The sequence below is a fragment of the Mya arenaria genome, chromosome 5, assembly GCF_026914265.1.
Source record: "Mya arenaria isolate MELC-2E11 chromosome 5, ASM2691426v1".
NCBI classification, from domain to species: Eukaryota; Metazoa; Mollusca; class Bivalvia; order Myida; family Myidae; genus Mya; species Mya arenaria.
This window is the reverse complement of record NC_069126.1, coordinates 76,153,312-76,388,519: the sequence shown is the minus strand read 5'-3', so window position 1 is coordinate 76,388,519 and position 235,208 is coordinate 76,153,312. Positions and strand designations below refer to the sequence as shown.

General features: G+C 36.8%; 7 protein-coding genes and 3 long non-coding RNA genes across 12 annotated transcripts; 4 read left to right on the top strand and 6 right to left on the bottom strand.

Annotated features, from left to right (window-relative positions):
- Nucleotides 1-5,201: 5,201 nt before the first annotated feature.
- Nucleotides 5,202-14,333, bottom strand: LOC128235251 (ras suppressor protein 1-like). The gene is made up of 9 exons (XM_052950039.1): nt 14,062-14,333; nt 13,214-13,264; nt 12,471-12,538; nt 12,228-12,280; nt 10,032-10,150; nt 9,555-9,637; nt 9,150-9,264; nt 8,789-8,921; nt 5,202-7,035 (listed from the first exon to the last, which is right to left on the bottom strand). The coding sequence occupies exons 1-9, from the start codon at nt 14,165-14,167 to the stop codon at nt 6,951-6,953; spliced, it is 813 nt and encodes a 270-aa protein (XP_052805999.1). The 5' UTR covers nt 14,168-14,333; the 3' UTR covers nt 5,202-6,950.
- A 121-nt stretch (nt 14,334-14,454) lies between these two features.
- Nucleotides 14,455-19,786, top strand: LOC128233770 (probable cytosolic iron-sulfur protein assembly protein CIAO1 homolog). Its single transcript, XM_052947619.1, has 4 exons — nt 14,455-14,501; nt 15,326-15,548; nt 15,926-16,131; nt 18,944-19,786. Exons 2-4 carry the CDS (start codon nt 15,361-15,363, stop codon nt 19,558-19,560), a joined length of 1,011 nt encoding a protein of 336 aa, XP_052803579.1. The 5' UTR covers nt 14,455-14,501; nt 15,326-15,360; the 3' UTR covers nt 19,561-19,786.
- Nucleotides 19,787-21,714: 1,928 nt separating this feature from the next.
- Nucleotides 21,715-101,507, bottom strand: LOC128233552 (transcription factor CP2-like). 2 transcript variants are annotated; one of them, XM_052947274.1, is made up of 21 exons: nt 101,296-101,507; nt 75,386-75,451; nt 71,558-71,745; nt 71,001-71,182; nt 70,672-70,722; nt 69,271-69,347; nt 68,673-68,737; nt 67,122-67,227; nt 62,127-62,380; nt 46,002-46,070; nt 45,218-45,259; nt 40,161-40,258; nt 39,793-39,876; nt 39,515-39,574; nt 38,757-38,832; nt 35,886-35,985; nt 34,494-34,584; nt 34,173-34,222; nt 32,784-32,926; nt 31,883-31,934; nt 21,715-30,728 (listed from the first exon to the last, which is right to left on the bottom strand). In XM_052947274.1, the coding sequence occupies exons 1-21, from the start codon at nt 101,297-101,299 to the stop codon at nt 30,679-30,681; spliced, it is 1,908 nt and encodes a 635-aa protein (XP_052803234.1). In that variant the 5' UTR covers nt 101,300-101,507; the 3' UTR covers nt 21,715-30,678. The 2 variants fall into 2 exon arrangements, with proteins under 2 accessions (XP_052803234.1, XP_052803233.1); XM_052947273.1 differs by having other exon boundaries at nt 71,558-71,748; nt 101,296-101,506.
- A 251-nt stretch (nt 101,508-101,758) lies between these two features.
- LOC128236092 (uncharacterized) lies at nt 101,759-113,732 on the top strand. The gene is made up of 3 exons (XR_008261257.1): nt 101,759-102,099; nt 110,919-111,134; nt 111,770-113,732. It is a non-coding gene; the product is annotated as an uncharacterized LOC128236092 (long non-coding RNA).
- A 342-nt stretch (nt 113,733-114,074) lies between these two features.
- LOC128234868 (calmodulin-A-like) lies at nt 114,075-136,760 on the top strand. 2 transcript variants are annotated; one of them, XM_052949455.1, is made up of 6 exons: nt 114,075-114,259; nt 115,228-115,258; nt 116,555-116,698; nt 117,691-117,785; nt 133,476-133,623; nt 134,172-136,760. In XM_052949455.1, exons 1-6 carry the CDS (start codon nt 114,257-114,259, stop codon nt 134,201-134,203), a joined length of 453 nt encoding a protein of 150 aa, XP_052805415.1. In that variant the 5' UTR covers nt 114,075-114,256; the 3' UTR covers nt 134,204-136,760. The 2 variants fall into 2 exon arrangements, with proteins under 2 accessions (XP_052805415.1, XP_052805416.1); XM_052949456.1 differs by lacking the exons at nt 133,476-133,623; nt 134,172-136,760 and adding an exon at nt 120,310-120,633.
- A 4,757-nt stretch (nt 136,761-141,517) lies between these two features.
- LOC128234869 (testis-expressed protein 49-like) lies at nt 141,518-145,805 on the bottom strand. Its single transcript, XM_052949457.1, has 3 exons — nt 145,462-145,805; nt 143,990-144,125; nt 141,518-143,324 (listed from the first exon to the last, which is right to left on the bottom strand). The coding sequence occupies exons 1-3, from the start codon at nt 145,709-145,711 to the stop codon at nt 143,276-143,278; spliced, it is 435 nt and encodes a 144-aa protein (XP_052805417.1). The 5' UTR covers nt 145,712-145,805; the 3' UTR covers nt 141,518-143,275.
- Nucleotides 145,806-148,512: 2,707 nt separating this feature from the next.
- On the bottom strand, nt 148,513-150,370 carry LOC128235287 (uncharacterized). Its single transcript, XR_008261178.1, has 3 exons — nt 150,091-150,370; nt 149,345-149,749; nt 148,513-149,103 (listed from the first exon to the last, which is right to left on the bottom strand). It is a non-coding gene; the product is annotated as an uncharacterized LOC128235287 (long non-coding RNA).
- Nucleotides 150,371-152,997: 2,627 nt separating this feature from the next.
- Nucleotides 152,998-169,468, top strand: LOC128234748 (T-complex protein 1 subunit epsilon-like). Its single transcript, XM_052949217.1, has 11 exons — nt 152,998-153,221; nt 153,427-153,652; nt 158,239-158,437; nt 158,903-159,095; nt 159,760-159,909; nt 163,992-164,111; nt 164,430-164,615; nt 165,019-165,156; nt 167,825-168,005; nt 168,369-168,487; nt 168,897-169,468. The coding sequence occupies exons 1-11, from the start codon at nt 153,117-153,119 to the stop codon at nt 168,903-168,905; spliced, it is 1,626 nt and encodes a 541-aa protein (XP_052805177.1). The 5' UTR covers nt 152,998-153,116; the 3' UTR covers nt 168,906-169,468.
- Nucleotides 169,469-171,484: 2,016 nt separating this feature from the next.
- LOC128235973 (mucin-22-like) lies at nt 171,485-208,045 on the bottom strand. The gene is made up of 12 exons (XM_052950757.1): nt 207,873-208,045; nt 193,614-199,488; nt 193,015-193,284; nt 192,703-192,726; nt 190,142-190,272; nt 186,522-186,589; nt 186,169-186,323; nt 179,504-179,618; nt 177,537-177,695; nt 174,165-174,328; nt 172,384-172,448; nt 171,485-172,184 (listed from the first exon to the last, which is right to left on the bottom strand). The coding sequence occupies exons 2-12, from the start codon at nt 199,474-199,476 to the stop codon at nt 172,152-172,154; spliced, it is 7,047 nt and encodes a 2,348-aa protein (XP_052806717.1). The 5' UTR covers nt 199,477-199,488; nt 207,873-208,045; the 3' UTR covers nt 171,485-172,151.
- Nucleotides 179,907-186,156, bottom strand: LOC128236180 (uncharacterized). The gene is made up of 3 exons (XR_008261281.1): nt 183,029-186,156; nt 182,400-182,660; nt 179,907-182,162 (listed from the first exon to the last, which is right to left on the bottom strand). It is a non-coding gene; the product is annotated as an uncharacterized LOC128236180 (long non-coding RNA).
- Nucleotides 208,046-235,208: the final 27,163 nt, after the last annotated feature.

Below are 235,208 nucleotides of genomic sequence, written 5' to 3'. Positions count from 1 at the left end.
CGGTCCCCCTGTCCCGCGGGTTCTGGTTACGTGTATAACCGGCTGTATGACTGGTGTTACAATACATCAGTCAATACAGCACTAATACAGTGCATATTCCAGTGCGGTCCCCCTGTCCCGCGGGTTCTGGTTACGTGTATAACCGGCTGTATGACTGGTGTTACAATACAGCAGTGAATACAGCAATAATACAATGCATATTCCAGTGCGGTCCCCCTGTCCCGCGGGTTCTGGTTACGTGTATAACCGGCTGTATGACTGGTGTTACAATACATCAGTCAATACAGCACTAATACAGTGCATATTCCAGTGCGGTCCCCCTGTCCCGCGGGTTCTGGTTACGTGTATAGCCGGCTGTATGACTGGTGTTACAATACAGCAGTGAATACAGCAATAATACAATACACAGTTTAGTGCGGTCCCCCTGTCCCGCGGGTTCTGGTTACGTGTATGACCTTCTGTATGACTGGTGTTACAATACAGCAGTGAATACAGCAATAATACAATACACAGTTTAGTGCAGTCCCCCTGTCCCGCGGGTTCTGGTTACATGTAGAGCCGGTTGTATGACTGATGTTACAATACAGCAGTGAATACAGCAATAATCGATACACATTAGAGTGCGGTCCCCCTGTCCCGCGTGTTCTGGTTACGTGTATAGCCGGCTGTATGACTGGTGTTATAATACAGCAGTGAATACAGCAATAATACAATACACAGTTTAGTGCGGTCCCCCTGTCCTGCGGGTTCTGGTTACGTGTATGACCGGCTGCATGACTGGTGTTACAATACAGCAGTAAATACAACACGAATACAATGCATATTCCAGTGCGGTCCCCCTGTCCCGCGGGTGCTTGTTACGTGTATAGCCGGCTGTATTACTGGTGTTACAATACAGGAGTAAATACCACACGAATACAATGCATATTCCAGTGCGGTCCCCCTGTCCCGCGGGTGCTGGTTACGCGTATAACCGTCTGTTTGACTGGTGTTATAATACAGCAGTCAATACAGCACTAATACAGTACATATTTCAGTGCGGTCTCCCTGTCCTGTGGGTTTAGGATACGTGTATGACCGTCTGCATGACTGGTGTTACAAATTGTACGACCTAGATAGGACCGTTCCTGAGGCCTCAGAGACGTGTGTACAGGACGGCGGACGGCTGCTGAGAATAGATTCCATAGAAAAACAGATCCACATTAAAGCATATATTGGTAGGCTACCTATTTATTCCACGTGTGCCTCATCGTTGAATATAACTTAAATCGCATACTGTATTGCATGGTATGGTGAACTTAAATGACTACCTTTAAACTTCATGCATATGTAGTGAACTCATAAAACCCCTGTCACACTAGGTCCGCGTTCCCACGGTGTCCAAGAAAAGTTCAGAACGCCGCAATGTGTACACACCGGTCTGAAAAATAGACAGTAAGACCGGTGTGTACACAACGCAGAACGCCGATCTTGAGTCGCAAGCAACGCCGTAGCTACGCAGTGGCACCAGTGAACGCGGTAGGATCGCATTGAACCCCGAGCGACGGCGCGCACTTTGAGCATGCCCAAAACCATAAGCCGTCGCTCGGCGTTCTGAAAAGGGCGCAGTGGGATCGCCGTAGAATTCTAACAACGATTTTACGGATCCACTACAGCGATCATTGCTATCCAAATGGTAATGCGCTTCTACCGCGTCAATCGGCGATTGCATGACAATTAATCAACCAAAAAAATATTATAAAGTGATGATATTTGCAAAAAACCCATTCATTTCACCATGACTGATGTGCATTGATCAGAAGCGGGGCTATTGCTTGCCTAAATGCAGGTCCGGCAGATCCAGGATAATGCAGACGCTGTGAATCCCATTCTGAGACGACGATGGAGGTGGGTCCCAACGCGTATGAGTCTTTGGGTTCGACCATGGCTGGGCGAAGGCAGACGGTTGCAGCATGATCACTATCAACGGCTCATGGAAAACAACACGCCGTCAGCGCGGTGTGAGCGCCGTGAAAGCGCACAGTGCGCGCGCGGTGACAAAACGATGCACTCAGTGGAAGCGCCGTGAGAGACCTATCAGAAATCGCCATCTTCATGAACAATAATCATGTTTTCCTCCGATCTCACGGCGCTCTGGGGAAATTAACAACGCCATGCAATCGCAGTGGCAACGCGGCGATGTGTGACAGGGTATAATACATGTTGCAAAAAACATACGTTTATGTACATTAACATTCTGAATAGTATACAGACTTTGTTTTACTATCACAAACAGTTCAACAGTCTAACAAAGTCCGAGCGAATAATTACCACCCAAACACGTTTGAATTCCGAGCAAATCAGGCATTCTTATGTGTGATCTGTCAACCACATGTATCAATTACAAATTTAGACATTTCACTTGTTGCTCTTCATTTTTGTTTGTCATACACCTCATACAGTTTGCCGGGCAAAGTAAAAACTTCGACTAAAGATGTTTGCATTGTTTTATCTGTTTCTGTAGATTCAAAATCTGTAACAAGAAACGTGGCGATAGCCGGGCGTCGGGAAGATATTAACAGTACGTGGATGTTCGAAGACGGCACACCGTTGACTTTCTTCAACTGGCATACTCCGAGAGAATTTGATGGTTGCATCAGACTCAAGAGTGGCAAGGACTGGATGTGGGGCTACTCCAAATGTGATTCTTCGCGCTACTTCCTTTGTGAAACTGTTATATAGGTTAATGACGTGCCCTCTTAATCAGTATCAGGATTATTAAGGGTTTGGGCAATCGGAGCATATACATATTGGTGTTTAAATATTGTAACAATTTCCACGGCGGCTCATCTTGTATTCATTGATATACATTGTAATGTGTGTTTCACGCACGCACGCTGCTTTTAGTTAGGCCATTCAATTGTATTCCATTAAACAAGATCATAGTAAAAATCGATTTTTAGCTCGACTATTCGAAGAATAAGGAGAGCTATACTACTCACCCAAGCGTCGGCGTCGGCGTCACACCTTGGTAAAGGTTTTGCGTGCAAGCACACATAGGTTAATATCTCAGCCACTACTTGAGGTATTGCACTGAGACTTAATACAATGATACTCAACCATCCAACCTACTTAATAAACCAAGTTAGATAACTCTTGTTTGCATTTAATGCAAGTAATAGGCCTTTATTATTTGACTTAGAAATTCTGGTAAAGGTTTTGCGTGCAAGCACATATAGGTTAACATCTCAGCAACTAGTTGAGGTATAGCATTGAGACTTAATACAATGGTACTCAACCACCCAACTTACTTAATTAACCAAGTAAGATGACTCTTGTTTGCGTTTAATTCAAATTATGGCCCGTTTTTATTCGACATAGAAATTCTGGTTAAGGTTTTGCATGTAACCACTTTTAAGTCAATACCTCAGCGAATACATTATGTATTGCATTGCAACTTTACACACAGGCTCCCAACCATTTATATAATTTTTGCCGCTTTATTATGCCACTTAGAAATTCTGGTTAAGGTCTTGCATGTTAGCACACATAGGCTAATATCTCGGCAACTACTTGATGTATTGCATTGAGCCTATATACAATGGTATTCAACCACCCAACCTAATTGAATAACCAAGTTAGATAACTGTATTTTGCAAATAATGACCCTTTATTATTAGACTTAAAAATTCTGGTTAAATTTTTGCATGTAACCACATTTATGTTAATATCTCAGCACATCATGTATTACATTGAAATCTAATCTTACAGTGATCCATGCATGATTCGCCAAAACTTTTTAATCCTTACACTGAAAAGCGGCGGAATAATCGAGCGTGCTGTCTCTGTGACAGCTCTTGTTCGGCTCGTCCTTGATGTTTTATTCACTGCAGTGTATACTACTTATAAAAACATACTTTTAGTTCAGTTCAAACATTCAACACAATCATATAAAATGAAATATGTCAAAATGGCAATGTTCATTGACAAGAAATGTGTTTGTATATATACCTGACGATCGGCGAGTCAAAACATGAAACGAAAGAAAAATAAGCATTCGAGCACACAATTTTGCAAATTTTTATGGGGACGTAAAAAAGATTCTAATAGAAAAAAATGCAAAATATGAACCTAAAAAGATTTTACGCTTTCAGAAAACATTCAAAACTTCTTTAGATTTAGGATATATTCAACATCATAATGACTTATATAATTCCAGAAAAATACAATCGATACACATAAGTAAACTGTACATAGCTCTTTATATAAATACAGTTTTGAAACATTTTGATATTTTCATTTGTGTTTTTTTAAAAAGGAGCTACTTTTTCCGGATTTGTCTCCCTTGTTCCTAAATCAAACTACAGGTAAGTTGTTCAAACGAAATAATTTTTAAGTTATTTCCTTTGAATAGAACATGTGTATACTATAATATATGTTTTTCGAGTTGCTTCAAAAAATAAATACAAAATGGAGTGTGCAGACGAAACTTTTTCTAGTAAGTTACTAACATCATTATAATAGAAATGAATCACATGCTAATTTGTAGTTTTAAAATTTAATCAGCAATCTGCAAACCCAGCATTCGCAGTTTTTAATAATAGATAAGAAAAAAAAAATCGTTTATCTCACCAAAACCTAGGAACCGACCAATTCTTATAAGCTGCGATAAGCGTCATACCTTCCATTAGAGCTCGTTCACGGATAAATGTCAAGATCACAGTTACCTCGTACATGACTTGTGTTTGGACTGCAGATTTGGCTCGTCGAGCTATCCGAGCGATTCGGTGCCTATGTTGAACTCTTGGTCTGAGAATTATAACAAATATGTTCTTGTACACCATGATGCACAAAATAAATACATAATTCCATTTGGTCGTATGATTTTACAAATAAGTCTTTTTAATTTAATATTCCATATACATCTTATAATTTACGAGTTATTTTATGACCGCTTTTTAAAAACATTTTATTGACTTTTATAGACCTTTCTGGGAATCATTATTATTGATTTTTTTTTTTGGGGGGGGGGGGCGTATACACCACTGCTATCAGTCATCTTAAGTGTCCCTTTTACTGCATTTCCATCTATAAACTTCAATCCCATTCAGCACCATAGGATTAATTTGTACGCATTCTAATGGTTGATTCAAGTTACTGCAGCAACAAAAGTGAGTTTCAAAAAAAGGCCTTTGGAGTTTGGAAGTATATAATAACCAAGCTCAAGTTAATTCAGTTATGTTATTTAATTTGCAAAAGCAAAGTTTAGATACTGAGAAGTAACAATAATACATACTATGAAATTCTTATCTAACATGTATAACAAAAAGCAGCAAAATATGTACATGATACCAAAGGTAAGAATATACATGTAGGAAGTTATACAAGTAAGCGAAATACATTTTACAAGGACTCTATGACAACTTGTAATATACAATATGTAGCAACATGTCACAAAGAAATTTCTTTCTTTAATTGATATAAGGAATTAAAAGAGTCTTTAATACTATTTTACATACATACGTTTTGCAGTACCGGTATTTTGAAGGTACAATAAAGCTTACCATACATCATTTATGGCTTCGATGTAATTAACAAATAAATAATAGAGGTATGCTTAAATGATATAACTGAGATTCTACATTACATAACTGTTTCAATTGACTATTTATATAGCTGAAAACAATTAAATTAAACATCATATAAGAGCACTGTTTTGAATCCAAATATTCTAAAAAAAATTACAGTCACAAGCATTATTTATCATCATGGCACAAATCTTAATTTAAATTGAACTTGAGCACAGTAATTTCACAATCAGCAATACTAGACTTAATCATTTTATTTAAAGTGCATCTTATAAAACAGAGCAGTATCTGTACATGTACAAATATACTCGACTTTACTGACACTTAACTGCTGTTCCATTTAAACATACAGCCTAGCCCAGGATGGCTCTTTCAAAATGGACCGCCCGCCTTCAGTTTTTTAAACTGTTGGAAGCAAATACATGTAGCAAACAAGAACCTCCTCCAACACAGTTTCTTTGTTTTGCCTTCCTAGGTTAGGTTTGTTTGCTTAAATTGAATAGCCCTTAGTGACTTCATGTTATGTAACAGCTTACCAGTTGTAGACAACCAGTGCCACAGTGCCACAGAAGTAACAGTGCTACAGAAGTAAAACAATTGATAGTTTGGATTGCTATTGCTTGTCCTTGTTCAATTAACTTTTAAAAACAACAACAATTATAACTTAATACTAAAACTATACAAAAAATATATACAAGATTTATACATACTTCTACAGTGAAGTGTGCATATAAAATCAGCACCATACTTAACATAATAATACAAGCAAGTACATGTATACATGTATAAATGTTTATGAACATAATTAAGATAAACTACAGAATCTGACTTTAGGATGACATTTCGAAAGATAAACTACAGAATCTGACTTTAGGATGACTATCTCGAAATGTCTCTTAACAGCAAGGCACAAATAGTATTTTATTACTACAGGTACTTCAAAAGTCAAAGAATAATCTCCAGTTATCACATCATCTTTGAAAATGTGATTGATTCCCGACATGTATTTATTATTTGAAAATGGCAGTGTAAGACGTAAGGGAGAGCAACATTAACAAGACTCAATACCTCCCTTTGTTAAAGGTTTTCTAGGTCTGGCTGAATATAATCAGGTAATTCCTAATCAAGCCATACAACTTTATATGAGATGACTACTGAATATTTCCCAGAAAAAGGAAAGCTATTTTAGATGATATCTACTTAATATAACAAGTACTTTTAATTGTCCCTCATATCTTCCATGAACACATGTTTAAGTCAGTAATGTTTTCTTTCTAAAATTGGTAAATATGGATGCCCAGGCATTCATGGATCTGGTATAGATGTACAGATCTCTCATCCGAGCCCCGGCACTCATGGATCTGGTATAGGTGTACAGATTTCTCATCCGAGCCTGCTGATCTTCTTGGACTTGTCAGCCACTTTGGGAGGAGGCGGGGCACCAGCTGCTAGGTGACGCCCATACAGGCTGTAAGGGAAGATTCACATTCATATAGCTGTTTGACTGAACATGTTGATTAAAGGGTACTGCATAGAGTGATAAATTCAAGACAGAGTGATTTTTTTAATAACCTTACAAGAGTGCAGCTGAGTGAAATACAAATGCTGAAAAATACATTTTCATGATTCAATCTCATTAAATATTCTTAATTAACAATATAGTTTTAAAAATAGACACTATCAGAAACAAGAGCTGTCACAGTATGTGACGAATGCCCCCGAATGTGACATTGACCTACGAACAAGGTCAGTACATGAAAAGTTGATCTTGCCTTTATGTGTCAAATACATATGGCAAGTTATTTTAAATTTCCTCTGAACATAAAAAAATACCACCCATACTTGACAACCTACACTGTTATGTCCTTATATTCAGAATTCCCTTGTGAATAAACACTTAGTGTATCTTTCACCTTATGGGTCTTGCACAGGACACGTCGTCTTCGTATGTGGAACACATGTAGCAAGTTATTTTGAAATCTGTCCTTACAAGGGAAAGTTACAGCCCGGACACGACAACCTATACCCTATGTCCTTGTATGCAGCACTCCATTGTGAATAAACACTAAGTGTGACCTTGACCTTTGAGGTAGGGACACGGGTCTTGCACACGACACGTCGTCTTGGTATGTGGAACACATGTGGCAAGTTATTTTAAAATCTGTCCATACGAGGGAAAGTTACAGCCCGGACACGACAACCTATACTCTATGCTTATATGCAGCACTCTATTGTGAATAAACACTAAGTGTGACCTTGACCTTTGAGGTAGGGACACGGGTCTTGCACGCGACACGTCGTCTTGGTATGTGGTACACATGTGGCACGTTATTTTAAAATCTGTCCATACAAGAGAAAGTTACAGCCCGGACACGACAACCTATACTCTATGTCCTTATATGCAGCACTCCATTGTGAATAAACACTAAGTGTGACCTTGACCTTTGAGGTAGGGACACGGGTCTTGCACGCGACACGTCGTCTTGGTATGTGGAACACATGTGGCAAGTTATTTTAAAATCTGTCCATACAAGGGAAAGTTACAGCCCGGACACGACAACCTATACTCTATGCTTATATGCAGCACTCTATTGTGAATAAACACTAAGTGTGACCTTGACCTTTGAGGTAGGGACACGGGTCTTGCACGCGACACGTCGTCTTGGTATGTGGTACACATGTGGCAAGTTATTTTAAAATCTGTCCATACAAGAGAAAGTTACAGCCCGGACACGATAACCTATACTCTATGTCCTTATATGCAGCACTCCATTGTGAATAAACACTAAGTGTGACCTTGACCTTTGAGGTAGGGACACGAGTCTTGCACGCCACACGTCGTCTTTGTATGTGGAACACATGTGGCAAGTTATTTTAAAATCTGTCCATACAAGGGAAAGTTACAGACCCGGACGGACGGACGGACGGTGCGATTTTAATATGCCCACCTTTGGGGGCATAAAAAGTAAAATACCATATAATCATTCAATGAACATTTTAATTCCATTTTGTGAATGAAGAAATTTACTGGATATTTCAAGAATTGAAAAAAAATATATAAGTGTTGAATGAATACATGTAGTTCTTTCTTTAAACATTTTCATTAAACAGGAAGCCCTTAATGTTAACAATACCATACTAGGATGATAGAACAATACCATATAGGTATCATAACATATAACCATTATAATATTGAATTCACAGCCAGTAGGGAAACTTACAACTTGTATGTCTCAGATCTGATGTAGTCGAACACATGTGACACGCCAACTTGATACTGGTCCGCTATCGGGGTCACCCAGGGGTTATTTTCCCCACGGAACACCTGCCGAGATCCCACGAGGTCAAGGTTACCTGTACAGTCAACCACATCCATTTCAAAATGAACAAAGTACATGGAATAAAGTCTGATAATGCAAGAAAGCATGACAACAGTTCTGTCAGAGTCATCAAATAATAATGTAAAGTAATATTTGAATCATAATTTAAGTTAATGAAACAAGTTATTTCATTTAAAATTTAGTACTTTTTACATGTATATTAACCAAAGCTCTAAGGAAACCAGCCCCCCCCAAAAAATACCGAGTTCTGGAGGCAGCACAGTCAATCTGTTTCCCTGAATGAGCAGTTCTCGTAGCCGTATCAGGTCCCCAATCTCCTTAGGCAGGGACACAAGGTCATTCTCACGCAACACAAGCTACAACGACAATCATGTCAATACCTGAATCATAACAAAGTCAAAGTTGCCTGGTAAGCATAGTGGTCACTTCTCACCAAATCATCCGCGTATGTATTTTTCAGCATTTTAGCATATAAGCTGGTGTAATAATAATAATAATAATAATAATAATAATTATAATAATAATAATAACTTCATTCTCAGGTCTTATTCTTATGTTTGAGTTACATATAATAAACATTTCATTTAAAAGTTTCGAATGATTTTTCATAACGCTTGTCTTTTGAATACCACAACATTCGACTTACAATGATAAGGTTTTTTAACCTTCCAATCTCTGGCGGAATTGTCTCAAAGTCATTGTCTCCAAGGTATAATGCTCTCAGAGAGTCTGAAATATACAAAAACAGAATATATTTGATAGTGGCTTAACACTAAGATCATATACCTAAGACATGTTTTTACCAGTACATGTAACTCCACCTATCTAAAATGCAGATATAATTGATTTCTTTATGCTCACTATTTGGTGTTTTGTGGCATACATTTTTTTAGTTCATTTACTCCAAATGACGCACGGGTCACAGATGACACATGTTTTTATAACTCAATCAATTTGTGATTAATATGCAACACAATACAATTAGCAAATTTTCATACGAAAATATGCTATTTAAAGATAGATTATACCATTAATTGAGTAAAAACTCTTAAGACAAACTTACTGCCATGGGAAAGCATAAGGTTTTGACCCAAGATAATCAGATTCATGTAAGTGCACCCACCTAGATTGAAGAAGTTGGAAGGAAGGCTGTTCTCATTCAGGTTGTTGTAGGTTAGATCTAGGACTTCAATCACGGGAAAGGCACCAAATCCTCGTGGCAAGACACTCAGGCGGTTCATTCTAATAATAATGCATCATTATTTTAATATTTTCAAATGTTTGCTATTCTCTGCTGCAGTTTCATCTTGTCTGATGGTCATATTTTTTTTTTTTTTTTTTTACATTATTAATAATCTTAAGGCCATAAACTGTACAATAATACAGAACTCAAAACAAAGAGCAACTAAATGGAGTAAGCCAAGGGGCATAACTCAAAAATTATTTTAGCCAGAGTGATGGCTCTGATCAACCTTACTAAACATTAACCTTGGTAAAGTCATTGAAGTCATTGGGTAAGTTCATGTGAATGTCCTCTAGTGTTTGAAAATCGGACTACATTTGCTATCGATAATGGAATCGAATCAGACCAAGTATTTCGATTTACTATCGGACAATAATCGAAAGTTCATTATATCAGTAAGGAATGCATTCTTTATACATAGTAACTATCATCATATTCATTTATATGGTTTAACAATCAGTACGTGTGATGCTATAGTCATGCATACATGCCATATCCCCTGGCGGGAGGAAAAATCCCCCGGAATTTTGATCCATCCCCCGGTCTTCCGGCGGGAGATAAAAATCCCCCGGAATTTATAAAAAAAAAAAAAAATTTTTTTTTTTTAGAAATTTTACATCAGGCAATAATGACAAAGTAAGTAAAACCACTGTATGTGAGTGAAACTGAATGTTAAGAAACAACTCCACAAGGGTGAAATGCCAAAAGGAAACTTTTACAACAAGTGATCAATTAATTTGTAGTAATTATCAAAGGCAAAGAAATATTACTATTTTGGAAGGAAGAAATTTATAATATTTATTCTATTCTCTTATTGTCTGAAAGTCATCAAGCTGATAGAATTAAGCACATTTTTTTAAAAGACTTTGAAGGAAGGTAAATTTAATTTAATTGTCTCGAAAACATATTTTTCCAATGACATATTTTGTTCTGCAAGTGCATTACAGTATGACATGACAGTGTATCATAAGAATATGATAAATCATGACATAAAATAATTCTGTATAATGAAAAAGTTAAGAGGTTTTCAAAGCAAACTATATGTGAATACATTTTTTCATACTTGCGTTTAAAAATACTTTAAAATTTCGCCAACTTAGACCTGCTAAAAAAATCCCCCTGAATACAACCAAAATCCCCCTGAATTTTCAGCCTTTTGAACAAATCCCCCTGAATGGTCTCCAGAAAATATGGCATGTATGGTCATGTGTTATGTTAACAGTAAGTAAATATCCATAACGGTGGTTATCTTTTTCTGTCTTTAATAACTGAACGAAAAACATAACAACGAAACACATACTTAATAAGAATTACAAATGAATTGCAAAATGATGCACATGACAAAAAGTATGTTATCTTAGCCTTTTATCCATGTAAAAGCATATCAAATATTTGTTAACCAGCTTAACATTAATTACCTGTAATATTGAAGAGCTCATTAAAATAGATCTTACTGTAATAAAACTTTCACAAAAAAGTAAATTTGTTAATAACAAACGATATCAAAAAAGGTTTCAAAAACAGAATGCATCGAGCCGGGATCCCCGGTATTTGCAGGTAATATTGGACCCACTACACTATTGAGATAGAGTATTGAGGTTGTATGAAATATATAAACAATTAAAAACAATTTGTAATTCCGTGAGAGTTTGTAGTTTTTAAAGCAAAAGTGTTTACATTCACCAAATTTGTGGAAGAGAGTGACGAGAGAAGATTTGTTCAAATGAACTCAACAAGTATTTACCGGAATGAAAAATTGACATTTACGCTAAGTTTACGGCATAACAAAACATACGTAGTTATCGGAAGTAACATTAGCGACATCGATTTTGGCCCACCACTATCGATTGTTGCCGACATAGCATTGTTGGCGACGATTAATCGATTGTACTCGATAATCGTTTCATCACTAATGTCCTCAAAGCTATTTTTTGGGTTATACTCCATACTGAAGTTTTACTCCACCAACAACACCAAGGCTATGAGATAATAACAGTACCTGGCTTTTTTGTTCTTGAACATTTATTACATTTCAGTAATTAAGTGTGTATTGTTATTCAAACATTTAATACTTACCCAAGATTAAGTGTCTTTAATTTTGTCATTGTACTGATTGATGGGTGAATTTCCTGCAAAGAACCATAGAATGAAAATTCATTGTTCAAAAGCATAAAAAGCACCAATGCATTTGCCTTATGCATCTAAAGTATTAATCACAAACTTGTATTAACTAAATTGTATTAATTTACTTGTTTTCTGTTTTACATTTAACTACAATATCTAATACATGTTATTTTAATAGATGAAATTAGAGTGTACCTTAATGTGATTGTTGAAGCAGTTGAGGATCTCCAAATTGTACAAGTTGGTGATAGATGCTGGGATACCTGTTTGTCAAGAATGTAAGGAACATCTTCAGATATTATGCCTGTCATTTCAATAATTTACTGTGTGTGACTTCACATGTAGTATTGGAAATGCTCAATGCATGATTTTAATTGCAAACATATATCTTATGCAATTTTTTAACATATATCATTGTGAAAAATTCAGTATTGTTTCCTGAATGACAATTACAGGGATGTGATTGACCTGGCAGCTGGAGGGCTGAAACTATTTCGGCCATGGGTTTTTGGGGCACTTTTGGGGTCAAAAGCACACTGCCTTAAAAAAAAAACTGGCTTTTTAGAAGCTCTTTTGAGGGTTCTTCTGACTTTAAATTTGAAGCAAACTGGGATATTAACTCTATCAACCAAAAGAACACTTGTTGTTGTTGTTGTTGTTTTTTTGGGGTGGGGGTGGGAGGGGGAGGTCCCTGGGGCCATCAGATCCGCGGAATTCCGCGAATCCGTGGACGAATCACATCCCTGCAATTATTAAAATACTCAATAAGGTAGTATTAGCAATTGCCAAGAATTGTCATTGTTGTCGCTGTTTTCAGAAATATTTGAAATACACTTAAAATAGTGGCGTACATGTATCTTCCTTTACATACATTAAAATTATAATTGAAAGTACTTGACACAATTAACATTTATGATTAACTCTTTACTCTTACTTACTTGTTAATTTGTTATGTGCCAGAGTCAGCCTTGTTAGATGTGACAAGTCAACTGCAAAAAATAAATCATTTCGACAAATGATATTAAAGAAATTTCTGCTAATTTGTGTAACATCAAGAGAGTTTAGCTCCTTGGCTAACTGAAACAAAGGACATGCATATATTGTCACTAGGGGGACTTAACCAGTAACAGCCCGTCAAGAATAAAGCCTGGATAATCTCGCACAGATAATAATTATCAAACCATTGTATAAGGGCCCAGGTTAAGACCTGTTTATTGAATAGCCGACACAGTAAGGTCTAAACTGATAAGACCATGCAGCAATATTCATACATTTACAGGCACAGAAAGTCAATATACAAATAATAATAACAATAAGGTAAATACCGTAACATTTCAATTAAATTTATTAGATGGAAATTTACAACCTCCTAAATTGTACATGTTATTGTGTTAGAACTTAACTGCAATTAATGTATAATTTTCTTAAAATATTGTTACAGTTTTTACAAATGGATATGCTTTGTGCATTGGATGGGAGTTCAAGAAGCCCTGAAGAATTTGCCATATAAAGAATCGTTAAAAATCTGTCCGTGTTCAATTATTTAGACAGTAATAGACTAGACTAAAACCCACAAACGCTCGCACAGCAGCAGATATTTTTACAAAAGCAACAGTAGTGATGGCAGTAGTGCTGCTGTATATTGAAAACTTGGTTACCATAATTATGTTATCTTCAAAGGAAACCGTAAAAGGCTTTCAAAACCAAAAAAAAACAACAGAAATAAGACCATTATATTTAACACAAAGGGTGACAAAGTGCCCCACCCACACAGGAAATTACTCACACAAGCTGGGCGCATCGGTGAGGTCCGTCACACCTCGATCAATAATTTCCATCTCCAAGGCCTTAGAATTCTTGTTTTCTTCAACATATTTCTTTAATTTTGACATACTGACGCTTTAAACAGTTAAATGTTGCAAAAATCTTAAATATTTACTCTCCAAATTAGGATCAAATTACAACCGGAAATGCCGAGCAACACCCTAAATTGTAATATTTCTTCCTCATAAAAATAGTTCACTTAATTCTTCATTATTTTGATCATGATTCTATAAATTAAGATATCTTCAGTTTAAAAATGTCAAAAACTGAAGATATTGCCAAAATGTAGAATATTTTCATCAAATTGCAAATAAAAATGGTACGTCATAAAAAGTAGTTCTACTTTCATTTTCATTTTCATTTCACTTCCGGTACAGTATCTGTCAGTTGTGCATGGTTCAGGTAATGTATAATTTTACACTCATTTATTTGCCGACAATCTTTGATTTGCAAATAAAACATAGCAAACTGATCAGTTATCATTGAAGGCAACATGTCAGTATTATAAATTTGATTTTTGTTTTGTGCATGCAATTTTCTGGTCAAAAACAGGTTTGGACATTTCAGGTTTGGACATTTTTTCAGTATTATTAAAAAACTAAATTTTAGTACCGTGTGCTATAGCTGACCCTGAAGTTATATGCTAATCACGCATGTAAAGCCTAAGTATACAGTACTGTTTAACCTTAAGGCACTTTGACAATTCTTGTCCTGCATCCTTGGTGTACATAATTATGTAAGTGAATAAATGTAACGCAAAATATGCTGTATTGTATATATATTTATTCCATATACAGTCTGTCATACATATTTGACACGCTACAAATATTTGGGTGAATTAAATTTTTACAATGCCACCATTAAGCTCCAGCAAGTTGTGCGAGTTTTAGATGATCAGGCTTGATTCTTTTGTTCTAAACATTATACTTAACACAACACCCAGTCGAACCTTTTGTGGAACTACATTTTCTGGATTCCCATTGTCGTATAAACCTGTAAAAAAAAGAAACAACAGATCATATTCGTTGTTCACCTCCATTTGCCCCACAGAAAAAGTGTTGGACCATTTTCAACGCATCACAAAATGTAATGGCTCCAATGATTCCTCACCATGTATTACAGTAAAATGCAGTACACCAGCGAGGTAACCGAGCAGATAAACAATGTGACATAAATATTTGACATCAAGATATGATGAAATTTTAGCATTGTCTCATTACAAAAAGGTGACTGATAAAGTTAACAGACACAGCATAGAGCGATGGGAAGTCTGACAAAAGTGTGTACATTGGAAGGCCACGAGGACCAGGTCTGGTGTGTGGCGTGGAACCCAGCTGGCTCGCTGCTTGCCTCGTGTGGAACAGACAAGACTATCCGCATCTGGGGACGTGAGGGTGATAACTGGGTGTGCAAGTCCGTACTCACTGATGGCCATCAAAGGACTATCAGGTAAAACTAAAATTAGGAATACATGTAGTTTGTTAAACAATTAACATTGCAATCTCATTAATGTAAAAATCAAATTGCAATACACACTATCTGTTCAACTCAGAGATTGTGATTAATATTAAGGCAGATTACAAAACTTTGTTTAAATGAGATTGTGTAACCTTGATACATGTTAGATCATGTTAGAATACATGTTATAGACAGCTTCCACAGTAAACCAGAGTTTCTAGTCAATGCCACTGATAGCAGAAATGAAATATAGTACCCTATAGAAACCTTTTCACCTTGTGTGTCACAAATGTATACATTTATTTGAGATCAGTCACCAAAGTATAAGTTAAAAGTTTTTGTCAGTAGTTTTTGTTGTTCTTTTCCAGGAATGTGGCTTGGTCACCTTGTGGGAATTACTTGGCCAGTGCCAGTTTTGATGCCACTGTCTGCATTTGGAGTCGCAAGGAAGGAGAGTTTGAATGCATAGCAACCTTGGAAGGTCATGAGAATGAGGTGAAGGCCGTTTCCTGGGCAACCTCTGGCAGTCTATTAGCAACCTGCTCCAGAGATAAAAGTGTCTGGATCTGGGAGGGTAAGCAGATCTTGTAATTTTTCATAGTTTTGACCACTAAAATCATTCTTGTAGTTGGATTGGAAGTGTTGTGCAGGTAAATTGTATCTTACTGTAGTTAAGATAAATGGTCCAAACCTTGAAATGGCTTTCATCATTTTTATACCCGCATATAAATAGCTTTGTCCAAACCTTGTCAGATTGATACTTGGGCTTAAGGTACTCAAACTTGTTGGGGAGGTTGGTCATGACCTGCATATGACCTTTATGAATTTTGATGATAAATAACTAAAAGAAACTTGCTTCAAAGAAATTGACCATTATCATATGGGCCACGTCGTGCGAGTTTAGGCCTTCGGACATAATTATCACAAATGAAATAATCATTAATCAAAAATGCCAAAAATAATGATTTTTTCTATGTACATGTATATCAATTTCTTCCAGACTTCTTCCTTTTAAAGGTTTGTCATTGGTGCATCATTTTCTCGACGATTAATGACCATTGGTTTACTCATGTAACCATGGCAACCATAGATTTCGTCCCGACCTATTTTGACTGCATTAATAGTCTGTGTTAAAAACGGCCAAATGTATTAATGATACAAAACTGATTCATTAATTTTATCCTAATTTATGTTCCTTAAAGAGTCTGTGATAAGAAAATAATTAAATCATAAGTTAGATGTTACACTGACACTGATACGTTAATTTTGCACGTCATTCGAATAATGAGCTTTCGTAACGACGTTATTTGAATGACGTCAAAATTAGTATTCAAAATGCGCAATACATGGTCTCACTTGTAAACATGTATTTTAGGCAATTTAAGTGATATTATCATAACAATTTCCAAATTTGTTCTTGGAATGTCATTTTATTCAAATACCTTAAAACATTGTAATACCAAATATATGTCCGAAGGCCCAAAATCGCGCGACCCGACTCATATTATTATGCCCCCCTTCGAAGAAGAGGGGTATATTGCTTTGCACAGGCATGTCGGTATGTCGGTCCGTCGGTCCGTCGGTAGACCAAAGCTTGTCCGAGTGATAACTCAACAATTCCTGGACGTATGGTCATCAAACTTCACATGAAGGTTGGGCCTGACCAGTAGATGACCCCTATTGATTTTGGGGGTCATCGGGTCAAAGGTCAAGGTCACAGTGACCTTTAATGGTAAAATAATTTAAAGCTTGTCCGAGTGATAACTCAACAATGCCTGCACCCATGGCCCTCAAACTTGACATGGAGGTTGGGCCTGACCAGTAGATGACCCCTATTGTTTTGGGGGGTCATCAGGCCAAAGGTCAAGGTCACAGTGACCTTGAATGGTAAAAGGTCGTCCGAGTGATAACTTGACAATGCCTGCACCCATGGCCCTCAAACTTGACTTGGAGGTTGGGCCTGACCAGTAGCTGACCCCTGTTGTTTTTGGGACTCATCGGGTCAAAGGTCAAGTTCACAGTGACCTTGAATGGTAAAAGGTTGTCCGAGTGATAACTCAACAATGCCGGCACCCATGGCCCTCATAATTGAATTGGAGGTTGGGCCTGACCAGTAGATGACCCCTATTGTTTTTGGGGGTCATCGGGCCAAAGGTCAAGGTCACAGTGACCTTGAATGGTAAAAGGTTGTCCGAGTGATAATTCGACAATGCCTGCACCCATGGCCCTCATAATTGAATTGGAGGTTGGGCCTGACCAGTAGAAGACCCCTATTGTTTTGGGGGGTCATCGGGCCAAAGGTCAAGGTCACAGTCACCTTGAATGGTTAAAGGTTTTCTGTGTGATAACTTGACAATGCCTGCACCCATGGCCCTCAAACTTGACTTGGAATTGGGCCTGACCAGTACTTGACCCCTTTTGTTTTTTGGGGTCATCTGGCCAAAGGTCAAGGTCACAGTCACCTGGAATGGTAAACGGTTGTCCGAGTGATAACTCGACAATGCCTGCACCCATGGACCTCAAACTTGACTTGGAGGTTGGGCCTGGCCAGAAGATGGCCCCTATTGATTTTAGGGGTCATTGGGCTAAAGGTCAAGGTCACAGTGTCCTGGAATGGTAAAAGGTTATCCGAGTGATAACTCGACAATGCCTGCACCCATGGCCCTCAAACTTGACTTGGAGGTTGGGCCTGGCCAGAAGATGGTCCCTATTGATTTTAGGGGTCATTGGGCAAAAGGTCAAGGTCACAGTGACCTTGAATAATAAAAGGTTGTCCGAGTGATAACTCAACAATGCCTGACCCTACGATCATTAAACTTGACATGGATGTTAAGCCTGACCAGTAGATCACCCTTATTGATTTTAGGATTCATAGAGCCAAAGGTCAAGGTCACAGTGATCTTGAATGGTAAAAGGTTATTCGAGTGATAACTCAACAATGCCGAACCCATGGTCTTCAAACTTGACTTGGAGTTGCATCTGACTTGTAGATGACCCCTTATGATTTAAGGGGTCATTGGGTCAAAGGTCAAGGTCACAGTGACCTTGAACGAAAAAACTTGTCTGTGTGATAACTTGACAATGCCTGCATCCATGGCCCTCGAACTTGACATTTAGGTTTCAGCTGATGACTCTGGATTTTGAGTTCATAGAGTCAAAGGTCATGGTCATAACACACTCTATCCTCACACTTTAATGGTCATAATCTTAAAACTGCCTTAACGGCAACAAATCAGCTGTCATTTCGGTCCATGCATATTTCATTCAATTGTCCATATAATCCTGACAACATGGCGCTCAGGGGGGGCATAATGTTTGACAAACATCTCTTGTTTTTACTGTTTTTGTGTTTGTCTTAAATTTATTTTCATCTGGTCTGTTGACAGTGACGGAGGATGAGGACTTTGAGTGTGCAAGTGTGATGAGTGCCCACAGCCAGGATGTGAAATACTGTACCTGGCACCCAAGCAGGGAGATCCTGGCCTCATGTAGCTATGACAACACTGTAAAGCTCTTCAAGGAGGAGATAGATGACTGGACATGCTTTGCCACTCTGGAGTCACATGAATCAACAGTTTGGAAGGTGTGCTTTGATGCTGAGGGTCACAGGCTTGCATCCGTCAGTGATGATAAGACTGTGAAGATCTGGCAGGAGTACATGCCAGGCAACCAGGAGGGTGTGCCAACAGTTGGGAAGGATGGTACATGGAAATGTGTGTGTACGCTGTCAGGTTATCATGATAGGACGATATTTGATGTAGATTGGTCACACCTCACTGGTAGACTGGTTACAGGAGGTGGGGATGATTGCATACGAGTATTTAGGGAAGAAGAGGGTTCAGATAAAAACCAGCCATCTTATAATCTTAGTGCCAGTGTACGAAAGGCTCATAGCCAGGATATCAACTGTGTTGCTTGGAACCCCAAAGTTGAGAACTTTCTTGCCTCATGCAGCGATGATGGGACTGTAAAATTGTGGAATTATAATGAACAGGACATTTAGGAACGTGGCCATGTAAACTAGGAAGTCAGAAAAAGCCTTTCAGTCTGTGTTTATTTAATTATCTAATCAGAACTAGTTTCACTACTTTATAGTCTTAATAAATAAATCCCTAATATGTAGACTGTTTGTTAATTGCAAGAAACGAGAGTTTAGTTCTTAATTTTTAAATGATTATTAAGACTTTTGTCATGATTGTATCATTAAAATAAAATTGTCAGTATGTAGACCCCTGACTTTTTATACACCATGGTTTGGAACATAACATTTCACATGGACAGACGCAGCTAGGACTGTAACCAAGTATTTTTGGATCATCACCATCAAGTCAGACATAATTTTCTTGCATACCGGACTTGTTTCCGGTCATGTGACCAGTGCTGGAAAAACTCGTCTTACCACCCCATGTAATATGAGTCACGCGCATCAACACGCCACTTCTTATTTCTTATATTGTATGGTTTATGAAAAGTATATTGTGCCATTTCAATAAAGCACAATCAAATATATAAGTATGCAAGACTTTCAATTTAATAGCATTGAAAAAAAATAATCGTAAAACCACTATTTTCAGAGGAACTATTTGACGTCAATAGTGCGCTTTATGACGTCAGTAAACAAGGTTGCACAAGCATTTCGGTGAAATGTACAAAAGTGCGTTTTCTACTTCAATATTTCCACAAATTCATAAGTTTAGATATGCAAGAAAAAATATCAATCATTTTTTTCCGATCTTGATCGAAAAATCCATCTCTCGGGCATGCTGCATGGCCGGTAACTCTGTAAGCCTCGTAACCAGTGTACACTCCAAGTTGGTCAGTTGAATTCATGTTAATTGCGGGGAAGACTAGAGTATTGTGCTATATGTTAAAAAGTCTTGCTGAGGCAAACAGTGTCTGCACAACCTCTCTAAAATATCTGTTCAATGGAAATGTTTTTTTCAGCTTATAGGCTGATTACGCATATTTTATTTTTTCATCAAGAGGGGTCACATTTGCCCCTGTTAATTGAAAAAGCACATGGACATATTAATGATTATGCATGATTTTTGTTGAAGTAGTCTGTGAACAAAGTTTCATCTGCTAATCTTTACTATATTGTTAATTGGCTGCATTCGTCGAATAATAACCCATAGTATGGGTTATTATTCGACGAATGCAGCCAATTAACAATATACCAAATCCAACATCATCACAACGCAGACAGTTCATCAAAACCAGCTACAAAAATTTAAGTTGATGTACAGTATGTTTGTTTGTTCGACTCAGTCATGTTATTGGTTCAAATGCAATAAATGAATAATTAAAGGAAGGTGTTCCTGCATGTAGTCAATTGACATGACACTGACCATTCTGGATATAATTATATCTTAGGGGCATTATTTGAACAACCATGGTAGTGGACCACTAAATTAAGCCTTGTTTAAAATAGCAAGGATCTGCATAGCTGTTTCAGACAAAAAGGTTTTCAACATTTCCCAATTTAAGTATACCAAATCTGTGAACCCAGGGGCGTGGCCAGTAATGACCCCAGGGGCATAATTTGAACAAACATTCACAAGCAATTGTGACTTTACATGTAAACTTGGCTAAAAATAGACTTTGCTCATGTAGACTTGGCTAAAATAGACTTAGCTAAAAATAGCATTTTTTTATACTTTCAAGACCCATAATCTAGGCATGCATGGATGGATCTGGCTGGTTTTCAATTGGAACCGAGCTTTAATGGATATATAAATATTGTACAAGTTTCATCCAGATAAATCAAAACTGAAGACTGTATCGTGTTCACAAGCAATTGTTTACAGACGCACTGATTTTTTATACTTTCAAGGCCCATAATCTAGGCATGCATGGGCGGTTTTCGCAAGAAACCGAGCTTTAATTGATATCTAAATACTGTACAAGTTTCATCGTGATACAGTCAAAACTAAGGACTGTATCGTGTTCACAAGCAATTGTTTACAGACACACGGACACACATAATACGTACACATTACCATCGCATAAGCTCTTCTGCCCTTACCCAGTAGAGCTAAAAATGTTCAACAAAGTTGGTAATTATCTTTGGCAGTCTTGATTTGATTTAGCGTCCTGTCATTTGGCTCCAGGTACAGAATTCAAGCAGTTTCTTGGGAAATACGCCAACGAAGCAGGGGGAGTTTCACATTTTTTATTCTCACATAACAAAAGTAATGAACATTTATGTTAAATTGTCAATGATATTTTTCAAGAACATTTTTGGCCAAAATGTAAAAAGTTTAAAAAAAAAATCAAAAAAATCTAGAGAAATAATGGATCTTTATGAAGTAAAACAATGTGCAATCCCAAAGCTGTATTGATAGCTTAATAAAAAAATGGCCATATAATAAATTGTTATGAGCTATAATGGAAAATGGGTTTATTAAAGAGTTCATTATTGTCAAAACAAAACTAATTCAAGTATGATAAAGACAGTATGTGTAAGAAATGGTGTAAATCATCTTTTCAATAATGTTGGTAATCCAATTCATTTCTGTGGGCCAATTGTTCAGATCTGTGTTAAAGTTAACGATGTTAGCATCATCATTGTTAACTTTTAAATCTTTGCGCCTCTGCCACAAACATGAACACGCCTTGGATGTGAAGTATTTCTAACAAGGTTCGGGAATCCTGATTCTGATGTACATGTTTTATCAAAATAATTGAGCATGTTACAAAATAGTTCACCTTTAAATGTTAAAAATGATGCTGTTAACATCGTTGTTGTGAATAATTGGCCAGATGATGATGAAGATGATGACGGCGGCGATGATAACGAAAATGATAATGGTGATTTGACAACAATGATGATGATGGTGGAGTTGGTGATAATGATTAGAACAATGATGATGATGATAATTATGATGATGATGATGATGACAATGATGCTGATGGTGTTTTTTGTTACAATGACTTCTGTAATGACTTAATGAAAGGTATGCTAAGAGAATTGTTAAAAACTGTTTTATAATGTATTTCATATTCACAAATAAACCAAGAATAATTACGATATACATGATCAAACAAGTAAGTCTGTACATATTTGCATTATAAATGTTAAGCCAGCAATATACACAACATGTTCTAAGTATCAGTATAATTATACAGCAAACAGTAGTAAACCATCTTCATACCCCAGGCGGTGAGAAAGTCTGATAACAACAATATTATCACTGGAAGCTATGGATACTCCCCAAAGACCCATTTTCAAAAAAAGGCAGAAATTGTAATACAATATAGTTGAAGCATTATTGTACACAAGTTGAACAATTTCCCACAATGCAAAAATAGTAGTTTGTTATCGTGAATATGATAGTCAAACATTTTAGAACATGTAAAAGGCATCTATCTATACACCAAAGTTTTATTTTAATTGGTCAGTACTTTTGAAGTTATTCTCCCGACAAATGTGAAATAAAAAGATGAAACTATATGCTTCTTCCGTTGGGGGGCATAAAATTCTCAGAACTTTACTCTGCGAGTCCCGAGGGCTTGAAACATTATAAGAGCCTACGATTTCATTAAGAGATAATCGTACAAGTTGTTTCGAGATTTTTTCCTAGGAGACGATATATTATGGAAATCTGTGACTCTGTGGAAGATTCTTACCCCTGTAATTCCACACAAAAGCTTGGCAATGAATTTTGTTTACCCTAAAGGTTTGCTGAATGTTTTTGTTCTGTGCTACCAACAGTTAGCTTTGAAATTCAGACGCTTAATTCAGTAATACCATGTATGGAAAGTGGATTCCTTACAATTAAATAGAGAATAACAGTTACTGTTTGTTTCTGAGTAGGAGTAAAATATATTTCACCAAGTGAAAATTAAAAGTTATAATTAATAAATGGCTTACTTTTGAATTTCAGGAGGTGAAATTTATTGCGATCTAACAATTTGCAATCTAACATAAATATTTTTTTTATGATATGCCTAAAAAGGATATAATTGACATTTAATTGTTAATTTTCAGAAAACCACACAAAATTGTATGCAAACGTTATTTTTTTACCTGCCCTGTGTGTGCCAACATTTGATAGGGAGGCGATAGTTGGCTAAAACTTTAAAACAGCGAAAAATATTAAATTGATATAACATTTTATATTTCACTAATAATTTAAAGGTTGATAATATCCACACTTATAATTGCCTATTAAAACATGCAACAACATCAAATTGAACCATAAAAACCCATGCAAAGGTAAACAACACTAATAATGATCAAATTACTGCACATTTTTTTTTTTTTATAAAATATAAAATCTAATATAAAACAACACATTTCATAATGCGCAACAATGTATGTACATTTCATTAATCTATCTCTTATAGAATAAAACTGATCATTTTTGTTGAAAAACAGAATAAAAATGCTTCAATCTTAATTTCTTCTTCAATGCAAGTTTTAAATGTAATCACAGTTATGTAATAAGAGTTTTTGATTGTTAACGAAAGGACTTAGTCTTGCATTCTTTAACAACAATATTGCATGATAAACAAATGAAAAATGAAAGCTAATCTAATACATTCTTGCAAAGACCATTCATCAAATTAAGACATCAGGATTCTTACAATAGTCCTTGCCATCAGTCTGCTTAACAAGCCCTGCTCCGAAATTAAATCCAGAATTTGAGCAAGCCAGGAAAGCGTTTATCAGCACAGGGCACGCAGGCTTGTGCAAGTTTCAACCACTTAAAGTCATGATACATGTACTTAAATTATTCTTTTTTTCTTTTTCAAAGTACATTTATGTACAAAATGCTGCCTTTTTTTAAATATTACAAGTAAAGAAACAAATATTCTGTGCATTCAGGACAATTAAACAAATGATTATAAGTTTCCAAATTCACTCCCTCGAAATAATAATGTAGGTAGGTGAAGATTGTTTGGGATTTTACTGTTGATTTTTTTAGGTAAAATTGTGACAGAATATCATCAACAAGAAAGCCTTATTAAAACAAAACATTGAGGTGTCTCCCATTTCCAAATAAATAAACTACCCATAAATGTATGAAAGAGGAGAACAAATCAAATTTTCTACAACACCTCCCTTCACTGTAATTAATAATAACCACCTTAGATTTCACTTCAGTTTAAGATTAAAATTTAGCTGTTTTAATTGAACTTTAAAAATAACTGGCCAATTGACTGAATGGAATTGGACTCACTGAGGCATTTCTAAGGATAAGGATAAAAATGATATAGACTACGGACCAAGGCCCCCTTAGTGGCGGAACTGTGGTCCAGCGGTTACACACTTGACTGTCCAATTCAGTGATCAAAGGTTTGATTCCCTACTGTACCACTGAAAAAATACTTATTGTCTTCTTGGAGGGACCTTAAATTGGGGCTCCCATGAGACAGAGCTATACACTGTTGCATGTTAAAGAACCAGGGTAGCTCTAACCAGGGTAACATTCTGTCTGTGGACTATGCTCCAAAAAAACCTAAAAATGACATACAATCTTATCAAACCACTCGCTGAATAGGCCTTGCTTGGGTGCAAATATAAATTAGCCTACATACCCATCCTTGTAACATGTAACCTTTAACAATTAGTTCCATGTTTTTATTAGCACATACAGAACATAACAAAAGAAAAATTATATACTATTACCCTCATTCTCTCTTGTAAGCTAAAATTTAATGACTGACTAGTCCTTCGTTTTTTCAGTGTTTTTTTCTCAAGTTTCTTGAGTGCATTTATACGTAATGTTTAAATAATTGAAGCAAACTCTTGGATATAATTTAAGCATGTTAATGCATCAATCGAAGCTGCTAGTACACATGTAGATCCTATAATGCATGTATACACTTAAAGTGTAGCATGTTCTGAAGCTTGAACTATGTCCACAACAAGAAAAAAGTAACAGTACATGTTCTTCATTATACAGAATAATAGAAATCTAGCAATTGATTCAGTGTAACAATAAACAAGAGGGCCCAACATGGCTGTATATCGCTAACCGGAGTAAAACTTAAATGGTGCTTTAGACATTTCTAAATTTAAAGGGCAATAACTCATGGGGGATAACAGCAATTTAGCTAGTTATCAAAATTGTCCAAGGTATTATGCCCATACACATTTTGACCAAATATGGTGATGATTAAACAAAGGCTTCTCAAGTCATTGATCAGACAAGACCTATTTTAGGTAATTTTTATAATTAAAGGGTGATACGCTCGAGTTTTTGAGAATTATGGCTGGTTATGGAACTTGTCTAAGATATTATACCCATACACATGCTGAGCAAATTTGGTCATGATTGGACAAAGGGTTCTAAAGTTATTTATTTATTGGACAACAAAGCGTCACACCTGCCATTTATTGAAATGGCGTATGAAATATGTATTTATTTAAAAAGTTACTTTTACAATATTTCAGTTGGAGTTATATAATAAAAGAGCACATTGTTACTGTGAATAACTTCATAAAGTTTCAAGTTCATATCTTAAATATTTGTAAAACAATAAAATAATTTCAATAAATAATTTTGATAATAGTGCCACCTTAGGAACAATTTAGGAAATTATTTTGAAACGGATAAACGGATCAACAGTTTTTATTTAAAAGAAGATTTTAAAAGTTTTCCATACAGACATATAGTGGTAACTAGCCCCTGGCAACTATGTATTTTTTATGAATCAAGATTGGGTGAAGAAATTTGACCGAGTGTGAAATTATTAATCCAGCAAAAGGATCCTGAGGAGAAACAAGAGCCGTCGTAAGACAGCGCGCTCGACTACGCCGCTTTGACTTAGAAGTGAATACAATAATGCTGTAATATTACCAAGTTTGGTCTCTTTATGTCAAACCTAACTAAAATTATTCGATACATAAGGTGACTGATGCTGCCCTCCCACCAGCCCGCCCGAACAATGATGCAAGTCATTCAAAGATCTTGATTTCCCATTATTGAAATGTGGTTAAGAATTACAAATATGCCTTTCAAAAAAAATCAAAAAAAAATCAAGGGCCATTATTTGTATTTAGGGTTAAAATGGAGTTATGTTTCTTGTTGTAAGATGGTCGTAAATAATTTTGAATTTTATTAAGTGCATTGAATGAACGGTATAGAAGTTTTTTTTATTAAAATCCCAACTTGCCCTTAACTTTTACTTGCCTAAAACTTACATCATCATAAGTCAATCAGGGGCCATAACTTGTATTAAGGATATAAAGTTATGTAACCTCATTGGGTGATGGTCCTGAACAATTGTGTGAAGTATTAAGTCAATTGAATGAAGGGTATAGAAGTTATTAATAAATATCCCAACCTGCTCTAAAACTTTAACATAAGTTCCATAGTCAATCAGGGGCCATAATTTGTATAAAAGATAATATGGAGTTATCTAACCTCATTATGTGATGGCTCTGAACAACTGTGTGAAGTATTAAGTCAATTGAATGAATGGTATTGGAGTTTTAAGTGAAAATCCCAACTTGCCCAAAAACTTGAACCTGCCCTCAAACTTTAACCTAAGTCAATCAGGGGCCATAACTTGTATTAAGGATAATATGGAGTTATGTAACCTCATTGTGTGATGGTCCTGAACAACTGTGTGAAGTATTAAGTCAATTGAACAAAGGGTAAAGAAGTTATTAATAAATAACCCAACCTGCCCTAAAACTTTAACCTAAGTTCCATAGTCAATCAGGGGCCATAATCTGTGTAACACATAATATGGAGTTAGTTATCTAACCTCATCATATGATGGCCCTGAACAACTGTGTGAAGTATTAAGTCAATTGAATGAAGGGTATTGGACTTATAAGTGAAAATCCCAACTTGCCCTAAAACTTCAACCGGACGCAGACGCCGACCCTGGGGCGAGTAGTATAGCCCACCTATTCTTCGAATAGTCGAGCTAAAAATTGAAAGAATACCATGAAGAAATGTGAAATTATTTCAAAATAGGGCCAGTGGATTCTGAGGAAATTTTCAAAGTTTTCCATATAGAAATATATGGCAGCCATGTTATTTTTCTAAATTACCCCATAACATGGAGTGAAGAGATTTGATAGAGGGTCACCCAATGATCATTACTGTAAAATTATTCCAAATTGGGATTCTAAGAAGATTTTCAAAGTTTTCCATTTAGACATATATAGTGAAAAGTAGCGCTGCCCCCTAGTTGCCATGTTTTTTTCTTAATAAACATAGGGTGTTGGAGGGGTGAAGGAATTTGATACTGTGGAATTATTTTGAAATCTGGCCAGCGATTTCTGTGAAGAAAAAATTCTAAGTTTTTCCTTTTGGTTGTGATGGAACATGGAACAACTTTTATTATCTGGAAGTGGATCACCAAAGGAACAGACAACAATCACCTTATCACAAAAGCACACGCTGAGCACTTTGTGCTATGGTGAGCTAAAAAACATACAATATAGTGTCACAAAGCATTACTACTTTAGAACTCCTTTTCGATATTTGTTTCTGTCTTATTTGTCTGAAGAAGTATTTTCCAAATCACATCCCTCATTGCAGTACATCTGTCCTTCATAAAATTGGGAGCATTTCACATTTGTGTGTATAATCATTACCACTGACAGTTTTTCACATTTCGTACACATGTGCCCTATACATTCAAACATTCGCATTGGGGAGTCTGAACAATCTCATCATAGTTTCTTCTTTTCAAATCTATATCCCTGAGCAGTAATGATATATATATATATATATATATATATATATATTCCAAAACAAATTCTAAGAATGAAGTTTTAAAGATTATTTGAATTTGCAATTAAATTTGCAATTTAATTTGTGATAATACGTTAATACCAAATCAATATTTTGTCAAACACACATTCATCAGATTGTTACATTGAGCTCATCATATTAACACCCATATTGTATTATCAAATTTTGAAATTGATATTTCTAATTACCGTAAATGACTGGGTATATTAGACGCCCTTTTTTCCCTCAGATTTCGATGCAAAAAAATGCCTGAGTATAAATAATACCCAGTAACAATTTTTTTAACTTTTTTTCTGAGGTCGATTTTAAGCCGAGAGTTTGTTTAGATTTACGTAGAAAGGGATGTTACTCGCGTCATATTGATCGTTAAAACGGCAGTTGAAGATCAGGATACAGTATATCGTAAGACGTTTATAGTTTAAACAAAAATATTTTTTGATTAAAGTTATTCAATATTATTTTGAATAATAAATTGAATTGAACAATAATTAAACTTGCATATAAACTAGAAATGTGTCCATAGGACACGGATGCCCCCACTTCGATTTTTTGTCACAGAAAATAAGCCATAATGATTATTCAGGATAATCTGAGGGCCCTAACTCCTAAATGATTAAAGCGATTTCCATGGCTATCGAACTTGATCAAGATATTATGGTCACAAACATGTGTTAAAAGTTTGGTGAGGATTGGACAAACAGTTTTCAAGAATTAGATCGGAAACAATCTTCGGGACGTATTTTTCAAGTCTTTTTTTGCAAATAAAGGGCCGTAACTCCTAAATGACAAAAGCGATTTCCATGGCTATTAATCTTGATCAAGATATTATGGTCACAATCATGTATGTAAAGTTTGGTGAGGATTGGACACATACTTTTCAAGAATTAGATTGGAAACATATTTTTGAAGTATTTTTGGCAAAAAAGGGCCGTAACTCCTAAATGACTAAAGCGATTTCCATGACTATCGAACTTGATCAAGATATTATGGTCACAAACATGTGTTAAAAGTTTGGTGAGGATTGGACAAACAGTTTTCAAGAATTAGATCGGAAACAATCTTCGGGACGTATTTTTCAAGTCTTTTTTTGCAAATAAAGGGCCGTAACTCCTAAATGACAAAAGCGATTTCCATGGCTATCGAACTTGATCAAGATATTATGGTCACAATCATGTATGTAAAGTTTGGTGAGGATTGGACACATACTTTTCAAGAATTAGATTGGAAACATATATTTTTGAAGTATTTTTGGCAAAAAAGGGCCGTAACTCCTAAATGACTAAAGCGATTTCCATGACAATCGAACTTGATCAAGATATTATGGTCACAAACATGTATTTAAAGTTTGGTGAGGATTGGACAAACGGTTTTCAAGAATTAGATCGGAAACAATCTTCAGGAATTTTTGGCAAAAAAGGGCCGTAACTCCTAAATGACTAAAGCGATTTCCATGACTATCGAACTTGATCAAGATATTATGGTCACAAACATGTGTTTAAAGTTTGGTGAGGATTGGACAAACGGTTTTCAACAATTAGATCGGAAACAATCTTCGGGACGTACGTACGTACGTACGGACAAGGGCAACCCTATATGCCGCCACTTTGTGGGGGCATAAAAAGCAAAGTTGGGCACTGTCAAAATATTTTTTGTCAGTTGTACGAGAAGGTGTGAAAAACTCGACTGCCTTTAACCTGTTTAACATACCAATACTACAAACTGTTGCGATAATGGTCTTGTTTTTTTTGCACTTTGTCACATTCTTTATTCTTTTCTGTAGGTGTTGACATTTTGAGAACAAACCCGTACAATATAAGGTTTATGCATTACTTAACTTTTTATTTTCGACAGTTTATCATTGTATGATTTTAAAGATAACCGTCGCCATTTTCCCGAAAAAAAAAAAATGTTTGTCACTGTCAAAAAACATGGCGGCCGAAAATGCCAGAAGATTTGACATCTTTTCTATGCGTCTTTAAACCAAAAACATAGATTAAAAGTTTTTTTCTTGGACTTTTCACAGATTTTTTTTCCTGTGTCTAATACCCCCTATCATCTTATACCCAGTCATTTACGGTAGTAAGAATATCTATTTTGAAACTAACAGCTGAACTGGCTTCACATTTAACTGAATTTCTTGATTTTAGAATATTCTGTCGTACGCATGGTAATAAGAAGGTCCCATTGTATTCAAATAAGACCTATCCCGGCGAGCAAACCACAAAGTCCAGCAGACACTCACACTCTTTTATACAAAACACTCAGGCAACAGTTACTGTATGGCCACATCTATGACCACACTCAAAACTGCAGCTATAGTCCAGGCTTAGAAGCTCGTGGCCAACATTGGAAATGTTTTCAAAGGAAAATCCCTGAAGCAACTTTTAAACTCTCTGTGTTCATTCTATAGTTTTCAGGAGCACTTTCACAGTGTTGGCATTATCGTCCTCTGTAAAACAAACATTTTAACTACATTATTTTGTATCAATTAAAGTTAAAAATCTAATGTTGAATCTTAAGCTGTGATATGAAAAAAATAATTAACGATTGACCCAATAATGCATTATTCGTCAGTTCAATGCAATAACACAATAACTGCTTCTATTTCTAAATGCACTTCTTTAGTTCTTGCAATATGGTGACCATATCTAGCATTGGGATGGTATGATTACTTAAGTTATTGGCAATTTTTAAGCCCACAGAAAAATAAAGTGCACTCTGTGAATTGGATATGTCACCTTTTGGGAGCCACTAGCTATGACCTTGACCCTAGAGCCACTCACTATGACCTTGACACTAAAGCCACTCACCATGACCATGACCCTAGAGCAACTCACCATGACCTTGACCTTGATCCTAGAGCCACTCACCATGACCTTGACCCTAGAGCCACTCACCATGACCTTGATCCTAGAGCCACTAACCATGACCTTGACCCTAGAGCCACTCACCATGACCTTGAGCCAAGAGCCATTCACCATGACCTTGACCCTAGAGCCACTCATCCTTACCGTGACCCTACAGCTACTCACCATGACCATGACCTTGCCCCTAGAGCCACTCACCATGAGCTTGACCCTACTGCCACGCACCATGACCATGAGCTTGACCCTAAAGCCACTCACCATGACCTTGACCCTACAGCTACACACCATGACCTTGACCCTAGAGCCACTCACCATGACCTTGACCCTTGAGCCACTCACCATGACTGTGACCCTAGAGCCACTCACCATGACCCTGACCCTAGAGCAACTCACCATGACTGTGACCCTAGAGCCACTTACCATGACCATGACCCTAGAGCCACTCACCATGGCCATGACCTTGACCCTAGAGCCACTTACAATGACCAATGTGCATACCAAGTTTGATGACACTACAACAAGTCATTTAAAAGTAATTAATTGAAGTGTAAGTGTTATGCTGATGACGCTGACAACGCAGCAAGACAAAGTAATCTGTACGTTCGCTGGCGACAAAAAATATGTTGTGCAATAATACAGTGCATTGTCATCTAAAGAGTACATTACTTTTACTGTTTAGTGTACAAACTTCCTCAAGCATGCTAAGGTATACATTTACATGTTGAATGTATTGTACCTTGTTTGACCTCCAGCCAGAATCTTGAGTGATCTGGAAAATTTCTAACCACCTGTAAAAGAAGGTAAAAAGATCTCATTCATTCACATGATAAAATATTTTACGTAAGAGTGATTCAACTTGGTATATACTTAAGTTCATTGACAGACATGTGTGTTCTGTGATTCTAATGAGACCACATTAGCTGGATGTGAATGCGTTATTTCATTTGAGTGCTCATCATTGGAAACATAAGTGAAACCTTTTGACAGGCGACTGTCCCAGCTTTCTTATACCGAGATGCATTAGACAAAATGAGGTTAATTTTCATAAAGGGTAAGTATGAACTATTCTATGAACTAAAGAACTAGAAAAAAAACCTTAAATTTGAAAATCTTGTGTTTTATTAAATGCCATCTTAACAAAAAAAATCGAATCATATTATTTGTGTCTGTGATTTTTTTTCAATTGTCCCAGGGGTAAATACATGATAAAATATTTAATGTAAGGGTGATTTAACTTGGTATAACTTAGCTTGTTGACAGACATGTGTGTTCTGGGTTTCATGTGAATATAAACTTAATGCAATGGATTTCAATACCAGAACCTCTGATTGATGTTGCCAATACCAAGGTTATGACATAAACATTATTTTTATTTTTTTTCTTCAGCTAAAAGAAGATTGGAATTGCCTTACCAAAAATGTTGAAATTGTTTTACCGAGACAAGAGATGTCACTAACAAAGTTACAGCCTGGACATGACAGGTTTGACATTCATCTTTTGACCAGGGCTTTTGACACAACACATAGCCTTTGTTTCCATAACATCTATGTCATGATATTTCAAATTCGCATAGTGCATTTTATATTTGCCTATTTGCCCACCTTTGGGAGCATAAAAATAAAATGGTTTAGTCTAACCTCATCTGTGAGAATGATGTGGATGTTTGAAGGACCCTGTATAACAATCTCGCTGATATACTGGGTTTGAATGTTGATGAGATCTGAGATTTTTTGCATCAACTCCGCGTACGATAGTTGTTCTAGATACACCGCATTGTACACTGAAATCACAGAAAATTCATTAACAAACAGAACCTACCGTAAGATGATGTCACTGATGAACTTGCCACAAAATTCGAAACATCTTAAGTGTAATAGGTTATTAAGTATCATATTTCATGAAATCAAATAACTTGCTTCAACTTGACTTTATCAAACAAAAAAACACTCGATCATGATAACCTATTAAATCAATTTCGTTTTGATGTCTCAAAATGATTTAAAAGGGAGAAAATAAAACAATTTATACCAAAAAATAAATATTGATCTTAGCTTGGTCCTGTTAAAGGGAACTTAAAAAATTGGAGTCAGGGGTTAACAGGTATATGTGAAATGTTCCCCATACAGAGCATGGTACACTGAGGTGACAGAGAGTTTGAAAATACATGTAGCAGTCTTGCTTTGACTGTGACTTTGATTGACAGAAATCATTCCGGGCTGTCTTTCTACTGAATTTTGGGGCCCCCCTTCTCAAACATAAAAACAGTTTGTTGTCCATCTTACGAAGAAACAGGAGCTGTCCAAGGAACATGACAAATGGACTCAAAAGGCCTCACTGGACAGATAGCTGAGATCCCTTGATTTAAGCGTTCTTATGTTATTGACCTGCTATGGAGGTCACCACAACTTTGACCTTTGACCCACTGACCTCAAAATCAAAAGTGTTACTTGAGTACAAAAATTAATTGATATTTGGTTTGAAAATCATGACAAATTGTATTCAATTTTTCGTCCGAGCATTGTATGCGATTATGTTCAATTTTTAAATGAAATGGGCTAACGGGAATAAAATGATGAAATCATATTTTGAAAAACTTACTGCTTCAAAAGGTGAGTTCATCAGGATATAATCCAATATAATAAACCATCGAAAAGCATGAAATAACTCATATACAGTTATGTTTCAGGTTTCCTTTATACTATCACTCCTAGTGAGTGACATAACAAGAGTACAGGGGAGAGAATGCCACCATCTGTTTATATCCAGTCTAAGAAAGGGGCACAACCCGACAACTATTAACATCAGAGTTTTAAGCCTTGCTAGCCATGTGCCTGTTGTCTCTGCTAACGTATGTACCGAGTTTCATTTCAACATCTTGAATGGTTTTTGAGTTGTGGCTAAGGTTAAAAAATTTGACTCATGATACAGTTGTTGATGACCTTAATGCTGTGACTGTACCCCGACATTTTAACTTTGATGGGCTAATAGCAGATTTATAACATATAAATGCTCTTTGAATGACTTACCAGTATCTGGTTCCTGACACATGTAAACAGTAAGGCGGGGTCGAACACTCCTGCAAAATAACATTCGAACGTTAATTCACATTTTGAAAACATTATGAAGGTTTGACCAGATAAACTAGACATTGAAATTAACAAGAAAGTTGACAAGAGAGCAGGAGCACTTAGTTTGTAAAATGCTTGCTGATATTGTCCAGATTTACATATTTCACAGTCCACATGTTACAACTGTCAAAGTCCAACTGTAATGTAGTTTAGTAATTGTTTAAGCTACAGGCTTGACACTCCTTGAAGAAATTTTGATAAATTATACAAGGTACATACCTTGATTGGAGGGCGTTATTAAGTCGGATCCCATCAGCCAGTCCACAGATCTGTATCAAATCATCTCTGGTGAGACGTAAAATGTCACTTCCTGTAACAGGAGGTTATAGCGGTATGTAAATCCATGACATGTTCGCTTTATACATGAGAAAGTGGACGCCGACACCTGTCAGTATTTCTCAAGGGGCGTAACACAATAATATTTCAGCCTTAGATACAAGGACCCTTAAGAAAGTTTAGCCACTGTTGTAAATGCGGTTAATAGCAAACTACAAAATAACTTAAATTGACTTAAAGGGGTCTGCCGAAAAGGCTTTGAAAATGGTTCCATAGGCAAAATTTGTTATCGTAATATCAAAGAGGTGTTTAATTGGGGTACGAGGCATCAATGCTGTAGGCAGGGTTAAGGGGCTTAGACCCCTTTTGATATTGTTTCTAAGGTCATTAATATTCATTTCAAGGTACTTCCTCGTGTTTTTTTATGCATTTTTTACAATTCTACAATTGTCTGAAGTTAAAAGCTCTGAATTCTGATCTTGAGAACCCACTATCATATGTAACTGAGTGCATTTATCTAGTTCAAAAGTTATAGAGCGCAATTTTCATAATTTTCATTAAAATTTATATACCTGCAAATTATTTTGACAATATGAAATTTATTTAAGAGCACTCTTAATTTTTTTTAATAGAGTTAATATGATATACTTTGGACCATTTATACCAAAGTGTAACCCAAAATAAAGAACAAGAAACGCCACAATGCAACAAAACCAGGTTTTCAATGACTGACAGGAGAACTTTAGCCTTCATTGATAGATAGTTTTAACTGTTTATCTATTTTAAGTAACAGTGCTTTGATCCAAGGGGCCCCAAACGCAATCCAATGAAAGGTTGCCTTAACTCTTCCTTAAAACCAAGTTAAGCTAAAATATGTCAACACTAACTAAAGTATTTCAGATTCAATCATATTTCTTTTTTAGAAACAGTGACCTTGACCCCTGGGACCCCTTAACGCAACCCCATGAAAGGTCGCCATAACTCTTCCTAAATACTAAGTTAAGTCAAGATTTGTCAACCCTAACTTAAGTTATTCAGTTCTATTTTTTCTATTTTTAGTTAACAATGAACTTGAACTTGACCTTAGGGGTACTAACTGCAATCCCATGAAAGACTCTTCCTATCTATGAAGTTTGGTCAAGATATATCAACCCTTACTCAAGTTATTCAGTTTCAATTGTTTTTGTTTTTTACTAACAGTAACCATGACCTAAACTCTTCCTATATTCCCCCTCCACCACCCACCACACACATTAGCACTGTTTAATAGTACCAGCTTAAATGGTATTCTACTTTTTTGAGTAATCTAATCATATTGAAATTAAAATGGTTTACCTGCAAAATTCTGAAAAACATTGATATAATTTGAGAATCTGTTTGCCTGTAGCCATGCTGTTACTTCCTTGGCTGTTGCATCCACGTGCATGCACTCCGGCTGGAAAACAAATGTTCATGTGCTCAGTTCTTTATTTCATCCATACAATTTTGTACACTCAAATCCTTCTGAATGTTGTCTGTACTCTAGGCTGAAGCATTAAATAAGAGCACAAAATTGCTTCCATGTGTCCATTTTTATAGTCTAACCATCTCATTCATAAATATTATATAAGTGAGACCTCAAGAAAGGCAAGATCATTACAAGGGTGGGCCGATGTTCATCTTTTTTATTCGGTGAATGAGAAGGAAGCCAGAGCGGTTCATATCTGTAACAATTTTGACCTATATTCACGTATTTACATAAAAATGACAACAATGCCTCTCCACCAACAGAAACAGCGGCTATAACATTACCCTAATGTTTTCAAATCTTCGAAAAATGGAAGAGATAACAAGCTCAAATTTTTTTTTATGTCTATACACAACACACTAGTAGCGAAATGTTAAACAGTTAGTGCAAAAACATTTCTGTGATTTTTGTTTAAGTATCTGCTTATTAAATGTCAAGATTTAAGCAAGCAGATTAATGCCAGATGTTATTAATGTATAAAGTCATGCAAAAGATGAATGCCAGATGTCATTAATGTCAAGAGTAATTTAAGCAGATGAATGCCAGACATCATTAATGTCATAAGCAATGCAAGCAGATGAATGCCAGATGTCATTAATGTCATAAGCAATGCAAGCAGATGAATGCCAGATGTCATTAATGTCAAGAGTAATGCAAGCAGATGAAAGCCAGATATCATTGATGTCAAGAGTTATGCAGGCAGATGAATGCCAGACTTCATGAATGTCAAGAGTTATGAAAGCAGATGAATGCCAGACTTCATTGATGTCAAGAGTTATGCAAGCAGATGAATGCCAGACTTCATTAATGTCAAGAGTTATGCAAGCAGATGAATGCCAGACTTCATTGATGTCAAGAGTTATGCAAGCAGATGAATGCCAGACTTCATAAATGTCAAGAGTTATGCAAGCAGATGAATGCCAGACATCATTGATGTCAAGAGTTATGCAAGCAGATACCGTAAATGACTGGGTATTAGACGCACTTTTTTCCCTCAGATTTTGATGCAAAAAAATGCCTGCGTATAATACCCAGTAACAATTTTTTGAACTTTTTTTCTGAGGTCAATTTCAAGCCGAGAGTTTGTTTAGATTTATGTAGAAAGGGATGTTACTCGCGTCATATTGATCGAGTATATACGGGTTAAAACGGCAGTTGAAGATCGGGATACGGTATATCGTAAGACGTTTATAATTTCAACAAAAAATATTTTTCGATTAAAGTTACCGTAATTCACCTAAGAGTTCGGACACTCTAAATATTTGGACACCCATAATTGTTTCCCAAAATAATTTATTTTGCGTACCTAATTTTCGGACACCCAAAGGACATCAATCATAACTTTCATAGTTACCAAGTTTCACAGATGAAGATTATTGATTTTTATCTTTACAATGCCTGGCTAGATTACCTAACCGTATACACCACTGTGACAATTTAATTAGTTACTACCCATCCTAAACGATGTATTGCCTGTTGAAAAGGAAGTGTGATATATTTTTTTGAGGATTAAACAAACAACAAGGGCAATCAAGGGATTAAGAAAACATCGACATGGCATGTTTGTAAAACGATCTGCCAATAAGCTTTCAAACTTGTACCACACTTATAGACTATATGAAGCAATAATCGTACAGTTATACATTAATCCTGCATAGCAATGTCCATGCTCTCCACGAGATCCTCGTGGGTATAACTGTAAGTTATGTGACGTCACACAGTGTGACTCTTTGATCTGAAGCCGATAGAATGTGTTTATTCAGTTCAGTGCATGGTGTTTTAATTAACTTCGTGAAGGATTTACACTTATAGGCGTAATAAATAAGTTTATGACCATTGATTACTACGGATAAATTAATAAGTGGTAAAAAGCAAACATGAAGAAAAAAGGCAGGTTAAACAAACCTGTAAATAAAACGTAAAAATGATAATTTTCTATGTATTCGGAGAGCGAAAAAAATAATTAATTTATGGTGTCCGAACTCTTGTGAATTACGGTATTCAATATTATTTTGAATAATAAATTGAATTAAACAATAATCAAACTTATATATAAAAAAGCAAAGTTGGGCACTGTCAAAATATTTTTTGCATAACATAGCTTTTCATTCTCGACAGTATGGTTTTAAAGATAACCATCGCCATTTTCACGAATTTTTTTTTATTTTTCACTGTCAACAAACATGGTGGCTGAAAATGCCGGACGATTTTGACATTTTTTCTATGCGTCTTTTAACCAAAAACATAGATTAAAAGTTTTTTTTCTCGGATTTTTCACAGTTTTTTTCCCCTGCGTCTAATACCCCCTATCGTCTTATACCCAGTCATTTACGGTAAATGCCAGACTTCATTGATGTCAAGAGTTATGCAAGCAGATGAAAACCAGACATCAACAATAACAAGAGTTACACAAGCAGATGAATGCCAGATGTCATTAATATATAACAGTGATGAGGTATTGTCATGGCCTTAGTTTCATTGTAGTCATAACTTCAGCACTTGTGTTACTGTTGTCATTAATGATGTCTGTCATTAATAACAAAAGTTATGCATGGAAATTCATGACAGACGTCCAATGATCTGCCTTCTTTCTCATTTTACCAAAAGGCATAACTTGACAAGAACTTCTTCATAAACAGATGAGCCAAAAACTGTAATGTAAGTTGACCTACCACATCAAATGAATTTATAGAACCTACCACATCGATAGCCGAGCCATACTCAGAATGGAAGGGAGATGGGGGTTCCGATTTCTGTCGCTCGACTGGGGATGGGCTGGAATACAATCATCGTACAATATGAAAACAGAGTGCTTTTTTTAGCTTAATTTGAATTTTTTACATTAATTGAAGTTTCTTATATTCATTTAAATATACCAAACTGAAAGTCTTTAGTTTTAAAGCAACACTGTTTTCCTCAGTGTGTTTGTTTATATTTACGAACAAAGATGCATAAGGCCTCTTGAACGCTTCTTTATAACATTCGACTAATAGCATGACATGTCAATGTGAAGATAGCTTTGCTCAAAAGTATGTTCAACGAACCTGCAGAACATTAACGCAAACATTTTAATGTTGATAAGTTTTGCTGCAATGTTGACAAATTCGGCCACAATTATAAATACTTTTAAATGTTCCATAAACCTTATGAAAATATCTGTCTATGCAGTGTAGTGGATAAATTCCCTGAATGCAGACTGAGAGGACCTGGGTTTGACTCCTGCTGCCCAACAAATGCTTTATTTATTACATTCTTGTCTTGTTTATCTCTTCTTTATAAAAGGATTTCATGTTATAACTTTATACATCAATTTTTTTTTTCAAAATGTTCATAAACATTTTACTTATTTTTACTATATCACAACACATGCAAGTGCGCCTTTAAAGAAATATACCAGAATTATCAATGTCCAATGTACACCTATGTGATCAAAATGTTTGTCAATGAAAAGACTCACGTAAGTCTGTGTTTTGCTTGATTCTCAAGATTTGGTCTGCTGCAGCTTCCCGGGGGTGAACTGTGGAATGGAAAATTGTAATGTTCATGGTTGCCATAGCAAAAGGGTACCTTGACTGTTACCATGGACTAAGTTGTTGCTTTGGCAACAGAGAACCACTTCAGCTGTTCTAGCATAATGTGATTGCACATGTAACAGACTAGTAGTAGGCTATGGGGCCATTTTATCAACAAATTAATCATATGTATTTTGGGTCTGAGAGGGTCTGTGTTTCCCACCTTCCCTGCCCCTGCCATCGCCACTGATCCAGTCCCCCGTTACTGCTGCTGCTACTAGGAGGCTTGTACTTCTGACTGGGCGTACTGAAAACAATGGCTAATTATTAACTTAATGGAAGAAGTTGGACAAATACATTCAATTTATTTATACAAACAAGATGAAAAGCTTCGTTCAGTTTATTCTATGTGAGCGTAATATCTTTTTTTCTTTCTAATACAATACTTTTGCTAGAGCTTTTGTTTCATATGAAAGGTTATAACGCAACCTATATGCACATTATATACTTTAGTATTGTTCTAGGGGATAGAAGATGAGGTTACAAAGGTACTATAAAAAGGGTGCAAGTTTTGGAATAACGAGGCCTTACCTTTGATCTTTGAATGCCTGTGCAAGACTGCCAAACGAGCCGCTAGCTGTCATGCCATTTCTCTCACACACTGACTGGACAACCTGGTCAATGGGGATCTGTAAGACAAGGGATATAACTGTGAGAAGCAATTCTGGGTGAAAGACCACTAAATAAATTTCCTCTTTAAGTGAATTTGTCTGATTTGAATGCGAAACAACACTGATTTGTAGCATTTTACAACCTCCAACACCATTTATGGGATGAAAGTTCCACTTGTGAACTAAACATTCAACAACATTAAAGAAAAAGTTACATTTCTTATGAATCCAGCAAGTTCAGCAGAACAAACCATTCAGCTACAAAAGATACTACGATGGAAAGTAGTCTAAGGTCTGATATGGTATAACCTTGCTTGGAATCACTGTCACCACTCATGTGTTAAAACACATTTAACAGAGTAGTCACTTCTGTATTGATGTAATTTGCCCTCTTCCACATACTCATTGGATAACCATTTTAAAGAAGAATGGAAAGACAAGGTTGAAAATGTAGGTACAAAAAGTTTAGGGCAAACTATATACAAACAGTTAATGGCAAATTATAATTTCCTTCCACTTTCATTTATTGGTGTCAATCTTTGACAAACAAGAGCTGTCACAGTATGGGACAAATGCCTCCGAATGTGACAATGACCTATGAACAAGGTCAGTACATGAAAAGTTAAAGATCAAACAAATACATATGGCAAGTTATTTTAAATTGCCTCTGAACATAAAAATATACCACCCATACTTGACAACCTACATTCTTATGTCCTTATATTCAACATTCCATTGTGAATAAACACTAAGTGCATCTTTCACCTTAGAAGTAGGGACATGGGTGTTGCATGTGACACGTCGTCTTGGTCTGTCAAACACATGTGGCAAGTTATTTTCAAATCTGTCCATACAAGAAAAAGTTACAGCCCGGACATAACAACCAATACTCTGAATCCTTATATGCAACACTCCATTATGAATAAACACCTAAGTGTAACCTTGACCTTAGAGGTAGGGACACGGTTCTTGCACGCGACACGTCGTCTTGGTATGTCGAACACATGTGGCAAGTTATTTTAAATTTTGTCCATACAAGGGAAAGTAACAGCCCGGACACGACAACCTATACTCTATGTCCTTATATGCAGAACTCCATTGTGAATAAACACCTAAGTGTGACCTTGACCTTAGAGGTAGGGACACGGTTCCTGCAGGTGACACGTCGTCTTGGTATGCCGAACACATGTGGCAAGTTTTTTTTAAATCTGTCCATACAAGGGAAAATTACAGTCCGGACACGACAACCTATACTCTATGTCCTTATATGCAGCATGCCATTGTGAATAAACACCTAAGTGTGACCTTGACCTTAGAGGTAGGGACATGGGTCTTGCACGCGACATGTCGTCTTGGTATGCCAAACACATGTGGCAAGTTATTTTAAAATCTGTCCATACAAGGGAAAGTTACAGCCCGGACACGACAACCTATACTCTATGTCCTTATATGCAGCATTCCATTGTGAATAAACACCTAAGTGTGACCTTGACCTAAGAGGTAGGGACATGGTTCTTGCACACGACACGTCGTCTTGGTATGCCGAACACATGTGGCAAGTTATTTTAAAATCAGTCCATACAAGGGAAAGTTACAGCCCGGACACGAAAACCTATACTCTATGTCCTTATATGCAGCATTCCATTGTGAATAAACACCTAAGTGTGACCTTGACCTAAGAGGTAGGGACACGGTTCTTGCTCGCGATACTTCATCTTGGTATGCCGAACACATGTGGCAAGTTATTTCAAATCTGTCCATACAAGGGAAAGTTACAGCCCGGACACGACAACCTATACTCTATGTCCTTATATGCAGCATTCCATTGTGAATAAACACCTAAGTGTGACCTTGACCTTAGAGGTAGGGACACGGGTCTTGCACGCAACACGTCGTCTTGGTATGCCGAACACATGTGGCAAGTTATTTTAAAATCTGTCCATACAAGGGAAAGTTACAGCCCGGACACGAGTTATTGAGCAAGACACACGGACGGATGGACGGTGCGATTTTAATATGCCCACCTTCGGGGGAAAAAAAACAAGGGCTCTTCAAAATCATATCGAGTTTTTTGAACCAGTAGCTGTTCCATAGCAGATTTAATTTAGAAGATGAATAGATATAAAAAGTCTATCAACAATGCTCTTTTCAAATGTACTAAGTATAGACCTGTTAGAATTTATGAAGTAATTTCTTCATGAATAAGTGACCTCATAAGGAAGCAGAGCCAAAATGATAATTGATTGGTCAATATTTGATCCAAAAATTACTTCTTACCAATCAAATATTTAAAATATATATAAGCTAGCCTAAAGATGACGTGTGGACAGCTTATATCTTTTTATACAATTGGCTTCAGTTTTTATCAGGGTTGGCCTTCTCTATGGCTACAGGTTGGTCAGATCAAGTTACAATATATTGTTTTCCAATTCCATTATTGTAATTGTATATTTATTCATATTGCATTTTCAAATACACACAGGGCACTTGTCAATTTTTAAAGTTAAAGGTATACAACAAAAAGTATCAATCATGTGTATAATGTATGGCTGAAAGTTTTTGACCCTCTGGCACTCTGCTTATATATAAAATGAAACTCGTTACTAAATTTTGACATGCCTTTGGGTCAGATTTTTTCGTCCGCATCAGAAACACATGATAGATACTTATATTTAAGCATCAAATATTATTCTGATCATTCAACTTTGAATAAGTTTGGGCTATTAAATGAAAGCAGTCATTGGGCTGATAAGGATTTTGTTAATGTTTAAAACATGAAAAATTTGATCATGTGCTCACATATTTGAATATAAAAAAGTTCAGTTGGAACAGTTTAATATCTCAAATTTTGGTAGAAATTCAGCAGATCACAAGTTTATCCATTAAACTTTCATAGTAGTTACAATTTGATAATTAACAAAGATGATGTTAACAATGTTGTTAACAAAGAAAGTTCTGAACAATGATTGATAAATTGTAATACAGGCCTTTTTCTAAAGTACCCATGACTATCTAACCCATTCCCCTAGCAAAATATACGGTAAGATATTTTTCTGAATCTGAAGACAAAAATACCAATAAAAAGAAATGTTTTTTTTTTTGTTTGAATGTATAATTTACCTCTAATGGTTCATTCATATCCTTATGAGTATTGTGATTAATTTTTTTTAGATTATTGCAGGGCTTTTTCTGCCCATTTTGGGAAAAATACCCTAGACATTTTTGTTTTCAGTCACATTCAGTAATCCCTATGCAATATTATTAACTGTCATGATTTATTGCAATAGATATTTACACTCGCACGAATTGATATTTCAGCCATATTGATATTTCAGCCATATTGATATTTCAAGCCATATTGATATTTCAGCCATATTGATATTTCAGCCATTTTGATATTTCAGCCATATTGATACTTTGAAAGGGAGAAGAACTTAATATTTTAATTATTTCCTCACTTGCAGGAGACAGAAAAGCTTGTGATCTTGACTAAATTTTCACACTTTTTTATATAAAGCAATTATTTTTCCCATATGGCATTTTTTTCCGAAATTGTCTAGGGTCTTTTTTTCCCCAAATGGGCAGAAAAGGGCCTGTAATAATTACGTTACCAAGCTTTGTGGAATACTAATGCATGATGTAAAGCAATGGAGAACAGGTTGAATAAATCATATTATCCTCCCAATACCAAACAAGAGGGCCAAGATGGCACTATATCACTCATCTGAATAAACTGAAAAAAGGTGCTCTGGACTATACTATTATAAATGGGCAATAACTCTCAGATGACAACAAAGCTTTGGCTAGCCTGAAAACCTGTATGCCAAAAGTGAAACTAGACTATGTCAAATATTTTAAACAGGCATATAAAAACATGAAAAATATGCATTTGTTTAAAAAGTTACAAAGGGCCATGACTCTTACAATATTTAAGTTGGAGTAACTTAATTTGTCACAAACCAGATGACCCATATTCGAATTTGAGCTAGAAATCAACAAAAACACATTTCTGACAAATTTCCAGGATACTTGGGCTGAAAATGTTACCTCTAGGGTGTTAACAAGGTTTTTCCAAATTTGGGCCCCAGATGACCCATATTCGAACTTGAGCTAGAAATTAACAAAACAACCTTCATGACAAATTTCCAGGATACTTGGGCTGAAAATGTTACCTCTAGGGTGTTAACAAGGTTTTTCCAAATTTGGGCTCTGTGACCTAGTTTTTGACACCAGATGACCCATATTCGAACTTGAGCTAGAAATCAACAAAACAACCTTCATGACAAATTTCCAGGATATTTGGGCTGAAAATGTTAACTGTAGAATGTTAACAAAGTTTTTCCATATTTGGGCTCTGTGACCTACTTTTTGACCCCGGATGACCCATATTCGAACTTGAGCTAAAATCATCGAAAAAACCTTTCTGACAATTTCCAGGATATTTGGGCTGAAAGTGTGACCTCTAGAGTGTTAGCATGGTTTTTCCATAATTTGAGCTCTGTGACCTAGTTTTTGACCCCAGATGACCAATATTTGAACTTGAGCTAGAAATCAACGAAAAAACCTTTCTGACAAATTTCCAGGATATTTGGGATGAAAATGCTACCACTAGAGCGTTTCCATATTTGGGCTCTGTGACCTAGTTTTTGACCCCAGATGACCCATATTGGAACTTGAGCTAGAAATCATCGAAACAACCTTTCTGACAAATTTCCAGGATATTTGGGCTGAAAATGTTACCTCTAGAGTGTTAACAAGGTGACCCATATTCAAACTCGTCCGAGTAATTACTGGGACAAACATCCTGACCAAGTTTCGTGACAATTGAGGCAAAAATGTGACCACTAGAGTGTTAACAAACTAAGTGTGAACAGACGACGGACATTCATCGATCCTAATAGCTCACCCTCAGCCTACGGCTAAGGTGAGCTAAAAATATTAAGTCCTAAAAACTAAGTATGATATACATGTACATACCTCAGTAAGAACAGTGCATTCATAGGACGGCTGATACTTGTCCTGAAAATACAAAATTCTCTTTGCATCTATCTCTGAATAATGTCAACTCTCTCTTCCGCATGTTATAGACATGATCGGTGTGCGCCGGCTTGTTAGTGATTCAAGTGTTAAGTAAAACATTTATGAAGTGGATCAATAAAAGTATGTATACAAGACTTATTCTTACTTTTTTTCTTCATATACTTAACAATACAATTACTTGATTAATCATAATCAAACAGTAAATACTAAATAGACAGATTCATATGGTAATTGCACCCCAGTTATCAATTGGTTGGCTTCTTAGCATATGAATACATGTAACCAAAAACATTCAGTGTGTCTATACCTAACTTGTCCTGTAAACATGGGTATTTCAGATTTGTCATGGTAATTGTGCCAAAGGGATTGAAAACCCCAATATAAACAAGACATTTTGGGGATATGTTTTGCATGCATTCAATACAATTAATGAGAGAGAAACAGCGTTATGCAAGTCTTGTCTATTGCTGTTTTTTTCATTTGAATGAAAGGGTCTAAACAGGTGAACCAAATTTCATTGAATATATTGGTCAGTTTTTGAGATACTGTATGGCTACTGTCAAATGTTTTGCACGCCAATATTGGCGATACCGACAACGACAAATAGGCTTTGACGAAACTTTGTCGTTTTTTAAACAGACCAGCTAAAGGGTTTGACAATACTTGGACAGTTTTTAAACATACCAGATAATAATAAAACTGACAGTACTTAATTTCTTACTTTATCTGAGCCGGTCCTTTTCTCCATCTTCTCCCTGTCCGTCTTGTGTTTGCGGTCCGCCCCCTTGGGCTGAAACATCAGATACAAACCAGTCACCCTAAGTATCAGTTCCTTCACCCATAGGGAATAACATTTTCCCTCCGACAATGTTGTTATCCTCCATTTTACACAAATGTTCAACTTAGCCACAATCCAATAAAGTGGCATTTTGCAAATATATTTCAATCTCAAAAGTCTTGCCCCACAGGCATATTCCAGACCTGTTTAGCATTATAGTCAGAGATTGCAAAAAAAATCAACAAAATAGACATCAACAAAATAGACATCACTTTTGTTCAATTTAACACATATACCTGGACGCCAACATCCTGAAGATATCTTCTGTATCTGTCATATTTATTACTATTATGTAAAAACTCTTTCAAAGTTTCCTATTCAGTTAAACTGTTTTACTCCTAGAACAATGTTCATAAACTTTTTAAATACTGAATAATTAATTTAATAAGTTCCACACTATTAATGCATCTCTCATCATCATTTCATTATAAACATCCCATTATACCAACTTGACATCACTATTTCTATATATTGGCATAATTATTTGTAACCCTCCTGTGAAAACAAGTCAGTCGACTGAAGCTATGAAATATCACTATCAGCTGATCCAGTTTACACCAGATTGGTCCAAATAAAGTTGCTTTTCTCGCAGTAAACAGCAAAAGTACACATAGGAGGCAGTGTCGGTCAGAGATGGTATAAGAAAGGTTTAGGGATATAATTATTTATTAATTGGCACATATCTGCATAATGTGTTAATTTTGAACAAGCAGTTCACCAGATCCAATTGTTATAATTAAATAGCTATATGTAAACATGCCTTCCACACAGTAGACTTTCAAATTAATAAGATGAAGCCTACTTGTAAAGACATTTAGAAAGACATCAGATTATGAAGAAAGAACCACATTTCTTTGTAACTTAATAATCAACAACCATGTCCTCAAAAAAGTGCAACAAGCTTAAATATGTCTTAATTAATTTTGACAAATTAGTTACTTAAACTTGATTTTACATAATGACAAATAGTTTATCATGGAAACCAAATTCATAAATTTCCTTCTAAAGTCTCAGACACTTTAAATTGAGAATATTAAACAAATTACACAAAAAACATTATTAGCTATTAGCTAATAAGAGTTATTAGCTTAACCATGTTATAAGGGACTCCAGATTTTTTGAGAAATTGGGGCAAGATCAAAAAGCTTACTATACAGACTAAGTCCATCTTTTATAACACATATAAGGCATTTTTTTTAATTATATGTTTTACGAATGGCCAGAGATGTAAAGTGTCAGGAGGAGAAAATAAAAAAATAAAAAAATACATTTCTGGAATTTTATTTTTTGGTCGGGGAAAAAAACAGAAAAGCAAAAGCTATGATGTGTCTTTTATGATTTTCTATTTGAATGTCAAGTCATTATATATGTAAGTGTGTGCACATTTGCTTTTGTTTTATCTGACAAGTTCACTTCACATTTTGATTAATCACTATTTATAATTTGTAAATGCATGTTATAATAGACAAGTGACATAAAAAATCAATTATTTTTGGTAAATTTATTTGCCATTAAGAATTTAAGGAATCGCCCATCACTCCACTACGTTGTCTTGGCTGCAAATTGTAAAATACCAATTCACCAATCATGTCATTGTTACAGTTAGCAAAAGAGCTTTTTATCTGTTTATTCCCTTCTATACAGCAATATTTATCCGCCAAGAACTAGCGAACCAGGAACTAATGGGGGCATCCTTTTTATCAATGATGATGCAAATCCGGGTGAGCTAAAACCCGGTACCAGGTATCGATATCGAGAAAAGCCGTTATCACAGTTTATGATACCAGATTATGTTGATACCGTGTTATTTAAAGTATGCATTGGTTGTCAATAAGCAATTAATAACGGACCGTGGATACTTGGATTTATCATCTGATAATAACCCCGATATCAAACAAAATCCGGTATCGGAAAGTGATACCGGATACCGGGGGTTACCAGGTACCGGATACCAGGTTTTTAGCACCAGCCTGCAAATCCGATAAATGTTTTTCATTGGCTTAAACTTTTTCAGAGATGTTTACACCAATATTTTACAACAATCGCGATGTCCTCTGCTTTTAATGATTTGCCGCGATAAAGTTTCATCGGCGGAAATAAAACAAAAAACGAAATCACAATTTTATTTTTATTTTAACAAGAGCTGTCACAGAGACAGCGCGCTCGACTATTCCGCCGCTTTTCAGTGTAAGGATTGAACAGTTTTGGCGAAACATGCATGGATCACTGTTAGATTGGATTTCAATGCAATACATGACGTGCGGAGATATATATTAACATAAATGTGGTTACATGCAAAATTTTAACCAGAATTTTTAAGTGTAATAATAAAGGGCCATTATTTGCAAAACACAGTTATCTAACTTGGTTATTCAATTAGGTTGGGTGGTTGAATACCATTGTATAAAGTCTCAATGCAATACATCAAGTAGTTGCTGAGATATTATCCTATGTGTGCTAACATGCAAGACCTTAACCAGAATTTCTAAGTCGCATAATAAAGGGGCAAAAATTATATAATATGAAAGATAGAGTTATCTTACTTGATTAAATAAGAAGGTTAAATGGTTGAGAGCCTGTGTGTAAAGTTTCAATGCAATACATGATGTATTCGCTGAGGTATGGACTTATAAGTGGTTACATGCAAAACCTTAACCAGAATTTCTATGTCAAATAAAAAAGGGGCCATTATTTGAATTTAATGCAAACTAGAGTTATCTTACTTGGTTTTTTAAGTAGATTGGATGGTTGAGTACCATTTTATAAAGTCTCAATGCAATACATCCAGTAGTTGCTGAGATATAAAACTATGTGTGCTTACATGCAAAACCTTAACCAGAATTTCTGAGTCGAATAATAAAGGGCAATTATTTGCATTAAATGCAAACTAGAGTTATCTAACTTGGTTAATTAAGTAGGTTGGATGGTTGAGTACCATTGTATCAAGTCTCAATGCAATACCTCAAGTAGTTGCTGAGATATTAACCTATGTGTGCTTGCACGCAAAACCTTAACCAGAATTTCTAAGTCAAATAATAAAGGCCCATTATTGGCATTAAATGCAAAGTAGAGTTATCAAACTTGGTTAATTAAGTAGGTTGGATGGTTGAGTACCATTGTATAAAGTCTCAATGCAATACCTTAAGTAGTTGTTGAGATATTAACCTATGTGTGCTTGCACGCAATACCTTAACCAAGGGGTGACGCCGACGCTCAGCTGAGTAGTATAGCTCTCCTTATTCTTCGAATAGTCGAGCAAAAAATGAGTTTTTTTGAGCGGCGGTGTTTGTAAAACATAGAATAAAAAAAAGAAGGCCTAGTGTTGAAGATATGAAGGTACAGTATGTGCCTTTAATCTGTCTTTACAGGTACATTTAATCAATATTACATGCTAGAAGACATTTTACTATGGTTTCTATCACATTCATTGGATCTGATGAACTGTGACTTGTTAATTTACACCATTAACATTTAAAGGACATCTCAAAAAGTGTTTAATATTTTAAATACCGTTTCCATGCATACATGTTCAGGCTTGTTACAGATTTAATTATAGTTTTAATCATGTTTCATCAAAACAGAAGAAATATTTAATTATCTTGAGCATTTTTTTTTCAAGGCAGAAGGGTGCACATTATGGTCTCCATGAGGGCAGATGGGTGGTTCCCAAAAAGGAGACGGTGCAGCACTCACCCATATCCCTCTAGCTAAAACCCTAGGTTTGTGCATATTCAAAGCAAATGCAAGTATGTGCCTATTCATCTAGTTTTAATACCTGAACATTTCAGGTTTATTCTTGACAAGTGTTGAACATTGTTGTGGATACCTCCTTGTTATCTATATCCAATGTAATTACATCCCAAGCAAGCAATGACCAGATATGACTGGTACTGAAACATGGTGTCAATTAGTTCACAAAAAATATCATCAAGATCTTCCTTATTGTATGTCTTCTTTTCATTGACAGAATGCTGACATTTATCAGACTATTCCACAACGCATTCCTTCATGAAGATTTAAGTGTTTCTGCATGCCTGTTCCACAGATATTATTGTACATGTACCTTGAAAGCCTTCTCTTTTTCCTCATTAATATCTTAATATCTTACAATTCAAAATTATGTCAACTCATTCATACTTTTAACACTTCCATACAAAGATGTTGGTCACTTTGATTGGACAGTTAAGGCCACATCAAATTATTATTTTGTTCCTGAGATTATTGCCAAAAAGATAAATTGGAGCAAGGGAGCCAAAAAAATAAACAAAATACAATTTTATCATTCTTCATAACACCCGAAGCGAGTGAATTTTTAATCAATATCAATCAGAAAGGTTATTTAATAAAACTGCCATTTAAGCACAATCTTGAACATTATCTGTATTGGACAATGGACAAATAATCCAATACATTCTATTTACTCATCTGTTTTGAGTAAGCACAGATACAGATAAACCCAATTTTTAAGATTATTATAACATATTTGAAGTATTACAATCATTCATCATAAAAAACAAGACCTGTTGTAGGTCACAGCTTTGTCTTACAAATGAATACATTAATGATGGAATATGTGCATGTCAAAAGCAATAAAAAAGAGAAACTAACAAGAGGGCCAAATGGCCCTGAATCGCTCACCTGTCATATATTGCACATTCTTCCATTATATACAAATATTGAAAACCTAAGCCTATGAACACGGGGCGTGGCCAATTTTGACCCCAGGGCTAAAGTTTGAACAATCTTAATAGTGGTTAGATAAACGATGCTTCATACCAAATATCTAAGGCCTTCGCCTTTTGGTTTCGGAGAAGAAGATTTTTTAAGTTTTCATCATATACATATATAAGGAAACCCATGACCGCCCGGGTGGGGCCATTTTTTGACCCCAGGGCCAAAGATTGAACAATATTGGTACAAGTCAACTAGATGATATATCATGCCAAATATCTAAGCTCTTGTCACTACTTGATTTTACGTGTGTATCTATATATGTATATTTGTTATTAATTGTTGTATGTGGCTATATTGAAAATTGGTATGTGTACTAAATATGTTATCCAGTTTAAATTAAGACGTTACTTGTCTTTGTGAGTTCGGAGAAGATTTTTTAAGTTTTCACTATAAACATATAGAGAATCATGCCAAATATCTTAGCTCTAGTCCAAGGAAGTTAAGAGGAGAAGATTTTTGAAGTTTTAACTATAAACATATCAAGTATACCCATGACCCCCCGGGGCAGGGCCAATTTTGACCCCAAGGCTATAATTTGAACAATCTTTGTAGAGGTCCACTAGACGATGAATCATGCCAAATATCTAAGCTCTAGTCCAAGTAAGTTCAAAGTAGAAGATTTTTGAAGTTTTCACTATAAACATGTAGAGAAAACCCATGACCCCCGGGGCGGGGCCAATTTTGACCCGAAGGCCATAATTTGAACAATCTTTGTAAAGGTCAACTAGACAATGAATCATGCCAAATATCAAAGCTCTAGTCCAAGTAAGTTCAGAGGAGAAGATTTTTTAAGTTTTCACTATAAACATATAGAGAAAACCCATGACCCCCCGGGGCGGGGCCAATTTTGACCCAAGGGCCATAATTTGAACAAACTTTGTAGAGGTCCACTAGACGATGAATCATGCCAAATATCTAAGCTCTAGGCCAAGTAATTTCAGAGGAGAAGATTTTTTAAGGTTTTCACTATAAACATATAGAGAAAACCCATGACCCCCCGGGGCGGGGCCAATTTTGACCCCAGGGCCATAATTTGAACAAACTTTGTAGAGGTCCACTAGATGATGAATCATGCCAAATATCTAAGCTCTAGTCCAAGTAAGTTCAGAGGAGAAGATTTTTTAAGGTTTTAACTCTAAACATATAGAGAAAACCCATGACCCCCCGGGGCGGGGCCAATTTTGACCCCAGGGCCATAATTTAAACAAACTTTGTAGAGGTCCACTAGACGATGAATCATGCCAAATATCTAAGCTCTAGGCCAAGTAAGTTCAGAGGAGAAGATTTTTTAAGTTTTCACTATAAACATATAGAGAAAACCCATGACCCCCCGGGGCGGGGCCAATTTTGACCCCAGGGCCATAATTTGAACAAACAGAGGTCCACTAGACGATGAATCATGTCAAATATCTAAGCTCTAGGCCAAGTAATTTCAGAGGAGAAGATTTTTTAAGGTTTTCACTATAAACATATAGAGAAAACCCATGACCCCCCGGGGCGGGGCCAATTTTGACCCCAGGGCCATAATTTGAACAAACTTTGTAGAGGTCCACTAGACGATGAATCATGCCAAATATCTAAGCTCTAGTCCAAGTAAGTTCAGAGGAGAAGATTTTTTAAGGTTTTAACTCTAAACATATAGAGAAAACCCATGACCCCCCGGGGCGGGGCCAATTTTGACCCCAGGGCCATAATTTAAACAAACTTTGTAGAGGTCCACTAGACGATGAATCATGCCAAATATCTAAGCTCTAGGCCAAGTAAGTTCAGAGGAGAAGATTTTTTAAGTTTTCACTATAAACATATAGAGAAAACCCATGACCCCCCGGGGCGGGGCCAATTTTGACCCCAGGGCCATAATTTGAACAAACAGAGGTCCACTAGACGATGAATCATGTCAAATATCTAAGCTCTAGGCCAAGTAAGTTCAGAGGAGAAGATTTTTGAAGTTTTCACTATAAACATATAGAGAAAACCCATGACCCCCGGGGCGGGGCCAATTTTGATCCAAGGGCCATAATTTGAACATTCTTTGTAAAGGTCCACTAGACGATGAATCATGCCAAATATCTAAGCTCTAGTCCAAGTAAGTTCAGAGGAGAAGATTTTTTAAGGTTTTAACTCTAAACATATAGAGAAAACCCATGACCCCCCGGGGCGGGGCCAATTTTGACCCCAGGTCCATAATTTAAACAAACTTTGTAGAGGTCCACTAGACGATGAATCATGCCAAATATCTAAGCTCTAGGCCAAGTAAGTTCAGAGGAGAAGATTTTTTAAGTTTTCACTATAAACATATAGAGAAAACCCATGACCCCCCGGGGCGGGGCCAATTTTGACCCCAGGGCCATAATTTGAACAATCTTGGTAGAGGACCATTTGGTGATCCTACCTACCATATATCAACGGCCTAAGCCTTGTGGTTTGGGAGAAGAAGATTTTTAAAGTTTTTCCTTTTGTTTGCCATGGCAACCAGAGTTCTGCATGGAATTGAATTCTTTGAACAACTTTGATAGAAGACCACCCAAGGAACATCCCTATGAAGTTTTATTAATATTGGCCCAGTGGTTAAGGAGGAGATGTCTTTTAAGTAAATTGTTGACGGACGACGCACGCCGCACGACGGACGCCCCGGACAAAAGGCGATCACAAAAGCTCACCATGTCACAAAGTGACAGGTGAGCTAAAAAGTAAACAAGAAACGCCACTATGCATGAAACAAGGTTTTTAATGATTGACACAAGAACTTAAGCCTTCGTTGTGAAAATCAGTTTCAACTTTTTTATTTTTATTTTAAGTAACAGCTACCTTGACCTTGAGGTCCCCAAATGCATTCCAATGGAAGTTCTCCATAAACTCTTCCCACATACCATGTTTTGTCATAATGTGTCAGCCCAAACTAGTTATCTATTTTTAGTAACCGTGACCGTAACTCTTCCTACATACCAAGTTTGGTAGCAATATATCAACACCATCTAAAGTTAATTAATACCAACTTTTTTTCTTTTTTTTTTAAGAGTGATGCAGACCCTAGGCACTCCTAATGCAATTGCATGAAAGGTCTCCTTATCTCTTCCTATATACCAAGTTTGGTCACAATATGTCAACCTTAACTAAAGTTATTCAACACAAACCATTTATTTTTAGTAGCAGTGACCTTGACTTTGACCATGACTCTCAGGACCCCAAACACAATCCCATAAAAAGTATCTTTAAACTCTTTGTGTAAACCAAGATTGGTCACAAGAGGTCAACTCTTACTCAAGTTATTCAGTACCAACCTTTTTTTGTATTTTAGTAGCAGTAGACGTGATCTTGACCCTAGGGGCCACAAACGCAATTCCACAAAAAGGTCTCCATAAACTCTTCCTTTATACCAAGTTTTGTCAATATATTTCAAACCTAACTTAAATTAGGTAACTTTGACACTGCCCTTCTGCCTGTCCGAACACCGACGTACATCATTCAAATAACCAGGTTTCACTTTTTGAAAACCAGGTTAGAAATATAAAAATGTGCCTGTCAAATGCAATATAAAAAAAAAATCCATAAAGAGGAGTAAAAAAAGAGTCAATCAAGAGGCCATAATTTGTATTTAGGAATTTGCTCTAAAACTTAAACCTTACACATTGTGAATTAAAACTTTAACCTTAGTCTCTAAGTCAGTCAGGGGCCATAATTTGTGTCTAGGATAATATTGAGTTTGTAACCTCATTTTGAAATGGTCCTAAACAACTCTGTGTCCCTGGGAGTTTGAGACAAGAAGGTTCAACTTTATCTGCATTTTTAAAAATGTGCTGATGATAAGGGCCATCTTTTTTTAAGGGAGTTTTGCACAATTTTATGTTTACACAATTTTATGTTAACTATTTTTATCATTGTAACCATTCCTCAGGGAATTTAGCCATACAAATCCCTGTAGTTCTTTATTGAGGTTTCGGCCTTCAGGCCTTTTTCAAAGTACTTACAAAGAAACTCTTTTTTTACATTTGAGACTAAGATGGTAATTGTAATATGCAGAATCTGTTTATTATTATTTCTTAAAGCTGCACTCTCACAGATTGAACGTTTTAACAACTTTTTTATTTTTGTCTTAGAACGATCCAACTTTTGCGAAAATGCATGGAAACCAGTTATATAAGACTGCTGACAAAATATTAGATCGCAGATTCTATATTCAAGTTCAAAAATGGATGTTTTATGCATTTTTCTCAAACCGTTAGTAATGGTTTAAGCCATAAAGCTTTAACTTTTGAACGGAAATATAAGAACCTGTGATCTGATCTTTTGTCAGCAATCTTTTATCATTGGTTTGCAGATATTTACGCAAAAGTTTGCTCTTTCCAAGACAAAAAATAAAAAGTTGTAAAAACGGTATATCTGTGAGAGTGCAGCACATGCCTTCATAGAAAAATGAATAAGTAGTGTTTAACCTAAAGGAAACAAACAGGTTTGTTTAAAAAGTGTCATTTTTGGCAAGAAATGTATTGCATGTCACTATTTGGGCAAATATTTACACCTCAACTTCCATTCCTAAAATGAAACTGCCTTTCAGCAATTGCGGTTATCATCCGATGAACACAACATCTTCAGATATGTTCAGATCGCGAATCATCGCATAACAATATACATGTAAATTTGGTATCTTGTTATTGTTTGTATTGCGTCTGCAGGTCCCATAAAATATAAATCAACATTTTAGAAAGTGTTAATTTATGATACCTTATTTCCTCGACTATAAGACGGGGAAATTGGGTCCTGATTTTTAACCTTAAAGTAGGGGGCCCTTCGTATAGGGGAGGCTAAAAGAAATTCAGAAAGAATAGAGTCAGAGTAAGGAATATTCGACTGACTGATTTTTTGTCTATTGATAACAGCCCAATAAAAATGACACTCAATTTCTACTAATTAGCAAACACTTGTACACGTAGTTTATTACAGGAGACACATTTTGCTGCCTTTATAATTAAAATATAAAAAAAATAATCACGGTGTTATTTTTTCCATGGAACCCTCAAACAGACTATCAGATTGGTGCTTACAAGTGACAGACTAGCGTTCGTGACTTTTGCACAGAAAGGCGTCCAAAATTGAGATTGTCAAAATAGCATAGACCCTGCCAATGACCTTGAGTAAGAAGGCATTTGATTGGATGCATATATGGTTTATAACTTAAAACAAGCTTTTTTATTGGTCACACCTTTCACAGAGGGCCTTGATATTTATTTTGTTGCCAAATAAATGGTTCTTCCCTATGTAAACAATTGAAGTCAACTTGGTGTTACCAAAATAAACCGTGTGCGCATTATAGCAAATATCAATCTCGATAACACTACACTAAACACCATGCGTAAGAAATGTTGAGTTGTTGAATGCAAAAAGTTTAAAGAATATAATTTGAGGGATTTTATCTTATGTTAATATTTCCATATCAAAATTGAATTGAAAGACAAAATTAATCAGCAAAATATTAGCAATAAAAACAAGAACTGTCTGTATGCTTTGTGTGCTTATCAAAAGTTATCTTTAAAACCATCTTTAAACCATAGCAACAACTCCATCTTTATCAGAGCATATTTTCATGTAATGATTAGCGGCATAAGAAGTTTGTTATATGACATATTTGTTTCATTGTGATCAGCTGATCATCGTAATGGATTAGCACTGGTCACATCAGACTATTGGTTATCTTGACACATTTTTTGTGGTATACAAGAATGCATGAAGGACAAACAAGGCTTGTGTGTTAAATTTTCTACTGACTTTTAAAACCTGCAAATTGTTGGATCTTATCAGCCCTGATACCTGCTGCATAATTTCATGAAATGATCGGCAGCATTTGCAGTTTGTTATATGTCAAAAGGGACCAATTTCAACAGTAATTAAATGAGAAGTTGCAAGCACATAATTTTTAGTTGTGTCTTCTGTGATCTACTGAATGTTTGGACTGAATCAGCCAACTAACAGATATCAATTGATCATCGTAGCGGATTAACAGCGTGGTAGGGCCGGTCTTTTGGTTATTTTGACACATTTTATGGGATATAAATTTGTGAGTGTGTGAAGGACAAAGAGGGTTTGTGTATTACATTATGACTGAGTCAAATAACACTGATGTGACTGCAACATATACTATTAATACCCAATGCCCTATATAAAAGTAATTCACTATTTTTAACTGTTTTACAAATAGTAATCAACATTACAATGTTTTAAACAGTTGACCGGTAAACAGTATAAACTTTTATCCACGCGTGAGGCTACGTCATAGGTACATCATGGGTTTTACTGAGATTCAAAAAATTAACTACATACCGTTTAAACTTGTGAATTTCCGGTATTGGTTTTGTTTTTTTAATTGTTCACGGAGAATACCCAAGTAATTTCAAGTCTCAATCGTCTATATGATCAAGATCATTACCAGACGTAAACAAATCAATATCAGATGTAAACAAACAATGTCCCAATTTGAAGATGTTTCCGAGTTGATCTCAACAATTTGCTGGAAAATACAGACTCTTTAAGCACAAAAATGTTATTAAAAATATGTTATCAGGTAATAAAACAGTTGTTGCTTGGGCATTTGTGTAACCGTCAAAACTGTTGTCCCAAGGTGGAGGGGATGACTTTTGAACTGTTGTCCTGAGGCTGATAGGCAGAGGGCAACAGTTCAGAATATCATCACCGTCACCAAGGTATTATGTGACTGCTGTTGAGACTAAGACATACAACACAGTTATGACTGAGACATATGAACGGTTATGACTGAGAAACAACATAGCAAGGACTATTGTGACTACTGATACACTATTATGACTAAAACTTATAAAACTATATTATGAAACCATTATCTTGAGCACCAAGCAGGATTTAAGCTGACAGCATGAATACCAATCCTCCAAACAGTGCTCTACAAGGTTGTGTAGTTTGATTGAAATCTCAAAAGCAGTAAAACAGTGGTTGAAACATAAACAAGAGCTGTCGTAAGACAGCGCGCTCAACTTCGCCGCTTTGACTTAGAAGTGAATACAATAACAATGTAATATTACCAAGTTTGGTCTATTTATGTCAAACCTAACTAAAATTATTCAATACATAAGGTGACTTTGATGCTGCCCTCCCACCACCCGAAAAATGACACAAGTCATTCAAATAACTTGATTTCCCATTATGAAAATGTGGTTAAGAATATACAAATATGCCTTTCAAAAGAAATTAAAATAAAATTTAAAAAAATAAAAATAAAAAAAATTCAAGGGCCATATAGTATAGCCCTCCTTGTTTTCCCTTGGTAAAAAACTGGTTAAGAATGTAAAAATGTGCCTGTCAAAAAATAAATATTCAAGGGACATAATTTGTATTTAGGGTTAAAATGTAGTTATGTTTCTTGTTGTAAGATGGTCGTAAATAATTTTGAAATTTATTAAGTGCATTGAATGAAAGGTATAGAAGTTTTTTTTTTATTAAAATCCCAGCTTGCCCTTAACTTTTACTTGCCTAAAACTTTAACCTAAGTCAATCAGGGGCCATAACTTGTATTAAGAATATGGAGTTATGTAACCTCATTGGGTGATGGTCCTGAACAATTGTGTGAAGTATTGAGTCAATTGAATGAAGGGTATAGAAGTTATTAATAAATATCCCAACATGCCCTAAAACTTTAACCGAAGTTCCATAGTCAATCAGGGGCCATAATTTGTATAAAAGATAATATGGAGTTATCTAACCTCATTATGTGATGGCTCTGAACAACTGTGTGAAGTATTAAGTCAATTGAATGAATGGTATCGGAGTTTTAAGTGAAAATCCCAACTTGCCCTAAAACTTTAACCTGCCCTTAACTTTAACCTAAGTCAATCAAGGGCCATAACTTGCATTAAGGATAATATGGAGTTATGTAACCTCATTGTGTGATGGTCCTGAACAAATGTGTGAAGTATTAAGTCAATTGAACAAAGGATATAGAAGTTATTTATAAATATCCCAACCTGCCCTAAAACTTTAACCTAAGTTTCATAGTCAATCAGGGGCAATAATCTGTGTAAAGAATAATATGGAGTTATCTAACCTCATCATGTGATGGCCCTGAACAACTGTGTGAAGTATTAACTCAACTGAATGAAAGGTATTGGACTTATAAGTGAAAATCCCAACTTGCCCTAAAACTTTAACCGGACGCCGACGCGAGTAGTATAGCACACCTATTCTTCAAATAGTCGAGCTAAAAAATGAGCATTGCTATAAAATCTCTATTATCTTGACTGCCAAGTGTGACCTTAACCTTTAAGTTTTGAAAATAGTTTTACACGTAATACAGCATTTTACATTTATCTACAGTTCAATTTTGTGAAGTCTAATTTATAACACAGAAATGGTTAAAAAACTTATGGGTTAGACAAAAAACATTGCTTGAAATATATTGTTCAATGTGACATTGATTATCAAACTTGTGCAATTGCCATCCAAAATCCCTACCAATAGTTCTCTACTGTTCTGTGGAACAACACCCCTTCCAATAGTTCTCTACTGTTCTGTGGAACAACACCCCTTCCAACAGTTCTCTACTGTTCTGTGGAACAACACCCCTTCCAATAGTTCTCTACTGTTCTGTGGAACAACACCCCTTCCAATAGTTCTCTACTGTTCTGTGGAACAACACCCCTTCCAATAGTTCTCTACTGTTCCGTGGAACAACACCCCTTCCAATAGTTCTCTACTGTTCCGTGGAACAACACCCCTTCCAATAGTTCTCTACTGTTCTGTGGAACAACACCCCTTCCAATAGTTCTCTACTGTTCTGTGGAACAACACCCCTTCCAATAGTTCTCTACTGTTCTGTGGAACAACATCACTACCAACAGTTCTCTACTATCCTGGAGAGCAACACCACTTCCAATAGTTCTCTACTGTTCTGTGGAGCAACACCACTTCCAATATTTATCTACTATTCTGTGGAGCAACACCACTTCCAATAGTTATCTACTGTTCTGTGGAACAACACCCCTTTTAACAGTTCTCTACTATTTTGGAGAGCAACACCCCTTCCAATAGTTCTCTACTATTCTGTGGAACAACACCCCTTTTAATAGTTCTCTACTATTCTGGAGAGCAACACCACTTCCGACAGTTCTCTACTATTCTGGAGAGCAACACCCCTTCCAATAGTTCTCTACTATTCTGGAGAGCAACAGCCCTTCCAATAGTTCTCTACTGTTCTGTGGAACAACAGCCCTTCCAATAGTTCTCTACTGTTCTGTGGAACAACACCCCTTCTAACAGTTCTCTACTGTTCTGTGGAACAACACCCCTTCCAATAGTTCTCTACTGTTCTGTGGAACAACACCACTTCCAATAGTTCTCTACTGTTCTGGAGAGCAACACACCTTCCAATAGTTCTCTACTGTTCTGTGGAACAACACCCCTTCTAATAGTTCTCTACTGTTCTGTGGAACAACACCCCTTCCAATAGTTCTCTACTGTTCTGTGGAACAACACCACTTCCGACAGTTCTCTACTGTTCTGGAGAGCAACACACCTTCCAATAGTTCTCTACTGTTCTGTGGAACAACACCCCTTCTAACAGTTCTCTACTGTTCTGTGGAACAACACCCCTTCCAATAGTTCTCTACTGTTCTGTGGAACAACACCACTTCCAATAGTTCTCTACTGTTCTGTGGAACAACATCACTACCAACAGTTCTCTACTATCCTGGAGAGCAACACCCCTTCCAATAGTTATCTACTATTCTGTGGAGCAACACCACTTCCAATATTTATCTACTATTCTGTGGAGCAACACCACTTCCAATAGTTCTCTACTATTCTGTGGAGCAACACTCCTTCCAATAGTTCTCTACTATTCTGTGAAGCAACACCACTTCCAAAAGTTCCCTACTATTATGTGGAGCAACACTTCTTCCAATAGTTTTCTACTATTCTGTGAAGCAACACCACTTCCAAAAGTTCTCTACTATTATGTGGAGCAACACCACTTCCAATAGTTTTCTACTATTTTGTGGAGCAACACTCCTTCCAATAGTTCTCTACTATTCTGTGGAGCAACACCCCTTCCAATAGTTCTCTACTGTTCTGGAGAGCAACACCCCTTCCATTAGTTTTCTACTGTTCTGGAGAGCAACACACCTTCCAATAGTTCTCTACTGTTCTGGAGAGCAACACCCCTTCCAATAGTTCTCTTCTATTCTGGAGAGCAACACCCCTTCCAATAGTTCTCTACTGTTCTGGGGAGCAACACACCTTCCAATAGTTCTGTACTATTCTGGAGAGCAACAGCCCTTCCAATAGTTCTCTACTATTCGGGAGATCAACACCCCTTCCAATAGTTCTCTACTATTCTGGAGAGCAACACCCCTTCCAATAGTTCTCTACTGTTCTGTGGAACAACACCCCTTCCAATAGTTCTCTACTATTCTGGAGAGCAACACCCCTTCCAATAGTTCTCTACTATTCTGGAGAGCAACACCACTTCCGACAGTTCTCTACTATTCTGTAGAGCAATACCCCTTCCAATAGTTCTCTACAATTCTGTGGAGCAACACCCCTTCCAATAGTTCTCTACAATTCTGTGGAGCAACACCCCTTCCAATAGTTCTCTACTGTTCTGTGGAACAACACCCCTTCCAATAGTTCTCTACAATTCTGTGGAGCAACACCCCTTCCAATAGTTCTCTACAATTCTGTGGAGCAACACCACTTCCAATAGTTCTCTTCTTTTCTGTAAAGCAACACCCCTTCTTATAGTTCTCTACTATTCTGTGGAGCAACACCCCTTCCAATAGTTCTCTACTATTCTGGAGAGCAACACCACTTCCAATAGTTCTCTACTGTTCTGTGGAGCAACACCCCTTCCAATAGTTCTCTACTATTCTGGAGAGCAACACCCCTTCCAATAGTTCTCTACTATTCTGGAGAGCAACACCCCTTCCAATAGTTCTCTACTATTCGGGAAAGCAACACCCCTTCCAATAGTTCTCTACTATTCTGGAGAGCAACACCCCTTCCAATAGTTCTCTACTATTCTGGAGAGCAACAGCCCTTCCAATAGTTCTCTACTATTCTGGAGGGCAACACCCCTTCCAATAGTTCTCTAATATTCTGTGGAGTCCTTCAAATATTCTCAACTATTCTGTGGAGCCCTTCAAATAGTTCTCTACTATCTGTAGAGCCCATTAAATAGATCTCTACTATTCTGTTGTAAAGTTTGATGGAAATCTCACTAAACTACACTTGACTTTTTAAAAATTCTCCCCTTACCTTAAAAACCTTGACCTGGCATGAAGCACAGTGGACCAACTTGGCGTCATCCTCCTCAGTTTCTTTTGTCTCGACCTGCAGACGGAATGGCACTCCCTTTTCTCCTCCATGTTTCTTTGCCGTAAACTCTGTGCTAATACAGTTCACTTTGACATAGATTCCTGTCTCTTTTGTTGGATCCCAGATGAAGTCTATGGCGTTGAGACTGTTTGGGTTAACATGGACACTCAGCAGTCCGTATGACAGGGGAATATCTGAAAATAATGCAAGAATGATGTTGTCATTATAAGTATCATTTCAATTTTTTTTTTAATGTCAATTGACAAAATAACTAAGTTTTGTAACAAGAGGCCCAAAAGGGCCTATGCTCTACTGGCATGGCTTTTGTGGTCATATCAATCTACAGCATGTATGTATGGGTAAAAGGCAACAGACATATAGTTTATGTTTTGTGTTTGGGCTACCTGAAAACGTAGCATGTTCAACATCTGAGCCCAGAAAGTATTGTAAGCAGATTAGTTGCATGAACTATTTTAATATGTGCCAAGTAAAAGTCATCTGACAAAAAAAAAATGCTTTCAAAACTGTACTCATAGTAAAAATTTCCGTAGTTTTAAAAGTTAAAAAAAGTTGGTCAAAAGGTCAAAGTCAAGGGCATCCTAGGACAACATTGATCAATTTGAAAAAATATTCACAATCAATTGTGCTGAGATGGATGGCACGAACACACAAAAAGATTTTCAAACCTTTCCAGATTTATGTTTACCAAACCTGTGAACCCTGGGTGTGGCCAGTAATGACACCAGGTGCATAACTTAAACATTCACAACCAATTTTGTTAAGATGAATGCGCAAACTACAGAACTTAAAGCTAAAAAATGGCCTTTGGGCTTTCAACAAGAACAAGGCAGAGTAATTCACAAAATCAATTGCAGAAGCAAAAAGCAAATTGTCTCTCAAAATCCTAGACTTGCAAATTGTCTCCCTTAACTCTAGACTTGAATTTACATGTACATGTAAACTTGGCTAAAAATAGAATTCGCTCATGCAGACCTGGCTAAAATTAGAAAGCATTTCTTTAAAACTTTCATGGCCCATAATCTAGGCATTTATGGGCAGATCTGGCTGGTTTTCGAAAGGAACCAAGCTCTAATGGATATCTAGATACTGTACAAGTTTCATCGAGATACAATCAAAACTGAAGACTGTTTTGTGTTCACAACCAATTGTTTACAGACGCACGAACGCACGACCGCACATACTACGTACACATTACCATCGCATAAGCTCTTCTGGCCTTTAGCCAGTAGAGATAAATATCAGAACAGAAATTATTAATAATAATGCATTTATCAGAACATAAATGAAAACATGAAGATCTGGGTGTGTGTTACAACTTACAGAAGCTTCTTCAGTTGAAATTATACCTTTTCCTTATATTTATATATAAGGCCACACCAAATTAATAACTGGTTCATCAGATTTCCCGCACCTATTTCTTCCGAAAAGCAAAAAAAATTTTTTTATTTTTTTATCACTTGCGCCCGCACCATCTAAAAAAAAAATAGTGTTTTTTTTACGAGCGCGAATTTGTTTAGTAGAATGTAGCCTTTTCCCTTATAACCGTGTTTTTCGATAGTAACAATTATCAAAGCACCGGCTAGTCTCAATCATGCAGCCACTCTAATTAGAGTCAATGAACGATATAGATCCAGATAGAAGAGTCTAGATGATCGAGACTAAATTGGCAACATGAAAACATTTATTTCACTTCCTGATTCTTGAAAATTACGTGAACAAATGACAATTCTACCACCATTTACAGTTTGATTAAATTTTGGAAAAATGTGTTTGTTTTAATTTGGCTTCCGCTTAGGCCTAAAAAAAATAAAATACATTTGGTTCGGGTTACCCGACCCTACCTACGGAATAGGCGCCGACCCTAACGTTTTTATAGTCAGTTTGAAAAAAAAAAATGAAAAACTAAAATAAAAAAAAATAAACATATTTTTTTTTTGCTTTTTTTTTTTTGCTTTTCAATATGTAGTTTAAATCTTAATTGCTTATATAGAAGATAACTTTAACACCATTCTCCAATGCTGAAAATGACATTCTTATATAAAGCCTAATAAAAAAAAAAAAAGCCTACCTACCCTACCTAATTTTGAAAAGGATGTAACCCTAACCAAACAATTTTTTTTTTAGGCCTTAAAGTAAACGTACATATATATACTGGGCAAGAAGTGCTGAATTTCATCGTGAATGACAGAGATTATCCAAAGTTTGAATTTGGTTAAGACATGTTTGACGGGAATTCTGATGACCGTTACCTTGAAAAGACAGTTTCCAAGCGGTCAGCTATACCTACTACACCTGTCCAGGTAAAAACTTCAGGTGTGTATTTTAACTTCTTTGTTGTAAGCAAATATGATGTATTTTTTGTATTATTTGTTGCCTTCAAAAATATACATTTAATGATTTATGCATGTTTGTTTTTATTTTGCTACAGATCAGAGTATAGTGTTTATTTAATTCATATGCAATGCATGTTCAGTAATAGAAAAATAAAGTTTGGCCAAGAAACAAGCACCACTTTTCTTGTGTTATCATCAAACCATTTCAGTAATGCATACTACATTATACTACAATAAACATTTATGTATAATATTGCTTATTAAAATTTCAGATTCCTTCAATGCAGCGGATCATGAAATTCCTGTCCCCATGAGGCAACGAGGGCGTGCTCGTGGTGGAGGCCTTGGTTGCCAATGAGTCAATGTTCGTGGACAGTAGGATGACGCTAAAAATTAACCTGACTGACATTCCTATGTGCTTCATGCAATCCCATTCACAAAAAAACATCAAACAAGCTGGATTGTGTATATTTTGTAAATATTAGTCAAAAAAGGATAAAAAAAATGGTGTCAGACTTGTGTGATTGGAAAAAGGTATGAATCACACTTTGTGTTGCGAATAAATGTTTGTAGATTTTTTAGATGTTCATGTTTTTATTTGAACTATATGTGGAAATCATTTAAGTGTTAAATATTTATGCTGATTGTTTTTTTTCTATGAAAAAATATTGCATATTCTTGAAATATTTTTTTGCTTTATAAGAAAATTGACACAACCAGTATTTGCAGTACAAAATAATTAAAAGCGTCTTTTGTATTTCTATTACTTGTCTAAATTTGAACAAGATATCTAAAAAAATAAGGAAAATCTACAAGTTTAAAAAAGATAGGCGTTTAATTCTGAGAAAGCCTAAAATCAATCTGGCGCTGGCTGGAATTTTCTGGGACATATTTGGTGCTGAAATGGTTTACAATACGGTGTAGGATTTTTGTAAAATCTCCTCCAGATCTAAGATGGCTACCAAGGCCAATCGTGTAGTCATTGCAAGAGTGATAGCTGTAGTTTATATTTGATTGCAAATGCCTATATTTATTTTGTGAGTTATTTTTCAAGTCACCTTGTCTAGTCATTTCCATGGCATGAGATATGACAATGTATTTTAATAGAGAATTATTTTTAACCAAGTTTTCCTAAGGAAAAGTGGAAAACCTAGTTAATAGATTTGGATATGCCATTGGGCTTGCAGGTGGCTGTGAACATTGGCGCTTGTGTGCAGGCTTTAACTTAGCCATGCATAGGGTATTCTGAAAAATAAAATTCAAAAAGGTTTAGAAAACTGTGGTTTTGAGTTCTCTCATTTATTAAATATTTTCAAGAAATACATTTGCTTGATCTCAAATAGCATTTGTTTGATCTCAAAACTAATATTTGTATAGAATTATATTTGAGTGTTATCATTCTTTCACTGGATGTTATCCTTGTACTGTTTACAATATCATTGTTTAGTTAATAAGTGAATAAAATGTGAGCAAAAGTGAGTTAAATGACTATATTTGTTCGCTCTTCGCTCGCTCCCCATTTTTGCTAAATGCAAAACAAATATTTTTATTATTATTTCGCTCGCTCGCCCCATTATTTTTTGAAAAAAATCCGATGAACAAGTTTTCAATTTGGTGTGGCCTAACAGTTTTAATCCAGAGGTAGATTGTGTAAAACCCTTAACGGATATTCTACAATTACAATATGGAAAATCATTAAAAATGAAAAGAACTTTTTAAACAAATTGTTTTTTGAAGTAATATTACAATTACAAATTTTACACTTAAGGAATACAACCCACCAATAAGACAGTTCTCTGATAGCTCATTTCACCATAACGTTAAATGTTGATGCCTGGTGGACCCATGCACATTTGGTAATAGTTTAAAGGGTATTGCTTGCTAAATACTTATATATGTAAAACAATGACCCAAACTTAATTACATGTCAAGTTATTATAGTTTGTACTTTTGCTTTTTATCTGAACTTAAATCAGACTTAAAATGACTTTAGCAACATTTCAAGGCTAAAAAGGAAGACAACTCTGTATTTGACTTTTTCTATCTCAAAGGATGACAACTCTCTATTTGACTTATTCACTTGAAGGTAACTCTGTATTTTACTTATTTACCTAAAGGAAGCTAACTCTGTATTTTACTTATTCACCAAAAGGAAGACAACTCTTTATTTTTACTAATTCACTAAAAGGATGTTAATTCTGTATTAAACTTATTCATCCAAAAGATGACAACTCTGTAGTTCACTGATTCACCAAAAAAAGGCAGCTCTGTATTTAACTTATTCACCCAAACGATGACGACTCTATAGTTTACCTATTCACCCAAAGGAAGACAACTCTGTATATACCTTATTCATTCAAAGGATGACAACTGTGTATTTCACTTTTCACAAAAAGGAAAAAAAAACTCAGTACCTTCTATTTTACACACAGGAAGACAACTCTTTAAAACATTTTCTCATACAGAAGGAAAACTCAGTATGTTTTCATACAAAGGAAGGCAACTCCATATTTACTTTTCACAACAAGGAAGACAACACATTTCTTACTTTTTCACACAAAAGAAGTCAACTCTTCCTTACCAATGTCAAGAATTCTCTCTCCTGGCCTCATGTTCATCCATGTGTCCAGCTGTTCTTTCTCCATATACTGTAGTCTCCTGTCATGAAACATCACTCGAACTGTGCTCTAAAATCAATGTACAGTTTAACACTTTAGGCCTAAAAAAAAATTGTTTGGTTAGGGTTATATCCTTTTAAAAAATAGGTAGGGTAGGTATTCTTTTTTTTTTTTATTAGGTTTAGAATGTCATTTTCATCGTAGCGGAATGGTGTTAATGTTATCTTCTGTATAAGCATTTAAGGTTTCAAAAACTAAATATTGAAAAGCAATTAAAAAAAATATATATATATATTTTATATTTTAGTTTTTCATTTTTTTTTTCAAACTGACTATAAAAACGGTAGGGTCGGGGCCTATTCCGTAGGTAGGGTCGGGTAACAAATGTATTGTTTTAGGCCTTAGCTACTAGGTTCTACATGACTATAGTGTGTGTAAAAATATATATAAAAAAATTTATTACAGTTTTCAAAGTTACCTTATTAATAGCAAAACCTGACCGTTTTTACATTCTCACGTATAAAACCCATTATGGTGCCTTTAATAGTATATCACTTCATCTCAAGTTATAACAGTAAGAACCATACAATGATAAATAACAAAACAAGAGCTGTCACAGAGACAGCACGCTCGACTATTCGGCCGCTTTTCAGTGTAATGATTGAAAAGTTTTGGCGAAACATGCATGGATCACTGTAAAATTAAATTAGAATGATGCCTGCAAAGATTTGTGTAAAATTCAAAAACATTCAGCCTTTAATGACTTGATGGAAATAGTATGCATTTCCATAAAAACAGTCTGAAAACTAGTAGTACACAAAGTAACAGATTTTTAATAGTATTTCTATGATTTGTTAAAGGGTAATATACTTTAAATAAATCTGTTTGTAAATAAAGGGGCAAAAATTATATAATATGCAAGATAGAGTTATCTTACTTGATTAATTAAGAAGGTTGAATGGTTGGGAGCCTGTGTATAAAGTTTCAATGCAATACATGATGTATTCGCTGAGGTAAAAGGTTACATGCAAAACCTTAACCAGAATTTCTATGTCGAATAAAAAAGGGCCATTCTTTGAATTTAATGCCATCTAGAGTTATCTTACTTGGTTATTTAAGTAGATTGGATGGTTGAATACCATTGTATAAAGTCTCAATGCAATACATCAAGTAGTTGAGATATTAACCTATGTGTGCTTACATGCAAAACCTTAACCAGAATTTCTAAGTCAAATAATTAAGGCCCATAATTTGCATTATAATCACAAAAGTGTTATCTAACTTCATAAATTTAATAGGTTAGATAGTTGGGAATACATATCTATAGTTTCAATGCAATACATGATGTACATTGTATTTGCTGAGATATTGACTTAAAGGTGGTTTCATGCAAAACCTAAACCAAGGTGTGACACCGACACTGACGCTAGGGTGAGTAGTATAGCTCTCCTTATGCTTTGAATAGTCGAGCTAAAAATCACATCTGATAAAATACATAATCAAAGACATTATACCCTAAGATAGCCCTCGTAGTCCGTGAGATCACCCAATTTCTTCAACTTAATCTCGTACGACTGGCCTGAAACCGTAGAAAGTGAAATATTATATTGACAGTCACATACATTTATATTCATATCCATTTTGTTTCTCTATTACTATTTCTTAGTGACCAACAAATTCTGCAAAAACAGGCAATGGGGAAATAATGAGATGGTAGTTGTTGTTGTTACTAATAGGAATTTCTCTCATTTATTTAACAAAGTTTCTTTAAGTTTAGATAATTCATGAATGAATGAAAAGGACAGTTTCTCTACTGATGAATCAAAGTTTTCCATATTTATTCTACAACTTTTCATGTTACTGATTTAAGGGTCATCTACCTGTCTGTTTGTGTGGAGTGGGAGATTTGATGCGATGTGGTAAATGGGAGTGCTAGTAATGTCAATACACCAAACACAACGTCAATACACCAAACACAACGTCAATACACCAAACACAACGTCAATACACCAAACACAGGGGAACACAAATGGATTTTATTGACAAACATGCATTGAAAAATAAACGGCAAAGACTAAAATATCCCTTTTTCCAATAATAGCCAATCCTGACCTTGGTTCAAGTACGTAAGAGTTTCCTCATTCACTTTGACCGCTGGGGACGTCGCAGCTCCGAGAATATACTGGTAACTGGGAAAGGAAGAAAAACACCATGGTTTAAAGCATGTTCAAATATTTGTTGACCAACCTAGGCTATAGCCCACAGTTTGGTTAAAGTGAAGAAGGGAAATCATTTACAAAATTAATCCATACCTTAGCGTGTGAAATGATAATCACCTTTATGTACCTCCCTACATAACAGTTACAGCCCAGACACGACCAACTATACTGTATATGCATATATACAGCATTCCATAATGATAAACCTGTAAGTATGGCCATGACCTTTGAGGTAGGGATGTGGTCTTCCACGCAACTTGTCATCTTTACGATACACATGTGCTAAGTGAAATCCCTCCATGCATGACAAAGTTACAGCCCTCACACGACCAACTATACATGTATGAATATATGCAGCATTCCAAAATGATTAAACTCTAAGTGTGACCTTGAACTTTGAAGTAGGGTCATGGGTCTTGCATGCGACAAAACGCCTTTATGTACCGAAAAAATGTGCCAATTGATTTTAAAATTCCTCCCTGCGTGACAGTTACAGCCCAGACACGACCAAATATACTGTATATGCATATATGCAGCCTTCCAAAATGATTAAACTCTTAAGCTATATCTTGAACTTTGAGGTAGAGTCATGCACCTTGCACGTGACATATGACCTTGAACTTTGAGGTAGGGTCTTGTGTCTTGCATGCAACATTTCATCTTTATGTAAGAAACACATGTGCAAAGCAACTTCAAAAACCCTCTGTGCATGACAGGGTTACGGCCCACGTAATACCTTGAACTTTTAGGTAGAGTCATGCACCTTGCTCTTGACATGTTGTCTTTATGTAACACATGTGCCAAGTAATTTTAAAATCCCTCTCTGCATGACCAAGATACAGCCCAGACACAAAAATGTATGGAGGGGCGATTTTAATATGCCCACCTTCGAATCTCATATGGTTGTAAGTACATTTAACATGGGAAAATTCACCTTTTATGATAGGGGCTGAAATAAGGCTACTTCCCAATTGTCAAAAGTAACAAATTGGCTTCATAAAAATTGAGCAAATTTTGTTTCAATGATTTTAAAATAGGATTAAAACACAGCAGTCAAAAAAATATCTAAATTTAAAAGAAAACAAATCATAAACCAAACAGATAAGCTATGAAGTTAACAAGATAAACACTATTTTTCACTTATTTCACTTTTTTCCCCAATTATATTGATTCAAATCGCAAGGGTTTTCCAAAAAAGAATGGCTATGCCTCTTCCCAATTTTTACTGAAAAACCCTGAAAGCTCTTTTAATTAATATTCACCCAATACTAAGATATTAACAAAGATAACTTACCCATTGTCAAGATTCTCTTGCTTAAACACAGGTAATGCCATCAGAGCTTCACTGAAAATTGACATACAATAAGTATTATTATGTGAGAAAAGTTTTAAAAAAATTAAACACTTTTATTAAAATGTTAAACTGTGCCAAAAGATCATAATTTAGGCAATATTTTTATATGACCTCCATTGTAATGGCAAAATGCAGCCATGCATGGCAACTGCTTGAATTCCTGATGAGATATTATAAGTTTTCTTATTCATGCTTTATATAGTAAAAGAATAAACTGTTTATTAAAAATTGTATCTACCACCATACACAAGACTAAAACACACACATACCTCATGTTGTAAGTGGTGGACCCGAGTTCCGCCCCGAGTCCCGATAGTGAACCATCAAAGTCTGCTGCGAGCCCGCCATCGATGTCCCAGTTGGAGATTGAAGTGTTACCCGGGAAATTGTGAGACATGTCTTGAATCGCCAGTGTCTTCACATCTGAGTAATGACTGATTGAAGGTTTTACCTGCAAGATAAACCTTGCAAAGCGATTTTCATTAAAACAAGATACATGCCAAGTATGAAGATGGCAGTCGTACTCTGCCTTGATTGAGAGTATTCATTGTCAATTATGGTAGGTGGCACGCTGTAATTGCTCCAACCAATGTATTAAGAGGGATTCTAATAATAGGTATGTTCAAGCACCGAAAAGAGTAACATGACCTTGTAAAAAAGATCGTTTTACTTTTGCCTTTGTCTGCAGACAATGTTAATAAAGAGTCATCAAAAGTTACAAACAAACTTTCTCATCTTCACCCTATGATAAAAGTTTGTCCAAAGGCTTTGAAGCCTGAAACTGTGATGATTTAAAATATCACAAGTTAATCACCTTAGCTTTTACCTCAGTATAAATCCCAGGCGATGCCGCTGTATCTATGGAGTCGTCGTACTGCGATGTTTTCTGCCGCTTGCCGGAGTATGGCGAAGACTGGCCTTTAGATTCATTGGTGGCTGCCGACCAAGTGAATGACATCTGCCCAACACTTTGTCCTTCACCTACACACGCCACTTTAGTTATCGGGCCACCAACTGCTGGAAATAAATAAGTGGGGTAAGCAACTGCTGGAAAAAAATAAGTGGGGTTAACAAATGCTGGAAATAAATAACGGCGGTTTACAAGCAATTGCCAGAAATATAAAAGTGGGGTAAGTAACTGTTAGTAATATTAAAGTGGGGTAAGCAACTGTTAGAAATATTAAAGTGGGATTAACAAATGCTGGAAATGGAAAAGTCGGGTTAGCCATTGAACTGGCTCTAGCAGTTGCTGTGAACAGCAAACTGGGGTCAGCAATTGAGGGTCTCAAATAGACAACTGGGATCAGCAATTGCTGGAAATAAACAACTGGGGTCAGCAATTGAGGGAAATAGATAACTGGGGTCAGCAATTGAGGGAAATAGACAACTGGGGTCAGCAATTGCGGGAAATAGACAACTGGGGTCAGCAATTGCTGGAAATAAACAACTGGGGTCAGCAATTGAGGGAAATAGATAACTGGGGTCAGCAATTGAGGGAAATAGACAACTGGGGTCAGCAATTGAGGGAAATAGATAACTGGGGTCAGCAATTGAGGGAAATAGACAACTGGGGCTAGCAATTGAGAGAAATAGATAACTGGGGTCAGCAATTGAGGGAAATAGATAACTGGGGTCAGCAATTGAGGGAAATAGATAACTGGGGTCAGCAATTGAGGGAAATAGACAACTGGGGTCAGCAATTGCTGGAAATAGACAACTTGGGCTAGCAATTGAGAGAAATAGACAACTGGGTCATTAATTGAGGGAAATAGACAGCTGGGGTCAGCAATTGAGGGAAATAGACAGCTGGGGTCAGCAATTGAGGGAAATAGACAATTGGGTAACCAATTGAGGGAAATAGGCAACAGGGGTCACCAATTGAGGGAAACAGACAACTTGGGTCAGTAATTGAGGAAAATAGACAGCTGGGATCCACAATTGAGAGAAATAGACAACTGGGGTCAGAAATTGAGGGAAATAGACAACTGGGGTCAGCAATTGAGGGAAATAGATAACTGGGGTCAGCAATTGAGGAAAATGCACAGCTGGGGTCAGCAATTGAGGGAAATAGTCAACTGGGGTCAGCAATTGAGGGAAATAGACAAATGGAGTCAGCAATTGAGGGAAATAGACAAATGGAGTCAGCAATTGCGGGAAATAGACAAATGGGGTCAGCAATTGCGGGAAATAGTCAACTGGAGTCAGCAATTGAGGGAAATAGACAACTGGGGCTAGCAATTGAGGGAAATAGACAAATGGGGTCAGCAATTGCGGGAAATAGTCAACTGGAGTCAGCAATTGAGGGAAATAGACAACTGGGGCTAGCAATTGAGAGAAATAGATAACTGGGGTCAGCAATTGAGGGAAATAGATAACTGGAGTCAGCAATTGAGGGAAATAGTCAACTGGAGTCAGCAATTGAGGGAAATAGACAAATGGGGTCAGCAATTGAAGGAAATAGTCAAATGGAGTCAGCAATTGTGGGAAATAGACAAATGGGGTCAGCAATTGCGGGAAATAGACAAATGGGGTCAGCAATTGAGGGAAATAGACAAATGGAGTCAGCAATTGAGGCAAATAGACAAATGGAGTCAGCAATTGAGGGAAATAGACAAATGGAGTCAGCAATTGAGGGAAATAGACAAATGGAGTCAGCAATTGTGGGAAATAGACAAATGGAGTCAGCAATTGAGGCAAATAGACAAATGGAGTCAGCAATTGAGGGAAATAGACAAATGGAGTCAGCAATTGTGGGAAATAGACAAATGGAGTCAGCAATTGAGGGAAATAGACAAATGGAGTCAGCAATTGAGGGAAATAGACAAATGGAGTCAGCAATTGTGGGAAATAGACAAATGGAGTCAGCAATTGAGGGAAATAGACAAATGGAGTCAGCAATTGAGGGAAATAGACAAATGGGGTCAGCAATTGAGGGAAATAGACAAATGGAGTCAGCAATTGTGGGAAATAGACAAATGGAGTCAGCAATTGCGGGAAATAGACAAATGGGGTCAGCAATTGCGGGAAATAGACAAATGGAGTCAGCAATTGAGGGAAATAGACAAATGGGGTCAGCAATTGAGGGAAATAGACAAATGGAGTCAGCAATTGTGGGAAATAGACAAATGGGGTCAGCAATTGCTGGAAATAGACAAATGGAGTCAGCAATTGCTGGAAATAGACAAATGGGGTCAGCAATTGCGGGAAATAGACAAATGGAGTCAGCAATTGCGGGAAATAGACAAATGGGGTCAGCAATTGCGGGAAATAGACAAATGGAGTCAGCAATTGAGGGAAATAGACAAATGGGGTCAGCAATTGAGGGAAATAGACAAATGGGGTCAGCAATTGCGGGAAATAGACAAATGGAGTCAGCAATTGAGGGAAATAGACAAATGGGGTCAGCAATTGCGGGAAATAGACAAATGGGGTCAGCAATTGCGAGAAATAGACAAATGGAGTCAGCAATTGCGGGAAATAGTCAACTGGAGTCAGCAATTGAGGGAAATAGACAAATGGGGTCAGCAATTGAAGGAAATAGTCATTTGGAGACAGCAATTGCGGGAAATGCTCAACTCGTGTGAGCAATCAAGGATAATTGACAACTAGGGTCTGCCTTTGAGGGAAACAGACAACTGGGGTAAGCAATTCCTCGAATAAGACCAAAGGGGATAGCAATTGCTGGAAAGTGGGGAAAGCAACTGCTGGAATTAGTAAAGAAAGGCTTACCAAATGCTTGAAACAGACAAAGGGGGTTAGCAAATGCTGGAAATAGACAAATGAGAATAGCAATTGCTGGAAAGAGATACATGTAAGTGGGGTTAACAACTGCAGGAATAAAGAACATATATACATTAATTATTCAAGAAATAATCAAAGTTGTTTGTGATGTTTATTTTAAACAGTGCGCTCTCAGAGTGAATATTTTAGCTTGTATTTGACCGTAAAAATCAATAATCATTGTTGTTGATTTGTTGATTACTGTCGTTAATGTTTTTACTGATATTTTAGTTGTAGATTGCACATGGTATATAATGACAGAAAAAAAGCCTCATTCCTGGCTACTTTTGTCAGTCTCTATTTAACCCTTTTAGCATGTTTTTGAAAATATTTTCAAAATCAGTTGACTACTTACATAGTATGTTCGCAAAATTGGACATGTTGAATCTGTGTCTTATTTTTCCATTCAATTGCCTCCATGTTTCCACCACCAGTTAGTACACAATTTGTCTGATTCCAACATGAATCTACAAGAGTTGTTTACCCATCCGATCTTTTTCCAGCAGTTGATTATTGTTGTTTATTTTAAACTATTGCTATTTTCACACTTCTTTTTATACAGCAGCTGCTAATCCCACTTACCAGTACTTATTTTCAGCAGTTGTAAACCTCACTTGTCTAATTTCAATGTTTGCTAATCGCACTTGTTTATTCCTGCAGATGTTAACCAAGCTAATCTCTTTCAAGCATTGGTTATTCTCATTTTTTATTCCCACAGTTGTTAACCCCACTGACATGCATCCCTTTCCAGCAATTGCTAATCTCTATTTTCAGCATTTGATTACATTTGATTTTTTATTGATTTATATATATGATAACCTCTGAAGGTACACATATTTCCTCATAGAGTGATAATTTAAGCACCTGTTCTCACCTTTTATGCGAACAGAATCTGTTACAAACAAAGTAATGGTCTGGTCAGAAGATTCATATGGAGCCCCTGAAATGACAGAATGAATATCATTATTTTAAATTAAGTATTTTTTCACAAGATTCACTGGTTCCGGGGCCCATTTCTTACTCGGTTAAAAAAATAGGTGCTCTGATAAAAAATAGGTGCTCTTGTGCAAAAAAATAGGTGCTCTGGTGAAAATAATAAATGCTCTGGTGAAAAAATAGTTACTCTGGTGAAAAAATAGGTGCTCTGGTGAAACGAATAGGTGCTCTGGTGAAAAAAATAGGTGCTCTGGTGAAAATAACAGGTGCTCTGGTGAAAAAAATAGGTGCTCTGGTAAAAAATAGGTGCTCTGGTGAAAAAAATAAATACCGGTAGGTGCTCTGGTGAAAAAGTAGGTGCTCTGGTGGAAAAATAGGTGCTCTGGTAAAAACAAGATGGCCATGATGGCCCTAAATCGCTCACCTGAGTAAAAGAGTTTAACCTTTGTAATCAATATAGCTTGATATTTGTTCTCAAAGAATATTGAAAAAAATACTGGTCAAACATGTTGCCTGGACAATCACTGACAGGACTTGTCACAGTTGCCTGCACACTGACAGGACTTGTCACAGTTTCCTGCACACTGACAGGACTTGTCGATTGACTGCACACTGATAGGATTTTGTTCAGTTGCCTGCACACTGACAGGACTTGATGATTGACTGCACACTGACATAATTTGATTCTCATACCTGCACACTGACAGGACTTTGTTCAGTTGCCTGCACACTGACAGGACTTGATAACTGACTGCACACTGACAACACTTGGTACAGATACCTGCACACTGACAGGACTTTTTTTCAGTTGCCTGCACACTGACAGGACTTCGTTCAATTGCCTGCACATTGACAACACTATGTTAAATTGCTTGCACACTGAAATAACTTTTAGTATAGATACACAAACAACTGACCGGACTTCGTTCAATTGCCTGCACACTGACAAAACTATGTTATATTGCTTGCACAATGAAAGAACTTTTAGTATAGATACACAAACAACAAACAGTGCACCATCCAATAAAATAAAAAAAACTGCCTTAATTAAGCTCTAAAAATCAAAGAGCAGAACACATTCAAAATCTATTATTGCTTCTTCCATCTAGGACAACATCACCATCCTTCAAATTATACTTATCAATTTTTTCTATATAAGGCTTATTCACTATCCACACAGAAGATAAGATTGTAGCTTAGAATAATCTACATGAAGTTTACAATAATCTACATGAAGTTCAATGGAAAAGTCTGATCATTAATTTTATCATTAAGTTAAAATGAAATTTCTTCTAAATATAAAGTGTATAATAATTATTTTAATCTATGAACCTAAAAAAAGAACAACAATTACCTTAGAAGTGACTATGTTAACCAATAGACAATGTTACACACCAAATATTTAAGCACTAGGACTCATTGTATTTGCCAAAAAAAGTTTTGTAATTTTTCCTTTAGGTTGCCATGGCAACAAGAGTTCTGCATGGAATTCATTTCTTTGAACAATTTTGGAAAAGCACCAACCAAGGATCATTCCCATGAAGTTTTATCAAAATTGTCCAAGCCGTTTAGGAGAAGAAGATGATTATAACCAATTGTTGACACCGAACGCCGGACAACAGACGCCGGACGACAGACGCCGGACATAGACCGATCACAATAGCTCACCTTGAGCACTTTGCACACAACACACTGGATCAAATAAAACCATAATGTCTTAATCAAAAGTAATGGATTATTTCAGTTATACAAAAGTATATACAACAGCTGTCATTGCAATTTGTGTCACAATATGTCAACCATAACTAAGGTTATTCAGTGCTAACAAATCTTTTTTTTTTCTTCTATAACAGTGACCTTGACCTTGACCATGATGCCCAAAACACAATACAATGGAAGGTCTTCATAAACTCTTCCTATATACCATGTTTGGTTACCATGTGTCAAACCTTACTAAAATTATTTGATACCATAGGTGATTGACGCCGTCCTATGCGTCCTTTACATTGTTTTGCTAAATGTTAATACATCTAGGATTATGAATGTATTCTGTGCGAGCCAAGTTATTTCAGCTGTTTAAACATAATTCATATATATAAAACATTTACTTAGATTCCATATTTTTTCTACTTCACAAGCAAATATTCTCTGAAACAGCTGAAAAGACATGGCTAAATTGGTTTTATTGATTATTAATATATATATATATATATATTCATTGATGTTCAAATGAGGGTACTCACGAGTTGAGTAACTAACGGTAAAGCTTTTGTAAAATTGTTAGATAACAGCATAATTTTGTAAGCATTACGAATATATATTTAATGATGTTCAAATGGTAAAGCTGTTATAGTGATAGTTTATTGGTGCAGAAAATATTTTTCACAGCTTTCTCAATCGTAGTTACTCATTCATCTCTGGCATTGGTTACCACGGACACTAAATATCTATACTGGTACCTTACGTTATCACGGATAAATTCAGTGGTGTCAGTCGATTCAGCTTAGGTATCAGACTGGTCCTTTTTGACCTATGTTTTTATCAGTAATATTTGTTTCAATTAGGGGAATTAAGCTTTGATATTTTACTTTAATCAGTTTTATTTTAAATAAGTCAATTTTTTTCCTGTTTGGCACTTGTATTTGTTTGTTTTAAATCCTGTGAATTAAGCTTTGAAATCTTGTGAAATAAGATTTGAACTTTCATTTTAGATCAGTTAAATTCAAATCAGTCAATTATTTTTGTGTCTTGGCACTGAATCAAATAAATAAACAATTATTCAGAATATGCCAGTAAATTCTGAAATGCTTACTTTTTAGCACAACGTGTATATAAAACATTTTCATAGAAAGTGATGAATATTTCTGACAAAATGAACTTGTATTAGCAGCAACCAGCCAAACTGAAAACACAATTTGATTTGATTTTTCATTTAAACCCTTAGGCTAAATCATATTATATTCTGATTTGGAAGTTTTTTCACGCATCAACAAGGGTTTTGACGATAAATCTTCAAGTAAAGTTATAAGAGAGTTGTTATTATTAAGAAATATTTTTATCCATCGTTTTTCAGAAAATGTACGAGGGCCATTCAAAAAATAGGTTGACACTGTCGAATTAAAGTTTCCTCAACGTCCGATCTTAGCCAAGCTGAAATACTTTCAAATGCATATTGAAATTGCAATATATTCTTTTGTAGAAATATATTCAATACTTTTGTATATAAGGTCGCTATAGTAACCACCGATCGGATAGTACGGCGCACGCCACCAATATGTCCTTTATCAAAAATGGCTAGATTTCAGAGGTCTGTATTTTTCGAAAATGGCCGGATAACGTCACGAAAATTCGTATATGTGCATATTGACGTTATGTCATCTTCCTTACAAAATTGTGATCTAATACTTGCAACCGTTGTTGAGATATTGTTTATCGAAATAGACTATTGGGTTTTCAACCTAAATTTCAATGAAGTAACGGAGCAACGCGCCATGATAAAATTTTGCGTGGCAATCGGAAAAACGCCTTCACAAACAAGGAATATGCTGGAAGAAGCCAATAAAAAGCCTAAAAAGTTTGTTGTGCACTTGTGTACAAACGGCACAAGCGATTTTCTGATGGAAGAACATCCGTAGAAACGATTAGGGACGCGGAAGAAAGAAAGAAGACAACAGAAAACTTGATAAGCAACGTCAGTGACGCCATTGAAAATGACAGACGACAAAACGTTGTGGAAATATCACAGTAAGTGGGTGTTAGCGTTGGTACTGTACAAACAATTTTAACTAAACATCTGAATATGCGAAGAGTTTCGGCAAGATGGATACCACGGTTATTGTCTGAAGAAGAAAAGGAGAAGCGCGTGCATCTGTCAAGGTCATTTCTAAGGCGCCAAACCAGGGAAGGAGACGACTTCATCAACAAGACTGATAAGACTTGGCTGTACCATTTTGATCCAGAAACCAAACAACAATCATTGGCATGGAAACGGAAATCATCGCCGCCTCCGTTAAAAACAATGGTCCGGAAGCCATTCATCATTTTTCAGGTTAAACGGCGTGACCTGCTCCACGCGATATCGAAGAAACGATCAGGGACAATCGGAGATCTTCTGCTTCATCAGGACAACGCCCACTGTGCAGAATCTACTACCCTCGAGCTGGACATCTTGGGACTAGGGAGAGTGGAGCATGCACCTTACAGCCCAGATTTAGCTCCAATGGACTTTAAGGTGTTTCCTACTGTTAAAGCTATGTTGCGCGGATGCCGATTTGATAGCACGGACGAACTGAAGTATGCAACAAGAGCTATTGTTGCTAAATTAAAGCCGGAGTGGTAGTCAGGGAAGTTTTTGCGGAATGGTTGCGACGACACAGGCATTGTATTGATTGCAATGGTGTATACTTTGAAAAGATTTGATACACTTTGTGTCCTGTGATGATATTACTGTGCCCCATGGTATGTACATGTGTATATGTTGTCTTACAGCAGCTGTGTTCATACTGATCGGATTTTGATGAAATCTCGTGTATTAAATAAGTACATGTAGTTCTGCGTTATATTCACTGCGTTTTTATTTATCTTACAATTTGAGAATGCCAAACTAATAGTCTATGTATTTTTTTAAATGGCCCTCGTATATACTGGGCTGTTGCCTTATTCCAGATTTCTATCATTTGCCGAAAAAATTGGAAATTTATTAAAAAGTATTAACTACCTAATCAAAATTTTAAACAAAATTATCATTGGAACATTCATTTTCATTAAAACCATCGCAAAATATCATGGTTTCTCACCTTTGACGTATTCAGCGAATGATCATTCTCATTTATCGGAGGTTTGATAATGATAAATCTGACCTATGATTCAATCGCTGCAAATCGAGTGCAAAACTAAACATATATCATTTTCCTAATATCATCATTGACCAATCAAAACGCTTCATTAAGCATACTTAACTATTGAGGACTGACCATCGATATGCTGTTTTGCCGCTTATTGATTTTTTTTGTTAATTTTGTAAAGTTAAGCACTCTGTTTTGATACAAAAATGAGTTATTTTTCAGCAAATTTAAATTTTCTGCAATATACTATTAACACTTAATGCATCCAGGTACTTAATTTCATAATGGACAAATATTTTAATGAAGAAATAGTTTCAATGTGAACAAGTCAATCATCAAATATTGAAAAAAAGCTATGAATCATATTATAATCTTAAACAGTTAATATTATGCACCAGTCATTTGTAACCACGACCCCCTCAGGTCCGGGGAATAGCCGGGACTTTGACTTTCGGTCCAGCCAACCCCGGGTAAAATCCCCGCCCTGCGGGGACGAACTGATGGTTAAACCCCGGCCAAATGCCCCCGCACCCCAGGGACTCTATATAAGCCACAATCTCGGCTTAATTTGGCGCTATGACAAAACCACCGCTGTCACCCGGCCCTGCGGGGCCACCTGGAAAGTAAAAGCATGGCCCTTTTCCCCGGCTATCCCCGGTATACCCAAGGACCTGGGGGGCCGTGGTTACAATTGACTGGTGCATAAGATGCACATATTTCACAATTGTATATTTTATAATGCAAGTACTTTAAAGGTCAGTATGATTTAATTTTTATTGGGACTACTGGTATACTGGGAAGGTGTTGGGGAGGCAATATTGTGCGAGTGGAGATGGAGCTGAGGAGAGTGGTATATTGACATCTCCACATTTAATTGTTAACACTCACTTAGGATTATACCTATGTATCGAGGGTATTAAACTTAAAAAGGACCAAAATGTAAACATCACATGAACATTAGAAAACATTTCAAATGAAATAAGACATATTTTCCTTTCAGTATCACAGGGACTAGGAAGATATGTTATAAATTAATGAGCTACAATGGTTTAAATATTTTTCTTCTATAAGGAATCTTTATGAGTTTAATTATTGGACATAATTTATTTTTTGAATACTGGTATGGCAAAATTTCATCATCGCAGCCATATATGAATTTTAATGCATTGAAGATTTAAGTACATAATATGCTGTAAAACAATTCATTTTATCATCATACAAAAAGTATGAAAAGCTGGACTCTTGTATCAAGTCAGGTGTTGTCAGGATTCCTAATTTTAATTGTGTTTGCAAGGCTATTTTTCATAGGCTATAGGCAATCACCATGTTTTGCCGACTCCAAGAGAATCTATTAATAGAAAACGTCCGATTGACTGAAATTTTGCTGTTTACACTCAGAATCCGGGCGATTAAAATAGAGTGTGTTACGCATGGCATCATCACTATGGTGTTGGTGAATGCAAAAAATGGACTCATTCTTAAAATTCTAAGTTGATGATTACATTTGTGATGACACATATGTAAAAACAAATGGTCGAAATGTGTTCAATGCTATTATTTTCTGTATAGTTTCTACATTATAAACATTCTAAATAAGCAAAATAATCATATTCACTCAATGGTTTTCAAAAATTATTTCAAATGAAAGAAAAAATTGTAAAAAGCCTATGATATATACTGATTATTTTGGTGATTTACCACTGAACAACATGATCAATATTTTATTTGAAAATGTGTATTGGACACACTTTTTCCCCACATAATTATTATAAATAAAAAGCCTGGGTCTTATATACAGTATTAGGCTTTTGACGTTGTTTTTTTCCAAAGTCCATTTCAAGCCTAAATAGTGTAAGAGTATTCAGTTTACCCCGTTTATGAAATGCAAGATATTATTTCGCTAGAGTGACCCCTTTTTAGTCGTTAGTCTGTGAAGGTTAATTATTGTTGAACGAGAATAAAAAGACGAAAATATGTTTAAATGTTACTTATTTTATTTGTTATAACTAACCAACAATGAAGCAATATAGTTACATTTGTTCTGCTATATTAATACATCCATATATAATCATAGTGTAAATTAACCTTACATGATTTGCTGTATTACTTCGCAAATCTCACGAACCAATATTTCGTAAACAGACCAAGTTCAGATGGCGCCACATATACATGTGATACAAAAGTTACTATCCAGTGGAATTATGACGTTACCAATGAGATACGAATAGTGTAAGATATACTCTTTCACAAGTGACAATATATTTTATAGTGATATATGCATGAAACCTTCTTCAATGGTTATTTACATGCATATTTCCGCAACCTGTCAAAACTGTCAGAAACTTTGCACATTGATATCTATAGAAATCGTGGTAAATATGTAAGTATGGTTAAAGTTATTGTTCATCGTTGTTGCCAATCCATGTCAAGAAGCAGTCCCAGTCCCTCACATTATAATATGTTTGTTAATATTTCCCTTCAAAGAGATGCTATTCATATCGATTGATGGATTTAATTATAACGGCAGTAGAAAATTTGGTACGGTTAACATCAGCAGACGACAACAATTAAAAGCGGTTAATTATTCTAAAGTTTCCAAATGGTACGATTGTTTTTACGTAGTATGATTCTGTATTTAAAACAAAAAGACATGCATCATGTGAAGTGGCACCATTGTGCACTGTCGATACGTGAAGGTGTGAAGAACTCCCTTTAGATCTTCCAGCCACTGCCTGTCTACCAATAGTTCAAACTGTAACAATGACAGTGTTGTACATCCCATTACACCATGTGTTTGAAATACTTAACTTAGGTGTTGAGAACATTTAAGGCAGAACAATATACGACTGTTCCTTGCAATTTGCATCCACGACAAATATTTTTAGGGCTTGGCAGAGAGCAACATCGGGATGACAGATGTAAATTGTTGTTAATTGATTACTTTATACAGTATTGCAACTAACTATTTATGTGCTGTGAACCATTGTTATTTCAATATATTTTATCATTTAAGTACATGTGTTGTACTATTTAATAACCTTTGCCATTTTCACGATTCAATAAAATTCGTCAAAACAAATATGGCAGCCGCCGATTTTGACAAATATGGCAGCTGCCGATTTGACATTTTTTCAATACGTCCAATATAATTAGGCCTAAAAAAAAATATGTCTGTTTCCTGTAACATGCTGGAAAAAAGATGGGTTGGTAGGTAAGGATTTTTTTTTTTTAATTCTTGTTTTAAAATGTCAGGATGACCCAATATTTATGTTTATTTCAGGTGAATTATTTTAAAAAGAATTCAATGTGATATATAGATTCAAACTTTTTGCCACTAATAAGCTAAAACTGCTAGCTTGTCAGCCATTGTACATGTACTTCAGTTGTAAAATGCATCCTTTTGAAGGGCAAGCCATGGGTTCGACTCCCAGCGGTGGCAACATCATGTGCAATTGTGAGCATTGTCAGTATGTTCACCAGGGAAGCAGTCAATCTATACACGTTGCAAATATAACCCAGTGAAAAAGTGAATCAAATAACATTTAGACAATTTATTTTTGGCAAATGTTTTAAACAAAACTTTCATAATGCATACATTTTGTAGTAATAAAACATGATATTATTGCACAAACTATTTTAAAATAGGCTGTGTAATAATATCAAGTTGTATTACAAATAAATGTACATTACAAGTATTATAAAATAAAATGCTGTTACAACAAGAACTGGCAAGAATCTCCACAAAACATATATAAATCAATACTTCGAATGATAAATGACTAGAATCAATGACTAAACCATTTAACTCTTAGAGCGCTGTCAGAATTGTACAGGTCTTTGGGAACAGTGTAGACCTACACTGTTCACTGCTTGGACACTTAAACCTAAACTACTGACTCGGCAACGAACAGTGTAAAATGATAGATTGGACTGGAATATGTTTAAATAGACTAGAATCAGTATCAAAAAAGCTTAGAGACTGACTGATCAAAAATTAATACCATTTTCTTTTTTTAACAGTAAAACAGCAAAACTAGTACACGTACAGTACCTTCATTAAATAGTTTCCACAACTTAATTTTTTTGAACAATTTCCAGTGTTTTAAAAAGATCTGCTGAATTAGATCCACTGTTCATTCTCTAAAAATCGCAAGCACCATAAAATAATCAATATAATGTTTAATAGAATACCTTGTCTTATTTCCTTTTCTGGACTTCACTGGACTACGGTAGTTAAAAAAATTCCCAGAGTCAAAACTTGGAAAAATATGTTCTGACTCTGACGAACGTATTATTTAGTTAATGCATCTTCGTTATGTAACCCATTGCATCCTTGTCAAATTCCAATATGCACCAGTGATTGTTTAGTTGCAATGACATCTTTCTTACTTTAACTTTCAGTTTCACTTTCACGTTTATCTTTTTTTCCGGAAGTAAACAGGAAGTAAACAAAAAATTCAATGTTCCTATTGCCAATATTGCAACATAGTTTTTTCATAAATGGCATAACCATAACCATACAATACTGTTTTGTTTTAGAACTTAACTATATAACTGACAACGATCTACGCAGTTCTCCTTTCACTTTCATTAAAATTGACAGGAAGTTAGCGTGCACCTGTTTCCCGCGCTTTTTAGACCATATGGTACGAAAAATGTTTATTTTTCTGTTAACTCATTAAAAACTTATAAGAATATTTTTTTAATTAACTGGAGATATAATAAAATAACTTAAAATAAATGAACAAAATATATCTTAATATATCAAAATTGTTTTTCAAAAACATCGCACTTAGCGAAAAAGTGGAAGGTATCTGTTGTGAAGGACTATTGATAATAGTTTTATGTAACCTTCGCTGGGGGATATAAAAAAAGAGAGTTGTTGACTGCTACAAAATGATGTAACATAAAACAAAACAAAATAAAGTTAAAATTGAAAGAAGTATAGTTTAGTGTTCTTAAAACCCAAAACATGACTAAAACCTCTTCACCCAGGAGAACAGAATTGGAAGCAGAGCGTGGTTTTGTGAGAGACTTATAGGGTTGTTGTGTTTTCGGACGAAGAATAAAAAGTGGTGTAGTAATTCGGACGAAACATTCGGACCACGTGAAACATTTATCTTTAAAAATTAGTTCATATAAGTTTATATCAGCATCATGTCTGATCACGAGGATAGTTCACAGATATCTGCAGAAATAGAATATGCCTCATTAAAACAGAAGAAGTCGAGAACCAAAGCAGGTTATACCCGAATAAGAAATAGACTTTTGGATCTGTGTAACTCGGACTCTGACACTAGTGGTGAGGAGCTAAAAGAATGTTTAGACCGATTGGAAGCAGAAATGGACAAATACCAAAGTAGCCTAGACAATATGATTGAACATTTAAAAATTACAAAGAACACAAAAGAGTTGAAAAAAGTTACAGAAGAGGTGGAAGAGTGCGATAGTAGTTATGAAAAAGGGGCAAAAGAGTACCACAGGAAGCAGAAAGAGATAAGTACAGGTCAAGGAAGTCATGGCGCTGAAGAAGAAAGTAAAATTGGTAAGGATCTTTGGAAACAATTGAAAAAGGTTTCTATACCAATTTTTTACGGAAACAAAATTAAGTACCCCGCATGGAAAGCTGCATATTACTCATGTGTAGACAGCGCAGAGCATTGTAGTGCCGAATATAAACTTTTGCAGCTCAGGCAATATCTAGGAGGGGAGGCATTGGCTTCTATAGAAAATCTATCAAAAATCCGTCATTCTGCGGCGGCTTATGATGCCGCGAAGGAACGATTAGAAAGGAAATATGGAGGTACAAAACGCATTGTAAATAGATTTCTGGATGAACTGGAGAAATTTCCACCTCTTAAAAATGAAAATGTGAAAGGATTAGAAAATTTTGCTGATTTATTGGACATTGCCGTCATAAATTTGAAAGAAGTAGACCATATGTAAGATTTGAATGATGGGTCACTGTACTATAGACTTATGAAAAAGTTGCCGCAGTCTATGCTTATTCGCTACAATAGGAAGGTTCATGAACAAGAATTAGTAGAAGGAGTAGAAACGTTAAGAACATTTGTGAACCAAGAGGCAGAATATGCTGTTAACGCTGAAGAAACCATCTATGGGTTAACAAATCACCATTTTAACAGACAAACTGAAAAGACAGCTAGATCCTATTTTGGAAACACAGATCAGAAGAAAGGTGCATGTAGAATTTGCTACAAAGATCATAGAGTTTGGGAATGCCAAAGATTTAAAGATATGACAATAGAAGATAGGTGGAAGAAGGCAAAAGAAAACCGTTTATGTTTTCGTTGTTTACAATCAAGTCATACTGGAAAAGAATGTCGATATAAAGGGAAATGTGGCATAGATGGATGCGAAAAAACCCACAATCGATTACTGCACAATGTAGGAAGAGCTGTAGATGCAGGATTAAATGCTCAGGCTGAAACATTTGAACCAAAGGCACAAACACAAGAAAGAGTGTTTACATCTAGTCATTCAAACTACATATCATTAAGAACAGTTCCTGTAATAATCAAAGTGCATGAGAAAGAAATCAAAATAAATGCATTACTTGATGATGGTAGTACAAAATCATACATAAATGAAGATGTTATTGCTGAACTTGGAATTAGTGGTGAAAAACAAACAGTTGAAGTCAATGTAATAAATGGTAAAACTGAAAGATTTGACACAATGGAAGCTAACTTTACTTTGCTTGATACAAGCAAAAACTTTGAGATTGAAATGACTGTTCAAACAACAAAAAATGTAACAGGAAGGCTGCAAGCTATTGACTGGAATAGAAATGCAAAGAAATGGTCACATCTTCAGGGAATCAACTTTCCGAGAATTGGCAAACGGTCAAAGGTTGATCTGCTTATTGGACTTGACTATGTTGAATTACACAGATCACTACGTGAGATACAGAGTGAAAATGGGTCTCCAGTGGCGCGATTAACTCCTCTTGGCTGGACATGTGTAGGGCCAACAAATGAGCATCAGACAAATTTCTTTACCTTTCACATCAGCAATGATGAAATGGATAGCACGTTACAGAAATTCTGGGAAATTGAAAATGAAGGAGTGCAAGAGAAATCAGTCATGTCAATGAAAGATAGAGATATTTATGAGAGCACAGAGAAAACAGTGAAATTTGAAGACAATCACTATGTTGTAGAAATACCATGGAAAGAGAACAGAAATGAATTGTTAAACAATTATGAAATGGCAAAAAGACGCCTTGAAAGCACAGAAAAGAAACTAAGAAAAGAACCAGTTGTTGAAAAGATGTATAATGAGACAATTCAAGGTTACCTTACAAAAGGCTATATAGAAAAGGTGGAAACGGATGAAAAGGAAGAAAGTTTTAAAGAAAATAACTGGCTGTTACCTCACTTTCCAGTTGTGAAAATGAACAAAGATACAACAAAGGTAAGAATTGTCTTCGACGCGTCTGCTAGTTGTAAAGGAGCAAGTTTGAATGACGTGATAGAGCAGGGGCCCAGCTTACAAAACAATTTGTTCGATGTTCTGTTGCGATTTAGAAGAGACAAGATCGCAGTAGCATGTGATATCCAAGAAATGTATCTTCGAGTCGGAATCACACCTCCAGATAGAAGATTTCATCGCTTTTTATGGCGACCATCTCCAGAACTAGAACCAGATGTCTATCAGTTTAACAGACTTGTTTTTGGGGTGAACGCATCTCCATTCCTGGCTCAGTTTGTGTCTCAATATAATGCTAGACTGTATGAAAATGAGTACCCTTTGGCAGCAGAAACAGTGTTGAAATCGACATATATGGACGACAGCATGGACTCGGTTGATAATGATAAAGTTGCAATTAGATTGTATAAAAAACTTACAGCCCTTTGGGAAAAGGCAGGAATGAATGCTCGAAAATGGATATCAAACTCCAAAACGGTACTAGAACAGATTCCAGTAGAACATAGAGCAAAGACGGTAGATTTACAAAAGAATGAACTTCCCAAGGTGAAAACACTAGGGGTAACATGGGTACCTGAAGAAGATATATTTTCATTCGAATTCACAGCAGTTGATGAAAACAAGGGCATGACAAAGCGTGAATATCTCAAGAAAATATCGACATTATTTGATCCGCTGGGATTGTTAACTCCATACACCATTAGAGCTAAAATGTTAATGCAGGACATTTGGATATCAGGTGTTGATTGGGACGAAAAAGTACATGAAAAAACCAGAATAAAATTTGGTGATTGGTTTGAAGAACTAGCTTGTGTTCATCAAATTAAGGTTCCAAGATGCATTTCAAGTTATGAAAGAACTGAAAAACTAACACTGCATGCATTTTCTGATGCTTCACAAAGTGCATATGGGGCAGCTGTTTATGCTAGATGCCAACATGAAAAAAGTGAAATTTCAGTGATTTTAGTAGCATCAAAAAGTAGAGTGGCACCGATATCTGCTATAAGCATTCCAAGGCTAGAACTAATGGCAGCTCAGTTGAGTGCACAACTTACATCAAACATTTGTGAAGCTCTTGAAATAGACATTAGTGAATGTACATTTTGGACTGATAGTATGGATGTGGTATTTTGGGTTCGGAATCAGAGCCGTGTATTCAAGACATTTGTAGCCAACAGAGTTGGAGAAATTCAGAAACGCACAACACCGAGTCAGTGGCGTCACATACCAGGAAAACAGAATCCATCTGATCTTCTTTCAAGAGGACTGAACATTACCAAACTCATTGACGATAAAACATGGTGGGAAGGACCAGAATTCTTGAAAGAAAATGAAACGGAATGGCCTCAAACATCAGTACCAGAATCGAAAGAAAGACAAGAGATGAAAAAGTCTGCAAATGAAAAAAATGATGAAAAGACATTTAATGTAAATGCCAAGGACAGTTTCACTATGAAAGATATAGAAACTAGAAGTGCAAAACAACAAAATGTTTGGCGATTGGATCCAACTAGATACTCATGTTGGAAAAGGTTGAAACGAGTCAATGCATGGGTTATGAGATTCATCCAAAACTGCCTGTTAAATAGTGAAGACAGGAAAGTAGGTGAACTGGCATTTGATGAATTACAAGACAGTGAAAGACAAATAACACAGGCAACACAGAAGAAACAGTTTCCAGAGTATAGAGACATTGTAAATGGAAAGTTATTGCAGAAAAACAGTATTTTGTTGTCATTGAATCCAGTGTCAGACACAGATGGTGTTATCAGAAGCAGTTCAAGGTTAAAATATGCTGATTTCATGCCATTTGAAAGTAGAAATCCAATCATATTACCAAGACATTCATGGACAACAAAACTGATTGTAAGAGACATTCATGAAAAGAACGGGCATAGTGGAACAAATCTAACTTTGTCGGAACTGTCTACAAGGTATTGGGTAATACACGCAAGAGAAGTTATTCGTGAAGTTGAAAACTTGTGTTCAGAATGTAAGAGACGTAAGGCGAAACCTGCACAACAGATAATGGCTCCATTACCCCAGATAAGACTGAATATGCCATTAAGAGCTTTTGCGCATGTTGCTGTAGACTATGGAGAACCATTCTTGACAAAACAAGGAAGAGGAAAGAGTAGGCAAAAGCGGTATTTGTGCCTATTCACGTGTTTAGCATCGAGAGCTGTACATCTGGAAGTGGCATATGCGTTGGACACTAGTTCATTTCTTAATGCATTTTATAGGATGGTCAGCAGAAGGGGCTTACCAGTCAAAGTGTTAAGTGACAATGGTAAAAACTTTATTGGTGCTGAAAAGGAGTTGAAACAACTAGTGAAGTTATTTGATGATAAGGAAATCATAAAAAGAACAGCGGACAAAGGAATAGACTGGCAGTTTAATCCCCCATTAGCACCACATTGGGGTGGTGTCCATGAAATCATGATAAAGGCAGCAAAGAGAGCAATATTTGCTATACTTCATGGAGCAGATGTAACAGATGAAGAGTTAACTACAGCATTTGAAGGAGCAGAATCATTAATAAACTCAAGGCCGTTAACATACCAGACAGCAAATCCTGCAGATGTTACACCCTTGACGCCGAATCACTTCTTGTTTGGACAAGTCGGCGGGCAGTTTGCTCCGCAATCAGTGGACATTGTAGCCTATCATCCGTTAAATAGGTGGAGACGTGTACAAGAACTTATGAGACACTTCTGGCAAAGGTGGCTAAAAGAGTGGCTCCCCAGTCTTGCACCAAGGAAACGCTGGTTCCAAGGGAAACGAGACCTTGCAGTGGGAGACGTAGTGCTCGTGGTAGCTCCAGACACTTAGCGTGGACAGTGGCCTTTGGGACGTATCGTTGAGGTTTACCCAGGAGTCGATGGACATGTTCGTTCAGCTAGAGTGTTCGTCAACGGAAAAGACATGAAGAGACCAATTGTGAAGCTTTGTCCTCTAGAGTGTGATGTGTAATTTAACTTAATGTTTGTATCGTCTAGCTTTGTGTTAATTAAAGGGCATAATACTCCCTGAGCTTGACAGAACTATTAATTTAATCCTAAAATACATTTACAGGAAACACACAGATGAAGAGTTCAGAGGAACAGAAAGTGTTGTTTTTGTCAAAGTAGATAATGTCAGCACTGTGCTGGGGCATAATAATCCCTGTGCTGTACAAAATATTTTTGCCTTACATGCACACCATATACTGAACACAAATTTGAAATGTTATTGATGTTTGATATGATGTTAGTATTAATGTTCATTGTATTTGGTGTGTGACATTGTTATGACTGAAGTGGAAATATTTGTTAACATTGCATTGTTTACAATTTATTGGGAATGTGCTTAGAATTGTATTAATTTTAATTTGTGTAAGTTCTGGAAGGTAACATTTTCATATCTATCAAAGTTAAGGCAATAATTCGCAGATTAAATTGTTTTATTTTTTGGAATAAGTAATTTCAAAAATATGTTTAGTGATTAAATCATTTGTATGTCTTTGACAAGTCTGAGTTAAAATTTGTAAGAAGAAATGCTGATTTGTTTAATTTAATAGTTCTATGGACAGTTATAGGTATTACTTTGATGTTGATCAGACTATGTCTTATCAAGGAGGGGAGAATGTTGTGAAGGACTATTGATAATAGTTTTATGTAACCTTCGCTGGGGGATATAAAAAAAGAGAGTTGTTGACTGCTACAAAATGATGTAACATAAAACAAAACAAAATAAAGTTAAAATTGAAAGAAGTATAGTTTAGTGTTCTTAAAACCCAAAACATGACTAAAACCTCTTCACCCAGGAGAACAGTATCTGTTAATTTGCATAATGGGCGGAGTTAAAATTACGTTATTGAGTTTGAGTGCTGCTAATTGACATGGTTACTGATCAGATTCCAGACTTGACTTTGAGATCGATAATCACTTGTCACTTCGCTCTTGCGGGTTAAATAAACGTACAGATCCTGCATTGAGGCTCCTTTCAGATGATACCAACTCTCACACCGAAATATAGGGTCTAAACTGACGCATACTACAAATGTATGATGCGTCGATTTCGGGTCATTTACGTTTTCTGAGCATCAAAACGCGGGAGCTCGGGTCAACTGAAAGCCCTACAGTTTAATGTCACAGCCAATAAGCTTTTTGCCATTGTTTCAACTTGTCAAACCGGAAACGTTTGTAACTAGAACTGTAAGCCATAGGCTAACGAATACCCCCCACCCCTCCATGTCTAGGTTGTTTGCCCTGGAGTTAGGCCGGACAAAGCTAATTTTGCCTACAAGGGGAGATAACTCCAGTCAGGGTCATGTGACCTGTACCAAATTCACAGAGGCGAAAGTTTACAACATGGCCATTAATTTCTGAAAGTTTGATAAAGATTTGTTGAATAATAACAAAGATGAATCCCGGACAGGGCTTATTTTGCCTACTTTAACACATCAAGGGGAGATAACTCCAGTCAGGGTCATGTGACCTGTACCAAATTCACAGAGGCGAAAGTTTACAACATGGCCATTAATTTCTGAAAGTTTGATAAAGAATTGTTGAATAATAACAAAGATGAATCCTGGACAGGGCTTATTTTGCCTACTTTAACACATCAAGGGGAGATAACTCTGGTCAGGGTCATGTGACCCGTACCAATTTCACAGAGGCGCAAGTTTACATCATGGCCATTAATATCTGAAAGTTTGAAAAAGATTTGTTCAATAACGACAAAGATGAATCCCGGACAAAAAAAAAACGGACGGACAGACGGACAGACAGACAGACGGACAACCCGATTCCAGTATACCCCCCCAAACTTTGTTTTGGGGGGTATAACTATGCGACGATTCGGACACTACTAAATTATTTAAATTATCGTTGTCATCACAGGCCAGAGATCGCTAAAAATCTGACTTTTCAAATTTTGGGGCATAATTATTTTTTTTAGGCCTTATACTATTAGTGGTATTCAGTTCTTTTTTGCTTGATTTTTCTCGTATTTTTTTGCCTATGTCCTATATACAATAGCGTCCTTTAAACAATGATTTACCGTATTTTCTCGACTATAAGGCGATTCGCTTATAAGACGGCCCCCTAACTTTGCCCATGAAATCTGGTGCTTTTTGTTTCGACTCGCTTATAAGACGGGGTCAATTTTTAAGCAAATCTAAAATGCTAAAATTCTTCCTAATGTGTAAAAATGTTCAAGCTCAACGGACAATTATCGACTTTCGCGGTAACTGTTTTTGTTTTACTCAAAGAAAATGGCGTGTGAGCTCTCTATTTGGAGGTAGGTTAAAAATGAGTACATGGTTACGCGTTTAAGTTTGCAGGTCGTTACTTATCGGAATTTTAATAATTAATCAATAACAACATATGTTTGTTTTAGTTTATTTTTTTATTGAAGACACCAATGAAGTTCTTCGGCAAAATAAATGGCTTCAATAACATAACTGCGAAAAGCCGAGGCATGAATAGGTGTTTGTTTAGCAATAATGCTTTAGGCAATATTGTCCCTTGATTGGCGACGAACATAAAGGATTCATATTCGCATTGTCATTTGTTTGCTTAATCAAATTGACAGTTAGGTACCTACATCATATTAAGATTCCAATTTATTGATTTGATATATCTGTCAAACTAATTATACTGACACGCGCCATGAGAAAAAATGCAGATATAACGGTACACTGTGTGACGTCAGAGCACGCGCGGTGAAGAGATTTCGTGTTGTTGTTTACTTAATTGCCCCATACTTGTATCAGCAGACGATATACTGGATAGACGAATACACTATGTAAAAATTTACTGATTTTGACTTGAATCTTTTTTTAATATTTTATCGACTCGCTTATAAGACGGGTCCCCTACTTTTGGGGTAAAAATCGGGACCCAATTTCCCCGTCTTATAGTCGAGAAAATACGGTATGGTAAGATCAGTGGCTCAATATACTTGTATGAAATTTCTTATAAAAATATTCAGTATTGCTCGAGTATTTTTGAAAAACCACCGAGTCTTTATTTTCGAACAAAACAGGGTCCCCGATTAAAAATTCGATTATTTAGCCTCTGTGCTTCGTTAAAATGGACCCTGTTGCTTAACAACTTTAGTGGCTAATTTGAAAACCATCTTTCTTAGTTGTTTTTAGCAAAATTATTCTGTGATATTTTCATGCATATTAATTCATTCTAAAAGAAACCTTTAAAAGAGTATGAAATTAGGCAAATGTCCAGTATATATATCCTATATTTTACTATAACTTTAAAAACAGTGAAATAACACGGATCTTGCTACATAATTAAAAATCGCAAAAATGTATATGCAGCTGCTTTGTCCATATAAACAGCCGCTTCAGAGTCTTTGATGATTTTTTATTTTGCGACTCTACGTGTCCTTATCCCTCTTGTTGTTTTTCTAGCCAAGAATGAAAGATCCCAGCGCTAAGTATATTGAGCGGAAAGATAACGGGCATCTGCTAGATGGTTCCAAAATGGCCATGCTTTGTTGAAATAAGTCGATCTGAATTAGACTAATTATAAGTGTTTCATTTAACACTTGAATGAAATAAGAGAAAGGTATTGGCTAAAATTAATTAATGTGTAACTTTTGTGTTTTTATTTAACAGTGAAGGGTTAAGTATTGTGGAGTTACAGTTAAAGAATATATTTTATAATTGTATGGATCAGTCGACTTGTGGCGTTTAGGTAGCATGAACCATTGATTTTTTAAATATTGCAATATTTTAATGAAATTTTACACACATATTATTCAATTTTAGAGAAGTTCAGAACAGTTTAAATTTTCAAATTTGACCAAAAAATGAATTTTTAAAGATTTTGTGAAAATCGTTACCAACACTCTAAAAAACAACAACGAAAACTGGAAAATTGGCCTAAAACAGCTGTAAGGTGTTGTTAACCAGCTGTAAAAATGTCTTCTGTAACTCTTCTATGTAATCATGGTAGTATAAATTCTATTTAACCATCTTTTGAAAAAACAATTGGAAGATATTTGTCTACGAAAAGCATTAAATGATACATTTTATATATAGAATATTGGTGAATTGTCAACTTGGAAATGAAAGTTACATGTCATTGCAGCTTGCATGGACTTAGCACTTTTCAATTTTGATCTTAGGCCACAACAAATTGATCATTTGTTCTACGGATTTTGCCCAAAAAAAGTAGAACCGAGCGAGCGAAAAAAAAATTAAAATACTTTTTTTTTAAATTTAAGGCAATTCAGAGGCGAGCGCAAGGCGAAAAATAAAATAAAAATTAAAAAGTTTATTTCTTAATAAATTTATCATGCAATATGTCAAGAAATGCTTTTTAATTGCAAACATAGGTTCTTAGTTTAAATATAAATGAAATGGTTTTGATTGTATCACATGAAAATCTGTCTCAATATATAACAAATGGCAATAAGATCTAGTGCTTTACTATTACTTAAGACACTGCCGCTTAAATTGCGGGACAACACAATTGAAGCAGTATTAAACAAATCTGCAAATGTGGCACCGGTCATCATATTAGAGCAGGTGGTGGAATAAAGATGTTTCCCTTTCAAGACCTCGCCTTTACCACGAACCAATGGTTTATAGGTCCGTGCCTTGAAAAAAAAATCATGACACCCTCCATAGCTTCAATGCCCGTAAGAAACAGACCACTTAATAACAGGCCACTTTACTACAAATCGATCAAAGAAAACAAATGGATAAGAACAAAGAATTGAGAAAATTAAAACAGTCATTTTACTTATAAAAGGTTTTATTTTCTGATTTTACTGATGTTATTTTTATACTGTACATGTACGTGTAATGCACTAGTCAATTGTAACCACGACCCCCATGGTCCGGGGAATAGCGGGGACTTTGACATTCGGTCCAGCCAACCCCGGGTAAAACCAACGGCACTGCGGGGCCACCTGGAAGGTGAAAACACGGCCCATTTCACCGGCTATCTCCGGTATACCCCCAGTACTGGGGGGGGGGGGGGGGGGGGCATGGTTACAATTGAATGGTGCATAAATACAGACTGTTTCTGAAACATTTACAAGTCCTTCCATTTTTATCAATTACGAGTATAAAACTGAGAAATGCATTTTAGAATTTAAAAAATTACTCACGAAAACATGTTCATTTGTTGTTAGTCGAGTGTCCGTGTATTTTAATATAAGTTTTGCACTCAAAATCTGATTTAGTTATTATTTAACACTAAATTTTGAGTACAAAACAATGAATTACTTAAAACACACATAAATAATTATTGCCTTCGACGCTGTGAAACTGTTGTTGTTTACTGAAGACTATAATCCATTGACTATGACACTGATTTTCAATTAAAAATGTGTATTTTACATTAACGAAAACTGAAAGTATCCTGCAAATTAATACCGGAAATAGATAACAACGGTGCGTCCTGCAAAATATTCCCGACAAAAAAGACTGTCAACAAATATCGGCTGTTTTGCGGTTACCCGGACCTGATTTTGTCCTGACACGAGGAAAGTTTGCTCGCGGAGAATGTAAAGCATGGAAATAACTTCAAAAAAAGGCGAAGTCGACGTTACAGGTTCAAATTTTAAGTAAAAAAAACTTCAGAAAATAGAGGAAATTCGGAAGTAAAAAAATAAATAATATGCGCGGCCAAATAGTAAGTGCGAGCGCAAAAAAAAAGTTTTTTTTTTATTTTTTTTTCGTTTTTCGAATTTTAGGTGCGGCAAATCCGACGAACAAATGATCAATTTGTTGTGGCCTTAAATGTTACTATATCTTTAACAAGAGAGAAACAAAAAAAAAAGTATTTGAATCACATAATTATTTTATTTTCTGCTTGCAGTATGAATATAAAATGATTTATGTCATTTGAAATCTTCAATAAGCCACACTATTTAGTATTACTTTACTAACCAAACACTTCCTTTAAATACATTAAATGTTGATACCAGTATGATGCAATGAATAACACTTGTTGCAAGTTAAAGCATTAATGTTTAAGTTCCATAAATCTAAAATAATTTTAATATTACCATATTCAATTTTATTTTACTGAATTATAATACAGGTTCTTTTACCAAAAAATCATTATCCATAAACTAAAAATGTCATACATAATTTTAGTTTTAATATAAAGATTTTCATTATTTCACTTACAATTTATTACAAAAATTAAAATAGTATCAAATTCAATCAAAACGAAGTAGATAAATTGACACTAAACCCTTAAAGCAAACTTTTAAATATTCGTCCGAAATAGTTGACGTCCGAAATCTATACACACTTAATTTTTCAGGTTTTATTGATATTGAGCATTTCTGCAGTAAAGAAACCAAAAGAAGCATTTTTCACAAAAATATGCAAACTATAACACTAAAAATACTTATTACACACAAAAATATTTACTAATATGCCTAAATTGAATGGTTTCTTCTATCCCAATTGCATCCAAACAGGTGTATACAATGGTCAAATTTTAATATCTTACAGCCCATTAATGTGGATTTTTTTTGCATTTCTTTAGAGATAGGGTATGAAACTATACTTCAATTATATTTTTGCATTGGTGCAGAATCTTTAACCCATTTTTAACTAAATCTAAAATTTTCAAAAATATAATTTTCCAGTATTTTTTGCAATTTTTTATTTGAGAATAGCGTGCACCACACGATCAAAGTATCAACTTTAACCATCAGTCGTTTGTTTTGCTTCAAACTAATGTTTTAACACCTTAAAATGGCGTAAATGGAACCCACTAAAATCCCTCCATTTTGTTACCAGTTTTTGGAACAGTAAAAATTGAGTCAATTTGAGCGGTCCCTAGACTTACCAAAATACGATTATTTACCGAAAGACGGATAAAATTACAGAAAGACGCATGAAAGTTACCGAAAGACGCCTTCTAATGCATTTATTTTATTGTTTTATATTAATATTATACAAATACATTACCAAACAAAATTTTAGAGAAAAATATTAAAATATAATGATGTAATAGGCAGTTGAAATTTCAGTGTTCGAGATCGAATTCCGCGTGCGACTCGCCAACCGAAAGACAGATAAAAGCTTCCAAAATAATCAATTATTCCAATTAATGATGATCTCATAATATTCATATAACTAAAACACACTCATGAAAATGAAAAAGTTCATGAAAATATTTACTTATTGTTCAATTGAATAAAGACAATATGTCAGTGAAATAGTTGTCTCCCTTCGCCAACCGAAAGACGATTTAACGCAGGTAAAAATAACTTATTAGTTGTTGTATTATGAAAATGATTATGAATTTGGATTCAAATAATAGCATTTATATTCTTATGGAAATGTTAGATCAATAAACAGCATTTGAAAGTATTTTGGAATATACTTGAAACATTGCCTTTGAAATAGGTCGAAAATGTCGCTAAAATCATTTTCTTTTAAACTAACTTAGATCTACAGTATAGTTCAGGGCTTTCAAATTTTAATTTTTGTTTATATGAAAATCGAAGAAAGAAGTTTTTAAACAGCGAAGTTCTTATTTTCAGATAAATTAGCTTACTTATGGACAATAATAACCAGACCACACCAAATACACAAAATCAGGCGATGTTTAAAACAACATAATTATCACCCGGTATTTGACACCCTACAAAGTAGCGGCACATTTTTTGGGGGACAGTTTGGTATAATTGAAAGTGTGTTAATTTGGGTAAACCCTTTTCGGCTCTGTGACACGTGTTGAGTAAATACCATAATAATTACGCATTAAAGGACCGCATTACGTGTACATTTATAATTGCGGGTGATTTTCACACAAATTAATGGCTTCATTTGAAGATTCATGAATAACAATCGCGAGTAAAAAGGTAAGTTATTGCTGTAAGTATTAAAGAAGTCCAAATTAATAGAACTTTACACTCTGAAATCATTAATGATGGATGAGTTTCCTTGGTTATATGTGCTGTTGACTGTAGTAGTGATCAATGCATACATTGTTCTAATTGTAGGAATTGGGTTCATGCTAAATGTTCTGAATGGACTGTTAAGCCTTGAACAAATAGTAGAGATCTTATTAAGTGGGGAGGGTGGACTGACCCTTATACCACAGGGGTTGAAGGAAAATGTTTATTTTGTTTTGGACAATTCAAAGAACTCATCTAAAAGGGATAAAAAACAAAGGAGCTATTTTGGTGATGATTGTGGGACTTCGGATTCAAAAACTGGGGCTTCACCAAAATCGTATTATATACGAACAGAGACTGGCCACATGAGTTATGTTTTCTTTCGGCAAGGCCAGTTCTGTAGAAAAAAGGAGGTGAAAGGGAAGACACGTGACAGTTACTTGTTACAAACAGCTGTCCTTCAATCGCCGCTGCACTGGTGATCCCCCAATGTTCATACACGACCACAATGATTTTGAAACATATAGTCACTTTTTCCATCACCTGAAGCTCAAGTTAGGAGTCAGTTCCGACAAATTGTATTTGCAGCGTTCAATATTTCATGTAATTTTATTATGTGTATGACTTATGTTTTATGCAGCCTTCCATGTTCGATGTTAATCAAATGTATATGTCATGTATGTAGAGAAATGATGAAAAATAAAATAAAAATTTAGTATTAAGTTAACTGTATATATTTGTCATGTTCTTACTTCACCTTAACCCTTTAGCACATAGACAAGTGGCCAGATTACACCTCCCAGTCAATAGCCATCTTACTGATAAGCAGTCCTTATCTGCATAGGTACTTTTCTGGATATTTGAAAATGAGAAAATGAATACAGCAGTATGACCTTAAAATCAATGTTACTCCAAATAATTGTGTCCAAATCTTTTTTATGTGAATTCATTTTTTAAAGATAATTAAATTATCTAATAAATGGTGTCAATGATGAAATATTAAATTATTTTATTTCAGCTGTGAATGTATTTTCAAGATGGATTTGTAACATTTCTTTGAAATGTCATAATTGCATTAAATCAAAGGGTAATAAAATGCTGGGATCGATCTAATTTTTATTACCCCTGTCATAAAAAAGACCCATCTGGATTAAAAAGCCGACAATTTATGTTCTTGTGTATTAATACACAGAAATATGTCAGGAATATCCGGTGTCATCCAGCTGAGAGATCCAGTCCAAGGTGTCTGTTTAACTTTATTACCCCCTCATAAAATTGTTTACAAAAAAAGAAAGCCGATAAATGATTTTCCGGTATGAATAAAAAGATCTAGATCAAACAAAACGCTTGCACATGACCTATTTTACAGCCAAAACTATGATGGACATTATATAAGCTTCACAGAAAATTTACCCATCATTTTGTCATTTACTAATTGTTTCTTTTGTTTGTAAACAAAATATTATTACCTTTAAGTAAATATAATCTCAATTGATTTTAATGGTAAACTGAACTGACGTAATATATTTAATGATTTATGCATCAATGAATTTGGGGGAAATTCCATACAGTACTTAGCTCGTGGTCTTATTACGTCACAATGGGATATCACACCTGCAATTGGGAGTATAAACACCTTCTCAATTTAGCAGACGATATTTTCAAGGGAAAATCAATACACAAAAGGTTAAACTTTAATTTTATAAACATCCGGGATATTGTTTACAAAAAGAAAGATGCAAAATTGAAATATTGAAATGACCCTAATAAAATATGCGGGCCATGCGTTTACATCCAGTAATGGATACAGTCAGCCAAATGCGTATACATCTGGTAATGAGCTATGTCGGCCTATCTCGTATACATGCGCTAAAGGTTTAAACATATCAATAAATCGTATTTCGGTTGAGAACAGGAGAATACTCTTAGTGGCTAAATAAAGGAAATTCTTTTGTCAAAAAACTCATTATTTCTAGATATTATTTTATATTTTTTGGCTACAATGTGTAAAATCATTAAATATATATGAATATTAAAAATAAATACAATAGCAAGCGTCTTTCGGTAAATTTCTATCATGTTCACTCCAGTTTAACCATATCCATAAATCGTATTTCGGTTGACGACGGGAGATAACTCTATTTGACTAAAAAAGGGAAATTCTTTTGTCAATAAAGTCATTATTTCTAAATATTTTTTTTATAATTTTTGGCTACAATGCGTATAATCATTATATATATACAAGATTATTTAAAAATAAATGCATTAGAATGCGTCTTTCGGTAACTTTCATGTGTATTTCGGTAATTTTATCCGTCTTTAGGTAAATAATCGTATTTTGGTAAGTCTAGGGATCCCAATTTGAGTTGTTCCCCTTGTGGTTCATGCTAGTTTAGGGAACCAAATGAATCTCAAATGTTAAAAAAACGTGCATTATTGTGGCTAGCAGCCGCTTTGCCACATCTTATAAGATTTATTGCACATTAAAAATAACAAACTTCGACAAAACGTACACCCTTAGTTCAAAAGTTTAAAGTTCACAACAAATCTTTCCAGGTTACCCAAACTGACCTAAATAACAGACACGTAAACAATGTCATTTTCTTCCTGATGTGTGATTGATTTCCGAAGAAAACGTTAAGTTATGATACAATATACACAGAGGTGTACTTACACATACGAATAGAACAGTGTGCAACCTCCTAACTTCAAAAAACGAGATGATATTAATTGCAGTCCATCAATGGCGCTACATCCAACCGGTTTACGGTACAAAACTGTTGACATTTTCGACATCTATTGATTGACGAAAAAATAAGAATTAATGGTAACAAACAGCAATCAAGAACAACTGCACCAATGATGTTGAACATATTCTTTACAGATTAATTCAAATGGTGATTTATTATTTACGACACATTTATTAACCAAGTACCAATCGGAACTCCTCGGCTAGTATCAAGATGGCCTTGGATACCAATCGTAACAACTCGGCCATCTCCGGCAAGCTTCGAGATAGACCTCGTAAATAGTAGTAAGGATATACGAAAATGCGATTCGGCCGCCGGCGATTAACACCGTTTTCAATCCGCGTAAAGAAGGCCCATTGTAACAACAAGGAAATGGACTGTGTTAAATTAAATGTGCTTGCTTAAGAGAAAATATTTGTTGTAACATCAAAGAATGTTCGTTTTTTGAATATTAAGATGTTTTCTTATACCTGAAGCACTCTGTTCCCTCTAGAAAAATCATAAACACACAGAAAATGTACTTGACAGTAATTGAAATGATCATACGGTTCATGGCATGCATGAATCATTACATCGGATTAAAAACATGCATGTCTCGTTCTGCTTCTTCTAAAAACGTCGCCAAGATAGCGTCATGTTGAAGCCGGGCTTGTGCGAGTTGTTGCTGCAGCATGGCCAATCTCAGATGTCGCGGTGCCAAAGCCATTGTGGTTGATTGACCATGCTAGGTAGGGTGGTCATTTTATACTATTTGTCCGAAAGAATCGCCATCGGCAACGGGAGTTCAAGTTACATCGGCCGACCATCACCCGGGCATCCTACAATGTCTGTAAGATGGCCGGCCAATAATCGTACGATGTCCGATTCACAGTCCGGTCACCGGCCGAGCATTGTAGGATGTTCGGTGAAGACTGTCCGATGTCCGGCCGGTAATCGGTGCCACGCTGGTCCAAATATGTTTCCCTCTGGAGTCACTCGCCAAACGATCATCGGTGGGGGTATGCACGGCCTCAGTACGATGCCTGTTGCTGTGACAGATGTGTTAAGGATTACTTGACCGATGAGGACCGATGTTGGGGCATCGCTCACACCACCGATTACCACCGGTCTACGGCCACCGGTCGGGAAATCTGACTGTGGCATAAGCTGTTGCCTGCGGCCAGTTGTCTGCTCCATTACGGAAATAGAACAATTTTGCATGTGAATAAAGGTAACAATAGTGTTTAAAAGTAATGTATTTGACTATTGTTTTTACAATAAATCGCATTATACACAAAGAACGTGCACCTACAGATAATGCACCCAAGCCTTTTTTTATCTAAATGTTTATTATTATCTATTTATTTTTAAATAAAGTATGGAAAATACTAGGCGTACAGAATACACCATTTGGCAGTAGAGGCGCAACCATTGTGGAAACGAATTCGTATGTGCCCTCTCCCCCCACTTTTATATACCGGCTTAAGATTAAACATATTATGGATACATCTGCGGCAGGCGGCACAAACTTGGACAATATGTAAATCATGGGCGGATTATCTAGGCCATGTTCGTTAGCCAGTCATGTCGCCCCCAGTCACATCCGAGTTATGGTTCTTCAATTACATATCACACAAACTTCATTATGTTAAAATTATATTTATAAAATTTCATTCAAAATTTGTTTTTATTTTCAGGACTTTGTAAATTATAACAGCAGCTGACTTACAAATGTACTTTGTGGTTTTAAAAACATTTGGCACATTTGATGTTGTTGGTATGTCCTATGGGTAGTCTGTAAAGCGTACAGATCATAACTGTAGAGTCCAATGTCTGGCCTATAGGCCGTTAATAAAGCGTATAATTCGTAGCTGTATAGAGACGAATGTCTGTCCTATTGGCAGTTGATAGTGTCCAATTTTTAACTGAATATAATTATTTTGCCCCGAATTGTAATTGTATAGAGTCCAATGTCTGTCCACTTGTTGCCGTATAGAATCCAATGTGCATGTGTATCTTCTATTTGTAACTGTATAGAGTTCAATGTCTGTCCCAAAGTATAGCTGCAAAGAGTCTAATGTTTCTCCAATTTGTAACTTTATAGAGTCCAATGTCTGTCCGATTTGTAACTACATTGAGTGCAATGTTTGTTAGTTCGTCAAATTTATAACTTTCATAGAACAGAACAGAGCAGAACATTTATTTCCAAGAAGGTCATAAACCCATCTGGCAAAACATGTTCATGTACAATGGCGACAAAAGCAGCAATAACACAATAAACACAATTTATGAAAAAGAATGATATAAATAAATTACAATAATAAATACATAATTATGCAGATATAGAGGGGTGCACTCATAGTTAATATTTATCTTTGTCTTCATAAGAGCACTTGATTCAGTTACGGTGTACTTAACAAACAAATAGATGACAATTACAACAAACCTATACACAATACATGGAATATAACGTAGTGTTTCTTAATTCAAATGCTTTAAAAATATACACACTTACATTTTTCAAAATAGCTTCATTTTCGATATTAAAAAGTTCCATTAATTTATGCATACTGGGACTTTGCCTATAATACCTAGGTAGATATCTAACTCTGAGTTCAGTATGCTATGGAATATGGAAGCGTCCAGGTGCCAAAGTGAAAAATATTTTCCAGTATACTTTCTCCTAATAAGGAGATACTAACTCATAATTATGACTTACTAAGTCCTAATTACGAGATAATATCTCATAATTATGAGATACTATCTCCTAATTACGACTTATTAACTCATAATTATGACTTACTAAGTCCTAATTACGAGATACTATCTCATAATTAGGAGATACTATCTCCTAATTACGACTTATTAAGTCCTAATTAGGAGAAACTAACTCATAATTTTGACTTACGAGATACTATCTCATAATTAGGAGATACTATCTCCTATTTATGAGATAATATCTCATAATTATGAGATACTATCTCATAATTAGGAGATAATATCTCATAATTACGACTTACTAAGTCCTGATTACGAGATACTATCTCATAATTAGGAGATACTGTCTCATAATTATGACTTACTATCTCACAATTAGGAGATACTAACTCATAATTATGACAAAAACGATGGTGATGACGTTGATAATGATGATGATGATGATGATGATGATGATGAGATGATGGTGGTGGTGGTGGTGGTGGTGATGATGATGATGATAATGATGATGATGGTTGTGGGGATGATTGTGGAGATCATAATGGTGGTAGTGGTTATGATTGTGGTGATGATGATGATGATGTTGGTTGTGATGATGTTGTTGATAATGGTGATGATTAAAATTAGGGCTTTGCATATTACTGTCATTTTTAAGAAAATATTGGACAAGTTGGCAGCCAAGTTGAGCCAAGATGGCAGTTAAAAAAACCTTGGAGTGTTCAAATGACTAGTGCATAGAAACAAAATCAATGAAAGAAAGAAGTCCATGATGACCCTATTATTAGTTTGAAATGACGTTGAAAGTATGTACGTGAAGTTGGCGGCCTAGCGGCCCACCGGCTCAGCGGCGTGAAGTTAGCGTCCTCGCGTCCTAGCGGCCCAAAATGCTATCCTATTTTCTTAAAAAAAACAAAGAAATATCAACTGGGTTTTAAGCACACACTATCACTCTGAGGCGATTTTCAACATTTTAAAAAATAATCGAACAAGCAGTCAGCTTTTCAAAGCATGTGAACATGCCTCTCCTATTTTTTATATGTATATTCTGTTTTTATGCCCAAATTATCACTCTTAAGCAATTATAAACTCTTTTTTTTATAAAGTCGATCGAGCACTTAAGCGGCCTAGCGGCGTGAAGTTAGCGGCCTGGCGGCCTAGCAGCCTAAAATGGTTTCCTATTTCAAAGTATGTATACATTCGTTTTCTTCCAAAACTGTAATAATCGCGAGTTAGTATCTCGTAATTAGCACTTAGTAAGTCCTAATTATGAGTTAGTATCTCCTAATTAGGAGATAGTAAGTCCTAATTATGAGATAGTATCTCCTAATTATCGGATAGTATCTCGTAATTAGGACTTAGTAAGTCATAATTATGAGTTAGTATCTCCTAATTAGGACTTAATAAGTCGTAATTAGGAGATAGTATCTCCTAATTATGAGATAGTATCTCCTAATTAGGACTTGGTAAGTCATAATTATGAGTTAGTATCTCCTAATTATGACTAAGTAAGTCGTAATTAGGAAATAGTATTTCCTAATTATGAGATAGTATCTCATAATTAGGACTTAGTAAGTCATAATTATGAGTTATATCTCCTAATTAGGAGATAGTATACTGGAAAATATTTTTCACTTTGGCACCTGGACGCTTCCATAGTATGCAATGTGCACTCTAAAAATAAAATGATACTCGTCTTCTTATAAATTACAAATGGTACATATACGTTCGTTGAATGTTTTTGATTGCGGTCTATTCCATCTACCTGTTTCCATGCTTAATCTGTGTGAGGATAGCCGCAATTTAGACATAGACTTATGGAACTTTGTAACATTTAATATTTTGAGGTATGACTTAAGTCTAAAACTTGATACATAAATATAAAATCGAGCTATACTCGATGCATTAAGTCTACCATGCCAACCCTGGATGAAATTATCTTTCAGCCGCTGTTTCAGTAATGACCAAATAATTCAACATTACCGATTTCTTGATAAAACCATGCATCAAATAAACCTAAACTACAAAGGTCTTTAGTAAGTGAACACCTATTCGGCTTGTTTGCATTTCGTTCCATGTCATTTTTAAGCATAATTTAAACCTTTTTTATGTACTTGTTAGTATCTGTATACAATAGTTTTACCCAGTATTTAATTATATTCATATATCTAATTGTTTAAATACTTAACCTTCCTAATTCTCCGTAAATAAAGTCATTCTGTGTTGTCTTTTTGACACCGAGTAGACGTTTGCAGAATTGTAGATGAACTCTTTCAACTGCATGACCTTGGACAAAACCCCAAACTTCTCCTGAATAATTTAAAATTTGGGCAATAAGTTTGCCGAACAAATCAAGTCTATGCTTTACTGATAGACAAGTGAACTTATAAAGGTATTTCATTTGAAAATGGCTTTAAGCGCTTGGCCTGCTTATGTAGTTTGGGCATCCGAAAAGGATCCACGACTACTAAACACCACACCAAGATTCGAAAACCCATTGGCGATTCCTATTTCCTCGTTGTTGTAATAAAACTTTAAATCATTTCTCAATCTCCCTGCCTTACTAAATATCATAATTTTTGTTTTTTTAACGGTATTTACAACTAATTTCCATTTATTGCAATATCCAAGCAGAGCATCTAAACTTAACTGAAGCTCATTTGCTGAGTTGGCAAATATAACAATATCATCACCATATAAAATAAGGAATACTTTAAACATTTCGACATCAATCCCATCTAAACCTTTATGTATAAAAATATATTCTATGTCATTCAGAAACATCGAGAAAAGGAAAGGCGACATACCTTCTCCTGGTCTTACACCAAGAGTACAATTAAATCCATCGCCTAATACATTATTATGTTTCACCTTTGATTTGACCAATTCGTACATAGATTTAATTATATTCAACATATTACCTCTAATTCCAAGCTTTATCAATTTAAACCACAGATTGTCTCTCACTATATAATCAAAGGCTTTTGTATAATCTATAAAAGCGCAGTACAAACGTTTGCTTTGATTCAACATATGAGTAATAATGCCATGCAGGACGAAAATATTATCAACAGTTCCCATACGTGATCTAAATCCCGCCTGTGCTTCTATATATACATTATATGTTTCTGCCCAATCAGTCAATTTATTGTTTAATATTCTCGTAAAAAGTTTACCATTTTAATAGTACTCAGCAATGTGATTCCTCGGTAGTTATTCTCATCATTGATATTACCATTTTTAATTTTTATGCAACGGTATAACAAAACCCTCCGACCATGCCGGTGGAAAACACCCTATTTCAAAAAGCTTATTAAACAAAGTAAGAAGATGTGACAAAGACGGATTTCCCATAAATGAAAAATTCATTTATATGCATCTCTGGGCCCCGACTTTTGTTAGTATGCAATTGTGTTAAGGCATTTAGTAAACAATCAGAGCTGATGGGCGTATTCAATTCTGCAATCATAACATCAAACTCATGTTTCTCATATCTATCTATAACATCAACAACATCCTCGTCTACGCAGAAAAAAGGATCAGTAGGATTATTCACACTCTTAAAATAGCGTTCAAATGTATCTATTGAAATATTAGTACTCTTGATATCAGCACAACCTTTTAATATATTCCAGTATGTTTTTGCATTTTTAAATATTGACTCATTTAATTTCTTTGTTTGTTATTTATCATAATATAACTTTTTCGATGAACACATATTTTATATTGAGATCTAGCAATTACCAGATTTTTTCTATTTCCCTCTGATTTATCTAACCTATACAGACTTAACATGCTATAGAAACTCCTTCTTTTTATATAACAATCCTTATCAAACCATGGCTTGCCAGAAGTAATAGTGCTATATTCATTTTGACTAGTATCTGAATGCACGTTACACTTGCGCTTAAATGGTTTTGCTGAATCATATAGAATTGACGAAAAATCAGAAATATATAAATCGATTTCATATAAGAGAGCAATGTATTTCCAGTGTGCAACTGTATATAGTCCCATGTATGTGCCAATTTGTAACGGTATATATTGTCCGATAAATTTATAACTGTATGAAGTCTTATGTATGTCCAATTTGTAACTATATGAAGTCCAATGTATGTCCAGTTTTAGCTGTATACAGTCAATTGTCTGTCGAATTTGTGAATGTAAAGAGTCCAATATGTCCTACCGGGAGACGTCTGTGAAGTGTCAAATTTATAGCTGTATAGAGTCCAATGTCTTATCCTTTCGGGGAACGTCTGTAAGGTGTCCAATTTATAGCTGTACAGAATCTTATGTTTGTCAAATTTGTACGTGTATAGAGTCCAATGTTTGTCCAATTTGTATCTGTATAAAAGTACAATTTATGTCCCAATTTATAACTGTAAAGAGTTCAATGTTAGTCCAATTTGTAATTATAAAGAGTCCAATGTCTGTCCAATTTGTAACTGTATAGAGTTCAATGTTTGTCCAATTTGTAACTGTATAGAGGTCAATGTTTGTCCAATTTGTAACTGTAAAAACGTTCAATGTATGTCCCAATTTGCAACTGTATAGAGTCTTATGTTTGTCCAATTTGTTATTATATAGAGTCTAATGTTAGTCCTATGTATATCTGTATGAAAGTCAAATGTATGTCCAAATTTGTAACTGTGTAGAGTCCAATGCCTGTCAAATCTGTAACTGTATAGTGTCCACTGTCCAATGTATATCCAAATTTGAAACAGTACAGAATACAATGTATATTCTAATTTATAACTGTATAAAGTCCAATGCATGTCCCTATTCGAAACAGTATATAGTCTAATGTATGTCCCAATTTGCAACAGTATCAATGTCCAATGTATGTCCCAATTTGAAACAGTATAGAGTCAAATGTAAATCCCAGTTTGTAACAATAAAGAGTCAAATGTCTGTATTATTTGAAACAGTATAGAGTCCAATGTAGGTCCAAATGTATAGCTGTATATAGAGTTCGATATATCTGTCGAACTGTCGAATTTGTAATTGTATAGAGTCCAATGTTTGATTAATTTGTAACTGTATAAAGTCCAATGTATACCCCCAATTAAAAACAGTATAGAGTCAAATGTATATCGCTATATTTGTAACAGTAAAGAGTCCAATGTCTGTCGAATTTGAAACGGTATAAAGTCGTCCAATGTTTGTCCAAATTTGTTGCGGTATGGAGTCCAATGTCTGTCGAATTTAAAACAGTATGAAGTTAAATGATTGTCCAATATGTAGCTGTATATAGTCCATTGTTTGTCTAGTTTGTAACTGTGTACAGTCCAATGTCTGTGCATTATGAGTCCAGTTTCTGCCGAATTTGTATCTGTAAATAGAGTCAAATGTATGTCTAAATGTACGTGTAGCTGTATAGAATCCAATGTTAGTCCAAATTTGTAGCTGTATAGAGTTTTATGTGTGTCCAAATTTTTAGCTGTATAGAGTTCAATGTGTGTCCAATTTGTAACTGTATAGAGTCCAATGTCTGTCCAATATGTAACTGTATTAAAGTCAAATGTATGTCCTACCGGGAGACGTCTGCGAAGTGTCAACTATTTAGCTGTATACAGTCCAATGTCCAGTAAATTGTAGTACAATGTATGTCTTATGAGACGTATGTAAAGTGTAAAATAAACTGTATAAAGTGTAATTAAACGGAATATAGCCCAGTTTCTGCCCAAGTTTTACTGTGGTGAATCCTATGTCACTTCAATTTTGTGACTGTATCTATAGAGTCCAATACAGTATGATGCTTTTTTTAAAATTGTAAAATCATAATTGCGGCATCCATGGATTATGAAGAAATGAAATTGATATTAATTTCAAAACACCATCGTCTACAAAACCATTAATCATACGTTATGACAACCAAAGCGTATGTTATGTTACATTCGGAACTCCTCGGCCATTTTTTCGTAAATAACCTCGGATGTATGCCGGTACATCAGTAGAAGTAGTTCGTAAATTTTTGAATTATATCATAAATTAAATGTAGTGTTTTAGCTTGTATTTATTGATCTAAGTTTAAATTGATTGCCAGTGAAGTTTATTATTGCAATCATAATTAAGATTCCTAAGAGTTAATTTATTAAGCTTTAACTGCTAAATTAAATTACTACGCGATCTACTTGCAGCGGACTTAAACATACCGATTTCTGAGTATGTAAACCGTCCATATACATCCGAGGTTGTTTTCGATAAAACTGGCCGAGGAGCTCCGAATGGTGATGTTATTGCCTCATCATTAAATTATGGGTCTACAAATGAACAATCTTGACGGAGACATTTCCACTCCAGAAAATACATTGCCAGGAAGTTATCGATTTCGGACACGCAGGTAAAAATAAGCATCTTCATCTGCAGGTAACATCGTCTCAGTTACAATTGACAATTCTGAAATTCACTAAAGGATGTGTAGTTGTTGTTGAACCTCACATATCCCAGCCGTCTAAAAATGCACATTTTTGGTTTGAGTGTTTGCTCTATTGTCTTAGTTAATAACTTGCACCAAACAACTATAAAGAGGTGCATCGTTCAAAGTTTAAATGTATTAAAACCCAGTTTAGAGTTGCCAACATCCAGTGTATAGCTGTATCACACATGACTCCACCTGAACATACCTCATAATGAATGGTATTTTTATTGGCGAAAATGGGAAATGTAGTGTATGTTGGTACACATGTGTCGCTCAGTTACCTCAGTTTGTTAGAACGCCGTGCTAGTGTTCCAGTGTCATACCGGTCGCACTTTTACTCCCAGGGTTTCTTTAGAACCCATCACCCAGGGATGGACAGTCATCAAGTTGTTAACCAAAAATTACAGGACATGTCCGTTTGTTAACTTTCAGATCAAGAAGTTCCTAGCCGAATAAGACTGTTGGTATTGTTTACATCATTTGAACAAAGCTGGAATGGCTGCCTGACCTGACTCAGTAATCCGATGGCGATACATCGCACTAGAAAATAGTATTGAGATGGACAAAATGACAAAGCGCAGCCTAGTCAGGACAGAAAACCCGAGCCTACTGAAGCTGACAGATTGTACAAGAAATATATGAATGCAGGTATTTGCTGGGATATTGTAATTTTCGTTTAATAATTGTTATTCACTTAGCAAGATCAGTTGAAACCAGATGAAAACAAAACACATATACATAGGTTCTATATATATTGAAGGTCAATTCTGAACTTAAAACAGTTCTGAGCTGGCCCTGCAAAGTTGATAAACGCTAGTCTACCAATATAAATGTGCCGGGCTCGTATCATTGAAGCTGAGGAATGTACTGGTTGTTAAGCCAAGATAGGTCTTGTTCTGAGAAAAATGCCTTTAAATGACTATACATGTTTTGATTGGGCTCTATCATCACCCAACTCATTTGATGTCAATGATCAAAACAAAAGAAAAACTGAGTTACAGTTAAACAAATATAAGCGATGTTTGGCACTTTTTTACTAGGGAATTTTTGGCCACTCAGCAAGTATTAAAAAAAACATTTAGAAAATTATTTTTAATGTGTATACAAATCGTATGCCTTTTTTTGTTTTAATAATTAAAGTCAAATGGGTTTAAATAAAATGCATTAAAAATGCATCAATCTATATAAACCCTTTAAAACAAAGACACTATATAATTCCAATAAAAACTATAGCTGAATATGGATGGGTTCAGAGTAAAGTTATATCAATATTATTTTTGTAGTCTGCAGTTGTTGCAGTGAAATTTGCACCAGTGTGTTTTATGCAGTGGAGATCAAGAGATAGTTCCCAGCGATGATGAGGAACCAATTCCTGATCTGACATTGTGGGCCGATATGCAATAACTGTGTGGCGAATGGGAAAAAAACTGCTGTCTGGATTGCGCTTAAATCAACAAAAGAAAAGAGTGAAATTAAACTTGAATAACTTGAATGATGTAATAACATTTCTTTCGTATGACATTTATTCATTGTACAGTGAAAACATGCTTATGTTCTTATGATTATATTAATTTAAAATTTGTACGATAAAAAGCAACACTGTAAAGTTTATTGTCAGATCAAAACACATGCACATGCATGTTAAAATATCAATATAGTATGACATGTTGTATATTGTGAAAGTTATTTAACAGAATTAACAAAACATATTTATATAAGCATTTATTCAATTTCAAAATCATGTGTTTTTATACTCTCACAACATATGTGTGCATATAGATATGCCCTTGTCCGTCCGTGCGTGTGGGGGTCAGTGTTTGATTCCATACCAACCTGTGTCGCCTAAAATTCCAAAACTATTTCACCTAGAGTCAAGAATCTTTGGTGGAATATTATTAAGGTGATGAAGTTTTGCGCCTAGGGTTTCGTTTCCCGCTTCTATACGTAAAACAATAGTTATGGCCATTGAATTAGCAATAATTGGCATTTCTAGACTCGTGTCGATAAAAACTACAAAACTGTATTATTTAGGGTTATAGGGGAATGTCAAAGGGATAATGCAATTATGTACCTTGGGGTTTGTTTGGCGCTGTACTCGGTAAAACCAGAATTATGGCCCTTTATAAAACTTTGCATTTCTGGACTTGTGTCGGTCAAAAGTCCAAATCTGTATTACCTAGTCATAAAACTAGAATGTTATTGGGGTGTTGTATTTTTGCACCTGTGTTTTCGTTTCCCGCTGCACTTAGAAAACAATAACAGTAATATTGCCGTTAAATTAGAAAAAAAGGCATTTCTGGATTTGTGTCGGTCAAATCTCCAAAACTATATGACCGGGATTTATAAAAGCTTGAGGGAACGATGTTGGAGTGATGAAGTTGTGCACCTGGGTTTTAGTTTCACACTGTACTTTGTAAGACCAGAGTTATGACCCTTGAATTAGCAAAATTGGTATTTCTGGATTTGAGTTGTTCAAAACAAAAACAAAACACTATTACCTAGAGTCATGAAACTCGAAGGAATTTTAATGGTGTGATGAAATTGTGCACCTGGAGTTTTGTTTGCCTCTGCACATAGTATATCCAGCGTAATGGCCATTGCAAAAGCAAAACTTGGCATTTTTAACTTGTTGTACTTGTGTCACTCATACATTCAAATGTTTTAGTCATACACTCATGATATCTTTCAGGAAGGTATTTGATGTTATTAAGTTGGGGAACTCATTATTTTGATGCACATTTATGGCGAATGGACAAAATAATGGTCCATGTCTTTGTGACACACGCGGCACATGGGGGCATCCGTTTGCTTACTTTCCGACTTTGGAATTTTGAGAATTGTCATCAACATTATGATAAATACAAGTATTGTTTAAAGTGGACTAAATTGTCTGGGTTTTTTGGTCAATTCCCACATCCAATCCGAAAATTTGGAAAAAAGTTAACCAACAAATTAATAAACAAAGCAAATGCCCAATGATGGGAATATAGTAGTCATTATTTTTTGCAGTCTTAAAATAGCATATACAACTTGTAGGCATGGTTCCATAGTTTCCATATGGCTTAATATACCTGACTGTAAGTCAATAATATGAACTTGTCCAGGTATTTTCTTATAGTTCTGTATTACCCTAATGACATGCCACGCGATACTCAAACAATATCAAAAAGAACGTTGCAGGTTTGAAGTTAAGAACATGTTTTGTCTGACATGCATATTTATTTGCACTTTTATTATATGTGAAATATGTTGACATAATGGCATTCTGTTCAACCTTTCACGTTTTTATATATAAAAAAAATATTTTCAAATAAATTCAACATTTATAAATGTGTGTTCAATTTTCACTTGGATTTGTAACTCTAAACAATAATTGTCTGCCCACCCTCGACACACACTGTCTGTAATGCATAACAGCTTTACTTATTTTTTCCCATCAAGCGTATTTTTTAAATTGTATTTAGCAATTCTCTGTACATGTATTTGATATTTAATATAGTACTCACGCCTAAGAAATCGGAAAACAGCCTGAATTGAATAATACATAAACCCACTGCTCTTAATGGTTGTATTTGTTTTCAAATAAGTTTCAATTCTATCTCATCTGTTCATTCCGTGTTTATGTTAATAATAATGGCATTTACAATCATTTACCTGGTAACCACAATGGGTAAACATACTCTTAAGTAGTAATTAAAGAAGTGTTTTGTAAAACTATACACAACTGTGAACAATACTAGATACATTGAACATGGAATAACAAACTGAATATGGTGAGTTGATATTTCTAGATTTGAATTGAAATTTATAAACAATGAATAGAAAAAGCAGCAGTAGCAGCAGCACCACCGCCACCACCATCACCATCACAGCAGCAACAGCAACAATAATGAACACCATCAATAGCAGCAGCGGCATCGGCAGCAGTAGCAGTTACATCATCATCATCATCATCATCATCATCATCATCATCATCATCACCATCATCATCATTATCATCATCATCATCATTGATGATGCATCAGGAGTTCATCATCATCAGCGGCAGCAACAGCAGCAGCAACATGAGCAACCGCAGCATCATCATCATCATCATCATCATCATCATCGTCGTCGTCGTTGTCGATGCCGTATTCGTGTCGAGTCTAATGTAACAGTATTAGCATCATTATAATCATCATCATCATCATCATCATCATCATCATCATCATCATCATCATCATCATATCATCATCATCATTTTCACCACCATCACCATCATTATCATCATCATCATCATTGATGATGTATCAGGAGTTCATCATCATCATCATCAGCAGCAGCAGCAGCAGCAGCAACATGAGCAACCGCATCATCATCATCATCATCTTCATCATCATCATCATCATCATCGTCGTCGTCGTTGTCGATGCCGTATTCGTGTCGAGTCTAATGTAACAGTATAAGCATCATTATAATATTCATCATCATCATCATCATCATCATCATCATCATCATCATCATCATCATCATCATCATCACCATCAGCAGCAGCGTGAGCAGCCGCAGCAGAATCAGCATCATCATCATCATCATCATCGTCGTCGATGCCGTATTCGTTTTCGAGTCTTATGTAACAGTTTTAGTTGCAATAATAAGAAATGTAATTATATACATAACATATTTTTTATTTGTTGTGAGTGTTTATTTAATTCAGTGAGCAAGTATCCAAATACACCTTATAGAGTTCATTCTTTTTCAGTCGGACACACTGACAGACGATCAAATACGTGGTAAGATATTTGTCAATGTATAATATAACATACCTCCCTTGTAAACGATTGGTCGAGAGCTGTCACATCAGGAGTTAGTAAAACGTTGTATAGACTCCAAAACGTAGAAATGATTCCTCACTTACTTTGATCTGTGTGTATGTCATTCAGGGACCTACCTGAATTCATAAGCCTAGTCTCCAAATATTATATTGGATGAGAGGTAGACTGGTGTCCCCTCCCGAGTTTTCCAAGCATAAATAAATGAAAGAACCGTTTTCAGATTTCTGAGTGCCAAATTTCAGGGAAAGTACAATAAACTTTAACCAGGAAAATGTTGTTTGCATATGCAACTAATATGCCTTCATTCTTCATACCTGATTTGGAGATTTAAGCTCTTGTCTTTTGCAAGGAGAATACCATTTGATGTGTACGCCTGGGTGTTCTGGCGTTTGGCTAGGTACACCCTGGTATGTATGTTAAAGGATATGTTGATTTATGTGTATTGATGTGTTACTTTATGTAGATTTAACCTTCTCTATGTACACTTCCGGCACATTAACCGCTAATTCTGTTGGGTATATGTATGCTTATGTACATTTTCGGCATCAACTCTCTTTTGCAAATTAGTATGGTAAATATTATCACCGTTATAGGCTTCTGTTTCGGTGAATACGTAGTTTAACTGACCTCTCAAGTGATATTGAGCTTTCCTCCGCCAATGTCACTTTACATGTAGGCAAAACTACATATTGGCCGAAGCACAATCATATGAATATGTAATAAGAGATTTTAGTTCGTGTATTATCCTCATTTGAAGAAATAGATATCATCCAAATGAGGAAAATATATACATGAACTTAAAGCTTATTTTACACAATTAAATTGTGTAATTTAAGTTTCAAATTCGTGAATATATTATCTGATGATAATTAAAGAAGTCCAACTTCAACACAAATTATTTATTTATGAAACAACGTTTCGGCCATTCGGCCTTCAGAAGAAATAGATTTTCCGCATAGAGGAACAAATGATGCAGTATAACGTAATTCAAACATTAATATCCTTATAGGTTTGTGTCAAATAGTTATAATGAATAAAGTAAAACTAGTGATGGGCTCAAACAACGGCGACCATCTTAGCTGTTGATGCCATCTGTCCGACCTTGCTAAACATGCAATTCAGACATCCTCAAACACATATATACGAAGAAACGCCCTGAACACACAAAAAAACTCCAGTGACTAGATTAAAAGCGACTACCCGGTTACACTTTACGTTGATTCTGAAATAAATAACATAATCTTGATAAACCAGAGTATAGGGAGGCATTCAGCCTGTTTGACAAGGACGGAGATGGTATGATCACCACACAAGAGCTCGGTACAGTATTGAAGTCCCTGTGCCAGAAGCCCACAGACAACGAGCTCAAAGATATGATCAACGAGGTGGACTTAGATGGTGAGTAGTCCGAATTCAATGCATGGATATATATGGAAAAAATCAATTAATATTGTATATCACACACAGGTTTGTTAAGTCATTTGTTTATTACAATATCGCGCTCTGTATTGGATTAAAGCCATGTCAATAAAGCAATGATATACGACTTCATGATTATCGACTATTCCATTAAAGATATTTTGATGCATGTGTACATAGTCTGACTTTGTTGTTATGTGTCTATCAATTAGTATATGCTGGGCCTACACTTTCTATCTTTAAAAAGGGATTTTAATTATATCATTGCCTGGGCTTGTTCCTGAAGTTTCCAGATGGGAAAATGTTGACAAAATATAAGGATGGAACCGATTCTTGTTATTCATAAAAAAACGTTTTTGACTGATCATCTGACATGCGTAGCGTCAGTGCATTGTACGGCAAAAGGAAGTAACCGCTGTGTGGAGTTTGAGGAAGTACGTGCATGGTTTGAACCATTAGTCTTGGCATCATGTTAAATATGCTATTCATAATTTCAGGTAAGCTCCCTGAGAATATTTCACGCACGGGGAAAAATATCACACCAAGTGTGACAACTTATTTTTCTATCTCTAGAGCCTTTTAACTGAAACAACGTTTTACTGCTGTTTTAAGTTATGTATATTTCTGCTATCTAATTCTAGCCAAAGATACTTATGCAAACCTGTATTACCTACAATACATTCTGAAATACCTCTATGTTATAAATGTATCGGCGTTACAAAAACTAAGGGAAGCAACGAACGACGGAGGTAACAAACAACTAATAATTTCGTCATAAAATGCGACAAGGCTGACGCAGAACCAACAAAACCCCCAACATTAAATGGTATTTCTGTATTGTTCGAGTATCGGGTACGAAAGTAGTACCCCCTTGCACCCTCCAAAACATACCCGGGCATCGGGTAACAGGGTACCCGTCCATGGCCTTAAACCATTATTTAAAATTGACTTTATTATCATGGCAATTCCAGGCAATGGAACGATTGACTTCGATGAGTTTCTAGCGATGATGACCAATAAGATGATAGAGGGTGACAACGAGGATGAGCTACGGGGGACCTTTAGGGTAGGTATTGGTGACTTTTGCAAAAGCAGTTTTTGTCTGTTTGTTTAAGTTTATGAAAGTATATCCGCCACCCATGGGTTTCATTATGACTGGACTTGTCCCTGTAGTTTTTGTTGTATTTTTGCGACTTTTTGTTTAAGTGTTTTAAATGCCATGAGATAGAAATGACTGCATTCCTAGTCATATATAGACTGTATCGTGAAGGTCGTGGATTGAATTGACGGGTCACGCACACTCGTACAGAGGGTGGGTGTAATGTAAATGACGCAGTTCAATTAACAGAGACCGACCCTTAAGCCCTAATTTTACGTAGGACCTGTGAATGGCACCAGCATAAAAAATCCTAGCACAGCAAGATCACACACATAATCAACAGCAATATCAACGAATTGTTTATCAGTAAGGGTTATCCATTGAACGGTGTTTTTTTTTCCTTTTCTGGACTTGTTTGGTAAGTTTTTCATATGAATATTGGGATTCCGTAGAATGACTGAAAAACACACATGTATAAGAATCCACTAACGACTTTATCATGTTTGCCCTGAGTTGAAAAAATGTACCTTTGTAAGTCAATTTTATGTTATTTATGTATGAGTCGACCAGTTCCAATTGTATAAAATATTAAAGTGATATGGGGGCGATACTATTGAATGAATGAATTTCGTGATTGATGTTATCATCGGGGTATGAACGCAGTTGGGCTGGTTAAAATGTGTAAATTCCGAAGAGGACTCCACGTGTTCTTTAACCAGCCCAACTGCGTTCATGTCCCCGATAATGACTTATATTTACACCAATAGTTCATTATTTATTTCCAGAATTGTTAAAAACATACTGTTTTAAGAAAACCTTAAAGTAGATCTTTTCCATCTTTTTGCAAATAGAACGACCCGACCGTAACTGGTAACTGTTTATCATAATAAAACATAATTATGACGTCATTAAAACACGGAAAGAAAAAAAACTCACTTCATGATTGATACGTTAAATGACTTTTTAACGTTAAATTAAACGCTAATGACTACAATACATTTATCAAATATTAAATTAACATTTTAAAGTATTTCGTGGCCTGCTGACATAATACGAACAATAACAAGATTTTATCATTGTTCATTCGCCAAGTCCCTTGTGTAAATAAAACTTGATGTTCATATTGTATAACACGCAAGGATTAATGACGTTTCAGTATTGCGCTCCAATTGAATTAGCGCGACGTTATTTAAGGTGGAACGCGACTATGAATTTTTTTTCGAGTTACTGTCTGAAAATTGGTATACGAATAGAAGAGCATATGCCCAGTTAGGAACTGTTTTTACATATTCAATATTCGGAACAATTTTGAATCTACTAGTCTTCAAAATATGCCACTGACGTCAATTTTGAGACGTCTGTCATATTTTTGCGTTCCAGCTACAATAACCGATATTTTCATCAATTCTTCGTTTACAGCTATGAAATTTCAACATCAAGTGCGTCTTATGAAAACGTGCACGCACATATATTTTTCGTTCTCTTGTTTTACGTTATTTATTTAAAATTCGTCTTTAACGTCATTTTTCGCGGGAAAAACGGCGTCGTGTTTCGCTGAAAAAAGTGCGCCTTTCTTTAATTCCTGAAGAAACTGCTCGTTTAATTTTTGATTTTTTTAAATACATGTATTCAATGATTTATTACAAATCGCCTGATATCAAAAAAAGGGTACCTCACCGACTTCGTTTTTGCGCAGTATCAAATAATCTAACCCCTATACCTGTTTCTTTTTCATTACGTATTGTTATAAAACGTTTAGCATGACGTAAATCGTACTATTATTTACGCTAATAAGAGCTTAGTTTTGAATAAACCACTGATCAATAACATATATCCATTTATCCAAAATCCATGCATAAACATTTATAACAAGATCAATTTTGTCTAATAAAACTTTAACTTATTACTCAATTATGCATTTATGGAAAATATTAAATACTGGTTACAAGATTTTAACCGCGTGTTTAATATCATAATGCACAAAAACAATAAATTATTGGTGAATGCTAAAATATTTACTGTGGTCTACTCTAATCTCATAAGGCCAAATAAAAAAATAGGTCTGTTTCAGGTTACCCGACCGACCCTATTTTTTCCCGCCGACCCTAACCTTTTTTTCCCTGAAAAGAATGTGATTTGGGTACGAAAAGCATTTGTTACGAAATGTATGTACGTAAAGTTTACAATATTAGAGTTGGATTTTTTGAATGTATTTACCGTACTTCACCTTAGAGTTCGGACACCTTAAAATAATTAATTTTTCGCTCTACAAATTCATAGAAAATAACCATTTTTACATTTTATTTACATGGATGGTAAACCTGCCTTTTTTCTTCATGTCTGCATTTTACCACTTATTAATTTATCCGTAGTTATCAATGGTTATTACGCCTATAAGTCACTGTAGCTCCTTCATCAAGATAGTTAAAATCCCATTCAACACCATTTTATACATGCATTGAAATGAATAAACACCTTTTATCGGCTTCAGATCAAACAGTCCCATTGTGTGACGTCACATAACTCAGTGATACCCACGAGGATCTCATGGAGAGCATGGATATTGTTATTCAGGATTAATGTGTCTGGTGTTTTTTTTATTGTAACTTGAGTATTGCATTTATAACTTTAATTCATCACATTTAATAGTTACCTGTATCATTGAATGTGTTGACTTTATTGTTTTCATGACAAGAAATCCTATCCAATTTTCGATTAAGAAGGAAACCCCTGTATGCCAGCATATACCTGGATTTTAGCAGCATATGCATTATGTTCCATTCAGTGGATTTGTGCTAAGGGTTAAAGTACTGACTTGGTTCTCCATGAAATTTTTATCAGTTATCTGCTATTACAGCTAATTCATTTCATTTAATGGCCATTACGACCAGCATGGAATTCAGGGGAGCAATAATTTTGGTCATTTTTCGGAAAAATCTTTCTATAGTGCATGGTTCTTAGATTTAACGCTTCTTCTCATTGTGTTTATTACGACACTTGTCAAAAATAAAAATAAAAATTCAATAATAGTTTATTATTAAGTATTGACATGATTTTCTTAACTATAAAAAGTATAATTATTAATTAACTAAGCTAAGCATTACATCTTTGATATTGTTTATGAACAATCTCCTTGATAACAATATTTAACTATCTAAACCACACTCTTGTTATTATGTTTAATTATGTTTAAAGATTGAAAACATCAAGTACAAATGTACTAACTGTATTTCTTAGTTCCCCGACAGCTAAATATTTTCCTCACGCCGGCCAAATCCTAATAGCCTGTTATAGAACAATACCGTAATCAAGTCGTTTAATTTAACAACTTGAGTACGGTATTGTTCTATAAGAGGCTCTTAGGATTTGGCCGGCGTGAGGAAGTTTTTGGAAACAAATAGAATCAATGTTATGACTCATGTATATTTAATAAAATGATACCGGGGAGTTGTTTATCTGTGGATGTTGAAAATCTGCTTAAAGGGGCTATACTCCGTATGATAAAATAGCGGGAAAAAAGAGAAAATTTTCGAAAACTGACATAAACTTGGCATCGATGTGTACAGTGCATTGAAACTTACTAACTGAAGAACCCGGTCTCCGACACAGTTTTTTTTTACATTTTGGTACTTTTTTTACAATTATGATAAAGCGTAACACAGTCCATTAGATAATTGTCCTGAGATTCGTTACAGAAGAAAACTTTTTTGGTGCGAATCTGGTGTACAGTCCCTTTAAGGGTTCATCGTACTTTGCGCTCATTATAAATAGATAAATGAAGGGTCTTCGCATTGATACAAAAAGCTTAGTTCCTTCATTCACAGCAACATATAATTGATTAACGCAAGATTAGCAGCATCAGTAGAAGTTATATGATAGTTAGTAGAAGGAATAGTAGTAGCTGTTGTTGTAGAAGTGGCAACAACAACAATTCAGCAGGAGCGGCAGTAGTTTTAGGGGTATCATCATCATCATCATCATCATCATCATCATCATCATCATCATCATCATCATCGGTGGTGGTGGTGGTGGTTGTGGTGGTGCTGACGGTGGTGTTGTGGCGGTGGTGTTGACATTGGCAATAGCAGAAGCAGTAGTGGTAGTATCAACAACAATAGCTGCAGCATTACCACCTGTATTACTAAGACTTAAGAGCACACATATTAAATGACCAACATAGTCGGTTCTGTTCGGTGGGGTTAAATACCTATTTACAGTAACGATCGTTCTGAGTCATGTTATTATTTGGGGTGGGGGTGGGTCAATATTTTACAGAAAAGGAGTCACTCAAGGACAGCGACCATTGTTGTGAGTTTATGTCGGTCAAAACATGTTCTTTCACAGGTCACGGTTTGAAGACAATGCCAGATGAACACAAAACTAAGCAATTTTTTAGATTGAAACATTGCAAAAACAAATCCCAATCAGTTATACGAAAATGCATTTTAACCGCCTCATGTGTTCATGATAATATGAACAAAATTGAAGTAAATTTAACATTCGGAGATTCAGTTTCGCCAATGTGATATATTTCAAGTTTCGTTTGTATTTCCCATTTTCCATGGTGTATACGTATATACTTACGAACTCAATATCTTTTACAGTGAAAAAACAACAACAAAGCTTTAAAAATGAACAATAAGAGTGTGTGTTTTTGTTAAAAAATGTGAACCCAATAAATCTGACATTTTTAAATCAATATCCATACGCTTAGTAAAGCATACCCTTAAATATAATTCGACCTACGAGACGGCCAGATTCATATATAATGTAATATAGGTTACATTTTCATTCCAAATAAAACGGTTGGTTAAGCATACCATTTTCATTAACTTCTGTCATATGTCTAAAACGATAATGTTACTCATTAAAAACATCATATTTTTGTTTAAGAATAAGTAAATAATAAGTTTTACTAAATTAAGTACTCTGTAATTTTAATTAATTGTAGTTAACACTTGATACTTCTTCACGTCTTTCTGGGCAAAATTAAATACATTCTTCCAAATCTTGACCCAAACTACAGCAACTCCCTAGATATGAAAACATGATTAAACACATGGTCAGATTCTCGGTCAATTAGGGGTTAATGTGTAGCTGAAATTGGCTCTTGTGTAGAAATGAAAAGTGGAAAAATTGGCTGGTATTTCTTGGCATGATTGATGTTTCAATGAGTATTACTGTACGATTATTGCTTCATAAAGTCTATATCTAAAGTGTGATACAAGTTTCAAAGTTAATTGGCGGATCGTTTTACAAACATGTCATGTCTGTGTTTTCGTAATCTCTGCATTGCCCTTGTTGTTTCTTTAATCCTCCATTGAATATATCACACATCCTTTTCACCAGGCAATAAATCGTTTAGGATGGGTAGTAATCAACTAACTTATCACAGTGATGTATACGGTTAGGTAATCTAGCCAGGCATTGTAACGATAAAGATCAATAATTTTTGTCTGTGAGACTTACTAACTGTAAAAGTTCAGTCGATGTCCTTTGGGTGTCCGAAAATTAGGTACCTAAAATAAATTATTTTTGAAAATAATAATGGATGTCCGAATTTATAGAATGTCCGAACTCTTAAGGTGAATTACGTTTGTGCTTGTGTGGCAGGTATATTTCAATTCTTGAACTATATTTTCTTGTCAGATACAAATGTGTCAGATACTGACTTTCGGATTGATATGTCAGACTTAAGTGTGCAATTTTGGCAATAAAACCTGCATGTTACTTGTTCTTCAAACCTGAACCCCCAGGTCCTCTTGACAGCATTTAGGTTTCCTTGGCTGATGGCTTATATGGTAAATTTGCTGTCCCACTCTTCATGTAATTATGTTTCAGGGAGGTTAGTATTCTACAGAGGGTGATTGAAAGCAAACGGGTGCATAAAGAAAAGTAAAACCGTTCCTGGAAAGTCTCAAATAATAGCAGAGTGGTGTACCATAACTTAGTTGAAATCCAACCATCATTGTCAAAAGTATTTAACCAGACAAATAAAGAATGTTTCCTTTGAAGCATGTAACATGTTTAAAAACTACTTATAAACCTGAAAATTGATGACTTTTATTTTTGTTTACTTTGTGAGTCAACAGTTACTGAAATCAATAATATATCCAAAAAAAATAATAAAAAAATATAAAAAATATTCCGACCTACCCACCCTATTTTTTTAGCAGTGTTACCTGAAACACACCTATTTTTTATTTGGCCTAATGTAAAAATACCATGTTTTATGCTCATTTCTTTCAAATCAACTCGGTATTTCTCATAAGAACCTTAGTTTTCGACAAGATTTCTGCATCCAAGCGTCAGATCACACACGACCTTACTATCATGGAAGTCAAATAGACTTATTTTATTTGCATGTAGAATGTAAGCTTTTTATTTATACTTATATATATAGCTATATCCTACCTATATAAATATTTTGACAACAATATGCTATAATTTTAAACTGTACTATTATTGTATATAATATTATTTATGTTCTATGTCTATCAATGTTTGGATATATTATGAATATGTCAAGCCATGGGGAAAATTAAGATATTGAGTTGAGTTGAGATGGGAGAGTAAGTGTGCATCTTTAAATAGTTACTATAAGCTCATTTTGTTAAGGGTTGTTATAGCTTACATACACACGCACAAAACGTACACGTACGCACGCGTAAAAACGCACCCCACACACCATACCACACTCAAGCACGCGTGCACACGCATACATATATGCGCACGAGCACGCGCTCGCGCTCCCGCACACGCACACACACACGCACGCCCGCACGCACGCGTGTACAATACGCACGGCAGGGACATTGAGTGCGGGATAAGGTAGCTATGTTGGCTTCTGTATCATGGGCATTGAATGCATCGCTGAAAGTTGTCTCATGAATTTGCTTGAACGCACGAGAATCTTTGATTGCGTGGTAAAGTCAGGAAAACAAAATAACTCGTTATGGATTAAAACAAACAATGCATTGAATAACAAAATTAAACATTTTACTGCACTAAAACATTAACTTTAAGATCATCATTTGAGCCATTTGGAACATATATTTTATCATAGTGTGTGTGTGTGTGTGTGTGTGTGTGCGTGTGCGTGTGCGTGTGCGTGTGTGTGTGGGCGTGCGTGCATGTACGAGTATGTGGGCGTATACGTGCGTTCATGTGAGTGCATTTGTGTGAACTATAACATTGCTTAATAAGATGAGATAATAGAAACAATTCAATGTGATCATTTACAATCAGTGCAAACACAAGTATTAAACACAAATACGATTTACCACAACTCATACTATTGTTTTAATATGCCTTTTAAAATAAATACATATCGAAAACAATGGTTCTTATGAAGAATACCGAGTTTAATTTGAAAGAAATATGAGACCATAGTAAATTCTTTAGCATTCACCAAAAAAATGATTCATTTTTGCGCTTTCTACTATTAAATAAACAGTTACAATCTTGTAATCAGTGAATAATATTTTGTATGAGTTTATTATTAAGTAAGAAGTAAGGGTTTATCAGTCAAAATAATTGTATGTTATACATGTGGAAATTGATTTGAATAAGAGTTTCACTTTAAAACTTTAATGTGTTTTAAAATAACGCCGATTGACCCCGTTATATATTGAGTCATGTTCTTTCTGTTCAAAGAATGACCGATCATTTTTTAACGTCAAGAACTGACCATCCCCCACCCCTCCCCAAACCGTTGCGTAACAAATGACCCTCGTTAAAAATGTTCAAGAGTTATATTCACTACCAAACTTAGTCAATAATATGGTTACCAATTTAAGTGGAATTTATTAATTGTATATGTTTTTATTCAACGATAACCGATTGACTACATCAAACTTAGATTCAAGACACTGAACTCTATATTTGCGTATTTTATAGATCTGTATACTATTACATTTTTCTCCGATAGTGACATACAGAAGAAAACTTGGATGATTTTAAGGGGGGAGGGGGGGGGGGGGGGGCTGCACCCCCTCTACTGCCGGGATCCGTTTGTGCTTATTACAATACAGATTTCTGTCGATTATCATTTTTTGGTTTGTTAGTTATATTTTGTGTATGAAATGAGTGTCACACACTGGATTTACTATACTTTTGCTTAGTTTAGAGCATTATAACTGCAGATCTCTACTGATACTTATTAAAGAAATTGGTAACTAATAAAGTAGTAGAACCGTTTATTGTTGTGTTATTACTGTAGATGTATAATTATATAAAAAAAAACAAAGCACTAATCAGCATAGTCACAGCTCATAGCATAGTGACTGGAACGATTATTGATGTGTATTATCAAAATATTATAATTTGGCAAATGAGATTGCTTAATAATTAAGAAAGCCTCTCATTAAAATAGCCGCAATTCGATTAATAGTCGGGAGTCCATAAGGGGAAAAGTCGCTTATTTTTGACGGTCCATGGCATCGGAGAGTAGAATTTGGCATGCATGCTATATCTTAACTTTGATATGTTAGTAATCTGAAACTGCCCCATGCCATCCGAGATTTGGCCCTATATGCTCAGAATTAGGTCAAAGGTCAACTGAGTGCACTTTATGTACATGGTAATTGAAAAAACATCATATCTTTGTCAGTTTTAGGTTTACAATAACCCAACTGGTATCAAAATGAAGCTTAGGCTTTGGCCTTTATTTGCCACTTACTAAATTTTATATACCTAATTTGTATACTCATGAATATTAATGAGAATGTCCGAAAAAGGGTGATTTTTAAAAAAATATAATAATTTATGGACAATAGTTTTGCAATATCTTCGTTATTTATGTTATTTATACAGCCAGACTTTACCAAAATAAGGATGAGATATTCCTCTATCAGTAAATATATACTTTTTAATATTTTGATGCATCATTTACATGCACAATTACTGCTTAAAGTGGGTGGGGTAACTTGACACCAAAATCTTGAAAAATCCAAATGTTGTAAAATTAAAAAATCCGATGTTGTTTTCTTTTACATATGGTTTATGTATATAATGTGTATTAATTACCAGTATTTGTACATGGATCAATAACAATTATATAGGTCAAAGGTCATTCAAGTGCAATAATAAGTCAATTCAAGTCAATGTGTTACGTCGGGAGACCATAAGCGGAAAAGTCGCTCATTTTTGACGGCCCATGGCATCATAGAGTATAACTGATTCAATTCCATAATCGTATTGCCCAATATCAGCTGTGTGTGACTCCACACAATGCCACTGACAAAATCGAATGTGAAGGTGAGAAACTAGGTCAAGGGTCAAGTAAGTGCAAAATTTATTGAAACTCTACCTGTCTTACTCGATGTCGTTTAACTTTAAAACGCTTATATTTATCAACTTATATTTTGTTCTATATTATCATTGTATATATAGCTTTCTAGTAAATTCTCCAACAATGTTTCCAAAAGGTAGGGTTAAGGTCATTTAAAGGTCAACAAGCGAAACATACTCGAAAATTTTAGTATACATAATATGTTTTCTTTTTATTTAGCTATATGGATATGATTGAGATTTTGCTTCTGTTTATTCGTGCGGAAAGAGAAGGAAACTGGAAGTTGCACCTTGAAGCATTCGTCGCAATGTTACCGTGGCTGACAGCGTATGACCACCTAAACTATGCTCGATGGGGACCTGTGTATTTGGCCGAGATGAAAGACCTGGAGAACAGAGCACCAGAAGTTTACACTGAGTTCATGAATGGGAATTTCGTCGTCAAGAGAAGTAACAACCACTTCAGCCAGATTCCAACAGACCAAGCAACCGAGTGGATAAATAAACTCTGCAAGCTTAACAATGGAATCATAGGAATAACACGAAATGACTCAGCACGGGACAAGTTCTGTATAACTTGGGCATTTCGCTCAAACATCTCACAAAAGATGAGAGCTCTCTACACAGACACTAGTGGAGATGATGAAGATGAGTTCACATCTACAAGGGCCGACTTCCAGCGATCACGGGTAGATCTTGATGAAAGCCATGTTCAAGCGCTGCTTCAATACCTCGACATACGGGACGTGTTTTGTTGCAAAGGACTAGACTTACTGACAGAAGTAGACATTGAAACCGATAATGCTGATAATAACCTGGTGTTACCAGTAAGGGAGTGCTCAAAGTTAGTCTCAATTGCAACAAAAGATGTAGCCACTACCGAAATAACCAAGGACCTAGTTGAAGCAAGGGATCAAGGTGCAGCACGTGTACTACAAAATGCTCACGAGAGACTAGTTTCAAAGAAAAAACAATTCTTTGACCCAATGAAAAAAATGAAATTGAAAACCTTTGCCACGCTTTACCAAGTGCCAGTGAAAGCAAAGCAAACCACACAGATAATAAAAGCTGACAGAAGATTGATGCAACGACTCTTCAACGCGGCTAATGCTGGCAGAACTGTCGAAATAGCATCTGTATTAAAACATGAGTTGTCTCCAGTACCACTGTCACTTGCAAAAGTTGGCGGAATTATGAACCCAACAGCCAAATCTGATCTGCTTGCGGTCCTTACTACAGATAGTGCAGTCTTTGTCCAGGAAGAGCTTCCAGTGGCTACTTTGAAAACAGCTATAGTGATTGATGGACATGCAATGATTCAGGCATTAGGTAAACCAGATGGCTGTGTTACATTTGGAGAGTATGCAGACGTGTTTGTGCAGTGTGTACTGAGGTATTTTAACACAACTACACACAGAATAGACGTGGCATTCGACAGATATATCGGAAAATCATCAATAAAGGCAAGTGCTAGGAGCAAGCGATCCGGCAACCGACGCCCAATTCGTAGAATGATTACTGGTCCAGATGTACCACTGCCGCAGTCATGGGATACCTTCCTAGCAATGGATGAGAACAAAGCAGATATTGCGAGGTTTCTTTCCGAGAATTTGGCAACAAGGGCAGACTCGTTACCGAGAGATCAAGAGCTTGTAACAGGAGGAGGTTACCAAAATGTACTCAAAGCTACATCCAACAGACGTGAAGTACCACAACTGTCATCGAACCAGGAAGAGGCAGACACGAGGATCATTATACATGCCTTAGATGCTGTAAGAGAAGGTTATGAGAGAATAGTGGTCAAATGTCAAGATACAGATGTACTGCTCCTACTGATATACCATCTTGGGTATCTAAACATCGAAATATGGATGATGGCTGGGACTTCAAAGAAAACCAAACTATACCCCGTGCATAGTATCGCTCAGAAAATACCCAGAGATGTGCACCTTAACATTTTGGGATTTCATGCGTTGACTGGATGCGACACAACTTCGGCCTTTAGTGGCATTAGTAAGAAGACCTGTTGGAAGACTTATGTTACTTGTCCTGACCTACTTTCGGATGTTGGAAGAGACAGAAAGTCAGATAAGGCAGAGAAGTTTGTATGCTTGCTTTATGGGACCAATGAAACCTCTGTTGATAATGCAAGGCATTCGCTATTTGTTAAAGCTAAGAAAACGCTTGAAATGCTCCCACCAACAACTGATGCTCTTGAATTGCACATTGCAAGAGCAAATTATCAAGCAGCAATTTGGATCACAGCTGATGTACCAATTGTTGATACAGAGATCAGGCCTGTAGATACTAAGGCATGGCAAGATGGTCCTGATGGATTAGAAGTTGTCTGGAAACGATTACCAACAGTACCTGATGCTTGTATTGAACTGACAAGTTGTGGGTGTAAAACCAAGTGCAAATCTATCCGCTGCAAATGCTTTAAAGCGTCATTGAAATGTACACCAGCATGTGGGTGTGATGGCATCAATTGCGCTAATCCAATTGACACTTGAGTCTATTAACTATGCACCTTTAAGTAAGAAGTTGGAAAACTCTGCATATGCATTTGAATTTACACATGTCCTACACATAGGCAATTGTAGTCAACGCCTATTGACAGCATTATAGGGAATGAATCAACTGCTCTTGACAAGCAAATGCTCAATTTCCAACAGTGATTGCAATGCAATTAAACAAGGAAATTATATTTTGCCTTGATTTTTATCAAGTTTTCCTAGTGGATACTCTTTACATAGATTGTGGGCAATACATTAACTGTTCATACTATCCTCGGCAAGCTATGTTTAGATTTACCAACAAGGAAATCATCTGATAAAGAATAATGAGTGTGGATGAGTATTGAACTAATGGCCGCATCTCAGTAAAGATGCATTAATATGCTAACAGTAATATCTAATAGGTATTTCTTCCAAATAAGTACTGTAAAGTGCCATTATATTTGAGACTACATGTATTGACAACATTGTATGATATGAAGCATTTGCTAGTTGCGAGCAAACGCTTCATTTCTTAAAATGATTTAATTACAGTAAACAAGAAATGAAGTTTCAGTTGCCTAACTGTTAGTATTTTTATTAGAGTTTTTCATCACAGATAGGTCTAAGCATAGCTTGATGAGTAAATGGTTAAACACTAAACATTTCCTCGACGAGCTATGTTCAGACTTACCAACAATGAAAGTATCTGATGAAAAAAGGGAATGTTAGTGGCTACATGTTTAATCCTATGCCGCGTCATATCAGACGCATTAAGATTGTACCAGTAATATGTTATAGAGCTTTCTCACACAGAAGCGCCGTCTATTAATGCCTCAACATTGGATAACATTGAAAACATTGTAGGACATAAATGATTGCTCGAGCAAACGCTCTATATCCTTAAATGGTTTCAATAAATAAGAAAACAAATAATTTGTAATGCCAATATATTCATAGTTTTCATTTGAGTTTAACTTGTGGATCATTCTTACAAAAGCCTTCGTAGAAAATTGTAAAATGTTAACATGTTCATTTTAACACAATCAAGATTTGCCGATAAGGAAAGTGTCTGATGAAAAATATGTTAACATAGACCTGTTTTAAGTGTATTGAAATCATTTCAGCAAATACAGATTTTGCTCGAAACAATTAAGCAAACGATTCATCTTCTACTGTGATTTTAACAGTCATTACAAATGTGGCGATAAGGGCATTTCTGTGTAGAAAAATCATTAATAACACACTAAACATTTTTAACTTAGTTTGGTTAACAGTGCAAAGCATAATAGTTATGACTGCTAGTGTTTTATGTATGTCTTTGCATTAATACATGCATACTTTAATAAATGACTTAAATTTACTTATTATTGCACTTGAATGACCTTTGACCTATTTAATTGTTATTGATCAATGTACAAATACTGGTTATTAATACACATTATAAACATAAACCATATTTAATAGAAAACAACATCTGAATTTTTAATTTTATAACATTTGGATTTTTCAAGATGTTGGTGTCAAGTTACCCCACCCACTTTAAGCAGTAATTGTGCATGTAAACGATACATCAAAATATTAAAAAGTATATGTTTTCTGATAGAGGAATATCTCATCCTTATTTTGGTAAAGTCTGGCTATATAAATAACATAAATAACGAAGATATTGCCAAACTAGTGTCCATAAATTATTATTTTCTTAAAAAAAACAACCTTTTTTCGGACATTCTCATTAATATTCATAAGTATACAAATAAGGTATATAAAATTTAGTAAGTGGTAAATGAAGGCCAAATCCTAAGCTCCATTTTGATACCATGTGGGTTATTGTAAACCTAAAATTGACAAAGATATGGTGTTTTTTCAATTACCATGTATTTTTAAGTGCACTCAGTTGACCTTTGACCTAATTCTGAGCATATAGGGCAAAATCTCGAGTGGCATGGGGCAGTTTCAGATTGCTAACATATCAAAGTTAAGATATAGCACGCATGCCACATTCTACTCTCCGATGCCATGGCTCGTCACATTTTCCTCTGATGGACTCCCGACTATAACGTCATGCTGAACGTTTAAATACACTACGTATTGAAAAAGAAACAGGTATAGGGGTTAGATTATTTGATATTGCGCAAAAACGAAGTCGGTGAGGTACCCTTTTCTTGATATCAGGCGATTTGTAATTAAACATTGAATACATGTATTTAAAAAAAATCAAAAATTAAACGAGCAGTTTTTTCAAGAATTAAAGAAAGGCGCACTTTTTTCAGCGAAACACGACGCCGTTTTTCCCGCGAAAAATGACGTTAAAGACGAATTTTAAATAAATAACGTAAAACAAGAGAACGAAAAATATATGTGCGTGCACGTTTTCATAAGACGCACTTGATGTTGAAATTTCATAGCTGTAAACGAAGAATTGGTGAAAATATCGGTTATTGTAGCTGGAACGCAAAAATATGACAGACGTCTCAAAATTGACGTCAGTGGTATATTTTGAAGACTCGTAGATTCAAAACTGTTCCGAATATTGAAAAAGTAAAAACAGTCCCTAACTGGGCATATGCTCTTCTATTCGTATACCAATTTTCAGACAGTAACTCGAAAAAAAAATTCATAGTCGCGTTCCACCTTAAGCAATGATATTAAAAATCAGCTAAAGAATCTCAATTGCAAAAGTTACTGCTAATTTCTAATCGTATTGCATAAATATCAAAAATGTAAATATAAGTATTGGTCGCGTTTAGCGCGCATCGTTGACTTTGCCGACGTGCCCTACTGCGTTCATATAGCGGAAACGCAAGAAAAAATGCGATCAATTCTAATAACTTATACACGATGGTATGAAGATGTTGCGTTCGTCGGAAAATATTCTCAACATTCATACGGAAACCAGTGTTCAGGTGTTAAAAGTACACAAAATTTGCTCTATCCTTGGACCGCAATGCCGACATGCATCATCTTACCTTTCATTTGGCACTGTCATTACAGTAACAGAAACACCGAAAGCCTACGAGAACATTATCTTAATCGACGAGGACATTATCTAAACCTACGCGAACATTATCTGAACCTACGAGAACATTATCTTAGCCTACAAGAACATTATTTAAACCAACGAGTTATCTAAACCTAAACGAGATTATAAGTATCTTCCATGGCCGAGAGTGTAAGATAGGTTCATTCCGACCCGAGCGTAGGGTGTTTTGCTGAAACGAGGTTTACCGAGTTTCCGCAAAACACCCTGCGCGAGGGTCGGGATGAACCTATCTTACACGAGCGGCTATCGTAGATGCTTTTTCTCTCACCTCAGTTAAACAAAATTAAGTAAAAATGTATTTTTTGCTGGAACTCTTTTGTGCTTAGTGAAAATAATTGCGTACGGATATGCGATAATTCGTGGTTGTCATGGATATTCGCGCAGTGATTCAGAGTATGTAAATGGTCTGACCGCTCTTTAAATAGTTCTAAGAAGAGTGAAACATTAATTCTTGAAAGGTGCGTGAAAACTGTTTTCTGGTGACATTTGAAGCGAGAAATAATTAACTAGCGTTCTAAATATTGCCACAATACAAGGTTTCAATGATGCGCTACAGACGACAGTCTTCAACAAGGGAGGTAATTACAATGTGGTGACCATTAAAAGAAGTTCCATACGGGCATTTTATCTTCGCCCGTGGGCAAGATAAGAATTTCTAGCATGGTTAAATTAATGGATCTACTTATCTGAGATGGGAGAAAATTATCTAAACCTACCAGTAATCTTAAACTAAGAGAACATTATCTAAACCAACAAGAACATTACCTCAACCTACGAGAACATTACCAACATATATTTAAGAACTTTTTACCACAATTTCGTATTAAGGTATTCGACAAGGACGGCAATGGCTACATATCAGCGGCAGAGCTAGGTAAAGTGATGGCAAATCTCGGAGAGAAGCTCACGGACGAGGAGGTAGACGAGATGGTTAAAGAGGCGGACATGGACGGTGATGGACAGGTCAACTATGAAGGTAGGCGGAACTTATGTATTTTTTTTTTTTTTTTTTTTAAACTTGCTTTTCAATTCATGGTTGACCAAAAGAATTGTTCAACACATTTACAAGCTTTTGGAAAAGAAATGTCTTTTTAATTGGGACTGAGTTTTCTATGATATGCAGCATATTGGCGCTGAGCTAATATAACACTCATACGTCCATATTGTTCAAGTTATGCGTAATGTATATGATCCATTGCTCATGTTGCTGTATGAACTGCACGTGGACAGGGATCAATACATTCCCTTTTTTAACATAGAGAAGGGATTATATAATGGTATGAAACATGAAGGTTACTGGGATAATATTACACTAATATGTCCATATTGTTCAAATTATTGGTAATGTTCATTGTGCTTTTGCCTGTTGCTTTGAAAACTGCATGGACTCACTTTCGGGCCGGTGTTTTATAGGTTTATAGAATTTAGTATCGGATAGATGTTTTTGATTTCTTTGCATATGTTTCAATATGACTCCTACACTGTATAACCATTAACAAAACAAGGTAAATGTTTTCTTTTCAGAGTTCGTGTTTATGATGCCGTCAAATAAATGACCAGGAACAGTTTAATAGCAAAAATACCATTTTAAGGATGCTTTCGGGGTATCAGTGATTTAATTCGTTTGTTTGATGTTAGAGACTGTTTTAATGTCATTTGTACAAAAAACATCTCATCTCTGTGTAAATGCAAATGCCAAATGTTGGCAGTGTATTATGTTGCAGCATTGTAGTTCTTATTATATCATATTCAGGGGCGTAGCTTGACGAAAATATATGTGTAGGCCACTTTCTAGGGGGGTACGAGGGCATGCAGCCCCGGGATTTCGTTTTAGCTAGGTGGTCGTGGGTGCGTTTTGACGTATAGTTCGTTTTTATAAAAACATTAATGACAGCAACAATATCAATATGTTTTACCTTAAATTAAATTTGTATGTATTTTAGCTGAACAAGACAGTTCATAGAAATAAAACATTGAAAAATTGATTAATTACATTCCACTCAATATCAAAGCATGTTGATGTCAAAACCAAAGCTAAACATATGTGTACTTGCACAAACAATGCCATGTACATTATGTCGCTTTCTACAGCACACTTGATTTTCAGGGATCATTATAAAATCTCGATTCCGGCAATTTTGCGACGCAAACACATTGATGACGCGGTCAACATCTATGATCATGCTCTTGTGGCTGTGAATTTGGGCCAAGGATGACAACCTGTCGCTTTTCATTGACGTTCGCAGGAAGTTTTTTATTCGTTTCATTCCACTAAACAACTTTTCACAAGAGGCTGATGTAGTTGGCATGGTAAGAAGAACCTCGAATATTGAAGATATGCTAGGATACAGGTCCTTGTCGATCTGCTTGAGGGTCTCTTGTAGTCTGGATGGACTTACGGCTGCGATGCTAGATCTGACCTTCCTTCGTGCAATTTCTGTTTTAATTGTGTCAGATGTGAAAATCAGGGGCAAAAGCAGCATCAGTTGATGGCAACATGTCGTTCTGCAGAATGTCCAGTTTTGAAGGCAACAAATGTTGTGCACTGTATCTGTCTTCATTTCTCAGGAAACGGCTGTCTAGTACTAAATGATCAATGAAGACATTGTACAAGGTTATTCTGAAGTAGTCAGATCCTGTTTGCACCTTAGAATTTGCTCTGTTTTGTTGTCGACCAACTATTCGTGGCATTGATGGTTGAATGTCGAAGCCTGAGCTTATATCCGTTGCGTCATATACAGTCCATTCCACACATCAGGATCAGCACTCCCGTCATTGCACAATTTGACAATGACGTGTGTTTCTTCAATAGCATGTAATAGATCATTGTCTTCCTTCTGAAGTAGATTTGTCAGCTTCATCCAATATGTGTTGCGCCACTACAAGTGAGATTATGAATTCAAAACGCAGTACAGCGGCCAAATACTGGTCGGCCTTCTCGTGTCCGTCTTCATTAAGAGTTTCAAGTGCGCGGATCACTACGGGGAACGCATTTTGGAACGTTTCTAGTGCGTCCGCACGACTGGTTCACCGTGTCCCACATAACGAACGAAGCTTAGTGCGCCGGTTCATTTCCTCTTTTGTTGCGACGTCACTAGAAAGCTGGTCATGGAACGCTGCTAGACGTTTTGCTGAATGATTGAACACGAATCCAATGTCCTGAACTGTTGCCATCATAGTTCGGATACAGGGATTGTTCGAACTATGGACCAACGCTAGACTCAAGCAGTGCGACTTGCAATGGACATAATTTTCGCGCGGCGAACGTTCACGCACGAGAGCCTTGAGCCAACGATATTTTCCAGACATGTTGGCGGCACTGTCGTAACACTGAACTCTGATCTTCAATATATAAAGCTTGACTTCCTGCAAAAATCTATTATATTTGCGCATAGTGCAACCCCTTTGATAGAAGTGCACTCAATGATCGCCAGGAACATGAAATCTTACATAGTTTTAAAGATGCACTCTTACACTTACTGTTATTAAATATAGGGTTACAAACTTGTTATCAGTAATAAATATTTTCCATAAATGCATTATTTAGTATGTAGTTAAAGGTTTATCAGTCAAAATTGATGTTTGTTATACATGTGAATGTATTATTTTGAATATAAACATATCTAACCGGGATGGAAATTGAGTACGGAGGCATTACTGCAAAGTTTGTTTTAGCAGTTGTTGTTTGGTTTCTATTGAAGTAAATGTAAGACATCCGAAATCAGGATAAATAGGACTATGTTCGGCCATATTAGCAGCAGACTGTTTACCATTTTAAATAATAAAGCGCCCGCAAACTTTTACCAAGCCGATTGGAAATGTTTTATGTAATGTACGGCATCAAACCGCAGACAACTGGTATGCAAATTTCGATAAATTATATACGGAACATTAATGTCGTGTGAATATGCAATTATTAAAGGGAAACGATAGATTTGAAATACCCTGTTTCCGATATATTAATTTGTCGTAATTTCATATTTTAGCACCTAACCCCCTATGCCTTCAGTTTTAATTGCAGATTAGGCATTTTTATTTTTTTCGATTTTTCTGAAAATTGTGTAGGCCGCGGCCTACACGGCCTATAGGAAGCTACGCCCCTGATATTATGTGAATGTGTATTTTAATTATGTAGTTGTATTTGGAAAGTGTCAATATACAAATAAATTCCATATTTCATATCTAAGTTGAAGGTGATAAAAGCTCTAGCAATGTATCAGAAATGTGTATTTGAAGAACCACTTCTAATTCTTCAGTTACTCAAATTGCTACTACAACTGTTCCCACTACCACTTCTACGACTGCCACTGCCACTACTACTACTACTACTACTACTACATCTACCACTGCCGCTGCCGCTACCGCTACCGCTACCGCTACCACTACCACTACTACTACTAATACTACTACTACTACTAAAACGATGCCTTTACCCACTACGTATGAAGGACTTTCATAGCACAGATTGATATTTTGACCCTATAACAATGCACTGTAAACATCACGTGATAATGTCAATCAATCAATCACGCAAAAACGAAATTGCTAAAAGCCGTAAGTAACGGGGTTCCAGCTGTCAGTATTGTAACGTGCGAGCCAATGAAACGCCAACAGATCCCTTCAGGGAAAAGCATGCTCGACCCTGTAGGGGTCCACTGGTCTTTATATACACTAACTTCTCTATTCGTACAGATCCCGGGCTTTGCTAATTTGCATATTACCAAGTTAACATACGTACTTCGAACGTACTTCCGTTTTATACGGAATATTATTATGAACGAACATCCGCCTAAAGCGGTCGGACCGTTACATTACTTTCCCCTCCGAGAAGACTCGTCCCGAGTCTTGGTCTGGGAATCTTATGGGTAAGGCAACTCCGTTCCGGCAGTTGTCATTATCTCACCGCTGCCACCAATAAATGCTCAGCCCATACCCAGCATAGCGGCCGGGAGCGTAACAGTATCTTAGTTTTAACACTCCTGACTTTATTTGGTAATAAAAAGGAGCATTTTATAAACCACGAGCGAGATCCTTTAATAGTAAATAGAAGTATAAACATATTACCAGTATTTGATGTTTTGTTTTTGCCTTTGAGTACTTAGTTAATTTTGTCATTCGTTCCATGTTTGATATTTGCTGATTCTTTTTTTTACATCTCTTATGCTTATAATTAATGTGAGTTTTAATCAACTTTTAAACCTTAAAACCTACACACTGATTTCCCCTGAAGTAGAATAGATCTCTGCCACCATGATCGCAATCTCCTACGCAGTGATCTTCCCGGACAAGTAGAACCGGACAAGTAGAATAGATCTCCTCCACCATGAGCGAGTATAGCAAACTCCTACATCGTGATCTTCCCGGACAAGAAGAATAGATCTCTTCAACCATGAGCGAGTATAGCAATCTCCTACATCGTGATCTTCCCGGACAAGAAGAATAGATCTCTTCCACCATGAGCGAGTATAGCAATCTTCTACATCGTGATCTTCCCGGACAAGTAGAATAAATTTCTTCCACCATGAGCGAGTATAGCAATCTCCTACATCGTGATCTTCCCGGACAAGTAGAATATAGATCTCTTCCACCATGAGCGAGTATAGCAAACTCCTACATCGTGATCTTCCCGGACAAGTAGAATAAATCTCTTCCACCATGAGCGAGTATAGCAATCTCCTACATTGTGATCTTCCCGGACAAGTAGAATAGATCTCTTCCACCATGATCGCAATCTCCTACGCAGTGATCTTCCCGGACAAGTAGAATAGATCTGTGCCACCATGAGCGAGTATAGCAATTCCTACGCAGTGATCTTCCCGGATAAGTAGAATAGATCTCTTCCACCATGAGCGAGTATAGCAATCTCCTACATCGTGATCTTCCCGGATAAGTAGAATAGATCTCTTCCACCATGAGCGAGTATAGCAATCTCCTACATCGTGATCTTCCCGGACAAGTAGAATAGATCTCTTCCACCATGAGCGAGTATAGCAATCTCCTACATCGTGATCTTCCCGGACAAGTGGAATAGATCTCTTCCACCATGAGCGAGTATAGCAATCTCCTACATCGTGATCTTCCCGGACAAGTAGAATAGATCTGTGCCACCATGAGCGAGTATAGCAATCTCCTACATCGTGATCTTCCCGGATAAGTAGAATAGATCTCTTCCACCATGAGCGAGTATAGCAATCTCCTACATCGTGATCTTCCCGGACAAGTAGAATAGATCTCTTCCACTATGAGCGAGTATAGCAATCTCCTACACTGCACATGTGATCTTCCCGGACAAGTAGAAAAGATCTCTTCCACTATGAGCGAGTATAAAAATCACCTACACTGTGATATTCCCGGATAAGTAGAAAAGATTTCTTCCATCATGAGCGAAAAAAAGCAATCTCCTTCGCTGTGATCTTCCCGGATTAGTTGACTATATCTCTGAATGATGCAATCGTCCTACGATGTGGTCTTCGCGGATTTCAGCTAATTAATCTTTTTTTGAAATGTTTTACCTTCTCTCTCTTTGGATCGTTTTAATTATTGTATCATTTGCATGGTGATAATGATTACTGTACTGTAAGGGAAGTAACGTTTGGAGTTTGCGAGTTATAATAGCTGGGTTTTAGCATTATAGACTATACACACTTTAAAAAATGTTTTTTTTTCTTCTTTGTATCTTGGGCAATTTCTATCAAATTTCAATTAATCAAGCCATTTTCAAGGTGCATTGAGCTTAAAATACAATACAATCAAAGATAGTTTACAATGGTAGGAACGTACGTCAACCGCACATGCTGCAACGGTTCCACCGGTACAAGAAACCTGGTTAAAAATAAACTATATCCCGTCACGGCATAGTTCCATAATGAGCAATAGTGCAACGAGCAACTCTATATACATTGTACGATCGGTTAAGGTTAATTTCAGATAGTAACTCTTCGTGAAGGCATGAAAATGGAATATCTAAGTATGTTTTATTGATAGGCAACCCGGTGGACGGAATTATACTTCTTTAGTTAAAGTCAACAAAAACGATAGTTTTATATACTTAAGGCGTCACGATCCCGCTAAAATATTCTCTCAATCTTGTGCAATGCATGGATGTTGGCTTTTTACGCTCAAGATCTGTATAGAAAAGTCCGATTGCCTAAAATGATTCCACGCCGACGTGTTGCCAAATACGTTTTTCGGAGGACATAAATATGAATTATTTTGATTGAGTTTTATGCATGTTATAAAATAATAATCCGTAATTTCAATTCACATTGCACATTGCCATTTGTGGATGCACCACTTTTAACACTACTTTTACATTCGGAATACAGTAGGCATGATGCAAGTAGAAGAAATCGGTCTTTTGGCAGAAGAATAGGCAGGTTTTCGTAAAAGTTACTGTCGATCATATTTTCTCAATGAATATGTTTAATATTTATTTTTCAAACCACAACAGGTTGTACTGTGATTTTATTGACCACAGAAAAGCGTTCGATAGTATCGATAGAACTACATTTTGGAGAAAACTGTTCAGTCATAATATAGTATTTTGAAATATAATTAGAGTCCTTGTTAATCAGATGGTTACAATAAACACATAGTAATTGCCTGGAGAGTATAATATGTTTTTAAAACGTTTTGTTTTTGCTACATATTGAAGTGCTATATAGTTTTCCTTTTTGAAAACAAGTTCAAAATGAAACAGCTATATGTAGAGGTACTGCAGAATATAATAAAGGTAAATCAAAGGTGAACTACCGTCGTCCGTTATCGTATGTGGTCAAGAATTGCTTCGAAAGACGTATGTTCGGTAACTTCCACCAACACAAGAATGAGTCTTAGTTCTCTTTCACAATTGCTGGACAAGGGGAATAGCTATTTTGCATGTAAATCTACGTCAGGCAACATAACCAAATAGTGTTATAAACCTACAGTCCACATCGTCTACAATCGATGGATTTTCAAACTTACGTAGCCTCATCATTTTTTAATTGTCTACGTTGTGTACTGGGTGAGTACCTAAATCGGAACAGTACTTTAATAATTATGGTACACTCGTTATTAAAGCGTTTTCCCGATCACAATCGGTTTATTTACGATTTAAATCAATATTGACGCTTGCCTTAGATAAAAGTGCCTAAGAACACGATACTCCGGTAAGTATTTCAAATGCTGCTGGCAATACATGGCACGCTGGGAAAGTACTCCATGCATGCCACAATCACAGCATACTGGTCTTGATTTTTTTTACTTAAATTGTCAAAAAAAACAAGATGGAAATGATTTTTTTTAATTTACTTATGCAAAACATGTAGCAATAACTTTAAAAGGATAGATACAAACAAAGAATTAGAACTGTTCCATATTTAGGTACTCCGAGGATAAAAATGGCAATCCTTGGCTGTGCGATTAGTAAATGTAGTATCTTGAAAAATACCCTTTATATCAACCAATTGGTCTTGAATCATAGTATGCTGATGGAAAATTTTGTAGTTGTGGTGCAAATCTAACTAAAAATATTTCAAAAATAGTGCCGAGAGTGTTCCGATTTAGGTACTAACCCAGTAACCACCGAGATTTCAATTGTCGCGGTTGCATGTATACTTCTGGCTTTAACAGTAGTCTTGCGCGAGATTCATCCTCTTCTAGTACCGCAAATCATCTTTAAAGTCGCACGGGAATATCGATGTGATTTGGTAAGGTGTAATACAGCCATCAGGCGCGTAGATATGGCCAATTTGGGATTACGCAGATCGAAATTTGTTCATTGACGGACAGCATATTAACCCCTTCATCCGCTAATAACCTGCAACAGCAGCGCATATGCCGTACACATATTCTTGAAAAACAAATAATTTCAAGATCAAGCATTTTATATGTATATTTTATTCAAAATATTTTTATCAGGGTGCAATAAAAGATATAGAAAGAATGTGCAACGTAATACTGTTAAATGACAACGATAGTTGTTTTACATCACAGAGTTCAAACAACAAAGTAATTATCTTACATTGTAAATATATTAATTTAAAGAATCTTAAAGAAAGAAGCATGATACTAACTGTAATAAAGTGAATTAAAAAAATAAATCATAGTTTTTGAAAATGAAAGACATAAACACTGAAATATTAAACAAAAATAACAAAGAGAAATAAAAATATCAACAACAATACATATTTTATATCCATATCATGTTAAAATCAGTCTTTTAATTTGACCGAAAATGCTACTTGACCAAATTAAAATCTACCATCTGAACTTGAGCTTTATTGAAATACATGTAGTGCAATTCTAACATTTTGCTAAACCTGGCGATGACAATAGCCTCATGTATTGCACTAAATTGCCTACATGTGTACATTATCCTGATAATTAGATGATTATACCATCAAATAAATACTAGAATATATAACATAAATCAAACCAATTATGTTTCATTAAATTGTAAAAAAATATAATTCTCTAAAAACTACTTCAGTAATTATGCTGCAAACTCATAGCTCTTATTACTATCAGAGTAAATGTAGGATAACGTTTGCCATTAAATACATGCTATTGAACTTATTCTCTTTTAAAATAATCATAAATTCTATGTCTTCAAGAAACATATAAAAATATAGATATATGTCTTCAAAAGCTGTTTACAATACCAACTTGTAATACTTGTTCAATAATACTTTTCATCTTGAGATGTATACAAAGGTCAATTTTGATTAAATGGACTACATGTTAAGTATCATACAATACACGTACATGATAAATATATACATCTGTATATAAAATATAGTTTACACTATTATGCACTATAAATCATGTTCAATTAAAATATGAACAAGACGTACATATTAATAGGATTCATCAACATGTATGAGCTACAAAATGTATAATGACAACATTGTAATTACATGTAGAAACAATACCACTGGGCAAAAACTTACAACCAACCACACTTCATACTTCAAAAACTACTGTTTTATTTTTTCATTAACTATTCTTGGTTTTAATTTAAAACAGCATTGGAATGATATTAATATAAAATTTAAATTTTGGCTTCAAAAGTACACTTAGTGTTTGAAACACATGTCTGTCTCAACATATAATAACAGGTATATTTAAAAAAAAGCCCAAGTATCATGTAGATGCATTTAGTTATTAAAAATATGTAATAATTATACTTGATAATTAGATCATTTTTTAATTCCAGTAGCCACCTGCAGCCTGCTTGATTGTACACAGCAACTATTTGTATAAAACTCGTTAATTCTTTGGATTGGTTGAGGTTAGCCAAATATTTATTGATTGGTCAATATTTATCCAATATTTACTATTAACCAACTTAATAATTCAAATGTGCAAAATACATGTAGCCTAAAGATATATAACCTGTTGACAACATATTAAAGATTGATAGAATTGGTTGTTTACATTGAACAATGAAAAAACACACAGAAATAATGTAATGCAAGGTCACACCCTCAAACACAGCTATAAAGGACATACATGTTTAATACTTACATCATTTAAGATTTTTATAAAAATAAAACTTAAGATAGCAACATCAAAGAAAATTAGCATGTTAGATTTTGTTGAAATCTTGTTAATACTGGGCAGTTATTTTGACAACCATCAGTCTTTTAGAACAATGTGAATTCTCTGTTGGTCAGTGCCATCTGGTCTACAAACCTAAAATAGGAAAAAATAAAATTGCAAGAATGCCAAATATAAGTTGGAATAATATTGTATACAGGTATATGTATATTACCAACCTCGGCACCCCAGCATATCATAACCTATATATGATCATATCGGTTATGATACGTTGGGGTGCTGAGGATGGTATATTACACATTTTATAAATATTTATATAATGGATTTTGAAGGTCTAATCATGCCAATTAATGCACTTGATTGGACATAACATGTCTACTTTGTGTGAAAATACCAGAAGTTATTTAGACATTTTTTCATTATGAACAGATTTCATTTATTTCCTATTCCCTGACAGGTGGGAAAATCCCCCTGAATTTTTTATCCATCCCCATAAATTAAAAACAACAACAACAACAACAACAACAACACAAAAACATATCTCAACATATTTACACATGAACAGGTTCTCCAGTACTAATGATATTTGTCTTTTAAATATGCCTGATTAAATATCATTTGACATTAAAAGTGAAATTAGATAAATGTAGGATATTATATATGTATAGTTTTCTTAAGCAAGAATTAAATAATTTATAAGTAAATATTAAATCTCAGCAATTATTAAACAGTAAATAATGTACATTGTATCAGTGTTATTTCCATACTTAAGAGCTTCTCCTTTTATGTTTTTGACTTACTTTGTCATCTCACTGTTGATTTTCACCTTCCTTGGAACATGGGCCCAGGGCATATTTTTCTTGAGAGGATCATTCTTTGACCACCACCCACAGCCTTGACTTGTTGTGACAGGGTAGTTGTAGAGTTGATACGTTTCTGTAAAGACCCAACATAACATACAATGTGCATTTTTAAAAACATGTACATATATAATTAATTTCATACACTAAAATAAGTATACATGTATAATATTGTACAGAGTACATGCACTGTATCTTGAGAAGCAGCTGCCCCTGTTGAAGTTTTAATGTGGGATCTGGAGGGGGTTGTAGTATCATATGTCTTTGAGGGTATTCTACGAGGAACTTTTATAATTCAAATTAGTACATTTTTGAAAAGTTAACCTTTGATATAATGCTTAATACATTTAATGAAAACAACAGGGACAAGCACAGTACCTATTATTGACCAAGCAGTTTAGGTTACATAGCAACTAACAATTTGTAAAAAAGGGCTATTGCAATGTTAGTTAAAATGACCATATATTATTTCTCATAAATCTATGATTTCCGAGGTCATATCCCGGTGAGATGTTCTGTTCCACCATGAGTTAAGAGTACATTTCAGAAGATTTTCCATATAACATCAAAATCAAGCTCCCAACTCAATGAGATGTTCTGTCTCATTTCCAGAATAGGAGTTAATTTCACTTAGTTTTACATAATAAATTACTCACACTGATAGAGATGCTCTGTCTCTTTAAGTACTAATACAAATCATGTATTATACTAGCCACAATAATGCGCGTTTAGGGAACGTTTTTTAACATTTGGATATTTATTGTGTTCCCTATAAGAGTCGCCAACACAAAAATTATCAAAGACTCTGAAGCGGCTGTTTATATGGACTAGTATTATACAGTCTATAGTTTATATAGTTATTATCTGTTTTGAAACTGCTAAGCAAGTTATCCTCCAAGACACAAATGCTGTGGTAGCTAGGTAGCCAGTTTCTGAGGTCACATCTTAAATGGCAACATAGTCTGGCCAGTTCTCCTTTTAAGGGTCCTGTTCATGCCACTCAGTAGCTCAGAGGTACTTTCTGGGGTTCAACTGTCTAAGCCATCATGAGCTTTAAAGTATCTGGGTCAACTTGTGTCAGTCAAGTTGTAAAACGTCAAGTATCCTTCATTATTGGATTGGGAGAGTGAGGTATCTCCCAATACTTAACGGGACATTTAGACTTACTGGTCTAGTAACCGGAGAGATCAGGGTTTCCAGACGGTTCTGCATGGCACATGTTTTCCTGGTCCTAAAGCTGGTTGCATTCCAAGAGAACAAAAAACTTTGATCTGATTGGTGCACTTAGTGACCTCCGTAACTATCCCCAAAACAGCCCCTATTGCATTTTTTTTGCTAATATAAGCCCAGGTTTACCACAATACCTCCATATCAAAATATATCATTTTTTCTCTAGCCTAAGAAATTCTCACCTTTAGGTGTCCGGATATGTTTTGTTCTCATTCTTGTGAACTCGACATAGGAATCCTGAGGACCAGGTCCATAAGCAGAGACCTGGTTTACAGGCACAATTGATCGCTGTGGGGGATTTTTGTCAACAAGTGGAGGAAAAGCAATAAAACCCAGCTGTGTTTTTGATCGTACTGGGTCCATTTTAGACCTGGCGGAGCCTTCTCGTATTGTGTTTTGGTACCCTAATTGGGATATACCGAAAAAAGCCATTGCTTTATTGCTTAAAAGATGTTAAGTATTAAAATTTTAGTATTTTATCAAATGAAAGTTTAATCCGCGAAAAAATAAGTTGCTAAGCACGCCACATTTATTTTACGTTTTCTCATTAAACGAAAATAGTTTTATGGCTACATACCACTAAGTATCGTTGGAATCAAAAAGCAGACGAAGTATCAGAGTACTTAGGCATAATCTATGTTGTTGTTTTGGAATCTATCACTGGAAATATAAATATAGCTGACAAGAGATAACAATATCTCATATGTCATAGGTACATTCACTAAACTTTTGTCGTCGTGAGCAAACGGTACTGGAGTACATTTAAAGCAGAATAGCTCATATACAAAATCACAAACAACATACGTTGTCAATCGAATCCATCTTGATTCCACTTCCTCGTCACTCGCATCATCCCTATCCCAGGTCGAATAGGATAATGACAACAACCACATACTACTGGAGATACTCGTTTATGGCAAGAACGGTATTTTACTGGAACGGTCTTCCTCCAGAGAGACACATAGCAATTGATAAAATGCAGTTGTACCCTTCATTGAACATAAATCAACATAACTTTGCAATTCTTGTTTTATTTTAACCTAACAAACATCTGTATATTATACATTCTTTTAAACAAGGTCACACGAATTCACGCTTCGGCCCTTCCCTAGTCAACCCTCCGAGTGTCCTCGGTTTCGGTCGGAGCGTCATCATCGTCCAATGAGATCTCGCCTTCTTGTGCTCATCTGTTGTCGTTCCATTCCTCGCTATTACGTGCTCGACTTTGGCGCCAGGTGGTTCCCGGCTTACCGCACGCTTGTCCAGTTTCGGATATAGATTGATCCCGATCAGTGTAACCGTAAATGGTGTCCCCGTTTATCAACTTGTCAAAGTTCATTGATGTATAATTGCCTTGTTCACGCTCAGAGATCAATCGTTTGTCTAATTCTCTATAAGTGGCACTGATCCTTTCAGTAAACTCCTCCTGAACGATACATGACAAGTTTCGTAAACAACGCTTGGCTTTATTCAAAATTTCATCTCGATCCTTGTACTTTGTAAATTTTACAATTATAGTGCATATATCGACACTAGCATTCAATTTCATACGATGTGCCCGCTCTTTGTCAAATTTTTCGAAATGTGACAAATTTAAGTCATTTTTGATGAATGATCGCACCTTTTTCTGTAACATTCCATGGTTCATTGATTTTACCTTGTATACCTTTGAATTTCATGCGCACCTTATTTTTTGTAACATTCCACGGTTCATTGATTTTACCTTGTATACCATTGAATTTCATGCTGTTTCGCTTTAGTTGAGCTTCAAGATTGTCTACCTTAGATTTAAGAAAATCAATTTCTTTCCAGAGACATGCATTTTCGATTTTCAAGTTTGCAACTGTTGTATGAATGTCATCAATTTTGGTAGTAAAGACGAAAAACAATCATTTTTAAACTCTCTGAAATAGATTAGTACCTCTGCATTACTGTTATTACTACTGACGCTTACATTGTCCTTCCGATCCACGTACGCTGCGTTTTGTGCATGGCGATTCATGGCGTTGAATTAGCAACCTGGGCATAGACAGCTTCTGTTGTCGGGTGGATCTCATAGGAGTTGGGTTCTCCAACAATTGCCCCGACCCAGGGCCGGTATTTCGCTCCACATCGCGGCACGTCGTCACGAGTGAAGAACACGCAAATATAACTATTATCATAGTTAACTTTGCACTGTTTATGCACACTTTCATTCCAATTGACCTTACGACAGGATTTGATTGACAGGTCCTATCAGCCAATCAGAATGTAGGGCTGATAAGCCGTGTTGCTATCCGCCATTTTGTCCGTCAAACTGACCAGAGTCCGTCATATACGTGCGCTGGCAATTCCTCGCCTTTTTAAGTATTAAGGAAAAAAAGGTGTTGTCATGGCACTTGTAATTCGGATACAAGGTAGCCAGGCCAACTAAAGATGGCTTCCAATTCGTTCCGTATTCGAAACCAGCGAGTTATTTAGAAAAATGCAAGTGCTGTATCAGACTCTGTGGAAGACCTCATCAACAGCTGAACTTGGAAATTTTGAAAGATCGTTCAAAGGCGAAACATCTATACGTCTGTACAAAAGTATTTTTTTGAACAAAACTGCTTATTTCAATCCGCTCATTAATACTGAAATTGTCCGTGCATGACCTAAATAAGTGTTACTATTTTTAAACTATAAACATCGTACATTTATGCTTTGGCTTGTGTTGTCAAATCGGCATTAATGGCAATTTAAAATCAGGTTCAACATTCAAGATAGAGGTATTTTTGTTGATACCGTTATGTAGTTTTTATAAACTGCTTTGCTTTCAAAGTAAATCAGGAAATATCGTACAACTAAATTTTTGTCCGAACCATCGCATGCTTCCGAATTTCATCTACTCGTATGGTTCTATGTAAACAATGGCTTTTGTAGCGGTCATTCCGACACATTTCATAGATTTCTTATTTTCATATCAGCACTTTGTCGACGGGAAATCCAATCAAGAAAACCCTGACCCTCAAGCAGCTACTGTATTTGACCAGCTCACACCAGCTAGGCCTCCTCCAAAACTCAGATAAATATTTGAGCCACCAAAAAAAAAACGAGAACAGATCGGTATGAATCGTTAAGGTATTATTTTCTGTATAAAACACTTTATTTCACTGTACATTTAAATCAATTATTATGTTCATTAGAACTTGATTCTGCCAAACATGTGCTGTAAAGACTTAGACTTATTATGAATAAAGAACAAGTCAAACATGTACATATTTTCATTGTTATTCTTATATTTTGGGCCATTTACGAAAATCTACAATATTGAATGATAGTTCATCCAATGTTCAGAGTCCGGATCACATGCACACTCGATTAACAGTATTCTTAAAGTTGCACTCTCACAGAATTCTAGTTTGACACTTTTTGTCTCAGAATCGGCTTATTTTGGCATTCTTTAAATTAAGACCTAATATATAAATCACAAAGCAAACTTCTCCGAGCCAAAATATGATAAATGCAATCGAATCCTGTGTAAGTTGTCAAAGTGATCAATCTGTGAAAGTGCAGCTTTAACAGTGAAAAATAACTTCTGCTAATGCTATATATTTTAAAATATATTTGCCATTGCAATAAAGAGATATTCACCTACAATATCATACATAAACACCAAAGAAATATCAAAGTTTAAGTAATGTTTGCAAAAAACAATGTATTTAATAAATCTGATATTAAATATGCAACAACTGGTGTTATACTCCAGAACTGAAGCTAACATCATAGAGGTACATCCTTCCAAGAATCCATCAAAACAACATGCTGAACAACTTCAAGAACTCTCTTCAAAAGACCACACTTTCCTGAAATAAATAAAAGATGCCAATATTAAAATAAATCAGTTACATGTATTGTTAAATATTTTAATACTAGCTGTAAATGCTACTGCCTTTGATGTTTGCTTTCTACATGTATATCATAATGAAATATTGACAAGATAATAGCTAATGTTTTGTGGTTGTTGTTTTTCTCTGGACAAAGTCCATTACTTTGGTACAGCAAAGTAAAACTAAATGTTATAAAAAGCTTTAAAATAGGTCCTACCGATTATTTGTAAAACTTGTCATCACTGGTTTTCTCTTGCGGTTGACATTGCCTGGACTGGCAAATATCATGTGTGTGTGGGGGGGGGGGCGGTTTCCGGTCTTATGCTAGGTCCCCTTTGGCGGTAGGCTTGTTGAAGACAATAATAAGGGGACTTCCTTATCTCCATCAATCAGAATACTTTAATGGTGTCAACGGTAAATAGCAGGAGACCCTCCACCAGCCTTAACCGGTAAATGGGGGGAGGGTAGTGTGTGTGGGTTAGAACCAGCTGCCCGGTCAGCTTAGTTGGTTAGAGCGCCGGGCTAGTGTTCTGGTGGTTGTGAGTTCGAGCCCCACACCAGGGGCACTTTTCCTCCCAGGTCTACTTTTACAGCCAGAGTGTGTAAACATGTTCCACAATTTCTGAAGAACAAAAATCAAAGCATGTGAATGTTTGAGCAATGCAAAAGTTACAGATTGGTATCACCCACGATTGTCACTTGTCAACTATTACATTATTATTCATAAGGGGGAGTGTTCAATCGCTTAGAACTGAAACTTTTTATGCATAACCCCAATAAACCATTTCTGCTCATACTGTAGAGTACAAGGTTATACTGTATAGCTGGCATGTAACTGTTATTTAATGTCACTTCCGGGTTCCCCATTCGGGCCATTTATGATATACTCATATTGTGCGATGATTTAATCTTTGTTTCAACAATACTGTAAGAAGGACCGGTGTTATTAAAAGTTAAACTTACCCTGTTTGCATTTACAGTATGCGTCACACACACGCTTTTCCTCTGTATCGATGTCAATGTTGACAACATGGCGGCTATCCGATTTTCTCTGACTTGGATAGATTTCACCCCGTAAATGTTAGATATCGTCATTTTCTAAAGATATATCGAGCCTTCCGATGTAGCAGCCAGTTACAAATTCCTTTGACTTCAATTTTTTTCGCATTGTAATGTGACATTTATGATAATTTGTCAGGAATATCGGAAAGCGAAACGACGCGAGACGCCATTACTTCCTCGTTTGTTTGACGGACATAGACAGAGTTCGCTCCCTTGATATCAGGGGGCGTGGCTTAGAAGCCGCTGTCGTAAGGTCAATTATCTGGCATTTACATTTCCCTGGCATACAGAAAGAACCGATTCTAACACGGTAGGTCATTCAATCAACACACATTGCGAAATATTAAATATTTATAAAAAAAAAATGCACAGGTAAAAACTATTGCCGCAATTTTGGAAGGGGCGCAACTCATCATATGTTCATAAACTCACGTTAGCATTGCATATACCACATTTAAATGTATGCTTCAAATACTTCAAGATACTAACAAGTGTCATCGTCGGTTTCCGACCAAGACTGGGAACTCAATTTCCCCATAAAGTATTCAAAATCTCGAACATCTAAATCAATATGCTTAATTTGTAAACACTTTTTGAAAATATAAAATAAACTGAAGCATTTTCTAAATGCATCCGTGCCACAAACTCGTCATTCAACTTTGAAACGTTGTTGTTGTTGTTGAATTTATAAAGGTATGCCTGTGCCCAATAATAGCTGCATTATGGCTTCACCCCGTCACATCCCCAAAATGACTTAAACACATGTCTCCATATTTTTTGACAGTTTATACCGGTATTAGTTTTCTTTCTAGACTACTCCGGGCGCAAACTAATTTGTTTTTGTATTTGTTGACTTTGTTACGGTCGCTTACATTTAATAAGTTATGGTTAAATCGATGTGTATCATCATATCACTAATTATTTCACGTAAAAACGAAAGAAGAAAAGAAAAAAATGTTTTGTCATCAAAATGTAGACTGAAAATCATTAAAATATTTGTAACTACTAAAAGTATCAGAACCAAATTTTACGCGTTCATCTCATTACTCCGCATATAAATTGTGTGTTTACCTGGCTCGATAATGTTGGAATGCCATTTTGGTATTCATTGTATCGTTCCAAAACACTGCCAAAATCCATGAAGTCCTTTCGTATGATTTGATAATTTCAAAAAGTAAAATATGTAAAAAAAAAACAATAAGTGTTCTATAAACATTTGGATGTTCGCTTAGTACTTCGTTCGTCGCTTGAATCACTCTCGTGTGTGTCGCTTATGTTGCCGGTTATCGTTTCGTTCCCTTTATGTCTCTGCTCATTCTTGTTCAATCTCTACACTCTGTAACGTGCGACTGAGTTGGAACTCCTTGTTACCAAAACAATGCTGCTCTATTCCGCCCTACTATAATGTACGTTTTATACACAAAACGCCTGTTAATATAGTTGCGGCTAAAACTGGACCAGGATCTACACACCAAAAAGGAGAAAAACATATATGACATCCTTATTATTCTGATTATTTGTTTCCACACCTATTAAATTGTGAACAATCGGACGCGCACCGGAAACAACAAATTACGGCTATTTTTTTTTCTGCCCGTGCCATTTAACATATTATTTTAAAAGGTCAGAATGTATACAATTCGGATAAAATTTCAACAAAATAAGTTATAAGCAGGTTTAATTCACGTCTGAGGTACACAAAAAACTTTCTTTACACGTGCATAGCATCCCGCATGCTTCCGTCTTTAAATCACCACTCAAAAATTCAACATTGCACAAGTGTTAATTAAAGAAATACTGAGAACGTAAGAAACACACAAACAGTCTCCTGGTCCAAATTTATTAGAACCAATGCCGGTCCAGTTGGACCGCCAACTTATTAACTTTATCTTTCCTGTTTTACTTTCTTTTGTTTAATACAAATGTCTTTTATTTATTCAGCCCACCAACCTTGTAGAATAAGGAGAACACCTTTTATGTAGTAAATAGTTCACACCTTCGATTCCTTCACACATGATGATAAACTTGACACGTGAAATTTTAGTAAAACAATCAGTAAATAGTAAAAAAATCCACTAAACATGGCTTATTAATCGTATATTTGTTTTGTCCCAGAACCAAACAATATTTATTTAGCTCGAGCTATAACTTAAGTTTCATAAGTTATCTTACGGTAATCACAGTGTGACAGAGAATTGCAATCGATTTAAGCTAATTAATGTCTCTCTTGATATTGAAATACAATTTAAGCCCTGATGAGGAACATGACTGGTTTAATAACAATGCAGTCAACTGATGCGAGAAGACCTATATAAACACAAACAGTATGTTTTGAAAAGAATGTTTCTAATGCAGGCTCATCACATTAGGCTGGGATAATTAGATGATGTAACAGAATCAAGGTGGCGTGCACAGAGCCTGACCCGAACTGGTCCCTCTTTCATTCTTCTCTCTTTCGGTTGTACATTGTGTATAATGTTTAAGATGTCACTCATTGTTGTCAGTGTTACTTGACCACTTTTCGGAGTAAAATTCATCAGCTTTATACCTCATATCTTGACCCCATTGAGGCATCCAAATTTATCTTTGACACTGAACAGGGATGTGTAGGGGTCAAGCTTTAAACTCTAAAACCACCACGGTTTAGAAAAGACAAACGTTGATTTTTTTTTTTAATTAGTTCTGATCTTAAAAGATGGTGCTGTCGTCATGAGCCGTTGTTAATTTGAGTAATATAATAGTGCCCTGTAACCTGTATAATAATTTCGTTTAAACAAGTCTGAAAAACAACCCTCGCGAGAAAATCGTTTGCAACGAGAAAACAAATTTGTTTACATTCTAGCACATTCTGTCTGCACACTGGTGACCGTAATATCCACTGGCATCCTCTTGTATCGTTGAAAAGGCTCACTGATAAAGAATCAGACATGGGTAGTAAGGGTTCTTTAGCGTTCGATGAGTATGGACGTCCATTCATCATCATCCGCGACCAGGAATCCAAGTCCCGATTGACCGGCATCGAAGCTCACAAAGTATGATGTAGTAAATTTATACATGTACTATCATGACTTTTTTGTACGACCAAATTTCTGGAGATATAAGTGTCTACCTACTTACCCAACCCACTGACACACAGCAGTGACCAGCTGAAAGTAATAATAAATTTGGTTCATAATTGATAATGTCAAACTTAACAAAAAATACAAAAAGTAGGCTATATAAATGTGTTTTTTCCAGTCTCACATCATGGCAGCTAAGGCAGTGGCCAATCTACTTAAGACATCACTTGGGCCAAAAGGTTTAGACAAGCTAATGGTGTCCCCAGATGGAGACATCACAATCACAAATGACGGCGCCACCATTCTGAAGCAGATGGATGTTGAACATCAGATTGCGAAACTGATGGTTCAGCTGTCACAATCACAGGATGACGAGATTGGGGATGGAACCACAGGAGTTGTAGGTTCGCAATATACATGAATTTGTCATGTTTTAATATCTTTTGTTGATGGCAGGATTTCTAGCGGTTTTGGTCAGAAATTTGGTCTTGTTTTGAATAGATTTCAATATTCTTAAAGCCACTTTTATCTTATCCTACATCTTCAAACATGCAGCTCAAAAAATTGCTGATCTGGAAAATTACAAAGCTTCTTTTTACTTCTGTGATTGGTTGTCTTGCAACAAAAGTGTCTGGAAATCAGAGTAAAGATATATTCAAACTGGAGATTTGGGTTTCTAATTTAATAGAAGTAACTCTTCACATACAATCGAATAATCATCTATCTCCGCCATAGTAAGCCATATGATAAGGAATGATCATAAGAGTGGAGGGAACCTAACAGCACAGAGAATTCCTGCTTGTTATTAAGACTTGTGGGTCAGACACTAGATTATCCAGTCCCTCAGAACCATGGTCAGATTGTCTCAATACTCTGTCACACTGATAGTAGGGATACATTCTATCAACTAAACTGTACAATTATATGAAAAATGCTGAAAAAGGGAACCTTACTGCTCAGCGAATTCCTGCTAGTCATTTAGACTTATGGGTCAGACACTGCTAGATTATTCCAGGGCTTTTTCTGCCCAATTTGGGAAAAAGACCCTAGACATTTTGGGAAATTTTGCGTCGTGAAAATGCCGAAATTGGGAAATTTTACAGTTAAAAGAAAAAGCTGCCTAGTCTCCAGCAAATTAGGAAATGGTTTTATATTAATTTATTTCCCTTTAAAAGACCCAAAATGGCTGAAATATCAATCCTTGGGTGTAAATATCTATTGCAATAAATTGATCATGACAGATAATATTTCATACAGATATCTGAATGTGATGAAAATCAATGATTTCCGAATTCAATTATCAAAAAAAATTACATTACATAATTGATATGATGTTGAAAATGATCCAGTACATGTAAAAAGACTTTCTAAAAAAAAATTTTATTTTATTTTTTTTATTGTTGATTGGGATTTTTTTCTGAAGATTGGGAAAAATATCTTATATTTTGCTTTGGGAATGGGTCCGATAGTCGGACCCGTGGGTACTATAGAAAAAGCCCTGTATTCCATCCCTCGGAACCATGGTCAGATTGTCTTAATATTTTCTGTCACACTGATAGTAGGAAACATATTATCAACTATACTGCACCATCATATAAGAAATGCCCAAATACGGGGAACCTTACAGCACAGAGAATTCCTGTTAGTCATTTAGACTTGTGGGTCAGACACTGTGCTAGATTATCCCGTCCCTCGGAACCATGGTCAGATTGTTTTATTACTCTCTGTCACACTGATAGTAGGGATACATTATATCAACTATACTGTACCATCATATGAAAAAATGCTAAAATACGGGAACCTTACTGCTCAGCGAATTCCTGCTAGTCATTTAGACTTGTGGGTCAGACACTGTGCTAGATTATCCAGTCCCTCGGAACCATGGTCAGATTGTTTTATTACTCTCTGTCACACTGATAGTAGGGATACATTATATCAACTATACTCTACCATCATATGAAAAAATGCTAAAATACGGGAACCTTACTGCTCAGCGAATTCCTGCTAGTCATTTAGACTTGTGGGTCAGACACTGTGCTAGATTATCCTGTCCCTCGGGACCATGGTCAGATTGTTTTATTACTCTCTGTCACACTGATAGTAGGGATACATTATATCAACTATACTGTACCATCATATGAAAAAATGCTAAAATACGGGAACCTTACTGCTCAGCGAATTCCTGGTAGTCATTTAGACTTGTGGGTCAGACACTGTGCTAGATTATCCAGTCCCTCGGAACCATGGTCAGATTGTTTTATTACTCTCTGTCACACTGATAGTAGGGATACATTCTATCAACTATACTCTACCATCATAATGGCATCATATGAGAAAAGCTCAAATAGGCAGGGCTCGAATTTAAGCTCGCATACTCGCTAAATGCAAGTCAGTTTTCCCGATAGCGACCTCATAAAAAATCTTGCTAAAGTTCAGGAGTCCCACATTTCAAAACGTAATACCAGAGGATGAACGGTAATTAGTACTCACCAAATATCATGTCGCTTAGACGCTTTACAATGCAAAACAGGTAAGCATTCAATGCTTTTGTGACTCTGATCTGGAGTGCCGATTTTGATGACATAGTACACAAATTACAACACATTGATCTCCCTTGACAAGCAGAGAAGTACAGCAAAGAGGAGAAACCACTGTTAGTCAATGTGTGTATGATTCAATACCTGAATGTTTCACTGACAGTCAGACAGAAGTTTTATTGAGACTTGTTAAATAATGTGAAATGAAAAAAAAATGTCTTTGTTCTATTGATTAAAAGAATATTGTCATGTGTTCTTCGGAAAAGTGATGTTTGCCACTTGTTCATTAAACATTTAAATAGAACTCGCTTGTATTGACTTGTTCCTTTATTATTCGGCATAAATGCTTAATTAACCTAATTTAATACTTTGCAAAAAAGGCAAGTAACTGTTTGGAAATGCGAGTTGAAAATTTACCCCCTTGCGAAAAATTGCAAGTTAAGTTAAATTTGAGCCCTGAAATAGGGGGAACCTAACAGCTCAGCGAATTCCTGCTAGTCATTTAGACTTATGGGTCAGACACTGCTTGATTTTTCCATCCCTCGGAACCATGGTCAGATTGTCTCAATACTGTCACACTGATAGTAGGGATACATTACATTAATTGATTGTCACACTGATAGTAGGGATACATTACATTAATTGATTTCAATATTGAATAATGTTCAATTAAGGCCACATCAATTTTATTATTTGTTTGATGGATATTGGTTAAGAATTGTATGTGGGCAAAATAGTAATACAATTTTTCAATTGGGTTCACTATGGCAGTGGGCAAAGGCCAGAGCTCGACACCAATTTTTAGCTTGACTATTCGAAGAATATGGAGAGCTATGCTACTCACCCTGGCGTCGGCGTCACACCTTGGTTAAGGTTTTGCATGTAAGCACCTATAAGTCATTATCTCAGTAAATACATCAGTTATTGCATTGAAACTTTGGATATGTATTCCCTACTAACTTACATACTAAATTAATGAAGTTAGGTAACAATTATTTGAATATAATGGAAATAATAGGCCTTTATTATTTGACTTAGAAATTCTGGTTAAGGTTTTGCGTGTAAGCACACATAAATTAATATCTCAGGAACTACTTGAGGTATTGCATTGATACTTGATACAATGGTACTCAACCATCCAACCTACTAAATTAACCAAGTTAGATAACTCTAGTTTGCATTTAATGCAAATAATTGCCCTTTATTGTTTGACTTAGAAATTCTGGTTATGCGTGTAAGCACACATAGGTTACTATCTCAGCAACTACTTAAGGTATTGCATTGAGACTTTATACAATGGTAGTCAACCATCCAACCTACTTAATTAACCAAGTTAGATAACTCTAGTTTGCATTTAATGCAAAATAATTGCCCTTTATTATTCGACTTAGAAATTCTGATTAAGGTTTTGCATGTAACCACATTTAAGTCAATATCTCAGCAAATATATCATGTATTTCATTGAAACATTAGATATGTATTCCCAGATAACACTTTTTTGAATATAATGCAAATTATGGGCCTTTATTATTTGACTTAGACATTCTGGTTAAGGTTTTGCATGTAAGCACTCATAGGTTAATATCTCAGCAATTACTTGATGGATTGCATTGAGACTTTATACAATGGTACTCAACCATCCAATCTACTTAAATAACCAAGTAAGATGACTCCAGTTTGCATTAAATTAAAATAATGGCCACTTTTTTATTCGACATAGAAATTCTGTTTAAGGTTTTGCATGTAACCACTTATAAGTCAATACCTCAGCGAATATGTCATGTATTGCATTGAAACTTTACACACAGGCTCCCATCTATTTAACCTTCTTATTTAATCAAGTAAGATAACTATCTTTTATAATATATAATTTTTGCCCCTTTATTATGCGACTTAGAAATTCTGGTTAAGGTCTTGCATGTTAGCACACATTGGATAATATCTCAGCAACTATTTGAAATAATGGCCGTTTATTATTAGACTTAGAAATTCTCATTAAAATTTTGCATGGAACCACATTTATGTTAATATCTCAGCACACCTTGTAGTGCATTGAAATCTAATCTAACAGTGATCCATGCATGTTTCGCCTAAACGTTTCAATCCTTACGTTGAAAAGCGGCGGAATAGTCGAGCGCGCTGTCTCTGTGACAGCTCTTGTTTCCCTTTATAGTAACTATTTAAAATTATAAACCTGAATAATTATAACTTTGTTCCCCCTTCTAAGCATTAGTTGAAGAAAATGCATCACAAAGTTTTATTCTATTAAACTCATGTCATCAGATGTCCGGAAGTTGTCAGAGACATATGAATAATGATAGCAAGGTTTTGCGTTGTTGATCACAAGTTTGCATTTTATTTGATAAAAGTAGAAACAGTCACATTTTCTGAAAAACATTGAAGGATAGTAACTATGTTAAGTGTCTTAATTAATATCTCTTAAACAATTGCAGTGTTGGCTGGAGCTCTTATGGAGCATGCAGAACAGTTACTAGACCGTGGCATTCACCCAATCAGGATAACTGACGGATACGAAATGGCTGCCAAAATTGCAGTGGAACATTTAGATTCCATCGCTGAAAACTACAAAATAGATCCAAACAACTTGGAACCACTGATGAAGTTGGCAAAGACCACTCTTGGTTCAAAGATGTAAGTTCCCATTTTCTGTGTACATTTCAGAATAAAATCTAAGCCTGTATGTGTTAAAATAAAAATATTTATCGTGTATTTCCAGTCCGGATAGAAAATCCTACCTGAGGGCATATGCATTATCTATTTAAGATTCTTGCTCATTAATCTGAAAACACATTATGACGAAAGGGTCATATTTTTTTGTCGAGATTTGAAACACATGATTGAAGTGTTTTTTTTTTGCAAACCTTAAATAATCCATTAAGGTAAAAAAATGATGTAGAAAACACATATTTGTACTTTTCATGCCATGTTATTTTTAGACTTCGTGAAATATAAAATAGTTCTCCTAAAAATCATGCTTTTAAAGATAAACTAATTTCATTTTTTATTAAAAAAATCTTGTTAAAAGTTGCTTTTTTCAGAAACATCTGGAAAAAAATGCCTATATTTGTTCTGTTAGTTTATGCATTTTTTATACAGCATCAACCGTTGTCACACACACATGGCTAAGATAGCTGTAGACGCGATCATGGCGGTAGCTGACTTTAACCGGCGGGATGTGGATTTTGAGCTTATCAAGGTGGAAGGCAAAGTGGGCGGAAAGTTGGAGGATACCATGCTGGTAAAAGGCGTAATTGTGGACAAGGACTTCAGTCACCCACAAATGCCCAAGGTAAGTTGCTCTTAAGTACCAGGCTGAAGTATGATGGTATATTGGATCACCTATATCGGTTGATTGCACAAAAATGTAAAGCAAAGTTCTTCACTTTTTGGCGGATTGTTCTGAAGGTGTACAAGTGGGAAGTTTTAAGTATGAGGGATATTACTCTCTTACATGGTTAACATGATATCTATGAAGTGTACATGCACCTGACATAATCTTGTGAGCAACCACCAAGTTATAGTTATTTGCCATTCACTTTATACACTGGTTGCATGGAAGTTTAGGGTCCTCAAACGACTTCCAACAGGTTAGGGAAAGTGTTCTGATAATTAGTAAACATTATTATCATGACACTTACAATTACCTGTCTTTTCTTCAGCCTAAGCTTTTTCTTTTAATGTGGCGGTTGTGTCCTTGAATATTTTTTTTACAGTTTTTGCTATATGAGAGTATATCTACTGAACTACATGTACATACAGAAGCACTCTGTACACATTAAGATTAAATGTACTACTGCCTAACATATTTGTTGCATTGAGCTTGTGGCAATTGAAGCAATAATAAATGTTTGTTAACTGGTATATTGATAACTGCCTGAATCAATAAATTACATGTAACCCAGGCAGAGTAAGGTGTAGTCATCACCCATTTGATAGCTCTAGTTGTATTGCAGGAAGTGAAAGATGCCAAGATGGCAATTCTGACATGTCCATTCGAGCCTCCAAAACCCAAGACAAAACATGACATGGTTGTCAAGTCTGTGGAAGACTACAGAAAACTAAGAGAATACGAGCTCAGCAAGTTCCAGCTAATGGTCAAACAGGTCAGGGATTTTATTCATGAAATTAACTTTCATTAACAGCTGTTTCTCCTATCAAGAAAAACCTCCATTTTCTTTCAAGAATGTCTACTTTTCTCCTACACGAGCATTTATAACAAAAACTTGAAATAAGATTATGCTGATCATAACTGGGAACAGTCATCAAAACCCCTTAAAGCAATAAGTTCCTAGGATTTAAAACTTGAAAATCATTCCTAGGCATGAAATTTCTCCTACACGTAGAACTTTTGATGATAATGGCTTGATGCCTTGCAAAAAAATTGCTTTGCCTTCTCTCGACAGTGGTATGAAATTTTCATCATATTTTAGATAATGTTGGAAGTCTGGTAATATGATAAAGGCCCTGCAAATTTTTGTAATCACCCTGTCCGTCGGTCTCCTTTTTTAACTTTAATACTGTTTGCTCAAAGCAACAATTAAACTTCAATGTACAACTTTACAAATTGGAATATCTCATTTGACTATATGGTCCATATTTGCATAGTTGTTCCGGTTGACTTCAAATTGCTTCCCCTTCCTAATGTTTTTATTCGGGGTCCTTCACATCATGTGATGGCTCTTAATTGCTTTGGTGACTGATCAATTGCTGTTATGTAAAGCTCTAAAAAGCCATTTAAAATATTTACATGAAACGTACATAATAAAACATGTTCACAATGACATTGTAAAAACTGTAGCATTACTCTGCCTTCAGTGGTCATGGAGTTATTCCCCTTTGTTATACCCCCGACAAACGAAGTTTGAAGGGGGTATATTGGGAGTCGCCCTGTGGTCGGTCTGTTGCAATTTACCTTGTCCGGAGCATAACTTAAAAACTACCGGATGGAATTGGATTAAACTTCATACAATGATAGAGCATAATGAGAGGAAGTGCAGTGTACAATAACCAAAACTCTGTTCTTGCTTATTACTGAGAAATTGCCCTTTGTTACTTTTGTTTGTACGGAGTATAACTTGAAAAGTACTGGATGGAATTCATTGGAGCTTCATACCATGGTAAAGCACAATGAGAGGAAGTGCAGTGTTCAAGAACCATAACTCTACTTTAGCTAATTACTGAGTTATTGCCCTTTGTTTTTTTGCTGTCAAATATTTTTCCAGACATTAACTTGCAAACTACTAGATGGAATTTATTAAAACTTAATACAATGGTAAAGCACAATGAGAGGAAGTGCAGTGCACAAGAACCATAACTCTATTTCAGCCTGTTACAGAGTTACTGCCCTTTGTTACTTTTTTCTTGTCCAGGACATAACTTGAAAACTATTGGATGGAATTTAATAAAACTTCATACAGTGATAGATCATAATGAGAGGAAGTGCAGTGTACAGGAACCGCAATTCTATTTCAGCTAATTACAGAGTTACTGCCCTTTGTTACTTTTTCTTGTCCGGAGCATGACTTGAAAACTATTGGATGGAATTTAATAAAACTTCATACAGTGATAGATCATTATGAGAGGGAGTGCAGTGTACAGGAACTGCAATTCTATTTCAGCTAATTACAGAGTTGCTGCCCTTTGTTACTTTTTCTTGTTCAGAGCATAACTTGAAAACTATTGGATGGAATTTAATAAAACTTCATACAGTGATAGATCATAAAGAGAGGAAGTGCAGTGTACAGGAACCGCAATTCTATTTCAGCTAATTACAGAGTTACTGCCCTTTGTTACTTTTTCTTGTCCGGAGCATAACTTAAAAACTATGGATGGAATTTTATAAAACTTTATACAGTGATAGATCATAATGAGAGGGAGTGCAGTGTATAGGAACTGCAATTATATTTCAGCCAATTACAGAGTTACTGCCCCTTGTTACTTTTTCTTGACCAGAGCATAACTTGAAAACTGGAATTTAATAAAACTTCATACAGTGATAGATCATAATGAGAGGAAGTGTAGAGTACAGGAACCGCAATTCTATTTCAGCCAAGTACAGAGTTACTGCCCTTTGTTACTTTTTTCTGGTCCTTAGCATAACTTGAAATTATTGGATGGAATTTAATAAAACTTCATACAGTGATAGATCATAATGAGAGGAAGTGCAGTGCACAGGAATTGCAATTCTATTTCAGCCAAGTACAGAGTTACTGCCCTTTGTTACTTTTTTCTGGTCCTTAGCATAACTTGAAAACTACCCTATAGAATGTAATAAAACTTTATACAATGGTACAGCACAATGAGAAGGAGTTCAGTGTACATGAATCATTACACTATTTCAGCAAATTACAGAGTTATTGCCTTTTTCTGTCTTTTTTTTTGTCAAACTTTTGTCCGTACAGTAACTTGAAAACTACTAGATGGAATTTCATAAAACTTCATACAATGATAAATCATAATGAGAGGCGGCGTTCGGGGGTATTAATCACCTTCAGTGATAGCTCTAGTTTATTAAGAAAATAAATGCAGCACTTGCATCAAATAGTGCTTTCATTTACCTTATTATATTAGTGAAGAAGCCCTGTGATGTAAACCAAAATCTGAGATTGGGGTAGCCACGTGAAGTGCCAAGTCTTTCCTGTAAAGCTGTTAATTCTTGGATTCTTTTTCCACTCCCCAACTAGTTTCTGCCTTTCTTACAACCCTCTTGTGTCATACCCCATCCTTCTTGATTTCTGTCTTTACTTGGCACTAAACAACAGCTACAGTGCGGTCCATGACCATTGATTATGAGAGCTGAGGGCTTCTAAATAATTGTGTCGTAAAGAATGTCACTCTTAAAATGTTTGAAATACCGTAGTTAATTATCATATTAACAACAAGAACAATTCATGGATCTGTAAGAAACCAGTTTTATACAGAGGAGACATGGTATTAGGGCCTTGTAAATTGCCTCCCAAACAAATTAGTTTAAAATTTATTAAAGCTGTGAATTTTTGTTAGTACTAGGGCTGTAACTAGTACCCAAGTAATAGTGAGTCAAAGCAAAATATCCGACACAGTACTCGCCAGTACTGAGATCGCTGGATCACGATTCAAGTTCAAAGTTTAATAAAAGAATAAAACAATTTCAATTCCAGCAAATATTGTGGTTGTTTTAAAAAAATATATAATGCATTGTTTATTCAAAATGTCCGAAATACGTTACACTGACGCAACCGGAAGTTTATTCATACAGAGCTAGCATTCAATTAAGTGTACGGTGTTCGAATGGAGAATGCTTCTTGTCAAGGTTTTAAAGGAATATAATGTTTTAAAAAGAATACAAATATAGAAATAAGAAATAAAAAGTCAAAAGGCATTAAAGAAATTATAAAGAGATCTACAATAATAAAATAAAATGCGAAACTTATGTGCAGCTATCATTTATTTTTGTCTGCAATTCAATGTCAACATGGCATCCCTGTCAACAAAATCATCAAATCCAGCGCTATATAGAAATGACCTAGCATCCTATTCTTCTAAAATCTGGAAATATTTCAGGTTTGATGTAAAGGATGACAAAAATGAAGCTTCTTTTATACTTTTATTATTCATTTACTTTCAAAATATGTAATGCTTTATAACCAAGTGAATCGTGAATCGTTTCGTGGATCGCAAGTCAAAGATCGCGATTCGAATCCGATCGCCTTTGGTCTGGCGATACACAGCCCTAGTAAGTACCCATTTGAAAAACCATTACTCTATAATCCATAGGGCCACAGGATTCCTCTTTTGAGATTTATATTATGTTTCAAGCATTATAAACTTTTTTGGGCTTGATTTAAAAGCTGTATTGGTTTTGCTTTTTGAACAGATGGCAATGAGAAGTTGTACACAGTGCCAGAACTTTAACACCCAAACTTTTAAACAAAAATGTATGTTCATCATCTCCCCTTGGTTAGATAATATATAATCACAAATGTTTATTTATTGCACATGGGAGTTGTACATAATAAATAAATACAAAAATAAACATTTCAGGGAAATTTTTTGTTCTATGAGCAACATACTTTATTGTATGACGCATATTTGCATAGTTGGCGGACATTATTTGCTTGTTAAACAGAATGACAATGACCCTGTCCTTACCTCTGAATCTCTTCTGTAAAGCAGAATTACCATGACCTTACATCTGTATCTGCAGGTGAAGGACTGTGGCGCAAACCTGGTGATTTGTCAGTGGGGATTCGATGATGAGGCAAACCACCTCCTGCTCCAGAATAAGTTGCCCGCTGTACGCTGGGTGGGCGGACCAGAGATTGAGGTAGGCAAATGATGGGAAGCAGTATGTGTACTATGAACTCAGCTTGAGGAAGAGAATGGCTGAAGTCTGACAGATGATGCATGAACTCTAGAGATTTGAAATTCCTCTTGTTACTGTGGATCATGAATTTAATGTTACTTACTGCTGCTAAAGATGTATTGGTGATTGAATCCTGCCTGTGAAATTGATAGCATTTATTATAAACGTATTCCTAAGTGGTGCGGATGATTTTGCCATAGACGTAATGAAAGTCATAGTAATATCTTAACACTAAAGAGTAATAACAGTGAAAATTGAATCTTGAATTTTGTCTTTCAGTTGATAGCCATTGCTACAGGTGGCCGTATTGTCCCGAGGTTCGAGGAATTGTCTGCTGCAAAGCTTGGCAAGGCGGGAATTGTACGGGAGCTGTCTTTCGGAACGACAAAAGAACGCATGCTCGTGATTGAGGACTGCCACAACTCTCGGGCTGTCACTATCTTCATCAGGGGTGGAAATAAAATGGTACAACGTTACATGCCACATCTCTCTTTTTGATACTTATATATATTTGTTTTTGTAATTGGAAGTATTTTATTGAAATTTTGATTTAAATAATATTGATTCTCATTTTCACTCTCCATATTTTGTGTTAACTAGGCTGGTTTAAATTTGGAAAGTCTGATAGATCAACAGACAGTGGTTATTCTTAAAAAAGCACCACATAATAATGAATTTATCCAAAATAAATTTCCAGTGTACATGAATGGAATCATTATTTCGATGAAAGTTAAATTGTCATAAACTATTTTTAAGTTGTCAAGATACTAGTCTGTCATAGAACTGAGCACAAGCACTTGTGTAAGAAGGCGAGCTTGTCCATCTAAGTCTTTCAATGACTTACTAACCCTCGTTTCCATGGTAACAGATTGTTGAGGAGGCCAAGCGCAGTATCCACGACGCCCTGTGTGTAATCCGTAACATCGTCAAGGACGAGAGGATCGTATATGGTGGAGGTGCACCAGAAATCTCATGCTCTCTAGCTGTTGCCAAAGCAGCCAACAAGGTTAGTGAAAACAATATGTTCACAAGTACATGTAGTTGAAGGTTTGGATGACAAAAGCGTTGGTGCCTACAGCATGAACTTCATCTGCTATTATGACTTTTTATTATGTTAAAGTCTCCTATTTAAGTTATAAGATATAATTTTCCAGACCATGGATTGTTTTTGCTTAGGTGATCAATTATGTGATATCTCAAAAGTTTTGTACATAACCAAAGTTATGCACAGCGAATTCCCTAGAGTCTTGCATAGATTCAAGGGTCAGACACTGTGCTAGATTATCCCGTCCCTCGGAACCATGGTCAGATTGTTTTATTACTCTCTGTCACACTGATAGTAGGGATACATTCTACCAACTACACTGTACCATCATATGAAACAGGACTTTTTCTATAGTACCCATGGGTCAGACTATCGGACCCATTTCCCAATCTTCATGGAAAAAAAATCCCAATCAAAAAGAAAAAAAAAAATATATAAAAATATCAAGGTCTTTTTACCTGTACTGGTTCATTCAACATCCTATTAAAGAAGTGTGATTTAAAGTTATGAGGATAATTGAATTCAGAAATCATTGAATTTCATCACATTCAAAGATCAGTATGAAATATTATCTGTCATGATTTATTACAATAGATATTTTCACCCCAATGATTAATATTTCAGCCATTTTAGGTGTTTTGAAAGGGAAAATAAACTTATATTTTATAATTAACTCATTTGCACGAGACTGAAAAGCTTGTTATTTTAACTCTAAAATTTTCTAATTTAGGCATATTCACGACGCAAATTTTCCCAAAATGTGTAGGTTTTTTTCCAAAAATGGGCAAAAAAGCCCTGTGAAGAGAAATTCTCAAAACGGGAGGGGACGTAATTGCTCAGAGAAATCCTATTAACTATACTGTACCATCATATGAGAAACGCCCAAATTGAGGAACCTAACTGCTCAGCGAATTCCTGCTAGTCATTTAGACTTGTGGGTCAGACACTGCTAGATTATTCCATCCCTCGGAACCATGGTCAGATTGTTTTATTACTCTCTGTCACACTGATAGTAGGGATACATTCTACCAACTACACTGTACCATCATATGAAACAGGACTTTTTCTATAGTACCCATGGGTCAGACTATCGGACCCATTTCCCAATCTTCATGGAAAAAAAATCCCAATCAAAAAGAAAAAAAAAAATATATATAAAAATATCAAGGTCTTTTTACCTGTACTGGTTCATTCAACATCCTATTAAAGAAGTGTGATTTAAAGTTATGAGGATAATTGAATTCAGAAATCATTGAATTTCATCACATTCAAAGATCAGTATGAAATATTATCTGTCATGATTTATTACAATAGATATTTTCACCCCAATGATTAATATTTCAGCCATTTTAGGTGTTTTGAAAGGGAAAAGAAACTTATATTTTATAATTAACTCATTTGCACAAGACTGAAAAGCTTGTTATTTTAACTCTAAAATTTTCTAATTTAGGCATATTCACGACGCAAATTTTCCCAAAATGTGTAGGTTTTTTTCCAAAAATGGGCAAAAAAGCCCTGTGAAGAGAAATTCTCAAAACGGGAGGGGACGTAATTGCTCAGAGAAATCCTGCTAGTCATTTAGACTTGTAGGTCAGACACTGTGCTAGATTATCCTATCCCTCGGAACCATGGTCAGATTGTTTTATTACTCTCTGTCACACTGATAGTAGGGATACATTCTATTAACTATACTGTACCATCATATGAGAACCGCCCAAATTGAGGAACCTAACTGCTCAGCGAATTCCTGCTAGTCCTTTAGACTTGTGGGTCAGACACTGTGCTAGATTATTCCATCCCTCGGAACCATGGTCAGATTGTTTTATTACTCTCTGTCACACTGATAGTAGGGATACATTCTATCAACTGTACTGTACCATTATATGATAATGCTCAAATAGGGGAACCCAACTGCTCAGCGAATTCCTGTGGGTCCTATAGACCTGTAGGTCAGACACTGCTAGATTATCCTGTCCCTCGGAATCATGGTCAGATTGTTTTATTACTCTCTGTCACACTGATTGTAGGGATACATTCTATCAACAGTACTCTACCATCATATGAGAAATGCCCAAACATGGGAACCTAACTGCTCAGCGAATTCCTGCTAGTCCTTTAGACTTGTGGGTCAGACACTGTGCTAGATTATCTAGTCCCTCGGAACCATGGTCAGATTGTTTTATTACTCTCTGTCACACTGATAGTAGGGATACATTCTATCAACTATACTCTACCATCATTATGGCATCATATGAGAAATGCTCAAATAGGGGAACCTTACAGCGCAGAGAATTCCTGCTAGTCCTTTAGACTTATGGGTCAGACTCTGTGCTAGATTATTCCATCCCTCGAAACCCATGGTCAGATTGTTTTATTACTCTCTGTCACACTGATAGTAGGGATACATTCTATCAACTGTACTGTACCATTATATGATAATGCTCAAATAGGGGAACCCAATAATAATAGTGAAGTCCCTCAGAACCAGGGTATGTTCATTTTAATAACTGTATATGTTGAACTTGACTGTTGACATGCTATTACATAACTCTGACTAAGCTGTAATTTGAATAATGCCCTTCTATTGATATCTAAGCTAGACTTTAAAATTTGTATTGCATATTCACAGATCTCCACCCTGGAGCAGTATGCCATGAGAGCCTTCTCCTCAGCACTTGAAAGTGTGCCCCTTGCCCTGGCAGAGAACAGTGGGCTTTCCCCCATACATACCCTGGCCGAGGTGAAATCCAGGCAAACCAAGGAAAATAACCCACGCCTTGGTATTGACTGTCTCAACAAAGGAACAAATGGTGAGTTTATATATCATATGCAGCAGGAATGTATTATGGTTACACCTGCGGCATCCAGTATGTTGTTAGATTAATAACTTTAGAAGCCTTTGCCCAGTTATCACCAAATTTGGTCAGAATGTGTATGGGCATAATATCTTCAACAAGTTTGATAACCATCCATATCTCTTGAATCAATTGTTATCACCCTTTAATTATAGATATTACCTGAACTTTGTCCCATCAATAACCTTTGTCAAATCATCACCAAATATTCAGCGGATGTATGTGCAGAGTATCAGTCCAGAGTTATGACCCTTGAATTGGCAAGAACTGTATTGACAGCGTACACTATTTTTTTCACAGTTTACTTTTATGTTTCAGACATGAAGGAGCAGAATGTTCTGGAGACATTGTCTGCCAAGCGTGCCCAGATCATGTTGGCCGTCCAGTTGTGTAAGATGATCCTGAAGATTGATGACATCCGAGCTAACTCTGACCAGGTGGGTTCACTGACTAGTACAGAGATATGTTAGGTCAAGATCAAAGTGAAGTCATCAGCGATCATGTGATGGCCTTCACTAGACTGGTTAGCGTTTCAGAAGTGGTCTCATTTTTTTGATGAGCAGAACCAGTTTTCACCCAGGAATGGTTAATGTTTCTAAATCACATGCTGTATATATGTTAGTTGCTATAAAAACTGTTCAGACCTGATGTTACCTGTTCAGCATTGTGATGTATAATGAATCAAATCAAAATTAACATAGGCTCAAGTACGCTTTCAGTAGAATTTGATTTATTTAACCAAGTTTTTCATTTTTAATTCATATGTCTAAAGTCAGAAGACTTGAAATAACGACTTCAACAAAGTCATGCATTTTGTGGTGTTATTGGTATTATTATCTCTTTCAGGCAATGTGAAGAGGGAAAGATCCTAGGTTTAACAAATTACATTAGTGTGTCCATTTCTCCATCTGGGTACCAGAAACTACATGCAGAGAACAGCAGTGTTTGCTTCTGTGATATATGAACTGTGCTGAAATTATTTTATACCTGTAGACTGGTACATCTGTAAGCAAAGTATTAAAGGCACATACACATTGTGACCTGTATGTACTTGCTACTTTAAAATGAGTATTACAATGGACTATTAAAGAAAATTGTGCACAAATGTAGGTTTAATCTTCAGCTCGTTTCACTTGGTCTTAACAAATGAAATGAACAAATCGATATTTGTATGAATATTGTGGCATTATCATGATCACATTAATGAGTATCATTAATAATATAATGCAAAAATGTGTTCATGATTAGGAGTTTCACATACATGCATTTTATATTCATCTTCCAACTTTGCTGCAATGTTGTTTATTTATTTTCTGTATTTTGATTGTGTGCTTTTCTTCTTATTTGATAAAAAAGATCATTAACGGTAATGTGCTATAAAAAAAAGTTTTATACCTAATAAAAAAAGAAAAAAAATATGACCGTTTTTTAGCTGGCCTGTTATGAAGAAAAGACTGGATGTATTGTGATGGCCTTGTATTGTCGTTGGCGCTGTGTAATAACGTTAATATTCAAATTAAACTTCGTACAAGTGTTGCCAGGGACAAGATGCACATGTATTCGGGAGGGGGGGGCTTGAAAAATCTTTAAAATGTATTTAAATGGTACTTTGTACACATTTGGCTTGAGACAAAACACACTATAGATCAATACCATTGTAGTGCCGCCTGTGCAGAAAGGCTTTCACATGGGGAGTTCTCTGTGTCCTATGTCTTGTCGACATTTATTATGACTTCCCCATTGATTAGACATATTAGACAGATGTTTCCGCTTAAGAATTAAAGAATGTTTGTACCCAGGAACTTCATTCTTGGAATGCAAGTTGGACTTGACTAGTAAATGAACCCTTTTGACTTTGATATTAGTATGTCAAAAGTCAAGGTCGCGGTAACCTTGAGGTGAACCAAGTATAAAGATCCTGGGTGCTAGTGTTCTTAAGTTACTGAGCGGAAACCCTTTGTTTCCGCTCAGTAACTTAAGAACACTAGCACCCAGGATCTTTATACTTGGTTTGGCATTTGGTAATGACTAGTTGATGACACCTTTTTGTTTTTGGGATCAATAGGTCGAAGTGACCTTGAGGTGTGAAAACGGGTTCCGATCAATAACGGAAGGCCCTTTGGATCCAGGTATTTCATACGCGGTATGCCAGTTGGTCATGACCATTAGATTGATTTTGAGATCAGTAGGTCAAGGTCGCAGTCACCTTCAGGTAAAACACGATATGTTGGCGGTGACCTAAAGCTAAACATGGTTTCCACTCAATAATTAAAGAAAGCTTGCACCCAGGAACTTCATTCATTGTATGCCAGTTGGTCTTGACAAGTAAATGACCCCTATTGATTTTGAGATCAGTAGGTCAAGGTCGCGGTATAGGTCGCAATGACCGTGAGACAAAAACAGTCTCCGCTAAATAACCAAAGAACGCTTGCACCCAAGACTTGGTTATGAATGATTTTCAGGTTAAAGGTTAAGGTGACCTTGAGATAAAATAACGGTTTCCGCTAAATAACTATAGAACGCGTATGCCTGGGAACTTCATACTTGGTTTGCTAGTTAGTCTTGATTTGTAGATGAACCCTATTCATTTAAGTCAGTAGGTCAAGGCCACAGTGACCTTCAGTTGAGAAACAATTTGTTGTTCCCCAGTCCCTACGTCACTCTTTTCCCGCTCAATATCTGTGGAATGCTCGGACCCAGGAATTTCATAATTAGTATGCAGGTTTGGCATGACCAGTAGATGACCCTATGTTTGGTTGTCTCCTGCGCAAAAGTACAAATTTCATGTCCATCATTGATAATTTCCCAACTACGAACACACAATGGGGGGAGACAATCGATTTTCCAAAAAATATATCGGAAATTCTCTAGTAAGAAAAATGATCGACTCTCATACAATGCGTAGAATGTAAATGACTTGTAAGTACCGAGGGTGCGTTTGTAATGTAGATACTTTATTATCTACAACTTGAACGTGATAACATTGCATGAAATGGGTGGACTTGAATATGAGTGCATGGTAAAGAGATATTTTTATGACATTATTGATAAGGAGTGTCTTTTCACAACATGGGTGGATGTATCTTAGCTAATGTCCTTTGACTGCGTTATACAATGAAGCGCTGTAAGTTTTGCGAATTAAATTTCTTTTCAGATGTTATTTATGATTCAATACCATGACGATAGGTGTCTAGACAATTTCGAACTTTTATTGAATTCATCTTTAAATAGACACCATGTTAATAGACGGGAGCGGTTTTAATGGCATTTAGATATTGATCAAGGAACATTATAATGTGAGTCTGCCTTCCTTAAATAACTTTCGTGAAAAAAAGTTGAAATACAATCCCAAAATGTCGTCCCAAAATTATATACTAGCGATATATGTTATTTTAACGATATAATTAAACCCCTGATAAAACAGATCACGCCTCAAGCCAACATATTGTATTCATCTTTATCAAAAAATAAATAAACCACGTATATACAATACCACATGAATAAATATCCACCATAAAGCTATATGTGACCGGCCCTTTTAAAGTAATGCCTGCTAATGGTCCGTCAATCAACTCGTTGAGGTAAGTTTGTAAAAATACACTGGCTGTTCTGATATGCAAAGTGCTAATATAATGACTTTTGGTAACAAAGGTAGAACTTCAAATGTGTGTAAAGTAACATATAGGACTCCATCGTTGACGACACTGGTCAGCACTTGAACGAAATGTGCAAAACTGGAACTCTCGTTAGCTCATTTACGGAAATCAAGTGCGACTTTTTTCGATATACTAGTTGTTGTTGTTGTTGAGTTTATAAAGGTCTGCCCGCGCCCTATAATGGCTGCATTATGGCTTGACCCCGTCACATCCCCAAGTGTGACTTAAACAGAATTTTGAAGCCAAAAGGGGAGTTTTACCCCCATCGGTTGATGGGATATTCGTCAAAGGAGTAATTTTTTACCCAAAATGCCGCGAAACCTGCGATGAATGACATCTAGGGAGGTCCCACAGCTCTGCGATATACTAGTAGCCGGTTTGACCGAGTTTATAGTAAGCTGGTGATATGTCTTGACTGGGGTAGTGTTGTGAGCCTGCTGACACGTCATGTGCGTACTTCTGGTCTTTTTATATGGTACTGAAAATAAATTTGTGATATATTTGTCACAATTCTAGATAACTAGATCACATTCAATCGATAAAGCAAGCCACTCATTTAATACTAAGACATTGAGAATGTATCGATTATTAAAACAATGAATTACTAAAAGTATTACTTGACGCCGTTTTCTAAATAAAAAAAAACACTGGAGAGATGTAATTATAGCCCAACTCACGTCGTCTCGAAGATATCCGTCATTGTACAGGAAGTCCCACGAAAATGATTCTCTGTGCTTGTTTTCTGTAGGGAATATTCAGAATTACTCCTATACAATTTCAGTTTCTTTGTTTCTTTCGAAATAAAAAAGAATATTTAAGGAATAAATTGCGGGCTTGATGTCATTATCGGGGTATGAACGCAATTGGGCTGGTCAAAGTGTGTGGAGTCTGAAGGACTCCACGCGTACTTTGACCAGCCCAATTGCGTTCATATCCCCGATAATGACATGAAGCCCGCAATTCATTACTTATATTTACACCAAAAGTTCATTACTTCATTCAAGAATTGTTAAAAAAAACTTAATTTCATTTAAAAAAAAAACTTTCAGTAACCCATTCCTACCCATTCTTTAAATAGAACGACCCGACTCTAACCGGAAGCATTTTTCAAATGACGTCACAATATCGCGGGAAAAGATCAACCACTTGAAATCACTTTTAAACGTACAATTCAAACAGTTATGGCAACCACACATTTAAAATTAAAAAAATAACACTTTCTAAAATGAGAAATTAAGTAACACAACTGGTACGTTTACGTGCACGTGTGGAATACGTTTTGTACACTACATAATCCAGGTATGTGTACAGTGTACACGTTTAGACTGATATGTACGGTAGCACGAGGGAAGTGATTCATGTGAGTTCCAACGACCATACATTTACAGGTTTAAAATGGGATTACACAAACGACATTTTGACTTGGCTGCAAATTGTACATGCACGTGTAGCGATAAGTTAAGTACACGTTGACGTCGTGTTCTGCAGTCTCGCTAATAGCGTTGATGAATAACATCCGAAAATATTTAATTTAAATATGCGGACGAGTGTTGAAAACTCTCCTCGATCCAATGGTCTTCAGGTTTGGATTTACTAGCGCGTTAAGTATATTTTTAATGAACCCGACTCGCAAATTTGTGATTTTTTAAATGTGTTTTTTTAAGTTTGTGACCCCATATAAGTTTGGCATCATTTGCAAGGGTTTTGTGGGCAGAAAAAGAGAAAATATAAATTATGTGCTGAAATAATATAACAAATATGCTTTTGGCCTTCAAAGATTGCAAAACTATGTCGTTACCAGGCTCCAACATTTAACATTAAGGTTAATAACATTTAGGTTAATGGAGCTATTACAGAACTAGCATATTTGTGGGTCTGACTCCTTAAATACACAACATATGTAAAGATGCACTCTTACTCCCAAAAAAGATTTACCACAAGTAAAACAATTGTTTTAATATAAAAAAGGATGAATATATAAATGTCAAAAACAATGGTTCTTATAAAAGTTACCGAGTTTAATTTGAAGGAACGGTGCAGAAAAAAAACGGTGTTTCTACCTTATGAGACGACAGTTAATCTTTTAGCACTCACCAATCATTTAATATGTTTGCGTTTTCAGCTTTAAATACACGGTTACAATCGTGTTATTAGTAAATAATAATTTCCTGAAATGCATTATTTAGTCAGTAGTTAAAGGTTTATCACTCAAAATTATGTTTGTTATACATGTCTATGTATTGATTTTGAACAAGAGTGTCACTTTAAGGCTTTATCTGCCGTTGAACGATCTGACAGAGTGCACCTTTAAAGCCTAATGGAATATATACATATATACAAGTAATGTTTTGTATTCCACATACACGACTAACAAAAAGCAACTGCATGAGTGACTTAAAATAGAACTCTTTTATAGATGAATATGTGAACATTCGTTTTCTTTCGTCACTCAACTTACCTGTATATACAGAATCGGAGTTCCCGGATATGGATACGGCGTCCTCCCCCCACTGTGGGGGATGAAAGGGGGAGAACTCTTTCCTGTTCAATCTCGTGGCCATGTGCACAGGGTAGAACGGCGCCACGTAGTGACCCGACAAGAACGGGTGCACGCCGGGCGTACTGCAACAAAGTGTTTGAAACGTAATCGTTATGTTCTGTTTGTTTGTCGGCGCCCCGGGAGGGGCGTTAATTTGTTTGTTTCAGTTAAGGCCATACCAAATTGTTTCCATGTTTAGAGCCCGCGAACGGATAGGTTTTGTGCTTCCCGAAAAAAACAACATTTTATATGATCAACGATCTTGCGAATATTTTTTTAAATTCCTTTCATTATAATTCCGACTGACTAAAAACACAAGTGTAAACAGCATGTTTCATTCGATGTACTATACTCTTGACATTTGATATAAAAAAAGACGCATTCTGTTTGATTCCCATGATCAACACACTTAAATACAAGTTTTATTTATTCTCATTTTGCATGAAAATCTATCTAACAATTGAGAATGGTCCCGATTGGACTAAGGAGGCTCTGGTGTCTATATGATACTCAGGGTGTAAATACTATCATGTTCGTTTTTTCGGGTGTTCGTTTGATTTTTAAGGATAACAAAATAGGTTTTCGAACAAGACGAAATCGGCTTGACGCTAAACATAAAATAATTGTGGTATGGCTGTATCAAGGTCTGACATGCGCACCTTGGCTGCCTTTTAGCTCCGCCCGCATAGCTAGTACTTTATGTCATTCCCAGCCAAACACAGAAATTGAACGACATGAAGAAACAGATATGGATGCGTTACTAGCTGAGCTGTTTACGGAGATACAGGGGATACAACTTTCCTGCCCAAAACCATTACTAAGTACACCATTTTCCAAGTACTATATTCTTTTTATGCCGAGCGATAGGCAAGGGGGCCACTGGTACCATACATTAATGTCTTTTGGTGGTTTTGAACCCGCACCCGAAGCGAAAACTCTACCACTGAACTATCAGAGCGGTCGTCTAGCGTATCATACTATGCTTCCTAAAACTGCGCTCTACCACTGAACTATCAGAGCGGTCATCTAGCGTATCATACTATGCTTCCTAAAACAGCGCCCTACCACTGAACTATCAGAGCGGTCGTCTAGCGTATCATACTATGCTTCCTAAAACTGCGCCCTACCACTGAACAATCAGAGCGGTCGTCGTCTGGCGTATCATACTATGCTTCCTAAAACTGCGCCCTACCACTGAACTATAGGAACGGTCGTCGTCTAGGGCATCATACTATGCCTACTAAAACTGCGCTCTACTACTGAACTACCCGAGCGGTCGTCGTCTAGGGCATCATACTATGCCTACTTAAACTGCGCTCTACCACTGAACTATCGAAGCGATTGTCGTCTAGGGCATCATACTATGCCTACTAAAACTGCGCTCTACCACTGAACTATAGGAACGGTCGTCTTCTGGCGTATCATACTATGCTTCCTAAAACTGCGCTCTACCACTGAACTATCAGAGCGGTCGTCTAGCGTATCATACTATGCTTCCTAAAACTGCGCTCTACCACTGAACTATCGAAGCGGTCGTCTTCTGGCGTATCATACTATGCCTACTAAAACTGCGCTCTACCACTGAACTATAGGAACGATCGTCTTCTGGCGTATCATACTATGCTTCCTAAAACTGCGCTCTACCACTGAACTATAGGAACGGTCGTCGTCTGGCGTATCATACTATGCTTCCTAAAACTGCGCTCTTCCACTGAACTATCAGAGCGGTCGTCTAGCGTATCATACTATGCTTCCTAAAACTGCGCTCTACCACTGAACTATCGGAGCGGTCGTCTGGCGTATCATACTATGCTTCCTAAAACTGCGCTCTACCACTGAACTATCAGAGCGGTCGTCGTCTGGCGTATCATACTATGCTTCCTAAAACTGCGCTCTACCACTGAACTATAGGAACGGTCGTCGTCTGGCGTATCATACTATGCTTCCTAAAACTGCGCTCTACCACTGAACTATAGGAACGGTCGTCGTCTGGCGTATCATACTATGCCTACTAAAACTGCGCTCTACCACTGAACTATAGGAACGGTCGTCTTCTGGCGTATCATACTATGCCTACTAAAACTGCGCTCTACCACTGAACTATCGAAGCGGTCGTCTTCTGGCGTATCATACTATGCCTACTAAAACTGCGCTCTACCACTGAACTATCAGAGCGGTCGTCTAGCGTATCATACTATGCCTACTAAAACTGCGCTCTACCACTGAACTATAGGAACGGTCGTCGTCTGGCGTATCATACTATGCCTACTAAAACTGCGCTCTACCACTGAACTATAGGAACGGTTGTCGTCTGGCGTATCATACTATGCTTCCTAAAACTGCGCTCTACCACTGAACTATAGGAACGGTCGTCGTCTGGCGTATCATAGTATGCTTCCTAAAACTGCGCTCTACCACTGAACTATCGAAGCGGTCGTCTTCTGGCGTATCATACTATGCCTACTAAAACTGCGCTCTACCACTGAACTATAGGATCGGTCGTCGTCTGGCGTATCATACTATGCCTACTAAAACTGCGCTCTACCACTGAACTATAGGAACGGTCGTCGTCTGGCGTATCATACTATGCCTACTAAAACTGCGCTCTACCACTGAACTATAGGAACGGTCGTCGTCTGGCGTATCATACTATGCCTACTAAAACTGCGCTCTACCACTGAACTATAGGAACGGTCGTCTTCTGGCGTATCATACTATGCCTACTAAAACTGCGCTCTACCACTGAACTATAGGAACGGTCGTCGTCTGGCGTATCATACTATGCCTACTAAAACTGCGCTCTACCACTGAACTATAGGAACGGTCGTCGTCTGGCGTATCATACTATGCTTCCTAAAACTGCGCTCTACCACTGAACTATCAGAGCGGTCGTCTGGCGTATCATAGTATGCTTCCTAAAACTGCGCTCTACCACTGAACTATCGGAGCGGTCGTCTAGCGTATCATACTATGAATCCTAAAATTACGCCCTACCACTGAACTATCGGAGCGGTCCTCGTGTAGCGTAGCATACTAAGCCTAAATAAACTGGTCTCTGAACTATCAGAGCGTTCTTCGTCTGGCGTATAATACTATGCTCACTCTGCTCAAGCACTGAGCTTTCGGAGCGATTGTCGTACATCGTATCATACAAAGCCTACTAAAACTGCGCTCTACCACTGAACTATCGGAGCGTTCGTCCTCAAGTGTATCATTCTAGACTCTCTACTACTACACTAATCTCAGCGCCCCCCCCCCCCTCTAACGTATTATACAAGGTCTAATGCGCACCTCTCCGTGGACGAACTTGAATCGTCTGCATGTTTTTGCATGCGTCGCCGGTATAAGAGCAATGCACACAACACAAGGGCGAGGCAGGCGAGGAAGAAGAGAGGTATCCCTATAGCCAGGCCAAGGATAAGTTTCTCACCGTCGTCAACCTGTGCCGGGCTGAAATAATAACAACTTTTATAGTAGCTATAGTATTACAATTGTGTGTGTTTTTTCTTTCTTTATGGCTTAATAATATGGGTCTTTTAGTTTGGAAAATGGCTTTTAGGTAGGGATGGAAGCGAATATCAGAGTATCCGGATACCCGGATATCACGCAAGTATTCGGATACCAAAATGGGTATTCGAATATTCGTTAAGAATTAAATTTCAATGAAATAGCTTAGCAGAGACATAGCAATTGTTATAAAACTTTTCAGATGAAATATTTCAGGTGATCAACAGTGTCTGTCGCGAAGCGGGTATGTGTCACAAATCGTCTGCTAATTGGGTGTTTGCACAAGGCGTGATATTGTGTCCTTGTGCAGCACCATGTGGTGGTGGTGGTGTTAGTAGTTTATACTCCGGGTCCCGGCGTGAGCACATTGAAGGGTCCCAGAGTGACAGTTCAACCACCGCACACCTATCCTGGGCAGAACCAGTACTGGGTGCCTTCACCTCTGCAAGGAACTGACAACTTCTGTACATGCCAGGGGCAGTGGTACAGTGCGAATGGTCGTAGAAAGGATTTCATAACCAATCACAACAGAAGTGACCTGGTCCGTCCGGGAATCGAACCCGGGTTGTCCGATTCAGAGTCCAACGCTTTACCGATTGAGCTAACCGGGCGGACAGCACCATGTGAAGTTCTATGACCTTGTTTACAATGACAAGTGTTGTTTTATGATCTCAGATGTGCTTAATTGACACTTATTGGCACTAGTTGGTATTAAACGGATTGATCATTAATCCGTAGGAATTGATCGTCTAATCACAAGTTAAGGGACTTACAATCAAAGCTATTAATGACCAATCGCATTTTTGTTGAATATGCATGAAGAAATTATTGCTATCTGAACAACAAATACAAAAACAAATTTGTTTATCTTTTCACTTTTCAATCAAATTTCCATCATTTTGCATCTTGTTTTGAATTATTTATCGTTATTCCTGTATCACGACTACGGAAATATGCCAAGTGTATTTTATTTTTCATACGATATGTTAACATGTTTAGTTTATTGATAAATAAAAAAAGTACACGCATGTAAATAAAGAATTTGTCTTCTTATCTTTTCCGCAATTATATCCTTCATTACAAAACACCGCAGAAATTGTAGGTATTACATTAAATCAAACAATGTATTGAAATAAAATTACAATCGACTATCAAATAATCAAAGCGCTATTTAACATGAAACCTGCTGATAAATAACAAACTCGAAAGCACGTGGCAGTAACCAAGCAACCACCTCGGCCGAAGTGACTATCAAATTCGCGAGGTGTTTATGTGGTATTCATCATGAGTTTTATGACTTAAAATGAGTTGTTTAGATTTGATTATAACATTATAAATGATTAAGACTGAGAAAGAATGAATGAAAAGTGAAATTGCCATATGACGAATTATAAATTAAATGGACAATTATCTCAAATAACAGAAGGTGGGTGACATATACTAGGAAATTTACTTATTATGAAAACATTTTGATACGAGCATCCGGATAGTATTCGAATACTTGATACGAATATCCGGATACCGATTTGGTATCCGGTTTCCATCCCTACTTTTAGGGAAACATAGTATGATCATGGTTTGGTTATTCTATCTGATAATTTCATTGGTTAAGATCAAATAAAGTCCGATAAATTATTATAAATTTACGATTTTACGAATTTCCCCCTTTCAATTTAAATAATCATTAAGCCGACTTACTAACTTTATTAATATAATTTTAAATATATTGTCATACACATAAACCTGCTTACAAACAGCCAGGCGTTCCGTCCACCACTTTACACACGCCATTGTTCGGGCACTGACCACGGTCAACTAGGAAGACCCGACACACGTCCTCCGGCTTCCCTCTAACGACTGTAACGACTGAAAAAAATATACATATACAACTCTAAGGATGAACGTTCCTGCATTGCGACTCAGACGCACTTGTTGTTGCTTAAACCTTGTCAAAAGTATTGGCTTTTTAGTACAAATAATAAGGTGTCACCAGTGCACTAGAGGATACGGGGGCGCCCCCATATAACCGTCCAAGTTTACTCTCTATGTCAATATCGGAGAAAAAAGTAATAAGTACGCTCAAACATCTCCATTTCGGACTATAAATTAACATTTTCGTTTGAGGAGTAGCCCACCGCAAAACCCCACCCCCTGCCAACATTTTGAACTACATGTATTTAAATTTCGGTTCTAAGAGAGGGGCGAATGTCAAAAGACTGTAAATTACGTCCCATCTAAAGTAAAAAAATCCTGGAGCCGCCCTTGCAGTGTATAACATTTAATTCATGAAAATATTCCGCATCAATAATTTGCCATCAAGCTCTAAATATTTGCTGATCTTGCTAACAGTCATGAATAAATATAATATTATATTACACAGCATATGAAGTTAAAACTCTCACTGCGAATAACATAAACTTTGACACGCATCGAAACATTATTAACAAATGCTTACTTTATACAAAACAAAATGCATACCTACAAATGTTACAGCTCTTAAATTGAGTTCGATCTAAACTTTATAATATGAACTATAAAGTCTTAAAGCTGCACTCACAGATTGAACGTTTTGACAATTTTTTTCATTTTTTGTCTTGGAACGAGCCAATTTTTGCGAAAATCCATGGAAACCAGTTATATAAGACTGCTGACAAAAATTAGATCGCAGATTTTTATATTCAAGTTCAATAATTGATGTTTTATGCATTTTTTCTTAAACCGTTAGTAACAGTTTAAGCCATAAAATATTAATTTTTGAATGCAAAAAGGAAATTTTCGATCTTATTTTTTGTTTGCAGATATTTACGCAAAAATTTGCTCTTTCCAAGACAAAAAATAAAAAAAAATGTAAAAAATGGTAAATCTGTGAGAGTGCAGCTTTAAAAGAGTTTTATGTCTCTTTCTTACATCGTCATAAGTTGAGAGGCAAAAACATTTACCTACATACACACTTATCCAATAGATCACAGTGCGTTTACATGTACACTGTATAAGGAGGGTACTGGCAGGCCATGTTTTACAGGCGTTGTCGCATATATCTTTTAATTAAAGACATTGAATATTTTTTTCCCTTTCTTATCCAAATAAGGATAATTATAGGGAGAATTGATTTCATTAAATTATTTTAAGACTAGTCAAATAAATTACTATGGAATTGTGTAAAAATTACTAAAAATATGTTTATTTTTGATACACACACGTGAAAGTGTCAATTCAAAATATTTCAAGCGCATAACGAGATACGTTTTGACCAAAAATAATCAGCGCTGCCTACCTTTTTTACATTTTGTTCCCTTCACATACATAATTTCTTACGAGTCTTCACGGATCGCACAAATTCACGGATCCTTCCGATTTGGCCACTTTTACGACCGTTTTAAGATTTGTGTTACGAGTTATTACGAGCTATTTACGGTTTACTGCGATTAATTTCAATTTATTTACGGCAAAATTCCACGATTTGTTACTAGTTGTCACGGATAACTATGAGAAACGGGCATTTTACGGGCATATACGGCGAGTATATTACGGAAATTTACTAGCCATCGAAGCTTTTAAGTGTAAGTAACGACCTGTTTACTTGTCAGGGGCGTAGCTGGAACCCAATTTGAAGTACTCCCATTTTTAGCGGGGGGTCTGGGGGTCCTCCCCCTGAATCTTTTTTGTTTACTCATGCGATTTGGTGGCATTTGACGCATATCTGGTAACTTGAAATGCAAGTTTTAAGTTAATAATAACTGAAGCAAAAAAGGAAAACTGCAAGATCGAGCAATAAATATTCAAAACATATTTATACTTGGTTGAGATGCCTCCCTCCGAATATATAGGATATACAGATGAACAAGTTGCATTGAGGACAAATATCACATTAAGTTTGATTTAAACATGGACAACATCACAAGCAAATAATACACAAATGTATACATAGTTTATTTTACGGATTTTTTTCCCCGTTCTGAAACAGTTTTACACAACAACACACGTTTAAACTTTGAACACTAACGCCAGCCGACGGTCTTTTCTACGTGCAAAAACATCCACTACGTGCTCAGCGTTGATATCTCGCTCTTGATAAATGTTAAAAAGCCCAAGCCCTGAAAGGCTCTCGGTGGTCATCGTGTTGCGGAGGTACGTCTTGACTCTCCTCATCGTGGAGAAGGACCGCTCTGCCGTAGCTGTGGAAACGGGCATGCACATCAACACCATCATGCAAAGTCTTATGTTTGGATATGATGCCTCAGTGGCCACTCGCAAAGATGTTTCCAGGTCTGGATACTCAGCTGGGGATGTTGGGGTCCATTTAGCAATTCATCTTTTACACTCCCGGACAAACGTCTCCTCGTCACACTCTAAGTCTGGACTGTACTCTGCAAAAATCTCTGCGGCCCTGGCAGGTGTCAGTTCAGTACCCTATAACAAAACAAACATGACCCACTTTTTTATAATTAAACAATAAAATAAGCAATTGCTTTAGAGAAAAATATAGATATGCATCGAACTTAACGTTTTGGTACACACACTTTGTTTTTTACGGAACAATAATATAATTGATGTTTTATTTAACTATACATGTATAACATTACGCAATTCCAAGTATTTTCATTGATATCACATATTTTATTTCATCAAGGATGAATGAAAACCTACTTTCGTCGGGAGAAGATATTGTGCAGTAAATCTCCCATGCGGTTTAAGCAGGCGGGTTGTTAACTCAACAACTAGGTGGTCAATGAAAGGAAGGGACATGTTGACCTTCCAGTATTCTGTGGGTGTTGCCGCTGGTGCGTTAGGCCTGTTTGCCTGTCGCCCCGGGCCTCGAGGAATGGACGGTTCCACCCCAATGTCTCTTGCTAGTGACATAGTCTTTTCGTACATGTTGTCCCATGCTGTTGGATCGTTGCGTTCAGACTGAAATGATATTTGATAGTGACGTAACATTAAACAACGCATAAGTAAAGCGCACGGCAACGTCCATCTTTCTTTTTGTAAGTGAAAAGATGGGAAAAACATTTAATAACATATGACTGCAAATAAGTTGTCCCATGAACTTACAACAATTCATGACACAATAAAATTAATGTTTCGATATTGCATGGTTTGTGAGCGAACAATCGAAAGCCTTTCTATTCAGACGTACATAATTTAAATAAAAAAGTGATAAGATAACAGACTAAGAAATATCACATAATTAGGAAAAAATACAATAAACACTTTGAAAAATATTGATTTAGAGCATTTAGGCATTGTATAATTTAAGTATGTTTACTCAAGATTACCTAAATGAGCATAGGAAAGTGTGCAAAGCATCCGCCCTAGCTTCCCAGCGGGTCTCGCACAGAGATTGCAGTTTAGTGCGCTTCTCCATCTCGACACGGGCAACTTCATCGTTGTCAAGGTTTTCCTGGAAGCGTAGGAGGCGTTCAGCGGTGTAGTTAAAAACAAACGATATTTGTTGAACGGTAGCCATCATGTTCCTTGCATACATTTCTTTTGATGCGTGGATAATAGCCAGGTTGAGGCAGTGGGCTTTGCAGTGGGTGTACACAGCCCCAGGAATACGCTGTTGGATCCTTGCCTGTACGCCTCTTCGGATACCGGACATATTGGCAGCGCCATCATATCCCTGGCCACGCATTTTGTTTACGTCAACACCCGCCAGTTCAAGATTTGCTAAGAAGGCATTGGCCAACGTCTCGCCTGTAGTTGATTCGCACTCAGCGAACCCCAAAAAAATCATCGCGTAAATCAGCTCCGTCGAAGTATCTAAGGCACATGGCCATCTGTTAAATAGTGCTGGCATCAGTTGCCTCGTCAGCCATAAATCCGAAGCAGGCTGCGCTGTTGCACTTTGGCACGATACTGTCTGCGATTTGTTTTCCACAAATGGAAATAAGCTCATTTTGTATATCGGGGCTAAGGTACATAGATCTTGGATCTCCGTGTTCTAGATGCTCTTTTAATATGGGATCCTGCTTGGCCTGAAAGCTCAATAGGGCCTGAAAATTTTCCTTATCGCCTTCATGCCCCCTCAAGGCAATTTTCTGTTTCCCACAGAACACTATCGCTTCTGTTATACTAACAAGGATCTTTCCGTTCTTTTCAACGACCACATTGTATTGGGATGACATGCTACATAGTATGTCTTTTTTTTCGCCCTTCATTATTGCTAAGAAATGATCTGCTGAATCACAGTTAGACAGATGTGCCTCTGATTTCATGTGGCTCAAAACTACCTTGGATATGTTGCTCCAATCTCTCAATACTGTGGTGACTAATGTTTTCACGCGAGCATCAGGGCCAGCGAACAGATGGCATTGGGCGCAGTAGACACCATCAGTGACCACAGAATAGCGTAGCCATAGATATGACACGAAATACTTTGGTTGAAGGGTGCGAAACCGTCCTTGAACATACCTACAATTAAAGATAATGTTCCTAATCAGGTTTGCTTCAAAATGGGCAATACAAATCGTTTTCTACAACAACAACAACAACAACAACAACAACAACAACAACAACAATAATAATAATAATAATAATAATAATAATAATAATAATAATAATTAAATAAGAAGAAGAATAAAATAATAACAATATTAGATAACAATAAAGATGTAAAAATAATTTAAAAAAATAAATGTACTCTCTCCAAATGCGAACTCGAGTTGTTGGTTCACGAGTCCTCGACGCTAAACGTTACGCCACAGGGACTTGTGAAAAGTCATACATAACTTTTTAATTATGTCAAGCGATTTATGGCTGAATATTTTACTATCAAATTGTATTTTATTTTTATAAATTCTTGCTCTGAAAATGTCACCAAATTAACAAAAACACATGCTATTATACTATTTATTCATTTGAATTTCATCTTACAAAATTAATCAGTATTTCAGTTAAGTGTTACTTTTCAAGTCTACAGTAGCGTGTGTATTTTTTATAAATAATCCTATTATTAATATTATACCTTGTTGGAAACTTGAAACTTGGATCCTCATCCCAGTGTTTGGTCAGCAGGTTGAATTTGAATTCACTATCATACGGGACTGATTTTGCACAAGTTCCATATTCTCGAAAAATATCGGGATAAGGTGGGCAAAAGGTTGTCGGAGACGCCATGTTTGTTTGTTTAAAATTCGCTCTGTTTAAAACTTGACTTGACGTAATAAAGACGGGAGGTAACTATGATTGATCATAGTTATAAAACGTAAAAGTAAAGCTAAGTTGTTTACTGTGTTTAAGATTTTATGCTTAAAGTGTGCTTGGAACATCGTAGTAAAGGATACTATATACAGTTACTACCGATATATATGACATTTTACATTTAACTTTTATAATGCCGAGCTGGATTGGTTTCAAATTCGCCTGTACCCCCTTAGGGTTCAAGTTTTACACCGGATTTAGGCCATTTAGAATTTTCATTTTTCAAAATCGAAGTACTCCCGGGAGTATGGGAGTATGCCTGGCTACGCGCCTGCTTGTTATTACGAATTGTGACGAGTTAGTCCATAAACAAATCATTACCTTACCGTAAAAATCGTTTAAAAATGTTACAAGTCATTTACGGATTCTATCGAGCAGTTGACGGCTAGTTACGTGCTGTTGCGAGCTGTTAAAGTACCTACGGATTGTTATGAGTTATTTACGGAAACAATCAATCCGTGGACAAACTTAAGAAGTTTTTTGACATGTCAAAATATTTGCCTCTCCTTTCACGGATCCTTAAGAGCATCTGCGAGTTTTTTGCGTGCGAGTTATTTACGGATAACAGCAAGTTATTTCCGGATGCTTGCCATTGACTACGATGTGGCAATCTGTAAGTTCTCGTAAACAAAATTCGTTTTATGTGAAGGGGGCATTATGTCTCTGAAAAACTAAAGACTAAATTTTCTTGGCCAAAATTAAAGATAAATATCCGTACTTAATTGAAGCACTGTATACAATTTTATACATGCACTTGCAATCATGTGCTGACTACCTGATTTAACATTTTGAAAGGATCTCATTGTTTATTTGTCTTATAATTCCGCCAGGGAATGCTTTCTCTCAAGACTCTGAGATGCCCTTGCCAACGCTTTGTTCGTTATGCAGCCTAACAAAATGACATTTTAGTCGTTTATTTCAAGAGTTCTACAATTCCTATGAAATGATTTTGTACAAAACTAGGTTTTAAGATGCATGTATTGTACAAAATCTCCTATTTTTTCGATATTGATGTCTTTTTACAAACCTAATGGAATCTAAAGTTAACTATTTATGAGTTACACATTCACTATCAATACGCTGTCAGGGGTGCCACTCCCAACGGAGTTTTATACTTGCCAGTATTATATTTAATCCGATTAAAATTAAACTAATATGTAGCACCTTTTACAGATATCAAGCATTATTGAATGGTTTGGTTTTCGTTACTGACTTGGAGTGTTGTTGAGTGCGATAGCGGAGGTGTTATACGGAACGCCGCCAATACTGAATGGAACGTCATCCAATGCGAAGAATGCCTCGGAGAATCTCTGTGACGCTTCCAACGTGTCCGGTTTCTCTATGGTTGCGTTAACTTGAATGCTTCCACTGAAGAGAGAACATATATCCTTGGATCGTCTTGGATGCCGAGTTAGCAACACTGAACGCTTCATCTTAGTCAGCGTTCTAATTATAAGGCTATATGAACAAATACGGTCCTGTACCCGGAAGTGCTGGTCTATTTGAATATAATTACTTTGTATTACATTGTAATGAAAAGGATTCTCTATGTACAATACCACTCACATTCGCATGTATCGTATAGTGATACGAAACGGGATGTTCCCCAGATACCGAGCCATGTAAGCGACCAACTGGAAACAAAACAAAACACAAAGCATTTAAAAAATGAAAAAAAAAAATTGAAAAAATAAAAAACAACAACAACAACATAATCAAGAACAACAACAACACTTAACTACAAACACAAGAATATTTGATGATATGATGACGCCGATATAATAATATTTTTTTAAGCAAGCAGTCATGGAGGCAGTTACCAGATTCAGTACAAGGTGACATAATACAGTCATGGAGGCAGTAACCAGGTTCAGTACAAGGTGACATAATACAGTCAAGGAGGCAGTTACCAGGTTCAGTACAAGGTGACATAATACAGTCAAGGAGGCAGTTACCAGATTCAGTACAAGGTGACATAATACAGTCATGGAGGCAGTTACCAGATTCAGTACAAGGTGACATAATACAGTCAAGGAGGCAGTTACCAGGTTCAGTACAAGGTGACATAATACAGTCAAGGAGGCAGTTACCAGGTTCAGTACAAGGTGACATAATACAGTCATGGAGGCAGTTACCAGATTCAGTACAAGGTGACATAATACAGTCATGGAGGCAGTTACCAGGTTCAATTTAAGGTGATGTAATACATTCATGAAGGCAGTTACCAGATTCAGTACAAGGTGACATAATACAGTCATGGAGGCAGTTACCAGGTTCAATTTAAGGTGACGTAATACAGTCATGTAGGCAGTTACCAGATTCAGTACAAGGTGACATAATACAGTCATGGAGGCAGTTACCAGGTTCAATTTAAGGTGACATAATACAGTCATGTAGGCAGTTACCAGATTCAGTACAAGGTGACATAATACAGTCATGGAGGCAGTTACCAGATTCAGTACAAGGTGACATAATAGAGTCATGGGGGCAGTTACCAGATTCAGTACAAGGTGACATAATAGAGTCATGGAGGCAGTTACCAGATTCAGTACAAGGTGACATAATACAGTCATGGGGGCAGTTACCAGATTCAGTACAAGGTGACATAATAGAGTCATGGAGGCAGTTACCAGGTTCAGTACAAGGTGACATAATACAGTCATGGAGGCAGTTACCAGGTTCAGTACAAGGTGACATAATACAGTCAAGGAGGCAGTTACCAGGTTCAGTACAAGGTGACATAATACAGTCATGGAGGCAGTTACCAGATTCAGTACAAGGTGACATAATAGAGTCATGGGGGCAGTTACCAGGTTCAATTTAAGGTGACGTAATACAGTCATGGAGGCAGTTACCAGGTTCAATTTAAGGTGACGTAATACAGTCAAGGAGGCAGTTACCAGGTTCAGTACAAGGTGACATAATACAGTCATGGAGGCAGTTACCAGATTCAGTACAAGGTGACATAATACAGTCATGGAGGCAGTTACCAGATTCAGTACAAGGTGACATAATACAGTCATGGAGGCAGTTACCAGGTTCAGTACAAGGTGACATAATACAGTCAAGGAGGCAGTTACCAGGTTCAGTACAAGGTGACATAATACAGTCATGGAGGCAGTTACCAGGTTCAGTACAAGGTGACATAATACAGTCATGGAGGCAGTTACCAGGTTCAATTTAAGGTGATGTAATACAGTCATGAAGGCAGTTACCAGATTCAGTACAAGGTGACATAATACAGTCATGGAGGCAGTTACCAGGTTCAATTTAAGGTGACGTAATACAGTCATGTAGGCAGTTACCAGATTCAGTACAAGGTGACATAATACAGTCATGGAGGCAGTTACCAGGTTCAATTTAAGGTGACATAATACAGTCATGTAGGCAGTTACCAGATTCAGTACAAGGTGACATAATACAGTCATGGAGGCAGTTACCAGGTTCAATTTAAGGTGACGTAATACAGTCATGGAGGCAGTTACCAGGTTCAATTTAAGGTGACGTAATACAGTCATGGAGGCAGTTACCAGGTTCAATTTAAGGTGACGTAATACAGTCATGGAGGCAGTTACCAGATTCAGTACAAGGTGACATAATAGAGTCATGGGGGCAGTTACCAGGTTCAGTACAAGGTGACATAATACAGTCATGGAGGCAGTTACCAGGTTCAGTACAAGGTGACATAATAGAGTCATGGGGGCAGTTACCAGGTTCAGTACAAGGTGACATAATACAGTCAAGGAGGCAGTTACCAGGTTCAGTACAAGGTGACATAATACAGTCAAGGAGGCAGTTACCAGGTTCAGTACAAGGTGACATAATAGAGTCATGGGGGCAGTTACCAGGTTCAGTACAAGGTGACATAATACAGTCAAGGAGGCAGTTACCAGGTTCAGTACAAGGTGACATAATACAGTCATGGAGGCAGTTACCAGGTTCAGTACAAGGTGACATAATAGAGTCATGGGGGCAGTTACCAGGTTCAGTACAAGGTGACATAATAGAGTCATGGAGGCAGTTACCAGATTCAGTACAAGGTGACATAATACAGTCATGGAGGCAGTTACCAGGTTCAGTACAAGGTGACATAATACAGTCATGGAGGCAGTTACCAGGTTCAGTACAAGGTGACATAATACAGTCAAGGAGGCAGTTACCAGGTTCAGTACAAGGTGACATAATACAGTCATGGAGGCAGTTACCAGATTCAGTACAAGGTGACATAATACAGTCATGGAGGCAGTTACCAGGTTCAATTTAAGGTGACGTAATACAGTCATGGAGGCAGTTACCAGGTTCAATTTAAGGTGACGTAATACAGTCAAGGAGGCAGTTACCAGGTTCAGTACAAGGTGACATAATAGAGTCATGGGGGCAGTTACCAGGTTCAGTACAAGGTGACATAATACAGTCATGGAGGCAGTTACCAGATTCAGTACAAGGTGACATAATAGAGTCATGGGGGCAGTTACCAGGTTCAGTACAAGGTGACATAATACAGTCATGGAGGCAGTTACCAGATTCAGTACAAGGTGACATAATACAGTCATGGAGGCAGTTACCAGGTTCAGTACAAGGTGACATAATACAGTCATGGAGGCAGTTACCAGGTTCAATTTAAGGTGACGTAATACAGTCAAGGAGGCAGTTACCAGGTTCAGTACAAGGTGACATAATAGAGTCATGGGGGCAGTTACCAGGTTCAGTACAAGGTGACATAATACAGTCATGGAGGCAGTTACCAGATTCAGTACAAGGTGACATAATAGAGTCATGGGGGCAGTTACCAGGTTCAGTACAAGGTGACATAATACAGTCATGGAGGCAGTTACCAGATTCAGTACAAGGTGACATAATACAGTCATGGAGGCAGTTACCAGGTTCAGTACAAGGTGACATAATACAGTCATGGAGGCAGTTAACAGGTTCAATTTAAGGTGATGTAATACATTCATGAAGGCAGTTACCAGATTCAGTACAAGGTGACATAATACAGTCATGGAGGCAGTTAACAGGTTCAGTACAAGGTGACATAATACGGTTATACCGTTATTCTAAGTTGAATTTAGTTTGAATTTCCAGTATTTCAAGAACGATATATACAATGAAATGCCCCTTCAGGAGCGATCATGACACATTCATGAAAAGGAATGCATCTACATGGATATTGGTACAGGACTTACCTGTTGGCGAATATTGTCAGCCAGGGTGGCGACGGACCGGGGAACAGTGCAGTTGAGCGGCACATCCTTTCTCGGCACATTGATTACGAAGTATATGTACACCGCCCTTACACCACTCCCGAAGTAGAACTCTGAAATATGTTGGCACGTACACGTACATAAAGGACATATAAAGAACATTATCTTTTGCCTACAGAATGATGCAGTTGAGCGAATAAGCGATCGTCAGAACTCGGCTCACGAGCAATGTTAGCTTTAACTGAACGGTGCTAGCCACTTTAGACACTCGCTACTTCAGAATTAATAGAATCATAGATCTTTTATATGCATTTCAATAGCCTGAATATAACTTTTTATTTGCACCGTCTTTATATGAATTCCGGGTTACACTTATTCCTAGGGAGTAAGAACTGTGACGTCACTACCAATGTGTACGACCACAGTGACAGAATGCGTCGTTATGCCCGTCATCCCCTATGGCAACGCACATCTCATCAATTCACTTAATACTGCACATAGTTGTTCAGGACCATCAAACAATGAGGTTATATAACATATTATCCTTGATACAAATTAAGGCACCTGATTGACTTTGGAACTTAGGCTATAGTTTTCGTGCACATTGTGTCAGGTTCAAGTTTTAAGGCAAGTTGGGATTTTTTTTACTACTGACCTCTATAGCCTTCATTCAATTGACTTAATACTTCGCACAATTATCGATGCTCTCTTACAATAATGTTTCAAAACTCCATATTAACCCAATATACAAATTATCGCCCTTGATTTACCTTATTTTTCAACTTTGTTACTTTTACCGTTTTGCTTTTGACAGACACATATACACATATAATAATAACATACATTGTTGTTCGGGCGGGCCGGCGGAAGGCGGCGTCAAAATCACAAAAAAAAAATAAGTTGAGTTTAAAGTACATGTTCTATTATAGTGACCAAACTTGGTTAATAGGAAGAGTTTATGGAAACCTTATATTGAATTGCGTTTGAGGCCCCTATGGTCAAGTTCAAGGTCACTGTGACTAAAAATAGAAATTGTTTGGTACTCTATAACTGTAGTTGGGTTTGACATATTGTGACCAAACTTGGTATAGAGAAAGACTTGATGGAGACTGCGGATTGCGTTAGGGCTAATAGGTTCAAGGTCACTGTTTCTAAAATTGAAAAGTGGTTTAGTTAGTTAGATTACTTTAGTTAGGCTTGACATATTGCGACCAAACAAGAGTTTATGGAGACCTTTCGTGGGATAGTTGTTTGGGACCGTAGAGTCATTGTCAAGGTAACTATCACTAAAAAGATAACCGTTTGGTACTGGTGGTGGTGTGTAAGCTTATTTATACTCGCACTAGGGCCTTGCCCATTCGACGAGTGCTTCCATAAGATTGTTAGTCATTTTATGTGTTTGGAGCATAGTGCACAGACAAAATGTAACCCTAATTATAGCTACCCTGGTTCTTTAACGTGCACCAGTATAAAGCACTGTCACACGGGACCCCCATTTTACGTCACTCCCGGAAGACGATAAGTATTTGTTTAGTGGTGCGGCGGGGACTCGAACCTGCGACCCCTGGATTGACAGTCAAGTGTGTTACCGGTTGAAACTGAATCTCACAACGAAGGCTAATAAGTTCTTCTGTCAATCATTGAAAACCTGATTTCGTCGCATTGCAGCGTTTCTTGTTTACCTTTTGTTGTGACTTTTTATTGCTTTTGACAGGCACTTATTATATCATTTGTGTTATCATTTCTAATACAAAGCGGCGTGTTGTCGATCGCGCTGTCCTATGATAGCTCTTGATCTATTTGTGATAGTGACCTTCGCCCTAGGGGCCGCAAACGCAATCCCATGAAAGGTCTCCATAAATTCTTTCCATATACAAAATTTGGTCACTACATGTCAAAAATAAATAAAATTATTATTAAATAACAAAGGTAAGATTTTAGTAGCACAGACCTTAACCTTTGATGGAACGGACGTCCCAAAAGCAACCCAAAGCGATCTCTTAACATGTTTTTAATATACACCGAGTTTGGAACCCATATGATGAAGGAAATTGGAGGTATTCTCCGTAAACGAAATTTCTATATTTAAATTATTCAGTGACGGTGACCTTGGCTCTCCACTCACTTTTTCTATACACCTAGAGTGGGGTCCACATTATGAACGAAACTATAATTAATCGCCGGAAACAAAATTTCTAATTTTAGTAACGGTGACCTTGACCTTTGACGGAACAGACCATAATGCTTTCCCAAGCGAACTTAACAGAATGGAGCCCGAAAAAAAATCCCAAGCGTGCTCTCCTCATGTTCTTAATATATACCAAGTTTGGTGTTCAAATGATGAACATAACTGTAGTTATTCGCTGGAACGAAATGTCTTTATTTAGAACCGGTGACCTTGGTCTTTTACGGAACGGACCCAATAGTAATCCCAAGCGAGCTCTCCACAATTTCTTACGATCGTCCGCCCATCCGACCGCCAGACCGCCGAGAAAAGATATACTCATCTGGTTAACATTACACACTGAAAGACAACCACTCACCGTCTTTTTTATTTGAAGCTGCTTCTGAAAATATAAAAGGAAGCTTTAGGTTGTTTCAAATGGATGTTTTATGCTAAATGAACCTTTTATATAATGACATGATTGTTTTAAAAACTCACTTTACAATGAAGTTTAGTGTTTTTTTGCAAATTTTAACAATCACGCTCGAGACAGCTTCTTCGGTCATTCGAGGGAGCATGGGATCGTGTCTGAGATTGGACTAGAACTCACTACCCATTGGGTGAAAGGCAAACATCTTTACCACTATATCGCTCTCAAAATTCATTCTACTAAAATTATGAAGCATCTTACCCGGTGGCACCGCACAATATCCGCTTTTGTCCTCAAATGAGCATTCGAATCCACCAATGATATTGTTGCAAATCTTATTCTCGGAACTGCAGTTGTTGGCTCCCGAAATGCATTCATCTTCGTCAAACTGGCACCGGTGACCAGTCCACTTAGAGTTACATTCACAAAATCCGGTAACATGGTTACATGCTTGGATTTCAACGGCGGCGTGTGAATTCTCGCAGTCACAGGACATAGAGCAGTTATCGCCATACTTATTGCCTACACATGCTGAAAGAAAAAAAAACACAATACAATATCAACTACAGTCAAAACTCGCTATGTCGAAGTCATTTGCACCTCGGAAAATACTTCCGGGATAACGAACATTCGATATAACCGAAATATATAAAGTATATAATAAAACCGAAAAAAACAAAACGAAAACCGTTGGATATAACCTGAACATCGAGATAACAGAACACAACATAGCGAGTTTAGACTGTAATATAAACCCTAGAAACCTGTAAAATAACGCCTTTAGTTAAACAATCATTTTCTCATGAAAATGTCCTGATCTTACAAAAAACAATGTTTAGAGTGAAGAAAGTCCATGTCACCTGTGCAATTTTGCTGTTGTCTATAAAAGCCAACAGGACATGGGCACCCGGCGTTTTGATTTCCGAAACCACAGGACGCGTTAGTTATTGCTTCGGTGGTAGGAGGAGACGTTTTAAAAGACCCGGCTGATGTTGTGGTTATATTCGTTGGCGATGCAGATCCGGCCGAAGAGGCTGTTGCTAAGGTTGCTGTTGTATCAACAGTGGTTTCTTCAGTTGCTGTGGTATCGGCAGTGGTGGCTTCGGTTGTCGCTGTGGTATCGGAAGTTGTTGCTTCGGTTGCCGCTGTTGCATCAGCAGTGGTGGCTTCGGTTGCTGTGGTATCGGCAGTGGTGGCTTCGGTTGCCACTGTGGTATCAGCAGTGGTGGCTTCGGTTGCTGTGATATCGGCAGTGGTGGCTTCGGTTGCCGCTGTGGTATCAGAAGTGGTGGATTCGGTTGCTGTGGTATCGGCAGTGGTGGCTTCGGTTGTCGCTGTGGTATCGACAGTTGTTGCTTCGGTTGCCGCTGTGGTATCAGCAGTGGTGGCTTCGGTTGCTGTGGTATCGGCAGTGGTGGCTTCGGTTGCCGCTGTGGTATCAGCAGTGGTGGCTTCGGTTGCTGTGGTATCGGCAGTGGTGGCTTCGGTTGCCGCTGTGGTATCAGCAGTGGTTTCTTCAGTTGCTGTGGTATCGGCAGTGGTGGCTTCGGTCGCTGTGGTATCGGCAGGTGTTGCTTCGGTTGCCGCTGTTGTATCAGCAGTGATGGCTTCGGTTGCTGTGGTATCGGCAGTGGTGGCTTCGGTTGCCGCTGTGGTATCAGCAGTGGTGGCTTCGGTTGCTGTGGTATCGGCAGTGGTGGCTTCGGTTGCTGTGGTATCGGCAGTGGTGGCTTCGGTTGCTGTGGTATCGGCAGTTGTTGCTTCGGTTGCCGCTGTTGTATCAGCAGTGGTTTCTTCGGTTGTTGTGGTATCGGCAGTGGTGGCTTCGGTTGTCGCTGTGGTATCGGCAGTTGTTGCTTCGGTTGCCGCTGTTGTATCAGCAGTGGTGGCTTCGGTTGCCGCTGTGGTATCAGCAGTGGTGGATTCGGTTGCTTCGGTTACCGCTGTGGTATCAGCAGTGGTGGCTTCGGTTACTGTGGTATCGGCAGTTGTTGCTTCGGTTGCCGCTGTTGTATCAGCAGTGGTTTCTTCGGTTGCTGTGGTATCGGCAGTGGTGGCTTCGGTTGTCGCTGTGGTATCGGCAGTGGTGGCTTCGGTTGCTGTGGTATCGGAAGTGGTGGCTTCGGTTGCCGCTGTGGTATCAGCAGTGGTGGATTCGGTTGCTGTGCTATCAGCAGTGGTGGCTTCGGTCGCTGTGTTATCGGCAGTTATTGCTTCGGTTGCTGTGGTATCGGCAGTGGTGGCTTCGGTTGCCGCTGTGGTATCAGCAGTGGTGGATTCGGTTGCTGTGCTATCAGCAGTGGTGGCTTCGGTCGCTGTGTTATCGGCAGTTTTTGCTTCGGTTGCTGTGGTATCGGCAGTGGTGGCTTCGGTTGCCGCTGTGGTATCAGCAGGGGTGGCTTCGGTTGCTGTGCTATCAGCAGTGGTGGCTTCGGTCGCTGTGTTATCGGCAGTTGTTGCTTCGGTTGCCGCTGTTGTATCAACAGTGGTTTCTTCGGTTGCTGTGGTATCGGCAGTGATGGCTTCGGTTGTCGCTGTTGTATCGGCAGTTGTTGCTTCGGTTGCCGCTGTTGTATCAGCAGTAGTTGCTTCGGTTGCTGTGGTATCGGCAGTGGTGGCTTCGGTCGCCGCTGTGGTATCGGCAGTTGTTGCTTCGGTTGCCGCTGTTGTATCAGCAGTGGTGGCTTCGGATGCTGTGGTATCTGCAGTGATGGCTTCGGTTGCGGCTATGGTATCAGCAGTGGTGGCTTCGGTTGTCGCTGTGGTATCGGCAGTGGTGGCTTCGGTCGCTGTGGTATCGGCAGTTGTTGCTTCGGTTGCCGCTGTTGTATCAGCAGAGATGGCTTCGGTTGCTGTGGTATCGGCAGTGGTGGCTTCGGTTTCCGCTGTTGTATCAGCAGTGGTGGCTTCGGTTGCTGTGGTATCGGCAGTGGTGGCTTCGGTTGCCGCTGTGGTATCAGCAGTGGTGGATTCGGTTGCTGTGCTATCAGCAGTGGTGGCTTCGGTCGCTGTGTTATCGGCAGTTGTTGCTTCGGTGGCCGCTGTTGTATCAACAGTGGTTTCTTCGGTTGCTGTGGTATCGGCAGTGGTGGCTTCGGTTGTCGCTGTGGTATCGGCAGTTGTTGTATCAGCAGTGATGGCTTCGGTTGCTGTGGTATCGGCAGTGGTGGCTTCGGTTGCCGCTGTGGTATCAGCAGTGGTGGCTTCGGTCGCTGTGGTATCGGCAGTGGTGGCTTCGGTTGCCGCTGTGGTATCAGCAGTGGTGGATTCGGTTGCTGTGGTATCAGCAGTGGTGGCTTCGGTCGCCGCTGTGGTATCGGCAGTTGTTGCTTCGGTTGCCGCTGTTGTATCAGCAGTGGTGGCTTCGGATGCTGTGGTATCTGCAGTGGTGGCTTCGGTTGCCGCTGTGGTATCAGCAGTGGTGGCTTCGGTTGCTGTGGTATCGGCAGTGGTGGCTTCGGTCGCTGTGGTATCGGCAGTTGCTGCTTCGGTTGCCGCTGTTGTATCAGCAGTGATGGCTTCGGTTGCTGTGGTATAGGCAGTGGTGGCTTCGGTTTCCGCTGTTGTATAAGCAGTGGTGGCTTCGGTTGCTGTGGTATCGGCAGTGGTGGCTTCGGTTGCCGCTGTGGTATCAGCAGTGGTGGATTCGGTTGCTGTGCTATCAGCAGTGGTGGCTTCGGTCGCTGTGTTATCGGCAGTTGTTGCTTCGGTTGCCGCTGTTGTATCAACAGTGGTTTCTTCGGTTGCTGTGGTATCGGCAGTGGTGGCTTCGGTTGTCGCTGTGGTATCGGCAGTTGTTGCTTCGGTTGCCACTGTTGTATCAGCAGTGGTGGCTTCGGTTGCTGTGGTATCGGCAGTGGTGGCTTCGGTCGCCGCTGTGGTATCAGCAGTGGTGGCTTCGGTTGCTGTGGTATCGGCAGTGGTGGCTTCGGTTGCCGCTGTGGTATCAGCAGTGGTGGATTCGGTTGCTGTGGTATCGGCAGTGGTGGCTTCGGTTGTCGCTGTGGTATCGGCAGTTGTTGCTTCGGTTGCCGCTGTTGTATAAGCAGTGGTGGCTTCGGTTGCCGCTGTGGTATCGGCAGTGGTGGCTTCGGTTGCCGCTGTGGTATCAGCAGTGGTGGCTTCGGTTGCTGTGGTATCGGCAGTGGTGGCTTCGGTTGCCGCTGTGGTATCAGCAGTGGTGGATTCGTTTGTCGCTGTGGTATCGGCAGTTGTTGCTTCGGTTGCCGCTGTTGTATCAGCAGTGGTGGCTTCGGTTGCTGTGGTATCGGCAGTGGTGGCTTCGGTTGCCGCTGTGGTATCAGCAGTGGTGGCTTCGGTTGCCGCTGTGGTATCGGCAGTGGTGGCTTCGGTTGCCGCTGTTGTATCAGCAGTGGTGGATTTGGTCGCTGTGGTATCGGCAGTTGTTGCTTCGGTTGCCGCTGTTGTATCAGCAGTGATGGCTTCGGTTGCTGTGGTATCGGCAGTGGTGGCTTCGGTCGCCGCTGTGGTATCGGCAGTTGTTGCTTCGGTTGCCGCTGTTGTATCAGCAGTGGTGGCTTCGGATGCTGTGGTATCTGCAGTGGTGGCTTCGGTTGCCGCTGTGGTATCAGCAGTGGTGGCTTCGGTTGCTGTGGTATCGGCAGTGGTGGCTTCGGTCGCTGTGGTATCGGCAGTTGTTGCTTCGGTTGCCGCTGTTGTATCAGCAGTGATGGCTTCGGTTGCTGTGGTATCGGCAGTGGTGGCTTCGGTTTCCGCTGTTGTATCAGCAGTGGTGGCTTCGGTTGCTGTGGTATCGGCAGTGGTGGCTTCGGTTGCTGCTGTGGTATCAGCAGTGGTGGATTCGGTCGCTGTGCTATCAGCAGTGGTGGCTTCGGTCGCTGTGTTATCGGCAGTTGTTGCTTCGGTTGCCGCTGTTGTATCAACAGTGGTTTCTTCTGTTGCTGTGGTATCGGCAGTGGTGGCTTCGGTTGTCGCTGTGGTATCGGCAGTTGTTGCTTCGGTTGCCGCTGTTGTATCAGCAGTGATGGCTTCGGTTGTTGTGGTATCGGCAGTGGTGGATTCGGTTGCTGTGGTATCGGCAGTGGTGCCTTCAGTTGTCGCTGTGGTATCGGCAGTTGTTTCTTCGGTTGCCGCTGTTGTATCAGCAGTGGTGGCTTCGGTTGCTGTGGTATCGGCAGTGGTGGCTTCGGTTGCCGCTGTGGTATCAGCAGTGGTGGCTTCGGTTGCTGTGGTATCGGCAGTGGTGGCTTCGGTCGCTGTGGTATCGGCAGTTGTTGCTTCGGTTGCCGCTGTTGTATCAGCAGTGGTGGCTTCGGTTGCCGCTGTGGTATCAGCAGTGGTGGTTTCGGTTGCTGTGGTATCAGCAGTGGTGGCATCGGTCGCTGTGGTATCGGCAGTTGTTGCTTCGGTTGCCGCTGTTGTATCAGCAGTGATGGCTTTTGTTGCTGTGGTATCGGCAGTGGTGGCTTCGGTTGTCGCTGTGGTATCGGCAGTTGTTGCTTCGGTTGCCGCTGTTGTATCAGCAGTGGTGGCTTCGATTGCTGTGGTATCGGCAGTGGTGGCTTCGGTTGCCGCTGTGGTATCAGCAGTGGTGGCTTCGGTTGCTGTGGTATCGGCAGTGGTGGCTTCGGTTGCCGCTGTGGTATCAGCAGTGGTGGATTCGGTTGCTGTGGTATCAGCAGTGGTGGCTTCGGTCGCTGTGGTATCGGCAGTTGTTGCTTCGGTTGCCGCTGTTGTATCAGCAGTGATGGTTTCGGTTGCTGTGGTATCGGCAGTGGTGGCTTCGGTTGTCGCTGTGGTATCGGCAGTTGTTGCTTCGGTTGCCGCTGTTGTATCAGCAGTGGTGGCTTCGGTTGCCGCTGTGGTATCGGCAGTGGTGGCTTCGGTTGCCGCTGTGGTATCGGCAGTGGTGGCTTCGGTTGCTGCTGTGGTATCAACAGTGGTGGCTTCGGTTGCTGTGGTTTCGGCAGTGGTGGCTTCGGTTGCCGCTGTGGTATCAGCAGTGGTGGCTTCGGTTGCTGTGGTATCGGCAGTGGTGGCTTCGGTTGTCGCTGTGGTATCAGCAGTGGTGGATTCGGTTACTGTGGTATCGGCAGTGGTGGCTTCGGTTGTCGCTATGGTATCGGCAGTTGTTGCTTCGGTTGCCGCTGTTGTATCAGCAGTGGTGGCTTCGGTTGCTGTGGTATCGGCAGTGGTGGCTTCGGTTGCTGCTGTGGTATCAGCAGTTGTGGAATCGGTTGCTGTGGTATCGGCAGTGTTGGCTTCGGTTGCTGTGGTATCGGCAGTGGTGGCTTCGGTTGCCGCTGTGGTATCAGCAGTGGTGGAATCGGTTGCTGCGGTATCGTCAGTGGTGGCTTCGGTTGCCGCTGTGGTATTGCCCGTGGTGGTTTCGGTTGCCGCTGTGGTATTAGCAGTGGTGGATTCGGTTGCTGTGGTATCGGCAGTGGTGGCTTTGGTTGTCGCTGTGGTATCGGCAGTTGTTGCTTCGGTTGCCGCTGTTGTATCAGCAGTGGTGGCTTCGGTTGCTGTGGTATCGGCAGTGGTGGCTTCGGTTACCGGTGTGGTTTCAGCCGTGGTTGCTACGGTTACCACTGTGGTCTCGGCCGTGGTAGCTTCGGATTCCACTGTGGTTTCGGCCGTTGGTGTTGTTGATACTGCCATAACCAAACTTCGATCAACTCTGAGGTTTGCGTGTAAAACTGCCGCAAGGATTGTGATGTAGATGGTTATATGGCGCGTCATCACTGTTCGTTTCTGAAGATAAAGCCGTGTTAGTGACCTAATACAGCCAATACCTTTTGTTTTTTATTGCGAACGGACTGTAGTAATAGCTCCAATTGGAGATTATTTAGTCTTGAAAATTTATATACAATCACACATTTAAGTATAGAGTACAGTTTGAGAGTTGATTTTATGCATTCTTATTATTAAAAAAAACAACACGAAAACAAAAACACCCATACGTTCTGTAAATTTAAAATATATCTTTTTTTTAACGATTGCTAGATGTGCAAAATGTACACATACTTGGATGACGTAGTACACAAAATTTGTCCAAGCGTAACCGTCATTCGGAGCTCCTCGGCCATTTTTATCGAAAACAAGCTCGGATGTATATGGACGGTTTACAATGTCAGAAATCGGGTCTTTTTAAGGCCGCTGCAAGTAGATCCCGTAGTAATTTAATTTGGCAGATAAACTTATTGAGTTAACTCTTGGGAATCTTAAAAAAGCTTGCAATAAAACACTTCACTGGCAATCAATTTAAATTTAGATGAACAAATATAAGCTTAAACACTACATTTAATTAATGATATAATTCACAATTTAACGAACTACTTCTACTTATGTACCGGCACACATCCGAGGTTGTTTTCGATAAGAATGGTCGAGGAGTTCCCAATGACGTACACGTATCCTAACAATTAGTGTTTTAACCCGTACACCACACTCTTAAGGAGGAAAAAAGTCACGTGACCACGAATATGAACTTACTTAACAACGCGCATGTATTTGGTACTTTCTTTCCTGACGGTTATCGAATTTAAAAACAAAACCTATCCCACCCTACGATTTCGGCTTTCATATGATATAATGTTTGTCTATAATGATGTTGCTCTTGTTAAGAAAAATCAAAAACTAAGAATCGGCGATGCAGATGACAGCTCATTTTGTACAACTTTCGGAGACAAATCAACTGGCTTTTAACGAAAAATCTATTATTGAAAAGCTATTTTATACCATAATTTAGAGTATTTTTGCAATGAAAATAATATTTTTTAAGGAAAACTTAAAATACCCAATTAGGCTCACGACCACAGTGGCTTGATGACAAAGGCTCATCAAAGTCACTATAAACAATTTCAACTAGCCTAAATTATATTTTATACATACTTGAACATAATAAAACATTGCCATAAACATAAAATGATATTTGACAAAATTCAAAAATACCCTATACATGTACTGTAATTTGAAACAGTTACATATTTCATATAACAGTATACTGCAGTAGGGTATTTTACTTTAATGAGCCTTTGTCATCAAGCCACTGTGCTCTCGACCGCACTGTAACCAGCCACATTTTTTATCAATTTAAACGGGTAGTGAATAAAGCTACTGTCGACTGATGCCAGTCCATTATGAGCGCGCATGCGCACATGGTGTGGGGTACTGTGTCCATTTAACAAAAATACATCACAAAGAATAATAGAAACTATACCACATGAAAACGGAAATGAGGTGGCGTGCGGTGGACTAGACATTTTGTTGTTTCGATAACCGTTAAGAGAAAATAACAGAAACATAACTTTTGTTGTGCCAATTGCGCCGAGGTCGTAAACATCTGCGGTGACGTCAAACGCTTGCCCGACATAGGTCATTCAAACGTGAATTTCGTGCTGACACGACATAGGACATTGGGAAATTAAATCCGGTTATTTAATGTTTTGCTGTGTGGAAGTAAACCTTTACGATAATTTTGTAGATTTTTGAGCCTTGTATTAAGCAAAGCACTCTGTATTTATTCAAAATAGTTTTTCCATCTAAAATCAATAAATATGTACTTTACGTCAGATACCATCTTGAATGTGAACGTTTGACATTGAAATACCAGAATTTAATACAGAGGAAAAAGCTTATATTTTTCTCCCTACTCAGATAAGTAGATCCAATAATTTAACTATGCTAGATATTCTTATCTTGCCCACGGGCGAAGATAAAATGCCCGTATGGAACTCCTTTTTTAATGGTCACAACATTGTAATTACCTCCCTTGTTGAAGACTGTCGTCAGTAGCATCAAGGAAATCTTGTCTTATGGTAATATTTGGAACGCTAATTAATTATTTCTCGCTTCAAATGTCACCATAAAACAGTTTTCAAGCACCATTCAAGAAATAATGCTTCATTCTCCTTAGAACTATTTAAAAAGACCGATTTGACTATTAACATTAACTGGATCATTGCGCGCATATCCATGACAACCACGTAATATCGCATATCTATACGCAATTATTTTCACTAAGCACAAAAGAGTTCCAGCAAAAAGACATTTTTAATTAATTTTGTTTAACTGAGGTGGGAGAAAAAGCATCTACCATAGCCGCTCGTGTAAGATAGGTTCATCCCGACCCTCGCACCGGGTGTTTTGCGGAAACTCGGTAAACCTCGTTTCCGCAAAACACCCTACGCTCGGGTCGGAATGAATCTACCTTACACTCTCGGCCATGGGAGATACTTATAATCTTGTATATACACCTTTTAAAATATGGGTAATGTGATTTTTGAGTCATAACATCAAGGCGTAATACATTTATTTTTCGAATTTGATGACGGCTTAGAAGACAATTTTAAGACCTATCAAATTTTAACATTTAAAAGCGATTGATACGTGTTTGGATTTTCTATTTTACCAGTTAATCTGTAATAATAACGTATTGTTTAATTTAAGAACTTTTACATATCGTTGAAATGATGCCCGGTATCGTATCCAAAAGTCAAACAAATCACACAAAACTCACAAAAAATACTGACGTCAGCATTTCTTATTTTTCTTTCTCGATGTCCAAAATGTTTGGTTTTATTGGAAACATTAAACAATGACGTCTATTTTAATCTTGGACACAAGCTTTTTCAAAAGAATGTTATTTATGGAATTCGTTTTAATTTCTTATGTATTATAACTATAGCGCTCTCTGGCGCATATTTGTGTTACGCGTTATCTTCATTTATAAACAGAAAAAGTTTCACTAAATGACACACTGCTCTGTTATCGTTAAGTATAGACTGAATAAAAATGCACTGGGGCACGCACTGTTTTGTGCTGATTGCATGATATAACATTGATCGTGCAATTTCAAAAACTACAGAATGACAAGAAAAATACATCAGCTATGTGTTGGGATTCTCGAGTTGGTCTGACCTTTTGACGTTACATAAGTACGTCATAATTATCCAAGTATTCTTGTTTTCTAGTAGCACGTTAGGTGCAGTATAGTTGGATAAATCAGCAAAATGCATGTACATTGTGTGAGACACACACGCCATATATTCAACAGTAAACGTTTAACGTGAAAGTTTGCTTGTTTATTATTTTTATTAATAATAATAATATTATTATTATTATAATTATTCTCTATTCATCTGGGATATTTTACCGATTCGTTCGGTTGCGCAGCCCTACAATATGTTATACGCACAAAACGCTTGAGGGGACAATATTTCAGAATTGAAACAAGAACATTTATCATATCTAGCACAGTCATTAAACCGCTACGTTTTACAAACAATGTTATTTTGTTAATAATGTTATTAAGTGTTCAACCAAACAACTAGCCGCCAATATGATTGTCGTACAGATCCTCTTTCAATCATTTCGAAGAACTCTGAATGTCAAAAATCCATTTAACTTACAACCGCTAAATTTCTATTTAGTAACGAAAACACCCACCAAATATCCATTCAGTCATAAATAGTAAAATAAAATGCTGAGTATCGCTAAAAGATGTTTATTTTTGCATACAGAACGTCCGTTCCTTCTTCTATTTCAACTGTTTCATTTATTATCAAGATCCGTGTTTCTTCATCGGATGCGACCGTCCGCAACTTATAACAGTCATGTTACTATCCCTGACACAGCTTCACGCAGCTTGTAAATTGTATTAGTTATAAACAATTAATCAGTTTTTCCGCTAAAAAAGAAAATAAATGATTATTTCATAGCAAATGTTTATAAAATTATATCTAAATGTATTATCAATGACTCAATGGACGAAGATAACCACACATTGCCAACTTTGGAGTTTATCAGGCTAACGGCGATCGATTAACCTCTCCGTGCAATAGTAGCGTTAACATAGGCTAGTCTAGCAACTATTTATCTATTGTAAGCTTGTCTAGATTAAAGCCTCAGTGCCACTTAGGATTAAATAATTAGAGAAAAAAATAAAGTGAGTATATAACTATGATAGAGTCTCATATAATGTCTGATGAATCCCCGAGGTCCACACGATGCTTTATGTCAAAACAGCATTATATTTATATGAAAGTCTTCGTGGTCTAGTGGAACCCCACTAAAACTAAAACATTTTTTATAACATTACTGTAATTTATTGCAATTTTGAAGTCATAGAGTAAAACAATTTTAAAATAAGTGTTTTCATATGCATTACAGGGAAAACTATTTAAACCAAACACTTCTTAGCTAAGAACTGCAAATCATTGGCATTCAGAAAATCACGTGATATGCAAATTTCGTAATGACGTCGTGCGCGCTAAATTTGCTTTCGGTTCTGTTGCATTTTGTATTTGCGCTAAATACATTTTTTTTTATAATTCTAGGGGTTAAAAAAGGTCAAAAAGGTTAAGAGAAGTCATTTGGATATGCGTTCAAATAAATAAGTTTAAATCACTAAAACATAATGAGACTTGTAGGCATATAATAATTAAATAATTTATGAGGGTCGTTAAGCGGACCCGTCTAATAATTTTCGAGTTTTAAACGATTTTAGACTTAGCCGAAATTGAGTAGAGCTGTTCTACAGAGGAAAAGTTGTTTGATAAAATAGCATAACATTTATTCAACATTAAACGTTTACAACATGCATAACCAACATAAATTATAAATCACATTGTCGTAAAAAGCAAAGACATTGTCAATAGAGAGATTTTGCATAATTTCATACATATTAGTAAACATTGCTTTAGATATGACTTTCTCCCACCTCAGATAAGTAGATCCAATAATTTAACCATGCTAGATATTCTTATCTTGCCCACGGGCGAAGATAAAATGCCCGTATGGAACTCCTTTTTAATAGTCACCACATTGTAATTACCTCCCTTGTTGAAGACTGTCGTCAATAGCATCAAGGAAATCTTGTCTTATGGTAATATTTAGAATGCTGATTAATTATTTCTCGCTTCAAATGTCACCATAAAACAGTTTTTACGCACCATTCAAGAAATAATGCTTCATTCTCCTTAGAACTATTTAAAAAGACCGAATTGACTATTAACATTAACTGGATCACTGCGCGCGTATCCATGACAACCACGTGCTATCGCATATCCATACGCAATTATTTTCCCTAAGCACAAAAGAGTTCCAGCAAAAAGACATTTTTAATTAATTTTGTTTAACTGAGGTGGGAGAAAAAGCATCTACCATAGCCGCTCGTGTAAGATAGTTTGATCCCGACCCTCGCGCCGGGTGTTTTGCGGAAACTCGGTAAACCTCGTTTCCGCAAAACACCCTACGCTCGGGTCGGAATGAACCTATCTTACACTCTCGGCCATAAAGATACTTATAATCTTATTAGGTTCGTGATCGTAATATAGATGCATGGTATATAAATTTACTAATATTTCGTAAAGTTTTTCTAGAATCTGATGACATCAAAGTTTAAAACTTTTGTTTGTCGATAGATAGATAGGATTAAAGTATTATTTCCTTAAATTATAATAATAGGGACACACTAGAAGGAAATGATATTCATTTTCAATGATATTCATGTTGCAATAAGTACATATTCTATCTGCTCTTGGTATATTATGATGTCTTCCCGTTTCAATCAATAAATCGAGAGAGGAAACCCGAAATTTTGTAAGTGCTATTCGAAATTTGTTCGTTTGTATTGCAATTAGGTAATTTCTTGTTTAAGTTCGTTTTTTATATCAATAGTATGTTTCTATTCTGTTTTATTCATTAACATATGTATTCCAAGGTTGTTAAAATATATCAATTATTCTTTGCTTTATTAATTAGATGGGAATTATGTGTATATCTTGGGTGTACCATGTATTAGACATTCCAATTTCATCTAACATAGTTTTTACATGGAAAGCCCAATTTAGTCCGTTATAGTTGTAATTGTTATCGATATCATTCTTTAACATTCTATAAGTATGCTTGGTGCTTGGAAAGAAGTTTATTATCAGATTTCAATATTCTTATCCAGTATTTGATTATCTTTATTTTACGTTCTACTACCATTGGATGTCTTCCTAATTTTCCATATAACGCAGATAGATTTGTACTTCTTCTGACATTAAGAATCTTCCTTATAAGTTTACAATGCAGTTATTCTATGTCTTTTGGTGGGTTGTATTCGAAATTTTCTACACCATAGTTTAAAATTGAGCCAATAAGACTGTCAAAAAGTTTACATTTATATTTAATGTTGAGGTTTAATAAACAAATTGTGTAAGGCATACATGCAGTATTGTGCTACGTGTTTCTTTGTTCTATTCCAGTTACCATTCGTAAACAAAGTTAAACCTAAATATTTGAAGGTTTCAGTCATTTCTAAATTTGTATTATTAATTGTAAAGTTATTATAAGTTTTTCTATCTCTCTCAAATATCATTATTTTAGTTTTTGCTGTATTTACTTTTAAATCCTAAAGGCCGACCTTTACTTTTTGATCATTAAGCATCGCTTGTAAATCTATTGGTGTCTAGGCAAAAATGACTGCATCGTCAGCAAGTATAAGTTAGAAAACATTATATCATTTATATTGCAAATACCGTCTATAAGAAGAAATAGCTTTTCATTACTACTGCTTCAGTCGGTAAGTCTATTTTATATTTTTCGTTAGTATATTTTGAGAGGATGTTAATGAGTGTAATTTCTCTATATATTGGGGGAGGGGGTTGGGGTCAATGTTTCCGCCTTAAAAGACAGGAACGATCATTCCTTCTCCAAATGGTTTTTGATATTCTCCCTTTATAAAGATATAATTATAAAGTTTCGAAAGAAACGGTTATATGTGGGTAAATGTATATTTTATAATATCTGTGATTATATCACCTAGACCACTACTTTTATTATTATTTTTGGTGCATCTATTACCTCTGTTAATGTTATATCTTTATCAAGGTATTCATCATTATTATGTTCCATGTGATAAGCCTTATCGTTATTATTAGTGGTACTGTACAAGGTTTTGAAGTTTTCATTTAATTATGCAATGTAAATGTATGTAAATGCTCAACACATTGGGGACGTTTTTTATACGGGTTCTTTATTTTTTTTTCCAGAACGCTTTTGGTTTTGCGTGCGTTGCTAAGGTTTACTAAACTTCTTTTTCCGTTATGTGATATTAATTTTTATTAATGCTTTAAAAGATGTTTGTAATAAGTCTTTACTGCAATATATTTACAACGTAGATTTGCGCAAGTTTTATTACGTATAAAATTATTTCTAGCCTTTTGAAATTGGATCTTGCATTATAGCATTCTGCATTAAACCACTGAAATCGCTAATTATCTCCTATCAACTTTATTAATCTAATAACCGGTGTCCTCTTTGAAGTCTATAATTGATTGTTAACACAGACATTTAATTAAAAAGTTCAAAAACTATATACCAACGATCTATTTTGATAAATTTAACTTTAAAACATTTAATAAACAATAACACAAGGGTATCATAATTTGAATTCAATAATCATGATAAGGAAACCTGCAGTCAAGCATAAATCACAATAAACCAATATCTCAAGATTATTTACATATATAAACGTATTTACCGTTCCTGTACATCGACTTTCGACTAATTTTACATAAATGTTCAAAAAGAACCAAAATATATTTTCAAATTCATTTTTTCGAAAAGTGCATTAATTTTGAAAGAAAAACAAATCCCTGCATCGTAACCCGTAAGCTAAGTGATCGGATTATAATCTATAAACAATTCTAAAAAGCATAACAAATTTGAGCTCCTTCTTAATTCAATGTAACTTTGGATGACCAGCAAAACCCTTAAAAGGACAGAAATGCAAAAATCATAAAATTAAAACAAAAACATTATCTTACTGGCCAATACATATCCTAACAGGTATGAAGGATATGAATTGACCGGTTTAAAGACTAATTCGTGGGAACTGTTTAACCATTTTTCATTTATTTATTTTTAAAAATTAACAACAGTCAATTACATATAAATGCATATATTTTTTTAGTTAATGTGTAATTGCCTGTTGTATTAAATTGTTATATCAGTATTGGGATAATTCGATGAACATATTATTTTTGACATTCTATATTGTATAAAATTGTTTTGATTGTGGTAAATGTAATTATAGAAGTACCGTAGCTATGTCGATTATTTTAGTAGACAATATTTAAAGTACTTACATATGGAACTGTTTTAAATTCTCAATCCGAAAATGCTTCTATTTTTGTCTATTTGTTTTACAATATTTTCCGATGCTTTTTGCAGTCGAAACGTTCAAGTTAAACTATGAAAGGATATAGCACCAAGTATACATATACTAAAATTATTATCTTAAAAATAGTTTTAATTTGGATGTAACCCGATATATTTAAGGAACGCCTAATAAACATTTAATTTCCATATAAATACGGGAACACCCGAACTGTCAATAACTTACCATCGTTCAAGGCACAAACCACTTACTTTTACATTAAAAGAAAACAGTATCAATGCGCGCATAAAGGAGTTACCCAATTATACCATGACAAAAGGATGTGTTTGCAAATTCAGCAACGCCCGATGTTTACGAAACGAATGTTTAGCGGTTTTGATACGCATTAAAGTTACATGCACTCTGGTCAGATTCCCGCAATTATTGCCAACATTAATAATAAAGCCAGCTCGACATTAAACATCATATACAGTATAAATATCAATGTCGAATGTAAAAAACAATGGTTGTCGAATATTGTAAATGTGTATACAGCTGTCTCGATGTCCAATGTTGTATGGTTGTCTCGACACACAATATCGAACGTTGTATGGTTGTCTCGACACACATTATCGAACGTTGTATGGTTGTCTCGACACACATTATCGAACGTTGTATGGTTGTCTCGACACACAATATCGACTGTTGAATGGTTGACTCGACATTCAACGTCGAATGTTGTATGGTTGTCTCGACACACAATATCGAACGTTGTATGGTTGTCTCGACACACATTATCGACTGTTGTATGGTTGTCTCGACACACATTATCGACTTTGTATGTGGTTGTCTCGACACACAATATCGAACGTTGTATGGTTGTCTCGACACACTATATCGACTGTTGTGCAGCTGTCTCGACATTCAACGTCGAATGTTGTATGGATGTCTCGACACACAATATCGAACGTTGTATGGTTGTCTCGACACACTATATCGACTGTTGTGCAGCTGTCTCGACATTCAACGTCGAATGTTGTATGGTTGTCTCGACACACAATATCGAACGTTGTATGGTTGTCTCGACACACAATATCGACTGTTGTGCAGCTGTCTCGACATTCATAAGGATGCATTTTTCATACAATTATATTCTTGACAGAACGGTATTTTTACCCTTTCCAAAAAATGTATATACTAGTAGATATACACAGGGGCGTACCTGGAGCATTTTGAACTGTACGCCCGTACTAGTGAGTGAGGTGTCAGCATGTGAAGGTCTCTCATTAGTTTGGTCTGAAGATGTTATATGGGGTGCGTGCGGGAGGTGTGTCCATTGTAAGATTCGTTCAAGAATACAGTTATAAAGGTACCACGTTCAAGCATTCTGAACGCGTACACTCAATCACAATACGAATCAAAGCGCTTTAAGCGTTAAAAGGCTTGTGGCGCGACAAGTCTGTTTTTACTTTTTTACAATTCTGTCCACACTCAATAAGAATAGAATCCGAGTTGTTTTTTTGAGTGGCAACAAACTGTTACCGATAAGAGCTTGGCATAACATAAGAATGGATAATGTAAATCGATCATTTTGTAATACAATTATCTAGTTTTATGACAGTGACTGATAAACATATATGTACTAGGTTATGCGAATATTGCTTTTATCTCGCAAGTTAAATGGTAGTGTTAAGTTAATAAATTGAAACCCGACGGTTTGACTATTTGTAGTAAGTAATATAAGGCAAGGTCGTTGAGTCAACACATTTCCATTTTCTGTGTAGTTATATATGTACCATTTACAATATGGCAGACACATTCAGAATTTGATAGAACTAACCACAACTAGAAGAACCGAAAACAATTTTTTGCACGAGCGCTTATCACTGCTGTGATGACCCAAAATAATGTTTAAGGGACTAAACACCAGATGGTCCCCAAATTGGCAAATATATTATTTCCACAAAACAAGCATAGAATTGTTAATACGAGCTAGTATAAGGCCGATAGTACTGATATTTTACACGATGAAAGTAAAAGTTTGTCGCTGTCTCAGCTGAGTGTACCCTTTTAGAAATAGCGCATAAGGCCACAACAAATTGATCGTTTGTTCTACGGATTTTACCAAAAAAAGTAGGAGCGAGCGAGCGAGAAAAAAATACTTTTTTTTAAATTTAAGGCAAATCAGAGGCGAGCGAAGAGCGAAAATAAAAAAATAAAATAAAAAATGTATATTTCTTACCAAATTTATCATACAATTATGTTAAGAAATGATTTTTAATTGCAAAAAAGGTTCTCAGTTATAAATGAAAAGGTTTTGAGTGTATCACATGAAAATCTGTCTCAATATTTAACAAATGGCAATAAGATCCAGTGCTTTACTATTAACTTTCATTGCATCAGCAATTTAAATGTGGATATTATTGTAAAGACAACATTCCTCACAGTAACGTGCAATTATTCGAAGACCAAAAAGAACAACTATTTCATTTATTCCGTACTAATCTAACTTACTATCACAAAACACATTTTAGACAAGTAAGAGTAATTCATCATTTGAGCATTTCTAAAAATTGAACCTCTTGAATCACACGATAAAATTATAGTGAAATTGACATTGCAGAATATCAAAAATGTAAATAACACAGAGAACATTTCTGAAAAAATAGACTGAATAAAATTATGGGACAGTATAATTGAAGCAGTATCAAACAAATCTGCAAATGTGGCACCGGTCATTATATTAGAGCAGGTGGTGGAAAAAAAGATGTTTCCGTTTCAAGACCTCGCCTTTACCACGAACTTATAGTTTATAGGTCCATGCCTTGAAAAAGAATAACATGACAGCCCCATAGCTTCTATGCCTGTAAGTAACAGGCAACTTTATCACTAATCAGTCAAAGAAAATAAGTGCTATAAGAACAAAGGTTTAGAAAATTAAAACAGTCATAACTTTTACTTATAAAATGGTTATTTTCTGATTTTACTGATGGTATTATGCACCAGTCAATTGTAACCACAGCCCCCAAGGTCTGGGGAATAGCGGGGACTTTGACTTCCTGTGTCATTCGGAATAAGTCAGCAAGCCCCTGGACGACGTTGATTGAATTTACTTTGAAAGAAAAACAACTTACTTTCAATTTTATCGTTTTTTTCGACAAACGGATTACAGACACATAAATTGTTATTGGTAGGTTTATTAGTTTATCATACCATTCCAAATTATCGGTGAATTACGATGGCATTTTACTCTGGACAAATCGGCGATTAGAAATCAGTCAGATGTGTTCCGACTTAGCCATTTTGGAAGTTTTGAGGTGTAGATGTTTTACATTTAAAGAGCGATGGCATTTTTGATGGTAGAGGGGTCCTCCCCACGAAAAGAGCCATTTTTGGTCAAGATTGTCAAACTTTTGACAACGTTATGGCGTTTATAGCAAGTAGATGTGTATTCATGTCTACCTTTCTATAATATACATTGTCACAGATGGGAAATTGTCAGAAGTTGGATATAATGTCATATTATGATGTTTAAACAATATCTGGATATTTTTAGAGATTTGGAAAAAATGGTGGGTTGTAGAGGGGGCGGGGGGGGGGGGGGGGGAGGGGGTAGTAGAGGGGGGGGGGGGTCAAAACAACGCACCGGACACCTGTGATTTAGTAAACTGAAAATTAATACGGAAATGAATAACAACGGTGCGTCCTGCAAAATATTCCCGACAAAAAAGTCTGTCAACAAATATCAGCTGTTTTGCTGTTACCCGGACCTGATTTTGTCCTGACACGAGGAAAGTTTGCTCGCGAAGAATGTAAAGCATGAAAATACCTTCAAAAATAAACAAAGTCGACGTTACAGGTTTAAATTTTAAGTAAAATAAATTCAGAAAATAGTGGAAATTCAGAAGTATACAATAAAAAAATCCGCGCGGCCAAATAATATGTGCGGGCGCAAACAATTTTTTATTTTTTTTTCGTTTTTCGAATTTTAGGTGCGGCAAATCCGACGAACAAATAATCAATTTGTTGTGGCCTAATGGTTTCCCAGTTTATAGTGTGCATATTTAGCATGAGAAAGTCAAGTACAGATACATATACCGTCATTAGTAAATTTAAATTTGGTAAAATACGCAAAAACTGCGAAATATACATGTATCGTAAGCAATGTGATCAATACATCAATAAATAATATTAAAATCTTTGTACAAAACGATATCATTTTTTCGTAAGTCTCTTACAATTTTCTTCTTTTTTTTCATGCAATTGTATCATCTGATGTCCAGTCCCCTTAATGCATTCTAAATGATTAAACAAATAATTGTAACATATCAAAACTTATAAAACTTTTAAGTAATGTTCAATTTTGGCGATCTATAGAAAAAAACGATCGGGCGAACCTCGGCCTGAACAATAAGCAAGCCTACTCACATGCTACTTCTGGCACTTGCTTTACAAGTAAGCCTTGATAGGAAAATAGACTGACTCTATGAAACGCTTTTTTTGTGCGTCATATATACGTTAAATTAATGAACAGAAGTGAAAAAGCAAACAAACAAACAAAAACACCCAATGATATGGTTATTAATCTTTTCATGTTCCAAATGTATATCTTTATCCAGCTTTGCACTTATGAATAGAAAATTGGTTGCAAAATAGTAAAGTGTGTCGCTATTTGAATAGAAGGGCGTATGTTTTGAATTTCAGAGATATGAGAAATGATTTCTTTATTAATGGACCCATTATGAAATAAACTCCCCGTCACAAATAGCTGAATAATTATTATGTTCAGTTGCCTATGCAAATATCTCTTTATGTATAAAATGAATAATATACAAGTGTGACGTCGTCTGCCAAAATGTATCCTGTTAAGGTAAAGAGGAAAAGATAGGATTACAACAGAAACTAATAGCAATGTGTTAAATTAATTCTTTGTACATCAACCTATATCGCGCACCTTTATTTACGACCAATATTGATACCATCCCAACTGTATTCGGATCATTTTTCAAAACATTGAAATCTGACTCCAATAGTTGCATGCCAATAACTTATTACTATGTTGCACACAATGCTGTCGATTATCATTTTATGGTTTGTCAGTAATAAACGTTTAGTGAAACGTTTCGCCACAAGCTACACTTTGAAACATTACTCTTGTCAAATGTAGTAATCAGTATATTCCCATAAGCTGAAATACACACAAGTATAAGCGTCTTTCAAAAAGTAAATTTGATTTTTTATGCAATAGCATAGCATACCTGAGCACAATAAATTTGTAACTCGATGTACTCAGATGTTCAGTCTCATTTTTATTTTATAACTAAACTTGAAGCGAAGTAGAAACGAATATCTTGTTCTCTCCACAAAACGAGCCGATGTTGACTTAATTTCCCCGTTTATTACGATTTCCGTACTTCTTTCCCATACAGGTGTCAGTGCAAATGTACTCCAACACTTTTGCTAATGTAGGGTATTTTATATGTATTTTATACTTAATTTGTTAAGAAGACAAACGTGGTTAATATCTAGAAGTTCTTATTTTGAAATAAAAAAATACAGGGTAGCGAATCATTCGTATTAAGATAATTAAAATTATTGAAGTTACGACAACAACAATAATTACCTTTATTTGTCATGGTAACGTTTTTTATAACAGACTAAAAAATTCAATAAAGCATCGGTAAATAAGATGGTATCGAAGTGAAATTATTACGAAATATAATAATGTTAACATGTACAACTAAAATAAAGCTTTATAAACGTATTTGCGGGTTCAGTGACATGGGTAAAGTTAGTTAAACAATTTGTCTTAACATTTTGAAGTAAAATACTTTGGAGAGGAAATGTAGAATATTTATGGTATTAATTTTTTTTTCAGCAAGTAAATAGTTGTCTTATTAAAAACACAACAACAACAGATAATTATACATGCATTGTTCATTATAAATACTTCTATGAAAACATGACGCTTTAAAAATAGTGTAATCTGGCACAGATCGATATGAAGTGCGGGTCATTAACGGAAAATTATTTCTATAGTACATCATGTAAACCACGTGCAATATACATTTGTGAGTGGATGTGTTTATTTAAACTTTAGAGTGAATGACATTCCAGCGTGGATATACTAGCAGCAGGTAGGTTTGAGCCTTATTTTTTTATTGTTGGTTAGGCAATTACATTTTTAATCAGAAGAATAGCAAATTTGCCTAGATCATTTAAGACCGTGTTATTTATGTTATTAAGAAGCTCTGCGAATTTAATTATATTTGGATTTTGTCTATAATATCTCGGGATCAGGGCTTCCCTTTTGGTTCAAAATTCGGAACACTCTAGTATATAGTGAAAGCTGTCTCCTATGGTATTTGGACAAAAAGACAAAAAGGGCAATGTCTTTCGTTGTAGGGAATACCTCTCCACGCATGTGTTTCAATAGGAAATTTAAAGTTACAACTCCTTAATTTATAGATGCCCAAAGCTATATTTCGTGGAACATTCAGTAAATAGCTCTCAAGCTTAATTTCTTCTTTAAAACTACTGTATAATACACCTTTGTATGATTCGTTCATTTTCTCTCGCCAGACTTGCACGTTTTGGTCTTTTAGGGCTTGTGTTACTAAAATAGAGACATTTTTGCTGGTCAACGTTTCTTGGTTATCATATAGATAGGTAAATCCAGTGTTGTTCAACAACGACTTTACATAATTTAGCCAATTGAAATTTAATCCACTTTGAGCCATTGTTCTATACACCAGTGCTGCATATGAATCCTTTTCAATGACTAGTTTGTTCCAGAAATTAATAATTTGTTTATTGATAGTCATTTTAATAGGATACCGGCCTAATTCTCCGTAAAGCATATACGCTGGAGTACTTTTTCTAGAATTTGTAATTTTACGTAAGAAATCCAAGTAAAATTTTTCATATCCATCAGTATTTTCAAAGCCGATCACTTCACAGCCATATGTAAGGATTGGTAAAAAGTCAAAGTGTGGTCAAATAGCTTAAGTTGTAAATCTATTGGCAGATCGAGATTATATATTCTTCTATATAATAAGTGGAGCGCTTTTTTTGCTTGTTGAAATAAATGGTCTTTCGCTTTATTGAACTTTCTTGTTGGGCTAAATACAATACCGAAATATTTATAATTTTCTACTATTTCTAATAATTCATCGTTAATCTTAAATGAGTAGTTTCTCCATGTTCTTCTGTTGGTTCCGAATATCATAGCCTTTGTTTTATTTATATTGATGTGGAGTTTCCATGTTTTACAATATTTTTCGAAGTCATTCAAGCATTTCTGAAATTCATTCGCTGACCTAGCAACCAAGATGGTGTCGTCTGCGAATAACAAAACCAGGATATCTAAGTAGTGAATTTAGTCGTCTACAATATATTCAATTTTAACTCCCTCATTATGTTTTGATTTTAAGAAATCCAGTAAATCATTTAAGTAGTAGGAAAAAAGAATCGGTGATAAGCTCTCTCCCTGCCTTAAAACAAGGTTACTCACAAAGAAGTAGGACGTTTCCCAACAAGATTGAACGCAAAACCTTACGTTTGAGTACATGTTACTGACTATTCTTAGTATTTTGCCGTCAATCCCTAATGAAATTAGTTTATTTAAAAGCTCAAATCTCGGAATAAGGTCAAAACACCGCTTAAAATCAACGTATCCGACGAACAATTTTTGTTTGGTTGACTTAAGAAGCTCGGTTAGGAAATGTAATGTAAATATATGGTCAACGGTTGAACGGTTTTTTCTAAATCCGGCTTGATTTTCAAGTAAGTACTGATGTGAACAGTTTGCCTAGGCAACTAAGAATAGTAATTGGTCTATAGTTTTCGGGTAACATGGAGTTACCCTTTTGCTTATATATTGGCACAATGTAGCCTTCCGACCAACACTTTGGGTATATTCCTGTATCTAGAATGTAGTTAAAAAAGTTGGTATAAAACGGTAGAAGGAAGTGTTTCGTCGATTTTATATGCTCGTTACAGATGCTATCAGATGGGCTTGAAGCCTTGCCGTTATTGCATTTATCGATCATTTTCTCTATTTCTTCCTTAGTGTTTGGTGAATTTAATGTTTCCTCATTATTTAGCAAATTTATATTGTCCAGGTTCTCCGTTTCCCCACCATCATTACTATTCTTAAAGAAATCGTAAAACTCATTCAAATCAGGGGTTTTGCTTGTTTTCTTATTATTGTCGAGCGACTTTATATAGGACCAATATGATTTCGGGTTGTTTGTATGTAAATCACGCAAGTGGGACGATATATTGAACTTAAATTGCCTAATATAGTATTTCATAGTACGTTTATAGTCGTGACTCGCACGGTTGAGTAAGTTTTTATTAATTTGCGATTTGTTTATATAATATCTCTTCCTAGCCTGGTTATAAATTATCCGTTTATTTCTGCACTGAGGCTCATACCAGGGCTTATTACTTTTATTACGATTGGTACATATGTTCTGGGAATTAATCATTGGCTTAGGTGTGAAACTTTTTTGTGCGGATTCGTTAAATATATCCGATAAAATGTCTGCAATTTTATCAATATTTTCTTGGTTTTTAACTAAGGTACGGAGAAGATTTTCCATTTCGGCAACTTTCTCTAAGTTGATATTTTCGGAAAATTGTTTTGCATTTTGGTCCTCCCATTTATGTTTATAATGTACGTGACAATTATTTTCTACTGGCTTTGGTTTGACAATTTGGTTTAATATCTCTAACTTTAAGATAGCATGACCGGCCGAGTACAGTGAATCTAGGTGTATAATTTCAAACATGCTTAAATTTCGTAACATATTTGCAGAACATATGAAATAATCAATTACGGAATTTTCTTTAAAAGTCGAGCCCCCGATTGATTTATCCCCACCAAATCGCCCATTTAAAACAAAAAGTTTATTATTCTTACAAATATCAATAATCTTATTTCCAATATTATTGACTTTTGTATCGACAGACACGCGTCTTTTAGAAAATAATTTATTATCTAATTCCTTTACTTGGTTGAAGTATTCCAAAACTTCCTCATCAAAATCGAAGTATTCAGAAATAAATTCATCGGCTTCTAAAAAATCACACATATTTGATGTGTGCCCGTTTGTGTCTCCACATAATATAACATTTTTATATTTGCTACACATATCAATAATTTCAGTTTCAAAAAGTTGAAGTTAGTCATAATTAAAGAATCTTGATGTTTCCGGTGGAATATAGATTACACCTAAAATACAATCTGTATCTAATAATAATATATCTCTTTTTATATGAATCCACAGAACATAATCAGATTCAGTTTCCACAACAGAAACAGATTTAGATAAATGGCTCTTACAAAATACTCCGATTCCACCGGATCGTTTAATAAACTGTTGTTTTCTTGCCTGTGATACAAAACTATAATTAGGTACATCTATAACATCATAATTTGCTAACATGGTTTCAGTACAACAAAATATGTCATAATCTTTTAACAATCCTTCAAATTCTGGATAATTTGACCTCTGTTTTAGACCACATACATTCAGGCAACCTAAGTTAAAGAAAGACTTATCACAACATGATTGGGTCACCGGACCCTTCCAGTCCTATGCCGGTCTACTGTTTCCAGCGTTGCTACCAGGTCTGCCGGAAGACCTCTCGGGGCGCTTGTAGGCATCGGTGGAAGCATGTTTTTGCGTAGGCGTTTTACTTGGAGCACTGTTGCTACTGGTTTTGTTTGCACTTGTCGGTGTCACGCGACCACGAGGGGCGGCGCTACTTCCTGCTCTTTGCGATGGAGCGTTTTTTGAGCCATTGTCCCGTGCTGTTCGCCCTTCCGGTTCTGCTTCATTCGCACTCATCGCGCTGGGGATCGCCGCACTGGGCTCTGGTAGCTTTGGGGTTTCCTGGACGGCTTCACTCTCCGAAGGACCCTGATCTGTCGGCGTGGTTTCAGTCGGTGGTTCTCCGGAGGTTGCCGATTGTTTCGTTACCGGCGAATATGCTGCTTTTAGTAGTTCCGGCATTTCCCGTGGTAGTAACTGGTGTACTTCCATTCTCCGGAATTCATAAGCTCCCATTACACGTTTCTGGAGGTTGGTGGCTCTGCTTTGTGCAAGTACACTAGACCATTGGGGGAACATGTCTCTAACTATTTCACCCTTGACCTCTAGGGCTGCAGGGAACCTCATTTTCACATTGCTTTTATCAAATTTGTTCCTGTACTCCTTATACTCGCTCCACAGCATTTGCCGCGCGTCCCTGATCTCTTTAGGGTAATCTCGGTTGAGGCTTACCCGGGTGCCTTTTAGCTTGTAGGCATTCTTCATAATTTGATTTACTTGGCCTGGATGTGGAAAGCTAACAAAGATCTGCCTGTGGTTATGGGTACCCTGACTATAGGACTTACGTCCCTCTCTGTAGGCACTAATCACTGCAAAGTCATTTTCATGAAGCTGGAGGTTGTCTTTTATGACGCTAAGGACTAGTTCTGTGCAGTTTTCACCCACGACTTCCTGCAAGCCACCGATAAAAATGTTAGTTTCCTTCTGACGGGCCTCCAGATCAATGGATTTGTATTCCAATAGACGCAGTCGTTCGTCCACAATATCGTGTGAGGCAAGATTATAAATACACGATTGCTCTAGTCTATTTAGCCGTATATGTGCCAAATTCAATGTCACCATGTTATCGAGCAAAACATTCATTTTTTCGTCTACAGGCAATTGCTTTAGTAAGTCAATATCGGCCAAAGCCCCACTATTCCAAAGGTTCCCTGTCATATCTACATTTTCATTGGGTTCGGTATGTGAGGGGCTACTGTCTAGAGTACATGGTTGTGGCATAACGACTAGCATAACTGTTCTGCTTTTTTGTAAAGCGTCTAGTTATCAATGAACAATGACATTTGAATCCAGGGTTATCTTTTTTTTATGCGCAAAACGTCGAATTCTTTACATACGTTCTGTCTTTCACTCCAGTCCAAGGAGTGGTAAAACACTGCTTGAAACAACGAGAAGTATATTGACAGGGCGATTTCCGTGAGGTTAAGCTAATTCCAAGAGTTGTCAGAAAATGGTCCAATAACAACACAGGCATCTTTTTTGCGGCAAGCTTCAGAATGGCTTAATCCACAAACTGAAGGAGGGTGAACAGTGGCGATAGGAGGGTCAACAGTTGCGATAAGAGGGTGAACAGTGGCGATAAAAGGCTAACAGTGGTGATAAGAGGGTGAACAGTGGCGATAAGAGGTTGAACAGTGGCGATAAGAGGTTGAACAGTGGCGATAAGAGGGTGAACTGTGGCGATAGGAGGGGGTTCAGTGGCGATAACAGGGTAAACTTTGGCGATAGGAGGGTGAACTGTGGCAATAAGAGGGTGAACTGTGGCGATAATAGGGTGAACTGTGGCGATAAGAGCGTGAACATTTGCGAAAGGAGGGTCAACAGGGGCGATAAGAGGGTGAATTTTGTTGATAGGAGGGTCAACAGTGGCGATAAGAGGGTGAATTGTGGCGATAGGAGGGTCAACAGAGGCAATAGGAGGGTCAACAGTGGCAATAAGAGGGTGAACTGTGGCGATATCAGGATAAACAGAGGGGATAGGATGGTAAATCGCTTCGATCGGAGGGGAAACAGTGGCAATAATAGGGTGAACAGTGGCGATATGAGGGTGCACTGTGGTGATTTGAGGGTGAACAGTGGGGGTATGAGGGTCAACAGTGGCGTTATGAGGGTGAACAGAGGCGATATGAGGGTGAACAGTGGGGATATGAGGGTGATCAGTGGCGATATGAGGGTGAACTGTGGCGAAAGGAGGGTGAACTGTGGCGATATGAGTGTGAACAGTGGGAATTTGACGGTGAACAGTGGCGATAGGAGGCTGAACAGTAACGATATGAGGGTGTACTGTGGCGATTGGAGGGTACACTGTGGTGATAGGAGGGTGACCAATGGGGATAGGAGGGTGAAGAGTGGCGATAGGAGGGTGAACAGTAGGGATATGACAGTAAGCAGTGGCGATAGGAGGGTCAACAGTGGCGATATGAGGGTGAACTGTGGCGATAGAAGGCTAAACAGTGACGATATAAGGGTATACTGTGGCGATAGGAGGGTAAATAGTGGCGGTAGGAGGGTAAACAGTGGCGATAGGAGGGTGAACAGTAACGATATGAGGGTGTACTGTGGCGAAAGGGGGGTAAACAGTGGCGACATGACGGTGAACAGTGGCGATAGGAGGGCAAACAGTGGCGATAGGAGAGTGAACAGTGGCGATATGAGGGTGAACAGTGGGGATATGGCGGTGAATAGTGGCGAAAGGAGGGTGAACAGTGGTGAAAGGAGGGTGAACCGCGCCGATAGAAGAGGGAAACAGTAGAGATAGGAGGGTGGACAGTGGCGATGGTAGGGTGAACAGTGGCGATAAGAGGACAAACAGTGGCGATAGGAGAGTGAACAGTGGGGATATGATGGTGAACAGTGGCGAGATAACGGTGAACAGTGAGGATAGGATGATGAACTGCTTCGATAGGAGGTGAAATAGTGGCGGCGATAGTAGTGTGAACAGTGGCGATATCAGGGTGAACAGTGGCAATATGAGGGTGAACAGTGGAGACATGAGGGTGAACAGTGGCGATAGAAGGGTAACCAGTGACGATAAGAGGGTGAACTGTGGCGATAGAAGGGTGATCAATTGCGATAGGAGGGTGAACAATGGCGATATGAGGGTGAACAGTGGCGATAGGAGGGTGTACAGTGGTGATATGAGGTTGAGCAGTGAGGATACGAGGGTGAACCGCGTCAATAGATGAGGTAATATGGTGAACAGTGGCGAGAGGAGGGTGAACAGTGGCGATAGATAGATGAACCTTGGCAATATGAAGGAGAACAGTGGCAACATGAGGGTCCTCAGTGGCGATAGAATAGTAAACATTGGCGATAGGAGGGTGAACATTATGGATATAAGGGTGAACATTGGTGGTATGATTATGAACAGTGGCGATAGGAGGGTGAACATGGCGATATGAGGGTGAACAGTGGCGAAAGGAGGGTGAACAGTGGTGAAAGGAGGGTGTACCGCGCAGATAGAAGAGGGAAACAGTAGAGATAGGAGGGTGGACAGTGGCGATGGTAGTGTGAACAGTGGCGATAAGAGGACAAACAGTGGCGATAGGAGAGTGAACAGTGGGGATATGATGGTGAACAGTGGCGAGATAACGGTGAACAGTGAGGATAGGATGATGAACTGCTTCGATAGGAGGTGAAATATAGTGGCGGCGATAGTAGTGTGAACAGTGGCGATATCAGGGTGATCAATTGCGATAGGAGGGTGAACAATGGCGATAGGAGGGTGAACAGTGGCGATAGGAGGGTGTACAGTGGTGATATGAGGTTGAGCAGTGAGGATACGAGGGTGAACCGCGTCAATAGATGAGGGAAATATGGTGAACAGTGGCGTGAGGAGGGTGAACAGTGGCGATAGATAGATGAACCTTGGCAATATGAGGGAGAACAGTGGCAACATGAGGGTCCTCAGTGGCGATAGAATAGTAAACATTGGCGATAGGAGGGTGAACATTGTGGATATAAGGGTGAACATTGGTGGTATGATTATGAACAGTGGCGATAGGAGGGTGAACATTGGCGATATGAAAGGGAAACAGTAAATATAGGACTGTGAACAGATCGGCAAGAAGGGAAACATTGGCGATAGGAGGATAAACAGTGGCGATATGAGGATGAACAGTGGCGATATGAGGGTGAACAGTGGCGACAGAAGGGAGAACGGTGGCGATAGGAGAGTGAACAGTGGCGATAGGATAATTAACAGTGCCGAAAGTAGGTTGAACAATGGCGATATGAGGGAGAACGGTGGCGATGGAAGGATAAACAGTGGCGATTGGATGGTAAACAGTGCCGATAGTATGGTAAACAGTGCCAATAGCAGGGTGAACGGTGGCGATCAAAGGGTAAACAGTGGCGATAAAAGGGTAAACAGTGCCTATAGCAGGGTGAACAGTGGCTATAGGAGGGAGAACCGGAACGATTTAAGGGTGAACAGTGGGGATAGGAGGGTAAACAGTGGCGATAGGAGGATAAACAGTGCCGATAGCAGGGAGAACAGTGACAATAGGAGGGTGAACGTTGGCAATAGGAGAGTGAATTGCGTCGATAGGAGAGAGAAACATTGGCGATAGAAGGGTGAAGTGTGGGGAAAGGAGGGTGAACAGTGGCGATAGGAGGGTGAACATTGGAGATTGGAGGGTGAACAGTGGCGAAACGAGGTTGAACAGTGGCGATAGGAAGGTGAACATTTGCAATAGGAGGATGAATCGCGTCGATAGGAGAGGGAAACAGTGGCGATGGATGGGTCAACTGTGGTAAAAGGAGGGTGAACAGTGGCGATAGGTGGGTGAACATTGGCGATATGAGGGTGAACAGTGGCGATACGATGGTGAACAGTGGCGATAGGAGGGTGAACAGTGGCAATAGGAGGGTGAATCGCGTCGATAGGAGTTTGAACAGTGGCGATAGGAAGGTGAACTGTGGTGAAAGGAGGGTGAACAGTGGCGATAGGAGGGTGAACATTGGCGATTTGAGGGTGAACAGTGGCGATACGAGGGTGAAAAGTGGCGATAGGAGGGTGAACAGTGACAATAGGAGGGTGAATCGCGTCGATAGGAGTTTGAACAGTGGCGATAGGAGGGTGAACTGTGGCGAAAGGAGGGTGGACAGTGGCGATAGGAGGGTGAATATTGGCGATAGGAAGGTGAACAGTGGCGATACGAGGATGATTAGTGGCGATACGAGGGTGAACAGTGTCAATAGGAGGGTGAAAAGTGTGGATTTGATGGCGAACAGTGGCGATATAAGGGTAAACATTGGCGATAGGAGAGGGAAACAGTAGATTTAGGACGGTGAACAGTTCGGCAAAAGGAGAAGGAAACATTGGCGATGGGAGGGTGAACAGTGGCAATAGGATGGTAAATAGTGGCGATGGGAGGGTAAACATTGGCGATTGGAGGGTGAACTGTGGCGATAGAAGAGTGAACAGTGGGGAATGGAGAGTGAACAGTGGCGATAGGAGGCTGAACAGTGGTGATAGGAGTGTGAACAGTGGCGATAGCAAGGTGAACAGTTGCAATAGAAGGGTGAATAGTGGGTTAATTTTGGTGGCGATAAGAGGGTTGACAGTGGCGATAAGAGGGTGGACAGTGGCGATAGGAGGGTGAACAGTTGCGATAAGAGTTTTGACAATGGCGATAAGAGGGTGGATAGTAGCGATAGGAGGGTGAATAGCGGCGTAAAGAGGGTAGACAGTAGCGACAGGAGGGGGTTCAGTGGCGATAAGAGGGTGGACAGTGGTGATAGGAGGATAAACAGTGGCTTAAGAAGGGGGCAATATTGCGTTAGGAGGTTAGACAGTGGCGATAGGTGTGGTAACTGTTGCGATAAGAGTGGAAATAGTGGCGATATTTTAAAGACAGTGGCGATAAGAGGGTGGACAGTGGCGACAGGAAGTGGAACTGTGGCGATAGTTAGAAGACAGTGGCGACAGTAGGGTAAACAGTGGCGGTAGATGGGGGAACTATGGCGATAGAAGGGTGAATAGTGGCGATAAGAAGATGACACAGTGGCGGTATGAAGATTAACAGTGGCGATAGGAGGCTACACAGTCGCGAAAGAAGGGGACACAATGGCGTTAGGAGGATAAACAGTGGTGATAGGAGGGTGAACAGTGGCGATAGTAGGATGAACAGTTGCAATAGGAGGGTGAATAGTGGGTTTATTTTGGTGAACATTGGCAATAAGAAGGGGAACAGTGCCGATAGGATGGTGAACAATTGGGATATGATGGTGAACAGTGGCGATAAAATGGTGAACAGTGGCGATACAAGGGTGAACAGTGGCGATATGAAGGGGATCAGTGGGTATACGAGGGTGAACAGTGGTAATAGAAGGGTGAACAATGGCGATAGATGGGTGAACAGTGGGAATATGATTGTAAACAGTGGCGGTAGAAGGGTGCACTTTGGGATTAGGATGGTCAACGGCTTCGTTAGGAGTGGAAATAGTGGCGATTGTAGGTTGAACAGAAGCGATATGAGGGTAAACAACTGCGATATGAGGGTGAACTGTGGCGATATGAAGGTGAACAGTGGCGATACGATGGTGAACAGTAGCGATATGAGGGTGCAGAGTGGCGATATGAGGGTGAACTGTGGAGACAGAAGGGGGAACAGTGGCGATATGAGGGTGAACAGTGGAGACAGGAGGGTGGACAGTGGCGATAGGAGGGTAAACAGTGGCGAAAGAAGGGGGCAATATGGCGTTAGGAGGTTGAACAGTGGCGATAGGTGTGGTAACACAGGCGATAGGAGGATGAACAGTGGCGATATTTGAAAGAAAGAGGCGATAAGAGGGTGGACAGTGGCGACAGGATGTGGAACAGTGGCGATAGTTGGAATACAGTGGCGACAGGAGGGTAAACAGTGGCGGTAGATATGGGAAATATGGCGATAGGAGGGTGAACAGTGGCGATAGGAGGGTGACATAGTGGCGGTATGGGGATGAACAGTGGCGAACTGTGGATGAACATTGGCGATAGGAGGCTAAACAGTGGCGAAAGAAGGGGGCACAATGGCGTTAGGAGGGTGAACAGTGGCGATAGGAGAGGTAACAGCGGTGATAGGAGGTGGAACAGTGGCGATATTTGGAAGGCAGTTGCGAGAAGAGGGTGGAGAGTAGAGACATGAAGTTGAACAGTGGCGATTTTGGTGAACAGTGGCGATACGATGTGTATCAGAGGCGACAGGACGGTGAACAGTGGCACTAGGAGAGGGCAGTTGCGTTGGGAGGTGTAAGAGTGGCGATAACATTTGAATACTTTTACGACAACAGGGTGACAATGGTAATGGGAGGGGTAAGAACGGCAGAAGGAGTGTAAACAAAAGCGATGAGAGAGAGAGAGAGAGAGAGAGAGAGAGAGAGAGAGAGAGAGAGAGAGAGAGAGAGAAGAGAGAGAGAGAGAGAGAGAGAGAGAGAGAGAGAGAGAGAGAGAGAGAGAGAGAGAGAGAGAGAGAAAACGGCAGCAGGATTGTACACAAAGGGAGTTACGGCAAGCGTGTAAAAAAGTGATGAGAGAAGGAAACACAGCTGCAGGCGTGTTAGCAACTACGATGAGAGAGGTATCAACCGCGGCAGGCGTGTAAACAACGGCGAAGAGAGGGGTTGCAACGGCGGCAGGCGTGTAAACAAAGGCGATGAGAGAGGTAACATCGGCGGCAGGCGTGTAAACAAAGGCAATGAGAGAGGTTACAACAGCGGTAGGCGTGTAAACAAAGGCGATAAGAGAGGTTACAACGGCGGCAGGCATGTAAACAACGGCGATAAGAGGGGTAACAACCACGGCACGCGTTTAAACAACGGCGATGAGAAAAACAACGGCGGCAGGCATGTAAACAATGGCGAAAAGAAGTAACAACCGCGGCAGGCGTGTAAATAACGGTGATGAGAGGTAATAACCGCGGCAGGCGTGTAAACAACGGCGACGAGAGGTAACAACCGTTATTTACGGCTCAGCGAGAGGTAACAACGGCGGCAGGCGTGTAAACAACGGCGACGAGAGGTACAAACCGTTGTTTATGGCCCATAGAGAGGTAACAACGGCGGCAGGTGTGTTAACATCGGCGATACGAGAGGTAAGAAATGCGGCAGGCTGGTAAACAACGGCGATAAGAGGTAACAACCGCGGCAGGCGTGTTAATAACGGTAACGAGAGGTAACAACTGCGGTAGGCGTGTAAACAACGGCGACGAGAGGTAACAACCGTTGTTTACGGCTCAGAGAGAGGAAACAACGGCGGCAGGCGTGTAAACAACGGCGATAAGAGAGGTAACAACCGCGGCAGGCGTGTATATAACGGTGATGAGAGGTAACAACCGCGGCAGGCGTGTAAACAACGGCGACGAGAGGTAAAAACCGTTGTTTACGGCCCATAGAGAGGTAACAACGGCGGCAGGTGTGTAAACATCGGCGATAAGAGAGGTAACAAATGCGGCAGGCTTGTAAACAACGGGGACGAGAGGTAACAACCGCGGCAGGCGTGTAAACAACGGTGATAAGAGGTAACAACCGCGGCAGGCGTGTAAATAACGGTGACGAGAGGTAACAACCGCGGCAGGCGTGTAAACAACGGCGATAACAGGTAACAACCGCGGCAGGCGTGTAAATAACGGTGACGAGAGGTAACAACCGCGGCAGGCGTGTAAACAACGGTGATGGAAGGTAACAACTGCGGCAGGCGTGTTAACAACGGTGACGAGAGGTAACGACCGCCTCGACGTGTAAGAAACGGCGACAAGAGAGGTAACAACCGCGGCAATTGTGTAAACAAAGAAGGCGAGAGGTAACAACCGCGGCAGGCGTGTAAACAAAGGCGATGAGAGAGGTTACAATGGCCGCAGGCGTGTTAACAAAGGCGACAAGAGAGGTAACAACTGCGGCAATTTTGTAAAGAGGGCGATAAGAGAGGTAACAACCGCGGCTGGCGTGTTAACAAAGGTGATAAGAGAGGTCGCAACCGCGGCAGGCGTGTAAACAATGCGATAAGAGAGGTAACAACCGCGGCAGGCGTGTAAACAAAGGCGAGAAGAGGTAACAATTATAGATGTGTGAAAATGTATTATTGAAAAAGAAGAGAGTTTACTCCAGTTGGAAAGATAAGTGATGTTAAAGGGGCTGTACTCCGTATAATGAAATAGCGAGAAAAAAAGAAAATTGTCGAAAACTGACATAAACGTGGTATTGATGTGTACAATGCATTGAAACTTACTAACTGAAGTACCACATAGTTTACAATTAATTTAAAAAAAATCGCAGTTTTTTCGTATTTTTCCATTAAAAAATATTACTAGGTATGTCTACCTAGTATAATTCATTACTTATGCGTGATTGGCTAGTCGATGTTATCACGTGATATTACCAAGTTAGGTATATGGCTTAAATATTCCAACTGTTTAGAGTAAGTCATCGTAGCACTGGTGGATACAACACTGGACTGCAATTTTGGCGACACTGGTTCGAACCCGGTCTCCGACTCGATATTTTTTACATTTTGGTATTTTTTTACAATTATGATACCAAAGAGTAAAACATTTTATTAAATAATTCTCCTGAGATTCGTTACAGAAACAAACTTTTTTTGGTGCCAGTCTGGTGTACAGTCCTTTTAAGTCATTGTTACTTTTCCCTGTTTATGTCATACCCATACCCTTGTACGTGCGAGTTCAATAACATCATAAACCTTTATTATGATTTTAATAAGGAAGGTATAGCAGGGAATGGGCCTTACTTAGGGTCCCTGGGGTGCAGGGCATTTTGCGGGGGGTTACCAGCAGTTTGTCCCCGCAGGGCGGGGATTTTGGACCGAAAGTCAAAGTCCCCGCTATTCCCCGGACCTTGCCGGGGGGGGGGGGCGTGGTTAGAATTGACTAGTGCATTATCGGTTGTAACCGTACAGATTGGGGCAACTCAAAATATTTAAAAAGGATTCTATTTTCATTTTCTGTGAACATAATTGTTGAAAAGTAGAATCACTCTTGTCGTGCGTTAATCTTTCAACGCTTTAATCGATTTCATTTTGGTTTTGTTGGGTTTTAACGCCCGATCAACTGCACTGGTCATTTAAAGGCCATATAGGATCTACATTGACTCCATAACCAGTCATTGGCTTTCACTGCAACCGACTGACAGCTTTCCAATTTAAATCAGAAATATATTATAATAAATTGTTCGTCCAATCGCCTGTCCGTCCGCTCGTTTGAACAGAATGTGTTACATGTATAATCCTTACTACTTTTTCTAGTGTATAGCATAAAGAATAAATAACTTAGGTTATCAGTTTAAAGGTCAAAACTAGTGATGGACAATCGGCTTGGATTTTCATAATCTATTAATCGGCTGTGATCGGACAGTATCACAAAAGCATCATTTTCTGTTGTATATATCAATAAGGACCTTAGTTTTCATGTGTATTTCATTTCTAATGCTTCAGTCGGAAAACCGGTATTATTTATAGTATATTGAAATATTCTAAAAGGTTTATGAAGTAAGGGAACATTTCATGGTGAGGTTTACTTAAGTTGATTAATACATTAATATTATTAAAATATTATATTATTACATAATTATGTTATTTATAAAATAATTCATGGTTGACCATGGCGTTTGGTCGATAATTGCCCAAGTGCGAAGAATAATTGCCCGAGGGTAATTAATTTTCACTGGGTCAATTATCAACCATGTCTTATCCTGTATGATACATTTGTTTTGTCATTTGGACAAATTTGTCAATGACTTGAACCGGTTTTGAAAATTAAATTGAAAAAAAAATGAGACATAACAAATTGGTTTTGAATTAGCATTAGCTATTAGAAATAACGCGTAATTGGAAATTAAAAAAGCAAAAAGTTTTCTCACGTATTTTCGGAGTTGGACGGCAAACATTTCTATTCTTCAAATATTTCTTGTTTTTACATCGACTGATCTTGACGTTCATTTCAATATATGAGCACAGCTGGGGTCGATCTAGCCTAGTTTCATAAGAATCTGGGCTTGAATGATCCTAACCATTTCGCTGGAATATTTTGCACTTTTTCAGCACCTGGACGACCGACCACTAGGGTAATCAAATCTTTTGAGTTCGATGTTCCCCTGACGTCGAAGCTATTGTCTATCTCAGATTATGATACGACCTGTATTGTCTATCACAATTATCAATATTACTGTAAAGTGGTCCGACAACCGTAAATAGTTCGTTCAATGCAGCCACCATACCAGGAAAGTTTACGCGAAGCACTTGACGTGATTCTTGCTTCTAATTTATTGTATATCATGAATTATTATTCTCTTTTAAAATCGTTAAGTTGAAGTAAAACAATATATTTCTTATTTTATTTACTATCATACTGTATATCATAAGCAATACGCACAGTAGTTTTATAACAGTCTATCATGAAAAAAATCTTAACTGTCTATCATGAATATATTTTTAAAGTTTATCATGAAAATCTTAAAATATTAAAGTTAAATAATAGAATATATTTCTTTTTTATATACTATCATCTATCATGAACACTACAGTATTTTTATTACTGTCTATCACGAAAAAAGAATTTCTTAATTGTCTATCAAGAAAATATTTGTTATTGTCTATCATGAAATATATTTGTTATTGTCTATCATGAAATATATTTGTTATTGTCTACATGTATCATGAAACATATTTCATATTGTCTATCATGAAAAACATTTCTTATTGTCTATCATGCAATATACTTTTTATTGTCTATCGTGAAATATACTTCTTAGTGTCTATCATGAAATATATCTCTTATTGTCTATCATGAAAATTTCAAGTTTTAAGTATAAAATATAATTTTGTTTAATAGACCGTTTATTTTCTATCATAAACAATTCAGAAGATTTTATAACAGTCTATCATGAAAAAAGTTTTTCTTAACTGTCTATCAAGAAAACATTTCTTATTGTCTATCGTGAAAAATATTTCATAAAAAATAAAGGTTGATTTAATATATTAATGTTTTTGATTTTTATTCATAATTGTCATTGGTTTTTATATCTCTTAAAACTTTAGTTAATTGAGTGTCCAGATTCTATCACAGACACATCATTTACTTATTCAAGTTTTAATGTTAATCATAAGAATATTTTTTCTTGTGTATCATTTACATAAAAAATATTGTCTATCATAGAAGTATTTTCTTAATTGTCTATCCTAAATATATATTTATATTTTCTATTATAAAGTGAATCTTCCATACTAGGAATAATCATATCAATAAAAAATACAAATTATAAATGAACATTACTGTACATTTAGCCATTGTTTATCTGCCATCACATGGCTTCAAGATAAGTTTAATGAATATTGATAATAAGGTAATAAGTGATACTGGTTATAAAGGTTTATCTGAAAAGCAGGGGAGGATTCAGGAATAGACGTTGGAAAGGGCATACCTAAGGGTACCCCCCCCCCCCCCCCCGCAGGGTCCGCTAGTTGAAAGCAATTTGTGGAGAAATCGGAAAGAAAATACTTCACATAAAAGTGGACATAACACATCGGTGGCCTACAAGTGGTTGTGATATTGAGTTCATGGCATATCTTACACATGTTCAAGGATTGCGTTCTGCTACCAGACTGGAGAAAAAAACTTTTTTTCTCAGTTTTATGGCATGTATGCTTTTCTTGTTTTCAACAAATATCACACGGCTGAACATGGATACATTTTCATCAGTATCAGAAATTATTGGAAGACGAGGAAACTGTTGTTAATTTACGGATGAAAAACATCAAGAGGACTTAATTAAAGGAATTAAACTATGGAATGATTTACCTGTAGAGTTATCGGAGATCAACAGGTTACAAAGTTTTAAGGTTGCCATCAAAAGGCATCTTATGAACAGTATTTAAAATTGTTTTTACCTATTTCGGCTCAGGATTTTAAATTGTTTGCTAATATCTTTTTACAATTTTAGAAATGTGTTTTAAATCCTAGCTGCAAACAGGAGTGTCACTAAATCAAGATTTGACTGTGATATACATTTTTATGACTCAATAGTACTTTTACACATGATTATATTTAGGTCCGCCTCTCTGTGTCATGCCGCCAATACAAAGGACCACAATGGAAATAAGGGCTTGCCCTTTTTTGTGTTATCCTTGGTGTTGGTGTGTATGTCATAGTTTTCTCGTATGTGATATAGTATTTAATAATGCTCATTATTTTATCCTATGTTATGTTGTTAACTATGTATATGCTTCCTATGCCGAAATAAATCTATCTAAATCTATCTATCTATCTATCTGTTGTACTGTTTGAAAATGTTGTTTTTATGAGTTCACGTCGCCTGCACATGATGGCATTTGAAAGGTGTAGTTTATTAATTTCCACTCCTTTGAAATAGAAAGCAAACTTTGATAATTTAAGTGGTGGGGCATGTGCCGTGTGCCCCCCCCCCCCCCCACGGATCCGCTAGTGTTAACAGTTGATTATTGCAATTGTTCATTGAACATATTTATTTAAAACTTCAATGTACCAAGGAACAATCTGTGATAGACTCGGATCCAGACTGTGAGCAAAAATTATTGATTGGCAATTGAAGCCAATTCAATTTCTTTCTGACAGACACTTGTTTGAGCAATATACTTTTCTTTATATTATCAAAGAATATACTATATGATGCAAAACTTAATATACACATATAAAATGTATCAATTGATTTTGTTTGTACCTTCAAGTGTCTATCAAAGAAATGGTTTATGATGGGGTTATTTTTGAATGACATACATAAATATCAATTAAAATATTTCTTTGATAGACACTAACGACGTACATAATATACAGCTTAAAGATGCGGACAACAGTTTCATAATCGTGATACTTTTAAGCCTATAATCTGTTTAATCATAGCCTATTCGACATGCTAAATAATCTGTGATAGGCAACAGCTTCAACGTATTTATAAACGTTGCATTAAAATATTTCATGATAGACTCCTGAAAATACTTATAATATAGTAATATTGCCATTCCTTTTATAACATAAAAAGTAAAATAAATAAAAACAATTATCACGACAATCGGAACGACATTAATAATTGTGATGGCCTCGAAGCAGGTCCGATCATAATTAAGGATAGACAACTGGGCCGACTTCCCCTGACCGTCTGCCATCATTAGCGATTTGAACGCAAAGAAAAACTAAATGAAAGTACTGATCAAACTCAAAGTAGCGGTTACTTCCCTTAGCTCTAAGTTACTGCGCTATATAAAGTTGGAAATTTCCTAGTTTCAAGAAAACTTCTTTTTTTTTCGATTATTTGATTATGGAACGATGAGGTCGCCGATCGCCGAGTTACGAATGTCTGCCGATATAATCGATTATCGGCGATTATCGGCCCATCACTAGTCAAAACCCACTTTGGGAATTTATGTCACTTGTTCACAATTGTTTCATTTCTTCGAAATGTGTGAGAAATGCGAGTGACACTTCATATAAAGACTATTTTGTTTACGTAATATTCATTTAATAAACTAACTGTGCCATAGGTTTGTTTTTCATTAAAGTATTTCCTTTAAAAATAGTTATTGACGTCGCGTGGAACGTCAGTTTAGGATAAGTCTCATGGAAGATCACGTGATCAAAATGGACCAGCCAAATTATCATTGTATAATAAAACTATAACATTTGTTTGATAAAAAACAACCTTTACAAACAAACAATTGTTAAAACTGATTAAAGACAAAGGAAACATAAAGATACAAAAAAACTTGGATGTCTTATACCGTAATTACAAACCTTTGGGCACATTTAATGGGTATTTAATTACTCGCCCCAAAACTCCTAGGCTACGTTTTTAACAGCTTGGTTTACGAAACTTGAGACTCGATTCATCAAAGCTCAGAAAAAAGTTTCGGAGGATGTTTTGCTTATTCAAAATAATCTGAGTTTTAATAAATTGGTGAACTTTAAAAGTAAAGGACAATTCATTACATATAACAGTATCAATAATAAAGTGTAGGAACTGCTCTTATCCCAACAATTACATAGGCTCACACGATAACCCATCATCCAATCAAATCGCAGGATATTTAGTTAAAATACTTCCGGTGGTGGTGCTAAAACCCGGTACCATGTATCGATATTGGAAAAAGCCGGTATCACAGTTTATGGTACCTGTTTATGTTGATATCGGGGTTTTCGTCACAATCGGTACCGGGTTATATAATATTCTCTTATTATACGACTATACCCCCAGCAGAGCTATTGAAAATGTCTTCTTAAAAGTTGTTAGCGGTCACTGCACGAGAATTTTGAGTAATCCCACTATCCGATAAATTGTATTAAGAAAGGCCATGATAATAATTTAATGTTTATCTTTCGGGAATATATTTCTATTTATCTATTTATAAATCTGTTTTTATTTACTTATTTATGCATTTATTTGCTCACTTATATATGCAAAACACTTCTCGTCGTATAAGTCAGATATATTTACTCGTTTTTTCTTCAATAGTGTCCCCTTACAGATGTAAGAGTCCGTTTCACTAGGACGAACACCAATTTTGTCCGAGGCGAAAACTGCTCCGGCCTAGAGACCCATCTTGGTAGAGGTTCCTCATACATGAACAGCGCTTTTACTATTTTGACACCAGTTGGACTGACATAAAGGTCGTGGTGACATTGAGCTAAGATTCCGATTTCTTTCAATAACTGAAGAATGCTTGTATCTAGGTGCCTCAAACTTGGTATGTTAGTAAACTGCATCTGCTTCCTCTTAGTCATGTTTCAACAACATTCGCGACGTCTTTGATGCTTTGCATCGAAATTAGTCTTCTTGTTGTTTTTTACCGCGACCAAATCCAACATATCCGAGAATATGCTCTCTTAATAACCACATGTGCTAATAATTTTACAGGTATTAACGCATCTTTTGATGACGTAAAACATGTAAAATCTCTATTTAGCTTATTTACAAAGCAATTTATTAATTTTCGAACAGATTTAAATTACCAGTGGAGTCAAAATTGTTCTTTATATAATTAAGCCTTTTAAAATTTAAGTTACTTTGTCGCATCGAACGGTATACAATTGAGGCTTATATGTCCTCACTTAGTAACATTTTACTCCAATGATCAATCTTTTTTTTGCGAATTATAAGTTTAAGATGTTCTTAGCCAAACTCACCATTTAACAGATTGCAGGTGTACATTTCCTTGAAATAGTTATTAAACAATCTAGATGGGTTTTTTTCATAAATTTTGGTAATCTCATATCCTAAATATCAAAAGTGTATGTCAATATAGGAACAAAAGTATGATCAAACAGTTTAATTAGAGATCAATTGGTAAGTCCAGTTTATTAAGTATTTTGTACAAGAAAATGAAGACCTGTTTTTGCTTGCTGGGTTATATGTTCTTAGGCTTTATTAAATTTTCCAGGTTGGCAAAATACCAGTCATAAATACTTATACATGTAGTTCTAGTTCTTCGTTGTTGAGTGTAAATTTGTGGTGTCTTCATGACCTTCCGTTTGCACCTTTGTTGACCTTTGTTTGTTTATATTGACCTGAAGCTTCCAATGCTGACAATATTCATTAAAATCTTTTTGGCACTGCTGAAAATAGTTTGATGATCTGACCAGTATCATTGTATCATCGGCGTACAGTAGGACAATAATTTTAAATAATTCGGTAAATCTTAGGCTTCAATCGTTACTCCATCATTATTTTTAGTATCCAGAAATACGTACTAATCATTCAGGTAATAGGAGAAAAGTATTGGAAAACGATTTTCTCCCTGATGTAAGCCTATATTGCAAGAAAATGTTAAGAATCTTGCCGTCCATGCCCAATGAATTAAGTTGTTTGGGATAATTCAATTCTAGGTATCGAAAGTAGTCAAAAGAACTTTTGAAATCGACGTACCCTTCGAAGAGCTTTTGTGTTTTGTAATCCCGTTAAAAGTATTTAAAGGTGTAAGGTAAAATATGGTCAGAGTTGGAAGATTTTTTCTGAAAATCTGCTTGATTTTCAGTTTTTTGTACTTATCTGAGAATATAGTCAGCCATTAGTTTAGCACAGCAGTAAACAATTTACCAAGGCAACTTAAAATTGTTATTGGACGATAGCTTTCTGGAGATGTTGTTGAACCATTTTGCTTGTAAATTGGCATAATGTAACCTTCAGCCCAAGACTTCGGGAAAATCCGGTATTTAGAATGCAGTAAAAGAATTGTACGTAGATAGGTAAAAGTATTTGTTTGGTTAACTTTATATATTCGTTATATATATTATCATATGGACTTGATGCTTTGCCATTATTGCATTTATTAATCATCTTTCCGATTTTTATAGAAGATAAAGCTGAATTAAGAGTCTCTTCATCATTATCAATATTAATGTTTAAATGATCAGTATTTTCGACACAATTATTGTTGTTTTTTTAGAATTTTGAAAAATTCGTAAAATTCCTCAATACTAGGCGTTTCGCATTTAGCTTTCCTTTCATGGTATTAATAGGTAAGACCGGTATATTTTTGGTTGAGTTTACCCCATTTTCTTCAAGGTTTTGGCCTTATTAAATTTGTGTTGCCTTACATAGAAATCCATTGTGACGTTTATAATTCTTACTTGTACGAGTAGGTAACGGTTTATAGATGATGCTTTCGGTTTTGCTGCATTTTGTAATTGCGATAAATGCAATTCTTTTTATACATGTAATTCTTTAGGTAAAAAAGGTCAAAAAGG

Excerpts from the sequence above, each read along its gene's own strand:
- LOC128235251 (XM_052950039.1), bottom strand. The coding sequence starts at position 14,167 with ATGTCAAAATTAAAGAAATATGTTGAAGAAAACAAGAATTCTAAGGCC. Across the intron at positions 13,265-14,061 it reads CACCGATGCGCCCAGCTTGT|TTGACTTGTCACATCTAACA; the intron begins GTGAGTAATTTC and ends TATTTTTTGCAG. Across the intron at positions 9,638-10,031 it reads TTCCAACTTCTTCAATCTAG|ACTCTCTGAGAGCATTATAC; the intron begins GTGGGTGCACTT and ends TGTATATTTCAG.
- LOC128233770 (XM_052947619.1), top strand. The coding sequence starts at position 15,361 with ATGGGAAGTCTGACAAAAGTGTGTACATTGGAAGGCCACGAGGACCAG. Across the intron at positions 15,549-15,925 it reads GGCCATCAAAGGACTATCAG|GAATGTGGCTTGGTCACCTT; the intron begins GTAAAACTAAAA and ends GTTCTTTTCCAG. Across the intron at positions 16,132-18,943 it reads AAGTGTCTGGATCTGGGAGG|TGACGGAGGATGAGGACTTT; the intron begins GTAAGCAGATCT and ends GTCTGTTGACAG.
- LOC128233552 (XM_052947273.1), bottom strand. Across the intron at positions 62,381-67,121 it reads AGAGAGAATTCTTGACATTG|ATATTCCCCTGTCATACGGA; the intron begins GTAAGGAAGAGT and ends CATTATTTTCAG. Across the intron at positions 46,071-62,126 it reads GCCAGGTCAAGGTTTTTAAG|CCCAAGGGGGCGGACCGCAA; the intron begins GTAAGGGGAGAA and ends CTGATGTTTCAG.
- LOC128234868 (XM_052949455.1), top strand. Across the intron at positions 116,699-117,690 it reads CAACGAGGTGGACTTAGATG|GCAATGGAACGATTGACTTC; the intron begins GTGAGTAGTCCG and ends TGGCAATTCCAG. Across the intron at positions 133,624-134,171 it reads TGGACAGGTCAACTATGAAG|AGTTCGTGTTTATGATGCCG; the intron begins GTAGGCGGAACT and ends TTTTCTTTTCAG.
- LOC128234869 (XM_052949457.1), bottom strand. The coding sequence starts at position 145,711 with ATGGCTTTTTTCGGTATATCCCAATTAGGGTACCAAAACACAATACGA. Across the intron at positions 144,126-145,461 it reads ACATATCCGGACACCTAAAG|AAACGTATCAACTCTACAAC; the intron begins GTGAGAATTTCT and ends GGGTCTTTACAG. Across the intron at positions 143,325-143,989 it reads ATCAACAGTGAGATGACAAA|GTTTGTAGACCAGATGGCAC; the intron begins GTAAGTCAAAAA and ends TTCCTATTTTAG.
- LOC128234748 (XM_052949217.1), top strand. The coding sequence starts at position 153,117 with ATGGGTAGTAAGGGTTCTTTAGCGTTCGATGAGTATGGACGTCCATTC. Across the intron at positions 153,222-153,426 it reads CCGGCATCGAAGCTCACAAA|TCTCACATCATGGCAGCTAA; the intron begins GTATGATGTAGT and ends TGTTTTTTCCAG. Across the intron at positions 164,112-164,429 it reads TGGGCGGACCAGAGATTGAG|TTGATAGCCATTGCTACAGG; the intron begins GTAGGCAAATGA and ends TTTGTCTTTCAG.
- LOC128235973 (XM_052950757.1), bottom strand. The coding sequence starts at position 199,476 with ATGACGCGCCATATAACCATCTACATCACAATCCTTGCGGCAGTTTTA. Across the intron at positions 179,619-186,168 it reads CGCACTCAACAACACTCCAA|TCGTTACAGTCGTTAGAGGG; the intron begins GTCAGTAACGAA and ends TATTTTTTTCAG. Across the intron at positions 177,696-179,503 it reads GACGGAACGCCTGGCTGTTT|CCCGGCACAGGTTGACGACG; the intron begins GTAAGCAGGTTT and ends TTATTATTTCAG.